The 255510-nt window shown below is 43.3% G+C and overlaps 1 protein-coding gene across 6 annotated transcripts; it reads left to right on the top strand.

Moving 5' to 3' along the window:
* Positions 1-75909: 75909 nt before the first annotated feature.
* Positions 75910-207821, top strand: PRDM2 (PR/SET domain 2). Of its 6 annotated transcripts, none has more exons than XM_027975876.2 (10): positions 75910-76033; positions 93193-93266; positions 110509-110626; positions 112220-112323; positions 122367-122519; positions 132304-132430; positions 157828-157938; positions 164115-168471; positions 198720-198836; positions 205835-207821. In XM_027975876.2, exons 2-10 carry the CDS (start codon positions 93258-93260, stop codon positions 205839-205841), a joined length of 5103 nt encoding a protein of 1700 aa, XP_027831677.1. In that variant the 5' UTR covers positions 75910-76033; positions 93193-93257; the 3' UTR covers positions 205842-207821. The 6 variants fall into 6 exon arrangements, with proteins under 6 accessions (XP_027831677.1, XP_060252159.1, XP_027831679.1 ...); XM_060396176.1 differs by lacking the exon at positions 198720-198836 and adding an exon at positions 187530-187594; XM_027975878.3 differs by lacking the exon at positions 205835-207821 and adding an exon at positions 187530-187594 and having other exon boundaries at positions 198720-198832.
* The last annotated feature ends 47689 nt before the right edge of the window (positions 207822-255510 follow it).

Here is a 255510-nt window from a genome sequence, read left to right as displayed (position 1 = left end):
ATACAGTTGGAGCACATGGTTATGTACCTGTAAGCATCAGAGAACTTGGCGTTCCCTGAAAGCAAGCATTTCTCTTTGCTCTCCCCGAAAGCTTGTTAGATGTAAATATACCTCGTGACATGATTACCACGTCTATCATGTGATAGACAACATGTCTGTCACCTCACATGTTACTTTTTCGTGTGCATGGCAAGAACACTCACTGTCTTAGTAAATTCAAGAATACAATGCAGTATTATTAACTATGGGCTTCCCAGGTGGCACAGTGGTAAAGAATCCACTTGCCAATGCAGGAGACCCAAGAGACATGGATTCCATCCCTTGGTTACGAAGACCCTCTGAAGTAGGAAATGGCAACCCACTCCAGGATTGCCTGGAGGATGTCATAGACAGGAGCCTGGCAAGCTACCGTCCATGCCGTTAACTATAGTCACCATAGTGCACATTTGATCTTAAGAATTTATTCATCTTGCATAACTGAAACTTTGTATCCTTTGACCAGCATCTTATATCAAAATATGTTGTATACCTTAAATTTATACAATTTTTACTTCTCAATTATACTTCAATAACGTTGAGGGGAAAGGCCAGGTTAGGATGTATAGTAGATCCATGGGCTTTTAATTTAATAAATGCACAGGATGTAACCACAGTTCATGGGCAACATGCAGGATAAATGTGAAGTCTCTTGGAGAAGAACAAGGCTGGTGTAAAGAATGTGAGATTTTGGCCCATTGGCCCAGCACACATGATTCAGGCAAAATGCCAGCCTGGATTCACCAACCATTAATCCTCAGCACTTTTCACCCTGGGGGTCATATTATCAGACACAGGCGCAAAGCACCCAAGTGCTGTAGGCCACCGCACAGAGTCCCATGCATCTTTCTGAAACCTTGTTCCTCCCATGTTCTTTCCTAACCCTTTCCCTCCTACTGCCTTTAATTTTCCACAGATGGCAGGGGATTGAGAAAACAATCTCCTGCCAGTCACAAGGGGAATGTTCCTGAAGGGATGGTGACCCTCTGAATGCTACCTGAGAGGTTGTCTCAAATAAGTACTTGAATACAACCTAAACCACAACAGAGCCCTGTGGGTAAACTCAGGAAGGCAAAAGATGTTCTGAGTGAAGGGAAAGCTTGAGCCTTCCTTTTCCTTCCCTTCCCAGCTACCATGGGGGACAGACAGTGCTCAAAATAAACAGATAAACCATAGTGTGTGTAGGAAATTAGGGGGTGGACGAGGCAATGGAGAAAAGCAGCAGGGGAAGGGAAGAGGAAGAGCAGGGCAGAGGGACCACAGCGTTGCTTTGGTTAGGCAAGGAAGACCCCACTGGGGTTTGAGCAAAGCCCTAGAAGAGGCAAGAGAGGGATGCCAAGTGGGCATCCGAAGGAAAACATTCCAGGCAAAAAGGAAACATCAAAGGCCCAAGGTAGGAGCATGTTTGGGGAAGCAGAGAAACTCAGAATGATAGAGCAGAATGAGCAGGGAGGAGAACGGTAGGTGATGAGCCCAGAGAGGTGGTGAGGCCCATCTAAACAGAAGTCATTGGAAGGTCCCGAGCAGAGGAGTGGCATAATCTGAATTATATTTCAAGACACTCTTTGTTTCTGGTTGGGAACTGGCCAGAGAAAAAGCCAGTGTGATCATCTAAGCAAGAGCTGATACTGTCTTACCAGCTTCCCTGGTAGTCCACTGGTTAAGAATCTGCCTTGCCGTGTGGGGGATGTGGGTTCTATCCTTGATCAGGGAACTAAGATCCTACATGCTGAAGAGAAACTAAGCCCAAATGCCTTAACTAGAGAGCCCCTCCACCACAAGGAAAGATCCCACGTGACCCGATGAAGTTCCCTCATGTCACATCTAAGACTCGATTAAACCAAATAAAACAATTTTTTTTTTTTTAATGATGGTGGCTCAGACCCAGATGATGGCAGTGGAGGTGTCTTGAGATGGTCTGGTCTGGCTGTATTTTGAAGAAAGTCCGCAGGATTATCTGATGCACCAGACATGGGATATGAGAAAAACAGAGAACTCAAAACAACGCCAATGATTTTGACCTAAGCAATTGGAAAATGGAGCTGCCATCACTCACCAGGGACGGCTGTGGATGTAGAAGGTTTGGGAGAGATGAGCAGTTCTGTGCTGAAATGCAGAATTTGAGATGTCTGTTAGAGATCCAAGTAAGGGTATCTCAAGCAGCCACCTAGCTGTATGAGTCTGGAGTTTAAGCCAGAGATCTGGCTGGGGACATAATTTGGGAGTTGTTAATACATGATGTCATTGATACTGAGGAGATCACCAAGAGCATCAATGGAAAAAGACAAGTTGAAGATCAGAGCATTAGTGGACTCCAAGATTTAGAGGTCCAGGGTAGGCAGATGGGTTACCAGAGGAGTATTCCATCATTGCCTGGATGACATACACCTCACACAGTGCCTATGTGTGTGCTAAGTCACTTCAGCTGTGTCTGACTCTTTATGACACTGTGGACTGTAGCCTGCCAGGCTCCTCTGTCCGTGGGATTCTCCAGGCAAGAATACTGGAGTGGGTTGTCATGCCCTCCTCCAAAGGGATCTTCCCGACCCAGGGATCGAACCCATATCTCTTACGTCTCCTTGCATTGGCAAGCGGGTTCTTTACCACTAGTGCCACCTGGGAAGCCCCAACATACACCTCGGGATTAGCTATTTCCCTTTGTTCTCATTTGTACCATTGAACAACCTCTGATGAGTAATTCAGTTTTCCAAGCAGCTTAATGCTGGGATGGGGTGGTCTTGATAATGGGCACAAATACACCCAACACTGAAAAAGAATCTCACTCATTGAAAATTATCAATCTGTCATGTGGGGTTATAAATCAGTTTTAATGAATCTGATTGGCATGACTTAAGCCCTAGAATCAGCTCCATTCTTATGCAATTAAGATTTCAGGATCGTAAATCTGAGGACCAGATCCTTTGAGAATGATATCCACATCAAGTTACCAGTGCTATGAAGGCATCTAATTCTTTTTTTAATTAATTTTTATTGGTGTAGAGTTGCTTTACACTGCTGTGACAGTGTCTGCTGTACAGAGAAGTGAATCAGCTATACCTATACATCTATCTCCTCTATTTTGGATTTCCTTTCCATTTAGGTCACACAGAGCATTGGGTAGAGTTCCCTGAGCTAATCCAGTAAGTTCTCACTGTTATCTGTTTTAAACATGTGTGTGCGCTTAGTCGTGTCGGACTCTTTGCAACTCCATGGACTGTAGCCCACCAGCCTCCTCTGCCCGTGGGATTTCCCAGGCAAGAATCCTGGGGTGGGTTGCCATTTCCTACTCCAGGGGATATTCCCAACCCAGGGATCAAACTCATGTCTCCTGCATTGGCAGGCAGATTCTTGTATACCTCCCAATCCCAGTCTCCCAATTAATTCCACCCAGGCATCCAATTCTCCTTGCACGGCACTTCTGTTGTAAGTCTTAACTGTAATGGTGCCTCCATGACCTCCCACAACCCACCCCATTGACTTGCTCTGACCCAGCTTCCCCCATTTGTCAATGCCAGCCGCCTCTACTTGGTCTTATCCTAGGGAACAAGCCCCAGCAGTCAGCCCTGTGGACCTCCTTCTTGCTTTTGGTTTCCCACCGTGTTCCCAAGCCAGTTGCCCCTCTGCCCTCTGCTTGCTGCTCCACTGGTTCTTTCCTTGTCTTTCTTTCATCCTCTTCCTCACAGGCATATCTAAGCCTCACTATTCGCGTCTCCCTTGGAAAGCTTATCTACTCTCACAGCTTCAGTGACCAGAAGCTCCAGGAGGGCAGGAGTCTGTTCGGTTCTCTGCTTCATCTTTGGCCCCTGAAGCAGTGCCTCGCACATAGCAAGTGAACAGTTCTGTCACCCTTTATGTACACACTGCCACTCTTCTCAAGATCCTTGAGCAGAACCTTACTTATCATTATTGCAAAGTTAAACATCTGCTTTCCATCTCTCCCTGCTCTTACCTGATCTGTATTCCATGAGTGCGACCTTCTCAAGCCATCTTTTTGCACATTTAACCACCACATTCTAAGATCTGTCCCAGTGGCTTCCCACAAAATAACTTGATATTCAGAGCTTCTACACTTTTTCAGGGGGCCACTATCACATTTGTATAGCCACTTTTGTGGAGAGGAAAGAGTTTGAATTTAGACCCAGATTCTAGTGGCTTTGGTTCCAGGCTCTCCCATTTCCACCATGGAGGAAATGCATTAACACTTTTACGTTTCTAGGCTCTTTTGATTGCAAGGACCAGAGACTCACCCAGGTGTCTTCATGCATTGCTTCATATTCTATGGCTACTTGTGAAAACAAGGGTGAAAGACCCTATGGGAATCCCCAGGCAGTAGCAAAGCGCAACCACAAGGAAGTGAGAGTGTTCTCAACAGTGCTGGGTTCTGAATTATCTGGACACTTCCATCACTGCACTGGACAGTTTTCATTTGTCACTCTGAATCTCTTTTTCTTCTTTTCTCACCTGGCTCTGTGACCAGGCAGGCAGACCTGAATGGACCAGTTCTCTTGCTTTTCAGGTTCTGGTTGGATTTGGCTAGTGGGAGGCACTGACAGGTGATTTGGGAAGCAAATCACCCAAAAAAAGGACACAGGTTGGGGTATTTGTTTCCCCAGCCCCTTCCTTGTCAGGTCAACATGTTACTGGTAGTTGTGTTTCTTTACCAAAAGCCACAGCTCCTGGGGCTTGCCTGATGGTCCACTGGTTAAGACTCCATGCTCTTCAATGCAAGGGACACAGGTTCAATCCCTGGTTGGAGAATCAAGATCCCATATGCCACATGGCATGGCCAAAAATAAAATAAATAAATAAATAAAATTTAAAGTCACAGCTCCTATTGAATAAAGCTCTATGTCTGGCCAGGTTCCAGTAACAAATTCCTCCTCTTGCCTAATTAGGACTGTGGGACTCCCATGGTTGCTCATCCTAGGAGCCTCATCATTCCTTGTTGGTTTCCTTAACTCTGTGTCACCATTGGTAAATTGTCCCTTTATCCAACTCTTCTCCATCCTTCTTTTGAGGGTACCATATGCTTCCAGCTGGGACCTTGACTGGTACAACCACATGAGTGTTCGTCAACGTACAAATATGAGGGTGATTTAACCCCTCATTTCCCCTGTCACTACCAACCAACAAACCAATTCTGTCTTCTGGGCATCTATTCTATGCTTCCTGGCTTCTGCTTATTTACAACTTGCACTGACTCAGAACTCACGTGACATATGGTCCAGTGGTGTCCCCTTAAACACACCTGCCTCCCCCCACTTTGGCATCCTGTCTCTGTGTGTTCTCTCAGTTTTGATTCCTGCCACTAATGGTCTGATTCACTCTCTATTTCCAAGATCTATGAAGTCCAAAGAAATCTGCACAGCTTGGTTATTCACCATTATCTTGGTTGGTCAGAACTTCCTGTGCCAGGTCACAGGTGGGTCACAGAACATTGTAGGTCCTCCTTCTCCTAGTCATTGCCTCTTCCTTGCTGGCAGAAGTTGGTTCTGGAAGAAAGAGCATGGGAAAACCATATGTTTCAGAGCTTTACTGTTTTTTCTGTAAAAATAATACTTATATCTTAGAGTTGTTATCAGCCTTAAAGGAAATAATAAATGTTTAGTGCCTGTCTGAAAACACAGATACTGCTCAATCATGAGCAGCAATTATTCCAAAGATCACTTCTTACTTCTATTACCATAGCCTCATTTACTCTCACAACATCCCTGTGAAGTAGGCAAGACAGAGATTATCCCCATTTTACAGATAACAAAACTGAGGCTCAAACAGTTGCCTAAAATTATAGAGTTACAAAATGCCTGAATCATCAGCAGTGAGCAGGTGTCTTTGGCCCTCCATTGTTTAAAGTAAAAGTGAAAGTCGCTCCATCGTGTCTAATTCTTTGCAACCCCATAGACTATACAGTCCATAGAATTCTCCAGGCCAAAATACTGGAGTGGGTAGCCTTTCTCTTCTCCAGGGGATCTTCCCAATCCAGGAATTGAACCAGGGTCTCCTGCATTGCAGGCATATTCTTTACCAACTGAGCTATCAAGGACCACATTTTAACATCAGTGCATCTCTATCAGCTCAACAGTAGTATATTTTGAAAACATAGTTTCTTCAGCCAGTGGAAAATACAGAACTTATTTCATTTTAATTTGGAAATATTTTAAACATACAGAAAAAATGCAGAGATATACACATTTCCCATTGAAATACACCCTATTCAGGAGAATGGTCCTTCTGGGATGAGAAGAAGGAAGAAACTGATGTCATAAGGATACTTGACAAATTTTTATTTCTCAAAAAAAATTATATAATAATATGAGAAAATGCTAGGGTTTGCTGAAGCTGAGTGGTAGGTATATGGGACTTTGTTATTACTCTCTGTATTTTTAGCAAACCCTAGCATTTTCTCAATGAATTAATTTGGGGGGTATTTAAATATCCAGACTTGACTAAGAATTACTTGGCATCTTTCTTATGAATGTGATACTCATAGAAAGAAGGTCTAAATTAATTGGATTTAGTGGCCAATAAATTTACAATAATTCTTTGTCTCTACCCATCCATTTTCCTGCAAATGACTGTCTGATTTTTTTCCTGTATGAAAATATTGGAAGGAAATACATTTATTATTTTCAAAATGATAGAAATATTCACCTACATTTCATGAAAACATTTTTGGAGCTAGTTAATTACTTCTAATAAAAATACAACTGTGAGATTCAGAGTCAGCATTTTTTCTAAGTACAAAGTGATATACCAGATGTTGGAAGAGATTTTCTAACTTGCAGAAGAAAAAGAATTTAAAACTATGAAGTTGGCTCCTGAGAAAAATCCTTTTGGTGATCCACAGTCCAAAATATTTATGAAGCAAATGTTAAAAATGAAAAGATTCCATAATAGACATTTTCTCTGAAATGAAAAAGAACTGCTATGCACACAAAAATTAAATTCAACATTTCTCTCTTTTAAACAACAAGGAGATATGCAGATGACACCACCCTTATGGCAGAAAGTGAAGAGGAACTAAAAGCCTCTTGATGAAAGTGAAAGAGGAGAGTGAAAAAGTTGGCTTAAAGCTTAGTTTTCACAAAACAAAGGTCATGGCATCCGGTCCCATCACTTCATGGGAAATAGATGGGAAACAGTGGAAACAGTGTCAGACTTTATTTTGGGGGGCTCCAAAATCACTGCAGATGGTGACTGCAGCCATGAAATTAAAAGACGCTTACTCCTTGGAAGAAAAGTTATGACCAACCTAGATAGTATATTCAAAAGCAGAGACATTATTTTGCAGACTAAGGTCCATTTAGTCAAGGCTATGGTTTTTCCTGTGGTCATGTATGGATGTGAGAGTTGGACTGTGAAGAAGGCAGAGTGCCGAAGAATTGATGCTTTTGAACTGTGGTGTTGGAGAAGACTCTTGAGAGTCCCGTGGACTGCAAGGAGATCCAACCAGTCCATTCTGAAGGAGATCAGCCCTGGGATTTCTTTGGAAGGAATGATGCTAAAGCTGAAACTCCAGTACTTTGGCCACCTCATGTGAAGAGTTGACTCATTGGAAAAGACTCTGATGCTGGGAGGGATTGGGGGCAGGAGGAGAAGGGGACGACCGAGGATGAGATGGATGGATGGCATCACTGACTCAATGGATGTGAGTCTGAGTGAACTCCGGGAGTTGGTGATGGACAGGGAGGCCTGACGTGCTGTGAATCATGGGGTCGCAAAGAGTCGGACACGACTGAGCGACTGAACTGAACTGAAGGAGTTCTTGATGTTGATTGAGAATTTCTCCACATATCATTTTATCAGTACCATTTTCAGAAAGTTGAGGCTTTCTTGGCTGTCCAGTGGTTAAGACTTTGCCTTCCAATGCAGGTTTAGTAACTGACTGGGGACATAAGGTCCCATATGCCTCAGGGCCAGAAAATCAAAACATGAACAGAAGCAATATTGTAACAAATTCAATAAAAACTTCTCAAATGGTCCACATTTAAAAAAAAAAATCTTAAAAAAAAAAGAAGGTAACGCTCCAACCTCACCTGTAGTGGGTTCAACTGTGGCCCCCAAAAGATATGCCCAAGCCTTGGACCTCAGTCCCTGTGCAGGTGACCTCACTTGGAAAAAGGGTCTTTGCAGACATAATTAAGTTAAAGCTCTATCTCAAGATGAAATCGTCCTGATTAACTGGATGGGCCGTAAATCCAGTAACAAGTGTTCTTAGAAGAAGAGGAAAACCCAGACAGAAGCGGTAAAGCATAGGGGAGGCCACAGGAAGATGGAGGCAGAGGTCAGAGTGATGCAGCCACCACCCTAGCAACACCAGGGGACCCGCAGAAGCAGGAGGAGGCTGGAAATCTCTCCTCGAGCCTCCAGAGTGAGATTCACCTGCAGACTCCTTCATTTGAGACTTGCGGCCTCTGAAACTGTGAGAAAAAAAAAAAATGCCTGTTGTTTTAAGCCACCCAGTTTGCGATCATTTGTTACAGCTGCCCTAGGAAATATAAAACATCCCCTACCATCCCCGCTGAGTAACCCATCTGCAAGGGCAGCTCCCCTCTGCCCATCCAGCCCATCCCAGATGGAAAGTGACACACACCTCTTCCACTCTGACCTGAGCCATTCCCTTGATTCTAGCAAACAATGGTTTGGCAGCCACTACGCTTCCTCTGGGACAGACAGATGTTACTAAACCTCCCCATACTGTCATTCCGATTTTGCACTCACATTGGAAGAATCCATGGTGAAAGAAATGTGACCTAAAACAATAGGCAAAGTCAACCCTTGCAGGATGAGTGGAACACAGAGGCAAGTCCAGCTGTACTCACCTCACCACCCTTTGTGGTGACTAACCCAGAAAGGCTTCGATGACAGTAAAACCCCGAAGTCTACTGAGTGAGCATTCAACAGATATTCACCCAGCACCTCTTCTGAGTCAGGCACTGCCATCGATGCTAACAAGGAGATGGAATTATTCTAATGACTCATCAAATGTGCCAATAATAATAATCCTTTGGGTCTGGTGGCTAAAGGAGAAACTGTTTGGGGTCTGAGAGGCTCTCTTCAGTCATAGACCTCCAACTTACAACGGCAATGGTTTTCACAGGTTGTTGTCAGACAGTGGTCACACGGCTACACAATACCAGAGATGGTTGTGACAAAATTAAGAATTTCTCTGTGCTGCTTACCTCCCTCCTCTTCATCTACCCCTCCCCCCACCCCAGGCTCCTAGTCTTGCCTCCATTTCAATAGGTCTGTCCTCAGTAGACTACTAACAGATCCACCTAAAAGGAAAAATACAGAGTAGAAAGAACCATCTTCAAGGTCAAGGATGGGAAAATCTGGGACTTCCCCAGCTGTCCAATGGTTAAGACTTTGCCTTTCAATGCATGGGATTCGGGTTTGATCCCTGGTCAGGGAGCTGAGATCCCACATCCCTAGTGGCCAAAAAACCAAAAAACATAAAACAGAAACAATATTGTAACAAATTCATAAAGACTTTAAAAGTGGTCCACATCAAAAAAAAAAAAAAATCTTAATAAAAAGAAAGGATGGAAAAACCAGACTTGCAGTTTACTCTGTAAAAAGTAAAATAACACAGTCCACCCCAGCTCATAACACTGCATCTGAGAAAAACAGTATGTGTGGAAGTGTTTTATAAATTATAAAGCAATATAAAACAGTCAAAGGTGTTATTTATTAGGTAACTGTTGCATCCAAGCTCATGATAGATAGTCTTACATGAATGTAATGTATCTAGTCCTTCCAATAACCACGAAATGTATCACTGTTGCCCTTTCTTAGGGCTTCTCTGGTGGCTCAGACAATAAAGAATCATCCTGCAATGCAGAAGACCTGGCTTCAATCCCTGCGTCAGGAAGATCCCCTGGAGAAGGGAATGGCTACCTACTCCAATATTCTTGCCTGGAGAATTCCATAGACAGAGGAGCCTCAGGGCTGCAGTCCATGATGTTGCAGAGTTGGACATGATTGAGCAACTAACTTTATTTTAGGTGGGGAAGCCAAAAATTGGAATGATTGAAAATACCCAAGGCCATGCCATAGTGGCTGAAGGAGGTACAGCCCCACATCCATGGCTTTTTCACTATAGGGCTCTAGTATAAGGCATTATATCTATAGAAGCTCACTCAGATGAATGTTTATGTCTCATCTAGAGAAATAAATTGTTTTCAAAATCTAGGAATATCGAAGGAGTAACACTGATGGTGGAAACTGAGGCACTGGGACCGGGAGTAAGATGTGGAGCCCTATACCAAAGTCATAGTGTGGAGCCTTGTACCAAGGTCACAGGACAAAAATTTCTGAAATTAACGCAGCCCCATAGCAACTGTTGCCATGAGCTTCCTGATCTAAACTGGCCAGTTCCCTGACCCCATGTTAGGTAAAATACCCACCCTATTCACTACCCTATAGCATCCTAACCAATCACCTAGTGCCGCTCTTCTGGTAGGAATTTTCTCGCTTGTGAGGCTATAAATTGGCTACTAGCCTGTGAAAGGGGTCTACTCTACCTTGAGCCAACCCAGTCTTCTAATAGAGTCTTACGCGCTAATAAACTCTATTCTCTTCTCATTCCACTTCATGTCTGGAAATTCTTTTCTAACCCACGCAGGGACCACGACATGAGAGACCTTTTGAACGGAGACCCTGCGAGGGTGCCTGAAGTCACCTGCCTCCTGCACACTCCTCCATGTCTATGTCACAGACCTGGGATCTGGCTTCATAAAATCTTACTCTTTGGTGTAACCCAACTCATGGGGCACCGCTCCTGCTGAGGAAGGTCAAATCATTGCTCCTGTGAGTTCTGCAGCCATGAAGCCGTGGCGGCAGCACACAGACTGATGGCCCTGCTCTCCACTCACACTCCACCCAGAGGGCCACCCAGAACTCAGGTGTGAGGCAAGAGGAGCTCTGGATGCCTTTGACATGACCCCATGTAGTTCAGGTAGTTCAGGTGGTGAAGAATCTACCTGCAATGCCGGAGACCTGGGCTCGATCCCTGTATCAGGAAGATCCTCAGCAGAAGGGAATGCCAACCCACTCCAGTATTCTCACCTGAAGAATTCCATAGACAGAGGAGCCTGGCTGGCTATAATCCATGGGGTCATAAAGAGTCAGACACAACTGAGAGACTAACAACATCCTCCAGGGAAGGACCTGACAGAGGAGGTGGGGGATAGGAGAGGGAGAGGGGGAAGGCACAGAAGGAGGTTCTGGGAAGGAAATCTCACTTTCCTAGGTTTGGGCTCAAATTCCACACTGCAAAGCCCCACGTCCCAAATTACAGTTCTCATACTTCCCACTCCAAGAGGCATGCCTGGAGCAAAATGCAAACTAATCGAGCTTCTCCATTGCCTCTGGCTGTACTAACATGGGATCAAGGCTAGATGTTCCAGAGAGACTAGAGCCATTAAAAGCTTGATGTCCCAACTCCAGGGCTTAAGGTCTGATTTGAAGAAGCAATTACAGGGTAAAGCAGTACTGGTTTGAGAGTGTGGTCAAAACCTTTTGATCTGTAGCAGTAAGAAATGTGAGTGCTCACTCCCAGTGTAGTATTAGATTCATTCACATGAAAACAGTCATTTTTGTAGGATAAAAAAAAAAAAGTTCAATACCTTTGTGTAACCCAATATATGTTTATAAATTGCATACACTGGGTTGGCCAAAAAGTTCATTCCGGTTTTTTGTAAGATGTTAAAAAACCTGAATAAAACTTTTTGGCCAACTGTGGATCTCCACCAGATTTCATAACAAATATTAGAAAGGATTCACTTCTTTCTTTATTTGAAGAGATGGACTGAATAAAAAGAAGAGTTCTCAAACCTTCCCTTTGTATCTTGGTATGCCCTTAACCTTCCATCCCTGACTCTCTAGATCACTGCTGCAGACAGAGAGGTCTCACCCCAATCCCCAGAGGGACTTCCAAAGGTGATCATTTTAGCAAGACATGTAAACCTTTAATCATCCTGTTGTCCCTCTCCCTTAGGGCCTCATGTACAAAGCACTACCGCCTACAGGGAGGAAGTTCTGGGCCCTCAGGTCAGACCACCTCAGTGACCCAAGGCCTGAAAACAGTTCTCAGCTAATCCCAGCCTAGCTTGGGTCACCATCTCGGCGCGGGCCGGTGGGAGGAGGGGGGGTGACGATGAAAGGCAGCCACGGTGAGCAACTAGGTGGAGGACACGAAACCCAGGGGGTCACCAGAAGAGCAACACAGGCCTGAGTCACAGCCTGTTCAGCCCTCTAGCCATGGTCTGAGTCCACTCAGTAAACAAGCCAGCATCACGCCAGCTATGGGCCTCTTTGTCTGCATCTGTAGATTTAGGCATCAGACCAAACCCACAGGCTCCTCCCAGTTTCAAACAGTTGGGTAAACAGACAAATATCTCTATTCAACTCGTTGCTTGTTAATTCCTGAGTTGAGGAGCACAGCACTTAAAACCTCTGTGCAAATCAATTCTGAGCCCGTTTTAACAGGCTAGGTCCTTTGTATTTTCACATAGTTTCGAGTGTAATATCCAGCATCCAGGAGGTTCATACCCATCACTCTGGTCTGGAGGATCTCGGACCTGGTCACTGAGTGTCCTGGACACGGAATAGAAAGGAGCATGGGGGAGAGGAGCTGGTGATTGTTATTTAATCTGGGAGGGAGTGGTCCGAGGCATTCAGCAAAGAGGTAACACATTTAGAATCAATCCCTGTGATTCTTAAATCCAGAGAATCTCATCATCTTCAATGGGTCCATCAGACGCCTTAAGAGAGGCCATGGAAATCAAAGATCTTCTGGAAAGAAGGCCCCAACATCCTCTGAGACTTCCAGGATCTCTTTACAGTAATCAGAGGGAAGCCCCAGCAGCCACTGCACGGGCCTGGGCTTCAAATCAGAAAGTGAAAGTGAAGTCGCTCAGTCATGTCCAACTCTTTGGGACCCATGGACTCTAGCCCACCAAGCTCCTCGTCTATGGGATTCTCCAGGCAAGAATACTGGAGTGGTTTGCCATTTCCTTCTCCAGGGTCAAATTAGAAATAACATCTGAATATCACTTCAGGCCAAAGTCCTCATACAAACAGCTAGTTTCATATTCATGATGAATCCTAAAAGGAGAGGCTTCCCTGGTGGCTCAGATGGTAAAAACAAAAAAGATACATGCAGTCCAGTGTTGACTTATATATAGAAGAAATTCAGTAAAAGCCAGTGATTACAGGAAAGAATAGACTCTTTGATGGCTTCAAGACTCAAAATTATGTTTAAAACATTACACACATGTGGCAGAATCTGCTTTAAATAGAAATAGGAGAAAACACAAATTTGCATCCAAATACCATAGTCCAGGGAAGCATCTCAAAATCTCTTTTGATGGCACCTAATATATTCTGACACATCACTGAAGCTTAAACTTTATTCTCTGGGGTCTCTGGCTAATACTTTTACACCAGAGTTATAGTGCCTCTTTATTCAAGAAGAAGACCAAAGTCTTGACTTGAACCCTGAAACTCAGGACACGCATTGCAGATCCCTCCAGAGGATGCAATTTTGTGTGATGAGACAAGCTCGGGGTACTTATTTTATTTAAAATAAAACAAATTGTGCTCAATTTTCAGAATTTATATTCAACCCATCATCAATCGCCATTTATCCTGAAAAGCCACAATTGCACTTAAGTAATTTTTCAATGGAAGAAATGGAATCTGAATTTTATAAGCACTTGGATCATAGCTGACTAACTTAGAAATACCCTTCATTTTAAGAAAAGGGAACTCTCCTACACTGTTGGTAAGAAGGTAAAGGGGTGTAGCCACTGTGGAAAATAGTATGGAAGTTCCTCAAAACACCAAAAATAGAATCTCCATATAATCCAACAATCCCACTCCTAAGTATATATCTGGACAGAATTCTAATTTAAAAAGATACATGCACCCTTGTGTTCACAGAAGCGCTATTCACAACAGTCAAGATGTGGATACAACCCGAACGTTTGTCAACAGATGAATGGATAAAGCAGATGCAGTATATATACACAGTGAAATGTTAGCCATAAAAAATAATGAAATAATGCCATTTGTAGCAACACGGATGGACCTAGAGATTATCATACTAAGTGAAGTAAGTCAGAAAGAGAAAGGCAAATACTATATGGAATCTAAGACACAAATCAACCTATCTACGAAGCACAAACAAACTCACAGATAGAGAACAGACATACGGTTGCCAAGGGGTAGGGTGAGTGGTGGAGGAATGGAGTGGGAGTCTGGGCTTATCAGATGCAAATTATTTATATAGAATGAATGGACAACAAGGTCCTACTGTATAGCACAGGGAAATATATTCTAATTTGTGATAAACCAGAATGGAAACAAATATAAAAAAGAATGTATGTATGTACATAACTGAATCATTGTGTTGTATAGTAGAAATTAACACAATATTGTAAATAAACTATACTTCAAATAAATAAATAAAATACCCTTAATAAAACTTAAAGTGGTCTGACTGTAGACAACTGGTTTGTAGCATATGTCATACTTGGTTCGCCATACAGGTTCAACAGCACCCAAACTGGTGTAGTAGAGGCTTTCTACTCCAACAAGATCAGTCCTCAGTCATGACCTTGGATGTCACAGCACTATCAAATTGCCATAAAAGTTTCTTAGTATTTACTGTCTGTTTCTGGACTTTTTGTCATGAACCAGTAAGAGTTTTTAGACTACCAATTAGTCCACCAATGAATCAAATACAACCCCCAACTCTCTCTCTCTTTTTTTAAACACATGACTTTATCCAATCATTCATTTACTCAGCAAATAGCAGCTGAGCATCACGCATGTACCAGACATCAGGGCTAGAGGAGTGAATACTTCAGAGAAGGTCCCACCCCAGACAAACACAAACGTGCAATATAAATTCAGATTGTGACAACTGATACTCAGAAATACAAAGCAGAGAAAGGGATGGAGAGAGGAGGATGGTAAGGATCCTATTCTGAGACAAAGACCTCTGAGTAGGTGGAAATGGTGAATATCTGAGTCAAGAAATGAAACGAAACATGGGAGGGGGCTATGTATGGTCCTGGGAGAATTTTGGTGTTTGGAGAGAAACAGAAAAAGGCCAGTGTGCCTGATGGAGTGAGTGAAAGAGAGTAATTAGGAAATGAGGATGCATGGGACTTCCCTGGTAGTCCAGGGGTTAAGATTGCCTTCAAATGCAGAGCATGAGGGGTGAGCTCCTGGTTAGGGGACTGAGGTCCCACATGCCTTGAGGCCAAAAAATCAGAACATACACAACAGAAGCTATACTGTAACAAAGCCAATAAAGACTTTAAAAATAGTCCACATCAAAAAAAAAAACTTAGGAAAAAAGAAAATTAGAATGCAGAAATAAGGGGAGGCTAGATCACATAAGGCCTTTAGGTAAGAAGTCTGGTTAAGACTTTAGATTTTATTCTGTGTTATGAGAAGCTGTTAGAAGGTTTGGGGCAAGAGAGTAAGTTTGATGTGCCAAAAATAAAAAGGTTGGATCCAGTTAAAGTGAATAAATCTATAGTAATGACACCCAAGGATCCTCATCTTATGACATTCACACCCTGTGTAGACCTCTCCAACGTAAAATAGGACTGACCTTTGTAACTAATAGAATACTGCAGAAATGAAAGAGTGTGACTTCAGAGGTCAGTTCATAACAGGCCATGCAACTTCCTTCTTGCTTTTACTCTTGGAAAAAGACTGAAAGTCAGCTGCCATGTTGTGGAAATGCTCAGTTGACCCTCTGAAGAAGTCCAGGCCCAGGGATTGAACCCTCATCTCCTGCATTTGTTGGTGGATTCTTTTACCACTGAGCCACTGAGGAAGACTGTGGAAAAATCCATATGACAGATAACTGAGTCCTCCTAACAACCAGCATTGACCAGTCAGCCATGTGAGTGAGCTGTCTTAGAAACAGATGGTTCAGCACCAACCATCACTGCCACTCACCACAGCCCCGCTGACATCCTGACTGTGACCTTTTGAGAGATTCTGAGCCAGAACCTCCCCACTAAGCAGCTCCCAAGTCTCCAGGCCAAGGAAACTATGAGATAACATGAAGTCTTTTAAGATGCTGACCTTTGAAGTCACTTGTTATGCAGCAGCAGATAACTGATATAGGGAGTACTTTTGGAATCTTAGAGACTATTTTATCAATGCAACATAGAGGGTAAGGGGATTCTGAAAGAAAGCCTACTGGTACACCAAGGTGAATAGCACTTTGAAAGGGTGCCAGCCCCAACCTATATCGGTGAGAATTCTACAAAGCAAGATGAAAGGTGCATCACAGAGATGGAAGAAAATGCAGAGGTTGGCTGTCACATGGAATACTTGGGTAAGCTCATGGAAGATCCATTTTCCACGTAAAGCAATCTCTGAAAAGAGAATAACCTTGGTTATTCTAAGAGAATAATTCTGGTTGGAGATAAGGCTGGAGAACTGTGAGTAGACCACTATTCATTCAAACAATATTTGCTGAGAACCAACTATGTTCCAAGAATGTGGACAATATCATATACTAACAAATATATGTGGAATCTAGAAAAACGGTATGGTGAACCTATTTTCAGGGCATGAATATAGACACAGATGTAGAGAACGGACCTGTGGTCACAGCGGAGGAAGGAGAGTGTGGGACGAACTGAGACAGTAGCAATGACATGTATATGCTACCATGTATAAAATGGACAGCTAGTGGGATGTGGCTGTATAGCACAGGGAACTCAGCTTGGTGCTCTGTGATGACCTAGAGGGGTGGAAAGAAGGTAAGAGGGAGGCTCAAGAGGGAGGGGGCATAGCTGATCCATGTTGTACAGAAGAAACCAAAACAACATTGCAAAGCAATTATTCTCCAATTAAAAAAATGTTTTAATGTTTATGGAACAATAAAACATTTTTTCTTTATGCTCAAAAAACAAAACAAAACAAAACAAGAACATGATAAGTGTCAGAAATGGAATAGAACATATCCCATTTGGATGGATGTTTCTGTCGTGGGGGTTGGAGACACCAACAGTGATCAAATAATCCCACCAGCAACTAGGAAGAAAAGGATATAAAAATATATGGCAGGGACATGAAAACTAGCTTGAGGAAGTTTTCCCGAAACTGAAATGTTTGAGTTGGATCTAAAGGAGACCTTCCTGAGAGGCTTCCTGAAAAAGTAATGTTTGAGCTGGATCTGAAGGCCTAGGAGGATTAAGGGGCACTGACAGGGGGGAGGAACATTCCAGCAGAGGGAGCAGCATGGAGGGAAGCCCAGAGGCAGAAAGGACAAAAAGGCCTTTAAGGAACCAAAGGCCAGTACGGTTGGATGCAGAGAGCAAGGGGAGTGAAACCAGAGAAGGCCAGGCAGTGGGTAGGGCCAGGCCAGGTCCAGCTTCATAGCATGTTAAGGATTCAGGTTCTTTCTTTTTAATATTTGAGATTTTAAATTTTTTATTTATTTTTAATTGAAAGATAATTGCTTTGCAGAATTTTTGTTGTTTTCTGTCAAACCTCAACATGAAGGATTCAGTTTTTTAACCTAGTAGCAATAGGAGACCAGAGAGTCCTGGTTCTGCCATTGGTTCCCACTAAGATCAGTTGATGTTATACTGACTCTCCATTTTTGTGTTTTCTTCCCATCATATCCATTTGGGACATCAACCAGTTCCCCAGATGAGATGATTGTTGGTTGACAATGGTAGAAGATGGTGCCCAGAGGAGGCTCAAATTGATGCTTTTGAATGTGGTGTTGGAAAAGACTCTTGAGAGTCGCTTGGACTGCAAGCAGATCAAACCTGTCAATTCTAAAGGAGATCAGTCCTGAATATTCATTGGAAGGATTGATGCTGAAGCTGAATCTCCAGTACTTTGGCCACCTGATGCAATGAACTGACTCACTGGAAAAGACTCTGATCCTGGGAAAGACTGAAGGCAGGAGAAGGGGATGACAAAGGATGAGATGGTTGGATGGCATCACCGACTTAACAGACGTGAGTTTGAGCAAGCTCTAGGAGTTGGTGATGGACAGGGAAGCCTGGTGTGCTGCAGTCAGTGGGGTCGTAAAGAGTTGAACACGACTGAGACTTAACTGGAAAGGAGGTTCCATCTGTGTTTGAGCTTACAGATTAGTGTGAGCTCTGAGTTACCAGCCCCACAGCTCCTCCAGAAGTAACACTGGGGAGTCCGGAGAGGCAACTGTGGCCTGGCAGGATTGCTGCAAGGAGAGCAAACCAGTCAATCCTAAAGGAAATTAACGTTGAATATTCGTTGGGAGGACTGATGCTGAAGCTCCAATACTTTGGCCTCCTGATGCAAAGAGCTGACTCACTGGGAAAGATCCTGATGCTGGAAAAGACTGAAGGCAAAAGGAGAAAGTGGTGACAGAGGATGAGACGGTTAGATAGAATCACTGACTCAGTGAACATTAATTTGAGCAAACTCTGGGAGATAATGAAGAACAGGGGCACCTAGCATGCTACAGTCCAAGGAGTCACAAGTAGTCGGACACAACTGAACAACTGAACAACAACAGCATTGCTCTGGGTTGGAGCTTTGGATGAAATTCAGCCCATCTATTGTTATTCCACAGAGTCTCTTTCAGGATGAAGGCTGTGTCTCCAGCCTTGAATTGAGCCTGAGAACTCAAATAAATATTTGCATGCATTAACTTTCCTAAATTTGTCAGGTGACGTTCAACATTACCTACGATGGATGTTAATTTTTCTTCAAAGCAAGCAGTTTTCTTGACTCTGAATGTGCATTCAAGAAATGGAAATGATCATTTCTTCAAGTGAACTGTTGCTCTGGAAAATTATAACATTTCATGCTGCTATGGGGACAGTCCACAACTATAGATTTGCATGCCAGGGCAATGTCATTGGGAAATCAATTGCATACTCAGTTGCTCAGTCATTTTTGACTCTTTACAACCCCATGAACTAGCCCATCAGGCTCCTCTGTCCATGGGATTCTCCAGGCAAGAATACTGGAGTGGGTTGCCATTTCTTTCTTTAGGAGATCTTCCCGACCCAGGGATGAAACCCCTGTCTTCTGCATCTACAGCATTACAGGCAAATTCTTTACCACTGAGCCACCTGAGGAGCTGGGAAATCATGGGGTTGTATTGAAAGGACTTTGACATTGCCAGCAATCATTAAAGCAACAAGCCTGGTTGTCAGAGGGGGCAGAGGGACACAGAAGCTACACCAGGTGGTGCCAAGTCTTCCTGGTTCCCAGCTCATTGGTGACCATCTCCAAACTCTGAGAGCAGATATCATGGGATGAATGCTGCTGTAGCCAGTGAGGACAGTTTGACCCATAATGAGAAACTGCATCTTCCTCTGGCCATTGTCACCGCACAGACTTTTCATCTGTAAAGAGAATGGGTCATCTGTGACTGATTCCCCAACATCCATTATCCCTGAACAGTCATTCCAGGTCAATCTTGGAGCTCAGTCTCCTGGTCAGTGACTGATTTAGAACAGCTGTGCTCAGTCTCTCATTGTGTCCAACTCTTTGTGACCCTATTGACTGTAGCCTCCAGGCTCTTCTGCACATGGGATTGTTCAGGCAAGAATAGGTTGCCATTTCCTTCTCCAAGTGATCTTCCCAACCCAGGGATTGAACCGAAGTCTCCTGTGTTTCCTGCATTGGCAGGAAGATTCTTTGCCACTGAGCCACCTGGGAAGTCCCTGATATAGAACAGGTGGAAAAATTCCAGACTCTAGAGAAGACAGAGGAGGTCTTCTGGGGCTGAGGCCCTCGGGATAAGGAGCTTTATTTCTGAGACTCCATTTCTTCATCTGCATCTTCCGTAAAGAGCTATTTTCGAGGATAAGTTTCCTGCTTATTAAGAAGTAAAAGGGGTCATTTCCCTAGAACAGTGACTTTTAAACTTTTTGATCTCAGGACCACTTTGTATTAAAATATTATTTAGAACCAAATACCTTTTGTTTAGGCTTCCCAGGTGGCACTAGTGGTAAAGAACCTGCCTCTTGATGCAGAAGATGTAAGAGATGGGGGTTCAATCCCTGGGTGGTGAAGATCCCCTGGAGTAGCAACCCACTCCAGTATTCTTGTCTGGAGAATCCCATGGACAGAGGAGCCTTGTGGGCTACAGTCTGTAGGGTTGCAAAGAGTCAGACATGACTGAAGTAACAACACATACATTCATTTCAAAATACAGTTAAAAAACATGATATAGTAACATAGTTTAATGAAAAATAACTATATATTCCAAGACGAAAACAATTTTGTGAATTTTAAAAAAATGTTTTGTGAAAAACATTGTTTTTCATTTTTCCAAATCTCCTAACATCTGATATAACAGAAGACAGCTGGACTTTCATATTTGCTTCCAAATTCAAGCTGTAGGTTTGGGGTTGAAGTACATGAAGAAAATCACAGATAAGTGAGAAAACAGAGCCTCTGCCTTTTAAGAGGCTTCCAGGATCCCTCAGAAATTCTTGGATCACATCCTAGTATGCCCAGAATCACTACTCTAAAAAACCAAATATCCACCAGTCGATCCAGAGACAAGGTACTGTGTTTTCTAGAAGAGAAATCTTCCAGATAGGATTTGAAACCGAGGGTAGTCATCAGTTAGATCTGTTAAACTGGAACTTGCTTAATAAATAATGGACTATAACCTGCCTTCATTGATTGGGTTCACTTTAATTGTTTTACAAATACTTGCGTGTCCTCCAAGTCTCATGTAGCCAAAACAATAAGATCTTTGCCGGAGTTGTTTTTCAGGAACTTGGAGTCAGCTGTGTCCACTTTGAGCTTGAGCCTGTTGAGTCTGGTTAGGACTACTGACCCTCCAACTGGTCTTGCCCAACAATCCAACCTCAGAACATGCTAACACCCCGTTTTCTGAACATCCATCGCATGAAGAAGCCTGTAGCTCAGTTGCACCTGTGCAGAAGGACAATAACCTCACCGTTCTCTTATTTCCAATCACCTTTCCCCTGAATCTTTATCCCACTAATGTTCTGAACTCCAAGCCCTGAGGGAGGCGGATTTGAGATTTATTCTCTCATCTCTTCACTTGGCTGCCTTATAAGTTAAACCCTTTCTCTGCCGCAAATCTCAGCGTCTTGGCGTTTGGCTTGCTGTACATCAGGCGAATGAATCTGATTGGTTAACCGCGTAAGAAAGCTGTCCAGTCACAGAATAGGAGTCCGGGGGTTTTAAAAATTCATTTGTCAACAGACTTCCATGCTGTCATTTAGTTTAGAACATACGCTGACATTCTGGTGGACAATGCCTGTGGTACACCGACAACTGATTCAAGGAATCACAGGATCTCAGAGTCTAAAGGACTCTAGAATTCTCTGCCAGTTCTGTGTCCTATCTCGTAATTCAGGTTCTGTTCAAGCACCTCCCATAAGAGGACATTTGCTGCTCATGGGACAGTTCAAAGAAGCAAGGGGATTGGGAATCACCTGAACAAAGTCTTAACCTACCATTAAGGAACTTCAAGATCACACAGTTCATTGTTGACACAACCCAGTGTTTCCTTACTTTGTATGTTAACTGTTTTTGAGCCCAGTTTATAAAATCGCTTGTCCTTGTATGTGTCTACACTGAAGAAATATTTCCTTCTGGAAATAAACCAACCACTTAGTTTTTCATGGTATAATTTAAGCAGCCATGGCAAGTCTAGGAGCTGTGGGACACTTCTACTAAATGAACTGTTTGAATTGGCCTGTTAAGTTAAAGACAAGGATTGTTTCCAAATCAAACGTTTCTTTAGTGTGTATTGAAGTCACTGATGCTCACATGGCCAATTGGAGCACTCCCACCTGTCTTTGAATGGCCCTTCCCTTAACCCCTTGCAAAAGTCACTGTCGGGAGCAGCGGGCAGGAAGCTTCCTGTCCAGAAGGTCCATCCAGTGGTGAGATATTGATCTTCAAAAATCTTTTTGGCAAAGAGCCTCAATGATTGTTTTATTTTTTACATTTTTTATTATAAAATTTTTCATAACAAAAGCACAGTGAATAGGATAACCCCCCATAGACCCTTTCCTCCAATTTAGTAATTAGCACTTTCATTTCATCGCACTTGCTTTATCAAACCATTCTTTATCCCTCCCTTCTTCCTTTCCTTCTTTCCTTCCTCTCTTTCTTCCCCCCTTTGGTATTTAAATCTTATCCTCAACACTCTGTCATTTTGCCTTGAAAAATTTCTGTAGACATTTCTAAAATGTAAGGCCATTTTCCCATAATACCGTCATGTCATGTAACTTACACATTCCTTAGATGTATTAGTCTATTTATACTCCAATTTCTCCACTCATTGTCTCTGATGTCCTATGGCTCTTAAGTTCTTTTTTAATCTGGAACAACCACTACCTCTTCCCTCTGTTCTTCTTACGCCCTTGACTTGTTTTAGAAACTGGACCAGTTTTTCTATAAGATGCCCCATATTCTACATTTCTTTCATTTTTTTTATTCTGAAGTCCTTTAACATATTAGTCTGTCTCTTGTTTCTCCTGTAAACTAAAGATGAGATCTAAAGTCTTGATTAGATTCTTTGGCAAGAAGATCTCACAGTGGTACTTTCTATTGTATTCTATTTATGGATGTACTTTCTATTTTATCTCATACCATCCAATCTGGCTGTGCTACATTTAGTGATGCAGTCTGATCTTCCATTGTAAACTTCCCTGTCAATCATTTTCCATTAGGTTTTGCATCAATTCAATTTCTGGACCAATTATACAATTAGAAGTTGAAAATAGTGATTTTTTTCCTACCACTTAAATTCAATTATTCCTTCTAAGTCCATTAGATGGAATTCTCCTGCAAAAAAGAACTTTTCCTCATCAGCTAGAGCTATTTAGGAACCTGAAAATACAGTTCATATAGAACAAGCAGGATAAATGCTTATGTCTTTCCCTTTAATGATCAATTCTTAGAGTAAGGAGTTTGCTCTGGTCTATAACAAATACCAGATTGGGTTAACTAGCTATAACAAATACCACAGACTGGGTTAACTAGCAGACACATATTTTTTTATAGTTTTGGAAGCTGCAAAGTCCAAGATCAAGGCGCCATCAGATTCAGTATCTGGTGAGGACCCTGTTCCTGGCTTGTAGACGGTCACCTTCTTGCTGTGTACTCACATGATGGAGTGAAACAGAGGGAGCTCTGGTCCCTTCCTGTTTTTGTGCCATGCTGTGCTCACTCACTCAGTCATGTCCAACTCTCCAGTCCATGGGGATTCTCCAAGCAAGAATACTGGAATGGGTTGCCATACCATGCCTTTCTCTGAGGGATCTTCCCAACCCAGATATCAAACCCAAGTCTCTCACATTGCAGGCATATTCTTTACTGTCTGAGCCACCAGAGAAGCCCAAGAATACTGGAGTGGGTAGCCTATCCCTTCTTCAGGGGACCGTCCCAACCCAGGGATTGAACTGGGATCTCCTGTTTTTAAAAGGACACTAATCCCACCATGGGGTCTCCACCTTCATGACCTCAACTAAACCTGAGTTCCTCTCAAAGTCTCCACCTCCAAAACCTTCACATTAGGGGTCAGGGTCTCAACATATAAATTTGAGGAAATACAAACATTTGGTCCATTACAGTGTTGATGCCCCAGCTACCAGTAGTGGCTTCAGTGAATTTTGTAGAGCTACTATTTCCATTCTTCATTCTCACTCTGATTATTACTGTGAACCCATTGATTCAAATACGTATATATATGAATATACATATTTGCTTGTTAAGTTGCAACACGTGGGATCTAGCTCCCTGATCAGGGATCAAACCTTGGGCCCTGCATTGGGAGCCCAGAGTCTTAGCCACCGGACTGTCAGGAAAGTCCCTCATTGTGGTTTTAATTTATGCTTCTCTACTCACATGATATTGAGTGTCTTTTTATATGCTTATTTGATATCTATATATCTTCTTTGGTGACTTTTGCTCATTTTGAACTGGATTGTTTGTTCTATTATTGAATTTTTTTAAGTGTTCTTTGTATACTCTAGATACAAATCTTTAAAAAAATTTTTTTTATTTTGGCTATACTGGAATGGGAAAGACTAGAGATCTCTTCAAGAAAATTAGAGATACCAAAGGAACATTTCATGCAAAGATGGGCTCGATAAAGGACAGAAATGGTGTGGACCTAACAGAAGCAGAAGATATTAAGAAGAGGTGGTAAGAACATACAGAAGAACTGTACAAAAAAGATCTTCACGACCCAGATAATCACAATGGTGTGATCACTCACCTAGAGCCAGACATCTTGGAATATGAAGTCAAGTGAGCCTTAGGAACCATCACTATAAACAAAGCTAGTAGAGGTAATGGAATTCCAGTTGAGCTATTTGAAATCCTGAAAGATGATGCTGTGAAAATGCTGCACTCAATATGCCAGCAAATTTGGAAAACTCAGCAGTGGCCACAGGACTGGAAAAGGTCAGTTTTCATTCCAATCCCAAAGAAAGGCAATGCCAAAGAATGCTCAAACTACCGCACAATTGCATTCATCTCACACGCTAGCAAAGTAATGCTCAAAATTCTCCAAGCCAGCCTTCAGCAATACGTGAACCGTGAGCTTCCAGATGTTCAAGCTGGTTTTAGAAAAAGCAGAGGAACCAGAGATCGAATTGCCAACATCCACTGGATCATGGAAAAAGCAAGAGAGTTCCAGAAAAACATCAAATTCTGCTTTATTGACTATGCTAAAGCCTTTGACTGTGTGGATCACAATAAACTGTGGAAAATTCTGAAAGAGATGGGAATCCCAGATCATCTGACCTGCCTCTTGAGAAACCTGTATGCAGTCAGGAAGTAATAGTTAGAACTGGACATGGAACAACAGGCTGGTTCCAAATAGGAAAAGGAATATGTCAAGGCTGTATATTGTCACCTTGTTTGTTTAACTTATATGCAGACTACATCATGAGAAACGCTGTGCTGAATGAAGCACAAGCTGGAATTAAGAATGCTGGGAGAAATATCAGTAACCTCAGATATGCAGATGACATCACTCTTATGGCAGAAAGTGAAGAAGAACTAAAAAGCCTCTTGTTGAAAGTGAAAGAGCAGAGTGCAAAAGTTAGCTTAAAGCTCAACATTCAGAAAACTAAGATCATGGCATCCAGTCCCATCACTTCATGACAGGTAGATGGGGAAACAGTGGAAACACTGGCTGACTTTATTTTGGGGGGCTCCAAAATCACTGCAGATGGTGACTGCAGCCATGAAATTAAAAGATGTTTACTCCTTGGAAGGAAAGTTACGACCAACCTAGACTGAATATTAAAAAGCAGAGACATTACTTTGTCAGCAAAGGTCCATCTAGTCAAGGCTGTGGTTTTTCCAGTGGTCACGTATGGAGGCGAGAGTTGGACTACAAAGAAAGCTGAGTGTCGAAGAATCGATGCTTTTGAGCTGTGGTTTTGGAGAAGACTCTTGAAAGTCCCTTGGGCTGCCAGGAGATCCAACCAGTCCATCCTAAAGAAGATCAGTCCTGGGTGTTCATTGGTAGGACTGATGTTGAAGCTGAAACTCCAATACTTTGGCCACCTGATGTGAAGAGCTGACTCATTTGAAAAGACCCTGATGCTTTGGCAAGATTGAAGGCAGGAGAAGAAGGGGACAACAGAGGATGTGATGGTTGGATGGCATCACTGACTCTATGGACATGGGTTTGGGTGGACTCTGGGAGTTGGTGATGGACAGGGAGGCCTGGCGTGCTGGGGTTCATGGGGTCGGAAAGAGCTGGACATGGTTGAGCGGCCAAGAACTGATGCTGAGCGTTTGTTGCAGCACTCAAGCTTTCTCTAGGTGCAGAGCACAGGCTCTAGGGCATGCCTTCCTAGTAGCTTAGGCACGCAAGCTTAGTTGCCCTGGGGCATGTGGGATCTTAGTTCCCCAACTGGGTATCAAACTCAAGTCCCCTGCATTGGAAGGTGGATTCTTAACCACTGGACCACCAGGGAAGTTGCCTTATGTATTTATTTCGTGTTAATCAGTTCCAGTCGTTATTCTTTCTGACACACAGATTGTCCCATTTCAGGCCACAGCAACCTCACAAACTGAGTTTTTGACATGGGCCCATTAGTCTTTAATGATGTCCTTTCTTCTGGCATGAGAAGCCCCAGGATCAACTCAAACATTTCCTGCTTCAAATTTGAACTCAGCCATTTCTCTACAAAGCCCTGTTTGTTTTAGCAGGAAATGGTATGTTCATTGTATCGAGCTGTTATGCTTCTGTTAATTTATTTAGGAAATACATATTTTTCAAAGAGAAAAAGCCTAAAATATTCACAGTGATTTTTCTGCTTCAAATTTAACATCATTGGGGTTTTTCTTTACTTTTCTGATTTTATATTCGTGTGTCTTTGCTGTTATACTATAAATCTTCATTCCTAAGAACAATTTTTATTGCTGCAATGACTCATTAAAATATGATACACATATAATAATTTAAGAATTGCAATGCCAATATTGCTATTAACAAGACTATTGAAGTTTACATTTTCTTTGCAGTTTGATTTTTTGACCTTAAAATATATCCCAATAATGATGTACAGTTCAAATGTTACATTCAAAAGTGACTTGAAGCAGCTCTAATATTTTTGTGATATGACATCAAGTTGACATGAAATTTAGTACTAGTTTTTATTTGTTTTCAATTTTTAGGGAATGCTCCTTCCTTCTGCCCCTCTCTCCTTTTGATTTAATTTTCTTTTTTGAATTTGTAAAATAATTCCTGATTCCAACCTTAAAGCTTTCTAGCAAGATATATTCAGAGAAGCCTCATTTCCTTTCCTGTTTCTGCCTCTCATTCCCCCTTCTTCCCAATATTTCTCCCATTATTCATCCTTCTGGCTTTGAAAAAGCAAGAAAATATGAGAAAGCATTTGTGTGCGTGTGTATTTCCTCCCCACCTTCACTCAAAAGGTGATATGCTAGGACTTCCTCGGTGGTCCAGTGCTTAAGAATCCATCTTGCAATGCAGAAGATGAGGGTTCCTCTCCTGGTCAGGGAACTAAGATTCCACCTGCTGAATCTGAGCATCGTAACTACTGAGCCCACGTGCCACAACAGAAGATACTGCATGAGGCAATGAAGATCCTGCATCCCACAGCTAAGCCCCAACACAGCCAAATAAATAAATAGATATTGTTTAATGTGCTATACTAGATACACTGTTTTTCAGGTGATATTTTCATTTCTTTTGCCAATGTATCCTGGATAGCCCTCCATATATATATGTATATTGAGATGTTGCCTCATCATTTTCATGATATGTTGTGCTCCATTGTCTAGGTTTTTCATAATTTAGTCAAACATTTCCTTATTGAAGGGTATTGGCTTGTTTCCAGTCTTTTACATTATAAAGAATATTGCAGTGAATAACATAAACATGTCATTTTGTTTGTTTGCAAATATATCACCAGAATTCCTGGAATATATATTTTTAGGAATATATAAATATACATATGCAATAAATATACTTTATAAATAAATTTATAATTTTTATATTTATAAAATAATTTATATTTATATTAAATTATATATTTATATAATAAAATATTTATAAATATATATTTCTAGAAATAAATATATTCCTGGAAATAGAATTGCTGTATCAGGGGGTAAACGCATATGAAATTTTGCTAGATACTGTCAAATGGTTCTCCATCTACCGAGAATGTAAGAGAATTCCAATTTTCCCCACACATTTGCTTATGGTGTGTGCTGTCAAAGTTTTCACCTTTTGTCAATTCGATAGGTGAGAATCGTTATCACAGTGTGGTTTTCTCATTTTATGAGTAAGGCTGAGCATCTTTTCACATCTTTAAAGACCACTCACTTTTCATTTTCTATGAACTGTTTGAAGCTTTCATCCATTAAAGTAAAAATCACTGAAAGCTCCCTGGCAGTTCAGTGGTTAGGATTCAGCCCTTTGATGCCATGGCCTGGGTTCAATCCCTGGATGGCGAACGGAGCTCCCACAATCTGCGTGGCATGGTCAAAATAAACAAAAAAATAAAATAAAAATCACTCCTTTTCTTCTCAACTTTTGGAATTGCTCTCTATAATTTTTTTTATCTGTGATATAGGTTGCAACTATTTTCCCTGTTTGTTATTTGTTTTTTGGATTTGCTTATACTATTTTCATCTTTTAAAAAGTTTTTGCTTTGATTATGGTAGTTGAATTCACAGTCTTTTTTTTTTTCTCTATTCTTCTGGATTCCAAGCCATAATTAATAAGGTTTTTCTCCCCTTCTACATTACAAAGGAGTTCACCTACTTCTTTTCTTGCATTTACATAATTTAATTTATAATTTAGATCTTTGGTTCACCTTGAAATTATCTTGACATACTACATGAGTGACAGAATATTTTCCTAGTGTCTGTGATTGATTATGTTTTCAACTCAGTTGAAATGATAGATGTTCTGATTCATTGTATATTCATCATTAACGTAAGACAACATCTTTTTCCAAATTTTCACCACCTTGTCATCGATAGGTTAAAATTCAAGGGTATTCTAAAAGGTACAAGTCAACATTATGGGGAAGAGTTGTTAGCTTCTTTCTATCCTGTCATTTTAGAGCTTTTAAACTGTACTAGTTATATTTCTGTCTCAATACCAGTGCAATGAATAATGTTATACAGGAAGCGAGGAAGAGAAAACTATTCTTCTCAGCCAGGCTGCTGAGACCATCTGCTTCCCCTCGATTTTGGATGCAGTATCATATACCAGATACAGCTGGGGATAGAAGAATCTGATATTTGCTATTGACAAACACAGTGGCTCACACATGTCACAAAACATTGCCCCTAAAGGACTTCCTTGGTGGTCCAGGGTTTAACATTCTGTATTTCAAATGCAGGGGGGCATAGGTTCAATCTCTGCTCAGGAAAATAAGATTCCTCATGACACACAGCATGGCCAAAAATCATAGTAAGAATTGCCCCTGAGAACATTTTCTGTCTTGTAACCCCATCGGAAGAATTGCTCTAAGGTACTTTTACTAATGCTGAAGTTGATACTTTAGATACATTAATTCAGAATAATCATGCAATGGATATTTCTGAACTTGGTTCAATGATTTTTAAAGAATTTATAATGATGATAGCATAATAAAATGAAACTCAATTTGTGAAAATGTCCTAAGTATTTTGAAAGGTGATATATGCATTTAACTCAGAAATGGAATTGTCAGCAAATTTTTATCAACAGATGAAACTTTTCTTCTGCACTTTCTTGTCATAAAATCTGTGATTCTTCACCTCTTGAAGATAACTGAAGTTATCAACACATTGCAGAGCATGAACTTCTGTGTTGTTTTTTCAGTAATGGTGAAAGACCCCACATTTGCCAAACGCTTTCAGTGGCTTCAGTAAGGTGGCTGAACCACAGCCATAGACTTCAAGGAAGTTCATCTGTCTAAGAAAAAATCAAAATGTCAGCCTTAGGGACTTCCCTGATGGTCCAATAGTTAAGACTCTGCCCTTCCACTGCAGGGGTGCAGATTTGATCCCTAGTCAGGGATCTCCTGTATGCCATGCTGCTGCTGCTAAGTCGCTTCAGTCGTGTCCGACTCTGTGTGACCCCATAGATGGAAGCCCACCAGACTCTCCCCATCCCTGGGATTCTCCAGGCAAGAATACTGGAATGGGTTGCCATTTCCTTCTCCAATGTGTGAAAGTGAAAGTGAAGTCGTGCCCGAGGCTTCAACCAAACCAGCTATGGAATTAAAGTTAAGTAATGCATTTATTACCAGTAAAGTGATTGATAGATGGTGAAGGAGCAGAGTGAAAGAGCCAGCTTAAAACTCAGCATCCAAAAAATGAAGATCATGGCATCTGGCCCCATTACTTCATGACAAACAGAAGGGGAGAAGGTGGAAATAGTGGCAGATTTCCTCTTCTTGGGCTCTAAAATCACTGTAGATGGTGACTGCAGTCATGAAATCAGAAGTTTGCTTCTTGGCAGGAAAGCTACAATAAACCTAGACAGTGTGTTGAAAAGCAGAGACACTACTCTGCCAACAAAGGTCTGTATAGTCAAAGGCTATGGTCTTCCCCAGTGGCTCAGATGGTAAAGTGTCTGCCCGCAATTCGGGAGACCTGGGTTCCATCCCTGGGTCGGGAAGATCCACCCCTCCAGACAGACAGGGTGCTCCTGTCCATGGGGTAGCAAAAAGTCAGACATGACTGGGTAACTGAAAAACAACAAAAGTGATTGCTAACTAAAAATGACATTAGTGAGTGGGTAGAAAGATCACCCCACAAAAAATATCATAAGGAAAGCAATAGTAAACAACAGAAATAATTGGAAACAAATATTTAGAGAGAATCAATAAGAACAAAAATTAGTTCTTTAAAAAATGTGTAACACTGACAAACTTCTGTGATTTGGAAAAAAAAAAAAGAGAGAGAGAGAATATACAACTAACTATCTGGAATCAAAAGGAAAAGATACACTGGGAATTTCCTGGCAGTCCAGCAGTTAGGACTCCATGTTCCTTTCTGCCGAGGGCCTGGGCTTAATTCCTGGTCCGTGATCCCACAAGCTGCAGGCCACACTGACCCCAAAAGGGTACACTATCAGTGTCATAGACATTAAACAGAAAATAAGATATGATAAACAAAAGTATGGCAATAAATTTGAATATTTACACAAAATGGACAAATTCTTAATAAAAGAATAGCAAAATTGACTTAAAGGGACCAAATGCCCAATTATAAAATAAATAGGTCTTCCCCGGTGACTTAGATGGTTAAGAATCTGCCTGCAATGCAGGAGACCTGGGTTCCATCCCTGGGTTGGGAAGATCCCATGGATGAGGGCATGGCAACCCATTCCAGTATTCTTGCCTCGAGATCCACATGGACAGAGGATCCTAGTGGGCTACAGTCCATGGGGTCGTAAAGAGTCAGACACGATTGAGTGACTAAGCACATAAAATAAATAAGTCACAGGAATGTAATGTAGAGCACAGGAGATATGCGTGCTCAGTCTTTCAGTCATATCAGCCTCTTTGTGACCCCCTGGACTATACTCTGTCCATGGAATTTTCCAGGCAAGAATACTGGAGTGGGTTGCTTTTCCTCCTCCAAGGGAGTTTCCCGACCCCGGGATTAAACCCATGTCCCCTGCATCTCCTGCACTGGCAGAAGGATCTTTTACTGAGCCTCCTGGGAAGCCCAGAGGGGATATAGTCAACATTGTATTTGCTATAGAGGGCATAATCTATAAAAATACAAATTAGTATGCTGCACACCTGAAACTAACATAATATCGTAAGTCAACTATACTTCAATAGATATATATTTTTTTAAGAAGAGGAAATACAGCACCTGAAAGTTTCTATAACCATTTAAGAAATTGAATTGGGGGTAAAATTTTTTTCCATTAAAAATTCGACTCATAGTTCTAATGAAGTGGATGAACCTAGAGCCTACTATGCAGAGTGAAGAAAGTCAGAAAGAGAAAGACAAATATCATATATTAACACATATATATGGAATCTAGAAAGATAGTAACCGTGACCCCACTTGCAGGGCCGCAAAGGAGGCGCAGACAGAACAGACTTTTGGACACAGTGAGGAAAGAAGAGAGTGGGACAACTTGAGAGAATAGCACTGAAACATACACCTTACCATATGTAAAATAGATACCCAGTAAGGAGCTTGATATATGATGCAGGGAACCCAAAGCTGGTGCTCTGTGACAGCCCAGAGGCATGCGATGAGGGAAGAGGTGAGAGGGAGGTTCAGGGTGGGGCACATATGTATACCCATGGCCGATTCATGTTGATGAATTGCAGAAGCCATCCCAATATTGTAAAGTAATTATCCTCTAATTAAAATAGTTTTGAAAAGGAAAAAAAAAAAAATCCTGACTCAGATGGCTTTCCTGGCGACTCTCACCAAACTCTCATACAAGACATTATTCTAATCTCACACACATTCTTTCAAAGAAAAGAGAATTCGCCAACCCTATTCTGTGAGGCTAGCATAACTTCAATACTAAACCCAAAGAAGACAGACAAAAAAGAAAGAAAATAAGCCAGTCAATCTATTCCTGAACCTGGAGACAAAACTTCTATTAAAAATAATTAGCAAACCAAATCAAGCATTCTATTTAAAATGGATTAAAAAACCAAGTTGAGTTTATTTTTTTATACCAGGAATGTCAGTTTGGTTCATCCTTTAAAAAATTAATGAATGCATTCACAACATTGGAAAGTAAAGGAGAAACATCAAATATTGGTTCAATAAATGCAAAAAAGCATTCGATAAAACTGAATACATATTAACGACAAAATTCAGCAAACTAAAAACCTACAGAAAATGCATTAATTGTAAAATGGTGAAAAGTCTTCGTTTGCTATCAAGGACAAGACAAAGATCCCTGCTCTAATCATTACTACTCAACATTGTAAAGGAGTCCAGAAATACACAGTAAGGCAATACAAAGAAAAATACAGCGAATTAGGAAAATATAAATAGGAAGCAGAGGAAGAACTCTGTGGTATTGGATTGAGAGTCTAATGGTGAATTCATATGAAAATAACATAAATGCTAATTGTATCATATGTGTTTGTATATCAATATTTATTTTTGTTGTTGTTCAGTCTCAGTCATGTCCAACTCTTTGCAACCTCAGGGACTGCAGCACATCAGGCTTCCTTGTCCATCACCATCCCCCAGAGCTTGCTCAAAGTCATGTCCGTTGAGCTGGTGATGCCATCCAACCATTTCGTCCTCTGTTGTCCCCACCTCCTTCTGCCTTCAATCTTTCCCAGCATCTGGGTCTTTTCTAATGAGTTGGCTCTTTGCATGAAGTGGCCAAAATACTGGGGTTTCAGCTTCTGTTTCAGTCCTTCCAGTGAATATTCAAGACTGATTTCCTTTAGGATTGTCTGGTTTGATCCAAGGACTCTCAAGAGTCTTCTCCAGCACCACACTTCCAAAGCATCAATTCTTTGGCACTCAGCCTTCTTTATGGTCCAACTCTCACATCCATACATGACTACTGAAAAAAACATAGCTTTGACTAGGTGCATCTTTGCTGGCAAAGTAATGTCTCTGCTTTTGAATATGCTGTCCAGGTTGGTCGTAGCTTTTCTTTCAAGGAGCAAGTGTCTTTTAATTTCATGGCTGCAGTCACCATCTGCAGATATTTTGGAGCCCAAGAAAATAAAGTCTGTCATTATCACCATTGTTTCCCCATCTATTTGCCATGAAGTGATGGAATCAGATGCCATGGTCTTAGTTTTTTGAATGTTGAATTTTAAGCCAGCTTTTTCACTCTCCTCTTTCACTTTCATCAAGAGACTCTTTAGTTCCTCTTCACTTTATGCCATAAGGGTGGTGTCATCTGCATATCTGAGGTTATTGATAGTTCTCCCAGCAATCTTGATTCCAGCTTGTGCTTCATCTGGCCCAACATTTCACATGATGTACTCTGCATATAAATTAGATAAGCAGAATGATAATATACTGCCTTGTCATACTCCTTCCCCAATTTCAAACCAGTCTGTCATTCCATGTCCAGTTATAACTGTTGCTTCTTGACCCGCATACAGGTTTTTCAGGAGGTAAGTAAGGTGGTCTGTTATTTCCATCTCTGTAAGAATTTTCCAGTTTGTTGTGATCCACACAGTCAAAAGTTTCAGTGTAGTCAGTGAAGCAAAAAGTAGATGTTTTTCTGGAATTCTCTTGCTTTTCCTATGATCCAACAAATGTTGGCAGTTTGATATATATATAAATTTATATATTTATATCGGGCTTCCCTGGTGGCTCAGTGGTAAAGAATCTGACTGCTAATGCAGGAGATGTGGGTTCAATCCTTGAGTCGGGAAGTTTTACTGGAGAAGGAAATGGCAACCTACTCCAATATTCTTGCTTGGGAAATCCCATGGACAGAGGAGCCTGGTGGGCTACAGTTCATGGGGTGGCAAAGAGTCATGACTTAGCGACTGAGTACACACACATACATTTATATGAATGTCAAATTGTAAAATAAAAAGAGTTCTGGTTATCTAGCCTTATGGTTTCCTTCAAGGAGGACTTTAACCACACAGATTTGGGGGTTAATTTTTTTTTTCAGGTTTTGAAAGATTTTTTTAGAACAGTTTCACATCACAGCAAAACTGAGCAAAAGTATAGGGATTTCTCATATAGCACCTGTCCTCACACATGCATAGCCTTTCCTCTTTATCAACGTCCCTTACCAGAAGGACACAGTTGTTAAAACTGATGAACCTACCCAGACACGTCATAAGTCCATAGTTATATTACAGTTCCCTCTTGGTATTGTATCTTCTGTGGGCTTGGGAAAATGTATAATGGTATGTATTTGCTGTTGTTTAGTTGCTCAGTCGTGTCCAACTCTTTGTAAACCCATAGGCTGTAGCCCACCAGGCTTCCCTGTCTGTGGGATCTCTCAGGCAAGAATACTGGAGTGGGTTATCATTTCCTTCTCCAAATGACACGTATCCACCATCATAATATCATGCAGAGTAGTTTTGCTGCCTAAAATTCCTCTGAGCTCTCCCTAGTCATCTGTGCCTCCTAAACACTGTCAATCACTGATCATTTTACTGTCTTTTCATAGTTTTGCATTTTAAAAGCATACTTGGGATTAATATTTTTTTAGATTGCCTTTGTCTTTAAGATCTTTTTGTTGTTCAGTTGCCCAGTTGCATCCAACTCTTTGCAACCCTGTGGACTGCATCACGTCAGGCTTCCCTGTCCTTCACCGTCTCTAGCCAAAACAAATCACTATGTGTAAAATTCAAGAGTAATAAAAATAAGTTTCTGTGTTAAAAGTGATAATGAAATCAGAAACTTCTAGTGTTGAAAGAGACTTTAAAGTTTGTCTCATTGAGAAGGAAATCTTTTCTGTTTGTAAGTGCAGCTGGGGGTGGCAGGCTTGGAAGACCTGCCTCCTCCACACTGGAAATAACATAAGGGCACGATGTCAAACAAAAAGGAGTGACCCACTTAGGGTGACTGATCTAGGCTGATTCAACGTAATTGCATGTTTACTAAATGGTATCCTAGCACCAGCTAGTGGCAAGAATTAATGAAGACACTAGTTGCCAGGGAAAATAGAAAGACAGTTGGCAAAAGGAAATCTAACAGTTTCTCAACCATTTTTAGATGCCTTTCATAGTATATAGAAAGGGAAAAAGTAAAACAGTGACATATTTTATCTTCTTGGGCTCCAGAATAACTGCAGATGACTGCAGCCATGAAATTCAAAGACGCTTGCTCCTTGGAAGGAAAGCTATGACAAGTCTAGACAGCACATTAAAGAGCAGAGACATCTCTTGCTGATAAAGGTCCATATAGTCAAAGCTTTGGTTTTTCCAGTAGTTATGTACAGATGTGAGAGTTGGACCATAAAGAATTGATGCTTTGGAAGTGTGGTGCTGGAGAAGACTCTTGAGAGTCCCTTGGACAACAGGAAGATCAAACTAGTCAATCCTAAAGGAAATCAACCCTTAAGATTCATTGGTAGGACTGATGCTGAAGCTCTAATACTTTGGCCACTGGCTGCAAAGAGCCGACTCATTGGAAAAGACCCTAATGTTGGGAATGATTGAGGACAGGAAGAGAAAGGGGTGACAGAGGATGAGATGGTTGGATAGCATCAATGGACATGAGTCTGAGCAAACTCCAAGACATATTGAAGGACAGGCAAGCCTAGCATGCTGCAGTCCATGGAGTCGCAAAGAGTCAGACACAACCTAGCGAATGAACATAGTAAAACATAGTACATGATTTTTATCCTCTCAACTAAATAACACAAACATCTTTATTTTAAATGCTGAAGAGTGCTATTTAGCTAAAAGTGGATAAGCCACTTACACAGCAGGGCTGTCAGAATTCCTGGAGCAAAGTCAGGATAGGAGTGGCTAAGGAAGGCAATGAAAAACCTTTGTATTTGGAAAAAAAAAAAAAAAACTACCCTTGAATATGTACAGCTGCAGGGAGTATGTAAGTACATACCAGTGTCTTGGTGTCTCACCCTGAAGGATATTCTAGCTGTCCTTGAGAGCAATTATTAACCATTGGAACCCAGCCCATGTATCACATCCAACACCCTGTGATGGAAAATCTAGAATTTCAAATAGACTCACCAATCACATTCTGAGCCAGCTCTGACACTGTCTTGCAGGGTCTAAATAGACAGAGAATTAAGGACTTCAGTGGCAAAGTTAACATTGGTAACTACTCTGCTTGGCCACAGTCATGATGCTTACTTCTGTGACTCAGTCGTGTCCAACTCTTTGTGATCCCACAGACTACAGCCCGCTAGGCTTCTCTGTCCATGGAATTTTGCAAGCACGAATACTGGAGCGGGTTGGCATTCCCTGATCCGGGGCATCTTCTGGACCAGGGATCAAACCTGCATCTCCTATGTCTTCTGCATCGGCAGGCAGGTTCTTTACCACTAGTCCCACATGAGAAGCCTGTTTACACCCCCAGAAAATCTGTGGAGTCCAAATGCATGTAGTATTAGTTCATGATGGTCATGAGGAAGGATTAAACTGGATGAATGCTCGTACAGTTGGACACAACTGAGCAACTAACACTCTCACTAATGGGCATCCTCTGTGACTATAAAGGAAAGGACTGGAAAACACACTTCTGTTATCCAAGGAGGTTTCTGTCAGACTGAAATCCCAGAAATAAAAGTTAAAACACAGTTCAAAAGATTCTTACTGAAGAATAAAATTTACTAGTAAAGACTTTTGTTCTGTAATGGTCTGTAATTGTTCGTAAGGTAATGTGGTCTAACACATATTTCAAAAAAGATACACAAGCCTCGTGTGTAATTTGTGTATACTGCGAAATTATACGTGTGTGTGTGTGTGTGTGTGTGTGTGTGTGTGTGTGTGTGTTAGTCACTCGGTCGCATCTGATTCTTTGCTTCCATAGAATTCTTGCCTGGAGAATCCCCATGGACAGAGGAGTCACAAAGAGTCAGATATGACTGAACGACTAAGGACACACACGCACACACGGACTATAGCCCACCGAGCTCCTCTGTCCAGGAAATTCTCCAGTCACGAGTACTGGAGAAGGTAGCCATTCCCTTCACCAGGGGATTTTCCCCACCCAGGGATTCTGCCTGGGTCCTCCACATTGCAGGCAGATTGTTTACCATCTGAGCCACCAGGGAAACCCCGTGTATATATGAATATATTTATAAAATCCAAACGCACAATAGAGTTCCTATGGGTGTGCTTTTGCCTTCTGAAAGATAATTGGCTCAAAATATATAACAATATTGAAAGGTTGTTGCTGAGCTGGGAAAGATGCCAGGATTCTTGGCCTCTGCTGCTGCTGCTGCTAAGTCACTTCAGTTGTGTCCAACTCTGTGCGACCCTATAGATGGCAGCCCACCAGGCTCCACCGTCCCTGGGATTCTCCAGGCAAGAACACTGGAGTGGGTTGCCATTTCCTTTTCCAATGCATGAAAGTGAAAAGTCAAAGTGAAGTCGTTCAATCGTGTCCAACTCTTAGCGACCCCATGGACTGCAGCCCACCAGGTTCCTCCGTCCATGGCCTCTAAAGGAGAGGAATTCCATCCAGGGCTAGTGATGAGGCTTGATCACTCAGAGCTTTTGTATAATAAAGTTTTATCAAAGTATAAAAGAGATAGATAAAGCTTCTGACATAGACATCAGAAGGGGGAAGAAAGAGTGCCCTCCTGCTAGTCTTTAGCTGGATGATTTATGTCTGTTAGAAAGCTATTAATCAGATAAGAGAGATACCTCAAGGCTGAGGGAGTGTCACCCGGCCCCTCTCCCACAACACGCATTTTTGTGATAGGATGGCATGAGGTGTGTCCTCCCCCAGCCACAAAACAATTGATATGAATACTGGCTTGTTGAGTTATTATCAGCCCGAGGTTTGAGAAAAGAAAAAAAGTTAGTCTTCCGTGAAACCATTTTGAAGAAAGGCAAATTCCAAAGCAAATACATAGTTTCATTAACATAAGAAAAACATTTCCATGAGAAAAATGCATTGGTTGGCTCAAGGTTTGAGAAAAGTTAAGCTCAGGTGGAACAAGGTGTCATCGTGGCAACACAGAATTTTAAGAGAAACCTCCTTTTAATCTTGTATAAAGAAGGAAAAAATTCTGACACTTGTGGTGTGTTTCCTCCCGCCACTTAAGGGAGAGATAAAAAATGTCTGACACTTGTAGCCTATTTCCTCCATTTGGAAACCCCTGGCCTTCCTGTCTGTTACCTTCTCAATATTTTTTTATTGCTGTATAATTGCTATACAATGTTGTTAGTTTCTGCTATACAGCCATGTGAATCAGCTATATGTGTACATATATCCCCTCCCCCTTGAGCCTCCCTCCCACCCCTCTCAGTTCAGTCCAGTTCAGCTCAGTTGCTCAGTCGTGTCCAACTCTTTGCCACCCCATGAATCGCAGCATCCCAGGCCTTCCTGTTCATCACCAACTCCCGGCGTTCACTCAGACTCACGTCCATCCAGTCGATGATGCCATCCAGCCATCTCATCCTCTGTCGTCCCCTTCTCCTCCTGCCCCCAACCCCTCCCAGCATCAGAGTCTTTTCCAATGAATCAACTCTTCTCATGAGGTGGCCAAAGTACTGGAGTTTCAGCTTTAGCATCATTCCTTCCAAAGAAATCCCAGGGCTGACCTCCTTCAGAATGGACTGGTTGGACCTCCTTGCAGTCCAAGGGACTCTCAAGAGTCTTCTCCAACACCACAGTTCAGAAGCATCAATACTTCTGTGCTCAGCCTTCTTCACAGTCCAACTCTCACATCCGTACATGACCACAGGAAAAACCATAGCCCTGACTAGATGAACCTTTCCTGCTAGCTCTCTATTTTAAACATGGTTGTGTTTATGTATCAGTCCTACTCTCCTAATTCTTCTCACCCTCCCCTCCCTTCCTGTGTGCACAGGTTCATTCTCTGCATCTGTGTCTGAACCATCTTTCTAGATTCCATACTTATGTGTTAATATATGAAAATTTGTTTTCCTCTTTCGGACGTACTTCACTCTGTGTGACAGACTGTAGGTTCATCCGTTTCAGTACAAATGACCCAATTCCTTTCCTTTTTATGGCTGAGTAATATTCCATGGTAGATATGTACCACATCTTTATCCATTCCTCTGCTGATGGACATCTAGTTTGCTTCCACGTCCTGATTATTGTAAACTGTGCTGCAATGAACATTGAGGTGTGTGCATCTTTTTGAATTATGCTTTTCCTGGGGTGTATGTGTTTTAGACAATGTCCTTTAATGCCTGTGGCTTATTGGACTTTCAGATGTTAAAGACTCCCTTCTTGTTGAGTTCCATTGTGATGGTAAGCTCTTCTGGAGCTCAACTGCCAAGCACAAATGGAAAAGAAGCTCATAGACTCTGCATCTCCAAGAATCAGGCAGGTAGCGTCTCAGCAGCCTGCATACCTCTCTCAAGACCAAAATAGGAGAATCACTAAACACAGTCACAGCCAAGCCCAGCTCTACCTCCAGTTAGAGTCCTACACTGTTGCTGCCTCCACACCGACCTCAGCCCAGTGCCTAGGACTCGCCGTTCACTGAGTCTACAGTCAGTAGGACCACAGTTCCCGTCACATTCATACCTCCCTTCACTCACTGGTTCATCTGTTTTTTCAACATATGCTTATTTAAAATCACTATGTGTTAATATACAGTATTTGTTTTTCTCTTTTTGACTTCCTGCACTCTGTATGACAGACTCTAGGCCCATCCACATCTCTACAAATTACCAATAGTTCATCCCTTTTTATGCCCGAGTAATATCCATGGTATATATGTATGACATCTTTTTAATCCATTCATCTGTATATATATGTACCACCTGGTCTTCCCAGGTGGCGCTAGTGGTAAAGAACCTGCTTGCTAGTGCAGGAGACATAAGAGACGTGGGTTCAGTCCCGGAGGTCGGAAAGATACCCTAGAAAAGCAAATAGAAACTCACTCCAGTATTCATGCCTGGAAAATCCCATGGACAGACACGCCTGGCAAACTACAGTCCATGGTATCACAAGAATCAGACACAGCTGAAACGACTTAAGACGGATATGTACCACACCTTTATCTATTCATCTGTATCGTATATTAAGGCGTATGAGTGGAATCTAGAAAAATGGTGCAGCTCTATTTCCAGGGCAGGAATAGAGATGCAGACGTAGGGAAAGGACATGGGGCTACAGAGGGGAAGGAGGGTGGGATGCACAGGAAGATTAGGATCGACATGCACTACCTGCAGTGTGTAAAATGGATAGCTAGTGCGAAGCTGCTGAGTCACACAGGGAACTCAGCTCGGCGCTCTGTGATGACCTGGGTGGGTGGAACTGGGGGATAGGGAAGTGGGAGAGAGGTCCAAGAGGGAGACTACACATGTGTATATATATATATATATATAGCTGATTCAGTTCATTGTACAGCCAAAAAAACACTTTGTAAAGCAACTAAACACTTTGTAAAGCAACTATACTCCAATAATAATAATATATTAATAATAATTATATCATATAATATTGTATATATTATAAATATTATATATATTACATATAGTACATAATGTACATATGTTATATATTATATAAATAATATACGTTATATATAATTATATTAGTCTATATATATAGCTGATTCAGTTCATTGTACAGCTGAAAAGAACACAACATTGTAAAGCAACTATAGTCCAATTAAAAAATAATAATATAATAATAATAATATAATATACAATACATAACGTATATAATATATGTTATATATTATATATAATTATATTATTTTATATATAAAGCTCGGAGAAGGCGATGGCACCCCACTCCAGTACCCTTGCCTGGAAAATCCCATGGACGGAGGAGCCTGGTGGGCTGTAGTCCATGGGGTGGCGAAGAGTCGGACACGACTGAGCGGCTTCACTTTCACTCTTCACTTTCATGCATTGGAGAAGGAAATGGCAACCCACTCCAGTGGTCTTGCCTGGAGAATCCCAGGGACAGGGGAGCCTGGTGGGCTGCCGTCTATGGGGTCACACAGAGTCAGACATGACAGACATGACTGAAGCGACTTAGCAGCAACAGCAGCATATATAAAGCTGATTCAGTTAACTGTACAGCCAAAAAAAACCACATTGTAAAGCAACCATACTCCAATGAAAATAATATATTAATAATTATATTATATAATATTATATATTATAAATATTATATATTATATAATACATATAATACATAGTGTATATAATATATGTTATATATTATATAAATACTATGTTATATATAATTATATATATATAGCTGATTCAGTTCATTGTACAGCTGAAAAGAACACAACATTGTAAAGCAACTATAGTCCAATTAAAAAATAATAAATAAATGAAACCACTATATGGTGAATGCTGACCTTTCAGAGATAAAACCCTCAGAACCTGTCCTTACTGGCCTCACAGTTTAGCAGCAAGAAAGACACATCAACTGACAAACAATACACAGGGAAGGGAAATGTTCTTTAATTTCTAAATCATGCTGGCACAAGAATGAGAGATTTACATGGATGACTTCATTTACTTCTTGCACAAAAATGGCATGAATACCAATACCACCTTCATTTTACACGTGCAGAACAAAAAGAGGCTCCAGAAGGATGACTGATTTGCCACAGGTGATAAAGTTTGAAGTGGTAGAGATAAGATAGGATGTCATCAGACTCCAGAGTCTGTTCTAATGCACCTCTGACAGGCAACTTTTTAATTTTTTTGGACCAGCGGCATGCAAGCATCTTAGTTCCCCAACCAGGGACTGAACCTGGGCCCTCAGCAATAAGAGTTCTGAGTCCTAACCACTGGACTGCCAGGGAATTCCCTCTAACAGGAATTAAAAAAAAAAAATTAAAAAACTTTTCTCATCCTTTAACCCAAAATAGATTTATGTATTATTCCCCATTGACATATATTAGCCTGGAATCATAAATAGCTATTTTATACTTTGGTTTATAGTTCAAATACTTCTGACTAAGTACACACACAAGTTTACAATAATGGAGTTCGTTTCTTTCTTTCCATTGGTCCCCCAAATTGATGAAACTATCAGTCTTATAATATCACCCTCACCATATTCTACATTTTGCTTTTGTTGAACATTTCTGGAAAAGTGCAAACAGCATTCCATTGCAGCAATGTGAAAGTTTAAATTAGTTGTTTTGGAGAAAAATGAGACCAGAAGAACATGTCCCTCTATGACATCTGCAGAGTTCCTCAGCCTCAGCACTACGGGTGTTTGGGGCTGCATGCTTCCCAATCATAGGGGCCGTCTTGTCATCATGGAATGTTTAGCATCATCCTTGGCCCTACACACTAGATGTCTGTTGGATATGGATGTGTGTGGGTGCTCAGTTGAATCCTATTCTTGGCAACCCCATGGACTGTATCCCACCAGGCTCCTCTGTCCGTGGAATTCTCCAGGCAAGAATACTGGAGTGGGTTGCCATTTCCTCCTCCAGGGGATCTCCCCGACCCAGGGACTGAACCTGCATCTCTTATGGCTGCCGCATTGGCAGGTGGATTCCTTACCACCCAGTCTCCTGGAAAGCCCCACTGGATGCCTGTATCACCCACCAAGTTGTGACAACCAAGATCTCTCCCCACAGTGTCAAACATGCCCGTTTGACTAAATCACCCCCCAGTTGAAAACCACTGTTAATAATGATGACAACCTGAGAGCTTTCTTTGTGCAGCATTGCTGCAGAAAGGAGACGCCAAAGTCTTGAAGTAAATAGCCGTCTACCATGTCAGCTGATCTGTTTTGATTCCCTGGGGGGACTAAACTGGACAAGTCTGGACAAAGGCTACCTCCCAGGACCAACAGGGGTGGTGCTTGGGTAATTTGAAAAGTGACTAAAAAGGCCAGAAGGTCACTCTGGTTCACTTGTTAAGACAGCTGCACCTGGTGGGTGGGAGCTCGCTGTGTGGTCCCGGCCCACTGCCAGCCCAGGTGACTACAGTCTCTACCTTCTCAGTTTCCCTTCCAATTTCCGTTGTGCACAGAGGCTTTCTTTACTTCTGTTCTACCCTGCATGACTAAATCATAATCATTCTCTTAGCTTCCAGCAATTAGGTAGAGGATATTAATCTGCAATTTGTTTGTACTGTTTAAATCAGCAAAGCACTGGAGGATGAAAAGGGCAACTTGAGTTTCCCAGTTTGTCTCTGTGGGATGCAATGGTAGAAAGAAAAATCACCTTTAAATAATCTTGCTAAACGAGAAGAGTTAACCAATTGTTCATAAATCTACACAGGGCTTCCCTAGGTAAAGACCCATCCTAAAGGGACTGAGACCAAGCCAATCAATGTCCAGCACTAGCTGTTCATACACATTTGAAGGACCTACTATCCTTAGGTAACATCTTCACCCAGCTTGCCTCTGATCAGATGCCTTGCCCTTTCAGGAAACTGCACCATTCTCCAGACTTTTCTTAATCTTTGTTCCCGGGGAAACTGCCAGCCCTGTGTTTTAACCCCAGTAGAGGCCTGTCTCCATGCAGCAACAGTGAATGGGATAAACCATGGAGGACAAAAGTGTCCTGGTTTGTCCAGGACTTGCTGGACTTTGGAACAGAAAGTCTGGGTCCCAAGAAATCCTTCAGTTCCAGGCAAACTGGGTTGACTGGTTACCTTAATTCTTTGAAGGCAACCTCTGTATCTCATCTCCAGTGACCTTAACCCTCTCTTTACGCATTTCCCATCATTAGGTCAGGAAGTGGTATTGCATGTTTTGTTGTTTTTGTTGTTGTTCAGTCGCTCAGTCGTGTCTGGCTCTTTGCGACCCCATGGACTACAGCTCACCAGGCTTCCCTGTCCCTCACAATCTCCTGGAGTTTGCTCAAACTCATGTCCATTGAGTCGATGATGCCATCCAACCATCTTATCCTCTGTCGCCCCCTTCTCCTCCTGTCCTCAATCATTCCTAGCATCAGGATCTCTTCCAGTGAGTTTGCTCTTCGCGTCAGGTGGCCCAAGTATTGGATCTTCAGCTTCAGCATCTGTCCTTCCAATGAATATGCATCTTTTAAATACCTGAATGAGAGAAAAGGGAAATTAGCTGCAACTCTCCAGATGGCCACGAGGGGGCGTATCATTCCGCGTAAACAGTGCTGCGCATAAAGGAAGGCCTGTTCCAGGTTAGGAGGATCAAGTTAAAACGGCTCCATCAGTGAGTGCCCTAGGGGTAGAAATTTTTAAAAAGTCAAGTCAGTATCATTTCTGCCTCTTAAAATAACAAAACAAAAACCAGTGATCATGAAACTGATGCTCCAGGGGACTTCCTCGGTGGTCCTGTGGTTAAGAACTGGGCTTGCAATGTAGGGGACATGGGTTCCATCCCTGGTCAAGGAACTAAGATCCCACACGCTGTAGAACAACTAAGCCACACGTGTCACAACTACTGAGCTGGGGCACCACAGCTAGAGAGTCCGAACGACACAAGGAAAGATCCATATGACACAATGAAGATTCCGTGTGTCGCAACTAAGACCCATTGTAGCCAAATAAATAATTTTTAAAAAAGAAAAAAACATGGCGAGAACAAGATGGAGGAGGAGTAGGTGGACATGGAGTACATCTCTCTCCACGGATACATCAGGAATACTCCTTTAGACACAGAAGTGCACGCAGAACACCAGCTGAGAGCCGACAGGAGTACCTGACCAGCAGAAAAGAATATACAGAACCATGCAAAACCAGGTAGGACAAGGAACTAGGGGGACAAACAGGAGTGTTAGTGAGACTGGACCTGCCCTTGGTAGGTGAGGGAACTGAAGCAAGGGTCTGATCCCCATATGAGGGCAACTGAGTCAGGGGAGAACCATTCAAAGCTGAGAGTGCAACAGCTGATCTCTGGCAGCCTAAATGGAACGAGAATCAGGCAGTCCTTGTCGCAACTATACACACCTCAGACCGGGATGCAGGTCCCCTGGAAGGCACAGCAGCCGGGACCTGGAGTTTGGGGATTGTGGAGCAATCCCAGGGCGCGGGCTGCTGTTGCCTTCGGAGAGATGGATCGAGGGGAGGATCGAGGGGATGTGAGGGAGGAGATTGTGGTGGGAAATGCCTGTGGAGGAAGGCTGGGCAGCCAGGGAAGCAAAGCAATACTGCTGAGTCACACGAAGGGGGTGGAGCCGTCACCATAGCGTTTCTCTCCCCACACACCAGCATCAGCAGCTGAACAATAGAGAGACTGGCCCATCAGACTCCTGGCGCTGAACTACAGAGTAGGACCCCACCCAGGGGGCCCCTTTAAGTGTCTGATGTGCAGAAAAACAGAGAAGGACCCCAGGCAAGGGAGCCCTCTAAGTTCGTGAATGGGTAGAACTACGGAGAAAGACGGGCCAAAGAGGCCTTCTGATCACCAGCTACAAGAGGCTCAAACAAGATTCAGATAGGGCCATAACTCCTGCGGCAGAGGCAGTCTGTGTTCCTGCACACTTGGCGCCACCAGGGGCCCCACAAGCCAAGCAGCTGTGCCACCTTCATGCTCAACTCTCACTGGGTCAGAACTGGCACAGGCAAAAAACGTCTTGCGTCTATGCACACAGAGTCTCTTCGGTCGTGTTCCACTCTTTGTGACCCTGTAGACTGTGCCAGGCTTCTCTGTCAGGGAGGGAGGTTTTCCAGGCAAGAATACTGGAGCGTATTGGCCAATACTGGTTGCCATACCCTTCTAGAACACTGTATTTCCTGCTGCCCTAGCCGCCAACTCCCCTAGGTACCTGGTTCTGCCCAAAACCCTGCGACTTAAGTAGCTGCACCACCTCCACACCTGGCCCTCACAGGGGAAACCCAGTTCCTCCAGGGCAGCCTCAGGAGCAAACCCCAGTGGACGACCCACATGCAGAAGTGGAAATAAAACCACAAATGAAACCCAGGGATAGAGTGGCTAATGAAGAAGATCCAAAACCTTCCCACGAGCTGTACAAGCTGCAGATTAAACCCACATGATCAACTAGGCAGACTCTGTCTATGGAATATATAAAAGGCATTGAGAGCTCCCACGGAGGAAAACGCACTGGTTCTGACAGCTGTGGACAGTGGGGGCAAGAACACACAGGAGTAGGACCAGACTAGAATCCGAGCTGCCCCCACAGCAGGTCCAGAGATCAGCACGGTGCTGGAGGGCATCCTAGGGAGGTGAGGTGGACTGTAACTCCCAGCGGAGGAAAGGACTCTGACAGCAGTGACTCAAGAAAGACATTCATTATTCTTATGTTTTGACTTGCTCTATAAATTTTTTGGGGTTCTTTTCCTCTTTTTCATCCCCCTTCTGTTGTAGTTGTCGATTTTATTGGCACTATGAAATCTAATTAAGCTTTTGAGATTTTTGGTTTTTTCTCAGTCACATTTGTTGTTGTTATAAATCTCTGCCCCTTCGTTGGGCTTTTGCAGTTCTGCGGAGTTTTCCTTTTTTTTTCCTCTCTCTCTTTTTTTAATTTTAATTTTTTAAACCTATTGTTATTTTTTCTACATTTATTCCTTTGCTCGCTTTTCCTGTTGTTCTTTTCCTCTTGCAGTTAATCTCTAATGTATATAAATCTTCTTTATCTACTTCTATTTAACTTTGCATATCCATCCTTTCTTTCCTTTCCTCTCAAAATATTTGTTAGTTTTATTTGCTTTGCTTTACTCCCTGATTGGCACCTTGCTATAGTTTTGTTTTCCAGTTTGTGTTTTAGTTAGTTTTGTTCTGGTAGATATACTTTTTGGTTTCCTTGTTGACTGGGTCAATATATTGTACTGTATTTTTGTTGGACTGTTTTGATTTTGCTTATGGGTGTATACATGTATATTCAGGCACACTTTTTATTGTTATTATGGACCTCTGCCTTTACATTGGGCTTTTGCAGTTCTGTGGAGCTTTCTATTCCACCCCCCCCCCTTCTTCTTCTTTTCCCTTTTTAATAATTTTAATTTTTAATTTTCTTGAACCTGCTATATTTTTTCCACATTTATCCTTTGTTTGCCTTTCTTACTATTCTTTTCCCCTTGCAGTTAATCTTTAATGTATATAAATCCTCTTCATCTACCTCTGTTTAAGCTTTACATATCTATTTCTTTTCTTTCTTTCCTTTCCTCTCAACATATTTGTTAGTTTTGTTTTCATTGCTTTACTCACCACTTGCCACCTTGCTTTAGTTTTGTTTCCCAGTTTGTGCTTTAGTTTTTTTCTTAACTGGTAAATATAATTTTTGATTTCCTTTGTTTGCCAGGTCAATCTACTGTACTTTATTTTTGTTGGGCTGTTTTGACTGTGATCAGGGATGTATATGTGTATATTCCATTATTTTAATTATTATGTGCTTGATTTTGTAACTGCCATTTGTCTGGGGTTCATCTTTGGTTTCTCCCTTTTGGATATTTGTCTTAATCTCACTTAATGCCATGACACACCACGTGCAGAATCTTCATTCCTGACCAGAGATAAAGCCATGAGCCTTTGAAGTGGGAGCACTGACTTCAAGACCCTAGACTACCAGAGAACTAATCCTAGGGAGTATTAAATAATGAGAACTCACATAAAGGAAACCACTTGAATATAAGACCCAGCATCACCCAACCACCAGGAACACCTTGTGCAGGACACCTCATCTAAAGAAAAAACAGCAAAAATAAAAACTCAATCATCAGCAGACAAGATTACCACCTCACTCAACCTTGCCCATTGTAGGAAAAACAACAAACAAAAGCTCAGCACAAATCTCACCCTATAGGAAGCTTACACAAACCACTGGACCAACCTCAGGAGGGCAGAAACAAAAAGGAAGAAAGAATTCAACCCTGAAGCCTGGTAAAAGGAGACCTCAAACACAATAAGTTAAAAAAAATAATGAAAAGGCAGAAAATACTACACAAATGAAAGAACAAACTAGAAACACAGAAGTCCAAATAAATGGAGAGGAAATTGGCAAACTACCTGAAAAAGAATTCAGAATAATGATAGTAAAGATGATCAAAAAACTTGAAAACAAAATGTAGAAAATGTAAATCAATTAACAAAGCTCTAGAAGAATTAAAGAATAAATGCACAGAGACAAACAACACAATTACTGACATTAAAAATACTCTGGAAGGAATCAATAACAATATCTGAAGCAGAAGAACAAATCAGTGAGCTGGAAGATAAAATAAGAGCAGAATAAAGTAAAAAGAATGAAAAGAGCAGAGGATAGTCTCAGAGACATCTGGGACTATATAAAAACACCAACATTTGAATTATAGGGGTCCCAGAAGAAGACAAGAAAAAGAAAGGGCATAAGAAAATTTTTGAAGAGATTATAGTTGAAAATCTCCCCAACATGGAGAAGGAAATAGTCTATCAAGTCCAAGAGGCACAAAGAGTCCCATACAGGATAAACCCAAAGAGAAACATGCCAAGACACATACTAATCAAACTAACAAAGACTAAACACAAAGAAAGAATATTAAAAGCAGCAAGGGAGAAGCAAGAAGTAACATAAAAGGCAAACCCCATACACTTAACAGCTGATCTTTCAGCAGAAATTCTGCAGGCCAGAAGGAAATGGAAGGATATATTTAAAGTACTGAAAGGGAAAAATATACAACCAAGATTACTGTGCCCTGCAAGGATCTCATTCAAACTTGATGGAGAAATGAAAAGCTTTTCAGACAAGCAAAAGTTAACAGAATTCAGTACCACCAAACCAGCTTTATAACAACTGTTAAATGGGCTTATATAGCCAAGAAATACAAGAGAAGAAAAAAGATCTACAAAATCAATCCCAAACAATTAAGAAAATGGAAATAGGAACATATATCTCAATAATTACTTTAAATGTTAATGGATTAAATGCTTCAACCAAAAGACACAGACTGGCTGAATGGATACAAAAAGAAGACACATACATATGCCGTCTACAGGAAACCCGCTTCAGACCTAAAGACACAGATAGACTGAGAGTGAGAGGATGGAAAAATATATTCCATGCAAATGGGAAGCAAAAGAAAGCTAGAGTAGCAATCCTCATATCAGACAAAATAGACCTTAAAATAAAGAAGATTGCAAGAGATAAGGAAGGACACTACATAATGATCAAGGGATCAATCCGAGAAGAAGACATAACAATTGTAAATATCTATGCACCCAACATAGAAGCACTTTAATACAGAAGACAAACACTAACAGGCATAAAAGGAGAAACTGACGGTAGCACAATAATAGTAGGAGACTGTAACACCCCACTCACACCAATGGAAAGATCATCAAAACAGAAAATTAATAAGGAAACACAAGTCTTGAAGGATACATTAGATGAGATGGATCTCATTGATATCTTCAGGACATTCCACCCAAATGCCCAAGAATACACCCTCTTCTCAAGAGCACATGGCACATTCTCTAGGATAGACCACATCTAGGGTCACAAATCAAAACTCAGTAAATTTAAGAAAATTTAAATTATTTCAAGCATCTTCTCTGATCACAACGCTGTGAGACTTGATAGCAATTACAAGAAAAAACTGCAAGAAACACAAACACATGAAGATTAAACAACATGTTTCTAAATAACCAAGAGGTTACTGAAGAAATCAAAAGGGAAATCAAAATATTTCTAGAAGCAAATGACAATGAAAACACAACAACTCAAAACCTGTGGGATGCAGCAAAAGCAATCCTAAGATGGAAGTTTATAGCAATACAATCCTACCTCAAAAAACAAGAGAAACAGCTAATAGGCAACCTAAATGTATACCTAAAACAACTGGAAAAAGCAGAACAACAACAACAACAACAAAACCCCAAAATTAGTAGAAGGAAAAAAATCATAAAGAGCCAAACAGAAATAAATGAAAAGGAAATGAAAGAAACAATAGTAAAGATTAATAAAACTAAAAGCTGGTTCTTTGAGAAGATAAACAAACTTGACAAAACTTTAGCCAGTTCATCAAGAAAAAAAGAGAAAAGAATCAAATCAACAACATTAGAAATGAAAAAGGAGAGGTTACAACAGACAGTGAAGGAACACAAAGGATTATAAGAGCCTGTTATGAACAACTGTATGGCAATAAAATGGATAATCTGGAAGAAATGGACAGATACTTAGAAAAGTTCAATCTTCCAAGACTGAACCAGGAAGAAATATGTTATGAACAACCCAATTACAAGCACTGAGATTGAAGCTGTGATCAAAAATCTCCCAAAAAACAAAAGCCCAGGTCCAGATGGCTTCACAGAAGAATTCTATTAAACATTTAGAGAAGAGCTAATGCCTATCCTTCTAAAACTCCTGCAAAAAATTGCAGAGGAAGGAACACTTTCAAACTCTATGAGGCCACCATCACCCTGATACCAAAACCAGACAAAGACAACACAAAAAAAGAAAACTACAAGCCAATATCACTGATGAACATAGATGCAAAAATCCTCAACAAAATTTTAGCAAACAGAATTCAGCAACACATCAAAAAGCTCATGTACCATGATCAAGTTGTGTTTATTCCAGGGATGCAAGGATTCTTTAATATGCACAAATCTATAATGTAATATACCATATTAACAAATTGAAATATAAAAACCATATGATAATCTCAATAGATGCAGAAAAAGCCTTTGACAAAATTCAGCACATATTTATGATTAAAACCCTTCAAGAAATGGGCATAGCAGGAACCTACCTCAACATAGTAAAGGCTCTATATGATGGGCCTACAGCAAACATTATTCTCAGTGGTGAAAAACTTCAAGCATTCCCCGTAAGATCAGAAACAACACTCGGGTGTCTACTTTCACCACTATTATTCAACATAGTTCTGGAAGTCCTAGGTACAGAAATCAGAGAAGTAAAAGAAATAAAAGGATCCAGATCCAGAAGTACAGCTCTCACTGTTTGTAGATGACATGATAGTGTACAGAGAAAACCCTAAAGATAGTATCAGAAAATTGCTAAAGGTAATCAGTTAATTTAACAGAGTTGCAGGATACAAAATCAATATACAGAAATCACTTGCATCTCTATATACTAACAAAGAAAAATCAGAAAGAGAAATTAAGGAATTAATCCCATTCACCATTGTAACAAAAATAATTAAATATCTAGGAATAAGCTTACCTAAGGAGACAAAAGAACTGTACACAGAATATTATAAGACACTAATAAAATAAATCAAAGACAACATAAACAGATGGAGGGATATTCCATGTTCCTGGGTAGGAAGAATAAATATTGTGAAAATGACTGTACTACCAAACACAATCTACAGATTCAGTGTGATCCCTATCAAATTACCAAGGACATTTTTCACAGAACTGGAACAAAAAATCCCTCAATTCATATGAAAACACAAATGACCTCAATAGCCAAGGCAGTCTTGAGAAAGAAGAATGGAGCTGGAGGAATCAACCTTCCTTACTTCAGATTATACTTCAAAGCTACAGTCATCAAGACAGTATGGTACTGGCACAAAAACAGAAATATAGACCAATGGAACAAGATAGAAAGCCCAGAAATAAATCCATGCACCTATAGTTACCTTATTTTTGGCAAAGGAGGCAAGAATATACAATGGGGCAAAACAGCCTCTTTAATAAATGATGCTGGGAAAACTGGACAGATACACGTAAAAGAATGAAATTAGAACACTTCCTTTACTCCATACACAAAGATAAACTCAAAATGGATCAAAGACCTAAATGTAAGACCAGAAACGATAAAACTCTTAGAGGAAAACATAGGCAGAACACTCAATGACATAAATTAAGATTCTCTATGACCCACCTCTAGAGTAATGGAAATAAAAGCAAAAGTAAACAAGTGGGACCTGGTTAAACTTAAAAGCTTTTGCACAGCAAAGGAAACTATAAGCAAGGTGAAAAGACAACCCTCAGAATGGGAGAAAATAATAGCAAATGAAACAACTGACAAAGGATTAATTTCCAAAATACACAAGCAGCTTATACAACTCAATACCAGAAAAACAAACAACCCAATCAAAAAGTGGGGGGAAAACCTAAACAGACATTTCTCCAAAGAAGACATACATATGGCTAACTAACACATGAAAAGATGCTCAACATCACTCATTATTAGAGAAATGCAAATCAAAACTACAATCAGATATCACTGCACACCAGTTAGAATGGCCCTCATCAAAAAGTCTACAAACAATAAACACTGGGGAGGGTGTAAAGGAAATGTTCTTGCACTGTTGGTGGGAATGTAAACTGGTACAGCCACTATGGAACATGGTACAGAGATTCCTTAAAACACTAGGAATAAAACCACCATATGACCCAGCAATCCCACTCCTAGGCATTTACCCTGAGGAAAGCAAAATTGGAAAAAACACATGTATCCCATTATTCATTGCAGCACTGTTTACAATAGCTAGAATATGAATCAAAAATACCTAGATGTCCATTGACAGATGAATGGATAAAGAAATTGTGGTACATATACACAATGGAATATTACTCAGCCATGAAAAGGAATGCATTTGAGTCAGTTCTGATGAGGTGGATGAACCTATTACACGGAGTGAAGTAAGTCAGAAAGAGGAAGATAAATATTGTATTCTAAAGCATATATACAGAATCTAGAAAAATGGTACTGAAGAATTTATTTACAGGGCAGCAATGGAGAAACAGATACAGAGAATAAACTTATCATGGGGAGAGGGGAGGAGAGGGTGAAATGTATGGAAAGAGTAACATGAAAATTTACATTGCCATTTATAAAATAGATAGCCAATGGGAATTTTCTGTATGGCTCAGGAAACTCAAACAGGGGTTCTGTATCAACCTAAAGGCGTGGGATGTGGAGGGAGATGGGAAGAAGTTTCAAAAGGGAGGGCATATATGTATACCTATGGCTGTTTCATGTTGAGGTTTGGCAGAAAACAACAAAATTCTGTAAAGCAATTATCCTTCAATGAAAAAAATAATTTAAAAAAGAAAGAAATTGACCCTCTAGTCTGAGTACCACCAGGTCCCTGAAGCCTTGAATACATTATTCTTGGTCTTCACAAAGATCTTGCCAACTGGGAACTGTGGTTAAGTAGCTTAAAGTCACAAAATTGGGTGAAACTTCACAAAAACCACCATCTTTCTACTATATCACATCACCCTTTTAGTTCAAAGAGCCGTGAAATGAGAGCACTCAAAACTGACCCCTTGGGACTTCCCAGGTTGCTCAGTGGTAAAGAATCTGCCTGTCATTGCGGGAGACACTGGTTCTATCCCTGGTCTGGAAAGATCCCACGTGCCACAGAGCAACTAAATCCAAGTGCCACAACTATTGAGCCTGGCCATGCTCTAGAACCTGGGGAGCTGCAACTACTGAGCCCACACACCGCAGCTACAGAAGTCTGCGTGTACTAAAGCTCACGGTTCACAAGAGAAGCCACCGAAATGAGAAGCCTTTGCACTGCGAGGAAGAGGAGTCCCCACTCGCCACAACTAGAGAAAAGCCTGTGCAGCAACGAAGACCCAGCATAGCCAAAAATAAACTAAAAATAAATGCATTAAAAAAACAAAACCAAAACTGTTCTCTTGACTTAAGACAGGGAGGGGGCTGTGATGCAGATGGTGCCTGAAGGAAATCTTTGTCCATGCCCACCATGTGGAGCCGAGTGGAGGGGTGTTGGGCATCACTTCCCAGTGTGCACACCAACAAGAGGCTGGGTAGGAAATAGGAGCACGCCAGCCCCAGAGTGATGGGGAGGCAGTGATCCCCAATGTTTGTCCCTTTCCTTTTTCAGAACAGCTGAGAGCAGAGGTTATTATCAGTGCTGCACCATGTTTGGGAACTCAGAGAGCAAAGCAAATGTGACTTAGGCACAGAGTCTGGGGCTGTTCAGCCTGAGAGCTAACCAAGGAGTCCATAATGGAAACCTAGGGAGGAGGGCCAGGTGGGAAGGCTTGGTGCTTCAGGCACCCAGCCACCTGTGACTGCCGCCTGCCAAAAGGAGCTGGCAAAGCCAAGGCAAACTAAATTCAGAACTGAAATACCAAGCATACCCCTGAGGGGAAAAAAATATATATATATATCTGATGGTCGATGTTAAAGCAAAGACAAGAAAGAGCATGGCAATTCTGCTAATAGGCAAGTTAAATATCTTAACCCTTGGTTGGTGGGGAGGTGGGTGTGGGCTTCTCTTAGAAATCTAAATTCAGTTTGATTTAGATTCCTTGCTGCTTTTCACACCTTACAGATGTGTTCAGGAGCCCTGGGGTTCACTTGTTCTTTCCTTTCTTTTTTAATGAGAAACCTCAGCAATAGGTTTCACTGTGCAATAGAACTGATTTTCTCCTTTTTTGTCAGTCTCTACCATTTTGGCAGTCACAGCTTGGGAGACCTGCTGAGCTGTCAGGGAAAGGGCTCATCTTTGCATTACTTTAACCAAGACAAATATGGTTTTAAAAACTATAAACTAGATTACCATATCAGTCCCAACTTACTTGGCTTCCACCAAACGAACAAGGCTAACATTTCTGAATTGCAAATAATCCTTTCCCGTGGATATATTTTTATCCAGGGCAATATCCCTCTAATTCAAGGCTTGAAAATTGAAGCCCACATGATTTCAAGAAGATGAGCACTTTTAAGTTGCAAAGCATGTTGCAGCCTAAAAAAGAAATATATATCCTTCCAAGAGAATCATCTCTCCGGTAACCAAAGGGGAAAAAAAATTTCTGACTGACAGCTCTTTTCAAGTGCAAATGAGAGTGATAGCAAGAAGAGGTTTAAAATTCTCATTAAGTGTGATGGTACTTTTACTCTTTCCATGTAAATATTGATATGTAATCTGGTCTCTCCCTTCCAGAAGTCACTCGTGCATACAAAGTTGCTCAGTTGTTAATACACGTGTTCTCAGTTCCTTTCCTAAGTCCTGTAGTCTTTTCTTTATAACACCCTCCTCAGAGGAGCAGAGTGTGACCTATGACCAATTTCAAGATGGAAGTACAGAAGAGCAACCAAAATATTTGCCCATAAACCAGCAAAAGGACCAACGTGTTTACACAAAAGTCTCATCCCATTAAAATTTTTTTCAACAGGTGTCCTGAAAAGGAGTCCAAAAGACATACTTCCAAGTAGAACTGGAATGTCATAAATCCACTGTGGAAGGGGATGGGACATAAGGGGAAAACGTCAGCCTGGGTTTCTCAAACTAGCAGCACCTGTAGGATGTTTAATGGCTTTTTGGTGTACAGACAGCTCTCCAAATTTATTTTAAAATTCAGCCTATTTTAAATTTTATTATAGTTCTTTATGTTGTAAACCAAATAAAGCACATTTCTAAAATTAAGAATAATACTTGTTTTTGCACTTCTCTGGTGCCACAGTGGTTAAGAATCTGCCTGCAGGGGACGTGGCTTCGATCCCTGGTCCAGGAAGATTCAGCATGCCGCAGAGCAACTAAATCCATGCACTGCAACTACCAAGCTCTCATGCCCTAGAGCCTGTGCTCCACAAGAGAAGCCACTGCAATGAGAAACCTGTAGTAGCAGTCCCCACTCTCTGAAACTAGAGAAAGTCAGTGTGCAGCAACAAAGACTCAGCACAACCAAAAAAAAAAAAAAAAGAGAGAGAGAGAAGAAGAAGAATTGTTTATATCAGTGAATAGAATAGTGCTGTCCCTTCTTTTAAGAAGGTATCCATAGTGTGTTAATGATGGGTAGGTTGAGCCAAAAGTCTGGCTCCAAATTCAACAGGTTTCTGTTTTTCTATTTTTCATTAGTTGCTTTATTGGCCAGTGGTAAAACCAATACAATGAATATGAGTTCAAGCAAGCTCCAGGAGATAGTGAAGGACTGGGAAGCCTGGCGTGCTACAGTTCATGGGTTGCTAAGATACGACTGAGTGACTGAACGACAACAACTTTCTCTTGCCAGTGATAAATCCCAAATTAGCTTAACCTAAAAACAGAATTTATTGGCTTGCATAATCAGAAAGTTCAGAGGTACTCCAGTTTTAGGAATGACTGGATCTAGGTGACTTAATGAAGTAATCAAGAATGAGTCCCTCTTCACCTGTTGACTCCATTTTTCTTTTGGTTTTATTTTTCCTGTGTTACCTTAATTCTAGGCCCTCTGTCCATGTGGCAATAAATATGACCCCAAGCTACTCTAGACATACATACCTTATTATGTAAGGTATCACATGATATATGCATAATATATTAACAGACATACCTTATTGTCTTTGTTTCCAAAAGGACAGAAAATATCTCCTTCAACAAAAATTTTGCCCCAAAAAAGGGAACTTCTCCAGTGGTTAAGACCCTGCACTCACACTTCAGGGACCACAGGTTCGCTCCCTGGTCAGGGAATTAAGATTCTACATGCTGCATTGTAGGCCAAAAAACAATTTTTTTTTAAGAAATAAACCTTAGAAAAGTCTCCTGAAGGGCAGATCCATGACAGACTCATCCTCCTAGATCTAAAACAATGTCTGTCCCAGGAAATGCAGGAGCCCACTGGGCAGGCCTAGATTCCTCCCCATCCTTCACACTTAGTATGGCAGCCCATGAATGACATGGTCTGGGAGCAAGGAAGGGAAATTTCCCACAAAAAATTTAGGACATGAGTTTGAGCAAGCTCCAAGAGACGGTGAAGGACAGGGAGACCTGGTGTGCTGCAGTCCATGTGGTTGCAAAGAATTGGACACAACTGAGCAACTGAACAACAACAGCAAATTAATATCAAAAGTGGGGCCTAATGTCTGGCAGAGAAAAATAATACTTGTCCAGTTCATACACTAAATGAGAAGTTTCTCACTAATAGTTTGCATTATTGAAAATGGCAGTGGGTGGCTCACTCAGACTGTAATGAACAAACTAGAACAAGGACCAGAAATCATGAACAGGTCTCCCAGGAAAGCTACTTCCCAGGGCTCATTCCCAGGCTACCACAACCAGAATGTCACATTCATTCTGGAAGATTTCCATTTCCGCTTGGGAAGGAGCCGAGTGTGAATTCCTGTCCCCTTTTCAGTTGCTGTTGGCATAGCAACCATTTCTTCCTATTGCCTGAAGCATTTGGGTGTGATATTAAGATTATTTTCAACAACACATCAATGAGTTATTTCTTTAGTGAGTATAGAAAAGTATTGTTTTTTTTTCAGGGGAAAAAAGCAAACACTTAACTTTTGAACCAAGTGCACCAGATTTTTGTTGTTTTTCAGTTGCTCTGTCATGTCCGATTCTTAGCAACCCCATGGACTGTAGCATGCTAGGCTCCTCTGTCCATGGAATTCTCCAGGCAAGAATACTGGAGAGGCAGCCATTCCCTTCTCCAGTGGATCTTCTAGACCCAGGGATCAAACCTGGGTCTCCTTCTTTGATGGTCAATATCGAAATCAGATTGATTACCGTTTTTTTGCAGTCAAAGATGGAGAAACTCTATACAGTCAGCAAAAGCAAGAACTGGAGCTCCTTGTTACAAAATTCATGCTTAAATTGAAGACAGTAGGGAAAATCACTAGGTCATTCAGGTGTGGCCTAAGTCAAATTCCTTATGATTATGTGTTGGAGGCGATGAATAGATTCAAGGGATTAGATCTGGTAGACAGAGTGCCTGAAGAACTATACACAGAGGTTTGTAATATTGTATAGGAAGTGGTGACCAAAGAAATAGAAATGCCCCACAGCTTGGTCTCCTTATAAATCCAAATCCCTTATGAACTTAATGTTAAAGACTATGTCATTTCATCTTCAGGTAAGAGGTTCCAGCTTGTGGAATATTCTACTTAAGCACAGCACCAATCATGATAGAAATGGTCTTTATTGTATTATCAAGTTTATGGAGAACTGTTTTCATTATCATCCAGTTCTATGAATTTCTTCATTTCCCTTTTTCATTTCTTCTGCATCCTATAGAGTGTTTTAAGATATAGTTTTCCAGACATATGGTATCTTTGTAGTCATATTGCATTCTGAAATTCTAATTGCATTATGGCTGAAGAACTTGGTCAATATGGTGTATGTGATCTTGGTTCCTCTGGAATTTATTGAGGGTTCTTTTATGGCCTAATTCATGGTCTACTTTTTTGGGTATTTTTTCCATATGTACTGGAAAATATGCAAGAAAAAGATGGTGTGTTCTTTTTTTTTTTTTTGGGGTCGCTTCTCTTTCACAATATATTATGCTGAGCAAAGATCTGAAAATTCAAAAAGTGCAATTAATAAATTCAAGATGTATAAATATCTGTATGTATTACATATATATGCATACATATCATATACATCAATGCCTCAGCCCAGCAGGGACTTGTGGTACCCTCAAACACCAGTGACCCAGAATTTCCACAGGGAAAGGGAGATAATCATTGTTTAAGAGCATTTTGGGGAAGAATTGAGAACAGAACTTTGAAATCTTTCCTCCCACCTGACCCCTTAGTGACACTGCAGCTTCCACCACCCAGAATCACATATACCCACAATCACATCAAGACAGGTTTTAGCCAGAGTTTCCAACCTTTTGTTACTGTTTTCTGTTCTTACTTTATGGAAGCCACATCTCTGTGGCTTGTTGATTTTTCAATAGTTTCTCCAAGGTTGGTTTTGGGAGGAAAGAAAGAGCAGCCTTTATTATCTTGCCATTTTGACACTCTGCAGATCAAAGAAATGTATTCACTTAGCATTCTTTTCAGAGTTGTCTGGGAAACGTTTGCTCTGGTATATTCCAGAGTACTTCCTGTTCATTTTATTGCACACTATGCTCAAAGTATGTAAGTCAACGACAGACATCTGACTGTCTTTACAACTGAAAAGTTGAGATAGAATTCACATACTGTACTTCTTTAAAGTTCAGAATTCAGTGATTTTTAGCATATTTACAAAGTTGTACAATCATCATCATTATCAAATTCCAGAAATTTTTCATCACCCCCAAAAGAAATCCCATGCTTATTTGCAATCACTCCCCATTTCTCTCTCCCCCTAACCCTGGCAAACATTAATCAGATTTCTGTGTTATGAATTTGATTTACCTATTCTGAATATATATTATAAATGAAAGCACACAAATGTGGCCTTTGGTGTCTGACTTCTTTCATCTAATGTTTTCAAGTTTCATCAATGCTTCATTCTGTTTTATGACTAAACAATATTCCATTGTATGAATTACAACACATTTTGTTCACTCGTTCATTACTTGATGGGTGGTTTGCACTTTTGGATATTACGCACAATGCTGTATTGATTATTCGTGTACAAATTGTTGTGTGGACATATGTTTTCAATTCTCTTGGATATATATCTAAGAGTGGAATTGATGGGTCCTATCGTAACTCTGTGTTTAACTTTTGAGGAATTGACAAACAGTTTTCCAAAGCTGCAGCACCATTTTCAAGTCCCACCAACAGTGTATGAAGGTTTCCATTGATCTAATTGCTCCCTGCCAACACTTGTTATTGTCTCTCTTTTTGATGATAGCCATTCTGGTGAGTATAAAGTGGTATCTGGGGTTTTGATTTGCATTTCCCTATGACTAATTAGGTAGAACAGCTTTTCATGGCTTATTGACTATTTAGAAGTCTTGTTTGGAGAAAAGTTTCTTGAAGCCTTTTGCCTTTTTGAGAAATTGGGCTATTTTTCTCTTTATTGTTGAGTATACATTTCTGGATTCTAGACCCTTACCAGATATATGATTTGCAGATATTTTCTCCCATTGTCTGAGTTGCCTTTGCACTTTCCTGACAGTGTGCTTTTGATGGACACAAGTTTTAAATTTTGATGTAGTCCAAGTTATCTTTTTTTCCCCTTTAGTTTCTTTTGCTGTCATGTCTAAAAAACCACCTATTCAAGTTTCATTTCGTGAAAATTTATTCTTACATTTTCTTCTAAAACCTTTACAATTTTAGCTCTTACATTTAGATACTTGATCATTTGATCCATTTTGAGCTGATTTTTGTGTTTGGTGAGAGAGATAGGGGTTCAACTTCTGTCTTTAGCCTGTGGCTTTTCAGTTGTACTGGGCTTCCCAAGTGGCCCTAGTGATAAAGAAACCGCCTGCCAATGCAGGAGATGCAAGATATGTGGATTTGATTTCTGGGTCAGGAAGATCCCCTGGAGTAGGAAATGACACCCCAGTATTCTTGCCTGGAAAATTCCATGGGCAGAGGAGCCTAGTGGGCTATAGTCCATGGGACCACTAAGAGTCAGACATGACTGAGCAACTGAACACACATTCGCTGTTTCAGCACCATTTGTTGAAAAGACTATTCTGTCCCTATTGTATTGCTTGGCACCTGCATCAAAAATCAATTAACCATAAATATATGGACTTATTTCTGGACTCTCAGTTCCATTTTATTGATCTATGTCTGGCCACAACAACTGAGCCCACACTCTAGAGCCCTAGAGCCGCAACTTCTAAGCCCACGTGGTTAGAGCTCATGCTCTGCAACAAGAGAAGCCACTGCAGCGAGAAGCTACACACCACAGCAAAGAATAGCCCCCGCTCACCACCGCTGGAAAAAGCCCTCACGCAGCAACAAAGACCCACTGCAGCCAAAGAAACGAGTCTTCTATTTTTAAAAGACGAGGAATAGGTCATATTAGGGACATTAAATGAGCCTTTGGGCTTCCCTTGTGGCTCAGCTGGTAAAGAGGAGAAGGGAAGGGCTACCCACTCCAGTACTCTGGCCTGGAGGATTCCATGGACTGTATAGTCCATGGGGTCACAAAGAGTTAGACGCAACAACTGAGAGATTTTCACTTTCACTTTCAATTTCAAATGAGCCATTTGAGTTTGATTGTTAAGATTTTTTTTAATGAATTTTACCTTCAAATACTTTTCTCTCTGAAATTCTGAGAGAATAAGAATAAACTGTTTCCCTTATTTTTATTACCTTGGCAAGGTGTAATGTCAACTTCAGCCTCATCTAGTTTTTCTCTGCATCAGAGTGAGGGACACTCTTCAGGTTCATTTTCACACTACACTGAACTCATCATGTCATCTTTCATTTATTCATTCTACAAAACCTGCTATAGGTAAGGCACAGTGACAGATACAGAGGAGATAGAAAGGGTATCTCTGTTAGGTGAGCACCTTGCTAGTATATGACAGGCGTGGTGACAAATGCTTCATATACGTTGATCTCTGTCTTCACTACCCCCTGCTGAGGCAAGTTTATCATTATTACGATTATACTTTTGGTATTATTCTTGTTATTTACCTAGGCCTAGAAAAGTTGAGTGGTTTGTACAAGATCATCCAGCCAATTAGTGGTGGAGGTAGGATGCAAACCCAGGACTAGCTAAGTGCAGAGTCCAAAACAGCCCTGAGAACTAGAGCCGGCTCTCCATATTACAGAGGTAAGTAACTCACAGTCCTTACCCTCCTGCTTCTAATAGCTTCCTGGGGACAGACTGACATAAACACCAAGTAACTGGAGGATGCATGCTAACACAAGGGTGGTTTAGAAGAGATACACATTCCAGGGGATCCAAAGAGGGCTTCCACCTGGGGGTCAAGAAAAGCAGTAAGTTGAAGGCAGGAAGAAGAAGGAGGAGGAGAAGGAGAATAAGGAGGATGAGGAAGAGAAGAGGAAAAAGAAGGAAGAGAGGAAGGAAGGAAGGAAAAAGAAGAGTAAGAGGAGGAAGAGAGGGAGAAGGCAGTAAGTTGAATCTTGATGTCTGGGGACACTCCAAAGCAGTGAGCGAGGGAAGAACATTCTGGAGAGCAGTAGCGTCAAAGTGAGGCAAGTGCATGATGCATTTGAGGAAATGTGTAAACTGTCACTCACTGTGTCTGCATCTGCGGGGAGCTAAGGCTGGATAGGGAGATGGGAGCAGATGCCCGCAAGAGCAGAGCAGAGGAGGGGACATTTTGAGATGTGAAGGAGAAGGTTGGGAGGGGTGGATTTCTGCGCAGGAGGAAGATAACCATCCAGGCTAATAGCCATTTCATTATTGTCTCTGTGAAGGTCGGATGGGTATAAACATGATGAAGCTTGTCTTTTCTTTGATTTAACACATTTTTTTCCTTTTCATAAAATAATCCTCACTTAGAAGTTGACGTGCACGGATAAAGAACAAAGTGAAACCAAGTGCAGAAGATTCAACAGCAAGCATTTCATGCTACACTTTAAGGAGAAATATTGCAGGTCTGTGAAAAACCAAGTTTATCTGAAAGCATGGCCTCCAATATAAAAATCACTGAAAGGAAAAAGAAAAAATTTTAGCTGTTCAGTTTAGTTCAGTCGCTCAATCGTGTCCGACTCTTTGTGACCCCATGAACTGCAGCATACCAGGCCTCCCTGTCCATCACCAACTCCCAGAGTTCACCTAAACTCATGTCCATTGAGTTGGTGATACCATCCAACCGTCTCATCCTCTGTCATCCCCTTCTCCTCCTGCTTTCAATCTTTCCCATCATCAGGGTCTTTTCAAATGAGTCAGCTCTTCGCATCAGGTGGCCAAAGTACTGGAGTTTCAGCTTCAACATCAGTCCCACCAATGAACACCCAGGACTGATCTCCTTTAGGATGGACTGGTTGGATCTCCTTGCAGTCCAAGGGACTCTCAAGAGTCTTCTCCAACACCACAGCTTAAAAGCATCAATTCTTCGGGGCTCAGCTTTCCTTATAATCCAACTCTTACATCCATACATGACTACTGGGAAAACCATAGCCTTGACTAGATGGATCTTTGTTGACAAAGTAATGTCTCTGCTTTCTAATATGCTGTCTAGGTTGGTCATAACTTTTCTTCCAAGGAGTAAGCGTCTTTTGATTTCATGGATGCAATCACCATCTGCAGTGATTTTGGAGCCCCCAAAAAATAAAGTCAGCCACTGTTTCCACTGTTTCCCCAATGTATTTGCCATGAAGTGATGGGACCAGATGCCATGATCTTAGTTTTCTGAGTGTTGAGCTTTAAGCCAACTTTTTCACTCTCCTCTTTCACTTTTATCAAGAGGCTCTTTACATTCTAGCTGTACTGTTACCTAATATTATTATAATATGCTTAGTACCAATGCTACATTTCCATTATATTAAGCATGATCAGATGCCATTTCACAGTATTACTATCTCTTTGTGATGATTAATTGTATGTATCAAGTTGGAGGGTGTTTTGGATGAGATTAGCATTAAGGGACTTCCCTGGTGGTCTGGGCTTCCCCGGTGGCACTAGTGGTAAAGAACCTGTCTGCCAGTGCAGGAGGTATAAAAGATGTGGATTTGATCCCTATCTCGAGTTTGGGAAGATCCCGTGGAAGAGGACATGGCAACCCACTCCAATATTTGTGCCTGAAGAATCCCATGGATAGAGAAGCCTGGAAGGCTACAGTCCACAGGGTTGCAGAGTGGGACACAATGACTGAAGCGACTTAGCAGCAGTAGCAATAATGTTCTCCATAGTGGCTGTACCAATTTACGTTCCCACTAACAGTGTAGGAGGGTCCCCTTTTCTCCACACCCTCTCCAGCATTTATTGTTGGTGGATTTCTTATGGGGGCTTCCCAGGTGGCGCTACTGACTGAATGGCTTTCTTTGTTTTGCATATGTTTGTTCACTCTCTGTATGTCGCCCATAATAAAAAGTGAATTGCATATGATTTTTACTTAGCTAGTTTTTTTTTTAATGTGTATTTTTGGAGTGTTTTTCACAAAGTAAGAGATATCCCAACTACTCTATTTTTAACCCAAAATATCCCTCTTGTCAATTATGAAGCTTTCAATTATGAAGCTTTTCTGCAGTTATTTATATAAACAATCAGAATAATAGATCTGAGAACTAGAAGGACTCTTAGGGGTTTGGTCTAGCTCCTTAATATCACAGGTATAAAAATAAGACCCAAAGATATTATGCACCAAACTTTAAGAATGTGTATGACTTTTAAGAAGTCATACACACTCAAAGATTCTTAACCACAAATTCTTAAAAACAAAAACAGAACACTAAAATAGTTTTCTAATACTGAATCAAGTATTTTAAAAAGAAACACCGGAACCAGCTTTACATTGAAGAGCCTCTCATAATCCTACATAAAAGATTAGTTTTGTTGTTGTTCAGTTGCTCAGTCATGTCCGACTCTCCGACCCCATGGACTGCAGCATGCCAGGCTTCCCTGTGCCTCACCATCTCCAGGAGCGTGTAAGGAGTAAAATATTTCTTTGCTTGGCTGTAACTATAATTGCCATATTTCACCACAATGAATGGTTGGGGTATTGCAATTTGCGATGTCACCTGAGTAAATAAGAAGCAATTCATAGGAATGACTGTTACTTTTAATCCTATCAGGAGTAGAAAACGTTCCATAAACATTGCCCAGGGTGTGCGGCTTTCTCAGGCATTGGGTGCTTGCTGTCTCTGAAAGTAGATATAACCCTGATTGGCATAAAAAGATGTTAGGAGGTTTCAGTCTTACTAGTTAATTTTTTTTGACATTTGTTCTCAAATATTGTTAATATTAAACTTTCTATATTGCCATCTTTATATACTGCATCATGAAATACATATGGAAATAGGCAAGGTCCCTCTTTAGTCCAAGTGGAATCTGAGTTTACTGATATCTTTAGTTCAAGTAGCAACAGTATGAGCTCAGTTTTTTCCCATTGTTAGAGGGTTCCAGCTGGTTTTGGGCAAGATTCCTCTTTGGCTCTGTTAAGCATAGTCCTGATCTTATAATGGAAATACACTTGGCATGAACAGCGTTCATTATTAAAAATTATAGGGGGAATGATATGTTATGGATACAACATCCCTGTTTTGATCAGTGTATTCAACCTTTGTGCCAATCAATTTTTTATCCCTTATTCAGAATGAAATTGATTTGGGTTCATACATTCTAAGTAGGGGCAAAAATTGGTTTCTTGGGAGATACAAAAATCTAAGCCATAAAACGTTTAAAAATTCTTGGCCGTACATTCTAAAAACAAAACACCAAGAACTTTTCAAAGTCTGAAACAAATATATTCAAGAAGAAATATAGGAGCTAAATTTATATTTAAAAGCCCATTTATAAGCCCAGAAGTAAATGGGTGCATATAAAGTCAAATTATTTTCAACAAGGGTGCCAAGATCATTCAATGGCAAAAATATAGTCTTTTGAGGACATTATGCTAAGTGAAATAAGCGAGTTACAAAAAGAAACCTTAACACTACTGAATTGTACACTTAAAAATGGCTAAGATGGCAGCTTTTATATTATGTGTATTTTACCACAATTAAAAAAACTGTTTAAAACCTTCATAAAATATTGATTTATTCCCTGTTACAATATTTGTTTGCTTGTAAGTGACTACAGCCATGGTATTTCACCAGAGTGTAAAAATCTCAGTTGCACAGATCTTCCCGACCCAGGATCGAACTCAAGCCTCTTTTGTCTCTTGCATTGGCAGGTGAGTTCCTTACCGCAAGCGCCACCTGGGAAGCCCCCAGACATAAGGTATAGCTATGATATTAAAATCTCATGGCAGGGGAAGGACATCGGGGGGAAAATGTCTAAAACTTAAGATGCAGAAGGTAAGGAAAAACAAGCTGGGAAATACTCTTTTTCCTTAATGAGTTACTGCTTTGTACTTCAAAGGGGCTTCCCTTGTGGCTCAGCTGGTAAACAATCCGCCTGCAATGCCAGAGACCTGGGTTCGATCCCTGGGTTGGGGAGATCCCCTGGAGAAGGGAAAGGCTACCCACTCCAGTATTCTGGCCTGGAGAATTCCATGGACTGTATAGTCCATGGGGTCGCAACGAGTTGGACACTACTGAGTGACTTTCACTCACTCACTAACTTCAACTGGACAGACACATGTCTAATGGTGAGACTGGAAAAAAGCAAAATAATCTACAGTAGGGTTTGCCAGCATTTGGACATTTGGGGTCAAAACAGTTCTTTGTCATGGAGGGGGCTGTCCTGTCTATGGTAGAATGTTGAGCAGCCTTCCTGGGTTGGGAAGGAAATCCCTAGAGAAAGAAATGGCTACCCACTCCAGTATTCTTGCCTGGGAAATCCCCTGGAAGAGGAGCCTGGAGGGCTACAGTCCACAGGGTTGCAAACAGTTTGACACGACTGAGCCACGAACACACAGACACACACAGACACAGACACATACAGACACACAGACACACAGACACACACTGTCCTCTGCCACTAGAGTCCACTAGCACCTCCAGTCCAGATATAACAACCCCATTTATCTCCAGACATCCACTTAGGGAAAAACCACTACTCCACAATTAATGAAAGTTAATCATAACTTGGACAAAGGGTAGGTTCTGAATAGGGGCTCAGGCTCAGGTGTCTCAGCCCTGGCGGGTATCAACAGGTGTTGTTTTCAGCTGTGACCTGTGTATGAATGCTTTATATTAAATGATGATCTCTGTGACAAAGGAATGCCATGCCTCCTGAACCTGTTTGGGAAGCTTTGGGAAGGTATCATTACTTCTATTGTTAGCCAAAGAATCTGGGGATGACAACAAAGTTTAAATGTTTGGGAGGGGTGGAGGAGGCAAACAGTCAAATTAAACTGGAAGAAAAATGAATTCACAGCAGGCCTAGAGTTCTTGCTAAGATGGTCTCGCTAACATGGCTAGTGGAGGTGATGGAATTCCAGTTGAGCTATTTCAAATCTGAAAAGATGATGCTGTCAAAGTGCTGCACTCAATATGCCAGCACATTTGGAAAACTCAACAGTGGCTACAGGACTGGAAAACGTCAGTTTTCATTCCAATCCCTAAGAAAGACAATGCCAAAGAACGTTCAAACTACTATACAATTGCATTCATCTCACATACTAGCAAAGTAATACTCAAAATTCTCCAAGTCAGGCTTCAACAGTAGGTGAACCGTAAACTTCCAGATGTTCAAGCTAGATTTAGAAAAGGCAGAGGAACCAGAGATCAAGTTGCCAACGTCCCTTGGATCATCTAAAAAGCAAGGAAGTTCCAGTAAAACATCTACTTCTGTTTTATTGATTATGCCAAAGCCTTTGACTGTGTGGATCACAACAAACTATGGAAAATTCTGAAAGAGATAGGAATACCAGACCACCTTACCTGCCTCTTGAGAAATCTATATGCAGGTGAAGAAGCAACAATTAGAACTGGAAATGGAACAGACTGGTTCCAAATCGAGAAAGCAGTATGTCAAGGCTGTATATTGTCACCTTGCTTATTTAACTTATATGTAGAGTACATCATGCAAAATGCCAGGATGAATGAAGCACAAATTGGAATCAAGATTGCCAGGAGAAATATCAATAAACTCAGATATGCAGATGACACCCCGCTTATGGCAGAAAGTGAAGAACTAAAGAGCTTCTTGATGAAAGTGAAGGAGGAGAGTAAAAAAGCTGGCTTACAACTCAACCTTCAATGGCAACCCACTCCAGTATTCTTGCCTGGAAAATCCCATGGACAGAGGAGCCTGGTAGGCTACAGTCCATGGGGTCACAAACAGTCGAACATGACTGAGTGACTTCGCTTTCACTTTTCAGAAAACTAAGATCATGGCATCTGGTCCCATCACTTCATGGCAAATAGATAGGGAAACAATGGAAACAGTGTCAGACTTTATTTTCTTGGACTCCAAAATTACTGCAGATGGTGACTGAAGTCACGAAATTAAAAGATGCTTGCTCCTTAGAAAAAAAGTTATGACCAATCTAGACAGCATATTAAAAAGCATAGACATTACTTTGCCAACAAAGGTCCATCTAGTCAAGGCTATGGTTTTCCAGTAGTCATGTATGGATGTGAGAATTGGACTATAAAGAAAGCTGAGCACTGAAGAACTGATGCTTTTGAACTGTGGTATTGGAGAAGACTCTTGAGAGTCCCTTGGACTACAAGGAGATCCAACCAGTCCATCCTAAAGGAGATCAGTCCTGGGTGTTCATTGGTGGGACTGATGCTGAAGCTGAAACTCCAATACTGACTCCAATCAGTTCTTCACTTGATGTTAAGAACTGACTCATTTGAAAAGACCCTGATGCTGGGAAAGATTGAAGGCAGGAGGAAAAGGGGATGACAGAGGATGAGATGGTTGGATGGCATCACCAACTCAATGAACATGAGTTTGAGTAAACTCCGGGAGTTGGTGATGGACAGGGAAGTCTGGCGTGCTGCAGTCCATAGGGTTGCAGAGTTGGACACGACTGAGTGACTGAATTGAACATGGCGAATGTGCTTCTATTTCACAGTTCACATTTAAATTACAAGACAGTGCATAGGTTTTTATCAATCTATATTATTTATTGAAGGAACAAGTGTCTACCACTGTGCAGATAATGCAGGTATGTGTAACCTTGTTTCCACTCTATGGGGTGTAGAATATGTTTGGGACTTAAAATATACTCAGGCATTCGCGCCACTAGCATTTGATTAATTGCTGACAGTGATTGTGTGGATTCATATAAAGATGAAACCATCAATATGGGCTCTACTCCTATACTGGGTTTAATAGTGTCCCCCCTCCCCAAAATTCGTTTACACCCAGATCCATGTGATCTTATTTGTAAATACTGGGTTTACAGATGTAATTTGTTAAGATGAAGTCATATTAGACTTCTTGTTGTTCAGTTACTAAGCTGTGTCTGACTCTCTGCCAGTATCACACCAGGCTTCCCTGTCCTTCACCATCTCCCAGAGTTTGCTCAGACTCATGTCCGTTGAGTCAGTGATGTTATTGGACTAGGGTGCGTCAAAAGCCAATGACTAGAATTCTCACTAGAAGTCCATATGAATACACAGAGAGACAGAGGGAACGTGACCATGTGAAGATGAGAGATTCGGAAAGATGTATCCTCCCAGCCAGGGAACGACAAGGAAACCACCAGAATCCAGGCAAGGCATGGATAGAGAAGGACAGGGAAGCCTGGCACACTGCAGTCCATGGGGTCTCAAAGGGTCAGACATGATTTAGTGACTGAACAACAGCAGTAGCCTCCAGAAATATGAGGATACGTTTCTATTGTCTTAAGCCATCCTGTTTTGTGATACTCTGTTAAGGCAGCTCTAGGAATCGAACGTAACTCCTAAGTGGGGATTTCATCAAAATGCTGAAGAGAGAAGAGGTGAAGAGTGAATTCTAGATGAAAATCAAGGTGAAGGAAAACAGAGAGCAAAGAGTTTCCAGGATGTAGGTGTGGATGGTGAGAAGTGGGAAATTAGTGCGACACATTGTTCAGGTTGATGATGAATGAGCTCTGTCTGGGTAGGTAGGACAGGCTGTCCTGTCTGTGGACATCCTGGAAAGGGACACAAGAGTTGCCAATCTGCAGAAACAAATGCAAGTCAAGGCTTTACCTCCTCAGGGCTATCTGCATATTTCTCTACCTGATTTATTTTCTATTCCTTCTCATGCTGCTTGCTATTTCCTGCTGAAAAAGATTTTCACTTTATGTCTTTGTTGCCAACCTATATGTTTTATTCATGCTCTCATGGTGGTGTATCAGTGAATTAATTCTGCCTTCAAGGAAGATGAAGTCTTTCATAAACTTCCCTTTGTATTCTCTAGAACAAAACTACACTGGCTTTGAGCTTGTTACACAAGTGGTTCTGAAATAGGAGAGAATGCTGCTACGTAGGAACTTCTGTGTGGGAAATTCAGTACTTTTTAACAGATTTATTAATGTGTTTGGTTCTAAAAATGTGGTATAAGAGATGTGATGAAAAATCTAGATACAGTACTCTGAATCTTTTTAGAGGATGGATTACATTTATTTTAGGGGTCATGAATTTTTAGAAATGTTAGCATGTTGTAGTTGATTTTCTTTCTCGTCTTTCTATATAATTCTTTGCTGCTGTTCCAATCCAGAAAAGGTTACCAGACAAACCACAACTGTACAAAATAATAATTCATTCACTTTTGTGCAGCCCCTCCCCAACATTCCACCCTTTAAAAAAAAAGTGACTTGAGGGACTTCCCTAGGGGTCCACTGGTTAAGATTCCGTTTCCAACGCAGGGGTTGCAGGATCAATACCTGGTTGGGGAACTAAGATCTCACAAGCTGCAAGGTGCAGCCAAAAAGTAAATAAATAAAATAAAAAATAAAAAGCGTTTAATATTAGTTATATTACAAAACCACTATAATGAGTCTAGTTAACATCTGTCATCACACATACATAAATTTTTTTTTCTTGTGATGAGAACTTACAAGATTTTTTCTTAGCAATTTTCAAATCTGCAATATTGTATTATTAACTATAGTTGCCATGCTGTACGTTTCATGCCCGTGACTTATTTGATGACTGGAAGCTTATACCTTTGAACTACCTTCATCCATTTTGCCCACCCCTCACTCCCACCTCTGTTCTCTGTATCTATAATCTCTTAGTTTTTCTGATGTTGTTGCTGTTTTATTTTTTAGATTCCACATATAAATGAGATAGTATGATATCTATCTTTCTCTTACTTCACTTAATGCCCTTGAGGCCCATCCATACTGTCATAAATGATAAGATTTCATTTTTTATGGCTGAGTAGTATTCCATTTTGTTTGTGTGTGTCTATTGCATTTCTTTATCCATTCATCTATTTATGGGCACTTGGGTTGCTTTTGTATCTTGGCTATTATAAACAATAAACAATGCTTCAATGAATATGGGGGTACATATATCTTCTTGAGTTAGTGTTTTCATTTTCTCAGATAAAAATACAGAAGTGGAATTGCTGGATCATATGGTAGTTCTGTTTTTAATTTTTTGAGAAAACTCCATGTGCCTTTCCATAGCGGTTGTATCAATTTACATTAACACCAACAGTGCACGAGTTTCCTTTTCTTTACATCCTTGCTGACATTTGCTATTTCTTGTCTTTTTGATAGTAGCCACCATAGGTATGAGGTGATGTCTCATTGTGATTTTGATTTTCATTTTCCTTATGATTAATGATGTTGAGCACCTTTTCATGTGCCTGTTGTCCATTGATATGTCTTTGGAAAAGTGTCTATTCAGATCCTCTGCCCATTTTTTAAATCAGATGTTGTTTTTTTTTTGCTATTGAGTTGTATGAGTTCTTTATATATTTTGGATATTAACCCTTTATCAGATATATTTTCTCACATTCAGTAGGTTGCCTTAAAGTAATATTGAAATATTTAAAAAAGGAGTGGGGAGCAAACCCTCATGGAACACATACAGAGCAACAGGATGCTGTTCTCATCTTAGTCTATGGCCATACCACCTTGAATGTGCCCAATCTGGTCTGTTCTAGACCTACACTGTGCCCTGCTGCACTTTTGTAAGCAAGTCCAGTCTGCTCCACTAGATCCTAAGTTCTTGGTGTGCAGGTTGGTGTACCTCTGTACTCTTCCTAGTGCCTAGAAAGCGTATTGCTAAGAGCACCTTGATGCCTGGGAAGTGGTCTGGCCAGTAGAGCAATTGTGGACTTTGACCCTGGACAAGTCCTTGAATTCTGCCTCTCCACCACTGTGCCCGTTACAGCCGGTGCTTTATTGTCTTCACTTGAAAAGCAGCAGCCACTGTTGCTGCTGTCGTAAGGATTACAAAAACATAGTATCAAGTTCACGCACCAATTAACCCTCATAAAGGTTCCCGCCTTTCCCCTTCTTCCCATTACATCTCACCACTGTTAAGATTCCTCTATATATCTGGAGGCTGCACAAGTCTTTTCATTGAAAATGTGCAGCCAAAAGTGTCCATCATGCAATAACTTGTCTCTTTAGTCCCTAGAGTTTCCATCTTTGAACTTCGTTCATTTATCTTTAATCTGAACCCAGAATCCAAGCTTCGAATCTTCTGGCTGCTGGTGTGCTTGTTCAGACGTCATTCCTTGTTTGGGTAAGTGACTTGGCAGAGAGATGATGAGCAGAGAGGGTGAGGTGGAGAAACTGGGAGAAGAGACTCTGGATCTCATTCAACACAACTTGCAGTCAGGAGGAAAGGGGGCTCAGTGTTTCTAAAAGAAAAAAAAAAAGTAAGTGATGTATTATTTGAACAAAACATGAGTTCATTTGATGTCATTGCCCTTAGACACTTCATCCTTTATCTGCTCATGTTCTTCTCTGATAGTCCAGGGAGAGTATTTAGAATGGTCTCTTTATGCAGGTGGCTCAGCTGGTAAAGAACCTGCTTGTAATGTGGGAGACCTGGGTTCGATCCCTGAGTTGGGAAGATACCCTGGAGAAGGGAAAGGCTACCCACTCCAATATTCTGGCCTGGAGAATTTCATGGACTATATAGTCCACGGGGTCGCAAAGAGTTGGACACGATTGAGCAACTTTCACTTTTCACTTTATACAGGTATTTAAAAAAATACTTCCCAACTACTACCCCAACTATCTTGGGAATAAACAGTTGAGAGCATGTAGTGACAGAGTTGTCTAGAGCAGTTTTCACATTTCTTTTAGTTGAGGGGAGTAAGTTAATTTGTTAGATAGCTTAGTAGGGAGCTAAGCTGTCTAGGTTCAAAACCTGGTTCTGAGGACTTCCCTGGTGGTCCAGTGGTTAAGAATGCTCCCAATGCTGGGGATGTGGGTTCTATCCTTAGTCAGGGATCTAAGATCCCACATACCTTGGGGCAACTAGGTCACACGCCACAACTACACAGGCTGCAAGAAGATCCCACGTGTTGCAATTAAGACCTGATGCAGCCAAAAATAATATTTAAAAGCAAACACACCAATCACCCCTCTCCCCCCAAACCTAGTTGTTTCTAAGCTTTCCTGGCCTCCATTTCCTCATCTGTAAAGTGAGGACAGTGCTTATCACATACGGGTGCTATGAGGATGAATGAGAGAGTCCATGTAAAATACCCAGAATGGAAGCCAGTGGAGAGTTACCATTGTTATCATCCAGGTAATCTGAAGTCCACTGACTTTCCCATTGGCAATGTGCTGTAAGTTCTTTAATCTTGGCAGTAAGGCCTTTCATGTTTTTAGGAGCACTGCTGTAGGTCTCCTGGCTGGATGCTTAGCAGGAGCTCTGTGGCTCCTATTGTAACCATATGGTGTCTTTCCAAAGCACAGTGTCTTTGGTCCACACATATTTGCTGAAATCCAGCCACATCCGAAGAAGCAGGGAGAAGACTTTTTTTTCCCCATTAAAAGGCTCTGTCTAGCATTTCTTCTCGGAGAAGGCAATGGCACTCCACTCCAGTACTCTTGCCTGGAGAATCCCATGGACAGAGGAGCCTGGTGGGCTGTAGTCCATGGGGTCGCTAAGAGTCGGACACGACTGAGTGACTTCACTTTCACTTTTCACTTTCATGCACTGGAGAAAGAAATGGCAACCCACTCCAGTGTTCTTGCCTGGAGAATCCCAGGGACGGGGGAACCTGGTCGGCTGCCGTCCTATGGGGTTGCACTGAGTCGGGCACGACTGAAGTGACTTAGCAGCAGCAGCATTTGTTATGTGCTAGACACAGTTTTGGGTATTGGGATGACAAATGACGACTGTCCTCTATAATGGTTGTGCATGCCATGGTACAAAACCAGCCAGGACCTGTGCTAGATGTATCTGTGTAGAATGGAGTTTCATTCCTGTTGTAGATCCAAAGTCTGCATTTTACATTTCCATCCCTTGATACAGAAATGGCCCATGAGATGTGATGAAATGTCTCAAAATCCTTCCTTCTTCCTTTAGCAATATTTTTGCCTTTTAAAACCTTTTCAAAGAGGCAAAAGAGTGATATCAGACAGATAATGAACACTCATGAAATCACACTGTATTATCAATAGTTCATATATTTTTTGGATTAAATTGAGAAAATATTTATTATTTTTCCTGAGACGTAGCACAAATTGAAAAATATAAAACGTTCAAGAGACATATGCAGATAAAAAATACACAATGGCTGAAGAAGAGGTGGAATTAAGAAGTGCTAAAGATAGACTCAATTTAGCAGGCTAAATAATGTCCCCAGAATACGAATTTGAGCTTCCCAGGTGGCTCACTGTTAAGAATAAACCTGCCTGTGCAGGAGACTTGGGTTGGATCCCTGGGTGGAGAAGATCCCCTACAGAAGGAAATGGGAACCCACTCCCGTATTCTCGGGAATGCCTGGGAAATCCCATGGACGGAAGAGCCTGGTGGGCTTACTGACTCAAAAACAACAACAAAGATATTTTCATGTCCTAGTCCACCATGGAAAGAGGATTTTGTGATTAAGTGAGAGATTTTGAGATGAGATTATATTGGGTTACTTGTGTGGGTCCCAAATGCAATTACATGTATCCTTAGAAGAGGAGGGCAGAGGGAAATTCAACTGCACACAGAGGAGGAGAGGATGAGAGGATGGAGCGCAGTGTTAAAGATGCTGGTCTTAAAGACTGATGTAGCCGCAAGTCTAGGAATGCTGGCAGTTGCTAGAAGCTGCAAGAGGCAAGATTCTCCCCTAGGGCCTCTAGAGGGAGAGTGGTCTTGTTGATGTCTTGATTTTGGCTCAGTGATACTGATTTTAGACTTTTGGCCTCTAGAACTGTGAGAGAATGTATTTCTGGTGTTTTAAGCCACCCAGTTTGCAATAATTTGCTGCAAGAGCAACAGGAAACTAAAACACCCATTTAAATGAATGGCAAGGAGGACAACCACTCTTTTCCATTTTCCACCATCTCTTGGCATGTTGCTTCCTAGTACACCTTCTGGCTCACTGTGTCACTTTTATATGTTCCTTTACTTTCTTTTGCATGCTTTTGAATGCCAGATGGCACATAGCTTTTATTTTATTTTTTAGGTTTATTTGGATACTGGTGTTTTGATTATGGGCGGAATATGGGTGGTAGAGTCTCCCTCACTTATTTATCTGATGAGGTTATTATCTTGATTTGTTCACTATACTAGACTAAGTCGTTAGCATCATCCCTTCACAATAAGATGATAATGCACGTTGACTCATCATGTTTTCTTAAAATTAAACCCTAGTTACATAAACAGATTTGTAGGCTCCTTCAGAAGTTTCCAAAGAGAGACCAACTGCATCTAATTTAGTGTGTCTCCTCCTTTGGGTGGGTCCTTTCCACAGGCGCCTTATGCCGCCCATTTCATTTAGATTCTTCCTGATTCCATTCTCAGGGCTTTATCTTCAAGTAGTCATGGCCTTAAATACTATCCATATGGGATATAACCCAACTTTCTATCTCATCTTCAGCCTGCAGCTTTCTCCCTCACTTCGGACTCCTTGCCGACGACTTCCTGCTAGATGTCGCTCCTCGGAAATCTGTAATAGACACCTCCGACTCAACTAGGCTCATCTCCATGAGAGCATTCATTCATCATCATCCTGGCTGTCTACTTCCTCATTTGTAAACAGTTAAGTTCCACAGGACAAGGCCAATGTCATGTCTGTGCGTTACTCCCAGCACGTAGCACACTGCTAGCCACATGGCCAGCAGGCAAGAAATACTCTTTTGTAACGAAGGAACAAATAAACCCAGCTGCATCCTCCCCTTGGAGCTGGATCTTTTGGGGGTAGGCTAGACTGGTCCTTTAGACAGGAGTGAAGAAAGGGGTCTATGTTTCCTCATTTGACAGGGACTTAGTGATGAAGCCATTTTCTTTTTCCCTCCAGGTTCTCCTAGTAACTTTCGATTGCGCAGAATCCCAAGCCTTTGGTGCAGGCAGACTGGTGGTGGCAAGCCCGGGCCTGGCCGCCGGGGTCCTCGGGGTCCCTGTGAGGACGGCCGCGTGTCGGGACGTGAGCAGTCCCGGTCGTCGTGCCAGCGAGAACCGAAGTCGGGGATCCCGGGCGAACACACCTCGGAGCCAGGGCGGCCCGGGTCGGGGCCCTCCGGGTGTGTGAGGCCGGGGTCGGGGTCCTCCGCTGGAGGCGCCTCGGGGGTCTGCGCAGTCGGGGGTCGCGGCCCTTGGCGACGGCGCGGGTCCCGGAGGTCGCGCGGCCGGCGCCGCCCGACGTCACTTCCGACCGGAGCCAAGATGGCGGTGGCGCGGCCGCGGGCGCCGGGGCGGGCGGAGCGGTGGCGGCGGTTCGGGCGGCGGCTCTCGGCGCTCTGAGGCGCGGGGCGCGGCGGGCGCAGCCAGGTAAGAAGCAGCCAGGGCGGGTGGCTTCCGGGACGGCGGCGGGCTCCGCGCCGGGACTCCAGTCTCTGTCCGCGAGGAGCGAGGCGGCGGCGGCGGCGGCGGGAGCGACACGCCGGGGACCCGGGCGCGCAGGGCCAGGCGGGCCGGCGGGCGCGCCCCCTTCGAGGTCTCAGCGTCCCGCGCTCGCGGCGCCCCCCGCTATGAGGCGCGGCCCGCGGGCGGCCGGAGTCCGTCCCTCCCGCGCCGAGCACCCGGGCCCGGCCTTGGGCCCCGGCGCGGGGAAGTTCTGGGGTCCGCTTTGTCGCCGTTGGCTAGCCGCGCGCCCTGCGGGGAGTACGCGGGTGGGCTGCCGGGCGGCGGCGCCGGGCGGGCGGCTGCGACTCCAGCGGGATCCCGGTCCTGGGCCCGCGAGGGTGCCCACCGGTCCCAGGGCCGTTCCAATTTCAAGTGATCTTGTTCTTCTTTTTGTGTGTTCCAACCGAACGTGTCTCTCACACTTGCATTCTGAATTTGTTCAGTGTTTCGCGTCTTTGTGTTTCCTAAATCCACAAAGTGTAGTTTAAGCTCGGAAACGTTCTCCCGCGATAATCCCATCACAGACCCACCGGTGTTTTTGTGTTTAACAGACAGCGCATTTCTCTCTTACGCATTTTGTTACCAAAGATGCCCACGAACCTATTTTTGATGGTGGCAGGAGAGACACGAAGTAGACCAAGCAGGTCAGCGTCTTTACCCTCACCTCCGTGGTGGCTCCCGACCCACGCGTAAACCCCTGCCCACCATGTGTCCAGACACGAGCTTCGGAAACAATCCCACGTCGACCCGGAGAGTCCACAGTACCTCCACTACGCAGCTGTAATTTCCCCAGAGAGAGGACACGCATGCTGGCCCCTCATCTTCCATTGAGCGTTATGTTGGGGTTTTGGTTTTATTTCAGAACGCGTTTTGGTGAATCCCAGTTAAGTCTTTTAAATCCCTCTGATCAGACACTAAAATGGCCCTACCCAGAAGGCGATTAAAATATTAAAGTTTTTGTTTACTACAGGATTATTGTTAAAAGCAGTCAGTCTTTTAACAACAAACAGACCCTTTCAGTGGTTCTCTTAAGATGCCAGACTTCATCTCGATTTGATCAGTTGCATGCAAGTATGTTGGGGAAATGTAGGCCTTTAAACATTTTTTTTTAAAACATGTTATGAAATGTGCTGTACAGATATTAAGGAGGAGGAACTGAGAGACATATTGTATATTCCTTTTTAGATTGGTCTTGTTTTTGAGGTGGCATGCAGCTGCCCCTTCATTCTCCTGTAGGCTTCCTTACAAACACTCATTTGCCCACATTGTTTACACATAGAATCTCAGTATAGCCTTGAGAGGATCTTAAAAGATAGTCCAGCTCCCTCATTTCAAGCGTTGGGAACTGAGATTGAAATTCATAGTGGGACTGACATTTGTTCACAGCTTCTAGTATTCCAGGGCTCTTTTTACACATCTAATTCGGTTTGGTTTAAATAAGTTAATATATTTGAAGTGCTTAGAAAATCACCACGTGCATAATCAAAGCGCTCAGTAGAGGTTCATTTTTGTTGATTCTGAAGATGGTTTTTTTTTCACTGAAAAGTCGGCAGGTTCACATTTGTATTTTCTCATTTTGTGGACAGTTCCTGAAACAATTGGGCGTAAATCTGTAATAACGTGTTAGTTTTGTAAGTACAAAACGGAACAAAAGAATCTCACTGAAAATAGAGAAAAACACAAAGAAGGAATCCCTTCCCAGTCAGATAACCACTGTGAACATTTTGGCAGACCTCCTCCTTACTGTCTCTCGGTGTGCGTGTGTATATTTTCTTTCCTTGTTTATATTTATTCACTTCTATATGTTTGCACTTTGTACGGGATAGATATCATATGCTATATATTGTTTATAATCTCTCTTCTTTTATGATATTGTGAGCATATATCCATGCCACTAAATCTTCAATGCGATTTTTAATGGCCACATTGTATAGGGTGGGCCATAATTTATTTATCAATTCCGTATTGATCAATAAGGTTTCAACAGCTTGAGATTTTCTTTTCTTTAAGATTTGTTTAAAAGTTTTTTCTATTGTGGATTTTCAAGCCCTGTCATCTTTTAAGATACGTGAAAAATATAAATTCTGTTTTTTATCCTCTAAAGACTCATTTTTCCTGCCAGTGCAGTTTGAAGAAATAGTGCTCCATTTCAGCTCCGTTTTATTCTCCCTCATCTGGGTCTGTGCAGTTACAGACATATATCTGCACGAATATTCTTTTGATGATTATTTTACCTTAGATGTTTGTTTATTCCTGGGACTGTTTCTTTAAGCTGCCCAGCTCTTTTCAAGTTCCAGATCTGATTTACAAACCTTTTAAGTCCTGTTAAATCATAGACTTTCCGGGATGGAAAGTACCTTAGGTTATTTACTATTTTCATGTCTTCTGACTTGCTTTTCATGCTGTTTTTAATCCTCGCGCAGAAGAAAAAAAAAAGCCCGTGGGCTGCCTTAGAAAACTCCGTAGTGGGGAGCAAAGAGGGAGTAGGTGGACAGTGCGGGGAAATTGTCAAGCTTGTGTGGCAACATGTAGATCCAGGGAGTTTCCAGGTGATGGGGACGTTACCCGACAGTGGTGACTGCTGATCCTGCTGACATCTGTCCAGGGCTGTGCAGTTTGCCTAGAGCTCATCAGCTATGCCTTCGCTCCTCCGAGGGTTTGCTTAGAGGTCTGGGATACTGTTCTGGCCCTCTCCTTTCGAAATTAGATGCTTATACTTATAGCCAATAATATCATCTTCATAGGGTGACTGAAAGTAGTACTTAGATCTCATTGAAACAAGGTTTCTTAACCTCAACATGGTTGTGGGGCTGGATCATTCTTTGTCGTGGGAACTGTCCTGTACCCTGTAGGATATCTGGCAGCGTCCCTGACCTTTGCCCACCAGATGCCAGTGGCACCCCCACCGCCCAAGTTGTGACAATCCATAAACCCTCCAGACATTGCAAGATGTCCCTTTAGAGCTACCCCAGTTTTTAGCCACTGCTTTAAAGGAAGGCCCATCTCACTGGATGGTTGAATCATAGAAGTGGTTTATGGAATCTCTGTAGTCAAAGAACTGTAAGAATATATGCCACTCGTTTATGTGAAGTTCCCCTTGAAGCCAGGGAACAGGCTTGTTACAGGTGGAAGTTCTTTTCCTGAGTTTGGTTTTATGACTTTGTCCATTTAATTTTTAAAAAAAAATCTTTTGGCTGTGCTGCATGGCATGTAGGCTCCTTGTTCCTCCGTGAGGGATCAAACCCGTGCCTCCTACATTGGCAATGAACAGTCTTAACCATTGTACCACTAGGGCACTCCCAATTTTATGACTCTGTTGAATGGTCACTTTCGGCAGTTTTGCTTTGGTGCCCCTTTCATGGCAAGAGATAAAGGAACTTGAGGTAACACGGAAACTATGGAGAAGTTTTCCTGATAAAGGATCAGCATTCCCAGTATGTAGATTAAATGATTATGAACTTTAAATTTTCATAGACTTGAAACATGGTGAATAATTTAAGCTTGTGGTCTGTTATACTGAATAGCACAAAAACAGTGGTCTTTTCTTCTAGAAAATGGAACTTCGTGAAGCAGCCCCTTGAATATTGCAGGAAGAAGCCTAACTAATTTTTTCTAAAATTTCCTTTTTTAAAAAAAACAAAACAAAAAAACAATTCAGGGTTATGAACTGAAAGTGAAAAATTTGTCCTGAAGAAATAAAATTGATTTTTGCAGTGTTTAGCTAAGTTTATTACTTTATAACTTACAGATAGGTTATTGATATTTGCGACAAACCTGCACCTTCCCCTGGGGGGGAAAATGTAAGTTGTCAGGTCTTTATTTGAATGCTTTAAAAGAATAGATAGTATAGATTGAATTTTTATCGTGGCATAAATAACCTTTAATAAGTTATAATAATAGTAATAATAATAATAGTGTTAGAACTGACTGAAAAAAAGAGAGGCGCTCTTGAACCACATTTGGTAATGGAGTTGTTTTCTGAATGACAGAATATCTGAATATACAGAATCACATTCATTCACTGGAATGAATGCTTATGTCATTTAACTGTTTTTTCTTAAAGAGAATGCCTTTCTTTCCCTACCTCCACTTCCCTGAAGCATGAATTAGAGTTATTGTATGTAATAAATCTGGTTCATTTGGAGTGAAATATGCTTATAATATTTTTCTCAGTACAGTATAATGTTTTTTCTTAGAGTCTTGGTTCATGTCATCTACTCTGTTTTCATTTATTAGTCCTTTGGAACATGCAACTGAATACTTATATATTTGCTAGCCATTTCAGTGAAAAGGATATTTTGTACCTCTTGCAATAAATCATATGATAGGCTTTGCTTTGAAAGAGCTAAATTATTTCTTGGCATAGCTTGCCTGAAATATGGAAAGCAAAATGCAACTGTTAGTTTGATTACAATGGGCAGCCTGTCTGGAAATTGGTAACACCTACAGATTTTACATGTGCTTGTATGTAGTTCCACTAAGACTATGTTAAATTCTGGTGGAAAAATTCTGTGGCATTTTCAAGTAATTTAAATGATGCCATCAATATTTGAAAAGAGTTGTGAGATTCACCAGCCCTTATATACAAGTATGAATGCTGCCCATTTCATAAAGCCTTTTTAACACCACGTAAATTAAGCATACATTGGAGGATCATTATGAAAACTAGATCCTAAATATTTCCCAGTCCATGAGATTTATTCTCGGGACTGCCATCATCCTGAAAGGCCTAATATTAAAGTACCTAAAAGAAGGAATTTTAAAAAGGAAGGAGTCTTAGGACAGATGTGTGAAGCTCTGCTGCCTGAGGTTGTTGAGCAGCTCAGTCCCCTTGGTTTGGGAGATGAATTTTGTGTCAGTGCAGTTCTCTGGTAATAGAGTGCTGCCTCGATATACAGGACGAACTATATCCCAGCTATGTTCAGGGGCGGCATTATTTCTGGCAGTGGGAGGGGTAGGACAGTTACCCTCTCTCTCCTCTTTGTATTTGAAAAGTGAGTACAGTGATTACCTCCATCTTTTATTCGGATATTTTAAGATGAACAGATGAACATGTGAGCAAGCAATTTGAGATTCTTTAGGTTTTTCAAAAACAAAACTAGCATTTGCCTAATTTTTTTTAAAAATAGGTATTGAGGGATGTTGTTCTTTAGTCTCTAAGTCACTTCTGACTCTTTTGCAACCTGTGGACTGTAGCCCGCCAGGCCCCTCTGTCCATGGCATTTCCCAGGCGAGAACCCTGGAGTGGGTTGCCATTTCCTTGTCCAGGGAGTGTTCCCCACCCAGGAATCCAGCCCACATCTCCTGCATTGGCAGGCGGATTCTTTACCACTGAACCACCAGGGAAGCCCATTGAAGGCTAATGTGGCACGAGGATTTCTTAGAAGAGAAATCCTTCCAGGTTATTTCTGAGTCCTAAAGTTTTTTTACTTATCCCATCCTCCCTCTGCTGAACATGGTGAAAGGGGAAACTTTTTTCCTTCTTTCCTCCATGCCTTTCACAAAGCCCAGTCCTTTGTCTTCTATACTTTTGCTGGGTATTTTTTCCCTTGGGATTTCCTCTGTCTCTGGGTCTTCCCCTGGTGGCTCAGAAGGTAAAGAATCTGCCTGCAATGCAGGAGACCCAGGTTCAATCCCCGGGTCAGGAAGATCCCCTGGAGAAGGGAATAGCTACCCACTCCAGTATTCCTGCCTGGAGAATTCTATGGACAGAGGAGCCTGGAGGGCAACACGACTCAGCAACTAGACCAACACACTTTCCTCTGTCCCTAGGCACCCCCTTGTGGCTGAAGACTTCTAAATCTCAGTCCCCCTCCTTGAAGACAGTCTGTGCTGGGACTTTTTTCCCCATTTAATGGATGCAGTTTTCCATGGCTGTCTGGCCCCTCTTCTCAGAGTCTCTAAAATGGAACTTACCACCTTCCACTTAAATGCTACCTGTACTCCTGGCTTATCTGTCTTTAAAATACACTCATTCTTCTTGTCAGTTACATTCCAGATTTTGTTGAACTCATCTTCACCATCTCTTTTTACCTCCTGTTAGGTTTGAAAACACATTCTGTTCATTCTTCCTCTACAGCATTAGTCACATTTTTCATTTCTTTTCTGCTATCATGAGGGTTTCAAAGGTTTATTGCTTATCATCCAGATTCTTAGCCGGCTTGCCTGGCCCCAGTTTTTCTGGCTGCCCTTTCCTCTCCTTCCTCTTCACTCTTAACCTGTCAGTTTAACCTTCCTACATTGTTAGGCCTCACTTGGTTTGTGGCAGTTCTCAAACTTTTCTGGGGCGTGTTACCCACCCCAGGGCAAAGCTGCCCTCCTGATGGGCAGCCCTGGAAGCAGGCTGTTTCCCTGGGCTCCTCCTGCCCACACGCGTTCACTGGCTCTGTTTTTAAGAAAATCCTTTTTTCCATCTTTCTCTAAAGACCCTCCGGATTTGTGTCAGGAGGGGACTGGGTGGATACTGACTTCTTCACTATCTTTGAGGAACATTTCCTACATGTCAGGTTTACTTTTAACCTGAACTCAGACACCACCCTTTATGCTGGGAAAGATTGAAGGCAGGAGGAGAAGGGGATGCAGAGGACGAGATGGTTGGATGGCATTACTGACTCAGTGGACATGATTTGAGCAAACTCCGGAAGATGGTGTAGGACAGGGAAGCCTGGCGTGCTGGCATCCATGGGGTCACAAAGAGTCAGACAGGACTGAGTGACTGAACAACAACAACAGATGCCCCAAGAACTGTTGCGTCTGCAGTGTGACAAAGCTGTGGGCTCGGCACACACCCCGACTTGAGGGGCACTGCCTGGCTTACTCCAGCCGGTGGCACCAAGAGGTGGTCCTTCATCCTCTGTGTCATATGTTGAGTCCCCGGCTAGGGGGAGGCATTCCTCTTTACCTTGAAACCAGAACCACTAATTATTTATTTTGAGAAGATGTGTTGTTCAGTTACTGAGTCGTGGAGAAGTTGAGGAAACATACTTTCCTTTAAACAATAAAAATTCATATATGTATTAGAACTTCTTTTTTTTAAAATTTATTTATTTTAATTGGAGGCTAATTACTTATCGTAATGTATTGGTTTTGCCATATATCGACATGAATCCACCATGGGTGTACACGTGTTCCCCATCTTGAACCCCCCTCCCACCTCCCTCCCCATACTGTCCCTCTGGGTCATCCCAGTGCACCAGCCCTGAGCATCCTGTCTATCGAACCTGGACTGGCGATCTGTTTCACATATGATAATATGCATGTTTCAATGCCATTCTCCCAAATCATCCCACCCTCACCCTCTCCCACAGAGTCCAAAAGGCTGTTCTATACATCTGTGTCTCTTTACTTAAACTGTAGAGCAGTACACAAACATCACTTTGCAAACAGTTTTTGTTGTTTAGTTGCTAAGTTGTGTCCACCTCTTTTGCGACCCCGTGAACTGTAGCCTGCCAGGCTCCTCTGTCGGTGGGATTTCTTAGGCAAAAATACTGGAGTGGGTTGCCATTTCCTTCTTCAGGGGATCTTCCCAACCCGGGGATCAAACCCAGGTCTCCTGCACTGGCAGGAGGATTCTTTACCACTGAGCCACCGGGGAAGCCCCTGCAAACTGTAGGTGTTGCTGTTACTTTAAAATGCTGTTGAGACTAGAAATAGTTACATATTTAGAGGATAGACTCCAAACTTCAGGTCTCATTTAAAGTAGAAGAGTTGCTCCCTACCAAAATAATAATAAACTCCTGGGAGAAAATCTCAAGAAATGCACTGACTGTTGACCCTGGCATATTAGCAAAATATAGTTGTTACTCTTATCTGGTGTAACTTGTAATTTTGCTATAGGTTGTTCACTTAAGAGTTTCAGAAGTCTCCTTGTCATTTATGTGTAGTGTGTGGAGGGTGAGTTTTCCTATATACTTTATTGTATAGGAGAAACCAGAAAGCCTCTGAGCAGCCACTTGTAAGATGACTATATTGACGCTCAGGTTTGAAAAGATGCATATTGAGTGGCAAGACCATTTCCTCACAGTACTGAAGCTTTCGTCCCCTTTACAGAAAATTCACAAGTATTTTGCAGGGTTCCTGAAAGTCCCTTAATTTTTAATGTTTAATCACATCAGTTACATCTGCTTTGGGAACTCCAGTGAAGAATAGTAACTCGAAGGGTTAATTGAGAGTACATTTTATTTGGGAAATTGTGAAGTGAGCTGTCATGGGGCAACTCCTTGTAGAAAGTCTGTGTTTGAGTTGGAAGCTTGGATGTGAGAAAAGAATCAGCTTAATTTTCTTTGTATAATAATTTTAAGTTTTTAATGCAGCTAACATGGGAAGATGTTACAAAAGCATCATTTTATAGGAAATTCTTTGAGTTTAATGCTGTTTTGCAGAATATATGGAGAATACATAGTCAACAGTTGGTTAGTTATAATTTTCAGCAGAGAGATGGGAATTATAATAATGATCTTGAATCTGTGCATAGTTCTCATCAGACAGCAGAGACTGGCTAGAACACCTGTAGAATTTTTGTAGAAACCCAAAACAAAACCTAAAAGTTTTGATGTAGTAAATTATATGTTCAGCATAATATAATGACGTAGGTGTATACATTTAATCAGAATTATAAGAAAGTGAAAGTTGCTCAGTCATGTCCGACTCTTTGCTACTGCGTGAACTCATGAACTGTACAATCCATGGAATTCTCCAGGCCAGAATACTGGAGTGGGTAGCCTTTCCCTTCTCCAGGGGATCTTCCCAACCCAGGGATCGAACCCAGGTCTCCCACATTGCAGGTGGATTCTTTACCAGCTGAGCCACCAGGGAAGCCCTTTCACTTTCACTTTAGAGTAAGAGAGTGCATGTGATAGCCATCCCTAACATTACCAGGTAAATGATAAATAATCAGCGCTTGCTATACATTTATTGTTAGCCCTTTATTAGTGAATGCTTGGAGAGGTGTTTCTTGAAAATTTTCCCTTATATTAAAAAAATTTTTTTTCAAGTAATGGAGAGATATTTTAGGGGAAGAAAAGGCCCCTAGACTGCCATAATCTAAATTTGCATTCATATTACTCTCCTAGTTATCTGCTGGTCTCTTATTAAACATTCTACTATGGTGTTGTTTAACTTAGAGATATTTCAGACAAAACTAATCAACCTCATCCCATCAGAGCTCTGTGGCTCTGAAGCCATTCGAAACAGCAGATCTCGTCTTCCTCTCACTTTTAGGGGAACTGCGTTGTCAATGTCAAGTTCTCCTGTGTTGTGTTAGTTGCTCAGTTGTGTCTGACTCTGCTCTCTGTGGACTGTAGCCCACCAGGCTCCAGTGTTCCTGTACTTTCCCAGGCAAGAATACTGGAGTGGGTTGCCATTTCCTTCTCCGAGGGATCTTCCCAAACCAGGAATTGAACCCAGGTCTCTTGCATTGTCGGCAGATTCTTCACCATCTGAGCTACCAGGGAGCCCGTCAAGTTCTACCTGGAGTAAATTCTCTAAACTCTGCCTCCTTATTTAGGTTGGTGTCAGGACACTCTGCTCTATGAATTTGGGGAATCAGGCCCTGGGATATTTGTCTGTGGTTTTCAAGGTATCACTGAGGAAACCAATATATTGAAATAGGATAAATTACTGATTTATTTGTGGGCATTAAGTTCTTTATATCTCTTAATACACACTTGAGTTTGGGAAATTCCTCTCTTGATGTGCTGTTATACTGTTGCTTTTGCCTTGGCTAGAAATCATTCTAGAGGGTGAGAGGCATGAGAAGTTTTAAGCTGTAAGAGTTCATATTGTCCGACTTACCAAAGGGTTATTACCTGATAGCTCAGTTGGTAAATAATCCACCTGAAATGCAGGAGACCCTGGTTCGATTCCTGGATCTGGAAGATCCTCTGGAGAAGGGAAAGGCTACCCATTGCAGTATTCTTGGGCTTCCCTGGTGGCTCAGCTGGTAAAGAATCCGCCTGCACTGCGGGAAACCTGGGTTTGATTCCTGGGTTGGGAAGATCCCCTGGAGAAGGGAAAGACTACCCACTGTAGTATTCTGGCCTGGAGAATTCCATGGATTGTATAGTCCATGAGGTCACAAAGAGTTGGACACGACTGAGTGACTTTAACTTCACTCACCAAAGGGTTGCCAAATCTTTGCTGTATTCTCAAATCTGTTTTTTTCTCTTCACACACACACACACACACACACACACACACACACACACACACACAGACACACACCCCACCCCCCCACCCCCTAATGAAAGCCTGTCGTTTTAAAGGAAAGTTGGGGGTATATTTTTCAGTGTGAAACTAAATGTTCTGGATGATTATTTCAGTGGTATTTTATGTATAATTTTAGAAAAGGAAACTGAATGACTTCATTTAGCAAATTCCTAGGCAGATTCAGTATTTATGAATTATGTGATTCTTCTTAATCCCCAAGAATGGATGCTAGATGCTTTCATTTTGATAGCTGGAGTTTATAGATTGTAACTTGGTGATTCCATTCTTTTGGTAGGAATTGTGAATGGTAGTTTTTGATAGTACATTAGCTGTGTTTGTTAATGAAAACTGCCTTTGAGAAGTTGGCATGCTTTGGATATTTTAATTATTTTTCTAAAAGTTTCTGGGGACTGCAAGAATCTTTGGTCAGAGAAAGTTAAGATTTACAGTGTAAATCTGCAAATCTACTCTGCTAAAAGGTTGATCATCTCGGTGTTTGCCACAGTGATATTCATTTACCATGAGAGATCTGCTTTATGTAGTGATTAGTTTTAGAATTATTTTTCTTTTCTTATGTAGGTCATAAACATTCCAAGACTTCTTTTACACAGTGATATTTTTAAAACTTTTTCTTTTAGTCCATGTTTTCAACGTAATTTTGATTTTTAAAATTTTGCTGCAGTCATGCCACTTATCTTATTTCTGTTTTACTGTTTGTCCAGTTAGTTAGTTTCTTCTGAGTCTTTATCTTGTTGTTGTTCAGTCACTAGGTTGTGTCTGACCGTCTTGGACTGTAGCACGCCAGGCTTCCCTGTCCTTCACTATCTCCTGGAGTTTGCTCATATTCATGTCCATTGAGTCAATGATGCCATCCAATCATCTCATCCTCTCTCGCCCCCTTCTCTTCCTGCCTCAATCTTTCCCAGCATCAGGATCTTTATGAATCAGCTCTTCCCATCAGGTGGCCAAAATACTGGAGATTCAGCTTCAGTCCTTCCAATGAACACCCAGGACTGATCTCCTTTAGGATGGAGTGGTTGGATCTCCTTGCAGTCCAAGGGACTCTCAAGAGTCTTCTCCAACACCACAGCTCAAAAGCATCAATTCTTCAGCGTCAGCTTTATTTATGGTCCAACCCTCACATCCATACATGACTACTGGAAGAACCATAGCTTTGACTAGACAGACTTTTTAATATGCTGTCTAGATTGGTCATAACTGGTTAGTTGCTATCATGTGAAATGAGCACAATTGTATGGTAGTTTGAACATTTTTTGGCATCTTCTTTCTTTGAGATTGGAATAAAGACTGATCTTTTCCAATCTTTATGTTACAATGTGGAATTTGTAATCTAAGAAAATAATTATAACAGTGGCCTCTGAGCGAATAATTTATTTTCCAAATAGCGCCCCCCCCCCCCCAAAACCTAAATTGAGTCAAAAGAAAAGACCCTTATGCTGGGAAAGATTGAAGGCAGGAGGAGAAGGGGATGACAGAGAATGAGATGGTTGGATGGCATCGCTAACTTGATGGACATGAGTTTGAGCAAGCTCCAGGAGTTGCCAGGTGTGCTGCAGTTCATGGGGTTGCAAAGAGTTGGACAGGACTGAGTGACTGAACTGAACTGAATATCAGTAACTTACAGGTGGACTTTCCAGGTGGTGCTAGTGGTAAAGAGCCCGCCTGCAATGTAGGAGACATAAGAGACACCGTTTCAATCCCTGGGTAAGGAACGTCCCCTGGAGGAGGGCATGACAACCCACTTCAGTGTTCTTGCCTGGAGAATCCCATTGGCAGAGGAGCCTGGCAGACTACAAAGTGGGGTCGCAAAGAGTCGGACACAACTGAAGTGACTTAGCGTGCACATAGTGAATGTGCAAATCAAATATTTATTTTCCTAACTCTTTGCCCTTCCTCTCAGACTTAGACTAGTCTTAAAGAATCTGCTATTGCTTTTTCTTTAAAGGCTTTTCATATTGTTTTGTAGGCTTCACAAGTCTACAAAGGACAGATACGACAGTTTGATGTGTTATATGTATTGCATTAATGTTAGTCTGTGTCTGTCTTTTGGTTGATCTGCCTTATCTCAGATGATGTGATAGAAGTATGGCTGGGCCTGCAGGGATGGTCTGACCCTGAAACTGCCTGTTTGTATGGGGTTTCCTGCATATTTCTAGATTTTCTGGTCTCTGGCTGCCGTGTCAGATGACATCAGCTTAATAGTTGTTCAGATTGTCTTGACCTTCTAAGGGACCAGTATTTGAATAAAGACCCTCCTAATTATTTTATTGTTGCTGTATTCATACTGATCATACTGATATAGTTAAATCATCTTTATGATATTACTAAATTAAATATTTGTACAGATGATTTGTCCTAGAATTTGGAAGCAGTATCTTGAAAAGTAAAGTACATGTATGTTATTAAAACCTTGGATCAGTAAAATCAAGATCAAACTTTTAGTTTTCTAAGAGTATGTGCTGTTAGTGAAGTATATTTGGTGATAGAAATTCACGTGCTCTAAATTTGTGAATCTGTCTAATGTAGTTTATCTGAAAGACATCAGCAGGTAGAATGGAAGGAAATGTAGACATTTTAAAGAAGGTTTGGTCAGGCATAGAAATCCAAACAAGAAACTAAGAATCTATGGTCAGAAAAGTCCAGGATTTTAAGTTTTTCATTATTTGCCACTGGAAAATTGGAGGAACTTAATTATTAAGCATTTTATTTAAAGTTTGATAGACTTCCTCAGTTTCAGTGGTGGGTGTGAAAAGATTCCTCTCGGCCGCTACACTGGTATGATTGATACTTCAAGTTACCATGTTTGATAAAACACAGACCCTGAGATAACTGTATTAGAAAGGTGGGTATATAAATCAGTGCTGTTAAAGTCAACACTGAATGTAAAAGTTACGTAGAATTGCCATGCACTTCCATAGGGGTTTTGCAATCCTGGAGGAATCTTAAGGAAGTTATTCCAATAACAGAGTTTAGAATCTATAGTTGCTTTAAAATGTATTATCATAGTGCAGGTAGTACATGATTACTACAGTTCAGAGGTTCTTCACCAGAAGGGGATCTGGGGATATGTGTGTGGGTAGTTTTGGTTGACAAGATGCTCAGAGGGAGCTGCTGGCATTGATTTCGCAGTGCAGAGCTAAGTGGCCTTAATGAAAGGGACAGTCCCGCACTGGAGTGAGTACTCAGCTCAAAATGCAATGGTCCTGTGTTGAGAGACACTGCCAAAATCTTAATTCTTTTATTGTAACATCTCTTGCTTTTAGTATAGTTTAATATCCTAATTTAAAATATCATTTGAGAAGTCAGTGTTAGATTTTTGATGTTTTTGATTATTGTAAAATATTTTAGATATATAATCTGATAATATTGTGAGTCAAGAGAGAGAAAGAAAAAAAAAAAGAGGGTCTTGTTTTTAGCAATTAGGATTAGAAGTGATGGAGAGGAGGGTCCAAGCATACAGCGTCAAGAATAAGTAGTGAGCCTTTAAAGATGTTAAGGTCCTTCTAGTTTTTGGAAAGAAATGATATTGTTGCTGCTGTTTAGTCGCTAAGTTGTGTCTGACTCTTTGCGGCCCCATGAACTGTAGCCCATCAGGCTCCTCTGTTCATGGGATTTCCCAGGTAAGAATACTGGAGTGGGTTGCCATTTCCTTCTCCAGGGGATCTTCCCGACCCAGGGATCAAACCCGCATCTCCTGCATTGGTAGACTGGTTCTTTACCATTGAGCCACCAGGGAAGCCTGAAGAAAGGATACTGCTGCTGCTGCTAAGTCGCTTCAGTTGTGTCCGACTCTGTGTGACCCCATAGACGGCAGCCCACCAGGCTCCTCTGTCCCTGGGATTCTCCAGGCAAGAACACTGGAGTGGGTTGCCATTTCCTTCTCCAGTGCATGCAAGTGAAAAGTGAAAGTGAAGCCCCTCAGTCGTGTCTGAATCTTAGCAACCCCATGGACTGCAGCCCACCAGGCTCCTCCATCCATGGGATTTTCCAGGCAAGAGTACTGGAGTGGGGTGCCATTGCCTTCTCCAGAAGAAAGGATGAATGCCATCTAATTTGGACAGAGAGGAGACAGACAGTGTAGAAAGTGAGATTATTATTAACTCATGTAACAGTCTGAATTACAAGTTTTCATTAAAAAATTGAGATTCATGGAAATAAATGAAAGAGTAAGATGTTTTAAGTACTTTAATATTTTAGCTCTTCATTTTTAGATGTCACAGTATCTGAGTTGTTTGGTTTGTGCCTGTGAGCTGGCAACTATGAAAGGGGAGGAAAAGGGAGGGAAAATTTATTAAATAAAGAGGGAAAATAAGTGAAAAGCAGATGGAAAGAAGGAGATAGCATCTCAGAAAATGGCTGCTCTATCCTTCCATGTCCTTAGGATGAAAACCCTGGTGTCATCTTTGACTTCCTCTTTTTTTTTTTCCCCCCCCATACATAGCATCAAATCTGGCAGCAAATCCTGGGGACTCTATTTTAAAAATAGATCAGGATCTGCTGACTTGTCCCATCTCTCCTATGTGGGCCAAGGCGCCATCATCTCTTGCCTAAATGGGGACATTAGCCTCCTAAGAGGTCTGCTTGCTTCCACCCTACTCCCTTACAGTCTCCTTTTAAATCTAAGTCACGCTAGGTCGCTTCTGCCACCGTAAGCCTCCCAGTGGCTTTCCATCTCTGGATGAAAAAGCTGTAGCCATTCTGGTGAACAGTGCTTACCTTGCAAAGTTTATGCTTAAATCTGTCTCTCCTGTTCTCCACCCCACTCTGTACCATTGTGTCCTGCACTTGGCCTCTTGTCTGCTGTGTACAGTCTTACTTCTTATGATGCTTCTCCTCCATCCCTTGTTGACTCTCAGCTCCTCACTTTCTGCTTTCTCAGTGAGGCCTTCTCTGACCATGTGATGGATTAACTGGCCAGTGTTGCGATAGAGATGATAATTCCTGTGTCCCTCTCCAGGTGCCTGTTTTTCTCAAAAGTACTTTGATTATCTGACATACTACACATTTTGCTTGCTTATTTGTTAGAGGGCAGGGATCTGTCTGCTCACTGCTCAGAAGTAGAGCTTGGCATATAGTAGGTGCAAGGTGAGGCAGGAATAAAAAAGCTGGTGAAATATGGTTCAGAAGCCATAGCAGAAACAAAAGTTACCAAGTAATTTTAGCTTCCTTGATTCTGTGTCATTAGTTGAGAAACTAATCTTGTGAAAATTAACTGAGCTGGTTTGTGACGGTAGCCCAGAGCCTGGTTGTCTTAGAGGAAGCTTCCTAATGATAATCAATGATTCTTGCGAGAAGGAAAAGACAGAGCAAAGGAAATGGTAAAACATCTTTCCAAAGATCTTTCTTATTAAAACATTTGCATTTTACTACAGGGGTTTTTTCCTTCCCCTGGAAAGCTAGTCTTCATGGCCAGTGTTAGTAAATCCATTTATAAAAGTGTAGTGAGAGGGTAGATGAAATCCCTGCCATTTCTTTCACTCCTGGATGCCTCAGGTGTCACCAGGGCCCTCCTGGTGGAACTGTATAGCCATAATAGAAAAGGCTTAATTTCAGTGAAGAATATGTATGCTAAGGAAGGACATGTTAAATGTATGTGAGAAAGATGCTGAATATTATAAAGTTAAAGGAATGAACTTCATGGGTTAATTACCAGTTTTCTGAAATCATATTCACTGCGTATTTACTTCTGCAGAGTGTATATTGATTTGGCTAGCACTGAGCTTTCTAACAAATTGCAGGTTGTCAAATACATTACCTGTGCCAGTTATGAATAAAAACTAGTTCAGGTGACTAGGCCTTAACTTAAATACAGTGCCTTTGACTGTTAAAGGTGTTCAGGTGAGTGTGGTTAAAGACCTCAAGGAGAAAAATCTGAAATAATCCTTATTAATGAAACCGGGAGAAATGTCAAAGCACTGTTCTTGGTGATAGGGGCTAGGCAGTATGTTTTAGGATGAAGAATGTCCCTAAGTTATAATTTCCTGGGGTATTAGCAGTTAGAACATGAAGTGCAACGTGAGTCTTGTGCGTCTAGGAAAGAAACATGAATGTAGGTAAATCCGTGAAGAAATAGAATTCTATTTAATGATGTGTATATATGCATGATGAAAACAAGAATATTACAGTGGCAGTGCTACTTTCATGATTTCCATAGATTATGAATGACTCCTAAGAGAGAAGGTTGCAGAAAGGACCATCTTCAGAGATTGTTCTTTAGAAACAAGGATGTCATTTGCATTTGCAAGAAATAATTCTGTCTTCCCATTCCTATACTATGAATAAATTAAGAAAAATTTTAAAGGAGTAATTGTAGTTCTTTGCAAACAGCTTTTACTAAAATATTTGCATTTTACTACAAGGTTTCCATTCTTTTTCTCAAAGAGAAATCTCCATGGAAATGTTAGTAAACTCACCCTTTCTGCTTCAGGAACTTGAAAAACAAAATAATGTATAGGGGTCTGATTGTGTTTGTATTCAACACAGTATTGATGTAAGTCAAAGAAGAACCTTTACGTTGCTTAATAAATTACTCAGCACTGCTTTGTGTTTCTGCTAACAAAGCTAATTTATTTCTTCTTAGGTATGCTTCAGTTCCAAAGCAAAAATCTGATGTCATTCTAATGAGTCTGCTTTCAATTGTAGAGTACAATGAAGCCCCAGTAAAGGCTAGTAAGACATCTATTTTATTGTAGATAATAAATCTGCAAAGTAAGTTCTTAGCGTAGATTGAAGTTGATCTAGCACGGAGTTGCTTTATGAATAGTCCTTTGAGCAGACTCTACAGTTCTGTATGTGGTTTTAAATCACTGTAAATTTGTAGGCAGGTACATATCACAATTGTCTGTTTTTCTTTTTAGGGCTCATGTAATCAAAGAAGTTTCTTTGTTGTGTGTATCTTTTCAGAACACAACAGGAATTGAAAATGAATCAGGTGAGTTTAAAAATAAGAATTTATACGAATACATTATCTAGATGTTAGACCAGTTCTTAAGTTTTAAAAGATAGTAACACACACCTTCATCCCTCCTAGATTTTCCTTTCTGTTGCTTAATACCATTCATTAGTTCGTCATTTTCATAGTGTGTGTTTGTTCGTGGAATGGAGTGTGCATTGTCTTGGCGTGAGTTGGCGTTTCTGTGGCATTCTTAGGGACCTCAGTTCAGGCTTACTTTTTTTTTTTTGCTTTCTCTGGTGTTATTTTTTTGTTTTGAAGCTTATTAAGCTTCCATTTTTAGTGCTTTTTATTTTGTAATAACTCGTTGGTTGCAAGGAAAAAATTGAAAGTTATTTTTAGAGACCAAAACTGAATGGGAAACTTTAAGCCTTCTGTCCTTTAAAAACCAATTTAGAATAAAAACAAGAGGATGGATATTGAAACATGATATGTTTCTCCTTACAGGAGGGTATGGGATTACCTGGAGATTAAATAATTCTGTAGCCTTAAGGGTGTTCTGATAAGTAGAACCAATTATGTAGATTTTATATATTCTAAGGTAGGATTCTTGTTTTCTAGTCTTAATATCTTTTCACTTGCAGTTACAGGAATGTATGGATATTAGAAGCGTTCTCTCTTGACATCTTTATAAAACTTTTTTTTTTTAATATGAAGGAAAGAACTTAAATATGAGAAGTCTGTAATTTTTGGTGCTTAGCTTAAAACTCTCAGGCTTGAAAACATTTTTCAACTGACAAATATCTTTATTAACTGAAACTTCAGACACCTTTTTTATTCTTTACAGGTGCCTCTTGCTGGAGATCACAAGTCCAATTTCATTAGGTGACCAGGTTTAATACATTCAGTCCTCTGTTGAGATTGAGAGATGTGAAAGTTTTGGAATGGATTCTTTTGATTTATTTTCATTACTTTATCAAAAATTTGTTGATTTTAATGCAGAGGACCATACATCATAAAAAATGAATCTGGCGAACACATGGGGCACATGGTTTCTATTATTCTTAAAGCTTGCAGATTTACTGACATGCTTTTGAAGGCAAATTATTTTTGAAATGGTGAGATGGGGGAGGGAAAAAGAGAATAGAATGGATTTTTTTCATAGTCACTGTCCATCAAAGTTATGTGCATATACATGTCATAAAGTTCATTTATTTTCCTCTTTTAAGATTGAGTCTTAATGCTGATCTTGTCTCCTCATGGAACTTGCTTTTCTACTGTCTCAGAGCTGTTGTTAGAGGAGTCTTGATTCTGGACTAGAATGATGGTGAAAGGTTCCAAAGCGGAATCTAAATATTGACATCACTTAGGTTGCATCACTCTTCAGTGTCATTTATTTCAGGTGGCTAACTGTACTAAGCTAGTAATATTTTATTTCAAGTATATTTAGACCTGTTTGACACCTCACACTTTTGCTTTAATATTGCAGTTATATCAGAAGAACTTGCATTTAAGGAAAGTCCACATGACATTCAAAGAGTTGGAGCAATAACCAGTTCTTTTTTTGGCTCTTTTACAATTTCTTGCAGAGGACTCCCTTTGATGCCAAATATCAGTGGGAAAGGGTCCTCTTATGTTTCTAATGGCTAGCACATTTCTGATTTGGGTGTAACTTTAGTGGTCTGGTAGTGATGAAACTTTTATTTGGATTATAAAAATGTCCACTTTTTATAGTAAAATTTTCAGCATCTTTAGTTATATTTTTATTCTTTGAAGAGTATTAGTCTTATGATACTGAGACCTGATTATTATATCATGACATATAATCTGTGAGTATTTTTCAACAACTGTCCCATCTCCATGATTTTTAAAAATTATGAATTGTTTCAGGACATTTGCTGTTTTTCCCTCTTGTGTTTATTTTTATTTTCAGCCGGTGAAATTGAGCAGTAAGTGCCTGAAAAGCCTCAAAACAACTACACAAAAATTTAGATATTAAGCAAGTTTTAACTTGAACAGGGTTAGTTTTTAATGAAAATCTTGATGATGACTTTAGGGTTAGATATTTCTCTCTAGGGCCTGGTCAGCATTGCTTTGGTGAATCTTATGGTTGGTATCTAAGTTTCTAAGACAATATCATGGAGTCTGTCATTTATACATGCCTGACAGCTGAGGTTTAGGGACTGAAGGATCCTGGGAGTCAGCATACCATACTGTTTACAAGTAAGTCCTTTAGAAGAAACCACAGAGTCCAAAGCCTTCTGGCATTTTAAGCACTGACTGTTGAAGCAGCGATTTGAACTGCTGTCTTATCAATCACTGTTCCAAGGCGTTGCAGGTTTAGCAGGCCAGGCTGTATCTCCGCCTTCAGCCCTGGGATCCACAAAGCTCTAGGCCCACATGCTTTTTGCTTATTTTCTCTTTCTGTCTGTTCTCAGCACTCAACCTTTTCTTATTGTCGCTTATCTTCCTAATTTAGAACCCAGTCTTTCCAGACACTGTACCGTCTCCCCTCAGTCTCCATTTTCTTTTCTTTCTACTTTCAAATCATAGATATCTTTTGCTTGCTTCACTATCATTCCACACCCATCCCTGTTAACTGAGATGTTCCACAATTCTTATCTTTTCCTAGATTTTTCTAGGAGAAACCAGAACTTTATAATTGGCTGTCCCAGAGTTTAGAATGCTTTACCTTATAGAACATCCAGGGCCACCAAGTCCCATAATGTAAATATGTTCATAGTGGCTTAAAGTAGATGTGCTAAAGTTTAATGCCACTTGCTGTCTAGTGAGTACTGAATCAACGTGCCAGGCACTGTAGTGTGTGTTACATATATGTTCTCGTAAGTCTTTGCAGCCACTGTATGAAGAGTGTGGTGGTTTGGTCACTAAGTTGTGTCCAACTCGTGTCTAACTCTCTGTGAAGAGTAGGTATGATAAGTATTTTATGGATGAAGACATTAAGGCCAGAGGCCCATGATCTCTCAAATAGTAAGTGACAGAGCTCTGTGTCACACCCAGGCTGGTCAGATTCCACAGCCCAGGTTCTTGATTCCCACGCTATACTGCTGTACTGGTCAGGATGAGCTGTGTTATGCGGTACTTATAGACAGGCAGCTCCAAAATCTCAGCATCTTATACAGCAACTGATTTCCTGTTCTTGCTAACATCCAGTGTGGATCTACCATTGTATTAATAGTTGCTTAAGAACCAAGGATGACGGAGGCTTTGTGTCAGTACACATGTCTTTTACATAATTGGCCAAAGTTATTCCTATGGCTACATCTAATTTAAAACTCAAGAGGGGAAAGCAGTGCAAACCTATGAGGTGCTTAGGAGGAGAAGAGAACTATACTATTTAGGTAGAGCCCAGTGATTTTCCCCTGCTTTATCAAGATATTTTGATGTATAACATTGTGTAGTTTTAAGCCCTAATGGTTTAATACAGGTGTCTTGATGACTAACTTATTGAATCACACAGTTTTTCTTAAGAACCATTATATAACTCATTGCTATGAATATATGAAACTTTGTCAGTATAATAGATTTATGATTTGCCATTGTTTTAGTTGCTGTCATGTCCAACTCTTTGCGATCCCATGATGCCAGTCTACTCTGTCCATGGGATTTTCGAGGCAAGAATACTGGACTGGGTTACCATTTCCTTCTCCAAGGGATCTTCCTGACCCAGGGACCTAACCTGTGGCTTCTGCCGCATCTCCTGCATTTCAGGTGGATTCTGTACTGCTGAGCCACCGGCAGCAACTTAATATACTGATCAATCATCCATGGTATTGTCAGTAATGAGTAGCAAAGCAATTTAGCCTTCCAAACTTGTTCTGAAATTTTACATACTGAAATACGCTTTTAATCACTGATGCTGCAGATCCAACTCTTAGAATTGTAATAAGCTGTCAGAATAATGGAAAGATCCAGAGTGCATTACTTTAGCTGTTCTGAATGTTCTCTCGTCCCCTCTTTTGTCCTGCATAGACTGGATCCCATGTGTTGTGAATTCTGCCTGCAGGGAACTAGACAGGCAAGGGCTGTGCTTTGTAACTTACCTTCTCTTAGAGGGAGACAGTTAAAAAGCAGGATGACAAACAAGATAATTTCAGATAGTGAAAAATGCTGTGAAGACGGTGAAATAAGGTAATGTGATAAAGAATGATGGGTGAAGATGGGGGAAGGTTCTCTGGAGTACATGGTCAGGGAAGGCTGTTCTGAAGAACTGATTAAAAATAGAACAGAGACTCAAGTAATAACCAGGAACCAGATGTGTGTAGCTCTGGGGAAAGAAAATTATTGGCAGTGTGAACAAATAGTGAGTGCATAGACTGTGAGGTGAGAATGAGCTTGCTGGTTCAAGGAACAGAGAGCAGTTGGGGCTGGTGCTCGGTGAGCCTTAGGGCCTCTGGATAGGATGAAGTTGATGTGAGAGGTGAGGGCCAGTTTTGTAGGACTTCCTGGGTGTTCTCAAACGGTAAAGAATGTGCCTGCAATGCAAGAGACCTGGGTTCAATCCCTGGGACAGGAAGATCCCCTGGAGAAGGGCATGGTAACCCACTCCAGTATTCTTGCCTGGAGAATTCCATGGACAGAGAAGTCTGGTGGGCTCCAGGCCATGGGGTCGCAAAGAGTCAAAGATGACTGAGCGACTAACGCTTTCACTTCACTTTTAAGGGCCATGAGAAGTTATCTTTTATTCTGAATGCAATGGAGGGGCCTTCCCTGGTGGCGCAATAGATGGGAATCTGCCTCCCAATGCAGGAGACATGGGTTCGCTCTCTGGTTCAGGAAGCCACATGCATCAGAGCAACTAAGCCCACGTGCCACAACCGCTGAACCTGTGCTTTGGAGTCCAGGAACCATAGCTACTGAGCCCATACAGCTAGAGCCCCTGCTCCGCAATAAGAGAAGTTAACGACAGCGAGAAGCCTGCACGCAGCAACAAAGACCCAGTGCAACCAAAAATTAAATGCATTAAAAAAATAAATGCAATGGGAAGCCACTGGACAGAGACATACTCTGATTTCCGGTTTTGTAGAATGTCACTTTTCCTGCCCTGGGGAGATGAGATTGTTAGTGAGCAAGAGTGTGCTAATATGTTTGTTCACTATTAACACCATACTTGAGGACAGTTTCTTCAGCTGGACAGCCTAATGGACCTGCCAGCCTTCTGAAAGAGGACACTTTTTAATGTGTTTTTGGAACTGTTTGACTGCTGTTCTCTTGCAAAGATGGTGTATGTGATTTTCTTGTTCTTTGTCTTATCTGCTTATCCTTTCTGCAGTTTCACTCATTCCTTAACCAAGTACAATTTAATGCTATTTCAGGAGACTGAAGCTCGTTTTATTTTATTTTTTTTCCCCAGCATCTAGAACAGTAACCAAGAATATTGTTTGCAAGTCTAAACAAAGAAGAATTTTCATGGAATTTGAGTGTTTTAATACTCTCTGATTCAGATGTTTTTGCTGGTGACAACAATTGCTGTGGTGATTAGTATTAGTCTGTTGTGCAGGAATATGTATTGTATTGTGAATATACTATGTTGTGTACTTAAGGGATATTGAATCTGAACTCTCCTGTCACCTACTGCTGTTGCCCCCCACCCCCCACCTCCACCCCAGTGCTGGTTTTGGTCAAATCGATATTTAAGAAACGAGGTGCTTTAATTAAATAGGTTAAAACTGATACAGTGACTTGCAGTCAATCTCTGGGTGAAGTGTATAAAAGGAGTTACTGATAGAAACTTAAGTGAAATGTCAGTAAAGCTTGTTTCTTCTTATACTCTTAAAAATGAAGACATTAGTATGAGACGTCACATGCAGTCTTATGTAATAGCAGCCAGTGCCACTGCTCTGCTATGTGCTAAACCCAGTGTCTGTATCTGAGACTGTGGAGAGCAGGTGGAGCAGACTGGTTCCAGGCCACATGTGGTATTGGATCAGACCTGTGGTCATTGTGAGGACCAGAGTGGGCTTTGCTTAGGGAGATGGGACATTTGTGGAGGTTTTTGAACAAAATAATGCTTGACTTGGGTTAAAGAAAAACCTTGAAGAATTTTTTCTGTGGCATTGACATTTTTGTTCTTTATTTTCTTGGAGCATTAAACTTTCATTTTTGTTGTTGTTTAGTCACTAAGTCACATCTGACTCTGTGATCCCATGGACTGCAGCACACCAGACTCCTCTGTCCTCCCTCTGTCTCCTGGAATTTGCTCAATTCATGTCCATTAAGTTGGTGGTGCTATCAAACCATCTCATCCTCTGCCGCGTCTGTCTCCTTTTGCCTTCAATCTTTCCTAGCATCAGGGTCTTTTCCAGTGAGTTGGCTCTTCTCATCAGGTGTCCAAAGTATTGAAGCTTCAGCTTCAGCTTCAGCAGTAGTCCTTCCAATGAATATTTAGGGTTGATTTCCTTTAGGATTGACTGGTTTGATCTCCTTGCAGTCCAAAAGACTCTCAAAAGAGTCTTCTCCAGCACCACAGTTCGAAAGCATCAGTTCTTCGGCGCTCAGTCTTCTTTATGGTCTAACTATTACATCCGTTCATGACTACTGAAAAAACCAAAATTTTGCCTATATGGACCTTTATGGGCAAGGTGATGTCTTTGCTTTTTCATAGGCTGTCTAATTTTGTCATAGCTTTCCTTCCAAGGATCAAGTTTCATTTTAGCATGATTTAAAGAGAGAGTGTAGGATTCACTTAGTTATTTTACTTTAAAATCAACTTTGAGGTGTAATTTACATATAGTAAAATATACTCATTCAAAAGAGTGTTGACAAATGTTCACACTCATGGCACTACCCACCACTCTCAATATATAGGGCATTTCCATCATCCTCAAAAGTTCCTTCTTGCTGCTCTGCACCCCTCAGCCTCCACCCCAGGTGACCACTAGCTTGCTTTCTGTCCCTGTGGTTTGGTCTTTTCTGTTCAAGACTTTCAGGTAAATGAAATTATATAGTATGTGTTCCTTCGTGTTTATCTCCCTTTGGCCAGCATATGTTTTTGAGATTGATCCATTGGTTCTGCATATTAATGGTTTATTTATTCCTTTTACAGGAAATCTTTTATGGGAGACCATCTAACCATCTAGAGAAATCCATTTGTAATATTTCTAAAGATTTGGTGAAACTATGGGATGGCTGCTGTCTTTCATTTTCAGTGTCTCTCCTGCTTTTTTTGTAATCCTAAAAATGTATGGTATAAAATATCAAAACCACTTTTGCTGTTGTAGCATATCATTAATATAGAATTTTATTTTTTGTAGGTAACTCTAAATACCAATTTGATGTTAAAGACTTAAAAAAGCTTTCCAAGTAAAGTGATTCCAATCTGTTATAACTTGAACCTCAATTAGAGAACGTGTAGTTTAGGAAACTAATGCATTGAATAATGACAGCACTTAAATCTCATTTTGAATCATGTGTTCTACTAGGTAAATAGCAATTTTTATAAAATCCAGGACATTGTCTTTTGGTTAGCAAATGTTAAGTTATTTCTGAAATTTGAAAAAGAAATTAGCAACTCGAACAGCATTTCCGTACATAACTGTGGAGGGCACTATGACAGGAGGCTTACCTTTCTTTTTGTTCAGATGTTATTGCTTCGTTAGAGAAGGTTACAGGGCAGCTGAGCTCTGCCTCACCTTTGCTGTCTTGTGACTCATATTTCTCCTTCAGTCCTGGCTTTGCCTCTCCAGCTGTGTGAACCTGGGCAAGTCACTGCCTTCTCGGTGTTTGTTCTCACCTGCTAAATAGGGATAGCAGTGGTTCCCATCCCATGTGATTGTGGGCAAGAGTAAGCAAGTAATAAATGTGAAGCCCTGAGGCTTTATCACATCTTGTCACGCCCCAGCTCCAAACCCTGCAGTGCCCCACGCTCTCCAAAGGCTGGTCTCTGAGGCTTGGTGGTGAAGGTGCTGCAGCACCTGGTGGCGGCCGCCTCCGCTTTCTCCTGGCTCACTCTGACCTGACCTCTTTTGGTTCGTAAACTTGCCAAAGCTTTTGTCTCCTCAGGATGTTTCTCTGGAATGCTTAGTCCTCCCACATGGCTCACTCTTATCTTTCAAGACCAAGTCTCTCTCATCTTCTCTGAGATGTGCCTGCCTCACCCCCAGCTACCCTAACTAAAACAGAGTTCCCTCCTTATCTCTGATTATCACAGTCTTCTTTCACTGGTCCCAGTGGGAACTCCCCATCAGTCTCCTGCATTAGCAAATAGGCAGGACCCCGCCTCCTCCTTGTTGCTTTCTTCGGTTCCTAGGGTAGCTGGTGCTGGCACAAGGGGCACCAACTGGACATCTGTTGGAAAAATGGGAATTGCTGTGCTATTTGAGGTTTAACAGATGGGCAGCGGGCATTGGAGGGAGGGATCAGATACAGCATATTTTAAAGGCTCACCAGCAGTGTTTGACTGTTGACCGCCCTCCGTTCCCTGAACCTTTTCCTGGCCTTTCTGACACCATGCTCCTGGTGCCCCTCCTGCCTCTGGGATGTCTTCGTCTAGGTCTCCTCTGCTCCTTTGACCCTGAAACAGTGGTGTCCTGAGGGCTGGTCCTCACCGTTCTCTTGCTCTCTGCTGCTTGGTCTCATCCACTTCCTTAGACTCCGTTACCAGCTGAGTCCGTCTCCTCTTAAAGCCATCATGGCTCTGGTACCTCCTGGCACTTGACTGTCGGACACTTGTTTGCTTGCTCACAGTGACCACTGCTCTGAGCGAGGCATCTGTGCTGGGCTCTGGGTGTGAGGCAAGTGAAACAGGCCTGCCCTGTGTGTCTGGGACCTGTTTGCTAGCGAGACCATCAACCAGGCCAGGCTGTAAGTGTGTCAGAGTGTAGTGTGCAGTGAAAGGCAAGAGTGGGAAGCAGGCCTGATAGGGACCCTGCTGGGCAGGACTGTGGGGACAGGCTTCCTCTGGATGGGGAGGGGCATACAGTGCACACACACACACACACACACACACACACTCCTTTGGGAATCCCCAGGCCTTTGCTGAGATCGCAGCAGCCCCACCATCACACAGACACACACACACACAGACACAGACACACACACACTTGTTTGGGAATCCCCAAGCATTGCTGAGATGGTAGCAGTCCCACCATCTGGGGCTTAGAAGCGAAAGGTAAGAACTCTGTTTTCCTTGTCCATTCTTACAGGAGCCCAAATGGGACAAAAAGCTGTTGCCTTTAATATATCTCAGTTTGTTCTAGTCTCTTTTACTTGTTGTTCTTTAGTGATTAGCCATGAAACCCTTAAAATAAGCCAAACCCTTGTGCCTGTAGGGGAACAGCCCCTCCCATCGTACTTAGGAAGCTGTGGGGGTGAGGGGGCCTGACTCTGTGGCTCCGGCCTCCTTCCTTGATCCTCTTGTTACCACACACTCCTGTTCTCTGCCTCTTGGTCCTGAGCTAGGATGTGCCAGAAGGTCAGGGTGGTCTTCCTTAGTCCAGCCATCCTCAAGATTTTTGTTTACGTCAATTATGTATTTAGATATTTCCCGTGCAATTGAAACAGGTTTTAGGGAGAAATAGATTCACAGGAAATTGTAAAAGTATTAATAGTAGAGCCTTGTGTGATCCTTTGCACTCAAATTCCCCTGATGGTAACGTTTTTACTCCAGTGCAGTATCAACACCAGGGAATCAACATGGTCCAGTGATACTAGTCAGACTGTAGGCCTTATTCATGACTCAGAATATTGAAAACACAAGGTTAAACAATCACACATTCCATTAGCCAGTGGAATGATGACATCATCATATGTCAAAGGCTCCAGAAAACTCCTGAGAGTACACACCTGAGAGTCAAAAAGGCAGGTGGCATCTTAGTATGATTATAAAAATGGCCCTGACCGTATGGATGCCCGAAAGGGACTTTCCAGGCATCTCCGGGTTGCAGTGATGGTTTAGTAGTGAAAATGTGGACACCTGTATGGGTTTACTTGGCTCCATGACTCTGTGATATGGGAAAATTACTCGACCGGGCTCCTCTGAGGCATGGTGTTGGAGAGTCTTGCCCCTGAAGCCGACTGTTCGGGTTTGAATCCTAGCTTTGCCACTTACTGGCTGTGAGCACAGGCAGGTTTCAGTTTCATCTGTAAAATGTGGTTATAACAGGACCCACCGCCGGGTGGTAGTGTAAAGATTACATGAGGTGCTGCAGAAAGAGCTTGGAATTGTGCCTGGTTAGTACCTTAAGTACTGTCAGTGTTTGCTGTGAATATGGTGAGGACTCTCCGAGGCCATGTGTGGAAAGTGCTTGGTAGCACAGAGTTTGGCCCAGAGGAAGGCGTGAGAGTCCTGTTCCCTGAGCTTCCGCCATCCAGCTTGGAAGGTCACCCTTGTTCAGAGGATGAGTATCACAGGAAAGCATAGAGGACCTTTGAGAGGCTCTGCAGCAAAGTCAAAACGGAGACTCCAAATACCTGTAAGGTTTTTTGTGTTAGGAAGCAGAGCAGGAGCAGTCCCTCTGCTGGTGGTCTTGAGGAGGAGGGCTGGGTCAGCTGTGTTTGTCTTCCCTGCCAGCATGTGCCAGCACTCGGGAGGTGTTTGTTAGTGACCGAATGATGGGCAAGATGCTTGTGGCCATTGATTGGGGCAGAGACGGGATACTGACTTTCTTTCACTTTGAGATAGGAATTTGTGACATAGAATTAAGGAGATCAGTTAATAGTTAATAACTACATAGCTTACTAACTTAATCTTACTATGTTAAATCTGATACTACCATTCCAGATCAGTTCACTGATAACTTGTTTCACTAAGTAGGGAATTCAAGAGTTCTTATGCTTTTTGTTACATAACAGGTAAGTAGAGACTCCTCATAGTTTCTACTGTACTTGTCACAGTGATCAGTTTCAGAAATCTTTGAAATGGGCCTGGGCCTTGATTCTGGGCTATTTCAAATCCTACAAGATGTTGCTGTGAAAGTGCTGCACTCAGTATACCAGAACATTGGAAAACTCAGCAGTGGCCACAGGACTGGAAAAGGTCAGTTTTCATTCCAATCCCAAAGAAAGACAGTGCAAAGAATGCTCAAACTACCACACAATTGCACTCATTTCACATACTAGCAAAGTGATGCTCAAGATTTTCCAAGCAAGGCTTCAACAGTACGTGAACTGTGAACTTCCAGATGTTCAAGCTGGATTTAGAAAAGGCAGAGGAACCAGAGATCAAATTGCCAATATCTGTTGGATCATCAAAAAAGCAAGAGAGTTCCAGAAAAACATCTATTTCTGCTTTATTGACTATACCAAAGCCTTTGACTGTGTGGATCACAGCAAACTGGAAAATTCTTTGAGAGATGGGAATACCAGACTATCTTACCTGCCTCCTGAGAGATCTGTATGCAGGTGAAGAAGCAACAGTTAGAACTGGTCATAAAACAACAGACTGGTTCCAAATCAGGAAAGGAGTACAGCAAGGCTGTATATTGTCGTCCTGCTCATTTAACTTCTATGCAGAGCACATCATGAGAAATGCTGGACTGGATAAAGCACAAACTGGAATCAGCATTGCTGGGAGAAATATCAGTAACCTCAGATATGCAGATGACAGCACCCTTATGACAGAAAGCGAAGAACTAGCAGAGATATTACTTTGCTGACTAAGGTCCGTCTAGTCAAGGCTATGGTTTTTCCTGTGGTCATGTATGGATGTGAGAGTTGGACTGTGAAGAAGACTGAGCACCGAAGAATTGATGCTTTTGACCTGTGGTGTTGGAGAAGACTCTTGAGAGTCCCTTGGACTGCAAGGAGATCCAACCAGTCCATTCTGAAGGAGATCAGCCCTGGGATTTCTTCGGAAGGAATGATGCCAAAGCTGAAACTCCAGTACTTTGGCCACCTCATGCGAAGAGTTGACTCATTGGAAAAGACTCTGATGCTGGGAGGGATTGGGGGCAGGAGAAGAAGGGGACGACAGAGGATGAGATGGCTGGATGGCATCACCGACTCGATGGACGTGAGTCTGAGTGAACTCCTGGAGATGGTGATGGACAGGGAGGCCTGACATGCTGCGATTCATGGGGTCTCAAAGAGTTGGACACGACTGAGCAACTGAACTGAACTGAACCGAAAGAGCCTCTTGATGAAAGTGAAAGAGGAGAGTGAAAAAGTTGGCTTAAAACTCAGCCTTTAGAAAAGTAAGATCTTGGCATCTGGTCCCATCAGTTCAGTTCAGTTCAGTCGCTCAGTCGTGTCCAACTCTTTGCACACTTCATGGCAAATAGATGGGGAAACAGTGGCTGACTTTATTTTTCTGGGCTCCAGAATCACTGCAGATGGTGACTGCAGCCATGAAATTAAAAGATGCTTATTCCTTGGAAGAAAAACTATGACCAACCTAGACAGCATATTAAAAAGCAGAGACATTACTTTGCCAACAAAGATTTGTCTACTCACAGCTATGGTTTTTCCAGTGGTCATGTATGAATGTGAGGTGGACTGTAAAGAAAGCTGAGCACTGAAGAATTGATGCTTTTGAACTGTGCTGTTGGAGAAGACTCTTGAGAGTCCCTTGGACTGCAAGGAGATCCAACTAGTCCATCCTAAAGGAAATCAGTACTGAATATTCATTGAAAGGACTGATGCTGACTGAATCTGAAACTCCAATACTTTGGCCACCTGATGCAAAAAACTGACTCATTTGAAAAGACCCTGATGCTGGGAAAGATTGGGAGGAGAAGGGGATGACAGAGGATAAGATGGTTGGATGGCATCACTAACTCAATGGATATGAGTTTGAGTAAGCTCTGAGAGTAGGTGATAGACAGTGAGGCCTGGTATGTTGCAGTCCATGGGGTGGCAAAGAGTTGGACATGACTGAGCGACTGAACTGAATTGAACTTGATTCTAGGACAGCAGAGATGGGCCTCTGGGAGGCTGCTGGCGTCTGGAGGGAGGAGTATGCAGCCTGGCCTCTGCCCCTCTCATTCTGTGTGATTCATGTCTCTCCAGTGGCATTACCCTGTGTCCCTCCCCCGCCACAGCTCTGGACATGTCGGTCTCTTTGCCTGTCTGATCCCTGAATTCACCACACTTACTCCTGTCTCAGCAAGGTCCTCTCCTGGCCTGTTTTTCCTGCATGTTGTCATCCAATTTCTTTCTTGCTTCTCGAGAGGTCTCCCATGAGCACTTTGTCTGAAAGACACCTTTTCCTTTCTCCCTTCACTGTGTCCTGTTCTCATTCTTGATTTCTCTTCAGAGCATCAATAGCTACCAAGCACTGTATGTCTTTGTTTAATTTTGTCCATCTTCTTCACTAGAGTGACACAGTATTGAGGTATGTGTGATGCTTAAAACATTACCTGGCCCACAGAATGGACTCAGAAATCTTGTAATAAATCGAGACGCTTCAGTTTCTTTTAGAGAAAATCAACCTGAGACGTAGTCCCAGGCCTGTGATTCTTTAGTGTACAAACCAAGGTTACCCTGTTTGGATTATAGTATTACATGTAATATATATATAAAACCCCAGTTTCCCAATTATGGATATGGTGAGAAGTAAAATTTTCTTTTAAATATGCTTTTGTTCCAAAGGTTTACTTGTCAAATGACTGCTTGAAATTGAGAGCGTGCCACATTTTCTGAAAAAGAATCTTTACATTGACCCAGAAATACCTATCTCAAATTCAGGCATGCATAGAGAAAATACTTTCAGATAGATGACTCAGCTGTGCTTTCCCAGCCTTCTTTTTTCTAAAAAGTTTAAGTTAACTTGTAAGAATCACTTATTCATTCAAGTATATAAGTGACAAATGTTTCAGGTCTGCTGCTGAGTATTGAGAATGGAGCATGGAGTAAGGTGGATGCCATCTGTCTTCCTTGCAGTCTGATGGGGGAGGTACAGTAAACATAATTATACAAGCAATTATTTAAAATTGTGATAAGAGCTATGAAGGAAAAATAAGGAAGGAGAGAGGATGGTTCTGTTTAGGCAAGCCATCCTACCTCTACTTCTGACTTCCTAAAAATGTTCCCTGCAGTTTCCAGCAGCAGGCATCACAGTGGGCGTTCTGACAGCTGGAGAGGTGAGAGGAAGGCCCTGGGGCTGGCCAGTGTCTGGAAGGAGGTCCTTGGGTTTTAGTTGAGCCCTGTTGTAGTGTGAAGGATACTAAAACAGGAAAAAAGCATTCCTCTTCTAACTAAAGGAGCCCAAATTAAAAATCATGGATTTGCTAAAGGCAAGTAAGTATGTATATGGGAATTTTTCTTGTTTCTTTTTCCTATGGTACTTCTGCTGACATCCTTTATATTCCCAGGTGTCTCAGAAATTTTAATATAGATGGTCTCCAACTTAGACTCAAGTTACAAATTTCTTGTGGAGATGACCATTCCTGCCTTAGGTTACCATCTCCTGTTGACATTTCTGTGGAAATTTGGAGATTTTAGGGCAGAAGTTGTTAGATTGTATTTCAACAGAATCTTCCTTTTGAACTCTTCGCTTTGCTGAGGTATAATTGACAAAACTGTAAGATACTTAGACTGTGTGTACATTGTGGTGGTTTGATATACCTACACATTGTGAAAGGATTCCTACTGTCCAGTTAATTAACACACCCATCAGCTTGCATATTTCTCTTTTTCTTTCTTTTAGGGAGGAGGAGGGAGCATTTAAGTTCTACTCTCTTAGCATTTTTAGTTCTATAATACAGTGCTATCAACCAGGGTCACCATGTTTTACATTAGGACCTCAAAGCCGATCTAGCAGAATTTTAACTGTAAACACCACAGTGGTTATGGGCTTGGGCTCTGGGGATAGACAGAGACTCAATTCCTATCCTTGGGCAGCTTGGACCACTTCCCTAAGCCTCAATTTCCTCTTCTGTGTGTGTGTGGTAGTGGGGCAGGGAGCTGGGAGGAGGCACTAACAGGGCCTTCCTGTTGGGCTATCTGGAGTAAACTGTCTTACACACAAGATGGTTAGCACAGTGCCTTGCACTGAGGCCCAAGGAAGTTCCAGTACACATTGAATCTTTGAGTAGCTATCGTAATAGTGCCTGGAAGTATCAGTTTGAGTTAGCTGACACACTGTCTTTTCAAAGTTCCTGGGAAGGTTAGATGGTGTCACATCCTTTAGAATCTTTTCTAGGGTTCACTCTGAAAAAGAGGAAGGAAATTCCCACTTACCATACTAACTGGCTATGTGCTAATGACTGTGGCTATGGCCTGTTAATATTGTTTAATTTATCCAAGTTAAAAATAATTATTATGTAGCTTGGATATCAGTTACCAATGTAATACCTTTTCCCTCTTTTGAAAAATTTAGTCACATTTCCAAAATTCTGGTTTATAGATTAAAATTTTTTAAAAATGAGAGTACTGTATTCAGAAGTGAGAAATTTGTGTGCTAAATTTATTCACACTTTAGCTACTAAAAAATACCATAAGATCATTTTCTGGGGCAGTTTTGATATTTGCATGTTTAGGAAGGTGTTGAACTTGTGCTTGGTGATACTGTCAGGACCAAGGCCTAATCAAGCAGGATGGAAGCGTGTGTGCTTCTGGAGTACACACACCGTCACATCTGCCCTGTCCAGGGAACGATCCCCAGGCCTTATGTGCCCACTTTTGTACATTCCAACTCAAAATAGCAGAGTAGACTTTGACTGGAGAAGGCAATGGCACCCCACTCCAGTACTCTTGCCTGGAAAATCCCATGGACGGAGGAGCCTGGTGGGCTACAGTCCATGGAGTCGCTAAGAGTCAGACACGACTGAGCGGCTTCACTTTCACTTTTCACTTTCATGCATTGGAGAAGGAAATGGCAACCCACTCCAGTGTTCTTGCCTGGAGAATCCCAGGGACGGGGGAGCCTGGTGGGCTGCCATCTATGGGGTCGCACAGAGTTGGGCATGATTGAAGCGACTTAGCAGCAGCAGCAGCAGCAGCAGCAGCAGACTTTCACAATAATTTGCTTGTTGTTGTGGGATCTACTTCTTTCCAAGCAGCCTGTTGATATTTTTTTTTAAGTTTAAATGCTAGGAGTATAGAAATTTGAATGATACTCTCTTCTTGGCACAAAGCAGTCTTAAAACTACAAGATCGTCATTGTGGGAAAATTAATCATTTTATCTTGGAGTTTGCTGCTTCCCTGCTGGCACAGAGACAGGAGAGAACCTGCCTGTGATACAGGAGATCCGGGTTTGGTCCCTGGATTGGGAAGATCCTCTGGACAAGGGAATGGCAACCCGCTGCAGTATTCTTGCCTGGTGAATCCCATGGACAGAGGAGCCTGGCAGGCAATAGACCCTGGAGTTGCAAGGAGTACATGACTGAGTGACTTAAACTTCCACTTTGCTGTTTGCCTATGTTGGTCCCTTTGAAAGTCCTTCAGAAATATTTCCCTTTGCGAAGTAAAATAAAGAACATTCAGACTACAAAACCTATCATTCTTAGCAGGGTTGTGATCTGCACATCAATTCTTTAGGGTCTATGTGGTGCCAGTTAATAGCCACCTGATTTTCCTTTGATTTGAAAGTTAGTTTTAGAATAACAGTCATGATCTATGAGTTGACTCGGTTCTCCCTTTTCTATTCCCTTAGATTTCTATTTTTTTTCCATTCCTTCAGATACAAATGTAATAGGAATTTTATATAATACTTACAATGAATTTTCGCATATACTTAGTAATTTCTAAATTCTCTATTTCTCTGAGACTGTAATTTTGAGGGGGTGTTGCTGTTTAGTTACTTGGTATACGGTGATATAGTACTGTTTCCTGGAAAGGTCACACTTCCGTGGAGGGCCCAAAATAAATTGTAGTGTTCTTGCTGGAAATTGTCAGGCTTTTGTTGGTGGAGGAATGAAAGCGTAGATGGGATGGGGGTCCAGTTGGCTGGCATGGCCTTTACAGCATGTGCCAAAAGTGTTCACTTAAATAGGGAGTGTTAATTTTTTTTTAACATCCTAAGATGCTGATGGTAGTCTTTGATTTAAAAGTAAGCTTAAGATGTAATTTGCTACCAGATTCTGTGGGAGATTAAAACAGTATGGTGCCGAAGGTTTACATATTTTTAAAATGGTCACAGGTGGCTGGAGCAAACGAAATGAACACAGACGTGCTTGAAGGTTACCGTGGTTTCCTTTGGAGACTCACAAACAAGCGAAAAAGCACCTTCTGAAATGCTTGACATCATCGTTTTAGTCTGGCTTGCCAGCTTTAGGTTTCACTTACATTTTTGCATATTTGTTTATTGGACCAGAAAAAAAAGTCAAAACAGAACTGGGTTTTCTTCTTTTTGGTATTATCCTTCTGTTTCTTAACTTGCAGAACGCAGCTGAGCCTGTGGCAACCACGGAGACCCTGGCCGAGGTACCTGAACATGTGCTTCGAGGACTTCCGGAGGAAGTGAGGCTTTTCCCATCTGCTGTTGACAAAACTCGGATTGGTGAGTGCTAGGGTCAGGGGAGGAGAGGGCAGGGAGAGCGGGCTGTGGCCAGGCTTCCTCTGGGGGCTTCTCAGGTGGGGAGCTCACTCCAAAAGCAACACATATATACTCTTGGCTTGTTTTGAAGAGTTTGTTTTCTAGTTAAGAATCCAGGGTGGACAGGAACACCTTCGCACACACCCACCCTCCTTCGTGACTCAGCCTGAGCGGCCCCTTCCTTTGAGTCTCCCCAGGGCTCTTCTTCCCGCAGAATATATTGCTTCTGCCTCTGATTTCACTGTAATTTGAGTGTGATGATGGTATTATATTTATTTCATTATTTTGTATTTGTTTTCATATCCATCACTTGCATTGATTGTGAGTGCCTTCATTTCTTATTTATCTTTATGCCTCCAGTAACTGATGCTCTTCATGGGCCTCAGTGGGTATTTGAATGATGAGCATGTCCCAATGCTTCTTCCTAGAATTTCTTGTTGAATATAGCCAAACTTTTTTGTATTGAGTCTTGTTTTTGTGTTCTAATCTTTAGATAGAAGGCTAAGGAAATAAGTTACAAAAGTTAGAGTACAGTCTTAGAAGAAATCATGTTTATGTCCTGTTTTCTTTTTTTAAAGGTGTTCTTCTGATATTCTGATATATATGTGTGTGAATAAATTTTTAATAAATGCTTTTCCTAATTCTTGCTGAGAATTATTCAGTGAGTAATTTGTTCATGAAAGTGGTTGATTTTATCTCTCCACTAATTAGTTATTAGCTGGGATATCAAATGGGATTCATAGCAGATTTACAGGTGGTGGAATTAGTTCATCATGGCTGAGCCAGTGGCTGAGACCACAGCCTTCATCTGTACATGAGGAAACTGAGCCCAGAAGGCAAGGGAGCATGTTCAGAGCAGTGCTGTCAGTAAGAGCTGCTGTGGCACTGGGTCCATCGACACGGGTGTCTCCTGCTGTTTTACCCGCTGCTTCTGCATCTTGTTTGCCTTATGGTCACTGGGAAGACTATAGAAATACCCCTGAGAATACCACAAAGCAGCATACGTCTTGGTTGGTTTAAACTCTGAAGACTGAGTTGTTTAAGCTTTCAGGAAACAGAGCAGAGAGCAAAGAAACTTCAAAAACATTTACTACAGGACACTATGTTTCTAACCATTTAAGGGTGTTTTTTCTTTCTTTTTTTTTTTTTCTTTTTTTGACAACTTGAAATCTGTAGAAAAGGAGAAAGAGGAACTTTGCATTTTTACTGCATTCGATATTTTTTTTCTCTTAATTGTTGTGATTATCTCTTCTCCAAGTGTTTGTGATTATGCTCTCTGGGTAATTTTACATGTAAAGATTAAAAATAAAACCATAAGATAATCTTTCCTACTTATAAAACAATATAGATTCTTTACAGGCTATTAGAAGAATACAGAAGACTGTTGAGAAGAAAAATAAAAATCCCCTTTGAATACTTGATTTAGTTTGATTTTCTGTGATCTCAGTTAACATTGTCTTGCTTTTAGGGTGACTAGTCTTTTCAGTAACTGAATTGCTGTTAGTGCTTTAGTCTTTAACCACAATGCATTGTGAAACTGTTGGTTTTATTTTCTAGGTGTCTGGGCCACTAAACCAATTTTAAAAGGCAAAAAGTTTGGGCCATTTGTCGGTGACAAGAAAAAAAGATCTCAGGTTAAGAATAATGTATACATGTGGGAGGTAAGAAATGCTCCTTGTCCTTTGCTTATCAGAGTTCAGTACATTTTTAAAGGATTTGAAAGGATTTATTTTAAAGGATTTATCTTCTCAGGATTTGACCTTCTGAAATTAATCAGTCAACTTAACATGTTCTTTAAAATAAAGAATATTTTTAATAGAAAATGTGTTTCCTTGGATACAGATTGCTGTTCACATTTGTAGTTTGAAAGTGCTTTGCTGTCTTCAACAATAAATGTCAAATTGGCGTCTTATTTGCCTTGTTCAGGTTGCTTTGCTTTGCTTTGCAGCTGAGAGTTTGGTCTGCCACTTATAGGCTTGCAGACGAACGCCAGTAAAAGACACACCAAGGTGGCCGCTAATATCAATAAAGTACAGTTAGGATCTTTTCTGTCATTTAGAAAGTAATCTCTGTGTTGCTGAAACATTCAGAGTTGGACATACTTAGCACACTGTGTATATAGTTGTTGTTGTTTAGTCCCTAAGTAGTGTCCAGCTCTTTTGCTTCCTCATGGACTGTAGCCCACCAGGCTTCTCTGTCCATGGGATTTCCCAGGTGAGAATACTGGAATGGGTTGACATTTCCTTCTCCAGGGAGTTTGCCTGACCCAGGGATTGGACCTGTGTCTCCGGCACTGGCAGGCGATTCTTCACTACTGAGCCACCTGAGAAGCCGTGTTTGTGTAGTGCTTTGACTTTTTAGAAAGGCTTTCATTCTGTTTGTTTCACATTCTCTCAATGATCCTGGAAGATGGGGAGCGGTCACACACTCCTTATGCAGGGAAGCGGTGTAGACCAGAGGGAGAGGCTCCCTTTGTGGGCACACGTGTGGAGGGTGTTGTCAGAGCAGAACCACGTGTCCATGTGTCCTGCTGCCTGACAGTAGGCAGTTAGAAATGCTTCATTGGTTTGGTGGCGCTGGTGTAGTCACTAAATTGTGTCCGACTCTTGCGACCTCATGGATCTGCCAGGCTCCTCTGTCTGTGAAATTTCCCAGGCAAGAATACTGGAATGGGTTGCCGTTTCCTTCTCCAGGGTATCTTCCCCATTCAGGGGTCGAACTCGGTTGGATCGAACCTAGGTTGGCTGTGTTGCAGTCCGTCTCCTGCATTACAGCTGGATTCTTTGACCGACTGAGCCAGGGTTCAAATCCTGCCTTTGTGACCTGGGTAGGGCCCTTAACCTTTGGGCCCTAAAACCCTCCATTTAAAAATGGGGAGAATAAAAAATAATCTCATGAAGAAAGCTGTGAAGATAAAATATCTTATTATTGTTTCTTAAAGAGTTGCCTATGAATTAAGCATTTCTATTAAATCTAATTCAGGTCAGCAGCCTCCGTGAAACTCCTCAGGTTCTTGTGGAACTCAATGGCATGACTCCCAGCCAGAGAAGTTTTTTTGGTGGTGAGGAAAAGCATTCCTGTCAGATTGTCTTAGGTGGAAATCACATCTGTTTAACATGTAAACATATAAAAGCCTAAAAATAAAATTTGCCTGGGAAATGTCTGGGGAGTTTCAGTCAAGAAGTTCTGTGGTGTCTGTCCGTCTGTGGTATGTTGCTCTTTTTCTCAGTGCTGTGAACAGTGTTTCTTGCCTTGAGAATTCTAACAGTTTCTCTCAGTAATTTTGAGACTTTCTCTGAATCTCTTATAATATATATAGTGATATTTAACCCAAGGGGACTTAGGAAATGATGATTTACCATGGGAGTAATTACTTTCTTATTTCACAACTTTCAAGTTAAAAGAGTGCTGTATTTGTGGAAAAAATGCCCAACCAAAAAAAAAATTTAATTAATCAAGATAATGGCCAAATGCTTAAAAATGTCTGAACCACAAAATTATGTTCTGAAATAAACTGTATTTTTAATTTTAGAAGTTTCACAAGGGAAACCAACAGACATGCTTTATCAGGTTACCATTAATCCTGGTGAGGAACCAGAGAACACGTACTCTAGTTCTGTGTGTATCTAAGGTTGAACAAATGTCATTAATATTAAACCTAAGTTTGTGGTACCTGCTTTACTCAACATAACAATTTGATATTGTTGGGCATTTTATATGTTACTAATAGTACCTTTTGTTAATTAGGTTTCATTTGCCTTGAAATTCTTAAAGTATGAATTCGTAGTAGCTTGTTTAAAAAGTATAATTTGGAGCCATGATGTATTAGATATTAGAGATTCAGTTTTTCCTGTTAACATCCCATTGTTAATTTAAGATACTTCTCCTTATGTTCTGCCATAGTTGGGAATCCTTATAACACGGCCAGTTCTTGTTAGGTTTAAAGATTTAGTTCTTGTCAAGGCTGGATTTTCTTCCCTGCAATTAAAAAAAAAATCTGGATGTCATTCAAATGGTTTCAGCTCTGAGGTCTATATTCCATATAGAAATCTCTAAACCTTTTTGCTCTGTTAAAATAGAAGTAGATATATTTGACATACACATGTGGAAGTATGTATTTGGCAAAGTATAGGAAGCAAAAATTATAATGTACATATTTCTTATAAAGAAAATAAAAATCCAGGTAAAATTTAGTGTTTCCTCATTAACTTTGGTGTTATCCTCTGACTTGCATCAGAATGCCTCCTCTTAATGTCACAGATACTGCTTATCATTAAAATCTCACCTGGCATTTGTTCGTCCATTACAGCCCCTTAAGACCAGTTTATCTTTTAGCAACCTGGTCTTTCGCCTCCACTAGAACTCCATTTTAAAGCTAATCTATGAGAAAGTGTTAAATTGCTTTTCTTGAGCACTTGACTATCTTATGCAGCCTTCAGTCCTCTAAGTTTCCACTGAAAGCATGCTATTATATCAGAAATAACAGGAGAGAAACAGGAGAGTATCCTCAGGGTGAATGCATGGAACAGTCAGGTTCTGGAAAGAGGAGAGTACTCTGTGGTCAGTTCCTGGTGGGGAATTGCTGGCAGGCCAAACACTGGACTTCATGTACCCCCCCACCGCCACACACACACACACACACACACACACACACACACACACACACACACACACACACACACACACACACACACACACACACACACACACACACACACACACACACACACACACACACACACACACACACACACACACACACACACACACACACACACACACACACACACACACACACACACACAGCAACGTGCAGTATTCTGAAGCCTTTCACATTCACTTCTGTGGGGCTCAGATTGTTTCTAATGAACAGAACTTTTGAATTGTTTGCATGTTTTAATATGTATTTTTAAGAATAGCCTTGTTAAAGTGTCCGCCTGCAATGTGGGAGACCTGGGTTCAATCCCTGGGTTGGGAAGATCCTCTGGAGAAGGAAATGGCAACCCACTCCAGTATTCTTGCCTGGAGAAACCCATGGACGGAGGAGCTTGGTGGGCTACAGTCCACGGGTTGCAAAGAGTCGGACACGACTGAGCGACTTCACTTTCACTTAGTTTTTAGAGCACTTTAGGTTAACAGGAAAATTGAGCAGAAAGTTGAGTTTCTATATCTCCTTCTCCCCCCTGCCCCAACCTCCATGAGACATGCATACACAGCTTCCCTCATTGGCTTCATTTCCACCAGAACGGGGTATTTGTTACAGCGGACACACCATTATTGCCCAGAGTCCATGGTTTACATTAGGGACCACTCATGGTGTTGTACCTTCTAATAAGTCTTTTTTAAATTATGAAAGTAATACATGGTCATTTGCAAAATAATATAAACAGAAAATTATAAATGAGAAAGTAAAAATCACCAGTCAACACCATGACATGCATTCTTTTAACTCTGTTTCTTTGCCTCTTGTTTTTCTTCTGTCTCTCTCACACAGCTACCTATACAAACACTATATCTAGACATTTCATACACAGTTGAGATCAAACAGTATATGTATGCAGTTTTGCAACATGCTTTTTTATCTTAATATGTTGTAGATGTGTACATGTCAAATGTATATCCCGCTTCAAATGCTTATCCACGTCATTATTTCTTATAGCTACCTAGAATTCCATGTATCCTTCCACTGTTAAACCAGTGGACATTTAAGTAGTTTTAGTCTTTCCGTGATGTTAATAATTCTTTGGAAGAGAAGGATTGGGAGTTTGGGATTCGCAGATGCTAGTATAGGATCAGAGAACAAGGTATACTTACTGTATGGGAGAGGGCACTATATTCAATATAATGAAAAAGAATATAGTTATGTATATAATTGAATCACTTTGCTGTACCAGCAGAAATGAACACAGCACTGTAAGTCATCTCTACTTCTATAATATTAAAAAAGAAACCCAAATTCTTCCAAATATCAAACTAACTGTATATACATATTTGCTCACTTGTCTGGTTGTCTTCTTAATTCTTAAGATAAATTCCTAGAAGTATAATTGTTGAGTCAAAAGTTATGTACATTTTAAGTTTCGGTAAAATTTCCTAACAGACCTCCAAAGGGATTGCACTAATTCATATAGCCACCAGGGGTGAATATTCCTTCCTAGCTTTTTAAAACCAATATTGTTGATGTTTTTTGATAGTTTTTCCCCTTTCTTATCAATGAAAACTGATAGTCCACTGCTTCCATTTGTATGTAATTATTCAGGCAACAAATTTTGAGTCCAGAGGGTAGAGAGAAGAAGTAGAATTGCATTTCAGTTAAAATTGATAGAGAATTTATTTCTGTATAATGAGACTTTAATATTGAATAGTTTTTTTTTTCAGAAGTGAAAACAAACTTTTTATCATTCAGCACTGTTACGATCAGCTACTAACAAGCACATTTCATAATTTTTGCTATCTCAGTTCTTCTAATTTCAAAGTATTTTTGATTAAAAAATGGACAAAACTATAAAAGAGTGGAGAAGTCAACCAGCTGATTCTGTAGACCCTTTTGTCAGAAAGTACCGCTCAGCTCTTACTGTTCCTTTCCCACTTCTACACCATGCAGAATGTCCTAAGAAAAGACGTAGCTCATGGGGGAAATCCAACCTGCCATCTGTTTTTGCAGTCCAAGAGCTGAGAATGGTTTTTACATTTTCAAGTGGTTTAAACAAAGATCAAGTGTTTTGTGACGCATGAAAAGTATATGAAATTCAAACTTCAGTTCATCAATAAAGTTTTGTTGAAACACAGCAGTGTTCATTTGTTTACATATTGATTGTGGCTGCTTTTGCCCTGTAGTGGCCAAGTTGAGCAGTTGTGACTGAGACCGTATGGTTTGTAAAGCTGAAAATATTTCCTGGCCCTTTGTAGAAAGTCTGCTGAGCCCTTGTCTGTGTGTGTAAGAGAGAGGGAGTGACCGTGGTGATGTCTGGGATCTTAGGTTTGCTGTGAAGCAGTGTGGTTAATAGAAGTGCAAAGATTTTGAAGCTGTTACTTAAAAGTGGGCTAGCCATAGAGTTGTTTGTCACAGAAACTGCTGCACCAGTGTTCTTCTTCTCTTAGTACCTTCAGGAGGGTGGGGACATTGAAGTACAGAGAATTAAGCCATCTTTCTGAATAAGTGAACTTGTTACTCGATTGACAGCATGTTAATGGTACAAGGAGAAAATTGAGAGTTTATTTACTTATTTAACCCCTGTGTTAAGCTTACCATGTGACAGGCACTGTCCTCAGTTCTGGAGCACTGAGCTTGGCATTATAATACTTGTGGTATTATATAGACGAATGACAGTACCCTGTGGGGATTTTTTTTTGTGAAATAAAGAATACTAGAAACACCCTAAATCTTTCCACAGATGACGGATCTGAAAGCAGTTGGCCTGCCTGGGGTTCTGAAGCTGTCAGTCAGGATGCCCAGGTTTCATGCTGCCTGTTCAGTGATCTTGCCACTAGCAGAGTCTACCTAGAGAGTCTTAGTCTTCGGCATGTTGTGGACCGCTTCGAAAATCTCCCCAGCAAATATACAAATGTACATAAACACAGAACATTTTGAGTACGATTTCTAGGGTTATATGAAATTTTTAAACGGCTCAGTGGTAAAGAATCTGCCTGCAATGCAGGACACATGGGTTCGATCCCTGGGTTGGGAATATCCCCTGGAGAAGGAAATGGCAACTCACTCCAGTACTCTTGCCTGGAAAATCCCATGGACAGAGAAGCCTGGTAGGCTACAGTCCATAGGGTTGCAAAGAGTCGGACATGACTGTGTGACTTCACTTTCAACTTTCACTTTCTTTGCTTTGTAAACAGAGACTGTTTACAGAGGAAGAACTATTGATTATATGGAAGTATCTCTCCTTAGGATCAAGTCAGCTGAGTATTTCTCGGTCCTAATAAGGATGTGGAAATAGATTTGTTATGTAACATTGTTGAGTTAGAGCTGGGGTGTGAGTTGGACCTGTCTTGGCACTGTCTCTGCCTGAAAGGACAGGAGTCTCATTCTCCCTGTCTTCCCCACCCTGACTTCATAGTGTGGTGGTACATGTGCAGTCTCGTAACTTGCACATATATTGAGCGTAATTCTGTCACATTTTAGAGATATGGTTCTGTGTATCAGTCACTGAATTTAACTCTGGTTGGAAACCAGTTGGAATTCCAGCTATGGTAGAAATTGCATGAAAACACATTTTCATCCCAGTTCCAGTTACAGGTGAAACTCAGTGAAAATGAGAAGGCTACATATTTTTTTAAAGATGTGTGTGTGATGATGATGGTGACAGTGATGGGAAGAGGATGGTAGTGTGAGCCTAGCATTCAACAGAGCTTGGCTGCCTTCCTAGCCTGCTCTCCCCACCCTCTTCCGTTTTTACTTAGAGATTATACTAAATTAGTGGAGAGAAGGTAGAAAATTCAGATAAGCAGAAGAGGGAAAATGAAAAGTATGAAGAATCCCATTTTCCGAGGAAACCATTATTAACATGTTCATGCATTTAGATTTCAGATCATTTTTCTCTTCATATATTCATATGTTTAAGCCATACTTTTTATAAATGGCTTTATTCAGTCATCAGTGTATTATGGCTGTCTTTTCTACTGATTATATTTCTACATCTTCTGGTCATCTTATTCTCCTAATTATAGAGCTAATGTATGTTTACTACTGAGAAAATTCTTAAGAAATCAAAGATTACAGGAAGTAAAAGTTTCCATATCAATCAGTTAGTCATTCATACAACAGTATTTTTTAAGGTCTGTCTATTATTCCACTATATTCCGATATTACCGTACTGAGCAAATCTGTGGTGTTCTCCATTTCACAGTGAGTCTATAGTAAATCACACTCCTGTGGACATCTTTGTACATACATCTTGGTGTGATTGCCCAATATGTCATGAGAATAAATTCCTACAAGTGTATATGCTGATTAAAGCATGTGCATTTTAAAGTTCTTTAGCCAGTATTGCTTAGTTTGATCCAAAAAAAGATTCCGGTTTATTCTATGATCAGCATTTTGGCAGAATGTCTGCTTTCTAATTCTGTGTGGTTTTTTTTCCTCCTTAAAAAACAATTTTTAACCATTTTGCAAATTTAAAAAATTACTTATTTTTGATTATTAGGTGAATTTACTTCTTTTCCTTGAGATTTTGGCCATGTGTATTTCTTTGTGAATTACTAGTTTGCACTTTTTAAAAAACTGAAGTGTTCATCTTTTCTATAAAATTGAGCATTTTAGTTTAAGTGTGACTTAGTAGATTCCTTAGTCTCTTTTGTAACAAAATGAGCTCTACATAAAAACTTTTACTCAAGTGGAACACCTTGCTCTTTGCAAGGGTCATTATTGATCTGCGAGCCAGGAAATTCTGGCACAGTCTTACTGTTATCCTCCAGGTGGTAGGTAGACTCTTGTTACTTCTCTCCAGCTGCCTTTAACTATGTGGGATTTTCCAGCACCATCTCTGCAGTGTTTGTAGCTGTGTCAGTATGTGCGTGGGAGTGTGTGGGAACTCTGCTGTCTCCTATGATAAATCAAAACAAGCCTTTTCATCCCTAAGTTACTAAAAAGTAACCAGTAGGGACTGACACTCTTAAAAGACCAACTAAATATTCCCATTTTTGTTATTTTATCATACTGGGAAACTTGGCAAAAGTATCTCATAAGCATTTTAAAGTAAAGCACCTTAAATTATTTTGGTGTGTGAAGTTTAAATTTTGTGTTGTGATTCTGTCTCTTCCACACATACCACGTGGGGCTGCACTTCCTCTTTGTTTTCAAGGGTGAAGAGTGTGTGTGTGCCTGCTCATGTGTGAGCGAGCCGAGAGTGAGTGTGACAGTGAGTTTGAAAAGGAGTCCGATGTGACCTGTATAGCCTCTTTTCAGGTGGTGCAGAGAGATGTTATAGTAAACAACCAGCTGCTGAATAAACTGACTGTGGGTTCTTACAGGATAGTGAAAATACTGTCCTTGATACTTAGTGGGGAGTAAATAAAGTTAACTGCGAAGCACTTTCTAGCATGATCCCTGTCACATAGTAGGTGCTCATTAAATGATGATAGTTATACATTTGTGTATGATAATATCATTTCATTAATTTCATAGTTATTTGTTGAGAGCCTACTCTGCCAGGCACTGGGCAAAGTCTCAGAGGTACTATAGTGAATGCAAAGACTCAGATGTTTTCTCATGGAGCTGATACTCTGGTGTGGGGAAACAGTTACTAAGTAGGAAAATAAGAGCATAAGCACCATGAAGAAAAATAAATCAGGAGATGACTAGATAACTGGGGGTGCTGCTGGGAAGACAAGGCTTCATAGTTTTAGCTGGGATGGTCAAGGAAGGGACTGATAAATAGAGGTCAAGCAGCGCTGGGATTACGGTCATCTTTAGTACTCAACTAAGTGAGTGACTTTGGGAAAGTTATATAATCTTTGATCCTTAATTGCCACATGTGGCAAAAAGGGGTAATAACCTGATGCATAAGGTTAAATGAGATAATATGGAAAGCATGCAGCATTATGCCAGATGTGTAACCCCTAGCAGGAAGAAAGTGGTGTTCATGGGCCAGTAAGGTGGGCACCGCCCTGGCAGTCCTGGGCTGGGAGACACAGGCATGCCCAGAAGAGCCAAGAGTGGAGGCTTTGTTCCTGAAGGAAAGAAACCTGCAGTAAACAAACAGTGTTTAATGTGAAAAGAAGATGTGAGCGGTGAGGGTCTTGACTATAGGAAGGAAATGGAAGCATCAAAATTCTCTCCTTTCTTCCAAAGGAGAAAGTAGAAGACTCATTTCTTTTGCTTTGTTTTTGACAGACTGTCACCAATTGATTCTATTTCAGTGCCTAATCAAGTGTTTTACAGTCTAAATTTGGGAAAGTAGAACATAGATGTATGTATGTATCTACAAAGTAAGAAACAGCTGCTCAATAGACTCTCTTTAAATGAAGGCATGAGAGCCAGAGGCCTCTAGGAGGAGGAGTTGATGGAGAGTGGATAATCAGGGAGGGCTTCTGTCTTGCAAGTGTGGAGTTGATCTGACTCCTCAGAGACAGGTCAGGATTTTGGTCTTGTTTCAGAAGGAAACTGATATTTCCCAGAATACAGATTCTCTGGGTAGAGAAGTGTTTAAGGTCAACAGAGTCTGCAGAAAAAGCATCACGCCCTATCACCCACATGGAGGGAGGTTCACACTGCATGCTTCCTTACTGAAGTTTCTGTCAGCACTGCAGCAAAGGCACCTGCTGAGCTGTGGACCCCAGCAGGACTGGACCCCCACTCTGGAATTGCTGAATAGCCCAGGAGGCTCAGGGCGTTTGGGTGCTGAGGAGCACTGCTGCAGTCTTGCACTTCTCTGTTCTATGGGGAGGAGAGCTATCATTAGGCCTCGTGTTCGTGTTTGCGAAGGATTTGGAGACCATCAAGCACGTTTATTATATGGCACATAAAGTTTAGCAGAAAAAAATTACACCCAAATAGAAAAATAACTAATGAGGATTATATAATTTTGGACCTCAGCTTTCATTTTTATTTCCTTTTTTATGCTGCTTATTCTGTTGATGTGAAATGCTTTATGGAGTACTTCCATATAATGAACAGGAATTGTCTTAAAAATTGAAAATGGAAACATTTAAAAGATACCCCTATTTTAACAGCTGTTCTTTTCCCCCATCCAAGGTCTATTACCCAAATTTGGGATGGATGTGCATTGATGCCACCGATCCAGAGAAGGGGAACTGGCTGCGCTATGTGAATTGGGCTTGCTCAGGAGAAGAGCAAAATTTATTTCCACTGGAAATCAACAGGGCCATTTACTATAAAACTTTAAAGGTAAGAGTGTTAGAATTAGTCTGCTGGTAGATACTCTACATGCATTTTTTCAAATGCTGTCCTTAGTCACGGCTATCAGTAACGACTTTGCAGACTTTGAAAGGGTTATATTTGAAAGGGATTCACCACCCTGAAAGGTCTGTATTTTAACTATACAGTTGCCACTGCTGATGTGAGGAAGCGCACTAAAGCATGAAGATTCTGTTAAGTAATTACATACGGCGTCTTTATTGATACTGATGAGTTAAGCATGTATGTGGCAGATACTTCTCTCCTCTTAAGACACAAATGCACTGGGAACTGTCTTGACGGTCCACTTTATCTAACTGTGCGAAACTCAACAGCTCTGGTGGTTCTGTGTTAACAGAAAACACATTCTTAGTTTTCAGTCTAATGTAGCTTTGGATTAGCTTTTCTTTTGCCTAAATGTTTTTAATATGAGTGTATGTATTTATTAGTTTTGGCTGTGCTGGGTCTTTGTCGCTGCTCAAGCTTTTCTTCCGTCACGTGAGTGGGGCTGCTCTCTAGTTGCAGTGTAGGCTTTTCACCGTGTGGCTCCTCTTGCTGCAGAGCATGGGCTGTAGCACACGCAGACTTCTGTAGTTGCAGCACGTGGGCTTAGTAGTTGCGGCTCCCGGGTTCTGGAGCACAGGCTTACAGGTTGTGGCACACGGGCTTAGTTGCTCCATGGCATGTGGGATCTTCCCAGATCAGGGACTGAACCTGTGTCTCCTGCCTTGGCAAGCAGATTCTTTACCACTGAGCCACCAGGGAAGCCCCATCTTTTCCATGAATTTTATTCAGAATGAAAATTACACAGAACATGTTTCTTACTTCTGCTAAAGGAAAAAAAGAGGAAAATCATTTTTTGGAGTTTATGGTGCGGTCAGGGGTCACTGAGTACATTCAGGGAAGTTAGAATTTGGAATGGTTTGTTATCTCTGCAACAAGCAAGCCCTCATCTGTCTCCCTCATTTCCATGTTCTCCTGGAAGGCAAATCTGCACTCACCATACAGGGAAATGTTCCCAAAAGGCCAAGTCTTGAAGCTCTAAAGAGAGAGGATTGTTGCTCTCTGCTTTCTGGATTAGATATGGTTGCTAAAATTGCTACAAGGCAGGTTTCCCTTTATTCACTTACTTTCATTAAAAATGACACAGATTGCGGGCCGGTCCTTGAAAAAACTTAATCTCCATGGAGCTGAAAACTCTTTGATGAGCAAGCATTTAAGATGATGGTCATCTTTGCAGCATGCTGAGTTTTGACTGTATCTCACACTAGAACTTGGCAAATTATCTTAGAGCTGTTTAGTTTTCCTTTGCTTTCCTTTGTATTTTTCCCTGTCGGCTTTAGCCAGTTGGTTTGTCCTTTTTCTCATCTAAACGCACGTTCTTGCTTCTAGTTCCTGCAGGAAATATTTCTTTGTAGTACTTTCTTATTTAAAACTTCTGTAACCTTCTTTCGCATTTTCTTTCTGCTGGATGATTTTTCTGGTGTGATTTCCTAGTAGGCATTACTGTACAGTTTTGTTACACTGGAGTCTGAGATTGGGTTCACACTTTGATTCAAGAATTCATTCTGTTTCTCAAATTTATTTAAAGTGGAAGTTACATCTGATTACATCAGTGAGGAGAATCCTGGTGGAGAGAAAATACCAATGAGGTGTGCATATGAGACAGTCAAGGGAGTGGGAATGAGGTTCCAGGGCAGAGAGAACCCAGGGAGATGCTGGGACACTTGGCAATGGTTTCATCAGACTTGAAGTTGAGGTGTGTTCATCTCTGATGGCAAAGCCAAGAACCACTGAGAAGCAAGAGAGAATAGTGTTTGGGAGTGAACTCTGGAGCCAGACTCCTGGATTAAATCCTCACTTGCTCTGTGACCCAAGGCAAGTCACTGTGATTTTACCAGATGTGCAACCTTAGGCAAGTCACTTTCTGTGCCTCAGTTTCCTTCTTTGTACGATATAGATAATTATATATTGACTTCAGAGGGTTATCAAGAGGATTGCATAGGTGATTGTGGATAGAGTTCTAGCATGTGATAAGTACTAAATAAATAGTAGCTGTTATTTTTGGCAAGGCACAGTAGTGTCATGAATAGGAATAGGGACTCTGGAGCAGACTGCCTTGTGAGCAGATTTTGCCTTCAAGAGAAGCACAGGGAAGAAGACAGGGAAGCATGAGAAGTTACACCTTCTGTCTTAATTTTTTCATCTGTAAAAATGGAGGTAATAGTAAAATTAATAGTGTTGTTATTGTTGTTTAGTTACTAAGTCATGTCTGACTCTTTTTTGACCCTATGGACTGTAGCTCACCAGGCTTCGTCTGCCTATGAGATTTTCCAGGCAAGAATACTGGAGTGGGTTTCTATTTCCTTCTCTTGGGGATCTTCCTGATCCAGGGATCGAACCCAGGTCTCCTGCATTGCAGGCTGATTCTTTACCATCTGAGCTACTGAACATTAATAATACAGTTATGAAAATTAAACAAGCCAACATGTGCAAGATTCTGTGAAGAGTTCCTTGTCTAACCTAAGTACTCAAAGTGTTACTGACTACCTGTACTATCATTTTTACTTTTCTTTGTTGGAAGTAACGGAGCTCTAATCTTTGTAGACCTCCTCCAATCTTGACCTTTGATTTTGCTCAAGTATGCATCAGGCCGTTTTAGATTCTTTTACTAGTGATTATATTCTGTGAGGTTAAGCTTTTTATGGGTTCAGTTCAGTTCAGTCGCTCAGTTGTGTCCGACTCTTTGCGACCCCATGAATTACAGCACGCCAGGCCTCCCTGTCCATCACCAACTCCCGGAGTTCACTCAAACTCATGTCCATCGAGTCCGTGATGCCACCCAGCCATCTCATTCTCTGTCGTCCCCTTCTCCTCCTGCCCCCAATCCCTCCCAGCATTACAGTCTTTTCCAATGAGTCAACTCTTCGCATGAGGTGGCCAAAGTACTGGAGTTTCAGCTTCAGCATCAGTCCTTCCAAAGAACACCTAGGACTGATCTCCTTTAGAATGGACTGGTTGGATCTCCTTGCAGTCCAAGGGACTCTCAAGAGTCTCCTCCAACACTACAGTTCAAAAGCATCAAATTCTTCAGCACTCAGCTTTCTTCACAGTCCAGCTCTCACAGCCATACATGACCACTGGAAAACCATAGCCTTGACTAGATGGACCTTTGTTGGCAAAGTAATATCTCTGCTTTTGAATATGCCATCTAGGTTGGTCATAACTTTCCTTCCAAGGAGTAAGCGTCTTTTAATTTCATGGCTGCAGTCACCATCTGCAGTGATTTTGGAGCCCCCAAAATAAAGTCTGACACTGTTTCCACTGCTTCCCCATCTGTTTCCCATGAAGTGATGGGACCAGATGCCAGGATCTTCGTTTTCTGAATGTTGAGCTTTAAGCCAACTTTTTCACTCTCCTCTTTCACTTTCATCAAGAGGCTTTTTAGTTCCTCTTCACTTTCTGTCATAAGGGTGGTGTCATCTGCATATCTGAGGTTATTGATATTTCTCCTGGCAATCTTGATTCCAGCTTGTGTTTCTTCCAGCCCAGCGTTTCTCATGATGTAGTATGCGTAGAAGTTAAATAAGCAGGGTGACAATATACAGCCTTGACGTACTCCTTTTCCTATTTGGAACCAGTCTGTTGTTCCATGTCCAGTTCTAACTGTTGCTTCCTGACCTGCATATAGGTTTCTCAAGAGGCAGGTCAGGTAGTCTGGTATTCACATCTCTTTCAGAATTTTCCAGTTTATTGTGATCCACACAGTCAAAGGCTTTGGCATAGTCAATAAAGCAGAAATAGATGTTTTTCTGGAACTCTCTTGCTTTTTCGAGATCCAGCGGATGTTGGCAATTAGATCTCTGGTTCCTCTGCCTCTTCTAAAACCAGCTTGGGTTAGGTTTTGTAAATAACTGACATGTGATGATATTCTTCTGGGCTCTGTATCACCTTCTCAGCTATCAACTGGATAGTTGAGAAATCTCAACACTGGTTTTGTTTGTAATCTGATTAAAAACTGTTTTAAATTCCTGTGGATTGTCAGCCTGCTCTTCATTCATTCACCTATTCATCAGTTCTTCATTGTTGTTGTTCAGTCTCTTAAGTTGTGTCCCAACTCTGCATTCCCATGGCCTTCGGCATGCCAGGCTTCCCTGTCCGTTACTATCTCCCAGAGTTTGCTCAAACTCATGTCCATTGAATCGGTGATGCCATCCAACCATCTCTTCCTGTTGCCTCCTTCTCTTCCTGCCCTCAGTCTTTTCCAGCATCAGGGTCTTTTCCAATGAGTCAGCTCTTTTCATCACGTGGCCAAAGTATTGAAACTTCAGCTTTAGCATCAGTCCTTCTGATGCATATTCAGAGTTCATTTCCTTTAGGATTGACTGGTTTGATCTCCTTGCTGTCCAAGGGACTCTCAAGAGTCTTCTCTAGCAGCACAGTTTGAAAGCATCAGTTCTTTGTTGCTCAGCCTTCTTTATGGTCCAACTCTCACATCTGTACATGACTGCTGGAAAAACCATAGCCTTGGCTGTGTGGACCTTTGTTGAAAAAGTGATGTCTCTGCTTCTTAATATGCTGTCTAGGTTTGTCATAGCTCTTCTTCTAAGGAGCAAGAGTTTTAATTTCATGGCTGCAGTCATTGTCTGCAGTGACCTTGGGGTCCAGGAAAATAAAATCTGTCGCTGCTTCCACTTTTCCCCCTTCTATTTGCCATGACATGATGAAATCCAGTGCCATGATCTTCGTTTTTTGAATGTAGTTCCAAGCCAACTTTTTCACTCTCTACTCTTTCACCCTCATCAAGAGGCTTTAGTTCCATCTTCACTTTCTGCCATTAGGGTGGTATCATCTGCTTATCTGAGATTGTTGATATTTCTCTCAGCAGTCTTGATTACAGCTTGTGTGTCATCCAGCTCAGCATTTTACATGATGTATTCTGCATCGAAATTAAACAGGATGACAATATATAGCCTTGTTGTATTCCTTTCCCAATTTGGAACCGGTCGATTGTTCCATATCTGGTTCTAACTGGTGCTTCTTGACCTGCATATAGGTTTGTTTCTCAGGAAACGTGTAAGGTGGTCTGGTACTCCCATTTCTTTTAGAGTTTTCTACAGTTTGTTGTGATCCACACAGTCAAAGGCTTTAACATACTGAAGCAGTACATGGTTTTCTGGAATCCCCTTGCTTTTTCCATGCTCCATCAAATGTTGGAATTTGATCTCTGTTTCTTCTGCTTCTTTGAAACCCAGCTTATACATCTGGAAGTTCTTGGTTCACATACTGCTGAAGCCTAGCTTGAAGGATTTTGAGCATTACTTTGCTAGCCTGTGAAATGAGTGCAATTGAACAGTAGCTGGAACATTGTTTGGTATTGCCCTTCTTTGTGGCCGTTGCTGAATTTTCAAAATTTGCTGCCATATTGAGTGTATCTCCTCAACAGCATCATCTTTCAGGATTTGAAATATCTCAGCTGGAATTCCATTACCTTCACTAGCTTTGTTCATAGTAATGCTTCATAAGGCCCACTTGACTTCACACTCCAGGCAGTGACCACATCATCACAGTTATTCAGGTCATGAAGACCTTTTTTGTACAGTTCTGTGTATTCTTGCCACCTCCTCTTAATCTCTTCTGCTTCTGTTAGGTCCTTGCCATGTCTGTCCTTTATTGTGCCCTTCCTTGCATGAAAGTTCCCTTGGTATCTCCAATTTTCTCGGAAAGATCTGTAGTCTTTCCTATTCTATTGTTTGCCTCTATGTCTGCATTAATTCTGCAAATGCTGAGTGTCTGCTACATAGTAGGTATTCTTCTGTAGTAATGAACTGAAGAGACAAGGTCTCTGGTCTCATGGAGCTTCCAGTTCATGGAGGAGGTGGCAGATAATAAACAAGTGAACAAGTAAACAAGGTAACTTCCAGGAACAATACATGCATTGAAGATAATATAATATGATGGAGTGACCAGATGGTCAGGGAGGTGCTTTAGCTCTGGTAGGTCAGGAAAAAGCAAATGTGGACACACTTCCTCCCTCCCCATGCTGCCATGAGATGGAGCCAGGAAGAGCATTTCAAGGGAAGCATTTCTACAGGAAGAGCATTTCAAGAAGAGGGGCTCTGGTAGAAGCAGAGGTATTGAAGTGGGAGTAAGCTAGATGGGGGCCCAGCGGTTGTTTGGTTTTTCTTTCTTTCCTTCTTTTTTATAAAGAAAGGAGAGAAGAGAGGAGGTGGAGAGAGGAGAGGAATGGTGGATGAGGCTAGTGAGATAGGGCAGGATCAGATCAGGGGTGGGGCTTCTGGCTTGTATGGAAACTAGTTTTAGTCTTCAGTTCTGTTCACCCATTTGAGAGTTGAGTCTGTCTGACTGTTGACTTTTTAAAAGATCATGCTGCAGGATAAGATTGTAGGTGGGTAAGCATTTGTGTGTTCTCATGATTCTGGAGTATTTCTCTTAATTTGCCCTACTGTCAGGAATATTGGAAATTATTGCCTGTAGCTAATTGCCCTGGTAACATTTTGAGTTTATATTTACTAATATTTAGAGAAGAGAGAGTGCTTAATTCTATAAGCACTCTTATAGAACCTGTTAGAACCCAAAGGACAAGTTTAAAGTCTTTTTGTTGTTGTTTTTTGGTTAAATATCAAAATAATTTTTTTAAAAGTTTGTTTGGACTTTTGACTTTATGTTTTTTTTATTTCATTTTATTTATTATGTATATATATTTTTTTACTTTACAATATTGTATTGGTTTTGCCATACATCAACATGACTTTATGTTTTAAAATGTGGGTTTATATTTCCTGCGTCTAGGGACGTAAATTTTCTTACAAAACCTCCTTAAATGTGCTTAGCAGTGCAGAAGAAATAAACAGTACGATGGAGACGCAAGTAATTGTTGATTTTAAAAGGTGTATTATTTTCCCCTTCCTAAACGCTTGTTGTTTGTGTAGCTGTCTTACTAAGTTGGGAAGCATATAGCTCAGTAAAGTAATGGTTGTCTCAGTGACTACAATTTTGAAGGGTGTTCAATAGGTAACAAATTGGGTTGCTCCTAATCTAGCTGCTCACCAGCTCATTAACCATTTAGAAATTTTGTCTTAGTGGTAAAGACAGATATTGAGATGTTTTGTGTTTTTAGCATCTACAAAAGAGTACCCTCCCAAGTAGAGAGTTTGTGCTCTTTATCAACTTCTTCCCGTTGCTAGTACAGTTAGCACTCTGCAGAAGGTTGAAGTGGAATAAATGTGAACACTTGGGCTGAGTCGAGGAGGAATCTTGAAGATGTCTGGTGGGTTCTTCTAGCCAGTGTTCTGGTTATATTGTTTTGTTTAGGAATAAATGGGTGATAGATTTTTCCTCACTCCTTTTCATGTTCTTTTTTACTTTGGTTTTATTTAACACTACATATTTCTGCAAACTCTAATCATTCAAGTGATTTTATATATATATATATATATATATATATATATATATATATATCTCACTTCACCATTTCATAAATATGTGACTTGTAATAAAAACATAGAGAAGCATACTATACACTTGGAACTAGAATTAGTTGATTTATAGAAGCTCATTCCTTCAACAGAAACAGGTTATTTCATAAGGGTTCCAAAAGGCATCCGCAATGGATATTTTAATGTATTAAAATTTTATATGTTTTATATAATATTATACATGTGTTAGTTTTTTGGTTTAGGTATAACTGATTCAAGAAAGGAAAACACATTGGTTTAAAGACAAAAACAGCAGGTTTTAGCCATCCTTGGGGAAATAAAGGAAACAGTGGCTTGTTCTTTTATCTTAAAGAATTTAGAATATTTTAAAATTTGGATAACATAAGCACTGAGTTCTGCAAAGAATGAAACAAAATATTTACTTTCAAAGGCTTTATCTAGAATAGAAGGTATGTTGAAGAACTATGTTGTTTCTAAGCTGACATCTTAGATGGAATTTCTCCTGCCCCTAAAACGAGCGTATCCAATCCTCTTTTGTAAGTATAGTGCAGTGATCACAATCAGGATGCTTACACTAGCACAGTATTTTATTAGCTAATCTGTACACTCCAGTATGAATCTGCCTGCAATGTGGGAGATCCAGGTTTGATTCCTGGATGGGGAAGATCCCCTGGAGAAGGGAATGGCTATCCACTTTCAGTATCCGTGCCTGGAGAATTCCATGGAGAGAGGTGTCTGGAGGGCTACAGTCGATGGTATCCCAAAGAGTTGGACATGACTGAGAAAATAACACACTTTCACACTTTATTCAAATTTTGTTAATTGTTCCAATCATGTCTTTTTAGGCAAAGAAAACTCCGTGGCATTCAGTTGTAATGTTTCATTAGTCTCCTTAGTTTGGACGGCACCTTAGTCTTTGTTTTTTATAACCTTTCAGTTTTGAGAGAACTGATCAGTAATTTTGTAGAATGTCCCCACAGTTTGGCCTTCTGTTAAGCTTCATTATGATTAATTCACATTTATGTATTTGGGGCAGAAAGAAATCTCCAGAGATGATGCTGTGTTCTTTTCTGTGCATCGTATCAGGAGGCATATGATGTTGACTTATTATACTGTTTTTCACTTGGTAATTAATGTTTTATGGGAAGATATTTTGAGATCATGCAAATACTATATTATTGCTCAAACTTTCATCTACTAGTTTTAGCATCTATTGATGATTCTTGCCTGAATCAGTTATTACTGTCATGAATGTCTAGTTGTGATTTTCTAATTCCATTATTTCTTTTTCATTGATTAGTTAGGATCTACTGAAGGAAGAGCTTTCCTTATTTACTTGACTGTTCGTTCATTCATATCAGTTTGGACTCATGGATTTTTATTTTATTCACGGGGTTATAGGTGGAATATTACTTGTTTTGATACACTTAGAACTTTTTGACAGATGAGTCATTATGAGAGAAACCAATAAGCCATTTGCTTCAGTTTTATTTAGGAGTGTAATCTTTCCACTCAGTATTATCTTTTCTTCAAGATCTTATTCTCTAGGTAAAATCCGCATGATGGTGTATACATGGCTTTAAGAATGTTTTAGGAGCTGACACGTGAAGTATTTACAGGCATTTCCTTCTAAATTTCGAAGTTGTCTTGTAGACTCGAAGTGTAGTACAGAGGGTAAGGCAGCGAATCCTCCAAGGACCGGAGCAGGTTGGCAGCAGCGCAGAGATAACGCGCTGCCAGGGCGCTCACGTCCTCCGCACCGCCTCTTTTAGCATCGCTGTGATATAATTAGCTTTGCGTTTATAAGTATGCAGCGGCGTGTGGTTCTTATGCTTAACTTAATCTTGGACTCTTGAAACCTGCGCTGATAATTAGTTTTCAGCACTTCTCTTTCCAGACTGCCCGGTTCTTTTAAACTACGCTTTACATTTTCTCATCAGCTTCGATTTCATGGGCAATATGGTTCCGTGGTGTTGGTTTTTTTTTTCTTTCTGCGTGAGTAGTCTTGAGGCTTATAACAGTAAGATTCCGAAGCATAAAGCAGTTTTAAGTTTAAACCGGCCGTATCAGATCCCGACCTCCACCGGACGGACTTCGGGGGAGGAGGCGGCCAGGAAGTGAGGTCCTCCCTCCAGCAGAGGGTCCCTTCCCTTGCCGCCCGGCTCGCTGCCGCCGAAGCGGAGGAGCCCTTCCTGCCGGGTTGGCCTCCGGCGCGCCGCCCGGTCAAGAGCGCCGCCCGCCTGCCCCGCCCCGCCCCGCCCCGCCAACAAACGCCGCTCTGATTGGGCCGTCGCCTGTCTCTTCTCTTCCCGCAGCCAATCGCGCCGGGCGAGGAGCTCCTGGTCTGGTACAATGGGGAAGACAACCCCGAGATAGCAGCTGCGATTGAGGAAGAGCGAGCCAGCGCCCGGAGCAAGCGGAGCTCCCCGAAAAGCAGGAAAGGTAGGAGCCCGCCGCCGTCCTGGCTCCCGCGCGTTCCGAATCTGGGCGCGGGAGGCGCCCGCGGCTCTCCGTGACCTTTTCCGGGCCGGGTGTCGGCCCCCCCGGCGCTGCTGAATCACGGCGCCGGACGCCGCGCTCGGACTCTTAGCTAACTTGGGGCCGAGGAGCCGGCGCGGAAAAGTGAGCGGACGCCCGCGGAGAGGGAGCCGGGGCCGGTTGTCATTTCCCTCTCCCACAGCCGGGGTCGCGGGACTTGGGGGTGGGAGCGGCGACCGGTCCCTACAAGCCATGCATGCCCGATATATTCTTAGCTTTTTGTGCTATTCGCCAGCGACGCGTCACAGAATGTGTTCTGAGAGTGACATTTCCAGGTCTGCAGATTCGGCGGCCTCGTGCCCATCCTCCCGGACTGTTCAGGAGGGCCGGACGCGCTGCTGCCGATGCGCTGGCCTCCCGGGGCAGGGAGAGGACGCTGCTCTCACCACCCCGGCCCCCACTCCTCCACGGGCCGCGTATTGCCGTCCCGGCCACCCCATTCCAACCCGGCCGGGCAAGGCACTGCCGCTCCGACCCCTAGTTCTCCCCGGGCCGGGCCCTAGGCCACTCCACGCAGCGCAAGACCGCGCTGCGCACGACTGCAGCACTCTAAAGATTTTAGCACAGATCTTGTTGAAATTAGGCCGTTAACAAAATGGAAGTTGAACAGTGTTACTTTTGACTCAACTCCGATAGTTTTATTTGGTTTTCAAACAAAAGGTAAAGTGTAGTCACACTTAAATAGAAGGCGGGGGATAATTTCTGGGAGGGAAATAGTTTGGTTGGATATATCATATTTCCAGCTGGCATTCTACACTTTCTTTTCTCCTTTTAATGGAGAATTTTAATATTAATTCGTGAGTCTTTCATAGAGCCCAGTTTGAATGTATGCCAAGGCACGGTATGGTAGTTTGTCAGTAATAGGAAAAATTTTTTCTTTTTGGCGTTTTTTTTGGGGGGTCGCTTTACATCTTAAGTAAATTTTTGTAGCCATCTGAACTTGAGTCCGGTCCTTTACTTAGAACACTGAAGAGTGAATGGTGGAAGTCATACTGTAAATGAACTCATAGTGTAAACTTGATTTTGGAAAAATGTAAAAATAATATTTAAAAATGTAGGCAAGAAATCCATTCTGACTGTTCTATTACATATTCTTTGTATTTCACAGTATAGTCAATAATCCGTCCAGGGCAGTTTGTTGAGCCTTCTCCTGACTACATGTTCTCTGTTTAACCTTGTCTCTTAATAGTTTTGATCGTTAAGTGCTTTGATCATGAATCAGATGATCATGGTCTAGAAAATTTGCCAGGTGTTTTTACTGTTGTCTACTGTTTTATGTGAGTGCTGAGATTTTTGTTGATACTAGGCCTAGTGTATAATTGTTTGCAAACTCTTCAGGTAATTCAGATTGTTCCTTTATTTAATGTTTATTTTGTGTATGATTAATGTCACCAGCCTTTCCAGGTAAGATGTGATTTGCAGGGGCTGGAGTTTGGAGGGCAGGAGATCTTTACTCTGTTACTAAGCCTAATTAACTCATATTTAAATATAGTCATAGGTTAATAACAACTTCATTCTAAGGCTTTTCTCTGTTCAGCTTTGGTGTGCAGGTTTAGAACATTTTATTACCTTTTTCTTTTCTTTTTTCTTAATTTTTAAAATTTGAATGTGGAGGAAAAAACTGAAAGTAAACTTTTGTTAGTGGTATGTGAACTTACACATCTTCATTTTTATACCTGTCTGTATTGATGGGTTTTTGTATTGAGTTCAGTAGTTCATATTTCTTATTACCCTATATTTATAACTACTCTAAGCTGTGTATAACCCACTGAATCTTAAGTTTTAGTTAAAATAAGTACATGAACCTCACTCTCAAAACTTTGAACAGCTTACTGGTAAGGAGTCCTGTTTGCTCTTTATGATTTATTAAATAGTCAAAATGTTTTTGTTACTCTCTGTAAAGCTAATTTATGGCTTACAAAGACCTGAAATGGAGAAGCTTTTTATATTAACTTAGTTCTTTTTAGGTCTAATTTAAATGACCTCAGACATTTAAATACCTTTTCAGGCAGTGATGTCAGAGAATAAATCAACATAAATTTCATTCAGTAGATATATTAACTTAGTATTTCTGAAAGCCAGATGTTGAAGACAGGCAGCTGACAGGTAGATGGACCATGGACCTAACTTCATTTAGGTCAGGAGGCAGGCAGAGAGAAACAAAGGGCTGAATTCTTCGCAGTTCTGAGCCTCTGCTCCTTTGCATGACAGCTGCTATGCCTACAGCTGTGCATTGCATGTGGTGCCTTTCAGAGTTCATCAGATTGCTGGTGGATCATGAAGCGTGTTCTGGGCAGTAAAAAGCCCCGATTCCTTTACATACAAAGCGACCCCTTCTCTTCTCTCCCTCTCTGTGTCTCAGTCACTCATTGAACTAATGTCTGCTAAGCCTCCGCCATGTGCCAATCACTCTGCGAGGTCACACAGGGCAATCTGTGAGCAAAACAGCAGCAGTAGCCTTTTTCCTGGCACCTGTGGAGACAGGGGAGCAGACAAACGTTCTATCAGTAAGTTGCTGATCAGTGCCTAGATGGTTGGCATGGAACAGGCCCTCAATAAATATTTGTTGATGGGCAAACAAAGACTCACACAAACCTGTAATGAAGGAAGGGAACATAGTGCTATGAGAACACAGTTCATATTGTCTCTGACCAGGGAGCATGCCATTTTGCTAGTGGCCAGAGACGTACATATGTTAGGCACTTTGAACTGGAATTATGAGTTCTATCCTTTGTAAATAAGCCTCACTTACATGTCTGAGTAGCCCCTGTAATGGGATTGAACATGAGAAGTTCCTTGAACAGATTAAAACTTTTCAAGTGGAGAGGAAGGGAGGGTTTCCAGTGTTGGGTGTTTCAGGTTGTTATTTGCTCCACGGGAAGACTGTGATCTGTGAGGTAACACAGGCCAAATTTAGAAGTCTTTATTGTGTTGATTTCTGTTCCTTGTTAGCTACGGTGAAAAATGAGGGATTGAATGTGCTTGCTAGCAGTAAATGGTGTTGGCAAATGTTCTTTTTAAAATACAAAATGTAACAGCAGAATGTCTCTGCTGCATCAGAGCGTTACCCGTAGTTCTTTTTACTCTAAAGAAACAGCAGTGTCTTAATGCCCCTGGGCTTAGTGGAAGGAATGAAGAACACAGAACTCGGGTTTTTACCAGGTGTGTGACTGGGCAAACCATGTCTGGGGGTACAGTTTCCATAGATTTAAAAACAGGTGTCATAATGTGGAATGGCCCTTGTGCTACATAACCTCACTGGATTGCTGTCAGGAGCCAGAGATGATCGGAAAGAAAGTTCTGTGCAGCCTGTGGGTCCATGGTACCAGCAAGTGCCGCTGACAAAATGTGGCTGACGGTTACTTACGTGGTTCTTGAGGAGCTACAGAATTGTGAGTCATTTAGTCTGTCAGTGTTTATGGAGCACCTGTGAAAGCTCAAAGGAAGCTGGGGGTCTTCCGTCTCCCCTCCCATGGCAGGGCTGCCCTGTAGGCTGCTTCACTCTAATTTTAGGCCTTATTCTAACCTGTTGACTTTCCAGTTCATAGCAAATTAGGAGGAGGAAATTAGAAGAGTTATTTATAGCATCAAGTAGTTTTATTGCTGATAGCTAGACAGTTAAGACAAAGTTTATAACAAAAACATTAATGACTATAAAGAGCACAGTTCCATCAGATCACTTAACAGGGTCACATAATCTTTTCTAAAAACTTTAAATAGTCCCCGAGATCCTGAGGTCAGCTAATTTTTAGTATTTATTTAACAGACTTACAGTCACTACAGGACAGTTCAATTATAACCAACTTAAGAAAATGTTTCATCTCTTTCCATAATTTAAATTGTTCACATAAAAATCCTGGAGGTATTCCCCCCGCCCCCGCCTGGCGCACACACACACCTGGTTATTTAACAAGTATTGATATTTTCTGTGTCAGACACTTCTAGGTGCCAGAACTGTAGCAGAGAACTAAAAACAACCCACATTCCTGCTTTCAGGGAATTTACACTCTGGGGAGTGCAGGGACAACCAGCCAACAGATGAACAAGAAAAGTCTTGTAAAGTTAATAAAGTATGTGTGTCAGGGTTGTTAGGTATGTCACTGGGGGTGGTTGGCCAGGGGTAGCCTGTCAGAGGCTGTGACTTGATTGGCATAGAGACGGGCCCTGTCACGTCTCGGGACTGAGAGCTGCAGGAAGAGGGACCAAGCTGGGTGTTCTTTTAGCTCTGTGGGCGCTTTATTGCTGGGGAGATGTGTGGTATAGGGAGAGCCATCTAGAAAGCCACATGGGTCTTTGTGTGAAACTCAGTTTTGCAGGGGGACATACTGGCCCCTTTCCTACCAGCACTGTACATAGTGCTGGATTGTTAGGGGAGATTAGAGGGATGAGTGTGAAAGTCTAAGGAGGAGTGTGTTGCCTGTCCTATGGGAGTTCAGTGCAGGTCAGAACACCAGAACCAGGTGTTCTGGCTGATGTGTGTTCAGGCTCCAGGATAGGGTGGGGATTGCCAAGAGTCCTTTGGGAGAGGAGGTGATGTTGCCTTCTGGTGGAATAGCTGAGCCCTGTGGGGAGGGCTCCTATGAAGAATACTGAGGAGGGGAAGAGGGAATGATTTGGGGAAAGAAATTCACAGGGACATGAGAGGTCACACAGCTGGGCTGAACAGCAGGTAGAAACAGAGGTGGATCAGGAAGCTCTGATGGAGAGTTGGAGCCACATGGGCTGTATGGTGCTGAAGCTGGAAGGAGGAATGAGCTCCGAGAAGGGCTGAGGGATACTGAGCACTCTTGTGGGTGATCCCGTTTAGCCTCTGCTTCTTTTTAAAATAATTTGATTGAATGATTGGTTGATTGGCTATGCTGGGTCTTTGTTGCTGAGCGGACTTTCTCTAGTTGCGGTGAGCGGGCTGCTCTCTAGTTGTGGTGTGTGCGGGCTTCTTCAGGTGGTGGCGTCTCTTGTGGAGCATAGCCTCTAGAGGGTGTGGACTCGGCAGCTGTGGTTCCAGGGCTCTAGAGCTCATAGCCTCTGCTTCTGCGTGGTAAGGCTCCAGGTGAGGAAATGGACACCCAGCGAGAGTGGATAACTTGTCCAAGCTCTCTCTGCCAATGAATGTCAGAGGCAGAACTTGAAGCCAAGTTTTCCATAAAACCTGGTTTCCACATGGTTCTGCGCAATACTCTGCTTTTTGTCCAGTTGTACATGTGGAGGTGGAGAAGGGAACAGCAACCCACTCCAGTGTTCTTGCCTGGAGAATCCCAGGGACAGAGGATCCTAGCAGGCTACAGTCTATGGGGTTGTAAAGAGGCGGGAGCAACTGAGTGACTAAACAGCAACAACATGTTGAGGACAGCAGCAGTAGAAGTGATCGCATTGGTTCCGTTTAAAGTTAAAATTAGAGAATACATTTAGTGAGCAGAGAACAGGTGGGCTTCAGTGACATTTGATGTCTTGACCTGCCCTGCCCTAGCAGCCAAACAACTCTGTTTGAGGCTCCTTGGCCAGAGCTGAAAGGTGGTGGCTGAATGACAGAGGCCTGGCCATGGTGCCTGAGGACGATGACAGATGGGCCCTGAGCTTTCTGGGGTCTGGTGGGCAGGTTCTGTGCCCACTTACAGTGCACTCATCCCTTGGTCTTGCTGTAAGTGTTGGAGCAGGGCGTGGGCCACTTGAAAGTGGCTACGATTCTGTGGAGATAGGGCTCCGGCATTAGATGTTCATGGCTTGTGAGCTTTGTCCCCTCGGACTCAAGTGAGCAGCGTCCTGGTTGGTCCCCAGGGGAACTCACTGCCTCCAGCTGAATGATGCCTTTGCTCAGCACTGGGTGACCTGCCTTTGATGGTTGCCTGCTGAGTTGATCTTGCTATTTTTGCGGGGGTCTGTTTTTAAAAGCTCAGTGCAGTTTCTGTATTTTTTTCAACAGTTAAGATTCAGGGAATTTTTTCTATTTCTAATTCTACTTCTGCTGCTATTGAATTGCTCTAAATTTAGGGAGATAAGTTGGTTGGCATTTTTGTGCCCTTGATTCTTACTGTGTATAACTTTGTTCATAGGGAATTTGAGGATTAACTAAAATTTTTAAAAGCATTTTGCAGAGTTTCAACTGCATTGGAAAAATCCTAATATATAGCGTAATTGAATGTGTTAGGAAACATGCTATGCTCTGTGTAAGGTTGTTATTCTGGTTCTTCTGTCCATATGGAAACTGAAGGTGAGACTTGCCTCATACAGGGGAAGAAAAAGAATTAATTGTGATTAAGTTTTCTAAAAGGTGAAAAGACTTGAATGTAGAAAGTTCCAGTAGTAGTTGATTTTTAAAAATTCAGTTGTAACTTGAAAGTAACAGAAGTAAAGAGCAATTTGCTGTGCTTTGCCTAGGCAAGAATATGAGTTCTTTTTTTTACATTATGGATTCATTACTGTTTTTTAAAACTTACCGAGTATTTCCTTAGGCAGTTTTACATTCCTGTTTACAGATGGGCTGTTAACACTACATGAACTTCGTGTTCATAGAATTACAGAGAGAGTATATATAGTTTTATATTTGAAGTTGCTTCTAAAGAACTGAGGAATGGAATAAATACTCCCAGGAATGCCCTCCAGCTGGTTAAAAATTAATAGACATTTCTTACAGTTAAAGGCTGGGTGGCAGACTGGGAGTTGCAGCTTCAGACAGGCTAGCATGGTGCTCTTGCTGGCATTCACAGTATCTGCTACATGCTGCCGAGGACAGTTCTCAAATTTGCTTTTATTAATGTTAATAATTTGGTTGGCATAGTTTAGGAAGTTGAATGACTTGGAGAGACTTGGAGAAACAGGAGTTATTTGAAAACATTACTGTTGTTTCTCAAAGTGAAGAAGATAAATACTGAAAGCAACTGCTTTTCTTTATTGCTGCTGCTGCTTCTAAGTCGCTTCAGTCGTGTCCATAGACGGCATAGTCGACCCCATAGACGGCAACCCACCAGGCTCCCCGTCCCTGGGATTCTCCAGGCAAGAACGCTGGAGTGGGTTGCCATTTACCACTTAGATTAAACCAGTGTCAGATGTTATGGGAGTTCCTGGCTGAATTCATTCATTACACTGCGTTTTGATAGGGACGTATCTCAGGATTTGACACTGTGCACACCATGTCATCACGTGACGAGCTGCTGCTTTCTCTTGATGGTGGGAGTGACAGCATGGTTCTCGTCTGCCCAGCACTGCGCTCGGTGCTTCATACACGTCGTTGCTCATCCTGCTCGTAGCCCTGCAGCGTGGGGAGTCATTCTTCTCCTTCGTGAATGAGGACACTGATGCTTGAGGGCTTCTGTGATTTCCCCAAGTTCACCCAGCTACTGAATTAATTGGCTCCACTTTGCCTAAACCTAGTTTTTGTTCCTTAATGTTTCTAAGCAGGATGCCTACACGGAATAAGTAGCAGTGTTTTATAAGAATTTGCTAATTAGCCAAGACGAATTTTCACTGCTCTCTTCAAAATTGCACACCTTAATCTTAAATAATAAGGCATTGTGATTAAGTGAAATCTTTTGTGTTAGAAAGCTAAGTTATGGTGAAAACTAAAGCCTTCAGTTATTTTTTGCTTTGGGGTTTATGGATTAAATAGATTTATTGTATTCCTTTGAGCATCTCAAACAGTTTTTGAAAAAACTAACAGATCAAATTTTAATCCCTTTCTAGTTCTTGTCTGTTAAGTGTTCTTTTAATGACAAATTTGCTGGTTTGAACTTCTTAATGAATATTTCATTTCTCTTAAGTTGTGTATTATTTTTGAAATCAGTTTTGAAACCACAGGAACCGAGTGAGACATTGTCTTGGCTTGACTCCCTCTGCAGTGCGGATGGCAGAGGCATTGTGTCTAGGATTGTGGAGTTCTTCTGTCTTGTTTTGTTGGTCGTTTTTAAGAAGCCAGTGATGTTTAGCGTCCTGCTCTGCTAAGTGTTCTCTTGCTGAGAATGACTGACTGATTTCTACTGAATAGAAAACAACTTTAGAAGTTCCCTTAAGCTGAATGTTATAGATCATGAACATGTTTTAATTAGTATACTAGTTTTAAAAGTCTAGAAACTGATTTTCAGTGTAATTCTGATTTGTTTACTGGATAATTGAGTTAAAATATGCTTGTTAGTTTCTTTCACTCTAATGCTGTGACACCAGTAAAGAGGAGCTTTGTTTGTTTTATCAGAATGCGTGTGTGCGTGTGCGCGCACTCATGTTCACGCAGCTGTGTCCGACTCTTTGCCACCCCTGGACCATAGGCTGCCGGCCTCCTCTGTCCATGGGATTTTCCAGGCAAAAATAACTGGGCGTGGGTTGCCATTTCCTTCTGATGGGGGTAGGCTTTTTATTTTTTACCTTTTCCTTTAAGAAGAATTCATCTGAACTGTTTGAAGCAGTAGCTTCTTACGAGGTTTTGTTTGCTGATAAAGCTGTTCCTGTTCTAGGGACTTGACTCATTTCAGAGGAAAGGCAAGAAAGGAGACAAGAAGGAGAGAGGAGTTGCCCTAACCTGTCTGTGTGCACTCCCGAATCCTCCTCACGCGGGGCAGGAGTGATTCGTCATCATGTGTATCCCACAGTAGAGTCTTTAGAATGTGTGTGCATGTTTACAACTTAATGCTTCTTGGATTTGTAATTAATAGAGTATTTAGTTGTCCTGTAGAGATTTAGTAAGTCCATAACACCCTCATACACACTGTATGTGAGCTGCTGCTTACTAATCTGAGCTTTCATTTTTTCATATTTCTTAAGCATTTTTCTTTCTTGTTTAATTTTCTCTAAAAATTAAGGGGAGATAACATTGTTTAAAAGGTTTAAAATTGGCACATATATTAAAAGTCCTGAGGGGTTATGGGTAAGAGACTAGACCATGCTCAGTATTCTGAAGCTCTTATTGTAGCTACTTATTTCCTCTTCCCATTTTTGTGGTCATGACCCTGAAATTTAAAAATATTTTTTGATAGAAGTTTTTCATTGTAGGATGGTGTAGTTATTTTAATTGTTATTAAATTTAATATATTTTAATATCACAAAGAATATTTGAATAGTTTCAGAGGTAAAAGTTTATTCTAATAAAATAACAGCATTATGTGTGATATATAAAAATGTCACCTTCTAAAGTAAGATTATTATATCCCAAATCCTTGCTATTTTGATACTTTAAGGAATTTTTATGTGTCCTTATTAGTTTAATCATTATCTGAATGACCAGAATCTGATTTCACCCTTAATGTGATAGCTGTGTGTTATCCCTTAAGTAGAGTTGTAGAGGATTGTCTTTGCTTTGGTTGAAAAGAAAAGCAGTGAATACTCCTTAGGCTAAAATTCCTCCTCCCCCTTATTTCTATTAAAGCTACAGTGATAAACAATCTTTTCCTGTTGTGCTTATAATCCTACCTCTTAGTGCAGTCTTTTGTAGGTTTCCTGAGCTACCACATGCCACAAAAATGAAGGCAAACTGGTTTGTTCACCCTTGTTTAGAACCCCCAAACCAAATTATGCGTACTGTTTGAAGTTCCAGGACAGTTTGGAATTGAAATTTCTGTGCCTTTTGTTGCTCTTCCCTGGTGGCTAAGAGGTTAAAGTGTCTGCCTCTAATGTGGGAGATCTGGGTTCGATCCCTGGGTCGGGAAGATCCCCTGGAGAAGGAAATGGCAACCCACTCATCCCCTGGAGAAGGAAATGGCAACCCACTCCAGTATTCTTGCCTGGAGAATCCCATGGACGGAGGATCCTGGTGGGCTACAGTCCATGGGATTGCAAAGAGTTGGAACGACTGAGCGACTTAACTGTAACTGTGCCTTTTGTTATTTTTCTACCATTTGGCTTCTTAGTTTCAATTTTCATTCTCTTGCCGGTTTGAGGTATAGAATATGCCTTTCTGTTTGGCTGTATTTTTGTTTTTAACCTATGAAGTTTTCACAGCCCGTTTTTCTGTGCAGTAAAGCAGAAAGTCTCAGGTTCCAGTGAGGAATGGGAAGTCACTGCGCTCCACCGTCTGCCTGGGTCCCTGCTTGGTGAAGATGATCGTGGTGGCATCAGTGGAAACGCGTGTTCTCCACCAGATTTGTGCTGCCGCCAGCACAGTGCTCATTAGTTGGCAGTTCTGATTTTTGTCTGTTTACATATATGGATTGTAATTTTTGTAGGATTAACACTGGAGGTGAAATGGCAGCTTCCCTTCTCACTGTCATCCAAACAAATAATAAAAAGCAGTCTCAATCTTGGTTGGATTTCTGAACAAGGGGTTTAAGATTACACATTTGCTTATTTTTAGGAGCTGTGCTGCACGCTAAGTTGCTTCAGTCGTGTCTGACTGTTTGTGACCTTATAGATTTTAGCCCACCAGGCTCCTCTGTTATAGGGTTCTCCAGGCAAGAATACTGGAGTGGGTTGCCATGCTCTCCTCCAGGGGATCTTCCTGACCCAGGGATTGAACCCACGTCTCTTTATGTTTCCTGCACTGGCAGGTGGGTTCTTTACCACTAGGGCCACTTGGACTGCCCTTTAGGAGTTATATTGCTAAAATACATTATTCAGGATGTATCTTTTCTTTACCTGGAGGTATCTGATAACAAGATCAAATCTGAGTGTCAAGCTTATTTCAGTTCAGTTCAGTCACTCAGTCATGTCCGACTCTTCACGACCCCATGAATCGCAGCACGCCAGGCCTCCCTGTCATCACCAACTCCCGGCGTTCACTCAGACTCACGTCCATCCAGTTGGTGATGCCATCCAGCCGGTGATGCCATCCAGCCATCTCATCCTCTCTCGTCCCCTTCTCCTCCTGCCCCCAATCCCTCCCAGCATCAGAGTCTTTTCCAGTGAGTCAACTCTTCGCATGAGGTGGCCAGAGTACTGGAGTTTCAGCTTCAGCATCATTCCTTCCAAAGAAATCCCAGGTTTGATCTCCTTCAGAATGGACTGGTTTGATCTCCTTGCAGTCCAAGGGACTCTCAAGAATCTTGTCCAACACCACAGTTCAAAAGCATCAATTCTTCAGCACTCAGCCTTCTTCACAGTCCAACTCTCACGTCCATACATGGCCACTGGAAAACCATAGCCTTGACTAGATGGACCTTAGTCGACAAAGTAATGTCTCTGCTTTTGAATATGCTATCTAGGTTGGTCATAACTTTTCTTCCAAGGAGTAAGCGTCTTTTAATTTCATGGCTGCAGTCACCATCTGCAGTGATTTTGGAGCCCCAAAAATAAAGTCTGACACTATCCACTGTTTCCCCATCTGTTTCCCCTGTTTCCCCATCTATTTCCCATGAAGTGATGGGACCGGGTGCCATGATCTTCGTTTTCTGATTGTTGAACTTTAAGCCAACTTTTTCACTCTCCACTTTCACTTTATTTTATTTATTTATTATTTATTTATTAAGCTTAATTATTTATGAAGCTTATTTAATAACGTCTATTTTCAGTTTTGACTCCATCAAAATTATAAATTTAGTGATTCAGACTGGAAAATAATGTAAATTACTGTCTGTATGCCAAAGCAGATTAAATTCATGGTTGAATTAGAGTGTGGAAAATATTGAATCAAGAAAGAGTGATCCTTAACTAACACTATTTATGACCCTCTTCAGTTTTAGAGAAGTGAGGTCTTCTAAATCTCCTTCAGTTGCCAAGTGGTGTCTGACTCTGCAACCTCATGGACTGCAGCACACGAGGCTTCCCAGTCCCTCAGCATTTCCCAGAGCTTGCTGAAACTGATGTCCATTGAGTCAGTGATGCCATCCAACCATCTCATCCTCTGTTGTCCTCGTCTCCTGCCTTCAGTCTTTCCCAACATCAGGGTCTTTACCAGTGAGTTGTCTCTTCGCATCAGGTGGCCAGAATATTAGAGCTTCATCATCAATCCTTCCAGTGAATATTCAGGGTTGATTTCCTTTAGGATTGACTGGTTTGATCTTGCAGTCCAAGGGACTCTCAAGAGTCTTCTCTAGAACCACACCTCGAAAGCATCAGTTGTTTGGGGCTCAACCTTCTTTATGGTCCAGCTCTCACATCCATACATAACTATTGGAAAAACCATAGCTTTGACCATACGGACCTTTGTCGGCAAAGTGATGTCTCTGCTTTTTGATACGCTGTCTAGGTTTGTCGTAGCTTTTCTTCCAAGGAGCAAAAATCTTCTGATTACATGGCTGTAGTCACTGTCTGCAGTGATTTTGGAGCCCAAGAAAATAAAATCTGCCACTGATGCCATTTTTTCCCCATCTGTTTGCCGTGAAATGAGAGGGCTGGATGCAGTGATCTTAGTTTTTTGAATGTTGAGTTTTAATTCAGCTTCTTCACTCTCCCGTTTCACCCTCATCAAGATACTCTTTAGATTCTCTTCACTTCTGCCAATAGGGTGGTATCATCTACATATCTGAGATTATTGATATTTCTCCCAGCAATCTTGATTGCAGCTTGTGGGTCATCCATCCAACTGACCTCCAGTCCTGTGGCCAATGTTGAGTTTTCCAAATTTGCTGCTGCTGCTAAGTCGCTTCAGTCATGTCCGACTCCTAGCAACCCCATGGACTGCAGCCCACCAGGCTCCACCGTCCATGGGATTTTCCAGGCAAGAGTACTGGAGTGGGGCCAGATTTGCTAACATTGAAAAAATGTTGGTGAAATTGTTAAACTGTTTTCACAATAGATTGTTTAACATTCCCCCCAACTTCTTTCTGTGTTAAAGCACATTAGGTGTGTTGCTCAGCCTTCACTGTTGCTTCCATATCAGATACAACTGGATAAATACTTTGCCAATGGATAACGTGTTTAAAAGGAACCTGAGTTCTGTGTGTTGAGTGGAGACAAGAAGGGAAAATTTGCCGATGCGGCTAAACCTCTGAGTTCTGGGAGATGTACAATGTGTGGATTTCATTGTGGCTTTCTACAACATAGCCTTGGGGTTACAAGGCTAGATCCAGACCTTAGATCCACCAGTTAACAGCAGTGTGACCTTGGACACATTACTCTACACATTTTAATCTTCAGTTTACCTGTCTGTAAAATGAGGTCACACCTACCGTATAGAGTTACTGTGAGCAGTAAGTGAGAGCCTCCCAGGAACGTGGGTGGTGCACTGATTTTGGTCCATGCCATTGTAATTGGTGGGCACGGGCAGTGGCAGAGTCAGCTCTGTGGAAGTGCTGCTTATTCCTTGGCCTATGGTGGTACTTCTGGATTTTAAAAAATGGACAGTTAGTTTCAGCATCTTCTAACATGCTCTTTAAAATTAAATCCATATATTTTTCTTTGGCGACACAGAATGAAGTAGATTACAAATTAAGTGAGAGTAAGGAGCTTCTTTGGATCTGCAAGTAGATACATAAAGGGACACTAGAGAATTCCTCAGGTGGGAGAGACTGCTTCTGTCTTGCATGCTGTCTTGTTTACTAGTTACCCCAAATAGTGTGAATTAGAGAACTCTGGGAATTTGATTTATTACACAGGCAGAAGTAAATATTTCGCTGTTTGCTTGCTGCCTAGATGAGGGGCTCACTGTCTTCCTGTTTGTCTATCTTACCTTCTTGTGATCCAGATCACTGGTAACTCTACTGTTAAAATCTTATTTTCTGCAGATGAGATTTTAGATGAATTTTGGATACATTTCCTTAGAGTAAATTGCCAGATAGTTTTGAAGGTGAGTGTGTTGGAGCTATTTCAGTGCTGTATATGACAGCATAGGAAATCTTGTCATTTTACATGTTGCTGGATATGAATTCAAGCAAAAACAAAAGTGAAAGAGACATTTTCTTAGAAGTTACTATTTAAGTTGAGAATGTCAGTTTTATCTATTATGTGTTATAGTTACTAAATGTCCTGATTATCTTGCAGTATTTATTAGTATTGTCTCAGCAGTCTGGGTTCTTTTTAGTCTGTCAATAAACAAATTGACATAGACTCACAACTTAAATAGGTAGTAACACAGGTGTCCCTGAGCCCCAGTTGTGTTTATGGCTGTTCATGACTATGGGGGAGCCTTAGGTGCTATCTGATTATCAGAGAGGTCTAAGGTTTCTTTTCGAAGAGATTAGAAATGTTAAGTGCACTAGTATGCTTAGTTAAAAAATTAAGCACAGAGTGTTTTTTAGAAGCAGTAAAATCAGTGGGTTATAGACTTTCACAACTTCTGCTGTTAGAGCATTTATGTGTATTGATAGGGATGTTAGTGTTTGGTTAATTCTGTCTCCTCTCAATTAAACGTCTGTCCTCATTGGACTTGTACATTTCTGTAATGATATCTGGGTGGGATCCTGTGAATCAATGTAGAACAAATGAGCAAAACAAATGGATGAATTCGGATTTGTTAGGGAAGCAGAATGTTATTGTCTTCATAAGAAGGAACATATGCTGGCAATTTAGACTTGTAGGCGTGGGGTTTCTGCAATTTGTTTAGGAGAGTCTACTGTGGATAATCCTTACAATTGATTCCATTTACTGAGTCTTCGTCAAGCACCGTGCAAAGTTCTCGATGCACGTTATCTCATGTTCCCTTCCCTAAGATGGCATCAGGTAGTCATCAGTATGTATCACGGTTAGTTCTCCTCTGCCTTGAACACGATTACATCAAATCATTAGTCAAATCATGGCCCATGGCTGCACAGTATACTTGCAGTTTTATGAATTCCCGTTTGTGTGGTTCTTGTCCTGTTTTATTCAGAATACCACCCCAACACCAGGGAAGGAGAGGGGGAGAGCCCCCAGTCTGATCTCACTTATTTGAGGTCATCTCTGCAGGGAAGATGTGTGACCTTGGGGACACAGGAACCTTTTAGGGGGGCAGATGGAATGAGTGACTGGATTGAAAGTGAGACCCCTTTTCCCAGCATGGACACTGGCCTAGGAGGCAGCTGTGTTTCAAATCCTTGTCTTTTGTGAGCTCTTCCTCCCAGACTTCTTTGTTGTCAGGGGGCATTGTTTTACCCCTGCATTGGCAAAAGAGAGCAGCATCAACTTGGAACCCTGTGGGAAAGTCCTTGGAGGCTGGCACCGAGTGCGATTTAGTGTTTCTGATGTCATCTCAGTCCTGGAGCCTGTGTTCCCACCCAGGGTGTAAGGGAGGACCTGAGCTTGCAGCTGGGTTATTAGCAATTCCTTGAGCCTCCTCACTTTACCTGGCCAGATGGCTATTTATATCACCCTCCTCCCACCCCCAAATAAACCCCCTCCACCAATCCCATCCTTCCTTCCTGCTTCGTTTTTCCTTCATTCCCTTATTTTTAAGGAAATCCATATTTTTCTGAAACATTTTTTTCCACTAGAAATTATCTATTTATTGACATTAGTTGGGCCTTTCTGCAAGGGGACTTGCTTTTCACAAAGTTAGACATATAACTTCCGTTTTAAATATCTTTGGGGCAGACGTATATGTATTCCCTGTGGACTTCCCAGGTAGCACAGTGGTAAAGAATCTGCCTGCCTATCAGTAAAAAATCTGCCTGCTAATCAGTTGTAGGTTCAATCTCTGGATTGGGAAGATCCCCTAGAGAAGGAAATGGCAACCCACTCCAGTATTCTTGCCTGGGAAATCCCATGCACAGAGGAGCCTGGCAGGCTATAGTCCATGGGGCTGCAAAAAAAGTCAGACACAACTGAGCTACCAAACAACAAAAATACGTATTCCCTCTTAACAAAGTGTCTTGTGGATAATAGGCACCCGAGAAAAATAATCAAACTTTCATTTGATCATTCTAGAAACTTTACAGTTATGTAGACGAAAGATTTAGTAGTCTGATAATAGGCTAATACATTTGAGTATGAGATAAGTTGTTAAATAGGGTAGTGCGTGCTAAGTTGTGTCAGTTATGTCTGACTCTTTGCGACCCTATGAACTGTAGCCCACCAGGCTCCTCTGTCTGTGGGATTCTCCAGGCAAGAAGACTGGAGTGGGTTGCATGCCCTCCTCCAGGGGATCTTCCCAACCCAGGGATTGAACCTTGTCTTTGAGGCTCCTGCATTGGCAGGTGGGTTCTTTACACCAGTGCCACCTGGGAAGCCCTGAGTAGGCTAGTAGGATTTTGCTTTTAGGTAGAGGTCAGTAAAAGAAAAGTGTGGAGTTGAATTTATATGTAACTTGTGATTTAAAAAAATAATTGCTTTGTGAAGAGAATACATTTGAGTTCCTTCCATGCTTCTTGAATCTGAAAGACAACCTTGAGTTCCTTCCGTGCTTCTTGAATCTGAAAGACAACCCGGGCAGTTTTGAGTTTGCCAGAGGGGTGTCTTTTGCTGGACCACATACATAGCTGAGCCCCTGAGAACTCCTGGCTTTTTTTCAGTGGGAACAGAGAGGTGTCAGCCGGGAACTCTGAGAAAGGTGCATCTGCAGGCATGAGAGGGGCTGGAGGACGACTGAGTGTTGAATAGAAGGGAATGGGCTCATCTAGCAGTAGTGACAAAAGGTCTGAAACATTGCACTGGTGTGAAAGTGTCTCATTTCGTGGTAGAGCTCAGTGATTCAGCAGAGTAGTATCTGTACATTCTTTTGTGTTTATAAACAAATTTCCTAAAACCTTTACCAAAACATGTCATATTCAAATGCCATTGCCTAAATTTTACATTTTCAGAGAAGCAAAATAAAAGGTAGCAAAGAAGACTCTCATGATTATCCTAGTTGACCGCCAAAACATTGGTCCTTAGCTTATACCTGGGAGGCGCTCAGCATGGTTGTTTAGATTTTTGATTCGGATAGTTATGGGTGTGATACCCAAGTGCACCAAAACAAATAGTATGGCTGTCAAAAAGAGGAGACAAATCAATTTTTTGTTTGAAGTTACGTGATGCATGGGAAAGAGAGTTGAAGGATATATACCAAAAGGCTCACAGTGATAATGTGAATGCTTGGGCATTCAGTTGACCCTTGAAGACCACTGTGGGTTCCGCTTACAGGTGAATTTTTGTCAGTAATGAATAGTATAGTACTCAGTGACCTAGGGTTGGCTGAATCCCAGGATGCAAAAAAGCAGCTATGGAGGAATCACACATGTGGAGGGCCAGCTTTAAGCTACACACAAATTTTCTATTTCATAAAGGGTCAACGCCCTGAACACACACATACACACAGCATTGTTAAAGGGTCAGATGTATTTTACATCCTTTAAATCTTTGTTACTATGTCTCTGTTGTGAATTTGATTTTCCGGGAAGAGTGCATTTTTCTGGACATTATGCTGGTGTCTGAGGTGGGAAATGGGGAAGAGAGACACTACGGGCTTTTGCTGTGCAGCACAGTGCCAGATTGTACTGATGTAGAACCACCTGTGTTAATCTCAACCAAAAGAAACATTTTTCAGTTGTCTCATTACTTTTGCTTTTGTCGGTATTTCATTTTTTAAAAAAAATCTTTATTTTTGCATCATGTATTGAAATGTTTATCTAGAAAAATTAGAAAATACAAACAGATGGAGAAATGGGTACCATACCTTCATCAATAATCTCATCACTGGGAGCCACCTATCAACATCTTAATGCAGATCCTTTTGGTTTATATCTGTGGGTGAATTGTAGCCTGATTTTATTAATTAGTGATGTGGCTTGACCATTGTTCCTCTGAGCATTTTTGTAGACAAATGTAAAGAATGAATTTCGAATACTGCAATTGTGTTGATTCAGATTTAGATCTAGATTTTACTTCCTGAAAATATTTTTAAACCAAGTTTTGTAATTAATTCATCAGGATATTGCATTGTAAAACTTACATTGGGCATTGAGAGGGAAAAATAGACTTTCCTTTTCATTAAGACTAATTAGTTCTCAAGGGTGTGGCTGTCCCTTCTGTTTTAGGGTTGCCAGGCAGTTGTAGCACACCACCTCCTTGCACAGCTCCCAGGCCTGATTTGTTTTGCCACGGGGGACTTATACCTGAACGTAAAGTCAGTTCCTTGCTCTAAGTTGGCAGTTCACTTTTTTGGTGGGCTTCCCCAGTAGCTCAGTCGGTAAAGAATTTGCCTGCAGTGCAGAAGACCGGGGTTCCATCCCTGAGTTGGAAAGATCCTCTGGAGAAGGAGATGGCAACCCACTCCAGCCTCCTTGCCTGGAAAATCCCATGGACGGAGGAGGCTGATGGGCTGCAGTCTATGGGGTTGCAAAGAGTTGGTCACTACTGAGCGACTTTCATTTTCAGGCTTTAGATACTTTTTTCCTTCTGTAAGACAAAGGCTAATGAAAATCCATGAAAAGAACTTGAGAAATTAAAATGATTATAAAACAGAACAGGCTAGCAGCTTGTTTAAGTTTCAGAGGTATTTAGTTAGTCTCTGAGATCATTTTGTTTATGCCACAAGACTTTTTTGAGGTTCCCAGGAGTGTAAGGAAATTTAAAGCTTTCTTAATTTGAATTTACTAATGTTTATTTGGGAATCCATTTCTAATATTTGAAATTGGCCAGCCAAAGCCACTAAAAGCCTTTTCTTAAAAAGAGAAATTAGAAGCTCCCTTCAGATGTGATCTTTGCTGTTCTTCCATCAGCCTAACATTTGGAAGAGGTGGGGAGCCAGAGCTCCACAACAGCAAAGACTGTGCACCCCGCCCTGCCCCCCCATCCCTCTCGCGGGCTGCAAGCATTCCAGGAATTTATACTGTGATCTGCAGTGCTGAAAAATCCAGAACTTTGTTCCATTGTTTCTGTTGAAGCAAAGCCTGGAGTCCTATTTTAATGCCATGAGCAACTTAAAACCGGAGAGGTTTTATTTTTATAATTTGCCTCCAGAGTTACAGACAGCTCTTAGTGAGAAGGTTACAGAAAAAGATTTGAAATTTTGCCCAAGCAGCATAACAGAATTTTTACTACCAGGTGTATTTCAAAGTTATTTTTTGTGCAAAAGAAATCTTTAGAAAATGTATAACATTATACATCACTTCTGTAAAAACCAACTGTTGTTGCATCTTACTGCTCTTTGAAACACCATGGCCTGATGGAGCTAAGGCCACAAGTGGCTTGTTTGTTTGCCCACCGATCTTACCTTGGCCAGTTGTAATGGCCACTTGCGGTCATCTGATAAACACTTTCTTGTGTTACGTATAGGGATGCTGTTGACCTTACACAGGGAAGCCTTTCTGGTTGCAGTTTCTCGCATCAATCCTCAGGTTTCCTTCTGATGACTTCCAGGGTAGCAAATTCAGTATATTTTGTTTATTTTAAGAATACATGAAGGATATTGAAATGACCTGTTTATTCCTTGTGGAAAACCTAGCTTTGTGTAACCATTTCTAGCTTCTCTTCTCCCTACTCATCACACCCACTGCAGAATGTTAAACCACTGCCAGATGTGCTGAGGCCTAAGACTGCCCACCCTTTAGCAGTTCACACAGAGTACTGTTTTGGCCATACTTTAAGATAACAGTTTTGCTGTTATCCATTGGTTCCCCTTGGTTACTACCTGATCTGTTAGAGATTTTGTTTGTTTGTGGGTTTTTTTTGTTTTAAATCCCATGTCATTTAACATGAACTTTATGCCTTTTCCCCAGTTAGGCTTTTCACCTTATTTTGGACCTGCTGTTGTGAAAACCCCTCCTTTGCCTTTCAAAAATTGGAAAAGATGTGTAATGACTTTGTTCATGATGAATTTCTCAAACTTGACTGAAACACAGATGGTACTCTTAATTCTTTTTAAGGGTGAAATTGGAACCCACAGTGTCACTAAGAAGGCTGTTAGAACACAATGGATAGAATAGTGAATTGGATGAGAATAAAAGTCCCAAATCTACTACAAACTTGCAGTGAGATTTTGGGCAATTCTTGTAATGAAGTAAAGCTCAGAGAAGTGTATTTGTGAAGTTTGGTTAAACCGTCTTCACGGCTCCTTCTCCTCCAAGTCTTAGGGTTCTTCTCTCACTTACCTTTTAAGGTAGCCCATTAATTCCATTATTCCCCATCTGTTCTCTAAGATCTGCATCCTCTGCTTAGCTGGATACTTTATCAAAGCCTTGATCCAGCCGTGTGTGAAAGCATCATCATCAGGTGTCCTGTGGGCAGGAGGAAGAGGAAGGTTTTTGCCAGAGAATGGTTAGTGGAGGAGGACAGTCTGGTAATGGCATAAGGCCCAGGAGAGGAATTTTAAGCTGTAAAGGCCATCAAACTGTTAGATGATGAGAAGAGATTGGGAGGCAAGTAAAGAACTCTGGGGTTTTGTGATTTCAGGATTAGAGGTAGCCATCCAGGTGGAGTTGCGGCAGCAGGGGTGAAGGGCTGTGTGAGTGAGGAACTGGAGGTGGCAGTCATGCCCACCCTATGGTGGTAAGGTGGTGGTGGTCACGGTTGGTCCCTGTTCAGGCCAGCCCAGCCCCTTCGGGCTGGCTGATCTTTCATGGTGCGATTGTGGGTCTCACCTCACAGATGGAGTCTTGCCTGGTTTGGAATCGTCTCTGTGTCTGAGTAAGAGGGTGAGCTCTCCAAACAAGGATGTGCTGGCCCTGCTTCAGCACACTGATGCTGAATTCTGTCTGATTTTATGCATCCGAGTTGGGTAGCTCCCCAGTGAGGAGGCAGGCAGTGCACGTAGAGTTACATACGGTTCTAAATTTAATTCGTTTAAATCACCAAATGCATGAGCCTTCACTATTGTGATGAATTTTTAATGTAACTTGAGCAGGCCTTATAGAATTTTGCATCTCTCTGATGCCTGAACATTTTTAACTGAGACATTATTCTTTAGAATATCCTTGTTGTCTAGTTCATCAGAAGAGTAGAATATGGACAAGAACTTAAATTATTCACGTGGTGCTTTAGGCAGTTTCGGTTTTGCACCTTACATTGCAGGCACCAGCAGCTTAATGCTACATGTTGTCTTTAACATGTAGTTGATGCAAATGTAGAATTTCTATGGCAGCTATTTCTCTAGAAAATCCAGCTTTATTGATATTTAATGTATTTGCTTAGATTGGGGTTCTGTGCTGTTGACTGATACTTGTTTCTGGCATAACATAAAATGGAAATGGAAAATATCTACATTCCAATTTGATGGTTCCTTTTCTATAAATGTAGTGAAAGTCTTTATATTTGTTTGCTTTCATCTGCACTTGAAAGTGGGTGAAATAATGGATGTAAAGTGGTGTGTAAAGAATAAGATATTTGTATTATGCCATTATGGGTTGTAAGAAATAAGTGTATTAATAGTTTAGTTAGTAGAGCACTTTTGGTACTGTCAGCCTTGGGTTTTAGTTCTGACTCGAGAGGCGATTTAGTTCTGTCATCTCAGGCGTTGACTTCATGATGGTGGTCCTTGGGTGTCTCTCTAAAATGAGAGACATAGGTTAGGACTTTGAGTCTTCTGGCAGAACAGTACTTAAGTAGTAGGGACATCAGTCTTGAGCATGGGATAGGCTGGAAGTAAGTATACCACATCCTATCCCCCACTGAGAACACAAAGACTATTATTTGTGGGGGGGTTGGAGGGAAGCCTCGATGTAGGGGTTGACTGCTGTTTTCCTTCTGTTTCATTCAGTTTTCTTCATCTTTGTGTATTTCTTTTCCTTACATACATAATGTTTTGTCCTGTCCTTCGTCATGTTCTGTGTCACTGTCTCCATTCCACTTTCCTTGTGTTTTCATTCCTGTATCTTTCTTGTTTAGACCAAGTGGAGCACGCAGCTGGCAGAGCCTCTATGTAGGACCCTTCAGGAACCTGAGGGTAAGTGCACACGTGTACTTACCAGGCTCCCAGCAGCTCTGCCGAACTGTTTCCCAGGCGCTTCTTGCCTTACAGACAAGAACTAACACATGCCCCTCCCTTCGCAGAAGTCCTTACAGGTTGTTTCCAGTTAGAAGTTGTTTTTGTTTACTTTTAATTTGATTACATGTAGAACAAAAACCAGGTATGGGGGAGAAATGTATTGATTTGAGGAAATGGAGTAGGTGCCACCAGTAGGTGCTGTAGGGTATTTGTGAGTGACACTGGGCGTACCTAAGAGTGAGTCAGGATTCCCAGGGTCAGACTGCTCTACTATCATAGACTGGGTAGTTCCCAGGGGACCGTGGTCTTCAGTTCTAGCACAGAAATAGCAGGTAGGATGGGGAATTTCAATAGCCCCTTCATCTCTAGTCTTGGTCCTAATGGGAAGTACCTTGAGCATTAGAGGATTCTGATAAAGACTGAGAAAATCATTTTATGTATTAGATTATCTCAGTTCCATTAATTAGTGATGATTAGATTCATGGTAGACTGGTGTCTATCATAAATTAAGTCTACCAGTGTTTACCAGAGGCACTTAAGAGGTAAGTTTAATTGTTCCATTGCTTAGTTTTTAGAGTTGGTTTGTTAGTATTATCAAATACTTGAAAATTTTTAAGAAATACACAGACTGTGGAACCCCATATTGGTTTAGCCCAGTGGTTCTTAACCTAGAGAGACATTCTCTTTTGGGTGAGGCTTCCGCGGTATCTGGAGACTTTGGCTTGTCGCAGACAGATGTAGGGGCACACTGTTGGCATCGAATGGGTGGAGGTCAGTGATGCTTCTAAATGTCCTGTGATGTTTCAGACAGCCCCACAACAGAGAGCAGTCTGACCCCACGTGTCAGTTGTGCTGCGGTTGAGGGGCTTGCCGCAAGCCTGGTGGGTGTTCTTGTTTGCTCTCCAAATAGACTGTCCCTACCGCATGTGGCTTCTCTTCACCAGGCAGAACAGGGTTTCCTGGTCATGGTTTTTAAATAGGATAACAGGGGCAGCAAGGGGTGGGGGCAACGGAGAGAGGAGTGGGGTAGTTTGGTGATGGCATAGCTGCTCATTGATTAGGAGAGTCTAAAACTAAGATATTTGAAGTTCAGTATGAGCTAAGTGTTCTAATATTCTTTTAGGCAGGAAACTAAAACAGCGTTTTTAGCTATGTACTTTCATTCTTGGTACATACTAATGAATGGTATTATTAAAGCTGTGGTTTCCTTTATATAAATCTAGAAGTTTTACTATTTTAGTAGTCTGTACATATAGGTCAGTTTGCCTTTTTTTTTTTTTTAAACTGGTTTCATATAGCACTTGATAGGTTTCAGAAAATTTTCTGCATTGTTTTTTAAGAAATTGTAGTACAAGTTGACACCTGTTCCATTAAATTTTATAGTGTGACTTAAAGGTTTATTCATAAGAGGTGGAGTTTAGACCTCCCTTTTTATTTATTCATACTTGTATAAAGTAGAAAGTAAGGTTGGTAGAAAAGGGTTTTATTGTTTAGCATGTTTGAAGAACATGAGGTAGTACTGATGTCTTATAACTATTTGAGGATTTTGATTCAGGGAAAACGCGTTCTGAATATAACTTTTGAATCAGGCGTCTGCAGGCACTGGGAACCCTTTCCATGAACCCCTTCAGACTGGTACTGCAGTTACTAGACCAGTTACATTCATAGCCAAGTAATCATTTGTGTTTGCCTTGTTTGCTGCCAGTAGTCTGATGCGGGCCAGGCACAACACACAAACAGCACAGTGTATACCGTAGTGAGGATGAAAAAAACTGATTTGATCCATATTCCTTTAAACACACCTGGGTTCTCAAGAGCCTTTGTCATCACCAGACTTAGACTAAGTGCTGTTAAGTTGGCAAAGCGTGAAAGACTCGAAAGAAGAGGTTACTTCTAACCAGATGAAAAGGTGTGTTCATATCCTTGCCCCTTGCAGAAGGGATTGATTCATCACACTTCCACCTGGAGACACGAATTGGCCAGCTCCACACAGACTTCTCAGCTCTTCTTTCCACCGGAGTGTGGTTCCAGTGAAGTACACGCTAGTGTCGCAGGTTCAACTTCAGCTGCCTTTAGAAATGAATGGAGTGATGTGTTACTAGGAATTTGAGTGAAGGTTTTATGTAATTGCAGGAGACATCTTCAGTTTTTTTTTTACAAGCTGAAGAGTTTAGGGATTTAAAATGGTATTTTGTTTTTTAAGACTAACAAATCAAATAGCTGATTGTTAAGTATCTTATACTTTTTTTCTTGTTGCATCTCTTAAATATCTGACAAAATACGGAGGTGTTTTTGATGGTTAGTATTTGTATTGTAGTTGATGTTTCTGTTTTTAATCATGATCTTTGTAGTGGTGATATTTTGTGTCTCTGACCTCATTTCATTTGTGCTCTATGTTTTAATTAGTTACTCTCCTCTGTAGTGATTCTCTACACTAGTGTTAAGGGGAATACCATTTTCCAGAAGCTATGAATGGTTTCTAGTTTCTAGTCATTTACTAAATCAGAGATGAAGGTGTCAAGAGCCTTGTTCTGAAGAGAAAAGACAGTTCCAGGAGCTGTTGAGGCCGGGTTGGGGGAAGCGTTGCAGAAAGAGAAAGAAAGTTTAGAGGAAGGTGGGTGGAACTTATTCTGAATCTGAAAACTGAAAAACAAAAGCTCCCAGGAGCAAGAAATGTAGAATTTAAAAAATGGAACAGGGCCACAAATTCTGATTAAATCCCAGAGAGGCGGAGCTTCCAAACCTTCAGCATTAGTACTTCTGTAGAGAAAATGGCAACCCACTCCAGTATTCTTGCTTGGAAAATCCCTTGGGCGGAGGAGCCTTGCAGGCTATAGTCCAGGGTCGCAAAGAGTCAGACAAGCGACTTCACTTTCACTTTTTTTTCATAGTAGTTCTATAGGGAAATGTTTGTCCATGTTGAACATCTTGGTGACTTTAGTTTATTGTTCCAACTCATCAGAAATTTGTTGCATTTTGATGTTATCTTTTGAACTCTCTTGCTACTTGGAATGCAGCTAGCATTTCCTGACTTCCATTCTCTGAGTTGTTAATGAAATACTGAATTGTGCTGAACCTAGAGTTGAGTCCCTCCAGACCCTGAGAATGCCACGCTGGCGGACAGTGAGCTATTCAGAATTACTCTGCATTTGATATTTGAGCCGTGGTGTATGGGTATGGTATCCCTTGCTGTTCAGCAACATCTCTGCTTCAGTTGCTTTACTTTGACAAGTCTGGATAGTCTTTTCTCTCATGTGCTTCTTACAAATAACTAGACTTTGGCCAGTTCCTGTTGTTTGTGTGTTGTTGAAATTTAGTACTCTTCTCTTATTTTCCTTGGACATTCAGTGTTGTTAACTCTTCTGGAATATATTACATATTAGTTTGATAGCTGTTATAAAGGGAACCATTACCCAAGATTCTCAAAAATACAGAATTTGTGGGTTTCTGTTTTTTTTGACATAACATAGAGGTATTCATAGTCATCATCTGTTTCTTTCTTCAGGAATCTGAGGTGATAATTACCTAGAAATAGTTTGAATTAGTAATTGCCTCCAAAAATTCAGGATAATAGTGAGTGACCAAATGAACAAACAGACAAGCAAACAAATAAATAAATATTGTGTTTCAGGGAAGAAAAAATCCCAAGAAAGTAAAAACAAAGCAAACAAAACCGAAGACGTACAGCTGAAGACAAGTGAGCCAGATCCCAGCCCTGCAAATATGAGAGATTCTGCGGAAGGTAAGCTTGGAGTTGGACCTGTAGGATGCGGGCCTGTTTGCCCACCAGCTGCTTTGACTTTATATCTCCCTGCAGTGCCCTTCTCAGAATCATCCAAGAACTGTAAAGGGTTAAACAGCAAGAAAGCCGCCTACGTTTAATATGGCAAGCTGAGCCTTCCTTGTTCAAGATGAAGTTATTCCCTGGTTAAAATAAAATGAAACGAAGTGAAATGAAACATACTATGTGACTGTATTTATAAATAATTCATAAAGTTCAGAACCACTAGAACAAATCTGTGATGACAAGAGGTCAGACTGGCAGGGACAGGAGGAGCCTTCTGGGGTGCCGGTCAATCACAGTGTTGTGGTGAGCACAGTGGTGTATTTACTTTGTGAACATCTTATCTTGCAATATTCTTCTTAATAGTTGGTATTTCAGTTAAAAAAAAAACTTAATTGAAAATATCAAACACCTTGGGTTGTATGTGTTAGAATGAAAAGGATAGAGAATGAAGTGTTTCTCTTTTTGCTTAGAATTTAAATTTCTGCCTTATCTCTTTGTATTTCTCCCTACAAAATTTTTCTTCTTTAGAGCTCTTTCTAAAAATTAATACTCTACGCCCTCCATGATGTAAGAATTCCCAGAGACAGGGACTGAAGTTGCTCAGGAAGGTGGGTTGCCCTCTGCCTGATGCAGTTGAGACACCACACTGACACTCTGGCCAGTAGAAGCGGGGGTGGGGAACGACGTGGTCTTACATTGCTACGTGGCAGAATCATACAGAGACTGAGCTTGCTCAAGAGTTCATAGTGACCCAAATAGGCTGATTTCAAAATACAGACTATGACTCTTTCAAAAAACATTTGTAGAGAAAAAAAAAAATACTGTAGATGCCTTTTATAATCTTTTTATTAGCACTGTTTGTGGGGATGACATTCTTAAAGGATTATAATTTTTGCAGCATTTAAAGTGCAATCCAACAGAACCCTCTCCCCTTCAGCAGTTCAGAACAGTTAATTTTTTTTCCTGATTCAAGTTCAGGTCCTGTGGAAAAAAAGATACATAGTGTCTACCTGTTTGTGGAACAGCTGGTCAGTATTTGATTGGTGTTTGTCAGCATCTTGGGCGTGTTCTGCTTGGCCCTCAAAAAGTGGTTGGTGTGTGGAGCAAGCGGCCAGACTCTTCTGTTGTTTCCCAGGCCATCCTTTAGGTTTAAAACTCAGCAGATCTCAGTGAGTGTGTGGACACAGTTGGGTTCATAGAGCTGTGTACATTTTGGTTCATACTACTTTGGACAGCTTTCAATCTGGAATTATTTACCAATCATAGAATATTTCCATTCAGAGAAGCTATGGATTTTGGCTGAAGATAAATTCTGTAAAGAAATTTTTGAGCCTTAGAGATGTTATTTTCATTTCTGTTTTCTCATTTAGGTTTTTTTTTTTTTTTTTTTTTTAAGTGATGTACTTGGTCTCTGTTGAAAATGTATTTGAAAAGGGAGTTAGCTCCTGGGAACCACCATCAGATGACTGGGTTCCCAATTTGTGGAAGACTCATGCAATGTAAGAAATGCATCTGGAGGAGAAAAGGCTGGAGTATATGTAGAGGCAGAAACCTCATTGCTAGTGGATGAGGTGGTAGGTAGGAAAAAGTGATAGACCTTCTTAGGAAGCAGGGGGTGGGCTAGGACAGAATCGTTGCTTGTGTTAATACCTCATATGCTCCAAGTTTGGAAAGGTTGGCCTGTTAAAAGCCTCCCTTGTCCCGTGTATCCAGGCAATCACAAAGTCTGTTAACCAGACTCTGGTGTCTTATCTTGCTCTGGCCACTTTTTTTTCCTGCCTCTTCTGCATTTTTCCATTGCCATCTCTCAGTGTAGGCAGCCAGCATTTCCCTCCTAATGCCACTGCATTGGTGTTGGTTTCTGCCTCTTCCCAGTCCCTTAATACGTACTGCAGCCACGTCTCCCAAATGGCACTCTTCTGCCTTAAAATATCTTACTGGCTCCCCACCGCCTCCAGCTCAGTCCACACTGATTTACACTGCGCTGCATGTTTGATGGCTCCTGCTTTGTTTTCCTCTTCTATCCTTGCAGCCTCCCCGTGATTGATTAACAAAGCCAGCAGATACTTCCTCCCTTGTGTTTCTGTCCTTAATCATTGTTAACCATGTACTTCCATGGGCTTAACCATTAATTCATTGGAGTGGTGTTGCCTGCCTGCTTAACTCCTGGTAAAGTAGATCTTGGAGGCCTTAGTCACCTGGTACTGACGTTTTGTCCAGTGAATGAAGGAAGAGCCAGTTAATAGAAATAGGAGAAGTCAGAGCAAGCTCTGATTCTTCTACAGAATCTTTCATAACTCTTAAGCACCTACAGTAAAAAGAGATGTAATTCAACAGAGACTTAGGTGGTCCTGCAGAGAGAGCAGTGCCGTGGGCTGTCCCCACCAGCATTAAATGCTCTGTGATAGCTCCTGTCTCAGAGGCCTGTGCTGTCCCTGGATTCCCTTCCAGCCACTCCCTCATTCCTCTGCTTTCCTCTACAGCTGAACTTGAAAGAGTTGCTTCCAGTCTCCCTGTCTCTTCTTCCCGTGTCTCCTGACCTTCAATAGGCATTTGTCCATTGCTCCACCAAAACTGTTGTTACTGTCATCACACCCCTACCTGGGCAGATCACATATTCAGTTTTCAGCCCTATCTTACTCAGCCTTTTAGCAGTTCTGGATACAACTGATTACACCCTCCTCAGTTTAAGGGCTGCCCCTCTCTTGGCTCTCAAGATCCTCCCTGGCCATTCCTCTGACCCCTGGGTACTGGAGTCGACTGGGGGACACAGCCATTCCCCTATCTTCATTTGCTTTGCAGGTGACCTCTTCCAGGTCCATGCTCCAACTGCTGTTTTCTAGTTTGAGGAGAGTCATATCTAGCTACTTAATATCTTTACTTGGATATCTTATCAGGCTTCTCAGACTTCAACACATCCAAAGTAAACTCTTCATTTCCCCCCAATACAAACAAACGCACACAGACCAAACTTGCTTTTCCTTCAGTCTAGTGAACAGGCTAACAGCAGTTGCTGTGGAATCTCTTTGACCTTTCTTCTACTACCACCGGTCCTTACCTTGCCCTGCCCCTGTCCCATACCATAGTCAGCCAACACACTCAGCTTGTTAGCTTCCTCTCCAGGGTGCATCCAGGCTCTGGCCTCTCCCCACTATCTTCAGGCCGCTCCAGTCTCCCCCGGCCCCTCTCCTGGAGGGTGTGCTCAGCCCCTCTCGTCTCCCTGTCCCCCTACAGTTTTCTGTCTTTATGTAGCACCGAGAGTGACCCTCCTCTATTTCAGTTGCTCTTCTGTTTCTCTGTTGGCTTCTTGTTTCCCCTTAGAATAAAGGTCAGCAGCCTATAAGGCTCTGCATGAGCTGATATTCTCTCCTGCTCTGCTCCTTCTCTCCCTGCACCCACCCCCCTCCAACTTCCTGGCCAATTCTTGAACACATCTAACATGTTATTGACTCACAGCTTGCACATTTGCCATTTCCTCTATCCAGAGGACTTCCTTCCACCAAATATCTGTGTGACTGATTTTCTTTAGATCTCTACTCCCCTATCTTGCTGGTGAGTCCTTCCCTGACCACCTTGTACCATTAATCTCAGGTCGGGCTAGACTGGGCTCCTCTTGGGCATTGGGACTCGGAAGTGACTTCAGATTTCTTTTTTATTCTCTGAGGCACACCTATTGTTATTGTTCAGTTGCTAAGTCCTGTCTGACCCTTTGCAGCCCCATGGACTGCAGCACGCCAGGCTTCCCTGTCCTTCACTATCTTCCAGAGTTTGCTCAAACTCATGTCTGTTGAGTTGGTGATGCCATCCAACCTTCTCATCCTCTGTCATCCCCTTCTCTTGCCCTCAATCTTTCCCTAGCATCAGGGTCTTTTCCAGTGAGTAGGCTCCTTGCATCAGGTGGCCAGAATATTGGAGCTTCAGTAATAGTCCTTCCAATGAATATTCAGACTTGATATCCTTTAGCATCAACTGGTTTATCTCCCTGCGGTCCAAGGGACTCTCAAGAGTCTTCTCCAGCACCACACTTGGAAAGCATCAATTCTTCAGTCCTCAGTCTTCTTTATAACCCAACTCTCACGTCCATGTATGACTGCTGGAAAAACCATAGCTTTGACTGTACGGACCTTTGTCAGCAAAGTGATGTCTCTGCTTTTTAATGTGCTGTCTAGGTTTGTCATAGCTTTTCTTCGAAGGAGCAAGCATCTTTTGTGTCTATGTCACCATCCACAGTGATTTTGGAGCCCAAGAAAATAGTCTGTCACTGTTTCCCCATCTGTTTGCCATGAAGTGATGGGACTAGATGCCCTGATCTTTGTTTTTTGAATGTTTGAGTTTTAAGCCAGCTTTTTCACTCTCCTCTTTCACCCTTTTCAAGAGGCTCTGTAGTTTCTCTTTCCTTTCTGCCATTAGGGTATCATCTGCGTATCTGAACTTATTGATATTTCTCCCAGCAGTCTTGATTCCAGCTTGTAAGTCAGTTTGGCCCAGCATTTCGCATGATGTACTCTGCATAGAAGTTAAATGAGCAGGGTAACAATATACAGCCTTGAAGTGAAGTGAAAGTCGCTTAGTCATGTCTGACTCTTTGTGACCCCGTGGACTATACAGACCTTGAAATTCTCCAGGCCAGAATACTGGAGTGGGTAGCCTTTCTCTTCTCCAGGGGATCTTCCCAACCCAGGGATCGACCCCAGGTCTCCCACATTACAGGTGGATTCTTGACCAGCTGAGTCACAAGGGAAGCCCTATACAGCCTTAACATACTCCTTTCCCAGTTTTGAACCAGTCCATGTTCCATGTCCAGTTTTAACTGTTGCATGTTGACCTGCATACAGGTTTCTTAGGAGACAGGTAAGGTGGTTTGGTATTCCTATCTCTTCAAGTATTTTCCACGATTTGTTGTGATCCACACAGTCAGAAGGCTTTCAAGTAGTCAATGAAGCAGAAGTACGTGTTTTTCTAGAATTCCCTTGCTTTTTCTATGATATTGCAGATGTTGACAATTTGATCTCTGTTTCCTCTGCCTTTTCTAAACCCAGCTTGTACATCTGAAGTCCTCTGTTCACGTGCTGCTAAAGCCTAGCTTGAAGAATTTCGAGCATTACTCTGCTAGCATGTGAAACGAGTGCATTTGTACGGTAGTTTGAACATTCTTTGGCATTGCTCTTCTTTGGGATTGAAATAAAAACTGACCTTTTTCAGTCCTGTGGCCACTGCTGAGTTTTCCAAATTTGCTGGCATATTGAGTGCAGCACTTTTCACAGCATCATCTTTTAGGATTTCAAATAGCTCATCTGGAATTCCATCACTTCTACTCACTTCATTCATAGTAATGGTTCCTAAGGCCCACCTGAACTTCACACTCTGGGATGTCCTATTCAAGGTTAGTGACCATACCATCCCGATTATTCTGGGTCATTAGTATTCTTGCCACCTCTTATTAATGTCTTCTCCTTCTCTTAGGTCCTTACAGTTTATCATGCCTATCCTTGCATGAAATGTTCCCTTGCTATTTCCAGTTTTCTTGAAGAGATCTCTGGTCCTCGCTAATTTAATAAGGCTCAGAAGAGATGGTCTCCAAAGTTCCTTTTACATGAAGAATGTAGATCACATAATTTTGGAAAATGTTGTAGCTCTCGACATATAGTTTTGGTAAAGAAGAAGGGAACAAATCAGTTACATTCAAGGCAGACCACTAAGAATATTACCTGGTAATATGTTCAGCCATTTTCTTGTTTCAGTTTGGAATCATGAAAAATTAGAACTCATGACTAGTCAAATATCAGTATCAGCTATTCCCGATACAGTTTTAAGCAGTACAGTTTCTGTAAACAAAAGCATGTTTATATCTGTGTGAGGAAACACAGAAGAGCCTGAGTTCCTTTGGGCATTTATTGCTCAGATTGAAGCCTCCCTCACTGCCCACTGAGCTTCCTGGTGCACTGCAGTTGTTTGTTGAATGAATGAAATGGATTTATATCCAGTATAACTTCTTAAATGAGAATGTAGAGTGGTTTATTGCTACGATCTCTCTCACGCATTTTAGATGATAAAGAAAGTAATATGGATAATGAAAGCTGATCACCAGTGGCTAGTGTTTAACCTTACTTCTGCCTCCCTGTGCTTTCCAGGCCCCAAAGACGAAGACGAGAAGCCTTCCGCTTCCGCCACCGAGCAACCAGCCGTCCCTCAGGAGATCGTGAACCAGGATGTGCCTCCGGAGTTCGCCCTCCCTCCCCCTGCCCATGAGCCCCAGACAGGACCAGACGCAGAGCAGGAAGCAGTGCTCTGTGAGGCGAATGAGGTGGTGGAGGAGGAGGAGGAGGAGGAAGAGGAGGAGCTGGAAGAAGATGGGGACGAAGCAGCTGATGTGCCAAATGAAAGTTCCCTGAGAGAGCCGGAGATCCGGTGTGATGAGAAGCCCGAGGATTTGTTAGAAGAACCAAAAACTGTTTCAAAGGAAACCCTTGAAGACTCTGCGGAGGCAGCCCCTGTTGTGAAAACTCCCAGAGCCAGAGAAGAGGCCAACGGGGACGTGTTTGAAACGTTTCTGTTCCCATGTCAGCACTGCGAGAGGAAGTTCACGACCAAGCAGGGGCTGGAGCGGCACACGCACATCCACATGTCCACGGCCAGCCACGCCTTCAAGTGCAAGTACTGCGGGAAGGCCTTCGGCACACAGATCAACCGGCGGCGCCATGAGCGGCGCCACGAGGCCGGGCTGAAGCGAAAGCTCGAGGACCCGGCCGGCAGCAAGGCGCCCAGCGACGATGCTCCTCCCCAGGATGACACACAGCCCCCCGGTCTTGGGCAGGACGGCCTGACCTTGAGTTCAGAGAAGGTGTCCCAGGACTCAGTGACTCCTTCCGTCGTAGAAGAGAATGGCGAAGCTAAAGAGCTTCACCCGTGCAAGTACTGTAAGAAGGTTTTCGGCACTCACACGAATATGAGACGGCATCAGCGTAGAGTTCACGAGCGGCACCTGATTCCCAAGGGGGTGCGGCGGAAAGGGGGCCTCCTGGAAGAGCCACAGCCCCCAGCAGAGCAGGCCCCTCCCGCCCCGAGTGTCTATGTCCCCAGCACAGACCCAGAGGAGGAAGGGGAGGCGGACGATGTGTACATCATGGATATTTCCAGCAATATCTCTGAGAACCTAAATTACTACATTGATGGTAAAATTCAGACCAGCAGCAGCACCAGTAACTGTGACGTTATTGAGATGGAATCCAATTCGGCAGACTTGTACGGAATAAACTGTCTGCTCACTCCAGTCACAGTGGAAATAACTCAGAACATAAAGACCACGCAGGTCCCTATAACCGATGATCTCCCTAAAGAGCCTTCCAGCAGCACAAACAGCGAGTCCAAGAAACGGAGGACTGCTAGTCCGCCTGTGTTACCCAAAATTAAAGCCGAGACTGAGTCTGATCCTGCCACACCTTCGTGTTCCTTGAGTCTGCCTCTCAGCATATCAACCACAGAGGCGGTGTCTTTCCACAAAGAGAAAAGCGTGTATTTGTCATCAAAGCTCAAACAGCTTCTTCAGACCCAGGATAAATTAACTCCTCCTGCAGGGATTTCAGCCGCTGAGATACCCAAATTAGGCCCTGTCTGCGTGTCCGCTCCTGCGTCAATGCTACCTGTGACTTCAAGCAGGTTTAAGAGGCGAACCAGCTCTCCCCCCAGCTCTCCCCAGCACAGCCCTGCCCTGCGAGACTTTGGAAAACCAGGAGATGGGAAAGCCGTGTGGACTGAGGCAGTTCTAAGCTCCAAAAAACCCAAATTAGAGAGTCACAGCAACTCACCAGCATGGAGTTTGTCTGGGAGAGATGAGAGAGAAACTGGGAGCCCGCCGGGCTTTGATGAATATAAGGTGTCTAACGAATGGGCAGCTAGCTCTGCTTTTAGCAGTGTGTGCAACCAGCAGCCACTGGATTTGTCCAGTGGTGTGAAACAGAAGGCTGAGGGGCCAGGCAGGGCTCCGGTCCAGTGGGAAGCTGTGTTAGATCTCAGTGTGCATAAAAAGCCCTGTGGTGACTCTGAAGGCAAGGAATTCAAAGAAAACCATGTGCTGCAGCCATCCTGCAGTGCTGTGAAGAAAAGGAAACCCACCACCTGCATGCTGCAGAAGGTCCTTCTCAACGAATACAACGGTGTCGACCTCCCTGTGGAAAACGCTCCAGAGGCATCCGGAAGCGCCAGTCCCTGTAAACCTCTAGATCCTCAGCCAGACCCTGACCTTGGTCTCAACTCCAGCTCGTCTGCCGCTGTTGTCGAGTCTCCTCCTGACGTTTCCTCATCGTCACCTGCCCTGCAACCACCTTCCCTCTCTTGCGGGCGGCTGCCGCCTCTCTTGACCCCCACCACCCCCTCCTCTCCTCCGCCCTGCCCCCCCGTGTTAACGGTTGCCACTCCGCCCCCTCCGCTGCTTCCTACTGTCGTTCTTCCAGCCCCCTCTGCTGGGGCATCCCCCCACCCGTGTCCCTCCCCACTCTCGAATGCCACCGCACAGTCCCCACTTCCAATTCTCTCCCCGACGGTGTCCCCCTCGCCGTCCCCCATTCCCTCCGTGGAGCCTGTTATGTCTGGTGCTTCACCGGGGCCTCCAACACTCTCCTCATCTTCCTCCTCCTCTTCCTCCTCTTCCTTCTCATCTTCCTCCTCCTCCTCTTCCCCTTCACCACCTCCTCTCTCAGCAGTGTCATCCGTGGTTTCCTCTGGGGACAATCTGGAAACCTCTCTCCCCATGATATCTTTTAAGCAGGAGGAACTAGAGAGTGAAGACCTGAAAGCCAGGGAGGAAGCCCCATCCGCCGCTGAGCAGGAGATCGTCCAGGAGACATTCAACAGGAACTTTGTCTGCAATGTCTGTGAATCACCTTTTCTTTCCATTAAGGATCTAACCAAACATTTATCCATTCACGCTGAGGAATGGCCCTTCAAATGTGAATTTTGTGTGCAGCTCTTCAAGGTGAAAACTGATCTGTCAGAACATCGCTTTATGCTTCACGGCGTTGGGAACATCTTCGTGTGTTCAGTTTGTAAAAAGGAGTTTGCATTCTTGTGCAATCTGCAGCAGCACCAGCGAGATCTCCACCCAGATAAGGTGTGCACGCACCACGAGTTTGAAAGCGGCACCCTGAGGCCCCAGAACTTCACGGATCCCAGCAAGGCCCATGTTGAGCACATGCAGAGTTTGCCAGAAGACCCTCTAGAAGCGTCTAAAGAAGAGGAGGAGCTGAACGATTCTTCCGAAGAGCTCTACACGACCATCAAAATAATGGCTTCCGGAATGAAGACAAAGGATCCAGATGTTCGATTGGGCCTCAACCAACATTACCCAAGCTTTAAACCACCCCCATTTCAGTACCATCACCGCAGCCCCCTGGGCATTGGTGTGACGGCCACAAACTTCACTACGCACAACATCCCACAGACATTTACCACCGCCATCCGCTGCACCAAGTGCGGGAAAGGCGTGGACAACATGCCTGAACTGCACAAACACATCCTGGCATGTGCCTCTGCGAGTGACAAGAAGAGGTATACCCCCAAGAAAAACCCGGTCCCACTGAAGCAGACTGTGCAACCCAAAAATGGCGTGGTGGTTCTGGACAACTCTGGGAAAAACGCCTTCAGACGAATGGGCCAGCCCAAAAGGCTGAACTTTAGTGTGGAGCTCAGCAAAATGTCCTCGAATAAGCTCAAGTTAAACGCGTTGAAGAAAAAGAACCAGCTCGTCCAGAAAGCAATCCTACAGAAAAACAAGTCTGCAAAGCAAAAGGCTGACCTAAAAACCACTCCCGAGTCGTCCTCGCACGTCTGCCCATACTGCCACAGAGAGTTCACGTACATCGGGAGCCTGAATAAGCATGCTGCTTTCAGCTGTCCCAAAAAACCTCTTTCTCCTTCCAAAAAAAAACTTTCCCACTCTTCCAAGAAAGGGGGGCACCCGTCACCTGCCGGGAGTGACAGAAACAACAGCAGCAGCCACCGCAGACGGACAGCAGACGCCGAGATCAAAATGCAGAGCATGCAGGCACCTCTGGGCAAGACCAGAGCTCGCAGCTCGGGCCCCTCACAGGTCCCACCACCCGCCTCGTCCTTCAGGTCCAAGCAGAACGTTAAATTCGCCACTTCGGTCAAGTCCAAAAAACCAAGCTCCTCTTTAAGGAACTCGAGCCCCATACGAATGGCCAAAATGACTCACAGCGAGAGCAAGAAGCCCAAAGCTGCAGCCAAGAACCATGCAGCTCCCCTCTCAGGCAAGACGTCGAGGAGCCTGCACGTGCGGGCGCAGAAAAGCAGAGCCGTCTTACAGAGCAAGTCGGCCTTGGCCGGTAAGAAACGGACAGACAGGTTCAGTGTAAAATCCAGAGAACGGAGTGGGGGGCCGATCACCCGAAGCCTGCAGCTGGCGGCTTCTGCCGACCCCAGTGAGAACAGGAAGGAGGACGGGAGTGGCAAGCAGGAGCTGAAGGACCTCAGGTAAGCAGAGCTCCAGGGTCAGAGGAGTTCAGAGCTCAAGAGCAAGGGGGGAAAGACGGTTGGAAGAAAACACTTGCCCAATGGCTCCTTTTCCTTTTTCCTGCACGATTTTGACATAAGCATTTAAAGGAAATAGCTGTTGCTTAAGGTGTAGGCAGACGTGGAGGAGGGTCAGTGCTTTGGCTGCTGCAGAGATGGACACATAGCTTTTATTTCACGTGTGGGACTCACGAAAGTGGTACCATTTCTTAATAAGGCCAGTTATGAACTGGATTTGAAGCCATGAAAAGCTCCCCAAAGTACCCTTCTATGAAATGGTGAAATTCTCTCAAACTTCCTTTATATCTTGGGTGGTATCCCAATGTCACTTGTATTAACTTTCCCATCATAGATGTCTTATATTCTGATGTATTGGCAGAGTTCATTAAAACCATATTACAATTTGATTTAATATTTCTGTGACTTAAAGAGTGGTTGTAGCAACTGAGACTGCTTTTTGTTACTCATGCTTTCTTTTCTTGTGTTTCAATTTTAAAAACTTGCCTCTTAGTCAAAATAAATCAAAACACGGTACCCTATTCCTTTTAAAATGCTGCATGCCCGTGTCTTCTCCTGTCCCCCCCACCCCCCACTGGCTCATGTCTCCAAGCATAGGGTGGTAAACAGCCAGGTTCCCACGGCCAGGGGGGATGAGTAGAGAGTGTATGCTGAGGCCAGACCCTGTGGTTCTTCCAGGTGTGGGTGGGGACCCCACTTGTCAGTGCCTTTGTTTCCCCATTGTGACGTCAGACCTCATCTTAGATCTAAGGTGATTTCTCTGTTTATTCTGTGTTCTAGGGCAGGAGTTAAGTTTGTTACATTGTAAACTTTCTAAGTTACTTCACCTGTGAGTGGAGTGTACTTTTGGTATTCCTGCTGCTTCCTGCATAAGGCCTGCAGGTCCATCTCCGGTGAAATTCTTCATCATCAGCTAGAATTGCTGTGAAGTGTTGAGAAATCCTGTCCTTTCAGAGTGAGCTGCGTGACTCTAGGCTGTTGGCTGTAACTTTGTGTCTCAGAATCCTTTGGTATTTTAAGCGAACAGAAGCAGAGTTAACTGCAGATGGGGTGAGGGGGGGTCGGAGGATGACTGCTGTCTGGAGAGGTCACAAGGGGTTCAGAGATGCTGTTACCACCACACAGTCGATGAGGCAGAGTTCTTGGTGCTGGTGCTGTAAGTGATGGCTGAAGATGGAGAGAAGGATCATTAGCGGAGGGCAGACTGGAATGATGGACTGTAGGAATAAAGGATCAGATCTTTTTTTGTTAAGCTTCTTCATAATAGTTCCTGTAGCTCTCACTCAGCATCTGGTGTCTGACTGGCATGTGCGTATACAGCATCTTGGAGCTTAGTCCTGGCGAAAGTAAACACCTGTTGATCAGCTGTCCACACTGCCTGCCAGTAGCAGCTTCACTGTGTACCTCCTTGTACTCAGTCTGTGTTCTGGAAGTTCAACAACAACAGGACATTCTTGAGCTGTGCTTTCCAAGGTTAAAGAACCCCAAACATGCTGTCATTTTCTCAGACTGTACTAAAAAACGTTTCCCAAGTGGCTGATGCTTTAGAATGTACTCTGTATTCCTCTTTGTCTCCAATAGTATCTGAAAGAATCACTTATTTTGTATTGGATCCCATTTATACAGTTCAAAGGTAAAATTGAAATGGAAAAATTAATATTGTGTAAAGGAAACCTGAGTGAGGTTCATCCAGTGGTTTTGAAGGACCCTTAAAGACTGCAGAGGACCGAAGTGCCTAATAAAATTGTGTCTCTGTTCTTTGCTCTAGTTAGTTTTAATTATTTTGCTTTGTTTGTGAGTTAACATGACTGGCATGAAATCTGACCTAAAAGGAAACAAGAATCAGATAAGAGTGGGTTAATTGTTCTGGCTGTGTATGGTGGCTGTGGGCTCCCGTGAAAGTGGCCGCAGCTTGTGTGAGACACAGGAGCTGTGCTGCGGACACACCTGAAGGACACGTGTCTTCCACAGGGGCCACTTACGAGCGATCGTAAAGTGTTTGGGGAACTACAAAATGACCATTCAGTGGGACACCATATTTTGATTGTCTGGGCAGAAGAGGGGGTGTTTCTTTCGAGAGCTGTGGTCGTCTCGGTGCCTTGTGGTGAAGTTGGTGTAACGCCGGGGCACTCGGCACAGGCCTGAAAGATGTAATGGTCCCTCTGTGCCAGCCCCGGGCTCCTAGCAGAGCCTCTCCTCCGTTCATGCTTGTTGCCCTATACTGGCAGGGAGTTTACTAGACGTCTTTCCTTTTCAGTGTATTTCTACTTTGAAATTTTATTCAGGGGGGATTTTGTGTTGCAAGTTTGGAAATACCCGCTTTCATTCTGTTTTCAGTGTTTTTGCTGTGCTCTCCCCATTGCACATTCAAGGACTTACCCCGGAACTGGCAGCACACCCTTTTCCTGTGTGTGTTTCTTCATAACTGTGATTAAGGGCTGGTCCTCAATGCACAGGCTTTTTACATTCAAATACCAGTTTAGAATTCCACAGATTTTCAAGTATACACTTGCAGTCAGCCGTGAGAACAACGTCAGTTTTCCATCCCACACTGAGGGCTCAGCAGAATTTGCCGTTCGGTCATTTCCTGGAGCACAAGCCATTGTGCCATTCAGGGTGTGAAAGAGGCATGTGCTCCAAATCCTTTTCTTAGGACAAAGCTGCAGAGGCATACTGCTCTCGAGATTCTCCTGTTACAGCTCTTAATCCAGCAAACCCTTTATTGGGCTCACCTTCACTGGTCGGGACAACCCACTGGTGGCTTGTCAGTGGAACTGCATTTAGAGCTATTGCTGAGAGCTCATTTCCCCAGGCTGTAAGACAAAAAAAGACAAGGAAAGAGGTATATTTTCTGCTCCCTTCTTACCCATCTTTAGTCTTTGTGAGTCCCAAGGCATTTTTACATTCTCAGTACTGCTTTTAGAGCAACTTTTTTTTTTTTTTTTTTAAATACTGTATTCCCATTGCAGCCAGTTAAGGACATGTAAATAAGTGATGGAGAAGTAAAATAAAATTCCAGACCAAGTTTTTCCATTTACCATGAAAGTGATTAAAAGAGGAAAACGGTGCTGATTTCTCACATCCCATCTCTGCCACGCCACTCCAGGGAGAGCGTCTGTGCCCCTCCCAGCACATCCCTGCAGACCTCCCTAGTCGTCCTGTTGCTGTCTTCACATTTGTCCCACGGTCTCCCTGCCTTTTCTTAATCTTGGTCAGTTCATAGAAGGTTGTGTCGTGTCATTTATCTTCAGTTTTCTTATTTTCTAGGAACTTCCTGTAGAAAAGTCCCCCCAAACAGAACAAACCTTAATAATTGACTAAATATCTTGCATGCTCAACTTAGGATAAGCACTACGGCAAAGGATATGAAATCTACCAAGCTTCTGAGACCAGTTGAAGCTGACTCAAAAATCCTAACACACAGCTGATTGCCAGTGGGCTTCTTGTTACCGTGGGTAGAATCAGGCATGCACTCCTTCGCTGGAACCCAACCCGCAGGCTGGGCTCACAGATGCTTGAGATGCACAGCGGAGGGCGCTGTGAGACGGGCTGGCTGACCCAGCTCCTGGTCCCCGGGACTGGTGACTCAGACCTGAGTGTGGCCCTGGTTTTTGTCACATAGCAGAGAAAGGAACGATTTGAACCTGACCTTGCAAAGCAAGTTCTCTGTTTGATCAGGAGTCGACTGTAGATTTCAGGGGTGGCAGATTGGATGCACTCGTCTCATAATGTTCTGGTCACACACACCAGCTCTTGATGCCTTTCCTTTAAGTGAATTGTAGACAGAGGCATTGAGCTTCTTTCTTAGCCTGTCTCCTTGTTTGTTTGTTGTTTTTTAATCACAAGCCGATTGCCAGCATAATGGAGAGGAAACCAGATTGAATATGGACTCTTTTCTATGCCTCTTCCAGTGTCATGTTTATATATCCAAATGGACATGATCCTCTCAGATTATTATCTGGCACTAATTTATAACTGTTATATTGTTGGAAATGGTAGCTGTATGTCAGTGTGCAGGATACATCATCACAGGCTTGTGCAGATGTCTGTCTACACGTAAGTGTAAATGAATTTACATATCAGGTTTTACACTTCAGTCTCTAATAAGAGATTTAAAAAGCCCAACAAATTGGCCTGTTTCTGAGTTGTATAGGTATCATTTCTCCATGAATTATCTGCCTTCCCCCGATTAATGATTGAGTTGGTGGAAAATGGCTAGGTTTTATTCATGTTTTTTTTGTTGTTCTCAACTTTAAAAGTAATCTACCTCTTAAAATTTGTAGTTTAATACTTGTTTGGTGAATTTGTGCCACTTTAACCCTTTCACTATCATTCCCATTTTGTTACATTTCTGTTATGGGGACTTTATGTTGAAATATTGTATAAAGCATTTGTAGCAGTTTAAAAATAAAATATTTAAAATTATTTAAATTGTTTTGGACGCTTCAATTGTATTATATGTGATTTACATTTTACATTTTTGTTTGAGTTGTTAATCTGGAGAGTGTTCTTGTATTGAAGTTTGCTGTTAGTAATTTTATTCTTGTTGGAGAGTGATATAAAAGACTATTCTAAAGAAAACATTAAAATTTACAAAATGACATACAAAAGGGGTTGTCCTTTGATTTTAACCAATGTAGCCTTGAGAGAGAGAGAGAGAGGTTAATAATTATAGACAAGAGTGGTGTTTGCTATGTTTTCCCCTTCCAGCATGAAATAAATCATTTGAGCTTGTCAAATGTATGGAAAGGTTTTTTTATGCTGTTGCTAGCAAGCACTTCATGATGAGGGGAATTCAAATGATGCTTTTTATATCATTGTAACCAATAAAAAACTTTCTGAAAGCTGTGAAAGGACTGCATTTTGTACATCATTGGGGTCAGTTAAGGGGGAAAATGAAGGTGCACGTAGGAGGGGTGCTCACAGGCTGCGTCGCTGAAGCGCAGTGCTGAGCCCCCCAGCCCACCTCCTCCCACTTGTCTCTGCTTGGCATTGACTGAATATTTGTGAATTCATGTCGCTTTTATACCACCTCAAGGGTAGACATGCAGCCAGCCGCTGGTGCTAAGTGCATAGACAGAACTTAAGTTTGGTAAGAGTGAAATAATCACCCACGTGGAGTGTCAGCTTCCTTTGTATACTTGTGGCCTGTTCACTCTAGTCTGGAGACTTATTTTTATGGATCCGCAAAGAATGAAACAAAGAAGTTGTAACATTTGTATTAGGTTGCTATGAAATTGCTGTTTTTTTTTTGTTTTTTTTTTTTAAGATTAAAAATGGCTGAAACAGGCAGTTTCATAAAGTCCTCCATGGGTGTGCTTGTCCTGATACTTTTTATCTGCCTGTGTCCTTGCTGTTCAGGAAAGGATGGTAAAGCTGAAGGTGTGATCAGCCTCCCTCAGTGAGATGTTCACACTTGTGGCTTATGGATTCCCAGCTTAGAAAACCCTAAAAGGCTTAGGAGGCAGGTGTGTGGAAGGAAGAGGTGGAGGTGCAAAGCGGCTTTCAGCATTACCCCTGTAAATGCTCTAGAAGCTGAGCCCAGAACCCAAGGCGGAGCCCCGGGTGCTGTGAGCTGGAAGGGGCGCTGCTCTGGGAGCTGGGAGTGGGTGTCCCTCTAGGCCCCTGGCAAAAACCACCTCCATCCCCCTCCTTCGTGGCTTAGCCTTGGGCAAGTATTTTGCCTTGCCCAGAGTGAGGAGTGGGCAAGATGGTCTCCCGAGTTTTCCTTCTAGCAGGAACTCCTTCCAGGCTGTGTATGCTTACATATTTCCCATCGGCTCTGAAAGAGCCGGGTGAGGGCTGTCATGTCCCCCTGGATGTGGGAATCAATCAAGTGAGGGTCCCCAAGAAGGCGCTCAGGTCCCTCCACAAGAATGGCTTAGGGTTTAACTCTTTGTGGAGTTGAAAATTTTTTTAAGCTATTAACTAAAACCTTATGTCCCTGCAGCTGTTTGGGAGCATCTGGCAGTGTCTAGGTTGGCTCTTTTAATTTGGATGTTACCAGTACTTTCTCGGAGAAGGCAATGGCAGCCCACTCCAGTACTCTTGCCTGGAAAATCCCCTGGATGGAGGTGCCTGGTAGGCTGCAGTCCATGGGGTCGCTAAGAGTCAGACACGACTGAGCGACTTCACTTTCACTTTTCACTTTTATGCATTGGAAAAGGAAATGGCAACCCACTCCAGTGTTCTTGCCTAGAGAATCCCAAGGACGGGGCAGCCTGGTGGGCTGCCGTCTGTGGGGTCACACAGAATCAGACACGACTCAAGTGACTTAGCAGCAGCAGCAGTACTTTCTAGCACAGTTTTTTACAAAAATCACAGTAAATTACTGAGTACCAGGCTGTGTTCTAGATACACATTGTGTCCAGTTTACATCAGTGGACAAAAATCCCCACTTTTGTGCAGCTTGCATGTGATGCCTTTCTCCAGTTTTTACTACTTCAAAACCTCTCTCACTTCGTCATAGTTCTCCCAAGGCTCGGAGGCCAAGAAGATGCTTCTAAATATTTGAGTGTGGATATTTAGATAACTGGAAACTTTTAATACGTTAAAGCAACTCTTCTAAAATTAATCTCACAGTGCATTCGATGAGATGGTTAGATAGCATCACTGACTGAATGGACATGAATTTGAGCAAACTCGGAAATACTGGAAGACAGAGGAGCCTGGTGTGCTGCAGTCCATTGGATCGCAAAGAGTCAGACATGACTAAGTGATTGAACAACAGCAAATACATTCGTTATTTTATTTCTGTGTATTTTGGCTTGCTATCTGGCCTCACTTTGAATGGATGGACTTACCATTAGAAACATAAAGGACACTTTGCCTTGAAAGTGGGTTAGAGTACAGATGGGTGAGGAAAGGCTGTAAAGTGAAGAAAGTGTTAGCTCAGTCTGTCCAACTCTGCAACCCCATGGACTGCCAGGCGCCTCTGTCCGTTGGATTCTCCAGGCAAGAATACTGGAGTGGGTTGCCATTCCCTTCTTCAAGGGATCTTCCCAACCCAGGGATCAAACCCAGGTCTCCTGCATGGCAGACAGATTCTTTACCGTCTGAACCACCAGGGAAGCCCCAAGGAAAGGTTGACTTGGATATAAAAGCCACAGTTAAAGTAGTCCAGAGATGAGGCTAAGAATTGAGGGAAATGGTCTGCAATTTCTGTCATTCAGTTTTGGAGACATTGCCATGGCCTCCTCTCTCCCTGGCCGCATGAACCCTGCTGCTGCTGCCCTTTTGGGGTCCAGTCTCTGTGAATGTCCTGATACAGCACTACTTAGGGGAGTGTGTTCAGGAGCCTCCAGATGGTTATCAGGCCCCAGCTCAGCACTTCTCAAACTTAACACAGAGGTGGCACTCAAGCTCCCAGCTCCAAGGACGTAAAACCAGCCTTTTAAGTAAAGTGAGACCTCCTTGCAGTGGGTCCTGGGTAGTGTGTCAGGTCATCATCCCAGGTGACTTCAGTGCACACTGAAGAATTTCAGAGTTTATATGGGAAAAATAATGACTGTGTAGCTCTGGCACCCCACTCCAGTAGTCTTGCCTTGGGAGAATCCCATACGGAGGAGCCTGCTAGGTTGCAGACCATGGGGTCGTGAAGAGTCGGAAACGACTGAGCGACTTCACTTTCACTTTTCACTTTTATGCACTGGAGAGGGAAATGGCAACCCACTCCAGTGTTCTTGCCTGGAGAATCCCAGGGAAGGAGCCTGGTGGGCTGCCGTCTATGGGGTCGCACAGAGTAGGACAGGACTGAAGCGACTTAGCAGCAGCAGCAGGTCTTAATTGCTGAACTACTTGTGTGTTCTCAACATTGGCAGAATAGGTACTAACAGCATTGTTCACGTTTTCTGAAAGCTGGGGGTCTGGTCTTGAGCCTGGGCTATATGCCTGCAGGAGACAGAGGTGATAGGTCCCCAGGGGGAAAGGAATGGTCAGGCTGTTGTGCAGTTTCTTGCTGAGCACGTTGCTCAGAGGCCCCTCTTGGGGCCCCACCTTCTTGGTGCCTTGACCCTTTCCTGGGAGTTTGCCTGCAGGATGTAAGGCCTTAAATACGGCAGTGCTGTGGGATTTTAAAAAAGAAGAAATACATATTGGTGAAAATAATGACATCTGTATCACCGTTGAAATTCTTTATAGACGAAAATGTCTAGTACTCAAAAAACAAACGTTGAATGGAACAGAACCTGAGGTTTGAGTGAGTGTGTGATAAGGACAATGTGAAGCTGCTCATCCCTTCAGGCAAATGCCCACCCAGAGTCCTGTTTGAGGGCCACCCAGCACAGCTCCATGCCACCCGCTGCCATCCATTCCCTGCCTCCAGCCACACCAGTGCCCCTGCGTTCTCCCACTCCCCTCCCTCGTGCCTCTTCCTCTCCAGAAGGTGATGGAGGTGGTCTGATAAGCCCTGCGGTGAAGCTGACAGTTTCCAGGTGCTTGCTTTGTGTGAACTGCTGTGCAGAGCATTTTCCAAACTTGACAAGAACCCCATGAGGTGGGTATCATTTACAGATGGGGGAACAGACACCAGGAACGGAGAGTGATTTTTGTTCAGAGGTCACACAGCTCACAAGTGGAAAGCTAGGATTGGAACTGCCTCCAAGCTTAACACCTTCCTGTTGATTTATAATTTTTTTTTTTTTAAGCTTCATTTTCTCTAAATGTAGAATACAGGACTTGCTAGTGTCTCTAATGAGGGCTTTTCAAGCATCAGTGAGCAGGTAGAACCATCCCTTCTGGGTAAGGCTTCTTCCTGGTGCAGCAAGACTTGATAGTGTGGAACCGCTCACGGGAACACATGTGGTTTCACTTTTTTAACCGTGGGCCATGCTTCTTCCTCCATCGTAGAGCTTTCAGGTCCACTTGGCTTCATGGTGGTGGTTTAGTTGCTAAGTCGTGTCTGACTCTTTGCAACCCCATGAACTGTATGTAGCCCGCCAGGCTCCTCTGTCCATGGGATTTCCCAGGCTAGAATACTGGAGTGGGTTGCCATTTCCTTCAACAGAGAGTCTTCCTGACCCAGGGATCAAACTCACATCTGAATTGTAGATGGATTATTTACCGATGAGCCACCAGGGGACCCCAGTTGGCTTTTTAGATCAGTCTGATTAGTCGACAGAACTCTGTTTAATAATAATAATGTTCTTTGATTTTGGAAGTGGTTCTAAACCAGGGTCCCCTGGTTCACCATGAGTATTCTCAGATGTCATGTGAGAACCTTGACCCGTTTGGCCAGAATCAGAGTTGCTTGGGGCTTACCTTGCCATGTCAGCACATTGTCCATTGAGTGCAAAGAAAGAAAGTGAAGTCGCTCAGTCGTGTCCAACTCTTTGTGACCCCACGGACTGTAGCCCACCAGGCTCCTCCGTCCATGGGATTCTCCAGGCAAGATTACTGGAGTGGGGTGCCATTTCCTTCTCCAGGGGATCTTCCCAACCCAGGGATTGAACCCAGGTCTCCTGCATTAGAGGCAGATGCTTTAACCTCTGAGCCACCAGGGAAGCCCCTATTGAGTGCAAAACGAAAGGTTAAGTTTTTGTCAAAAGTTATTTTTAAAATATTGGAGCTTGAAGGGTGTGTAGGGTTTATTTACTTTCTGGATTAAAAATAAGAATTGGGGGAAAAAACATTGTGACGCTACAGTAAATTATCAGCTGCTGCAATAATGACATTCGGTTGTGAACCATTAAAGGACTTGGGAACAGTTTTATTAAACTGGCTGAACCACTGGGGTGATAGGATTAGTATGAGCTTCTGTTTTCTGCCTTATTTGGGCCAGCTGAATTCTGTTTCAACTGTCTCTTACAGAAAGCAACCTGAAATTTAGGCGGATGGTCCAGAGAACATAGAAGCTTTGAATGGAATAAGTTCATGCCTGAATATGCCTTCACAGGTCCAGCTTATAACCCACAGCAGGATGCCAAACAAAGAGCCGATGTTTTTGAAAATTCCTTGATAGATGCTACCCGGGTTACTCAGTAGGGTGTCATTTCAATATTGACAGAAAGCTACAGATAGAGTTGAAAGTATTGCTTTATGTCCTGAATCAGAACATATTTAAGTATATTTCCATGTCAGTGTTTAGACAAGAGCCTACTGTATGACAGTGTTATGTTTAGATGACCTCTTGAGTCTTAGCATTAAATCTAAGTGTAAATTTTAAGTGGGAAACATTTTTAAATGACCTAGAGTTTGTTTCACACATAAGTTAATAATAGAAGGGAGGTTAGGCTTTAGGATACAATTCTGGCCTTTTTTTTTTTTTTTTTTTAAGTAGAATTTAAATTGAAAATTGCATTTGTGTCAGAACTTAATACCTGCCAAAAATATAACATTTTAACATTCTCTATTGGAATGAAGTTATTTAAAACTCATGTGGATTCAATTTTCCTTGCAGTAACATTCTCTTCTCACTTGCTTTTTATAATCACATCCAATCCTTGCCAGCCCAGCTCAAGTTTAGGGACATTTTCAGATGGCTTCTATTTCCAAAGCTATTATTGGGCCTGTGAATTCAGGCACATTTTCCTATAGTGATTCAGTCAGCCAGCCATTCAGAAAACAGCTTTCACGGTCAGTCTGATCAGGAAGGTGTTGGTCAGTAGATCTGACAAACTTTGTCCCATATACAGCAGTTTTCAGAGGACCCTTAGGGTGTAACTGGACACCATGGAGGAGCTGAGGGTATTCCTGGCTGTTTCTTCCCTCCCGGCACTAACTCCCAGGAAGCTCTCCCACCACCTGAGGAAGAACAGTTGCCCTCATTTACAGAGAAATCGATCGAGTCTGACAAGGACCACATCACCTGCATTCTGCCCCACTGCAGTAAACGATTCTGAACCCCGCTGGTTCCAGCTCTTTGCTGCTGTGTGAAACCATCAAATTCACTGGGGTTTTACGTAAATGGGCTTCCCAGGTGGTGCAGTGGCAAAGAATCTGCCTCCAAGTGCAGGAGACTCAGGCGACACGAGTTCAATCCCTGCGTCAGGAAGGTCCCCTGGAGGAGGAAATGGCAACCTGCTCCAGTGCTGTTGCCTGGAGAATCCCATGGACAGAGGAGCCTGGTGGGCTACAGGCCATGGGGTCGCAAAGAGTCAGACATGGCTGAGCACACACATCCTTTGTAATCACTGCATTCCCCAAGTGACTGGTGCTGATGCCATCATGCACAGGGGTTCTGCTGGGGAGAAGTTGGGGAGCATGCCGGAAATAAACATTGGCCTTGAATGCCTAGCTATCTGGCTGCTAATTCCCTGGGTTCCACGTGTCACGGGTAGGACAGGCCACTGGCTGAGCCCGGGGCCTAGTCTGTGAGTGGCTGGACCCGAGGAGGTGGCATGTCTTCCTATGAGGCTGACGGCTCTGGTGGTGATGGTGACCACTGTCGCTCAGTGATGACTTGAGTCCTCACAATGATAGAGCTGGGGAGGCCCCACTGAGGAAACGGATGGGATGTAGTGACCGTCCGTGGTGGAAAGAGCCGGAACGTGGCAGGTGATGACTGCTGAGGAACTCGGAACAAGTTGCTGAAGAAACTGCTCATGCTTTCCAAGGCCTGGGAAGAAAAAGATTTCTTTATGGAAACTGACAAACCTCAGCTTAGCTTATAGTTGTTTCAGAGAAACACTCCCGAAGGCCCTCAGATGGTCCTAGCTCTCCATCTGGGCCCCCAGGCACAGCGAATGAGCCTGGAGCACCTGAGGATGCAGAGGTACCCAGGGAGCTCTGGATGCCTGGCCTCCCAGGGCCCCTCAGGGTTTTGCTGTGACTTCATTTCAGGCACTGGGATGTAGCTAAGGACACTGACTGGGCCCAGACCCGGAGATGCTTATCACCTGTCCATCCCGACCTGAAGTACTGCCCTCGTCCCTCCGTCTCCTCCCTCTGCTCTTCTGTTCTCAGAGGCCCTTCGCTCATTCATACATTCTTTTCTTGATTTGTTAGCTTGGTTTACTAAATGTGCCCCCTCCTAGAATGAAAGTTCTCCCTGAGCAGGAGCTTCAGTGTGTTCACTGATGGATCTCCAGCATCTCCCACACTGCCTGCCAGGTAGCAGCTGCTCAATAAGTGTTTGTCAAATGGATAAAATGTTTGATCCTGGCTTCGTCCCCTTATTAGCTCTGTTAGCCTTAGGCGAGTTCCTTAACCTCTGAGCCCCAGCTTTCCTTTCTGTAAATAGCAATAACAGTCCATCTGACCAGGAAGGATGGTTGTGAAGATCACAGGTGTGCCTGCCCTTGTGTGGGTTGCTCTTACCTCTGGAATCTCAATTTGAATCTGACTCACGGTTGGGGCTGGTGCTCAGGTGCAAAGGGCTGGACTTTGGGCAACGATGAGGTTCCATGGCCGCACGGGTCGTGGTGGCCAGAACCTTCCTTCATCATATCTTGCCTCCACCAGACAAGGAGCTCAAGTGGCTGTCACCCTGGCTTCTGCTGCCCGTCACCCTGGGGCCCTTTGCTGTGCCTTAAGCAGGCCTGTACTTCACGTACTGACTGTTGCTCAGTTGCTCAGTCGTGTCGGACACTTTGCAGCCCCATGGACTGCAACACGCCAGGCATCCCTGTCCGTTACCAACTCCCAGAGCTTGCTCAGACTCGTGTCCATTGAGTGGATGATGCCATCCAACCATCTTGTCCTCTGTCGCCCCCTTCTCCTGACTGTAGCTGCTTCCCCTTCTCCCATCAGATAATGAGCCATAAAATGAAATCATGTTTCAGATCATAGTGGGAGAAAAAAAATTGTCATCCCCCTGTGTAACTTATTTTCTGTCGGTTTTGAATTTCAAAGTTAAAGTGTAAATTTTTAAAAGCTGAGTTTGGAAGAAAACACTTCATTAGCTCTGTGAAAGAATGAAAATTTAACGAAGGGACCCCAGTTCACTGAAATGAGAAGGATGGTCACTGATGTTTCAAAGCACTTGATGCCCACTGTTTTCAGGGCTTTACACATACTGCCCCATTTAATCATTGTACCAACACTATGAAATACTTTTATATTTCCCATTTTACAGATGGGGAACCTCCAGCACAGAGGTTATGTGGCTTGTTAGTACCCAGCTGCCCAGGTGTGGACAAGAAGCACCAGCTAATTTGAAGGAATTAAAACTTGTGCTTGAGGTGAACGAAAGTCTTGGTCTTTTCTGCGTTTGTGCTCAGTCATGTCAGACTCTGAGACCCTATGGACTGTAGCCCGCCAGGCTCCTCTGTCCATGGGATTCTCCAGGCAAGAACACTGGAGTGGATCGCCATGCCCTCCGCCAGGGGATCTTCCCAACCCAGGGACCAAACCTGAATCTCCAGCGTCTCCTGCACTGGCAGGTGGTCGGTCCTTCCTGGTCAAGTCCGATTTGTATGTTCTCGGGAGACCACGCTGAGCAGTCTCAGCCAGCTTGGGTGTGAGGAGCCACCTCGTCTGCCAGCTTTGTTGGAGGATGAGCAGATCGAGGCACCAGAGGATTAAACCTTGCTCCCTGGCATCAACTTTTTAGTTTTTTTTTTTTTCTGTTTTCATAGGAGTCTTTCCAAGCCATGGTTGGCAAGTGGGTTTGGGGTTTCCATCTGTGCAAGGGGAGCAGCTGCCAGGGGTGCCATGAGCAGGATTCCAGGCAGGGTCACGCTCAGGGATCCGGGCCGGGCCGAGTGCCCGGTGTCCGTCTTGGACACAGGAAGGGGGATGACTCTATGCACAGGCGTTTTGCTGTCAGGTCTAATGAAGCTACTACTTCCCTCACTTTTAAAAGTTGCCCGGAACATCATTTCACCTTTCCTGGAAGGCTCAAGGTGATTAGCACCTTGTATTTTGTGGTGGTGAAGTGACACCCTCAGAGTTCGGGTGTGCAGGACCCAGAAGCTTGAGATGCATGTGGCTCAAGTATTTTTGGAGAAGGTTGTGCCTCTCACCATCTACTTTTTCACCTGTTTGTGGGTATCGTCTGTACTTCCTGGCAGCCTTTAAATAGTGTCTGATCATCGTGGGCTGGGAAGTCGGACAGGGGCCCTGTTGATGTGGTATGTAAATAAGGAGGTTGTGTGTGCTCAGTCATGTCTGACTCTTGGCGACCTCATGGACTGTAGCCATGAACACTCCTCTGTCCATGGGATCTCCCAGGTAAGAATACTGGAGTGGGTTGCCACTTCCTACTCCAGAAGGATCTTTCTGACCTAGGGATAGAATCTGCGTCTCTTGCATCTCTTGCATTGGCAGGCGGGTTCTTTACCACTAGCATCACCTGGGAATCCTCTAAAGAGGCGCTTAGGACCTGAGAACACCCAGGGACCTCCCTAGTAAGCAAAGTGCACTGCAGAGAGGGGAGCGTTGAGTGTAAAACACACTGAACTTGAACAGCAGACTGCTTGCTTGCTTTTAAGCTCACAAAAGCACATGTTCTACACGTGGAGAGAATCAAAGGAATGTTCTGGTGACAGGGCACACAATTAGTTCCTCAGCAAAAGTTTGTCGCAGGAGAAGCACCTTAATTCTGCATTAAAGGTACATCTTTTTTTTGGCCATTCCTGTGGTATGTGAATTCTTAGTTCCCTGCTGAGGGATTGAACTCAGGCTCCCTACACTGGAAGCATAGAGTTTTAACCAAACTGGACCACCAGGGCAGTCCCTGCACCTTGATCCTTACCCGATGCCTCTGTCCTGTAATCTCTGTTTGGGATAAATGTTTTATTTGGTGCCAAGTGCTCACAGGTGATTGAATCTGTAAGGAAACGCCTGGATATTCGTTCCATCCCAGAACTTGCCGCCCAGGCTGCTGGCCCTGCCTGTGGACTGGCTTTTCCTCTTTAATTCATGATATTCCTCCAGAAGTTTTTCAGAGTTTCTCTTATAGTCAATGCATGGGCTTATAGGTGTTGTCTCCTCCTACCTCCTTCATTCACGTTTAGACTCCTGTGAATGAATTTTAACCAGTGAGTTTGGTGAGAGGAAGCCTGGGTTAACTTGGCCTTCACAGAGGGGCTAGTTCCTTTGATGTACCTCAATAGATTGGCATCAGATACTGTAGTTGATTTGTTGGTTCTGTGAAGTTACTTCATCACAATAATTAACACTAGTGTTAATCATTTATAGCCTTAAAAATGAAGAAATTTTAGTTGTTTAGCCCATTGGTGCTGGCCAGTGGCAGGTGTTCCATTAGGTAAAGTTCTGAATCTGGCTGGGCAGGTGCTTAGAGGGGAGAGTAGTTTGCTAGTCTGGTAGGTATTGTCTAGTTAATTTCAGCCTGAGGTGGTAAATTTCCTGTGTTTCCAGCTGTGTGAAGGGCACCTAGTTTGGATTATTTCACCGGGATGTTCACTTAGGGGACCACCTGCATCAGAAAACCACCTAGGAGGCTTATTAAGAATTCCAGACATACTAAACCACCATCTTTGGTGGGGGTGGGTGGTGGGTCTTTGAAGTCTTCATTTTTATCAACTTCTCCAGTGAGTCTTACCCAGACTTCAGAGTTCCCCTCTGGGTATTGTAAAGGGGGGAAAAGAATGACATGATATCACCACATCTCATCATTTCGTTTGCTTCTGGTTTTCATTTTTAATTATTTTCCTTTGCTTTTGCAGTCTTTTTGATATATTCATGACATTTTTCATCTCTGAATGCTTATATAATAAAACACCCTGTGACAGATGAGCCAGGGCCACCTGAGAATTAGGGTCACTTCGAGGGTCAGAGCCGAGGTGACCCTTGAGGATCCCATGCCTTGGTCATTGTTGCTCTTCGTGTATCTTTTTGAGGGGAATATATGACCTTAGGTCATTAGGTATCACACAGAGCCCTGCTGGTGCGGTGTTCACTCCACCCTGCACCTACTGCAACACCCAGCACACAGTAGGTACTTAGCGTTGTTGTTGTTTAGTCGCTAAGTCATGTCTGATTCTTTTGTGACCCCAGGGACTGTAGTCCACCAGGCTCCTCTGTCCTTGGGATTTCCCAGGCAAGAATACTGGAGCGGGTTGCCATTTCCTTCTCCCGTGGATCTTCCTGACCAAGGGAACGAACCTGTGTTTCCTGCATTGGCAGGCGAGTTCTTTACCGCTGAGCCACCAGGGAAGCCCCAAAACAAGGTCCTCCTCCCTGTCTCCGGTTTTACTTCGGACATCTACCAAGGAGTCCCTCTCAAGTAGAGCCTCTACAGTACATGGCCATGGATGGCTTCTCTTGCATGTTTTGTTATTTTGCTCAAAATGAGGAACGCCTCCTTCCTCCGAGAGCCTAAACGCTGTTTGGTTTCACGATGCCACACTCGCTTGACAGGGCTGTGCCAAACAAAGCTATTGCCCAGACTGGACTCAGAGCACCTCTCACCTGGGCTGTTTCTCCATCTCACCCGTGAGCCAGAGCTTCTGTGTAATGGGATCCAGCCAATGGAGTCAGAGGGCTGCACACAAGCCCTTGAGGAGGGCAGCACAGAGTTCTCTCGTTTGCAGGTCATCAAGTCACATGTTCACCGTGACCTAAGGAATCATTGGAGTGGGTGCACTTTGCAGAGACAGGAGCCAGAGGGTGGGGTGGTGCCAGACATCTTTCTGAACTGCTGTTAGGATCCCAGCTGTGGATAAAACGAGATAAGAGCCGAGGCTCGGTTGTCGTTTAACCAACCCGGCATGTGAATGGATGCTCCTCACTCCCCCGGTGACACAGGGAGCACCATGCCCTTGGATGCCCAGCTTTAAATGGAGCCAGGAGTCAGCTCTATTTGTCTCCAAACCTGTTTATGCCACTGTTTTAACAATGTTTTATAATAATACAAACATAATCGTGTATGGCTTCCCCGGTGGCTCAGTGTTAAAGAATCTGCCTGCGAAGCAGGAGATGCAGCAGGAGTGGCGGGTTCGATCCCTGGGTCAGAACGATCCCGTGGAGGAGGAAATGACAACCCACTCCAGTATTGCCTGGGAAATCCCATGGACAGAAGAGCCTGGCAGGCTACAGTCCATGGGGTCGCAAAGAGTCAGACATGACTTGAGTGACTAAAAACACTCAACAACAACGATTGTGGTTATAATAAACATAGTAATAAATATGCCAGTATTATTGGATGTGTATGATTTAATTAAATAGTATCCAAGCCTATGAAATATGAACATAGAGTTTTTTTTTTTTTTTTATGAAAAGCAAATTTGGATGCTGAGAAAGGCTCGTGGTAATTTGCTTAAAAACCTACCATCCAATTAGATGTGGGTGAGAAACGTTGAAAAATTCACATAAAGACAGAAACATTTTGCACTCAAGTTGCTCTTAAAAATTTCTTTAGTTCCTGCTCCACTTGAAGCAGCAAGTGGAGAACAGTAACTGTGTGATGCATTATCGGTGTGGTTTAGTTAAGAAAGATGGTAGACCTTGGCCCTTCATTCATTCATTGATTCATTCATACACTCACTCCAGAATGCAGGGCCAATGCCGGCTGCCGCACGTTGGGCACTGTTCCAGGAGGATGTCCTAGTGAGCAGAACTGACAAAATTCCCCACCCTCGTGGAACTCCCGTCCCACTGGGAGAGACAGACGGTGAACAAGCAAGTAACTGTATAGAGTGTCAGCTGATGAGTGCTGTGGGGAAAAGTGAAATGGAAAGGGGAGCAGAGTATTAAGTGAAATGAGGGCTACCATGTAAATGCATCCTGACTGTAAAGGGACTATATGTATACCTAGAGAGAAGAGGGGGTGGGGAGGGAGAAGGGAAACGACGCCTGTGGACATAGGGCAGGAAAGCCCTTGGCAGAGGGGACAGCAAGTGCAAGGGTCCTGAGGTAGCAGCATCTGTGCTCAGGGGACCAGGTCACAGGGAGGACCAGGAGAGGAGTACAGGGAGGTAACCAGGGGCCAATTCATATTGGCTCATGCAGTTCTTGGGAAGATTTTGCTTTTATTCTGAGTGAGTGGGAGTCATTGAAAGGTTTTGAAGGGAAGAGTCAGATGATATGACTTGCTTTTTGAAAGAATCACCCTGGCTGATGTGTTAAGAATAGGCTGAAAGGGGCCAATAATAGAAATACTAGGAGGTGCGCACAATAACGCAGGGAAGAAACAGTGGTGGTTGGACTAGAATGTAGCAGTGCAGGTGGTGAGTAGCAGTGGAATTCTGGATATCTTCTGAGGGCAGAGCCTCAAGATTTGCTGAAGACTGGACGAAAGAGAAGTCAAGGATGATGACAGGTGTTTCTGCCTCTGCATCCAGAGGGATAGAGTTGCCATTCAGTGATTAGGTGACAGAGCCTGTTTGTGGGGTACATGTGTGCTGGGTATTCAGTTTAGGGGCATGTGAAGTTTGAGATGCCATTAGACACTCAAGGTGAGGGGAGTTGAATACAAAGGTTTGCGTTTTAGAGGAAGGGACCCAGCTGGAACTGTATTAATAAATTTGAGAGTCCTCAAGAGTACCCATGAAACTGAAAACCATGAAGCTGGCATCCCCAGGGAGTGAGAACAGTTAAAAAGGAGCAGCCCAGAACTGAGGCTGGGGGAGTTGGGCCTGCTGTGCCGTCTGATGCAGGGGACCTTCATGGGCCACAGGCTCCTCTCCTGGACTTGAGTAGGTGCTCTCCGCTTGGCACTCCTAAGTGATTCTCCTCTTCACCATCGTAGAACATTTTGGGGCCCGCGGTGGTGGTGGGCATGGCCCCTAGCTTCGTCCAGGTAGACACACCAGCCACAGTCACCCCAACTGCCACTGCCCAACTGCTGCCACTGCTCCAGGGAGGTGGACTGTTTCCATCAGAGAAACCATCTGCAGCAAGCCACGGGGACCCCAGGAAAATGCAGGGCCGCTCACAAAACTCTCAAACCAGCTTCCTGTAACAAGCAAGAGATCCAAGATCTGTAGTTCACGGTTCAGAAAAGGCCCGATGAACAGACTTCATGAGCTCTTACCCCAGTCCTTTTCCCATCTGCAAACTCCCCAAATCCCCTGGTGTAAAACTTGCTTTGAGACTCAGGCAGGAAAATGAGGATAGGAGGGTAGGTAGTAACAAAGTAACAATCCCCTCTCTGTCCCCAGGAGTGGCCTTCAGAGACAGAAATGATCCCTTCTAGAAACCCTGTCTCTCTTCTTGCTGGGGTAAAGTAAGTTACACGTTTTTTGCTTTCTTTTTCCTTCCCTCCCCTCCCACCTCCAAATGAAGCAAAGCAAAGGACAGCATGGTAAAGTGAAGCCAGTCCTGGAATGTGCCCTGTACATTCCACGGAACCCAGGGCTCAGTCAACAGAAACTATTGGGGGGGCATGCAGAGCACCGCCACCCCTCAACACACAGTGTTTCTGCAGTCGGGTCCCTTGTCTGAGCTCTCGTATCCTCTCTTTTTGCTCCTTCCTGCTAATCACACTTTGTAATTTTATATTTGCTTTTGTATTATGCAAGTAACGACCTTCTTCCAGGTCACACACCCCAGTGTTCTAGACACCAGGTCTGTTCACTTTATTGCTCTAACCCTGCCCGGCATGAGGTCTGGTATATAATAGATGCTTGATGGATCAGTGCTGATAATCATGAGGATGCTCGGTCTTGTTTCATGTGTGGACAAGGCTCACTCCCCTTCATAGGCCCAGAGGACACCTCTCCATGATGGCACATGATGCCGTGTGTACATGTGCAGAGCTGAAAATCTGGCTCCCAAAGAGAATAAGAACTCAGATTCAGGACGTGTTGCGTCATGTGGCCGATCTTAGAAATTTTCTGTCTAAAAAGGCTAAATTAAAAACACACACACACACACACCAAACTTTGGAGTGCTTAAAGGGTACCCTCTGAGGGTCACCATAACCCAAACCATCCCCTTGCAGTCATTGTGCCTTCAGAATTCATGTCTGCCTGGCACTCCACTGTGCCCCCAACACCAGGCCTGCACAGAGCAGTCAGTCAATACATAGTTATCAGATAAATGAAGAACATACGTTTGGGGTGAACGCCAGCCTGCATCCTCCTCTTGGGAACCTACACTGCCTGTGGGCATGTGAAAAACTCAGAAATCCTGCACAGACATGTCTGTTTGACTCCGTGACCCCGTGCTCTGGAGTAAATGGCTGACTTCAATCCCACGTCTGCTTCTCGCCAGCCAGTTGTGTGTTGTTGGGCAAGGTGCCGAACCCCTCAGTGCCTTTGTTCCTCACTCATACACTGAGGCAGTACTCACCTCACAGGCCTCTCGTGGAGACTGCATTTGTTATTCCATGTCAGGCTGCGGGCACTGCGCGCAGCATGCAGTCAGCATGGACATGCTGGCTGCTGTAATGAGCATGGGTAATGAGAACCTGGGAAGCATCTGGGCAAACCTGTTCCACTGAACCTCAGTTTGGGAGATGCTGATCAGGAGGAAGGAAAATCAGGAGGTATTTCATTCCCCGTCTGCAAGCATGAGACTGTGGGCTCCTCAGGAGTGTCTGGGTGGTGCCTTATGCCTGTCCCCTGTAGGGAGGGAGCCCTCCACGAGTGACCAGTTCCCAAACCAAATGGAGTGCAAGATCCTAGTGAGGCCCAAGCAGCTCAGAGAGGAGTCAATGGCCTGTGTCCAAGTCATTTATCATCATCACCTCCATTTCCTGCTCTGTAAAAAATAAAAAAGGGTGAACTGTCCCAACCCTGGCCACTGGACCCCCTCTTTGAGGTCAGCTGGGATTCAGGATGTAGGCCTTGGGGATCTCAGGGCAGAGATGGGGAGAAGGCGTAGGGGCAGCCTCTGTCCAGTCCCCTTCACCCTTGAGGAGGATGCCTGCAGGCCCACAGCACCCCTGCCCTTTGGGCAGCATCATCACCCACTGACTCACATCTGGTTCAGGCACATAGCAAGCGTGTCTTTCCCCTGGTTGTGCCAGCCCTGCGTCTGGGATGCCCTGCCAGCCAGGCACGCCCATGCCTCCCAGGGCAGGCTGGTCAAGATGCCTTGGGTAGCAAAGAGCCCCTGAGATCCCACAAGGCTTTCCATCAAGGCAGCCCCCTCTTCTCATTGATATCCTCGGACAGGCAGCAGGCATCACGTTCTAGAAATCCTGTGATCAGGACTCTCAGTTCCAACAACTCCAGATCATGCGAGGGTTTATCCCTGGAGTTGACTTAATCTTTTTAGCTTCTTTGGTCTTAGACAACTTTAAAAGATGGAGTGTTTGTAATAATTAAATTTTAGTGTCCTTATAGAATTTTACAGTTTCAAAGAGCATTCCCATCTGGACCTCATGGGAGCCCGTTTCTGTCCCAAATTGGGAATCTGTTTTCTATGTGTCCGTCAGTCTTGCCACACTTGCATTTGTTCCTGTTTTATTTTTGGCTTCCCTCCCGTTCTTACAAGTTTCCTTTTGAAGAAAGCAGACTGTTTTGGCTCATCTAGAGAAGAGAAGGGCCAGCATCTGGGCTTGAACCGAGTGGTTCCAGGAAAAAAAAAAAAAAAAAAAGGCAGTGAGCGGCAGAGATGCAGCCAGGGGTCAGAGCTGAGCGCCAAGGGGTCTGCTCCACTCTCCCTCCTGTCTGGGCTGCTCATCCACAGCTCGCACCTCACAGACCGTGACATCTCCTGCAAGTGTGACATCCTTCAGACATGACCCACTGCTCCGAGTGAAGTGTGGAGAGGGTGTGGAGGGACCCTGGTTTGAGTGGGGTGGTGAGAGCAACCTTCTGGGAAGACACTGCCTTTGATGATTGGGTCTTGGAGTGACACAACCAGGCCCAGTTAGGGTTGGACTGCATGGGGAGCCAGCTCCTGGTCTGCTTTTATCGTTTAGGGGACCGTCTCTGAACACCTCCTGGTGGCAGATGGGCAGGTGGGTGAGAAGTGCACAGACTCTCTGTACTATCCATGATTGAGTCCCCAGGGGGCAGCAGGTGGGTGGAGGCAATGACAAACCTGGGAGTGCCCTCATCTGGGCCATGCCGAGGAGGCCACCTGCCCCCCAGGGTTGCTTTTGTCCAAGTCCATCAGGGCCTCATGCTGCCCTTCCTCATTGTCCCCTACAAAGCAGTGCGACCAGGCATGCCCCCTCACTCCTTCCCAAGAAGAGCTTGCTGGGTGACCTTGAACAGGCTACCATCTTGCTCTGGTTCATTGTCCTCATCTGAGAGTGATGGGCTGCTGACTTGGCCTCTGGGATCCCCTGCCCTTCGCCTATCCTGGCAGGACCAGAGGCAGCCACGGCCAGGATCTCCCAGCCAGGAAACTTCCTTTGGCAGGGGCCATTGCTGGCTGGGCCAGCCTCCTACTGACCGGCTTGTGTTATGAGCTGTCATGTGCTTGGTGTTTGGAGTTAAAGTCCAGCAGGGTTGGGGAACATATGGCCTCTGCAGATCAAAGAAAATGAAGTGCGAGTGTCAGTTGCCCAGTAGTATCCAACTCTTTGTGACCCCATGGACCGTAGCTTGCCAGGCTCCTCTGTCCATGGGATTTCCCAGGCAAGAATACTGGAGTGGGTTGCCATTTCCTTCTCCAGGGGATCTTCCTGACCCAGGAATCGAACCTGGGTCTCCTGAATTGCAGGCAGTTCTTCACCAGAGAAGCCTGAAGACCCAAGAACCTGGCTTAAAAGCCTCAAGACCCAGGCGTGGTCTTTTGGAGCCAGCCCCAGCCCATGGCCACCCTCAGGGCTGATGAGAGGGAGGGGAGCTGCCTGTGGAGAGGCAGGCTTCAGTTCTGGGGTCAGATCTCTGAGAATCCTGCCTGCCTTCCTGACTTTCCCTCTTTCCATCCTATTTGCACCTCTCTGTGACCTACAAGGAGCTACAAGGAGTTGCTCCTTTGCAACTGTGCCCTCAGCACCGGGTCCTGCCCCAGATTTCAGAACTAGACCACCACTGAGCACGCCGCCTGCAGGGGTTTCCCCCAGCCCCATGCTCCCCCAGTTTTAGCACACAGATGCCTTTCCAGGGATCTTATTAAAAATGTAGGTTCTGGGACTTCCCTAGCAGTCCATTGGTTAAGACTCTGCATTTCCATGGCAGAGGGCACAGGTTCCATCCCTGGTCAGGGAACTAAGATCCCACAGGCCGAGCAGCGTGGCCAAAATAAATAATTTTTTTTAGTCTAGATTCTGACTCAGAAGGTCAGATGAGGGCTGAGTAGCTGTCCTTCTAACAAGCTCCCAGAGACTACTGATACTGGTCTGAGGACCACACTTTGAATAGATGGATTCAGACTGAGGCTCTCAACAACTGGCTTTTAAACTCCTCCGGGCCTGCACTCCAGACCAGCTAAATCAGAATCCGTAAGACTGAGGAGAGGGGCAGGCACCAAGACTGTTTTCTTGTCTCCAGTATTGGAGCCTGAGAGCCGCTGCCAGGGCTCCTCTGAGCTGACAGGATTCCACCCAGAGCGGCCTTCTGACTTTGTGGGTGGCCACGTGGCTGTTCAGTGTGCAGAGGGTCACTCCTTCAAGCCCTTTGGAATACTGAAAAGAGCTCTTTGACCCCTGTCACTACAAGGACTGTGTCTGGAAGGGGCCCAAGCTTTGGTGTCAGGTGGTCTTGGCTTCAGAGCTTGACTGTACCCCTTTTGGCCGAGAGAGCATGTTCGTGGGGCCTCCTCACCTCTCTCGAGCCTCTGTCTCCTCCTCTCTGAGATGCAGGTCATCACCATCCCATCCGAGAATGAAGGCCCTACAGTAACTCCTGGGGCATAGTTGTTGTTGTTCAGCCGCCCAGTCATGTCCGACTCTGCTACCCCATGGACTGCAGCAGGCCAGGCTTCCCTGTCCTTCACCATCTCCTGGAGCTTGTTTAAACTCATGTCCATTGAGTCGGTGATGCCATCCAGCCACTTTGTCCTCTGTCATTTCCTCCTGCCTTCAATCTTTCCCAACATCAGGGTCTTTTCCAATGAGTCAGTTCTTCATGTCAGGTGGCCAAAGTATTAGAGCTTCAGCTTCAGCATCAGTCAGTCCTTCCAGTGAATATTCAGTACTGATTTTCTTTAGGATTGACTGGTTTGATCTCCGTGCAGTCCAAGACACTTTATGCCCCTGGAGAAGACCAGGGCATAGTAGGCACTCAGTAAATACACAATTACCTTTTCCCCTTGTTTGACATCCTCATTTTACAAGCAAGACTACCATGGTTCACAGAGGTAGAGGCATTTCCAGAGGTCACATAGCAAGTTTTGGGTGGTGGTTCAAGGACTGAAGTTCAGGCTCCGGCATCCCAGGACTGTTCCTCTACTCCCACCCTTGACTCTCAAGCTGGGGGTGGTCCCATTCGAGTGGGCGGGGCCTCCCTGGAGTGGAAGGTGGAGCCTGCTTCGGAATGTAACCATTCCCGGAAGTGGGAAGTGGTGGGTACCAGGAAGCCGGTAGTGGCTCCCTCGGCTCCCATCTATTGAGGCTTCCCCCACCTCCAGAGAATGTCGACGTCATCTCAGCTTATCTCACCTAGGCATCGGCTCGCACACCCTTTGCCTCTCCCTCGCTGCCTGCAAAAGTGCTGAACGTCAGACGCTGACTTGAGATGAATCACTCTCTGAGAATTTACGGAGGGTTATGTAAGACTCCGCGGCGGCTGCGTGGCCAGCCAGCTCTGGGGGTTGTGTCCCGAGAGATCCCTCCTGACCTGACTCATGCAGGCGGAAGAGGCAAACAGGGGGATGCAGGCAGGGATCTCTGCTCAGAAGGCCCAGGCAGCCTGGTGGCGAGCACGGTGGGGATCCCAGAGATCCGGAGACGCTGTCCCGGAACCGGCAGCCTCTCCCTTGACCTGGAAACTCCTTGGTGGGACTCTGGGCCCCTGCCTCAGTTCCTCTCCTCCCCATCTCTCTTGAGCTTACTTCTCTCAGGTATTTGTCTCCACCATGTCCTGGAAGCTGCTGTTACTAAGGCTACCCGCAGCCTCTGGGCAACAAATGCCGCGATCGGTTCTCTGTCTTCCTTGACACGTCCGTAGAGTTGGACATCTTTAATTCTTCTTCCTCCTTGAAATACATGTTGACTGGGACACCACTCTGACGGTCATCCCCTGCTCCTTCACATCCCATCCTGAGTCCCTGCATCCCTACCCTGGAATTTGTCTAGAGAGGGGATGGCTCTCCCCTCCCCTGAGCCTGTCCAATCCACCTAAATGCTGACCCACCCCAAGCTCATTAGTTTCATTTAACTCACCCTCTTTGAGGTCTCCTTTGGGTGTCTAGTGAACGTTGCAAAGGTGATCCTTTCAAAACATTGCTCCCGACCAAGTTTTCTCTTGTCTTCCCCTTTTCAGTTAAACAAACTACCCACCCTGGAATTTGTTTAGACTCTCATCCACGTGCCCCATCCCCCACATCCAGCTCCAAAATGTAACCCAGATCCACTGCTCACTTCTCAATGTCCTTGGCCACCATCTTGCTGGACTAACTGGTCTCCCAGCTCTGTTCTTCCTTATCCTTCTGTGTCCAACACAGTGGCCACATTGGGTCACGTCACTTGCTGTCCAGAGGGATAGTCTGGCTCCCAACTTAGCCAGGCCTATAAGATCCTCCCCTCCACTCTCTCTCCCCTCTCTGACCTTCCGGCCGAGTGAGGAGATGCTCTCGGGAGATGGGGGCAGGTGGGCTCAGCCTCCCCAGGTATCAGGGAACCTGGGGGCAGCCCTCATCCTTCTCACCTTCCCTCACCAGCAGGCACCACCCATATGGCACCTGTCCCCAGTCTGACCTGGGAAGGTGGCCTCTTGTGTTAACTACTCTTCCTGGACAGTTGCAGGGCATCCGGGCATCTTTGCATATTCATCAGCTCTGGACTTCTCTGTGAATTGCCTTTTCATGTCCTTAAATGATCTGTTCAGTGATTGGCAGCTTTAGCTCATTTTCATTAGGCACGCCTTGGTTTCTGTTGTTGCTCCTTCATTTCCCTCTGCCCCCAGATGAGAGATCAGGTATGGGCCCTACTCCTTGACATCACCTTCTCCCCAGGTCCCCAGAGCCCAGCGAGTTCAAGCTCTAGGAAGACCAGCTAAGGTGCTGGCCTGCTTCGCCTGTGAATCATCAGCTCGTGCAGACACCCCATGCGGACAGACCAACCCTGTTAGATCGTCACGATGTCCTTGCACCACTCTCTCTGCTTGGGACCTGCTCTGGGCCCTTTTCCACATCACCTTTCCTCATCTTCTGCCTGACCCTGGTCTTCCCTCCTGCTCTTTCTGTTTCTCGTGTGTGGTTCAGGGTATCTGCTGCCTCCTTCACCAGAAGCCACTGGGGCTTGAGAGAGAACATGTCTCAGCCACCTCGCATGTGGCATCAGTCTCCCTCTGGAAACAAGTGCTTTCTCCTTTAGGCATCACTGAGTCACACATAGACCATGACCAGGTGAAGACCTCAGTGTACACCATTTACCAGAGCTTTCTTGGCAAAACACTTAGCAGGTAGCAGACATGCCATCCATCCAGCAAAAAATGAAAGGCCCCCTACTGTGTGCTAGGCACAGGTTTAGATGTGGGTCCATCAGGAACAAAACGCCTGCAATGGAGCCAGAAAGCAAATGGCAGTTAGACACCAAGCATGTTGGTGTGGTGAATACAGTAAAGAAAGAAAAATGGACTGGAGGCTTGGAGTGTCAGAGCAGAGCAGTTCAAATAGAGTGTTTGGGAAGGAGGTGCAATGAGAAGGAGGCCCTTGAACAAGAACTTGGAGGAGAGACGGAGAGCCCCGTTACTGCTGGAGGAAGCGTTCTGGGAATGTCTGCAGGAATGGACCACTGGAAACAGAAATGACACCATCAAGAGCCAAACGGGGCAACCCTGCCCTTCCGGTGCCTTCAGCCCAGGGAAGGGGTGGTTCCGACAGCAAAGAAGTGGTCGTCCTGCCCTTTCTGGGTGCCTTGGGTTCCGGATGATGAGCATCACCCATCTTACAAGATTCTGAGGCGGGATGCTTGAGGGGCCCACTAACCAGGGTTCTGGCTTCTGCACTGAATGTGCACAGATTTCTGTGTCTGAAATGCCTGTGTGGGGGATGTCTAGGGTCTAGGATCACTCACTGCTTTGTTTTTTTTTAACTTTTAAATTTTGTATCAGGGTATAGCCAATTAGCAATGCTATGGTACACAGTAGATGGACTCAACCATACATAGACATGTAGCCATTGTCCCCCAAACTCCCCTTCCATCCAGGCTGCCACATAACATTGAGAGAGTTCTATGTGCTGTGCAGTAGATCCTTGTAGCTGTCCATTTTAAATATAGCATTGTGTACATGTCGATCCCAAACTCCCTAACTGTCCCTTCCCCCTGGTGACCAGAAGTTCTAAGTCTGACACTCACTCCTTCATTCAGTATGTTTTGAGGGTCTGCTGTCCATACAGTCAGAACTAGGTGTTAAGGCTGCAGTGATGAGCAGACCCAGCCTGGTTCTGTAGTCCTAGACCCGCACTTACCACTGCCTCATAGATAACATGGAGCCACCCTTGGAGGTGAGGGTTGTGTGGGCTGAGAACTCAGGGGGCCAGCCCCGGACAGTCTGCAGGGCCCTGGTACCCAGCCCACCCCCCAGCCCCATTGAGACCCCTGTGGATCTTAAAAGACACTGCTTTCCTGAGGCCACCTCAGAGATCTGATGTCACGGGCCCGGGGGCAGCTTCAGGGGACTCTGGTGAGCAGATTCTTAACCAGTGGACCACCGGGGAAGTCCCTGACTGGTTAGGTTTCTGAATGTTTGATAGATGTGTGATGATGGTGACAGTGAGAGGAAGGAACTGCAAATTGAGGATGCTAGCCTGTTGTCCCCAAAGCTGCCATTTGTCCTGCTCTATTCCTCTGGAGACATTGCCCCAGAGAAGGGACAGCGTGGGGTACCTGCCACGTGCCAAGACTGTCCCTTATTCTTTGGCTGGACAAGGTTCTGCAGGTCATCCGTGTTTCCAGGCAGCCTGGCAGCTGACTGTCCCTTCCCAGCGCTGGGTCAGCTGGCCGAGGGGTCTTGTCAACCTGGGGTGCCCTCCACAAGCCCCCGCATGGACCTTTTGGTCTATCTGGGGCACAGGCTTGCTGCTGAGCATGGAGTCTCTGTTTTCTGCCTTAAATCTCGCTCAGGCTGGATGGCACAGTGCAGGGGAGGAGTTGAAACAGGGGCAGCCCTGAGCCACACCTGCAAGCTTGGTCCTCAGAGGGGGTCTGGTTTGTGGAAGGGACAGAAGTCTTCCTCAGACAACTTCTTTGTTGGGCTGTTTATACGTTCTTCTATTCTGGGAGAGCTTCACAGGTGGCTCAGTGGTAAAGAACCTGCCTGCCAATGCAGGAGACACAGGAGACTCCAGTTTGATCTCTGGGTCGGGAAGCACCCCTGGAGGAGGAGATGGCAACCCACTCCACTATTCTTGCCTGGGAAAATCCCATGGACAGATGAGCCTGGTGGGCTACAGTCCATGGGGTCACACAGAGTTGGACGTGACTGAGAGACTGAGTACGCATTCTTGACAGATCGTGGTGCTTTTAATATCTGAGCAGATCAATTGTTGTGGGGGCATCCTGTGCATTTTAGGATGTTTAGTTTAGCATCCCTGGCCCCGCCTACCAGATGCTGGGTGGCGGTATCCCTGCCCTCAGATGTGACGACCCCAAATGTCTCCAGACATTGCCAAATCTGTGCCCTGGCTGAGAACCTCTAATCGAAACCCTGATGTTTCACCTTTGAGATGGACCTCATTCCTAGCTCGGCCCTGTCCAGCAGAGCGGGCCTTGGCCAATGCCTGGAAGAGAACAGCACACCCACCTCACTTCCATTCTTCTACCCAGAGAGGCAGACTTGGGATCCAGAACAAGTTACTTGACCACTCTGTGCCTCCGTTTACCCATCTGTAAATGAGAGTCAATAGAGTATCCCCCATGTATGAAGAGTAAGACACTCGATACACGTAAAACAGCACAGTTCTGGGCACCACATGTGTCATTCTTTTTTTGGCTGCACCGAGTCTTCATTGCTGCACACAGGCTTTCTGTAGTTGCAGCGGATAAGGGGCTACTCTTTGTTGAGGTGCGCAGGCTTCTCATTGCAATGGCTTCCTTGTGGAGCACAGGCTCTAGGCACGTGGGCTCAGTAGTTGTGGCTCACGAGTTGAATTGCCTTGTGGTCTGTGGGATCTTCCCGAACCAGGGATCAAACCCATGTCCCCTGCACTGGCAAGTGGATTCTTAACCACTGGACCATCAGGGAAGTCCTTGTGTAGCTCTTGTTCAACAAATATTTGTTTTTGTGACGCTAAACTGAGGATGCAGCAATGAACAAGACAAGCGCCCCGACCGTGAGACTGCGTAGCTCCTGAGGGAATTCGACACATGATTCTGTGACTGTGACTCAGTATAACAAGTGCTGTGATGAAAAAATAGGAGGGGCGGTGGGAACCCATGAGAGGGGCATCTCATCCAAGAATTAGGGAAGGAAGGCTTCCTGGGGGAGGTGGTGTTCCAGCTAGGATTTGGAAGATAAGTATGAGTTAGGTGGATGAAGGAAGGGGAGGAATAATGGTCTTGGTTACCTTTTTTTTTTTTTTAATAGAGTATTCGGGTTTTTATTTTTATTATTAGTTTTTTTGGTCATGCTGCATAGCATGAAGGATCTTAGTTTCCCAGCCAGGGATTGGACTGGTGCCCCCTGCAGTGGAAGCACAGAGTCTTACTTACTGGGCCACCAGGGAAGTCTCTGCATTAGCTATTTAAAATAATAATAATAATAATAATGCTTTCCTGAAAAAGAAATCCTATTTGAAGGGCTGTAAGCGAATAGGACCAAACGGTGTCAAGGGATCCTGGTTACACCCCCTCTGAGACTCCTGACACAAACGTTCTTGGCACAGTGAGACTGGGATGGCTGCCAGGTGCAGAGTTAATGGACTGGAGGGGACCCAGCCCTCCCTCCTCTCCTTTCTGCGGGCAATGGTTGTAGCTTGGTACCAAAGGATACCCAGATGCTTTTTGCGGGGAGAGCAATGCCCATGAAACAGGTGGGGAAGTGGTCAAGCTGCCATCTGCACAGCAAGTGTCCATTCCTGGCTCACCTGCCCATCCAGCGGGGGTCCTCAGGGTGGGCCTGCCCTGTGCAGTGTCTCAGAACCTGGCAGTTAGATGCTTCTCCCGGCCCATGCCTCCCAGTGGAGGGAAGCAGGTAGATGGAGCATGGTGGTTGTTAAAGCTCACCTCCCATTGGCCTGAAGGTGCCCGGAGAGGGCATCAGCACCAAGGCCCTCCAGGTGCTGCCTGGGACACCCACTGGGCTGGGCCCCTGGTGACGCTGTGTGTTATTCCTCTCCCTGCACAGCTACAGTCTCCGCCTGGCATCCCGATGTCCACCGCCAGCCACCCCGTACATCACCAGACAGTATAGGAATGTCAAGGCCACAGCTGCAGCCCAGCTCCAGGGATCCCTCTTCAAAGAGTAGGTGCTTTGCCTGCTCCCTGACAGGTACTCAGAGGGTGGGGCAGCCTCCTGGGGCTCTAGGGGCTGGGGGCGGGGCTTGGGGGTGGGCTGGGCAGGAGATAGGGGGATGGGCGTGATGACTCCTGGAGCACTGTGCTGTGTGCTCAGTGGGGCAGGAGGCCTTCCTACTGGGACTGGGTGAGAGTGTGGACCCTGGACCACCTGGTTCAATCCCAGTTCTGTCGCTTATGGGCTGTGGGACCTCAGCACGCTACTCTCTCTCTCTCTCTGAGCCTCAGTTTCCACAACTATAAAATGGGGATGACAATAGTACCTATTTCATAGGATTGTGAGAATTGCAAGTGTCAAATGTATGAAAGCACTTAGAACCTTGCCTGGCACAGAATAAACACCAGGTAAGTCTAAGTATTAGTGATCGTATTCAACACTTGAAACCTTCAGTGGCTTTCAGCCCAGAAAAGGCTATTCCATCATGTTTTTGAAAGTGGAAGTAATATTAATTCATAAAATATAAAACTGAGATTTATGTTGAACCAGAAGCCTCCGTCTAGATTTTCTGGTGATGAAACCTGAATTCATTCATGGAAGCTGGACTTTTCCTCTTGAGGGGCTGGGCTTTGCTACTGACCTCGAGCTGGCTTGGGTTTCTCTGCTGGTGACATGGCATATCTTCTTCCATTGTGTCCCAAGACCAGCATTTCAAGTACGACTGGGGCGAGTATGCTGTCGCTTCAGTCATGTCTGACTCTTTGCAACCCTATGGACCTTACCCCTGCCAGGCTCCTCTGTCCATGGGATTTTTCCAGGCAAGAATACTAGAGTCCATTGCCATGCCCTCCTCCAGGGGATCTTGCTGACCTGAGGATCGAACCCATGTCTCATAAGTCTCCTGCATTGGCAAGCAGGTTCTTTACCACTAGCGCCACCCAGGAAGCCCAAATGATTGGGGCACTGGTTAAAAATACAGTCCCCAGGGTACCACTCCAATTCATTAAATGAGCGCTCTGGTGAGCAGGGCCTGGGAATCGGCATTAGCAGGTGGCCCTGAAGTTCTGGGACCCACTCAGGTTCGGGGATGCCTGCCTAATGCGACCAGGGTTGTTTGGAATGAGAATGCAGTTTTTTAAGGCAAGAGGGGCTGAGTTTTGAAGCTTTGGGGTCTTCTGTGCTGAGCCTTCCTCCCTCCGCCTCTCCTCTCCCCATGGCTTGCTCCCTTCTCCCTCCCTCAGCAGGTGGAGTTTCTGGCCTTATTTCTCGGGGAGTTCATTCAGAAGGGGACCGGATGTAAAACCCACTTCCCCCTGAGAGCCTGTCTGTGGAGCTGACACTGAGCCTGCCTCTTGGGACCCAGCTCCTGAGATGGGAGTTGAGTTGAGTCAGGAGTGCAGTGGAGGAACGGTGCGATGGATGCTGCTCAGGACTGGGTGGCCCAGGACACCATCCTCACACCCGCTTTACAGAGGGAAGAATGGGGCCCCAAGAGGAGAGGTTTGGCTAGAGTGTTCTGGAGAACAGGCAGGCAGTGCGGACTGAGCAGTTCCCACTCTGGTCCCACGCGTGTCCTGGGATCACCCCTGTGGCAGCTGTGTGGACTTTCATGCTGGTGGGCTGGCTGAAAGTGGCTTTCAGCTCAGAGAAGGTGTTCTTTGCAGCCGGAGGGAGGGTCAGGTGCGGCTGGGGTGATTTCTGCACAGACTAGGGCGTTTCTGTCGGCTACTGCAGTCTCAGCCTTAAGCAGGCCTTAGCAGGTTCGGGCCCTCCCCTGGGACCTGTGTGCGACCCTAGACAGGTGTGTTCTTTTCCACTTAGTTTCAAATGAGTGCAGCTTCCCAAGCTGGGTGCTTGGATGCCTAGAAGCCCAATTTTATTTGCCTCTGCAGCTCACACCTCCTTCTGTTTACTCACCAACAGTGAATGCTCAGAACTCAACAGTTTAATTTCAAAGGGACTGAACCTTGCTCCTTAAAATCTTATTTAATTTTTTCCCTAATTTTAGACGTTTTCTGTTTTAAATTTTTAAATAAGTATGTCAGGAAGATTCCCTGGAGAAGGAAGTGATAACCCACTCCAGTATTCTTGCCTGGGAAATCCCATGGACTGAGGAGCCTGGTGGGCTACAGTGCATGGGGTCGCAAAGTCAGACATGACTTAGCAACTAAGTAGCAATATTAAGTATGTATAACTTATTATTTTAAAAATTTTATTTTTAATTGAAGGATAATTGCTTTACAATATTGCCTTGATGTCTGCCATATTTCAGCATGAATCAATCCTAGGCACACCTATGTCCCCTCCTTCCTAAATCTCCCTTCCACCTCCCACCTCTTCCCAGCCCTTTAGGTTGTTAAGAGTCCTGGTTTGGGTTCCCTGAATCATACACCAAATTCCCATTGGCTATCCATTTTACACATGGCAGTGTATATGTTCAGAGAAAGCAACCACACCCCACTCCAATACTCTTGCCTGGAAAATCCCATGGACGGAGGAGCCTGGTGGGCTGCAGTCCATGGGGTCATGAAGAGTTGGACATGACTGAGCGACTTCACTTTCATTTTTCACTTTCATGCATTGGAGAAGGAAATGGCAACCCACTCCAGTGTTCTTGCCTGGAGAATCCCAGGGATGGAGGAGCCTGGTGGGCTGCCGTCTATGGGGTCGCACAGAGTTGGACATGACTGAAGCGACTTAGCAGCAGCAGCAGCAGCAGTGTATATGTTTCCATACTACTGTTTCTGTTTGTACCACCCTCTCCTTCCTCTCTCCCTCCTGTGCCTATAAGTCAGTTCTCTCTGTCTGCATCTCCATTGCTGCCCTGAAAATAGGTTCATCAGGACCATCTTTCTAGATTCCATACATATGCGTTAATGTACAATATTTTTCTCTTTCTGACTTACTTCACGCTGTTTAATAGGCTCTAGGTTCATCCACCTTATTAGAACTGACTCAAATGTGTTCCTTTTTAAGACTAACATTCCATTGTATGTATATACCACAGCTTCTTTATCCATTCCTCTGTTGATGGACATCTAGGTTGCTTCCATGTCCTAACTATTGTCAATAGTGCTGCAGTGAACAAAGGGACACAAGTATCTTTTTCAATTTTGGTTTCCTCTGGTATATATATACCTAGTAGTGGGATTGCTGGGTTGTTATGATAGCTTTATTCCTAGTTGTTTAAAGGAATCTCCATACTGTCTTCCAGAGTGGCTGCATCAGTTTACATTCCCACCAACAGTGCAAGAGGGTTCCCTTTTCTCCACACTCTCTCCAGCACTGTTGTTTGTGGATTTTCTGAGGATGGCCACTCTGACCTGTGTGAGGTGATATCTCATTGTAGTTTTGATTTGCATTTCTCTAATAATGAGAGGTGTTGAGCATCTTTTCATGTGTTTATTAGCCATCTGTATGTCTTTGGAGAAATGCCTGTTTAGGTCTTTGCCCACTTAAAAAATGACTTAAAAAAAATCTTACTTAACTATTTGTCTTAGTTTGCTTGGGCTACCATAGCAAAATACCACAGACTAGGGGGCTTAAGCAATAGATATTTACTTCTCACACTTCTGGGGCTGGAAGGCCAAGATAGGGGTACCAGAATCATCAGGCTCTGATGAGACCTCTCTTCCTGGCCTGCAGATGCTACTTTCTGGCTGTGTTCTCACATGGCAGAGGGAAGAAGCCCTGGCATCTTTTCTTACAAGGGCACTAATCCCATCATGAAGGCCCCACCCTCATGACCTCATCTAAACCTAATCACCTCCCAGAGGCCCCACCTCCAAATGCCATCACATTGGGAGTGGGAGTACAATAGTGGGCAGGTGGTGGATATTGGAGTGGGGGCACAATGCAGTCCACAACTGTTAATACACAACTGTGTATTTAACACAGTTCCAGAATGATGTTTTGAGATACCATGGCAAAGGATTTTAGTACAGGAAGGGATGTATAGGCCAGCTCCCTCTATTTATCGAGGGGGGAAGCTGAGACAGAGGGGCAAGTGGCAGCCCTGGGGTCAGTCTTCTGATGCCCAGATGGACCATGGACTTTGTGGTCCGTGCCGTGTACATGCCCTGGACTTTGTCCTGAGGAAAATGATGTCCTCAGCGCGCCCGGGACTGCCGTTCATCCTCCTGCCCTCACCCGGGTAGAGGCTCTGTGACCAGCCTACTGGACAGCCTGACCCAAGTGAGGGGCCAACACAGAGCAGCCTGGCTTTTCTCCAGCACCTGCCTTCCACTGCCTCCTCTTCGTGTCCTGATGTCTCAGGCAAAGCCCTGCACTTTCACTTTTACGGGTAGCAAAGTGCCACATTGCCCAGTCCAGCGTGAAACTCCCATTGTACATCCTATTTCACCTCTGTCTGTTTCTAGTCCTAGGCACCAGCCAGACTTGTGCCCGAGGGTCTAGGAGGGGCTGGCTGTCCAGGGCAGGGACTAGGAGTGGCTGTCTGGGACAGGGACTGGCACCTCTCACTTGTCTCACATGTCAGCACATGATCCTCCTCTTGGCTGTCACTGCTCCTTCAGCTAAGACTGGCTGGCCTTGGGGCAGGCTTCCTGATGCGGGCCCTCCCATGGGGTCCTGGGAATGGATGGTGGAGGGTCTCTGTGAGAGGGGAACTTCCCTCTGGCATAGCCTCGGCCAGCTGTCCTTCAGCTCCAGTCCCAGGGGTCCAGTCTGCTGCTGGGGTCTCCTCCCTGGAGGGCTACCTTTCAGGTCGGGGGCTAGCAAGATGGCTTCTTGTATGGATCCCACTTGACAACCCACAGGAAACTCACATAAAAGAGCCACACCTGGCCAGAGGGGAATGCAGGCTGCTGCACACTGGCCTGCCTTCCTTTCCTCCTGCTGCTTCTGCTCCTATGCGCAGGGCTCATGCCGGCCTCCACCCAGAAGGAGGCTCCCTCTCTCTAAGGCACCTAGCTCCACCAGGAGCAGCTCTGTTTACAGCCCTGTCAGAGGGTCTGAGGTTGTGAGGAGTTGAAATTGACATAGGAGCACACTTCATGGAGTTGAATCACCATTCCAATAATCCTGGCAGGTACTTCACTTCTCCTTGTTTCAATTTGCCCATCTGTAAATTGGGTTAATGAAATTCCACACTACACCACTATATATAAGGGACTTGAGCATCTGTGGATTTTGGTATCCTTGGGGGTTCTGAGGGCTTCCCAGGTGGCTCAGTGGTAAAGAACCCACCTGCCAATGCAGGAGATGCAGGAGACATGGGTTCGATCCCTGGGTCGGGAAGATCCCCTGGAGGAGGGAATGGCAATCAATTCCAGTATTCTTGCCTGGAGAATCCCATGGACAGAGGAGACTGGTGGGCTACAGTCCATAGGGTCTCAAAGAGTTGGACACGACTAACCATGCCACACATCAATGGGGGTGCTGAAGCCAATCCCTTGTGGATAGCAAGGGATGAGCATACCCCTCTCACGATTATATTGTCAGGCCTGCAAAGGTTAGCGCGTGAAAAGCTCTTAGTATGCCTGGTATGTAGTAAGTCTCCCACAAATCAGTGATGTAATTATCATTCTTTTCACTGAATGATTATATTAGTAGTAGTAGTAGTAATAGCAATAGTAGATAGTACCTGTAGTAGTAATAGTAAATAATGACCAATTCCACTGGATGAGAGACCTGAGCCCCTGAACTTGGCCTAGCCCAACTCCAGGCTCATAGTCAACCCTGGGCAACAAACGTCATTAAACAGTCACTCATGGGCCTGGCTTTCTGTGCCAAGTACTGTAACCAGGGTCTTCTTGGAGGCAGGATGAGGCATAAGCCACTCCCTCAGGACACAGGGCACACACAGGCTCAGGACGGGGCTTGACCCTATCTCTGTTCATCAGACTGACCTTGTAAAGGTTCCTTCTCCTCTCTGAGCCTGTCTCTTCCATTGAAATGGGGATCTGTGTCACCTGCCACCAGGGTTGTTTAGTGTATTAGCATGAATGAAGTGACAATGTAATTACTTTGGAAAACTGTCTGGCAGTATCTGCGGATGCTGTACCTATGCCTTCCCCAGGGCCCGGCAGTTATATTGCTAGGGGTACATTCAGCAAAGTGTGTACACATGTGTACCCTATGTTCATATGTTATATACGTACACCCTACTGCCCAGCATTTCCTCTTGGTATAAATACGTACACATGTGCACCATACATGTCTTCTAGACACATGTAAGAATGTTCTAGCAACATTACTCATGATGGCCCCAGACTAGAAACCACCCATCTGTGCATGGGCAGTGGACTGGGCAGATGAAAGTGGCCTGACCTTGTACTAGAACCCATAGCATAGACTGAAAGAACCAGGGCCACATGCTCAATGAGCGTGTGCATCCTCCCGTGGGTGCATCTCCAAAACACTAGCGGGAGCCAGACCCAAAAGGCACATGTCCCAATTGATTCCATTTATTTAAGTCAAAAAATGGGTTATGGCTTCCCTGGTGGCCCAGTGGTTAAGAATCCAAGTGCCGATTTAGGGGAAATGGGTTTGATCCCTGGTCCCAGAAGATTCCACGTGCTGAGGGTCGACTAAGCCCAGGCTCCTCAACAAGAGAAGCCGCTGCAATGAGGAGCCTGCACACGGCAGCTGGGAAGCAGGCCCTGCTCCCTCCAACTAGAGGAAGCCCGCTTGCAGCACTAAAGACTCAAAAATAAGTGAAGAAATAAATAGCCAACATAAGTAAATACATAAAAACAGGTAATTAGGTCAGGAGAGTGGTTATTCTAGGGGGTGAGGGTGGGTGGGTATCCTCAAGAGGTGCCTGGGTGGGGCCAATGGGAGTTTGGTCATGTTCTGTTTCTCCATCTGGGTGCTGGTCACACGGGTGTGTTCACTCAGTTCATCAAGCTGCGCTCTTTCTGTACAGGTGGTATACTTCCGAAATTAATTTAACTAGAAAAATTCAGTAGAGGGACCATGTTCGAAGAGGTAGGCACTTGAATACGTAGTCATCATTGTTATTTCTCTTCTCTTTTTCTTCTCAGCACCTGAAGTGACCTGGAGTCAGTGAAGCCAAAGGGACTGGCCTTCTGCCCTGCAGGAAGTACCGACCTATTCCAGATCCATGAGCCTGCGAGAGAGGAGGAGTGCGTGTGTATATGTGTGTGTGCGTATGCGTGTGCCTGCGGTCTTCAGACGAGGGTCCTGAACCCCAGGGAGGCTGGAGGGTAGGTCACTCGGCACCGAGGATGACACTCAGGTGCTGTACCTGCAGCTCAGCCTTCCTGTTGGGAAGGGCCCCTCCTACTATGCAATTTTTCAAGAGCTCCTTGATCCTGCTTTTTGCTTCTCTGGTTGTCTTTTGCCACGGCGGGGACTTGGGTCTGGCCCCAGGGGTCAGCTCCAGTCCTGTGCAAGCAAGGCCTTCAGGAGGAGGCCAAGTTCTCTTTCTGGCCAGCCCTGCTCCTGCCCCATCTTCCACGGCCCCCCTCACCACCTCCCCCACCCCCGCTTTCCCTCACCCCTAATGTCTCTGGGAATCTGTAGCCTGTAGACACTTCGGAGCCTCGCTGATCATCCCCCTTGGCCCTTGCACTTGGAAGACTTTTCTTTCTGCCTGAGCAATCTGAGCCGCTGGCTCTTGAGTCATTTCCAGATTTGCCATTCTCATCCGTCAGGCCCTGTGCGTCCGGGAGAAAGTCCTGATCTCCATTTATAGATCAGACTCCTCCCATGGGAGAGGCAGAGGACGGGAAGGGATCTGGTTAGGGCAGGGGGTGAGCTCCTCATGTACTTCTTTGCCTCACTTGGTGGGACCATCAACATCTGTAGTGTCTGAGCTTCTCAAATAGGCTGAAAAGGGAAACAAACAAACAGAAACTGGGAAACGAAAAATAAGTTGGACGATTAAAAAGCGTGGGGGTGGGGGAAGAGATTTCCGGAGACTGTCCATCGCCTGCCAGGGAACAATGGAGCTGGCTTCATCTCTGATGGAGCAGTCCATGTCTCGGAGAAACGGGTGAGCTGAGCTAGGAGTTTGGACCCAGTTCAGTGAGGGTCTTGGGTTTTGTGCCTTTGGGGCAGACCCCAGACAAGGATGTCTGAGACCACTTTGGCGCTGTCTTCTCAGCCCCATTTTTGATGGTGATGCGCCAGACCCAAAGTGGAAAGAGGGGACCCTTTAGAGTATGTAGGAATGGTCATGCAAAAAAAAAAAAAAAGGGACTTTTTTCAGGGCTATTATGGTTGATCTTGCAACTCTGTAAATATGTATGTAGACACTTTTAAAAGCACGTATTTATGTCCCTGACTGTAAATGCCCCATTTTTAAAGTTTTATAACTTGTGTTATTTAATGAATCCGTCGACTGGCTGCAGCATGGGGTCTGATAACGGTCCTGGAGGAAAGTTTCATGAGAGCCTCACGTGGGCAGAAAAGTGCTGATCGTTGGCTTGTGCCCATCCTTCTTCCCACCCACCCAGCTACAGACCGTGATTTGTTTTAAATTCTCACAAACTGGAATCCTTTGGCCCGCTCCTAAAATTAACCCTCATGAGCATGAAAATCTGCGGCCGTTCTTTATCCTGATGATACGATTTTGTCCCCTCCATGTTGACACTCATGAACTGTACCCCAGCCTCTCAGTTCTTGAGGGTTTGTTTTTCCTTTCAGCAGCGAGGAAGGCCCATGAACCCAAAGCTTGGAAAGTCGCCTTCAGCCGGTGGAAAATTCTGGAAAATGTGGTGGGAGGGCTGGGGGCACTCATTTTTTTTGCATGTGCAAACGTGCTGGTCAGCCTCTCACCCTCAGACTATCAGAAGAACTGTCACGAATGTTCCAATCATGAAAATGGGGGTGGGTGGGTTGGTCTTTTTGTTTTTTAAAAAGCGGTGTTTCCTGGTCAGTGATGGTCTTCAAGCGTGGGTTTGGATTGCAGAAGAGGACATGTGAAGAAAATTAACAATGAAAGTTAATTTATCTGCCATGTGAAGAAAATTTAACAATAAAAATGTGAGGCGAGATTGTGAGGAACAGGCGTGGGAGTGATCATTTTGGTTCTGGTACTTGGAGTTCTCTGTGTCTGAGGGGTGGGAGTGGGCTGGGGGGTCCTCGAAGGTTCCATTCTAGCCATGAGAGAAACCTAAGGTTTCCAGGAAGCTCCCCATGGAAATACCCCCAGCTGGTGAGCAAGCTCATTCTACATTCCTGGCCCTCTCCCACCTGCCAGCCAGTGAGTTAATAAGCCACATGGCTGAGACTAAAAAGGCCTCCTGTGATTGCAGATATATTATTTTCTTTAAGCAGCCTCATTGAGCTCAGATTCACATACCATACAATTTATCCGTTTATGTGTATACATCATTTTTAGTATACCCACAGAGTTGTGCAGCCATCAATCACCCCCCCCCCCCAAAAGAAACCCCATACCCAATAGCAGTCACTTTCTTATTTCCAAGCCCTTAGCTCCAGGCAACCACAAATCTGCTTTCTCTCCCTGCAGATTTACCTATTCTGAATATTTCATGTAAATAGAATCATACAAAAAGTGGTCTTTGTGACCAGCTCCTTTCACTTTGCTTATTCTCAACGTTCATCCAGGTTGTGGCATGTCTTGAGACTTCATTCCTTTCTGTGGCCAAATACGCCGTTGTATGGATATGCCACGTTTTATTTATCCATTCTTCGGTTGATAGATTTTTGTGTCATTTCCACTTTGGGGATATTAAGAAGAATGCTGCTATGAACATTTCTAAAAAAGATTTTTGTGTGGATTTTTTTTTTTTTAAGTATATTGCTGGGAAGGAATTGGTGGGTCATATGGTAAATCTATACTTAACATTTTGAGGAACTGCCAAACTTCTGCAAAGTGGCTGCATTATTTTACATTCCCACCAGCAGTATCAGGATTCCAATTTCTCCACAGTCTCCCTAGGCTTTGTCATTGTCTTTTTAACTTTTGCCATCTTCATGGGTGTGAATACAAATGAATTCTTTCGAAGAGCTAACCATCCTAGCAGAGTTTAACAGGGCCTTGAGAGGATGGGAATTTTGATGGAAGGTGAGAGATAAGCATCTTGGGTTTGGTGCTTATTTTGGGTTTGGGGTGGGTAAATGGTAGGAGGTCAGTCCCCATATGGTCTTTGCCCATGCCCCAATACTGCAGAGGAGTAGGAGGAAGAGCCTCGATTTCTGCCTTTTCACTTAAACACTTTCTCTAAAAAGATGTGAAATTAGAATTTTCTAGAGAAACAGAACCAGTGGGGTGTGTGACACCATTAACTATGGGAATTGGCTCACAAGATCAGTTCAGTCACTCTCTGATCAGTTCTGTCCAACTCTTTGTGACTCCGTGGACTGCAGCATGCCAGACCTCCCTGTCCATCACCAACTCAGAGCTTGCTCAAATTCATGTCCATCGAGTCAGTGATGCCATCCAACCACCTCATCCTCTGTCATCCCCTTCTCCTGCCTTCAGTCTTTCGCAGCATCAGGGTCTTTTCCAGTGAGTCAGTTCTTTGCATCAGGAGCCCAAAGGATTAGGGAGGCTGAGAAATCCTATGATCTACCACCTGCAAGCAGGAGACTCAGGACAGCTGCTGGTGTAATTTATTCTTAGTCCCAAAGCCTGAGGACATGGAGAGCTGGTGGTGTGAATCCCAGTTCAAGCATCTCTCCCAAAGCCCGAGGACCTGGAGAGCTGATGGTGTGAATCCCAGTTCAAGCACAGGAGATGAGATGTCCCCAGTTCAAGCAGTGAGTCAGGACAAAAGGGTGAATTTCTCCTTCCTCTGCCTTTTGTCGCATTCGAACCCTCAATGGATTGATTGTATGAGCCCACTTACACCAGGGAGGGTGACCTACTTTACTGAGTCCTTACAGAGTCCAGGGATTCCAGTGCTAATCTCACCCACAAACACCCTCACAGACATACTCAGAAACAATGTTTCATCCAGGCACCCCACGGCTTGCTCAAGTTGACACAAAGTAACCCTCACACATGACTTTTCATTTTCTGAAAGAAACTTATCTAGAAAGCAAACAGTGGAACCTCCCAGTAAGGTGAAATCTATGCACACAGGCTTCTCCACCTTGGCTGACCCCTCGGCTGGACCACCAGAGAGAAATTTCCCACAGGCCTGGCTAAGGGAGGACTCACAGAGGTTGTGGGGAAGGGGGCGGGGGACTAGATGCAGAGAAAGGACACAGTTTTAGCAGGAAAGGGGCTGGTGCCGCGCTCACCCTTGGGTGCTTTGGCGCATAGAGGTGGGACTCCTCATGCAACCTGGGGCATTAAGGAGGGCTTCCTGGAGGAGGAGGAGGACTCTTGCACACCCTGACTATTCTCCTTACCTAATCTTCACATTAGGCCTTAGAAAGATTCATGGTTTCTTAGTAATTGCAAGTAGCCTTGCAATAAGGAATAACAACAGAATTCATTAATGGACTACTTTTCAGCTCCATCACATACCCTCACACACATAGTTCCTCTCATTCTAGTAAACCTTGACATGGATGGGGCAGGTCTAGGGTCTCTTGTACCAAATGTAACCCTGAAAGCAAGCAACTCACTCAGTTCATACCTGTTCAGTGTCAGCTGGGATCTGAGCCAGCCTCCGACTCTTAGCGCAGGGCTGTCACCCACAGGCACTAGTCACTGTCACGTGCCAGACTTGCCCTGCACTTCCCCTCTCCTGTCACTTACCCAACCGCGTGGTCCCTCAATAGCCAGTTCACAGATGAAGACACGGAGGTTCACATTTAGGCTATTTGCCCATGGTCACACAGCTGGCAGGTGTAGATCAGGAAATGGACGCAGGCCCTGCAGGCCCAACATTCACTGTTCCTCACTCTCTCCTTACTGCTCCTCCCACCACCCTTCCCCAGGACACCTGCAGGTGGAACCGGAGCTATGGAGGTTGGTCCCACCCAACCCCCACAACATAGCAATCAGCTGTGGAACTTTGCTCCACCCCAGGCATGTGGTCATAGGAAGTGAGGGTTTAGAAGCACAGGCTCAGAGGTCACCAGGCTGGGTTAAATCTCAGCTCTGCTCCTTACTGGCCGTGTGGCCTTGGGTTAGTCACTGACTTCAGTTTTGTCCCTTGTTTGCTGTACGAGGGACTGACCTCTGTCCCCACCTTCCTGTGTTCTAATAGGTATAAATCAGCTACACTGTGTCTCTTTAAGGTCAGTTAATGTACTCACCTCCAGGATCACCTGGCTGATAAACAAGAGGGTCTCAGCCTCCATCCCCCACATCCCCTGAATCAGAATGCCCAGATGGGTCTGGGCCTCCTGCACTGGCAGCAAGTTCTGCATGCCCCACCAAGTTTAATGGCACAGAGGTCAAGGACTAGGGTCATAGCCTCAGCCAGACCGGGGACTCGGGCGCCACCGGGGCCTCAAATTCACATCAACCAGCATCAATCTCTGATCATTTCCTGGAGCCTCAGGCTGTACCTGACGCTGCTGGGAGAAGGAAGACCTGCTCCAGAAGTGGACTCCCTCTAGGAGCTTTGCAGATCGCGTTGGAACTGGCCGTCCACCCATGTCCGGTGAGAAACAACAGCAGAGCGTGGCTGGGGACGGAATCAGGAAACAGGGAATCGCGCGGCCGCCTTCGGCTGCCGCACGAGGGATGAGAACTGTCTGGAATTCCCAGGATGAGTTAGACTCAGACGCTCCGGGATGGTGGTGGACTCTGGCGAGGGCTGGAAGCGCCTGGAAGCGGGTCCGCCCGGGTCTGCGCGTTCGTGAGGTGGGAGCCGGCGACCGCCACCGAGAGCGCCCCCGAGGCTGCGATGCTGACGGCCGCCAGCAGAGGGGGCCCTCCTCGCGTCGAGGCTCAGGGCCCGGGGAGCCAGGTGCTTCCAGTTACCGCTGATTAAGGTCAAAGGACCTGCGAGGTCACAGGGGCTTGGCCAAGGGGCTCAAGAAAAGTTCCTAAGCTCCCTGCTCCGAAGACAGAGGTTTGGCACCCCTACCTCAGTGTGAGGCGACGGCAGAGAAGCAGTGGTCTGGGGAGACGCCCAGCTGGGCCCCGGGAGCAGAAGTCCAAGAGGCTAGGGGTCTAGAAATTTCAGAAGGTCCCGCAGCCTTGCCTCCCCGCGGTTGGGCTGATAACGCTGACCTCGATGCTGGAGACGGTGCCCTAGAAGGCGCCCTGGCCCCGTGTGCCCCGATTTACGCCCCTGCTCATGGGGATGGGGCAGGACGCGCCCAGCCAGGTGGGAAACGGACCCTGCAACCTGTTGCAAATTAAGTTTGTCTCTTGTCTTCCTGGTCTGCCCTCCTACTCCAGTGGCTGGTCAGATAACCGGCAGGTTTACTGTAGGATGAGGCAGGGGACGTCACTCCCGGTCAGGTGCTCCCTGGTTATGGACTTCCATGCAGGGTCTTGGGGAGGGGCGCTGGTAGGCTCTGAGAGCACAAGTCTCCTTAGATTTTACACCCTAAACGCCTTACCTGACTCCTCCTAGCCCTGTTCTGGCAGCCTGTGATACTGTGTGTGTTCTCTGGTCTGTGCTTACCACTCTGAATTCCATCATGTCCCTCTAAAACACCCCCCCCCAAGGATTTTTGAACACTTAGAATAAACCCCAACTCCTTTCTAGTTCAGAAAGCCCTCTGGCCCCAGCCTCCCCCTGCACAAGGCTCTCCCTTTCCCTGCTGTCTCTTCCAGCCATAGCAGTTTTCAGTTTGCTCCTGGACTCTATAAGCTCTCCTCTGCCACAGGACCTTTGCACATACAAATCTTTCTGCCAGCATTGATTTTCCCTCCAGTAGCCATATGGCTGTCAGCCTAAATATCTTCCCTGCAGCTTCCTTCCCTGACTGCTCAGTCATTTGGTCTTTTTTCCACTGCCTGAGATGCTCTAGTTTCTCAGCTTCTCTAGAGTGTCAGCACCATGAGGGCAGTGGGACCTTACCTGTCTATCTCCTTGTTGACTATGATGTAAACCTATCCTATGTAAGCCCCTAGGATTCACTGGGGATCCACTGAGAGGTATTGCTGGGGTAAAGTGTCCTTAGAGGAGCCCTTGATGAGCTGGGAATAGAAACCAGGTGTGTGAAAAGGCTGGTTTGCAGCCTCTAAGGTGGGTGGAACATTCTGCCTGATTCTATACCATGGCCTGTTTCTGTGGGAAGAGGGGAAAATAAGGGGATTTTTCTTTTAAATATCATTGCTTCAGAGGTAGGGTTGCCAGATAAGATCCAGCCTGTCCAGTTATGTTTGAATTTCAGATAAATAAGGAGTGACTTTTTAAAGTGTAACTACCCAAATATTGCAGGAGGCCTACTTCTACAAAAAATTTTTTTGTTGTTGATCTGAAATGAAAATGTAGAACTGAGTGTTCTCTGTTCTTGTTTGCTAAACCGGGCAAGCCTGTTCATCGGGCTGAGGCCCTCCATGATGCCCTTGCCTTCTGAGTCATCTGGCCGGGGGTTCCAGCTGGTCACCATGCGCTTGTCAGCCAGCCCTGGCTCTCAGCCCAGCCGCCGGGGCAGGGGCTACCCCCGCTCTTAATTACAGCTTGAGCCTTGGATGCGAAGGTCACCAAATGTCAAGTGGGGCCCTGAGGACTCTAAAGAGCATTTAAGTGGCTCTTGACGTCTGCCTACTTCTTAGAGTTGTGGCTCTGACCTTTGCTTTATGTGTAAATATTTATTTTTTTAAACCGCCTCACCTTCTAATAGGAAATATTCCTTGACAGAGGCGCAAGGAAGTGGAGCAGTTTGGGCTTCAGCTGGCAGCACATTACCAAATGCCATCATTCTTGGGCAGGGAAGGGCTTCTGCAGCTGTAGGCCCCCTGCCCCTCCCTGGGTAAAGCTAAGTGAGCCCATCCACACCAGCTGTTGTGTGGTCTGTGTCTGCTCCATCTCACTTAAGTGCTGTTGTTAGGTGCTCCTGGCAGGGTTAAGGTGCAGAGAGATAGAAGGCAGGGGTGTGGTGCTCACAGATGCTCACATGGAAGTCCAGGAAAGGGCAGCCTGTACTGTGGGCCCTCCGTCCCTCTGGGACTTCTCAGGCCTGAGGTGTGCCCAGCTCCTAGTGAATGCTTAACCTGTGTGTGCTACCTTACACCAAGGCACAGTGTCAATGCTTGTGTGATTCCTTAAACACAGAATTTGCAATTTTATTTTTATTTATTGTTTTGGCCACGTCATGCAGCATGCAGGATCTCAGTTCCCCAACCAGAGATCAAACCCTGCAGTAGAAGCACAGGCTTAGCCCTTGGACTGCCAGGGAAGTCCTGAATTTTTAATTAAAAAATGATAATTTTATTTATTTCTATTTTTGGCTGTGCTGGGTCTTAGTTGCTGCACGGGCTTTTTCACTCTGGTTTCGGCCGGCAGGGGCTACTCTCTAGTTGTGGTGCAGTCTTCTCATTGCAGTGGCTTCTCTTGTTGCAGAGGGTGGGCTCTGGGGCCTGTAGGTTTCCGTAGTGGTGGCTCCCAGGCTGTAGGACACAGGCTCAATAATTGCGGCGCGTGGGCTTAGCTGCTGCATGGCATGTGGGATCTTCCCAGATTAGGGATTCAACCCGTGTCTCCTGCATTGGTAGGTGGGTTCTTTACCACTGAGCCACCAGAAATTTTTTATTTCTTAACTGGAAATTATACTAGTAACTTGAGAAAAACTAGAGAAAATTCCAAGAAATCCTGTCACTGATGGGCTCTTTAGTACCTAATCCTTCAAGTTTTTATGTAAACACATTAGGTAACCAGCTGTGCCACCCAGCTCTGTGACCTTGATAAGTCATTGAACCTCTCTGTGCCTGTCTCCTCTGTACAGTGGAAATGACTGTAGTCCACAGAAGAGAGAGCTGAGTGTAGAGTCAGTGTGGGCCTCAGGGTGTACAGAGAACATTAATCTGAGGCTTTGCTGTATTAATCTCTCCAAGCCCTCCCCAAGGGTGCATGGCTTGTTCCTTGCCAGCTTCACTGTTTGAAACCCATACCTAAGTCCTGAAGTCCAGAAGCCTTTACCTGTGCACACTCCCACTGTGGGCACATCAGTCAGGGTTATTTATGTCATGGTAACAAGTAAACCCTTGGGCTTCTTCGGTGGCTCAGATGGTGAACAATCTGCCTACAAAGCAGGAGACGAGGGTTCGATCCCTGGGTTGGGAAGATCCCCTGGAGGAGGGGATGGCAACTCACTCTAGTACTCTTGCCTGGAGAATGCCCGTGGTCAGGCTACAGTCCATCAGGTCACGAAGAGCCGGCCATGACTGAGCGACTAAGCACAACAAATAGACCCTTAGTGGCTGATGCTTGCTCTATCCTGTTGCTTAGTCATGTCCGACTCTCTGTGACCCCATGGACTATAGCCCACCAGGCTTCTCAGTCCATGGGATTTTCCAGGCAAAAATACTGTAGTGGGTTGTCATTTCCTACTCCAAGGGATCTTCCTTATCCAGGGATCAAACACACCTCTCTTGCGTCTCCTGCATTGGCAGGCAAATTCTTTACTACTGAGCCACTTGGGAAGCCACTCATGGCTGATGATGCGTGCTTATTTGTTCCCATTGCCTGTTGATAGCAGATTGGCTAGGCCACTTCTCCCACATTTGGTAACTTCTGGATCAGCAACCAGACAAAGAAGCTGTTATCTTTTATTTTTTTAATTTACTGTAAAACAAAACACAAATGCAAAAAAAAAAAAAAAATCACACAGAACAATGTATAGTTTGGTGAATAATATAAATTCCCCCCCTAACTACGATCCAGGACAGGAATGGAACTTTGCCAGCCACCCAGTCCCAATCCCAGCTGCCCTCTTTCCCTCCAAATGTAACCATTGTCCTGGCTTTCATAGTGATGACCTCCTTGTATTTGTTGTTGTTAAGTGTTTTGGCCATGCCTTACAGCTTGTGGGATCTTGGTTCCCTGGCCAGTGACTGAACTGGGGCCCCTTGGCTCCCTGCATTGGAAGCACAAAATTTTAACCACTGAATCACCAAGGAAGTCCCATGGGGTTCAGTTCATTTTTAGTTAAACTTTATTTTGAGATTAATTGCTGAGACATGTGTAGTTGTAGGAAAATAATACAAAGACTCCAAGTATCCTTTGCCCAATTTCCCTTGGTGGTAACTATGGTGTAATATTTATATCATCGAGTCCAGGCTTGCTCTGCTTGCCTGCACAAAAGGCCAATAAATCCAAGATGCGATGTTGAGGTAAGAAATACAACTTAATTCAGAAAGCCAGCAGACTGAGAAGATGGTGGACTAATGTCTCAAAAGAAACCATCTTATCAGGGTCAGGATGCCAGGGTCTTTTATAGAATAGAGATTGTGGGAGATGAGGAAATAAAGTAAAAAGGCTATTAACCTTGCAAATATCTCCTAGAATGGCAAACCTTGGGGAGGGGATGTGTTAATTTCTTCCTTCTTGTAGCCATCCACAAGTGCACAGGCTCCTGAACAAAGGCACTTTGGTTTAATATTCAGGCAATGGGGGAGCATTCCCTGAGGCAGACCATTGAGTACAAACAGTATCCTTTTAGTGAACTTTGTTTTGGGAAGCAAAGTTAAAGTAAAAGAAACAGATATAACATGGAGTCAGAATTGGCCCTTCCCTGCAACAATTACACAGCCCAGAGAATGACCTTGTTTTCCATCTTTGTCATTTCAAGAATGTTCTATAAATGGAGTCATTTATATACTCATTTATTTACAGTATATACCCGTTGAGGATCAGCTTTTTTCATCCAGCTTAATTCTCTGGAGATTCATCCAGGTTGTTGGGTGAATCAGTAGTTTGTTCCTTCTTACTGCTGAATAGGGTTTCATGGTATGGATGTATCACTGTTTGTAGAACCACTCACACACTGAAATGCATCTGGGTTATGTCCAGTTTGGGACTATGATGAATAACGCTTCTAGAAACTGTTGTGTACAGGTATTTATGTGAATGTGGTTTTCATTTCTTTGGGGTAAATTCTTGGTAGTGCAACTGTTGAGTTCCTGGCCTACTTTTGTTTTTAAGAAATTGCCAAATCTTCCAAAGTGGCTGGACTATTCTATGTTTCTCAGTGTAGGAGTGATCCGCTTTGAATGGTATGTGGTGGTGTCACTATTTTTGCCATTGTGGCTTTGATTTGCATTTCCCTGATGGCTATTGATGCAAATCTTTTCATGTGTTTATTTGCTATTTATATATCCTCTTTGAAATATCTGCTTATGTCTTTGCCCAGGTTCTAACTGGATTGTTTGGTTTTTGCTATTGAGTTTTGAGAGTTCTTTATAAACTCTAGACTGTAGTCCTTTGTTGAATTTGTACTTGCAAATATTTTCTTCTAGTCTGAAGCTTGTCTTTTTGTCCTTTTAACAGAGATTTTCACAAAATGAAAGTTTTTAATTTTGATGAAATTCAACTTACCAATTTATCCTTTCATGGATCATGAATTTGATGTCAAATCTCTTTGCCCTAGATTCTAAGAATTTCTCCTGCTTTCTTAATTTTTATTTTCCTCCCAATTTTATTGAGATAAATTGAAATATAGCACTATAGAAATTTAAGGTGTACAGCATAGTGATTTGACCTACATACATCATGATATGATGACCACAATAAGTTTTGTGAACATCCATTATCTCATATAGACATAAAATTTAAACTTTTTTTGTGTATGATGAGAACTCTTGGAATTTACTCTGTTAACTTTCTTATATAATATATAACTTGCATGCGTGCAAAGTCACTTCATTCATGTCCAACTCTTTGTGACCCTCTGGACTGTAGCTGGCCAGGCTCCTCTGACCATGGGATTTTCCAGGCACGAATACTGGAGTGGGTTATCATTTCCTTCTCCAAGGGATCTTCCCAGCCCAGGGATGGAACCCAAGTCTCAGGTCTCCTTTATTGGCAGGTGGGTTCTTTACCACTAACACCACCTGGGAACCCCATAATATACAACAATGTTTATTATGTTAGTCATGTTGTACATCACATCCCTACTACTGATTTATAAAGTCTGTACCTTTTGACCATCTCCACCCAATGCTTCCTCTCCTCACCCCTGCCTCTGGTAACCACAAATCTGATCTCTTCTTCTATGATTTTGTTTGTTTTTGAAACATAGTTGACCTACAACTGTATGTTAATTTTTGGTACACAACATAGTAATTCAGTATTTCTAAACAGTACAAAATGATCATAATAAGTCTAGTTACCATCTGTCACCATACACAGATACTATGTTATTACTGACTATGTTAAAACATTATTATATTTTCTTTATTAAGTTTTTCATAGTTTCATATGTTGCATTTAAGCTGGTGATCCATTTTGAATTAATTTTTTTTTTTTTTTTTTTGCCTCACCATGTGGCATGTGGAACTTTTCCAACCAGGAGCATCAAACCTGTGCCCCATGCATTAGAAGCATGGGGTCTTAACCACTGGACCACCAGGGTAGTCCTTGAATTAATTTTTATATCGTATGTGAGAGTTAGGCCAAGGGTGTTCACCCCCTCCTTTGAATATCCACTTCCTTTAGCATGTTTGTTAAAAAATGCTGTGATTTCCTCCACTGAATGGCTTTTGCATCTTATCAAAAATCAATTGGGCATATTTGTAAGAGTAAGCCTATTTCTGGATTCTCTGTTCCATCAATCTATGTATTATCTTTTTCTTGTCTTCATATGGGCAATTGACTGTGTGCCAATATCCAATTTTGATTAATTGCAACTAATTACAATTAGTTTTAAAATTAGGTAGAGACTAATTCCTCTAGCTTTATGCTTTGCCCCTCAAATTGTTTATCTATTATAGTTCCTTTGCCTTTCCATATAATTTTAGAATTTGAGAATAATCTTGTCTATACCTACAAAAAAAACTTTGCTGAAACTTTAATATGAATTATTTTAAACCTATATATCCATCTGGAGAGACTTGACATTTTTACTGTGCTGAATATTCCAATTATGAACATATGTCTCTCCATTTATTTAGATATCCTTTGATTGCTTTTATCTGTTAGTTAACTGCACTAACTATTGTGTAGTTTTCAGCATGAAAGCTCTGAACATGAATTGTTAGATTTTATCTAATATTTTGTTTTGAATGATTGTAAAATAGTATTGTATATTTTAACTTTGTGTTCCTTACAAGTATAAGAAATATGATTGATTTTTGTGTGTAGATCTTGTATCTTGTGACTGATAAACTCACTAGGAATTTTCTATATAGACAATCATCATCTGCAGATAGAGACCATTTTATTTCCTCTTATCTGAATGCTTTTTATTCTTTGTATAACACTGAAATTCATTCTGCTCTAAATATTAGGTGTAATTCTCAAGCAAAACCCTCTGGACCTGGGAATCTCTTTCTTCAGGAGTTTTTGCATTATGAATTCAATTTCCTCAATAGCTACAGAATTATTCAAATTACCTTTTTCATATTCAGTGAGTTGTTATAATTTGTGTTTTTAAATGAAGTGAATCAGTTTCTTGAAGTTGTCAAATTTATGTGTATACAGTTGTCCCTCATTAGCCTTTTGATCCCCATCTCATTCCTGATACTGGTTTGATTTTCTTCTTTGTCTGTCTTGCTGGAAGTTTATCAATTCTCTCCATCTTTTCTATGAACAGCCTGTTTGTTGCATCAGTTTTCCATATTTTTCTCTTCGGTTTCATTGATTTCTGCTCCTTAGTGTCTCCTTCCCTCCACTTTTGTTCTTGACTTAGTTTTATCTTTTTCTAGGTTTTTGAGCTGGGAACTTAGATCACTGATTATAAACTTTTCCTCTTTTCCAATGCATGTTTTTAGTGCTATAAATTTCCCTCTCAGTGATAGCTGTGTCCCAGAAACTTTGATGGGTTGTATTTTCATGTTCACTCAATTTAATGTTTTTTTGATTTCTCTTGAGACTTACTCCTTGACCCATGAGTCATTTAGAAATGTGTTGCATAATTTCCAAGTCCTTGGAATTCTGTTATCTCCTATCACTGATTTCTGGTTTGAATCCATTTGGTCAGAGAATACATGACATATGATTTCAGTTCTCTTACATGTGTTGAGGTTTATTTTTTTCAGTTTTATTGACATATAACATTGTATTAGTTTTAGGTATACAACATGATTATATCTGTATGATATTTATTTTTATATGGTTGCAGTATGTGGCTTGCGGGATCTTAATTCCTTGACCAGGGATTGAACCCAGGCTGTAGCAGTGTACCAGGGAATTCTTTATGTACATTTATATGGGGCTTTCCTGGTGGCTCAGAGGGTAAAGAATCTATCTGCAATGCAAGAGACCTGGGTTCCATCCCTGGGTCAGGAAGATCCCCTGGAGAAGGAAATGGCAACCCATGTCAGTATTCTAGCCTGGAGAATCCCATGGACAGAGGAACCTGGCAGGCTACAGTTCATGGGGTCACAAAGAGTTGGACACCACTGAGCAACTAACACTTTCACTTTCATACACACACACACACAAATATTTGGGCTTCCCAAGTGGCGCTAGTGGTAAAGAATCTACCTGCCAGTGCAGGAGAGGTAAGAGACATGGGTTATTTGGCAATATGTACATATATTTGGAGGGGCTTCCCAAGTGGCACAAGTGGTAAAGAACTTGTCTGCCAGTGCAGGAGACATAGTAGATGGGGGTTGGATCCCTGGGTCAGGAAGATCCCCTGCAGGAGGGCATGGCGACCCACTCCAGTATTCTTGCCTGGAGAATCCCATGGACAGTGGAGGCTGGTGGGCTACATTCCATAGGGTTGCACATAGTCAGACTCCACTGAAGTGACTTAGCATACATGCATATATATTTGGAAAATATATATATTGCAAAATGGTTACCATAATCAATTTAATGTTATCACCTCACATAATGATAAAAAAAAACTTTTCTTGTGTTGAGAACTTTGATTTGCTTTCTCAGCAGCTTTCAATATGATATAGTATTATCAACAGTATTTTCAACTGTAGTCACCATGGTGTACATTATATCCTGCAAACATATATCTTATAACCGGAAGTTTTTTAACCTTTTAACCACCTTCAGCTGGTGGCTCAGATGGTAAAGCATCTGCCTCCAATGCAGGAGACCCAGGTTGGATCCCTGGATTGGGAAGATCCCCTGGAGAAGGAAATGGCAACCCCCTCCAGTACTCTTGCGTGGAGAATCCCATGGATGGAGGAGCCTGGTGGCTACAGTCCATGGGGTCGCAAAGACTCAGACACGACTGAGCGACTTCACTGTTACTTTCACTCTCACCCATTTTGCTCACCTCTCACCTCTGGCACCATCAGTCTGTTCTCTGTGTCTGTGATTTCACCTTTTTCAGATTCTACATGTAACTGCAATCATATAGTTGGTTTAAAACTCAACATTCGGAAAACTAAGATCATGGCCTCTGGTCCCATCACTTCATGGCAAATAGATGGGGAAACAATGGAAACAGTGACAGACGTTATTTTGGGGGGCTCCAAAATCACTGCAGATGGTGACTGCAGCCAGGAAATTAAATGACGCTTGCTCTTTGGAAGAAAAGCTATGACCAACCTAGACAGCATATTAAAAAGCAGTGACATCACTTTGTCAACAAAGGTATGTCTAGTCAAAGCTATGGTTTTTCCAGTAGTCATGTATGGATGTGAGAGTTGGACCATAAAGAAAGCTGAGTGCTCAAGAATTGATGCTTTTGAACTGTGGTATTGGAGGAGACTCTTGAGAGTCCCTTGGACTGCACCGAGATCAAACCAGTCAATCTTAAATGAAATCAGTCCTAAATATTCATTGAAAGGACTGATGCTGAAGATGAAACTCCAGTACTTTGGCCACCTGATGTGAAGAACTGACTCATTGGCAAAGACCCTGATGCTGGGAAAGATTGAAGGTGGGTGGAAAAGGGGATGACAGAGGATGAGATGGTTGGATGGCATCACTGACTCGATGGACACGAGTTTGAGCAGGTTCCAGGAGCTGGTGGTGGACAGGGAAGCCTGGTGTGCTGCAGTCCACGGGGTCGCAAGGAGTTGGACACACTGAGTGACTGAACTGATTCTAACAGGCGTGAGGTAATATCTCCTCTTGGTCTTGATTTACATTTTCCTGATGAGTAGTGGTTTGAGCACCTCTACATGTACCTGATGCTTGATCCTGTATCAAGTTACTTGATGCTATTCTGATTTTTAATACCTGTTTTTGTTTTCAGAATTTTATCTGATCTTTATCCCTAATATTCAGAAATGGTACAGTGCTTCTAGGCCTGGCTCCCCTTTTCCTTTGTTTACCTGGTGGGTACTCTGTTGGGAGCTCGAAACTTTCCAATTTTTTTTAAAGAATTTTTTTGATATGGACTCCTTTTATTAAAATCTTCATTGAATGTCTTACAATATCACTTCTGTTGTTAATGTTCTGATTTTCTGGCCTTGAGGCATGTGAGATCTTAGCTCCCTGACCAGGGATTGAACCCACATCCCCTGCATTGGAAGGCAAAATCTTAACCACAGGACCACCAGGTCCTGAAAGTTTCCTATTAAAAAAATTATTTAAAAATTATAAAAACATTTTTTTCCTCTTTCCAGAACTTCTGTTGTTTTAATGTTTAGCTCCTGGATTAAATGTCTAGTTTTCTTTTTATGAAAAATGTTGATCTTGATTCTTCTATATTTTCCATTACTTTATTGGTACTGCTGCTCACCTGTTTGTTTTCAACTTTAGTCATTTCAAATTCTTAAGAGCTATACACTTTTTCTATTCCTCTGCATAAGTACCCCATAGTTTCATGGGTACAAAATCATCTCTAATTAACATTTTTTTGCAACCATGCATAACACATTGAGTTTCTACAGAACTGCTGTCTCAAGTTTATTTAGACATTATGTAGTTCTTTCATATTCCGGGCACTGTTTCAAATAGTTGTACAAGCGTTCTCTTCCTGAATCCTCCACCCGGGAGGTAGGTATTCGTGAAGTGACCTAAAAGTCATTTGTCTAAGTCTCACAGCTGACGAGGGGCCAGGCTGGGATTGGAACTCAGGTCTTTGGCTCCAGAGCCCACTGTGGTTGGGGACTAGAGTCCTGCCTCCAGGATCAGCAGGTTCTGAGCAGTCTTGTCATAATCGGGTGATGCTCTCCAGCTGGCTGGAAGCTCTATGTGCATGGGGGGACGTCTGTCTGCTTGTTGGCCTTTCACAGTTTTTGGAAGGGGTTCTGCAGGGACTCTTGAGGGCTTCTGTCTATAGGTTTTCCCTCTGTGATGACTAGTTTTCTGAGGAGAATCCCAGGAAGAGGATGTGTCAGGGTGATCAAATTGCCAGCACTGAGAGCTGAGTGGAGACATACCACATGCAGATTTATTTATTTAAGTGTTTATTTATTTATATTTGTCTATTTGGCTACGGTGGGTCTTAGCTGTGGCCTGTGGGATCTTTTAGCTGTGGCACGTCTATCTAGTCAAAGCTATGGTTTTTCCAGTAGTCATGTATGGATGTGAGAGCTGGACCGTAAAGAAAGCTGAGCGCTCAAGAATTGATGCTTTTGAACTGCGGTGTTGGAGAAAACTCTTTGAGAGTCCCTTGGACTGCAAGGAGATCAAACCAGTCAATCATAAAGGAAATCAGTCCTGAATGTTCATTGAAAGGACTGATACTGAAGCTGAAAATCCAATACTTTGGCCACTTGATGTGAAGAATTGACTCATTGGAAAAGACCCTGATGCTGGGAAAGACTGAGGATGAGATGGTTGGATGGCATCACCAACTCGATGGCCATGAGTTTGAGTAAGCTTTGGGAGTTGGTGACAGATAGGGAGGCCTGGCGTGCTGCAGTCCATGGGGTCACAGAGTTGGACACCACTAAATGACTGAACTGAACTGTCTGTAGGATCTCGTTCCCTAATCAGGGATGGAACCCAGGCCCCATGCATTGGGAACATGGAGTCTGAGCCACTGGACCACTGCAAAGTCCCCTTGTACAGATTTTCTCTTAACCTCCCTGTTTTCATTACAGTCTTTGTTCTCACCCTTAGCTGTGATTGACATTCATGAGTCCAGGGACTTTGTGGTTCAACTGCTCCCGGGAGTGTACTTGACATTTTCTGCTGCATGACAGAAAGGAATGGGGACAATCAAAGTGTTTCTTACAGACTTCCAGCCCAGCTCCCTGTTTCCCAGCCCTCCTTTCAGAGAAGCCTTGTACCTCCAGGACCTGAGGTTCTGGATTTCCATGGCCTGGACTGTAACCTACACTGTAGGCTACACTCCTGCCCACTACCTACACTGCAGGCACCCCATTTTCAGCTTTCCCTGCCTTAAGACAGATAATTATCTTTGTACATCATTCTTCCTGCTTCTGAAGTGTGATATTTTTTGTCTTCTATCGCATCCCTCCTCTGCCCCTGTGGGTTTCTACATTAAAAATAAATTACTTTATAATTCTATTGGAGTTTCGGGAAGGAACTGACATAGATGCATGTTTAATCTCTCACATTTAAACTACTACTTTAACCAGAAGGAAACACCTCATCCTTACAATTCCAAGCTAAGCAAATAAGTGAAGATGTCTTGAAAAAGAAGAAATGACAGGCATTTAGAAAACAGCTTTGCACAGTGTCTGGTAGCAAGTCACGTGTCATCTCTATGGAGAAGGCACCACTCTATGTTAGAGGAAGAGTGAAAAGTTCTGATCTGGGAGAAATAAAAGATGAGGCAGGGATGGATTAGGGAATTCTACCTCTTCTAGGTTTTGCTTTTTCCAACCAGATCCCTGGGAACCTGTTTCTAGCAAAGGATGCAATGGATGTCTGGAGTCCTTTTCACATGTGAGATCAGTTTTTACACCCTGTAGTTATATAAACATACGTTCAATCCAGAGACACCTGGAGGAAATAGCACCTCTCGGTTCTTGGAGCCTATGTTGTTGTTGTTGAGTTGCTAAATCATGTCTGACTCTTTTCAGCCCCATAGACTGCAGCACACCAGGCTCCTCTGTCTTCCACTATCTTCTGGAGTTTGCTCTGATTCATGTCTATTGAGTCGATGATGCTGTCTAACCATCTCACCCTCTGTCGTTCCCTTCTCCTTTAGCTGTCTTCCTTTTCCTAACATCAGCGTCTTTTCCAGTGAGTCTGTTCTTCACATCAGGTGACCAAAGTATTGGAGCTTCAGCTTCAGCAGTAGTCCTTCCAATAAATATTCAGGGTTGATTTCTTTTAAGATTGGTCTCCTTGCAGTCCAAGGGACTCTTGAGAGTCTTCTCCAGCACCACAGTTCAAAAGCATCAGTTCTTTGGGCTCAGCCTTCTTTATGGTCCAATTCTCACATCTGTACATGACTACTGGAAAAACCATAGCTTTGAATAGATGGACCTTTGTCAGCAAAGTGATGTCTCTGCCTTTTATTACTCTGTCTAGGTTTGAAATAGCTTTCCTTCCAAGGAGCAAGCATTTTTGATTTTCATGGCTGCAGTTACCATCCACAGTGATTTGAAAATGATGGCTTTACAGTCTTTCAGACAGTGAATCTTCACGGTGTGGAGTAGAACCCAGCATTCTTTTCTAGCTCAGCATCCATTTCCCCTCTGATGATGTCTTGATGCTCTGAGGGCACGTCTTCGCCACCTGAGAGGTTTAGTTAGGACAGGTTGAGTCAGTTGTCTGCATAATGTTCAGTCGCTGATGGGGACCCAAGCTTTGCCCATCAGATGCCCTTGTCTGAGACTTTGAATTCTGAGAGAGTGAAAAAAGCACCAGGAAAAAAAAATGGTTGGCAGTCATACATCTCAGCTGGTGTTCCTTGAGCAGACTCTTGGGCCTTGAGAAGGCTCTCCCAGGTTTTGCTTCCAGGTCCCTGCAGATGTCTGATATGTTTTTGTACCAATTAGAGTTTTGGCTGCAAGATAGCTCTTGGAAGGATAAGGCACTTTACATTGGTGGGAGGCTGGAGAACCAGACTTGGAACATGGGCATGGACCAAGGCTGTTTGTAGGCTTAAGGAAGAAGAACCATGAAAATAATGTTTCAGTAGAAACAGTCCACCAAAGCATATTGGCAGCTGCTGAGTAAGATATGCCGCTGTGTCATCAGGTTACCCATCCCTCACCCCACCCCCCTCCTCCTATTTGTTGTTTAATCGCTAAGTTGTGTCCGACTCTGCAACCCCATGAACTGTAGCCCACCAGGTTCCTCTGTCCATGGGATTCTCCAGGCAAGAATACTGGAGTGGGTTGCCATTCCCTTCTCCAGGGGATCTTCCGGATCCAGGGATGAAATCTGCATTTCTTGCATTGGCAGGCAGGTTCTCTACCATGGAGCCTCCTGGGAAGCCCTGTAAGAAAAAATAGAATGCTATTAAAATGCTCACAAAATTTTTCAAAAGCTACATTTGAAGCAGTAAACAAAACATTTAAGAAACATTAAAAAAAAATTTTTTTTTAACCTAACAGCTTCTAGAAAGTTCTAGGTATGGAGATGCCCAGAATTCACAGTTTCACTGGGGCTTCTGTGACTTCTTCCACAGTTAAGACCTCTACTTGTTTCATGTGTAAACGTCTCCCAGAGGATCTCGTGGTCGATTTGATGGTTATTGTTCAATTTGTCTTTGATCTGTGGAACCAGCAGGAATAACCTGTGCATCCCTAGGAACCTTTGGAAAAGGCAGCTGAGGTTCAGGCCACAGACAAGAGTCCCCAGGACAACCAGTACATAGATGTGCACCCAGCTGGATTCTGGTTCTTCAGAGCCGAACTCAGTGGGCTGGCTCCAGGCACCCCAGTGGATTTTCTGGGCATCTGCTGCCCTTATCTTCTCAGTAATTTTGCTTTGAACCCTGGTTTCAGGGAGTTGTATCTATTCCCCAAGTCACAACCAGTGGATTTCTACTGCTGCTGGTATCATGCTGTCTCTGAATGTCCAGCTGGTGCCAGAATTCCCTACTGGACTGTGTCTGTCGCGTCCTGGGCTTTCCCCACTAGCTGAGGCAGTGTGATCCATTGCAATGGATAGTGATATTGTCAGGTGGGTTGTACTGCTCTATTTCCTTTAACAACAGAACTGAATCGGAGAACTGGGTTCTTGTTTCTTGGCTGGTACCATTAACCAGGAAGTAACTGTACAAAATTAAGCCTAAGAGGTCTCGGAGGTGACATCCCACGTGAGTCCCTGAGTCTTTCAGGTAATGAGGACATTCTGTTTCGATTTTTTCTTTGACTCTCGTGTATACAAGAAATACTGGACATCATCGGGGCCTGCCTGGCTTTTGACCCAGGTGCATTTCATGAAATCCACATTGTAGATAAGACAGGAGAACTTTTGGGCAGCTGTGCCTCTCCAACTGTGTTAGCGTAGACCAGCATTTCTGAAAGCTGTCTTTGGTTGATATTTACTTCAACAGGGAGCGTGACTCACCCGTGGAGAGAACAGTCTGGAAAGGCGCACTGATATTCCTTGTCTTTGAGTTTTTTCTTAATTTGCCTCTTCTCCTTGTGAATCAACGCATATTCTCCATAGGTAGCATTTTTCTCGTAGTCCCAAATTAGTTTTATTGTCTTTGGGTCAAACTTCACATTTAGACTGCAGTTCATTTCCAGGGTTGGAAGATTCTGGTGCTCCTGGGTCAGTAGGAGTGCAGGGTCCAGCAGCATGGACCCAGGGGCCCTGAGGGCTGCCTGGAAGTCATGAAAGTGCTTCAGATCCTGACGCATTCCTGGGAGATGGAGAGGCCAGACTTAGCCTGGTGCTGGATGGCCACTCTATGGGACCCTCATGGGAAAGGCTGTGCTACTTTGAGCTGGCTCCAGTCATCCCTCCACAGTCTGAGTCTCCTGGGTGTTAGATCGCACCCTCCCCCAGGCTCATATCTCTGCCTCCTCTCTCCCCCAACCCACACTGCCTAGTTCAGCTTTCAGTTTCCCTCCCCCTATAGCTTCTCTGGAATTATTCTTAATTGTCTCTTTGTCTCTACTACTCTCTCCAGATTCAGTCTCTGTTGGGAGCGTGGGGTTTGCCAGCCTTGGATCACTTGCCTGCCTTCTGATTGCCAGGGGCTGAGGGAGAAAAAGAAAGAGCCTCCTTTGGGCTTCTGAGACAATAGTACTTCAGATGATGGGAATTTCCCCAGAATAAGAAAGGAAGTTGGAATCTATAGACAGCTAACATGGGGCGAGCCCACCATGCTGCTGATTTCCATTCCAGGTCTCCCCACCTTTGTATGAGTTCTGCAAATTCCCAGGTTCTTTCCAATAAATTCCCTTTGTTTACCAGCCAGAATGTGTGGCAGGCTCTGTGTCTGGTACTTAAAGATCCATAGATGAAATGTATCTCTTGGCTCCCAAGTGAATTCTGTTTACTGCATCCTAAAAGTTTGAGAATCTTGGAGTCTAGACTCCCAGCTTGCTCCTGTACCACTGGCTCAACTATAATGTCAGGGGAGTAAATAACCTGCATGTCTTTGGCTGATAGCAGTTTAGTGAGGATGGCCATGGAGAATATTTTTTATGTTCTTGACCCAAGAGCAGTCTGTTGACACTGAAGCCAAAGCACTGGGGATTAAATGTGGGGCTGGGGAGGGAGTCCTTGTGGCCAGTCCATTCTCAGGTGGCCCATTCAAGTCTGAGTACTCTTCTTCAAGGAGGTCCTTACTGTGGGAGTGGAGAGGCAATGTCACGTGAAAATGAACATGACGTCGCTTTGCCCATTATAGGGACACCTACCTTTATTGAGCTTCCCTTTATTGTGCTTTGCAGATATATATATATATATATATATATATATATATATTTTTAACAAAGGGAAGGTTTGTGGCAACCCTGCATTGAGCTTTGTGGGCATCATTTTTCCAACACTACTTGCTCACTTTGTGTCTCTATGTCACATTTTGGTGGTTCTAAGATTACAACTCGCTGAAGGATCAGATGATGGTACTTGCTGAAGGATCGGATGATGGTTAGCATTTTTTTAAGCAATATTATTTTTTAATTAAGGTATATAAATTGGTTTTTTTTTGATATCATGCTATTGTATACTTAATTGACTATGGTATAACATAAACATGTCTTTTATATACACACACTGAGAAACCAGAAAATTCATGCGACTCAATTTATTGTGATATTCACTCTATGGCAGTGATCAGGAATCAAACCTGCAGAATCTCAGAGATATGGCTGTGCTGTGGTTTGGTTAAGGATTTAGCCAGCTCTGGGTGGTGGGGATGGAGGAGAATTTGCTGAAGCTGTGTGTAAAATACTTCTGTGGACATATGTTTACTTTTTAGAGGAATGATCTATGTTTTTTAGGAGTTCACAGTGGTCCAAAATACCCCCAAAGATTTCCTTGTTTTCTGAATTCTGAGCTTCTTAAAACTGACCTTTTAGATAGTGATGATGGTCACATAACTCTAAATTTATGAAAAGCCGTTGGGTTCTATACTGAAAATGGGTGAATTTGGCAGTTGAATGATATCTCCAAAAAAGCTGTTAAAAGTGGATCTTTTAGTACATATCCTTTTTTTTTTTTTTTTTTTAAAGCTAGGCAGCAGGCTCATCTTCAGAGAATCTGGGTGTTATTGAGCTTGTTTGTATGCAATTGCTTGCTTTTATGAAACACTTTGACTCTAGATACACCAAGCCACAGTACATTTGTGGTGTTTCTAAGTGAGTTGTTTGGCCCCTAATCCTGGACTGAGGATCATGTCTAATTCCATGGTGGGTAAAACTGATGCCTTTTTATTTATCACCCTATAAATTGCGGTGCTTAAAGTCATGGGAAAGGCCACCAGTGCAGTGAAGGTTCAGCCAATTCCTACACTTAACATGACTCCCAGGAACTGGTATTTTATGCTCTGTTAAGTGATTAAGTGTTAGGTGACTGATAAGGGTTATTTGGGGGCAAATGCTAAGTAATAATGTTGGGACTGTTGTGCTAAACTTAAAGCCGCAGTAGAAAAAAAAGGAATCTGGGGCCCACCTGTGGTCCCACATAGTACATCAGAAAAGAAGGTCAACGGAGAAGGCATTAAATGAAAAGAACTCAAATGTTCTTTGCATGTAGCCGTCCAAATGCAAGTCTGACCGTGCCGCATTAATTTCTGGTTTGTTCTCTGACGGCTGCCCGCCCCAGCTGTAGAGAGTCCATGCCCATCACCATGGCATGGGTGGCCCGAGGGCCCTGCTCTTGAGTTAGTGTCAGTTTGCAATGTAGATGTGGCCCACCCTAATCTAGTATGATCTCATCTTAACTTTAGTACATCTGCAAAGATCCTATTCCCAAATAAGGTCACATTCATGGATCCTGGTGGACATGGATTGAGGCGGGATATGGTCCAACGTGGGCTTCCCTAGTGGCTCAAGTGGTAAAGAAACCACCTGTAATGTGGGAGACCTGAGTTCTATCCCTGGGTCAGGAAGATCCCCTGGAGAAGGGAATGGCAACCCACTCCAGTATTCTTGCCTGAGAAATATTGCAGACAGAGGAGCCTGGTGGTCTATGGTCTGTGGGGCAACAAAGAGTCGGACGCGATTGAGTGCACATGGTTCAACCCAGTGTACGAACTCCTCCTCCAACTGTTCCCGCCTCACTGAATAGCTCATACATCCTCTCACTTGCCTGCTGGGTAAGCCTGGAAGCCGTTCTAATATTCTTTCTTCACCTCCTTTCATTCTGCTTCTGAAACATATCTTCCCCCATCTGCCTTTCTCTCTCTTTGCAAATCATCATGGTCCAAGCTACCATCCCCTGATTAAAACAGGGATCCCCTGCTCCCTCTTCTGCCCTGCTGTGGCCCAACCTCTCTTCTGCAGACAGTGTCTCTCTGAAACTTAAACGAGGACATTCCTTGGCCTGCACCCTTCCCACGCCTGCCCACTGAGCATAAGAGGAAACTCCAAAGCCTGGGGACCACGAGCACCCATGTGGTCTGGCCTCTGTCTCTGTGCCAGCATCGTCTTGTGCCCCAGCCACAGCGATGGCTTTTCAGTGCCTGGGTCACACTTGCTATGCTCTTTCCTTAGCGCGTGCCCTGCCGTTCTTCCCCCTCACTGCCCCCCACCCCCATCCCTACACTGTTACTGGTTAGTTTACCCATCATTTAGGTGTTTGCTTATATGTTGCGCTCTTGTAAGTGAAAGTGAATGTTGCTCCGCCGTGTCTGACTCTTTGAGACCCCATGGACTATACAGTCCATGGAATTCTCCAGGCCAGAATACTGGAGTGGGTAGCCTTTCCCTTCTCCAGAGGATCTTCTCAACCCAGGGATCAAACCCAGGTCTCTCACATTGCAGGTGGATTCTTTACCAGCTGAGCCACAAGGGAAGCCCTAAACATTTAAGAAATGACTCAAGAGTCTTGAGAAAAGACTCTGATAGGGCCATAACTCCTATGGCAGAGGCAGTCTGTGTCCCTGCACACTTGGCACCATCAGGGTCCCTGCAAGCCAAGCAGCTGCACCACGTTCATGCTCAACTCTCACTGGGGCAGGGCTTCCACAGGCAAAAGAAAAAAAAGTTTTGTGTCTATGCATGCAGTCACTTCGGTCCTGTCCGACACTTTTGGGACCCTGTAGACTATGGCCTGCCAGTCTTTTCTGTCAGAGGGGGTTCTCTAGGCAAGAATACTGGAGCATATTGGCCAATACTGGTTGCCATACCCTTCTAGAGCACTCTCTTTCCTACTACCCTAGCCGCCAATCCCCCTGAGTACCTGGTGCTGCCAGACCCCTGCTACCTAAGCAGCTGCACCACCTCTACACCTGGCCCTCACAGGGGCAAACCCAAGTCCTCCAGGGCAGCCTCAGGAGCAAACCCCAGTGAACAACCCACGTGCAGAGGTGGAAATAAAACCACAATTGAAACCCAGGGACAGTGTGGCTAAGGAAGAAAAACCAAAACCATCCCACCAGCCATACAAGCTGGAGATTAAATCCACATGATCAGCTAGGCAGACTCTGTCTATGGAATGTATAAAAGGCATTGAGAGCTCCCACAAATGAAAACACACTAGCTCTGATAGCTGTGGACATTGGAGGCAAGAACACACAGTAGTAGGCCTAGATTAGAATCTGAGCAGCCCCCACAGCAGGTCCAGGGATCAGCGCAGTGCTGGAGGGCATCCTAGGGAAGTGAGGTGGACTATGACTCCCAGCGAGGCAAAGGACTCTGATAGCAGTGACTCAAGCAAAACATTTATTATTCTTATTTTTTGACTTGTTCTTTAAATTCATTTGGATTTTTTTTTCTCCCCCCCCCCTCTCTGTTGTAGTTGTTGATTTTATTGGCACTAAGAAATCCAGTTAAGCTTTTGAGCTCCCCACCCCACCTCAGTCACATTTTTTATTATTGTCATAAACTTCTGCCTCTATGTTGGGGTTTTGCAGTTCTGTGGAGTTTTCCACTATTTTTTTCTTTTCATTTTTTTTAATTTTAATTTTTAATTTTGTAAACCTATTATTACTTTTTCTACATTTATTCCTTTGTTTGCTTTTCCTACTGTTCTTTCCCCCTTGCAGTTAACCTTTAACATATATAAATCTTCTTTATCTACCTCTATTTAACTTTGCATATCTATTCTTTCTTTCCTTTCCTCTCAACATATTTGTTAGTTTTATTTTCATTGCTTTATTCCCCAATTGGCACCTTGTTTTAGTTTTGTTTTCCACTTTGTGCTTTAATTAGTTTTGTTCTGGTAGATATAATTTTTGGGTTCCTTTGTTTACCAGGTCAATCTATGGTACTTTATTTTTGTTGGACTGTTTTGATTTTGTTTATGGCTGTATATGTGTATATTCAGTCACACTTTCTATTGTTGTTATAAACCTCTGCCTCTATATTGGGCTTTTGCAGTTCTGTGTAGTTTTCCTTTTTCCCCTCCTTTTTCTTTCTTCCATTTTTTTCTCTTTTCTCTTTTTTATAATTTTAATTCTTAATTTTTTAAAGCTGGGTATATTTTTTCTGCATTTATTCTTTTGCTTGCCTTTCCTACTATTCTTTCCCCCTTGCAGTTAATCTTTAATGTATATAAATCTTCTTCATCGAACTCTATTTAACTTTGTGTATCTATTCTTTCTTCCTTTTCTTTCCTCTCAACATATTTGTTAAGTTTTGTTTTCATTGCTTCCCTACTCAGCACCTTGCTTTAGTTTTGTTTTCCAGTTTGTGCTTAAGTTACTTTTGTTCTTAAATGGTAAATATGATTTTTGATTTCCTTTGTTTGCCAGATCAGTCTGCTGTACTTTATTTTTGTTGGACTGTTTTCACTTTGCTCATGGGTATATATGTGTATATTCCAATATTTTAATTATTATTTGCCTGGTTTTGTAACTGCCATTTGGGGTTCATCTTCTGTCTCTCATTTTTGAATAGTTGTCTTAATATCACTTAATTCCATAACACACCACTTGTGAAATCTTTGTTCCTGACTAGAGATCAAGCCTTGAGTCTTTGGAGTGGGAGCACTGACTCCAAGACCCTAGACTACCAGAGAACTAACCCTAGGGAGTATCAAATACTGAGAACTCACACAAAGGAAACCACTTGAATACGAGACCTGGTATCACCCAACCACCAGTAGCACCCTGTGCAGGACGCCTTATCTAAACAACAAACAACACAAAAATACAAACCAAATCATCAGCAGACAGGAGTACCGCCTCACTCAACCTTGCCCAACAGAGGAAAAACAAACAAAAACTCAGCACAAATCTCACATTATATGAAGCTCACACAAACCACTGGACCAATCTTAGGAGGGCAGAAACCAAAAGGAAGAAAGAATCCAACCTTCTTCAAGGAAATTATTAAACTTTCCTTAAAGCCTGGGAAAAGGAGACTTCAAACATAGTAACTAAAAAGGAAAGAAAGAAAAAGCAGAGAAATACTGCACAAATGAAGGAACAAACTAGAAATACAGAAGTCCAAATAAATGAAGAGGAAATAGGAAAATTATGTGAAAAATAATTCAGAATAATGATAGTAAAGATGATCAAAAACCTTGAAAACAAAAATGGAGAAAATGTAAGAATCAACAAAGACCTAGAGGAACTAAAGAATAAGCATACAGAGACAACACAATTACTGAAATTAAAAATACTCGAGAGGGAATCAATAACAATATCTGAAGCAGAAGAACAATCAGTGAGCTGGAAGATAAAATGGTGGATATAACTTCTGAAGAGCAGAATAAAGTAAAAAAAAAAAAAGAAAAGAGCTGAGGACAGTCTCAGAGACCTCTGGGACCATATCAAATGCACCAACATTTGAATTAAAGGGGTCCCAGAAGAAGAAGAGAAAAAGAAAGGGTATGAGAAAGTTTTTGAAGAGATTATAGTTGAAAAATTCTCCAACATGGAGAGGAAATAGCCAAGTCCAAGAGGCATGAAGAGTCCCATACAGGATAAACCCAAGGAGAAACATGCCAAGACACATACTAGTCAAACTAACAAAGACTAAACACAAAGAATATTAAAAGCAGTAAGGGAGAAGCAACAAGTAACATACAAAGGAAACCCTAAATGGTTAACAGCTGATCTTTCAGCAGAAACTCTGCAAGCCAGAAGGAAATGGCAGGATATATTTAAAGTACTCAAAGGGGAAAATCTACAACCAAGATTACTGTACCCAGCAAGGATCTCATTCAAAATTGGTGGAGAAATTAAAAGCTTTTCAGACAAGCGAAAGTTAACAGAATTCAGTACCACCAAACCAGCTTTACAACAAATGTTAAACTGACTTATATAGTCAAGAAATACAACAGAAGAAAACAGATCTACAAAACCAACTCCAAACAATTAGAAAATGCCAATAGGAACATATATATATCAATAATTACTTTAAATGTAAATAGATTAAATACTGCAACCAAAAGACACAAACTGGCTGAATGGATACAAAAACAAGACCCATATATATGCTGTCTACAAGAAACCCACTTCAGACCTCAAGACACAGACAGGCTGAAAGTGAGAGGATGGAAAAAATATATTCCATGCAAATGGGAAGCAAAAGAAAGCTAGAATAGCAATCCTCATATCAGACAAAATAGACCTTAAAATAAAGACTACAAGAGATAAGGAAGGACACTACATAATGATCAAGGGATCAATCCAAGAGGAAGACATAACAATTGTAAATATCTATGCACCCAACTTGAGAAACCTATATGCAGGTCAGAAAGCAACAGTCAGAACTGCACATGGACCAACAGACTGGTTCCAAATAGGAAAAGGAGTACGCCAAAGCTGTATATTGTCACCCTGCTTATTTAACTTCTATGCAAAGCACATCATGAGAAATGCTGGGCTGGAAGAAGCACAAGCTGGAATCAAGATTGCTGGGAGAAATATCAGTAACCTCAGATATGCAGATGACACCACCCTTATGGCAGAAAGTCAAGAGGAATTAAAAAGCCTCTTGATGAAAGTGAAAGAGGAGAGTGAAAAAGTTGGCTTAAAGCTCAACATTCAGAAAACGAAGATCATGGCATCTGGTCCCATCACTTCATGGGAAATAGATGGGGAAACAGTGGAAACAGTGTCAGACTTTTATTTTGGGGGCTCCAAAATCACTGCAGATAGTGACTGCAGCCATGAAATTAAAAGACGCTTACTCCTTGGAAGGAAAGTTATGACCAACCTAGATAGCATATTCAAAAGCAGAGACATTACATTGCCAACAAGGTCCGTCTAGTCAAGGCTATGGTCCTGTGGTCATGTATGGATGTGAGAGTTGGACTGTGAAGAAAGCTGAGCACTGAAGAATTGATGCTTTTGAACTGTGGTGTTGGAGAAGACTCTTGAGAGTCCCTTGGACTGCAAGGAGATCCAGCCAGTCCATTCTAAAGGAGATCAGTCCTGGGATTTCTTTGGAAGGAATGATGCTAAAGCTGAAACTCCAGTACTTTGGCCACCTCATGCGAAGAGTTGACTCATTGGAAATGACTCTGATGCTGGGAGGGATTGGGGGCAGGAGGAGAAGGGGATGACCGAGGATGAGATGGCTGGATGGCATCACCGACTCGATGGATGTGAGTCTGAGTGAACTCTGGGAGTTGGTGATGGACAGGGAGGCCTGGCATGCTGTGATTCATGGGGTCGCAAAGAGTCAGACATGACTGAGTGACTGAACTGAACACATATATATGATACAGAATCTAGAAAAATGATACTGAAGAATTTATTTACAGGGCAGCAGTGGAGAAACAGACATAGAGAATAGACTCATGGACATGGGAAGAGGGGAGGAGAGGGTGAGATGTATGGAAAGAATAACATAGAAACTTACATTACCATATGTAAAATAGATAGCCAACAGGAATTTGCTGTATGGCTCAGGAAGCTCAAACAGGGGTTCTGTATCAACCTAGAGGGGTGGGATGGGGAGGGAGTTTTAAAAGGGAGGGGGTATACGTATACCTAGGGCTGATTCATGTTGAGGTTTGACAGGAAACAGCAAAATTCTATAAAGCAATTATCCTTCAATAAAAAATACATTAATTAAAAAAAAAAGTAATGACTTAAACATTTCTCTGATCCCTTTGTCTAAATCGAGTCCCCCTGTTGATCTCATCCTACCCTTGATTTTTCTGTACGGCACTTGGCTCTTGGCAATTATGCTTTTGTGACTGCCTGTTTAATCCATATAGACTCTATTAGACTGAGCTCTCTGAGGGCATAGGTCGTCTGGTTAACAGCTGTATCTCCAAGTACTGTGAAAAATGCCTGGCAAAGAGTAAAGGTTCAAGTATTGGAATGAATTAATCTTAGCCATATCCTCCCCTCTGTCCCATCTGCTCAGTTAATTATTTATCCATTGGATATTTGAACGTCCACACTCAAATATATGTGCCTGGGCTTGTGCAAGGCACTAGAGAAAATGAATGTGTGTTATAACTGGGTTATTTCTTTTTATATACACTGACCTATAACTGCTCAGAAGCAGACCTCAAACCGTAGAAAAGAATGAACAAGCTACATGTGCCTGTTTTACGGTCCATGTGCCCTATTTTTCCATGCTGTTGTTGGAGAGTAAAAAACTTTCTCCTCTACCCTTTTAGGTTCAGTGACTGGAGCCTTGCAAACTAAGCTGACAAAAGATTAACAGGAGAAAAAGATTTATTTATTTATTTCCCATATGGAAATTCAGTGAAAACCCCAAACAGATGTTGCAAACTGGAGGCTTATATATCATTTTAACAAAAAGTGATACATTCATGGAGAAGTGACAAGGCAAAGGAAAATGGGTAGTAAATTGTTGGAAGGTAAATAGATGTGGGAAAACAATGGAAGGTAATTGTTATTTTAGCAATGGTTATGCATATTCCTCTGGTGCCATCTCTGGGCTGGTAAGAGTCTAGAGTCCTCTCTGGTGATTGGGAGTGGTTCTGCTTCAGAAGATTCTGCCTACTGAAGGACTTCCCTGATGGTTTAGTAGTTAAGACTCTGTGCTTCTTCTGAGGGAGGCCTGGGTTTGATCCCTGATAGGGGAACTAAGACCCTGCATGCTGCACGGCCAAAACAAACACAGTTGTTAAAAAGGTGTCTTTTGAGATGGGCCACATTCTGTGTCTGGAATGTGTATCTCTCTAAATCTACTTCTTACCTTAGAAAAAAAATGATTAGTAGTAGTTTTGCCCTTTCTGATATGAGAAGTGGGAGAGGAACTCCTTTGCAAAGGGGGGAGTTTGCTTCAATAGATAGGGGGAGGCTGATGCTGAAAGCTCAGCTTCTCTGAACACTGGTGCCTAATGGAATCTCAGAGATAGAGTTCTGGGTGAAGTAGAAAAGGAATCCCTTGGATAGCAAAAAGATCAAACCAGTCAATCCTAAAAGAAATCAACCCTGAATTTTCATTGGAAGGACTGATGTTGAAGCTGAAGCGCCAATACTTTGGACACCTGATGCGAAGAGCTGACTCATTAGAAAAGACCATGATGCTGGGAAAGACTGAGGACAGAAGGAGAAGGGGATGACAGGATGAGATGGTTAGATGGCATCACCAACTCAATGGACACGAGTTTGAGCAAACTCCAGGAAACAATGAAGGACAGGGAAGCATGGCGTGCTGCAATCCATGGGGTCACAAAGAATCAGTCACAGCTGAGTGACTGGACAGCAACAGAAACGGATAGTTTTATTACTTTGCCAGGCAAAAAGGGGGCCACAGCAGGCTAATACCCTCAAAACTGTGTATCCCAACTTTGGGGAAATAGTAAGAACTTTTATTGTTCAAAGAGGGCATAAGCATCTTGTGGACATTCTTCTAATGTGTTGGTGGTGAGGTAAGAAGTTGACATCATCAGCATTTAGTCCAGCTGGTCTGGGGTCCACATGCTTGGTAGCAGCATATCACTGTTAATCATTAAGTTCTTCCATCTGGAGGGGGTTTCAGTTTCTGCAGAGCAGCTCAGAGATTCTGTTGTGCATATCCTTTGATGGAGAAACAGGACCTTGCCCCAAGGCTCTGCTCTTTCCCCCTGGTCGTGCATCCTCTCCCTTCCCTAATTACCAATGGCTTGAATCAGCCCATTGGAACTCAGGGAAAGTCAAGGAGGCTGAATGAAGACTGTTTCCTATAATCAAAGAAATGAGAGACACAAAAGCCTCGAGCCCTGGAGTCCCACAGGGCCCTGCATGAGATCAATTAAATACGACTTATTTGGGGTGGCGTATTCTGATCCCCTTGGCTGTTTCAGAGTCTTTCCTGTTTGGCTTCTAGCATGTCTATGAGACTTCTCATCTCCAAGGATGAATCTAGGAGGTATACTATGTGCCTTGTATGTTTATTTTATCCATATCCCATTAAAAGGCATGGGCTTCCCTGGTGGCTCAGTGGTAAAGAATCTGCCTGCAATGCAGGAGACCCAGGTTTGATCCCTGGGTGGGGAAGATTCCCTGGGGGAAGGCATGGCAACCCACTCCAGTACTCTTGTCTGGAGGATCCCATGGACAGAGGAGCCTGGTGGGCTACAGTCCGTGGTGTCATGCAGAGTTGGACATGACGGAAGCGACTGAGCACAGACACGCATTAAAAGGCACAGATTCTTTTCTAGGTGAGAAGTTGAGACTTGGGAAGAGTTTCACACAAGTGGTCCAGCCCACGGTCTGGCCATGGAATTTGACCCTGGAGCTGACTGTGCTCCTGTCGCTGTCTGGGTTCTCCAGGAAGCAGACTTGGAGCCAGAGTTCTTGCTCAGGGAGCTCATTAGGGTGCGCTCTGGGGTCCACCTCTGTTGGAGGGAGGACGATGGACTGGACAGAGGGAGAAATCAGGCCCACAGTCTCTGCCGACCCCATGGGTTACTTGCGAAGGGCAGCAGAATTTGTTGAGGTTCTTGAAGGTTGGAATTACTGATAGTCATTTTGAGAATAATCTAGATGAACCAGCTGTATTGTTCCAGGCCCCCAGTTGCATTTATTCCTGAAGGTTAGAGGCTCTCTTGCTCTGTGTGGCAGAAAGACCTGGGCTGCAGTTTGTAGATCCAGACTTTTGAAAAGGGCAGCTAAATAGCAAGGGGATTGCTTGCAATTTAGCAGCAGAGCTAAGCCTTACTAGTGAGCAGGATGAACAGAAAAAGGGTATCAGGGGAAAGCTGGGCTGAGTTCCTGCTGCCAAAGGACAAAGTCAGTAGAGCCTCTCCCCACTCCCCTCCCACCCCTGCCAGCTAGTACATGCTTGTTGCCCTGTTGATCTGCCTTCGAAAAATGGGCTCATCTCCCACCTTCCAGAATAGCTTAGGAGGTCATTCTTACCCAGGAGATCAAACACAATTCTCTTTTATCAGGGCTCAGCAAGCTTGTTCTGAATGTATATACATTCTGTGCATACATTCTGTAAATGTGTGGACGTTCTTCAAGCTAATTGGCATTTGAAAAAATGGGAATGTCCCCTTCATTCCCTATGGGGGACCAGCCTCCATTAAGCTCTTGCTGGGTGCCAGGCTGTGTGAAATGCTTTGAGTAGCTTATTTCACATAATCCTCACAGTCTCACGAGGTGGAATAGATCCATTTCGTGTAAGAGAAAGCCAAAGCTTAGACAGTGTAACTGAATTGCCCAGGGCTAGACAAATTAGCAAGCAGAAGTAATTGACTTCTGTCCTGGGTCTACTTCCACAGCTTTCCCCATGGCCTCTGCTCCTTCTGTTCCCTGTAGACTTCCTCTCTGGTTTCCCTGCAGGTTTTTTCCTGGGGTGCAGGGTCCTGAGAGTGCTGTGGCTGGAAAGGGGAGTGAGCAGCTAATGATGGCCACCCTGTGTCAAGGATGAGCTAAGCCTTCATTTAGGTGAGGCTGGCAGATGTTGGCCTGCAGGGCAAATACAGCCCACAGCTCTTGAGCTAGAATAGTTTTTGCATTTTTAAATGGATTAAAAAAAAATCAGAGGGAGAATACTTTGTGACACCTGATAATTATATGAAATTTAGATTCCAGTGCCTATGAAAAAGTCTTACTGGAACACAGTCACATCCATTGTAGCTTTCACTATACTAGGTCAGAGATGAGTAGCTTGCAATGACAGAGGCTGTGTGGCTTACAGAGCCTAAAGTATTTACTATCTAGTGCAAATGTTAGTTGCTCAATCATGTCCAACACTTTACACCCCATGGCTCCTCTGTTCATGGAATTCTCCAGGCAAGAATACTGGAGTGGGTTGCCATGCTCTTCTCCAGGGGATCTTCCTGACCCAGGGATAGAACCTTGTCTCCTGCATCACAGGGAGATTCTATACTATCTGAGCCACCAGGTTCACTTCAGTTCAGTTGTTCAGTCGTGTCTGACTCTTTGCAACCCCATAGACTGCAGCATGCCAGGCTTCCCTATCCATCACCATCTCCTAGAGCTTGCTCAAACGCATGTCCATCCAGTCAGTGATGCCATCTAACCATGTCATCCTCTGCCACCCCCTTCTCCTCCTGCCTTCAATCTTTCCCAGCATCAGGGTCTCTTCCAATGAGTCAATTCTTTGCTTCAGGTGGACAAAGTATTGGAGTTTCAACTTCAGCTTCAGTCCTTCCAATGAATATTCAGGGTTGATCTCCCTTAGGATCGACTGGTTTGATCTCCTTGCAGTCCAAGGGACAATCAGGAGTCTTCTCCAACACCACAGTTCCAAAGCATCAATTTTTCAGTGCTCAGTTTTCTTTATAGTCCAACTCTCACATCTGTACATGACCACTGGAAAAACCATAGCCTTGACTAGATGGACCTTTGTTGGCAAAGTAACGTTTCTGCTTTTTAATATGCTGTCTAGGTTTGTCATAGCTTTTCTACCAAGGAGCAAACATCTTTTAATTTCCTGGCTGCAGTCACCATCTAGAGTGATTTTGGAGCCCAGAAAAATAAAGTCTCTCACTGTTTCCATTGTTTCCCCACCTATTTGCCATGAAGTGAGGGGACCAGATGCCTTGATCTTAGTTTTTTGAATGTTGAGTTTTAAGCCAGCTTTTTCACTCTCCTCTATTACTTTCATCAAGAGGCTCTTTAGTTCCTCTTCACTTTCTGCCATAAGGGTGTGTCATCTGTTTATCTAAGGTTATTGATATTTCTCCCGGCAATCTTGATTCTAGATTGTGCTTCATCCAGCCTGGCATTTTGCATGATGTACTCTGCCAGTATCTGCTGGATCATCGAAAAAGCAAGAGAGTTCCAGAAAAACATCTATTTCTGCTTTATTGAGTATACCAAAGCCTTTGACTGTGTGGATCACAATAAACTGTGGAAAATTCTGAAAGAGATGGGAATACCAGACCACCTGACCTGCCTCTTGAGAAACCTATATGCAGGTCAGGGAGCAACACTTAAAACTGGACATGGACCAACAGACTGGTTCCAAATAGGAAAAGGAGTACGTCAAGGCTGTATATTGTCACCCTGCTTATTTAAATTCTATGCAGAGTACATCATGAGAAATGCTGGGCTGGAAGAAGCACAAGCTGGAATCAAGATTGCTGGGAGAAATATCAGTAACCACAGATATGCAGATAACACCACCCTTATGGCAGAGAGTGAAGAGGAACTAAAAAGTCTTTTGATGAAAGTGAAAGAGGAGAGTGAAAAAGTTGGCTTAAAGCTCAACTTTCAGAAAACTAAGATCACGGCATCTGGTCCCATCACTTCATGGGAAATAGATGGGGAAACAGTGGAAACAGTGTCGTGTCAGACTTTATTTTGGGGGGCTCCCAAATCACTGCGGATGGTGACTACAGCCATGAAATTAAAAGACGCTTACTCCTTGGAAGGAAAGTTATGACCAACCTAGATAGCATATTCAAAAGCAGAGACATTACTTTGCCGACTAAGGTCTGTCTAGTCAAGGTTATGGCTTTTCCAGTGGTCATGTATGGATGTGAGAGTTGGACTGTGAAGAAAGCTGAGTGCTGAAGAATTGATGCTTTTGAACTGTGGTGTTGGAGAAGACTCTTGAGAGTCCCTTGGACTGCAAGGAGATCAAACCAGTCCATCCTAAAGGACATCAGTCCTGGGTATTCATTGGAAGGGCTGATGCTGAAGCTGAAACTCCAATACTTTGGCCACCTTATGCGAGGAGTTGACTCATTGGAAAAGACTCTGATGCTGGGAGGGATTGGGGGCAGGAGGAGAAGGGGACGATGGAGGATGAGATGGCTGGATGGCATCACCGACTTGACGGATGTGAGTTTGAGTGAACTCTGGGAGTTGGTGATGGACAGGGAGGCCTGGTATGCAGTGATTCATGGGGTCGCAAAGAGGTGGACACGGCTGAGCAACTGAACTGAACTCTCTATATAAGTTAAATAAGCAGGGTGACAATATACAGCCTTGAAATACTCGTTTCCCTATTTGGAACAAGTCTGTTGTTCCATGTCTAGCTCTAACTTTTGCTTCTTGACCAGCATACAGGTTTCTCAGGAGGCAGGTAAGGTGGTCTGGTATTACCAGGTTGGAGGTTATTTATTATCTGGGACTTTGCAAAACAAACAGACAAACAAACAAACTTTGCAGACTTGATATAGATAAAGAAGAGTGTTTGCTCTTCCAGATAGACATGACTTCCTAAGCTCTTCTGGGAGGTGGGAGGAGATATGGGAGAGTTTTCAGAGAGCAGATTAACAGGGCAGCTAAGTACAGATCCAGATCATTTGAAGTAAATATGTGCATATTTGCATTTTTCTGGAATGTTCTTTACATCACACTGTATTTGCTTTCACATGAGTCCTGGTGATCATGTTCTGGAGAGCTATCATTAGATAACTGCTACCTTAGGTCATGGGCTTCCCTGGTGGCTCAGACAGTGAAGAATCCACCTGCAATGCAAGAGACCTGGGTTTGAACTCTGGGTCGAGAATATCCCCGGGAGAAGAGGACTTCCCACTCCAGTATTCTTGCCTGGAGAATCCCATGGACAAAGGAGCCTGGCAGGCTAATGTCCATGGAGTCAAAAAGAGTCAGACATGACTAAGTGACCAACGCTTTAAATTTTTTTTCCCATCCTAGGTCATAGCTTCTGTGTATGACACAAAGGGTTCAGAGTGCACAACCTTAAAATGTACCACTTTGACTTAATGAGAGGAAGCTAACATAAGACAAATCCTCTGCCTTCTCCTTTCTACTGTTCTTAATCACTCAGGACAACTCTTAACTCTCTTTGGTCCAGAGATGGCACCAGAGGAATCTACCTAGCAAACCTTACTAAATCAACCCTTATCCTTCATTATTTCCCCCTATATATTTACCTTTCCACAGTTTGCCACCACTAAACCCATTTCCTTTGTCTTGTCACTTCTTGACAAATGTAAGATGCTGCTGCTGCTGCTGCTTCAGTCGTGTCCAACTCTGTGCGACCCCATAGATGGCAGCTCACCAGACTCTGCCATCCCTGGGATTCTCCAGGCAAGAACACAGGAGTGGGTTGCCATTCCCTTCTCCAATGCATGAGAGTGAAAAGTGAAAGTGAAGTCACTCAGTTGTGTCCGACTCTTCATGACCCCATTGACTGCAGCCTACCAGGATCCTCCGTCCATGGGATTCTCTAGGCAAGAGTACTGGAGTGGGGTGCCATTGCCTTCTCCATGTTAAGATGCTATAGAAGCCCTAAGTTCTAACCACCCCTTTGAGGTCCTGATCATTGACTCTCTCCCATGATCAGGTGTGCTGTTAAGAAACTTCTATTTATTTTTCTGTTGTTAATCAACATCTTGTTGGTCTTAATTTGCAAGCCCCATTGGGAAACCTTGGAGGGTAGAGGGAAGAAGTCTTTCCTCCCTACAGACTCTAGACTTACATAACTGGGATGGAGGACGTGGGGACAGCAGAGTTAAACTAAGTCTCTTCTTGCACAACATGGTTATGCCTTAGGGAAAACATGGAAGGTTGGACACGCCCTGACCAGAGGGGAAGTTGATACATAATGACCACTAACCGTGTTACATGTTTAACCAGTTTAAACACTTAAACATGTTTAAATCTCAAGAGTCCAGAGAGGGAAATTACATGATCTTCCTCTAAGGATGCTGAAGGTAAGACTGGCTTATGTGATGTGTTCTTAGATGTTGTTATTTCTCACATCCTGAGCACCTGCCCAGGTGCCAGGTACAATGCTGTGGATGCAGAGACAAAGAGGTGAATTCTGCGCTTTTGAGTAATATCTAACGAATTCCGGAGTTGGCTTCTACATTCAGGTCTATGTGGCTGGAAGCCTGATGTCTTTCTGGTCTATCATATTTGTCTCCCAGCACTCACATCCCTAAGCAGATTCATCAGTGTGTGTTGTGTGTCAGATTGACAGCTCTTGACACAGCAGATCAAAGCAGCATTACTCAGTGATCAGCACAAGGAGTTTCCACTCAGTAAACCAGTGAGCAGTTGCCAGGCGCCAGATCCTGTGTTCGTTGCAGAGGGTTTGAAGATGAGTGACAGCCACTGATCTCTGTCAGTAGCTGCAGAGGGAGGGTTGGGATGTTAGAGAACCTCAGGGCTTCTGGTTAACAGAAGCCAACTCCGGCTAACCTCAGCCAAAGACAGTGTGCACTGGGATGCTATGGGAAGGTTCACAGGTCTGAACAAGAAGCTGAACAGCCAGGCTTGGGAAGGACAGAAATGGGCAGCAGCTAGAGGGATCTAAGGAATAGGAAACACAGACGGTCTTTTCCAGGGTTGATGTCTTTGATTCTCACTGTTTTCCTTACCTTGATCAATATCAGGTTGGCTTGGCATGAGAATTTGACTTGTCTTTGGTCCTGTGTCCACCCCTTTGGCTAAAGTGGACAGGTCTCTGGACTGGATAGCCCATGGATGATGTGTGCAGTGATGGAGGAGACCTTCTAGAGGACATTGTTTCTGCTACTGGAATAAGGTATAAGTGTCACTGGGCAAGTGGAAACGAGATTCTCTGTTGTGCCGTGAACTAAAGGAGCACAATGGAAAATGCTCAACTCAGCCGTGGAAGTCAGGGAAGACTTTCTGGAGGAAGAAACAAGCTGAAACCAGGGTAACTAGTAAAGTTAAGCACAGGGCAGGAAGGAAGGAAACCATTACAAGGTAAGGGAATTGCAGATGCAGAGGCCCAGTGTGAACATGCATGGTCAGTCATGTCCGGCTCTTCAGGACCCCATGGACTACAGCTTGCGAGGCTCCTCTGTCTGTGGAATTCTCCAGGTAGGAATACTGGAGTGGGTTGCCATTTCCTCCTCCAGAAAATCTTCCTGACCTAGGGATTGAACCTGCATCTCCTGCATTGGCAGGCAGATTTTTAAACTTTTTTTTCTCTTTTTTACCACTGAGCCACCTGGGAAGCAGTAGGGGCCCAGACACGGGGAATTACCTCCTTCACCAAATAATGGCTCTTGCCTGTTGGTCTCGGGGAGTGATGGATCATTTTGCCCAAGGAGTGCAGCTTTTAAAGATCAGGGTCCATGATTTCCCATCCCCTTTAAGTCCTTCAGCTTCCCAAGGTCAACTGAACATTTCAGAAAATCTCAGACCATAACTCCCTCCTTCCCACGGAGTCTGCAGGATTTAAAAAAAAAAAAATCTTGAGCCTCTTGCACTGAGACTGGATAGAAAGAAAAATGCCGTCACAGTCTGGAGAGTTCTTTATTATTCTGCCCTGGCTGCAGTGGGGGAGGTCTCCGGTCAGAAGCTGCCTGAACTGATTTGAGCCAATGTTTGCCACAAATTGTGGCTTGACGTTTATAGCAGCTGCGATCCGTGCGTATTGATTATTTAGGAAAAGAAATGAAGCTGAGATGGCTGAGCAGCTGCCTCATGAAAAAACCTCACTCTTGTCGCATTTCATCCTGAAGTGAGAGGGGTCCGAAAGTCAGAAAGGGGCAGGGACATTATCGAATTTCCATCTTGCTGTGTCTGGGCAGATAGCGAGCAGCCTTTATTCACCGTCTTTGATTAATCAGCTCCTCTTTATTCATATGAAAAAGCCACTGTCACCCAGGGGCTCCTTGGAAGGAATTATCATTCTTTGCCTCTTATGCTCAATTGCTCCTGTATTGTGTTCATTGGGCTAATGAAAGCTGAGCAAATGTCTCTTGTTGGCGGTGCTGTGATGAATTAGCACTTGGCCTGCAGACTGTATTTCTCTGATTAAGCTGATGAGTTTGTTTTCTCCTCCTCTCATCATATGAGGATGGTTCTTCCATGCTAATGCCCGTGGGAGCTGTGGGGAGGAGAGGGGAACACTGGCCAGTCCACTGTAGTCTGAATTCAGACAGCAAACACAGAGATAAAAAATAAGACCTGCTATAGCCCTTTCACTTTTCACTTTCATGCACTGGAGAAGGAAATGGCAACCCACTCCAGTGTTCTTGCCTGGAGAATCCCAGGGACAGGGGAGCCTGGTGGGCTGCCATCTATGGGGTCGCACAGAGTTGGACACGACTGAAGCGACTTAGCAGCAGCAGCAGCATAGCACCAACTCCAGCAGAAGCCCAGGTGATGCCTGCAGGTGATTGGCTAACTAGCATCCATGACCTATGGTGACTGTGACCCTCGGCTGTATAGAGGAGGTAGACAGACCCCAGCATGGCTAGGATTTGAAGCTGAGCTCTCCTAGAGCCCATTCCCGGCTCTCAGACATGGTTGCCCCTATAAAATGAGAGGGTTGGGACTTCCCTGGTGGTCCAGTGGTAAGGATTCCACCTGCCAATAGAGGCGACATGGGTTCAATCCTTGGTCCCAGGAGATTCCACATGCTGCAGGGCAACTAAGCCTGAGTGCCACAGCTACTGAAGCCCGCAGGTCCTAGAGCCTGTGCTCTACAATGAGAGAAGCCACTGCAATGAGAAGACGGGGCACCACAACTAGAGAGAGAGTAGCCTCTCTTGCTGCAAGTAGAGACAGCCTGCATGCAGCTGTAAATAAATACAAATTTTTAAAAAAGAAAGTTTTTTTTTTTTTTTTAGATGCGAGAGTTGAATTAAATGAGCATGTCAGTGGCCAGGCTGTCATAACAGAGCACTGCAGAGTGGCTGGCTTAAGTGGCAAAATTCCTCTCTCTGATTTGGAGGCCAGAAGTCCAAGATCAGGGCGAGTGGGGTTGATTCTGCAACCTTTCCTCCTGGCTTGCAGGTGGCCAGCTTCTCGCTGTGTCCTCTCATGGCCTGTCTTCTGTACACGTTCCCCTGGTGTCTCCTCCTCTTCTCTAAGGACACCAGTCCTGTGACTCAGGGCCCCACCCTTATGCCCTCATTTAACCGTAATTGCCTCCTTAAAGAGCATGCCATTGAATGTGGTCACATGGGGGTTTAGGGCTCCAGCACGTGAATTTGGGGTGTACACTTAAGCCCATAGCAATGAGAAACTGCAAATCAACAAGGTGGGGAAGTGGTTGTCCTCTCTGCAGGGGGATCAATTATTGGGTGACAAGAGAGGACTCTCTTTTTCTAGCTAATATCACCTCTTACCCCCATTCCTGCCTGAAACATTCATGCCAGCATGAGTTACTGTCACTGGTGGTCACCTCTCTTCTGCATGTTAAAAAAGTTTATTTATTTTTCTTTCCTTTTTAAAAAAAAATTTAGTTTTACTTTATTTTACTTTACAATACTGTATTGGTTTTGCCATACATTGACATAAATCCACCACGGGTGTACATGCATTCACAAACATGAACCCCCCTCCCACCTCCTTCCCCATAACATCTCTCTGGGTCATCCCATGCACCAGCCCCAAGCATGCTGTATCCTGCATTGGACATAGACTGGCGATTCGATTCTTACATGATAGTATACATGTTTCAATGCCATTCTCCCAAATCATCCTGCCCTCTCCCTCTCCCTCTGAGTCCAAAAGTCCGCTATACACATCTGTGTCTTTTTTGCTGTCTTGCATACAGGGTCATCATTGCCATCTTTCTAAATTCCATATATATGTGTTAGTATACTGTATTGGTGTTTTTCTTTCTGGCTTACTTCACTCTGTATAATCGGCTCCAGTTTCATCCATCTCATTAGAACTGATTCAAATGTATTCTTTTTAATGGCTGAGTAATACTCTATTGTGTATATGTACCACAGCTTTCCTTTTTTTTTAATTAGTTTTTTATTTTTTAAATTTTAAAATCTTTAATTCTTACATGCGTTCCCAAACATGAACCCCCCTCCCACCTCCCTCCCCATAACATCTCTCTGGGTCATCCCCATGCACCAGAGAGAATTAAAAGCTTTGGATTCTATTCCAGCGTGTGTTTAGAGGTGCATCTGCCGGGCCTATACTGCTTCTGCTTTGGCAGAGAGGCCCCAAACATGCTGTATCCTGCGTCAGACATAGACTGGTGATTCAATTCTTACATGATAGTATACATGTTAGAATGCCATTCTCCCAAATCATCCCACCCTCTCCCTCTCCCTCTGAGTCCAAAAGTCCGTTATACACATCTGTGTCTTTTTTCTTGTCTTGCATACAGGGTCGTCATTGCCATCTTCCTAAATTCCATATATATGTGTTAGTATACTGTATTGGTGTTTTTCTTTCTGGCTTACTTCACTCTGTATAATCGGCTCCAGTTTCATCCATCTCATCAGAACTGATTCAAATGAATTCTTTTTAACGGCTGAGTAATACTCCATTGTGTATATGTACCACAGCTTTCTTATCCATTCATCTGCTGATGGACATCTAGGTTGTTTCCATGTCCTGGCTATTATAAACAGTGCTGCGATGAACATTGGGGTACACGTGTCTCTTTCAATTCTGGTTTCCTCGGTGTGTATGCCCAGCAGTGGGATTGCTGGGTCATAAGGTAGTTCTATTTGCAATTTTTTAAGGAATCTCCACACTGTTCTCCATAGTGGCTGTACTAGTTTGCATTCCCACCAACAGTGTAGGAGGGTTCCCTTTTCTCCACACCCTCTCCAGCATTTATTGCTTGCAGACTTTTGGATCACAGCCATTCTGACTGGTGTGAAGTGGTACCTCATTGTAGTTTTGATTTGCATTTCTCTAATAATGAGTGATGTTGAGTATCTTTTCATGTGTTTGTTAGCCATCCGTATGTCTTCTTTGGAGAAATGTCTATTAAGTTCTTTGGCCCATTTTTGATTGGGTCGTTTATTTTTCTGGAATTGAGCTGCAGAAGTTGCTTGTATATTTTTGAGATTAGTTGTTTGTCAGTTGTTTCATTTGCTATTATTTTCTCTCATTCAGAAGGCTGTCTTTTCACCTTGCTTATATTTTCCTTTGTTGTGCAGAAGATTTTAATTTTAATTAGATCCCATTTGTTTATTTTTGCTTTTATTTCCAGAATGCTGGGAGGTGGATCATAGAGGATCCTGCTGTGATGTATGTCTGAGAGTGTTTTGCCTATGTTCTCCTCTAGGAGTTTTATAGTTTCTGGTCTTACGTTTAGATCTTTAATCCATTTTGAGTTTATTTTTGTGTGTGGTGTTAGAAAGTGATCTAGTTTCATTCTTTTACAAGTGGTTGACCAGTTTTCCCAGCACCACTTGTTAAAGAGATTGTCTTTACTCCATTGTATATTCTTGCCTCCTTTGTCAAAGATAAGGTGTCCATAAGTGGGTGGATTTATCTCTGGGCTTTCTATTTTGTTCCATTGATCTATATTTCTGTCTTTGTGCCAGTACCATACTGTCTTGATGACTGTGGCTTTGTAGTAGAGCCTGAAGTCAGGCAAGTTGATTCCTCCAGTTCCATTCTTCTTTCTCAAGATTGCTTTGGCTATTCGAGGTTTTTGTATTTCCATACAAATCTTGAAATCATTTGTTCTAGTTCTGTGAAAAATATGGCTGGTAGCTTGATAGGGATTGCATTGAATTTGTAAATTGCTTTGGGTAGTATAGTCATTTTCACTATATTGATTCTTCTGATCCATGAACATGGTATATTTCTCCATCTATTAGTGTCCTCTTTGATTTCTTTCATCAGTGTTTTATAGTTTTCTATATATATATGCATAGAAACTAATGAAAATGAAAACACAACAACCCAAAACCTGTGGGACACTATAAAAGCAGTGCTAAGAGGAAAGTTCATAGCAATACAGGCATACCTCAAGAAACAAGAAAAAGTCAAACAAATAGCCTAACTCTACACCTAAAGCAACTAGAAAAGGAAGAATTTGGAGAACCCCAGAGTTAGTAGAAGGAAAGAAATCTTAAAAATTAGGGCAGAAATAAATGCAAAATGAAACAAAAGAGACCATAGCAAAAATCAACAAAGCCAAAAGCTGGTTCTTTGAAAGGATAAATAAAATGGACAAACCATTAGCCAGACTCATCAAGAAGCAAAGAGAGAAAAATCAAATCAATAAAATTAGAAATGAAAATGGAGAGATCACAACAGACAACAAAGAAATACAAAGGATCATAAGAGACTACTATCAGCAATTATATGCCAATAAAATTGACAACGTAGAAGAAATGGACAAATTCTTAGAAAAGTACAGTATTCCAAAACTGAACCAGGAAGAAATAGAAAATCTTAACAGACCCATCACAAGCATGGAAATTGAAACTGTAATCAGAAATCTTCCAGCTAACAAAAGCCCAGGTCCAGACTGCTTCACAGGTGAATTCTACCAAAAATTTCGAGAAGAGCTAACACCTATCCTCCTCAAACTCTTCCAGAAAATTGCAGAGGAAGGTAAACTTCCAAACTCATTCTATGAGGCCACCATCACCCTAATACCAAAACCTGACAAAGATACTACAAAAAAAGAAAACTACAGGCCAATATCACTGATGAACATAGACGCAAAAATCCTCAACAAAATTCTAGCAATCAGAATCCAACAACACATTAAAAAGATCATACACCATGACCAAGTGGGCTTTATCCCAGAGATGCAAGGATTCTTCAATATCTGCAAATCAATCAATGTAATTCACCACATTAACAAATTGAAAAATAAAGGCCATATGATTATCTCAATAGATGCAGAGAAGGCCTTTGACAAAATTCAACATCCATTTATGATGAAAACTCTCCAGAAAGCAGGAATAGAAGGAACATACCTCAACATAATAAAAGCTATATATGACAAACCCACAGCAAACATTATCCTCAATGGTGAAAAATTGAAAGCATTTCCCCTAAAGTCAGGAACAAGACAAGGGTGCCCACTTTCACCACTACTATTCAACAGTTCTGGAAGTTTTGGCCACAGCAATCAGAGCAGAAAAAAAAAAAAATAAAAGGAATCCAAATTGGAAAAGAAGAAGTAAAACTCTCACTGTTTGCAGATGACATGATCCTCCACATAGAAAACCCTAAAGACTCCACCAGAAAATTACTAGAGCTAATCAATGAATATAGTAAAGTTGCAGGATATAAAATCAACACATAGAAATCCCTTGCATTCCTATACACTAATAATGAGAAAGTAGAAAAAGAAATTAAGGAAACAATTCCATTCACCATTGCAACGAAAAGAATAAAATACTTAGGAATATATCTACCTAAAGAAAAAAGTTTTTTTAAATTTAACTAATTTACTTGGCTGTCTTGGATCTTAGTTGCCCTGTGACATGTGGGATCTTACTTCCCCTGCCAGGGATGGAACCTGAGTCCCTTGCATTGGAAGATAGATTGTTAACTGCTGGACCACCAGGGAAGTTCCCTCTTCTGCATGCTGAGTTGTAGCAAACTCAACTAATTACCCACCCAAACACATTGTACCCATTTCGTTCAATAGCAGAGGTGTCTGCCTAGGGCTGCTTTGTGACTTTTGTGAGTCTCTCCTTGTCCCTCATGGCCCAGTTCGCAGGGGTCTGTTTCACTTTGCCCCCAGGTATTCTGTGTACAACATGATGGGAGTGTATTGGTTCCCTCTGGCTGCTGTAACAAATTACCATATACTTAGTGGCTTACAGTAACACACGTTTATTCTCTTACTGTTACAGATGACAGAAGTACAAATAGTTTTACGGGGCTAAAGTCAGGGTGTCAGCTGGGCTGCATTGCTTCTGGAGGCTCTAGGGGAGAGTACATTGCCTTGACCGTGTTCCATGGTTTGTGACCGTTTGCTCTGTCTTCAAAGTGCGTCACTCCAATCCCTTTCTGTTATCATATTGCCTTCTGTTTTGTTGTTGTTGTTTTTCAGTTGCCAAGTCGTGTCTTTAAATATACTATATTTGTTTTTCTCTTTCTGACTTACTTCACTCCATTTAACACATTCTTGGTTCCCCTAGCTGACTACAACAGACTCAAATTCATTCCATTTTATGGCTAAGTAAACAGTCCATTGTATGTGGCACTGGGTGCTAGTTGTGGCTCGCGGGATCTTCACTGTCGCATGGGGACTCTTAGTCGCGACATGCATGTGGGACCTAGTTCCCTGACCAGGGATCAAACCTGCGTGCTGTGCAGTGAGAGCATGGAGTCCTAGCCACTGGACCACCAGAAAAGTCCCCATATTGCCTTTTTAAATTAAGACACTTGTGGTTATATGAGGACCACAGTGCCCCCCCTCTCCCCCCCTCCCACTGCCATGTCAAGATCTTTAACCTAATCACATCTGCAAAATCCTTTATGTCATATAAGGTCACATGCTCTCAGGTTATGGGAATTAGGATATGGAGTCCTTGTGGCGGCATTACTTAGCCAACCACAGCGGGGTTAGATAGCCACACATTGATTTATTTTGTAGGACAGGGGCTGCTTTTCTGCCCATTTCTGCTTTCGTCATAGAAGGAATGATTTTTCTTCATTTTGATGTGGGGTGGAGGTAGGAAGTAGGGTGAATAGACTCAATCGGTGGTCCTCAACATGTGTTCCCCAGATCAGCAGCTTCAGCATCTCCTGGTAACCTGTTAGAAATGCAAATTCTCAGCTCCTACCTCAGACCTCCTGAATCTGAAATTCAGGGAATGGGATCCAGCGGTGTATTAAAAAGCAGAGACACCACTTTGCTGACTAAGTCTGTCTAGTCAAAGCTATGATTTTTCCGGTAGTCATGCATGGATATGAGAGTTGCACCATAAAGAACGCTGAGTGCCAAAGAATTGATGCTTTCACACTGTGGTGTTGGAGAAGACTCTTGAGAGTCCCTTGGACAGCAAGGAGATCAAACTAGTTAATCTTGTATGTGTTAGTCACTCCGTCGTATCCAACTCTTTGCGACCCCACGGACTGTAGCCCGCCAGGCTTCTCTGTCCTTGGGATTTCTCCAGGCAAGAATACTGTAGTGAATTGCTGTTGCCTTCTCTAGAGGATCTTCCTGACCCAGGGGTCTAAGCCTGGTGTCATGTATTGCAGGCAAATTGTTTACCATTTGAGCTATAGGGAAGTCCAATCAATCTTAAAGGAAATTAACCCTGAATATTCTTTGGAAGAACTGATGCTGAAGCTCCAATACTTGATGTGAAGTGCCAACTCATTGGAAAAGACCCTGATGCTGGGAAAGATTGAAGGCAGGTGGAGAAGGGGGTGACAGAGAATGAGATAGTTAGATAGCATCACCGACTCAATGGACATGAATTACAGCAAACTCTGGGAGATAGTGGAGGACAGAGGAGCCTGGTGTGCTATAGTCCATGGGGTTACAAAGAGTTGGACACGACTTGTTGACTGAACAACAAATCTGTACTTTCACAAGCTTTGCCTTGTGATCTTGCCTTTGTTTAAGATTTTGGTATTGCATTCATGGTGGCTTTTTTCTTTTTTTACATTGCTTTAATTAAAAAAAAATAGTTCATTTTTGTCTTGACTATTGAGTTTTTTGGTGCCATCTTAACTTTTGCACCTGAGGTGGGTGCCGCATATGCTTCACCCTCACACTGGCCCTGGAGGAAGTAAGATCTGTCTGTGTCCTCACAGAAGGACCAGGTTCTGTGTAACAGACACATAACTAGACCTGCTTGGGTGATCAGCAGTGTCTCCTATGAATCTGTGACATCAGAGCTGAGAGCGGGGGCCAGAAGGAGTAAACTCAGAGAAGAAGGGGCATCTCAGGTGGAGAGAACAGCAGGTGCAAAAGCAGAATGTTTGGAGGGGACATAGCAAATAGGAGGGACCAGAAAGACCTCTGTGCCATGCAACTCCTAAATGTTTCTTAAGCTCCTACAGCAAGCCCTGGGGGCTCCTGGCCTTTAACAGTCCAGAATTTTGACCCACATATTGACTTTGGGGAGCCTCAGAGAGGCAACTAGAACAAGGGTAGGTCTTGGTCTGCCTGTGTGAGGTTGGCGAGACATGCCCCAGGTGGTCTTCCTCCCAGAAATGGTTTTTGGCACCCAGCAAATAAGGTAGGGAAAACGCGAAAGGCTGTCTGTCTCATAAAAGATGCATTTAGCACAGGTTTCTATTGCAGCACTAATAGCATTAGCCATTGTGTCGAAAGTAAGAGAACACAATTACCATGTTTTAATAACAAGGCTGACAGCACAGTTTTAATCCCAGAGGAGCCTTGCTTTAAGTTTTGAGAGTTCTTTCTCCAGTGAATTCTCAGTCCTAAGCTAGCTTGTAACCTTACATTCCTATTTGCCCAGAATGGTCCTGGTTTATATCTGATTGCCAATATAGCTGTTACTAGCACCCCCTTTCACCTGCAAGTGCCCCCATTCAGATTATAAACAACATGATCACCATAGTGATATAGAACTGAGGAAACTAAACCCAGACAGGATGCTGGGCTCCCCACCAGCTCCTTAGAAAAATCCATCCCTGGCAAAACAACGTGAAGTGAGTGAAAGTATGGGTTGCTCAGTTGTGTCTGACTCTTTGTGACCCCACGGACTGTAGCCTGCCAGGCTCCTCTGTCCATAGCATTCTCCAGGCAGGAATACTGGAGTGGATTGCCATTTCTTCCTCTAGTGGATCTTCTCGAACCAGAGATGGAACCCGTGTCTCTTGCACTGCAGGCAGATTCTTTACCACTGAGCCACCTGGGAAGTAGCCTCCAAATCCATCAAATCTCAGACTGTCCATTCGTCCATGGATGTTTGAGGGCCTGTCCTTGCCAGTGCTTCTTCTTTGGAAAAATGTCTATTTAGGTCTTCCATCCATTTTGTGATTGGATTGTTTGTTTGTTTGTTTTAATATATTGAGCTTCATGTTTGTATATTTTGGAGATTAATGCCTTGTCAGTTGCTTCATTTGCAAATATTTTCTCTCATTCTGAGGACTGTCTTTTTGTCTTATGGTTTTCTTTGCTGTGCAAACACTTTTAAGTTTAATTAGGTCCAATTTGTTTATTTTTGTTTTTATTTTCATTACTCTAGGGGGTGGGTCAAAAAAGATCTGAAAACCAGGCAAAAGACTTCCTAGGAACTGACATTGAAATTTTTTTTTATAGTCGGGAAAAAGATTAAGTAGAACAAGAGGA

Source organism: Ovis aries, chromosome 12, assembly GCF_016772045.2.
Source record: "Ovis aries strain OAR_USU_Benz2616 breed Rambouillet chromosome 12, ARS-UI_Ramb_v3.0, whole genome shotgun sequence".
NCBI classification, from domain to species: Eukaryota; Metazoa; Chordata; class Mammalia; order Artiodactyla; family Bovidae; genus Ovis; species Ovis aries.
This window is presented reverse-complemented; position numbering and strand designations above follow the sequence as displayed.

What these genes read in the sequence shown, in the direction of transcription:
- PRDM2 (XM_027975876.2), top strand. An exon ending in TTTACTATAAAACTTTAAAG is followed by an intron (nt 122,520 to 132,303) that starts GTAAGAGTGTTA and finishes CTCTTCCCGCAG; the next exon opens with CCAATCGCGCCGGGCGAGGA. An exon ending in TATGAGAGATTCTGCGGAAG is followed by an intron (nt 157,939 to 164,114) that starts GTAAGCTTGGAG and finishes TGTGCTTTCCAG; the next exon opens with GCCCCAAAGACGAAGACGAG.